At 37.8% G+C, this 235,941-nt stretch overlaps 1 protein-coding gene and 1 long non-coding RNA gene across 3 annotated transcripts; one reads left to right on the top strand and one right to left on the bottom strand.

The window, feature by feature from the left end:
* Positions 1 to 18,787: 18,787 nt before the first annotated feature.
* PALMD (palmdelphin) lies at positions 18,788 to 87,793 on the bottom strand. Of its 2 annotated transcripts, none has more exons than XM_072644095.1 (8): positions 87,376 to 87,793; positions 66,044 to 66,124; positions 51,057 to 51,181; positions 27,697 to 27,811; positions 27,526 to 27,559; positions 27,287 to 27,400; positions 24,698 to 25,774; positions 18,788 to 19,200 (listed from the first exon to the last, which is right to left on the bottom strand). In XM_072644095.1, the coding sequence occupies exons 1-8, from the start codon at positions 87,418 to 87,420 to the stop codon at positions 19,157 to 19,159; spliced, it is 1,635 nt and encodes a 544-aa protein (XP_072500196.1). In that variant the 5' UTR covers positions 87,421 to 87,793; the 3' UTR covers positions 18,788 to 19,156. The 2 variants fall into 2 exon arrangements, with proteins under 2 accessions (XP_072500196.1, XP_072500197.1); XM_072644096.1 differs by lacking the exon at positions 87,376 to 87,793 and adding an exon at positions 72,695 to 72,748.
* On the top strand, positions 87,393 to 148,564 carry LOC140527287 (uncharacterized). The gene is made up of 3 exons (XR_011974748.1): positions 87,393 to 87,476; positions 147,212 to 147,271; positions 148,485 to 148,564. It is a non-coding gene; the product is annotated as an uncharacterized lncRNA (long non-coding RNA).
* The last annotated feature ends 87,377 nt before the right edge of the window (positions 148,565 to 235,941 follow it).

Raw genomic sequence — 235,941 nt, 5'->3', positions numbered from 1 at the left:
ACAAGAGAAATAGGTAGTAAAACCGTAAAAGTGGAAAACCTCAATTAATCCCATCAGCTCCAGATAAATCAAGCCAAAAATAATGAGAAAAAAATGAAAGACTTAATAGAATTTTAGAAAAAAAAGGATATGGTAGACTTCTGGTGATTATTGCATAGATATAGAAATGAATATGCCTATTTCTCAGCTGTGAATGGCATACTTACAAAAATTGATCATGTTTCAAGACATGAAAACCTCAACCAAATGCAGAAAATCAGAAAATGATACACATCTTTTACTAATGAGAATGCAAGAAAAGCTTTATAATAAATTAAGTAAAGAGTTACTGAAAAAGGATATTAAAAATAATTTAATCCTAAAGGTCTGGTGGGTCATATAACAAATAATAGAAAAAAATAGAGCATGATATGAAAGATATTGACACCAATGAGAGAATGCACCAAATTTTTGGAGATGCAGGCAGAGAAATTCTTGGGCAAAAATTTATATCTTGAAATACGTTTATTAACAAGAAAAGGAGAGAGAACAGATCAATGACTGGAAATATAACTAAAAATATTAGAAAATCCAACAAATAAAAAAAAGAACCAAAATAGAAATCTTGAAAATAGACTAACAATTAAAACAAAAAAAAAAATTCATTTAACAAAACTATGAGCTGAGTTTTTTTTGGGGGAAGTTACTCAATTTGATTTAAAATGAGAGGTAAACCAAATTACCAGTATAAAAAGTGAAAAAGGAGAACTCATAACAAATGAAGAAATAAAATATATTAAAAACTATTTTCCCTATGTCAAAATCATTAAATGAGATAAATATCTGTAAAAATATTAAATATTCAAAATAACAATAAAAATAGAAAATTTAAACAACCCAATTTTTGAGGAAGAAATGCACAAGTTATATAGGAACTTCCAAAGAAAACTCCAGGACCAGATAGTTTAATAACTGAATTCTATCAAACATTCAAAGAACAACTGATTCAAATATTACTTAAACTATTTGCAAAGATAACAAAAGAAAGGACCCTGTCAAATCCCATTCTATGGCACAGATAGGGTCTTGATACATAAACTAGGGAGAGTAAAAACAGAAAAAGAAAACAATAGTTCAAATATCCCTAATGAACATGAATGTAAAAACCGTAAATAACACATTGGGAAAGAGGCTATGAACAAGGCTGTGAATCAGGTTGGATTTATGTCAGGAATGAGGGTTGGGTTAATAATAGAAAAACTATGAAGTTTATTAACAATATTAATGACAAAATAAGCAAAAATCATATGCCTATATCAATAGATGAAGAAAAAGCATTTGACAGAATAAAAGTCATTTGTTAAAATATTAAAAAAATACAAATAAATAAACCTTTATTTAAAATAATAAATTGCATCTAAAACCAAGAACTTCCAGTAAAATCAAGATAAACTAGAAATCTTTCTAGTAAAACCAAGAGTGAAATAAATATGTTCATTGCCAATAACACAAGAAAAATTAATTTAGGATATTACCATACGTGAAGAAGAAACAAAATTATCACTTCACAGATGATATGATTGTATACTTAAAGAAATCTAAAGCATCAACTAAAAGTAAGTGGAAATAACTAATAACTGTAGGAAATTTGTAGGATATAAAATATATCCACACAAATCATCAGCATTTCTGTATAATAGCAGTAAAAGACAGTAGAAAGAGATAGAAAGATTTCATTTTAAATCACTACAGAAGATATAAAATATATGGGAGTCTACTTTCCAAGATATACAAATACAACTATGCCTACAAACCACTGTTTACATAAAGACAAACCTAAATAATTAGAAAAATAGTAATTACTCATGGGTAGAATACGAGTCAATATAAGAAAATGACAATATTACCTAAATTAATATACTTCATTTAATACAATACCAATCAAACTATCAATAATTATTTTGTAGGACTAAAAAAATAATAATGGAATTCACCTGAAATCCAAAAAAATCAAGAATCTTAAGGGAATTAAGGAAAAGAAGCAGGAATGAAAGGAGTCTATCAGTTCCAGATCTCAGACTATATTACAAACCAGTAATTCTAAAAAAAATTTGATACTGGTTACAGATTAATCACATAATATACTGAAGCAAATATATCTAATAACCTAGTATTTGGCAAACACAAAGACCCTAGCTGTTTGGGAAAGGGACTCATTATTTGACAAAAACTATGCTATGGAAGAAATTATATTTAGACTAATACCTCATCCCTTATAGTGAGATAAGCTCCAAATGGGTATGTGACTTAGATACAAAAAAGTCACATCTTAAGTAAATTAGAAAAACATGGAAAAAAATTACCTATTAAATCTATAGATAGGAGAAAAGTTCATGACCAAGCTAGTGATAGATCATAGAAGATAAAATCAATAATTTTTATTACATAAACTTAAAAAGGCTTTGCACAGACAAATTCAATAAAACTAAGTTGAAAAGGGAAGCAGCAAACTGAGGAAAATCTTTGCAACAAGTTTCTCTGATAAAGGTCTCATTTTTGACATTTAAAAGGAATGAAATCAAATTTATAAAAAGAAGAGCTTTTCTCCAGTTGATAAATGGTTTCAAGATTTCAAAAGACAGTTCTCAAGAGAAGAATCTCAGAATATCAATAGCTAAATAAAAAAATGCTTCAAATTGCTACTAATTTGGGAAATGGAAATTAAAAGAATTCTGAGATTCCACTTCTCCTCAAATCTTTGTAATCTGGGTTCTATTCTCATCACACCACTGAAACTACTTTTGAAGGATAAAAATGATTTTATGGGTAAGTTCAGTGACCATTTTTTCAATCCTAACTCTCTTCTACCTCTGCAGAATTTGACATTTTTGGCTTTCATCTCTTTGCATCTGTGACATTTCACTCTATGGTACTTTAATACTTTTTATTTTACCTTCTCAGTCTCTTTGGATAACCCCTTTCTCCAATTCTTTAAATATTAATGTCTCCCAAGGATGTATCTTTGATCTCCTTTTCTTCTATCTTTACTATTTTTCTCTCTTAGTGAGTTCCTTTGCTTCCTTGGCTTTAAGGATCATTAGTATGCAAATGGTTTCCAAATCTGAATTTCCATTTTCCAACATCTCCCCAGTTTCAGACCCATTTTCCAATACCTGCTTAATTTCCAATTGGATAATGCAACAGCATCATAAAATTTATATCTCACAAATGGAATTCACCTTGCCCCAATTTCCTAGACCCCACCATTTCTTAACTTGAATTGAGAACAGCATTGTCTTTTTAATCAAACTTGGCTAAAAACTCAGTCATCTTTGACTTTGCCTTGCCCAAGATGTGTGATGATAGAACAAAGTGGTGAGTGATTCAAGAGTTCATGATGGTATGGAGTTGAATTGGTTAACTATATAGTTAAGATTATCAGGGGAGGAAAATGAAGTCAAAACAATGACAATAGACTGAGAAAGTATGGCAGGTGGAGATATTGAAGGTTGAGGTGAAGGTGGAGAATAGGTCCAGGAGGGTGAGGCATAGGGAGAAATGGAATGATGAGTTCACCATCAGATGAGAAATTGTCAGAAGGAAATAGAACAGCTGAAGGTGATCAAGGGTGTGATCACACCTATGTGGAGTTGAGTTGTAAAGAAGGAACAGGTCAAGGGATTTGAAATTGATAGTTTGAAGGAGAATCCATATGCATATTGAAGTCCCCTAGTCTAAAGGCAGGAGTTGGAGTTGAAAAATTTAGTGAGTCAGGGACTAAATTCCTAGAGAAAGGACAGAAAATAACCTAAGAGTAGTTGACAACAACCAACATGTTTTGAAGAGAGTGGGGGTGATACTGTGAACTATGAAGAAGATAAAGTTGCTGCTGAGCAATGACAACAAAAGGAGAATCTAGAAGTGATGATGGGAAGCTAAGAACATTCCAACTTCTCTCCCTAGGACTAGTGTGTTGGAAAAGGGAAGATCAGTAAAAGTATTGTTAGTGTTGGAGAGGACAACTAGAGATGTAGCATCATTTGGGAGAAGCAAAATTTCAGTGAGAGAAATCCTTGGAAGCAATGCAAGGGAAAAAACGTTCAGGATGAAGAAATTTTGTTCATTATGGAATGGGCATTGAAGAGGCACAGTGGAAGGGATGGGCATAATTAGAGTGGGTCATGAAAGAAAAAGAGTTGAGAAGAATTGGGATGTGAGTAGAAAGTGGGGATTGGGTATAGTTTGTTCTTAGGTGAGCAACGATTGAGTAATACAGGGACAGAGAAAGAAACAGATGATAGGATCTTGTTAACCATAGGGATAGTAGTGAATGACGGATGAATAATTATGTTTACAGTCTCCAAGAGGTTATTTTGTTATGAAAGGGCAAGGGGTATAGAACTTTATTCATTCTGCTTGCTTCTCCTAGCATCAGAGTGGGGTTGGTAGGTTATGCACAGTGGTGCAACCTGGTCCTGTCCCCTGCCCTCACTTCCAGCTTGCAGGTATGCCGCCTCTGGATAGATATATTTTATTCAAAACTAATGGCATAGGTGTGTTCATGCTTCATTGCTGAAGAAGACAATGCCATCAGAGAAATAATGACATGACTTATACTTGACTTTGTTTTGAATGAGGGAGGGCTGTGCAGGTCACCAGCTTTACTTCTCCTCCAGAGCCATCTGAATCGAGTGACTAGATATTTATCAAGATGACTGGAGATGACCCAGGATGAGGCAATTGGGGTTAAGTGACTTGCCCAAGGTCACACAGCTAGTGAGTGTCAAGTGTCTGGGGTGAGATTTGAACTCAGGTCCTTCTGACTTCTGCACTGGTGCTCTATCCACTGCACCACCCAGCTGCCCCAATGGTATAGATAAAAGGGTAGTGGGGTAGCATTATATATTAAGAAATTACAATCATTTAAATAAGTCTAAGAAACAAAGGCAGGTAAATATGGAAGAGAACATTTGGATGAAGATCAATAGATGGAGGTCGAAACAGAAGGGATTTTGTCATTAAGGTATACTACTGACCCCCCAGACAGAAAGAGGAAATAGATGGGGAGTTTAAGGAACAGGTCACATGTAAAAGATTGTTATCAGGGTTCCCAACCAAGCCTTGAGCTTTTACATGAAATTCTCCTAATTGTTGAAGAGAATGTTGATGCAAGGCTGGGAGGATCTTATTGGGGAAGAGAGTTTTGGAAAGGAGAGATACTTCTTTTTCAAGAGAATACAAGTAGTGACAGAATCTTTTGAGGAGCTGGCTTCACCTATATGTCTGAAGCTTCTAAGTTTGTCTCTTTCTCTCCAGGTATCCAGTGTTGGTCCCCAAAGAAGTCTGGCACCAAATGTGTCCTCTAGAAGAAATGTCTTTCCTCTCCATATTTCTCCAACCAATTCCATCCCTCACAAGGGCAGTCAGCCTTAGGTCAACATTCTCTGTCTCTGGAGTACAGTCATAATGGGAAGACATCAACTTTCCAGCATCTGTTGTGACTGCTCAAAGCAGAGCAGCTAATTACTTCTTAACTTACTTATGATAATTTCTATCTTCCAAATTTCTCTTTCCAAAGAAGGAGAACCAACAAATGGAAATTCTATTTTAGATTTATCTTCACCAAACAAGAAGGAATTGGTTGTTGGTATGGAACAGATAAGGACCCTGACAGGAAATATGCACTTTCTCTTAGGGTTTGTGATAGAGGAGAGAAGAAAGCTGGGTATGACAATACATCTCTAGATTTGTAAAGAACAAATTTCAAAGAGTTCAAAGGTAAGAGAAGTAGTCTTCTATGGACTAAATTGTATGAGCGAAGACAACCCAGGAGAGTTAGAATGGAATTCTCAAGACCATTCTGCTCTTGGGGGCCAACCATATTGGTGCTGGATCTAGTGTAGATAAATGATCAACTTAAAGTCCACTATATATAGCTCAGAGCTCCATCAGTCTCAGCCCCAGTGTCAATGATTGGAGGCCAAGTCACCATTCTTAGAAGTATTTATTTGTTTTTTAAAACCATATTAGGTGAAATAGTCTAATAAAAGAAAGGATGGGACTACTGGTTGGCTTGGCAAGGACAGTGATTACTGGTAACAGAAAAAAGGCAGGGCTGCATAATTATTTTGCTTCTGTTTTCTCTCCCAAGGAGAATGGTCAATGGACCAGAAAGAGCAGACAAAAAATAGTTAATAGTGAGCTGATGCTCAAACTAAAAAAGAGAAGAGTTAGTGGCACTTGAGGAATTCTAATTACCTGGTCCAGATGAATGTCAGCCTTAAGTATTGAAAGGACTGGTACATGTGATTATCTAAACACTGTCAATAATATTTAAAAGGTGGCAGAGAACAGGAGATGTGCCACAGGCTTGGAGAAAGGCAAACATTTATATATATTTTTTAAAAGGGCGGGGGAGGAGAAAATGGAATCTTTATACTATGGACTAGGGAATTTGACTTTTGTTTCTGGAAAAAATTGCTAGAATATATCATTAAGGAGATGATAATTGAACATCTAGAAAAGGCATCAGTGTTCACAAAGAGCTAGCATGTCTTTGTCAAGAACAAGTCATGTCAGGCTAGTGTTATCTCCCCTTTTTATATTGTTACCAAACTGAAGGGATAACTTGGTGTCATGAATAGGGAGGGTAGTCTTGAAAGTAGAAAGACTTGGATTCAAATCTTGTTGTTAATACACCTTGACCTATGACTCTGGCCAAATAACAGCTTCTCAGTGCTTTAGGCAACTTTCTAAGATAGTTAAGCTACACAGAACACCTTGCATTGGTAGAGGTTGCCTCCTCACAGAGGAAACATCGTCTATACCAGTAAAAAATCATATCCAGCATAAACTGGTAAATCAGGAGAATGTTCCAGGCAAACTTAACTAGATTTCAGCAAATCATTTGATAAAGTATTTTTATAGAAAAGATAGGGGGAGATGCAGGCTGTAGAGTAATAGTATAAATATATGGATTTGGAACTGGTTAGACTAAAGCAGTAGTCACTAATGGTTTGATTTCATTTTGGCTGGAGATCTCCAGTGGAGTGCCCCATGGATTTATGCTGGACCTTGCGATGTTGAATTTTTTTAATCAATGACTTAGAAAGCAAATTATCAAATTTTCAACTGACACAAAGCTAGTAGGTACCACTATTTGCATGAAAGAATCAGGATCAAAAAAGATCTTATATCACTAGAACATTGGAACAAAACTAATATGAAAAAATTTAATAGGAATAAAAATTGAAGTAACTTATTTGAGTTTTTAAAAAATTGACGTTTTTGAGTATAAGATAGAAGAGATAGAGTTTAGCAGCAGTTCTTCTGAAAAAGATCTGAAAGTTTTATTGGCTTACAAGCTCAATAAATCAACAGTATATTATGATGGCTAAAAAAGCTAGCTAGTTCAAGTCTGGGAGTCACATTTTAGGAAGGATGTTTATAAGTGGGAGACAATTCAAGAGAGAGTAGATAGAACAAAAAATCTTGGTTTAATGGCACTTGAGGATCAGATAAAGACAAATGTTTAGCTTAGCAGAGTGATTGGAACATGGTGCTTAATAAATGCTAGCTGACTGATGAAGGGAGGACATGATCAATCAATACCAAGTATTTATTAAACATCTATTGTGTGCCAGACACTGTGCTAGGAACTGGGGATAGATTAAAAAGATACGAAGTTTGAAATAATATCTGCTTGCAAGGAGCCTACATTCTAATGTTGCCTGTTTTCAAGTACTTGAGGAGCTATCATGGAAAAAGGATTGATTGTGTTCTATTTGGCCCAAGAGAGCCCAATTTGGAGATCTAGGTAGAAGATGTAAAAAGGTAGATTTAGGTTTGATATCAGAAAAAACTTCATAACAGCTGGATCCAGTCAGAAGTGTAATGGACTGTGTTGAAGATAGTGGGGTTCCCTCTCACTGGAGGTCTTTAATCAAAGATATGTATTTGGATGTGACATAAAGAAGATTCTTTTTGGACATAGATTGGACTACATGACTATTGAAGTCCCTTTCAATTCTGAAAATCCATAATAGTGTGATTCCATCCTGCCTCCAGCTGCCATGAGTCTGTGGCCCTTAATGTAAATGTGGTTCCTCATCTCTGTCTTGTATTCTCTCTGTTCAGTTCAATGAGATTGTGTGGGCTCTTCCTCCATTACCTTGGTTATCCTGTCTGACCTTGCCCATGAGCCATGGTGATTAGCCACTGCTTTCATAGCCTAAAGTGGTTCAGCAAGAGTCAGGCTGTCTGGTTCCCTGCTAATGCTTGGCTCTTGGCCTGCCCTGTTGATTCCAGTCTAATTAAAACTGCATGCCAATTTCTGCTATGACTTGGAGTTTTAGCTTTACTTAATCCTAGTAATCTTGCTGCTCCTAGATGGCAACTGCCAATAGTTAGGGGAACCTGACTGATTTCAGTGCTTCATGGTGATAGCATCACCTCTCTTTCCTTCTTTGGTAGGCTTTATTGATGCTTTTTCTTTCTTAAAAAATTACTGTCTCTTCACAAAGACTACTCCAGCCCTCTCCTATAATAAGTAAATATATCCAATCAAAGCAAATCAACATATTTGTCATGCCAGAAAATGCACCCTTCCTTCTGCTCCTGTGAAGATAGATGGGGAAGTGTACTTCACCATCAAGTCCTCTGAAGTCATGATTAGTCACTGCACTGATCAGAGTTTCAAATTCTTTCAATGTTTCTTTCCTTTACCTTGTTATGGATATCTTGTAAATTGTTCTCTTGCATTTGTTTACTTTGCTTTGCATCAGTTTTTGCAACACTTTTTGTGTTTTTAAAAGCTTTTCATATTCATCATTTCTTAATGGCATGCTAATATTCTACTGCATTCATATACCACAATTTGTTCAGCCTCCTTATTGAGTTTTCCTGCCAGTGCTTTGTTATTACAAAAAGTGGTTATAATTTCTTAACATATAGGAACCTTTCATCTGTCTTTGGTCTCCTTGTAAAGTGTAACTCCAAATCTGTTTTCCAGAAGTTGATTATCATAGCTCCACCAAGAGTTCATTCATCGACCTGTCTTCCCACAACCCTGCCAGCATTAATCATTTTTGTCTTTTATCATCTTTGCCAATTTGTTTGTTGGATAGCATCACTTTTCCAAAAGCATAGTATTACTCACTTCCTGAATGGCATTGATTTTTGAAGTTTCATTGTCCTCTTTTACATATTTAGAAATTGCCCTGTTATTTGTTATAGATCACTTTGTATGTTCACATCTGTGGTCGTAACTGTTTGATGTTCATGGGCCAAAAGTCAGAGGACAGGAAGATAGCTCAGACTGGGACCATCAAATTCATCAGGTCTGATCATTGTTGGTTCTTGGAAAATACCACGGGACTGTTGCCTCCAGGTCCTGACTTCATGGTTTTACTATTGAGAAGAACTCCTGTAAATCAAAGTGATAGAAAATGTTGGTCTTGCATCATGGAAACATAAATACAGCCCAATTTTTTGAATGTCAAATGTACTGAGAATTAGATTGTATACCTCAGATTGCAGACTTATTCTTAAAGGAAGAGGGAATGAATGGATGAAAAAAATATTTGTTAAGTACTTACTATGTACCCAGAACTGTGTTGAGAACTGGTGATACAAATACACAAAGCAAGATGATTCCTGCTCTCCAAGAGCTAACATTCCAATACGGGACAATATGTATTGGAAATTGGTGGGCACTGAGGGATGTTTCAGTTAAAGAAATATCAGGAAAGGTGAGGGGAATCATAGAGTGATTGTTTGACATATTCTATCTAGGAATGCTAGTGTTGATTTGATTACTGTCCCCAGAGTAAGAGGTGATAAATGGAGGTGAAGGATCAGGCTGGTCTGAATGTGGGGGGAGAGCCAAGTGGTGAGTTTGGGTTGGGATCTATATGATGAAATCTCATCAATCAGAAGGTGGGATTTGAGGGTGGGAGCTGGAGTGCCTGGTTGGAGATGGAGTCTGGAGAGCAAAACTTATTTGAATGGAGCATTACGATTGACCTATTTTAATTCACATTGATTTCAGTAACTATGGGATTTAGAGATCATTGTATTTTTAAAATGATTGCTGCTTACTTTGCCAAGTAACTGTATCTAAGAATATTTTTTAGGATTTTAGAGATGAAAGATACCTTACTTATTTAAGTTATCTACTTAAGCTATTAACAAGACCATTTACTTTTTCTTGAAGGCCCCTCAAACATATCATGTAGTTCTGCTTTCCTGAGGTCTATTGTTATGGCTAAAGCAGAGTTGGGGAGAGGGAAGTTATTACGGCCCTCCTTATTCTAATAGCTAGAAGGTAATTTGGTATTAGCTATAAGTAACAATCTTGCCAAACTCAGTTAAATAGTCAGACTCCTAATAATCTTTTACATAATACAAAAATCCCCTCCCTCTCTTACTTGTATACTTCCAGAGATGGGATCCTTGTCACCTTAGAGGAAGCTAGGTGTCATACTGGATAGAGTATTTGGTTTGGATTCAGGAAGATGAGTTCCAATTCTTCCTCAGGCACTAGCTATGTGATCCTGGGCAAGTTGCTTAACCTATCTCAGTTTCATCTATAAAATGTGAACGATACTATAGGTACTATTATTATTTTTATTTGAGAAGATAACCCCATTCAATTGCTGAATAGCTTTATTCATTAGAATTCTCTTCCTTACATTGGGCCCAAATCTTCCTCCCTGTAACTCCTAACTCTAGTTTTGCCCTTTGGAGTAACTTAAAATAAATTTGATTTCTTCAGCTGATCCCTAAAGGGCATAATTTTCTAAGCATTCACTGTCTTTGTTGTCTTCCTACGAATTCACTCTAAGGCATCATTGTCTCGCTTAAAATGCAGTGCCCAGGAATGAACATATTATTCAGTGAGGTCTGATCAGGGTAATTAATATATAATAGTACTATTTTTCTCCCTTGTTCTGGAGACTGTGATTTTATTAATATTTTTTTTTTTAAAAAAGCAGTTATACAACACTTTTGGCTTATGCTGAACTTGTATTTAACTAAAACCCTTAAGTATTTTTTCACACGAACTAGATTCACTCCATCCCATGCTTGATTGATTGTGCATATTAAAACTCAAGTGAAGGATTTCACATTTATGCCTGTCAAATCCTAATTTCATGTTTGCCATGGTAATGGAGAATGTCTCACGAAATTCAAATGAGAGAGTGTTCTTACAGATGGTGAAGTTCTCCATATGCAATTGTTTGTAAATCATATCGAACTCTTTGTATTAAGCCCTGGAACACTAAAGAGCCATAATCATTCCAAAAAGTTTGGCCCAACTATCTATACATAGAAAACCAAGTGGATGAAGAATGTCTATAGTTTAGATGATGATATACATATGGATGGATAAATCATAAAACTGGTTCATTAGTGCATAGATCATGGTACCAAGCACAAATAATGAACTGGTCCCAGACTTGAACCCAGAAGGCTGGATTGCCTTTAAAAAATTGTGTAGTGCTTTTGATGACCTCAAGTTTCTACTAGAAACAAAAACCCATGTTTTTAACAGTGATTTTTTTCTGGTGGTGCTGTCATGTATTCAAGGAATACCCCAGTCTCCAAAGAATTAAAATTATGAGTCACCCAAAGGGCATTGGAGAGGTGCATAGTGTAAGTGAGGAGGCTGCAATGACATTAATGAGGATTTGGAGAGATAAATGTTATTAGATATTTGAAAAGACTAGACAAGTGGCAAAAATAAGGAATAAGTAATTGTTTATTCTTCTACATCTCTGGTATCCTATCTAAGCAAAGTCAAGAAGTCTGGAGTAGTGTTCTCCAAATTTTTAGTTACATATTCCTATCTATAAAAAAATAAAAAAAATTCTATTACATCCTATTCCTTATTAGGAAGTTTTTGAATTATTAAGTTTGTTGAATAAGTGGGTGATATGGTCAGACCTGCCTATGCTTTAGGAAACTAATTTTGTCAATTATATGGGGGATAGATTGGGAATGAGAAGAGACTGGAGGCAGGGAGACCAGTTAGGGGGCTATTACTATAGTTCAGATAAGAGGTGATGAGGACCTGAAGTAAGGTGAGGGCATAAATGTAGATAAGGGATGAATGTAAGAGCTGTTGTGGATATAATAACAACAAAATTTGATGACAGATTGGCTATATGGCATGAGCGAGAGTAAAGAGTTAGAGATGACTAAAGGTTGGGAACTTGAGTGTCTAGGAAGATGAAGGTGCTCTGGATAGTAAAAGGAAATTTTGGAAGAGATAGATTTGCGGAGAAGATGAGATCTGTTGTACAGAATGCAACCCATTCATTATTGTTCATTCTGTGTGACTCATTCTGCCCCACTGAAAATGAAAGGGAATGTGTTTGGGGACATATGAGCTCAGGGTGGGGTGGGTGAGGGGGGTTGGTAGGTTACAGTCACTGCCTCAGAATACAGAACCCCAATTTGGAGTGCAGAACCATACAATTAGTCAGCCAGTTAGTTAATAGATATTTATTAAATGCCTACTATGTACCAGACACTGTGCTAAGTGCTAGGGGTACAAAAAGAGTCAAAAGACAGTCCTTACCCTAAAGGAGCTTACATTTGAATGGGGAAGATAATAAGCAGATAAGTACATACAAACAAGATAAATAGAAAATAGTTAAGAAAAGTTAAAAAATAGTTAAGAAAAGCACTAGAATTAAGAAGGGTTGGAAAAGACTTCCTGTAGAAGGTGGTATTTTATAGTGAAATAAAGGCAGCTAGGGAAGTCATTAGGTAGAGATGAGAAGGGTGAGCATTCCAGGCATGGGGGCACTCAAAGAAAGTGTCTAGACCTGAGAGATGGAGTGTCTTTTTCACAGAAAAACAAGGAGGTCATTGGATCAAAGAGTAGTGAAGAGGGAGTAAGGCATAAGAAAACTGGAAAGGTAAGAGGGAGTTAGGTTGTAAAGGTCTTTGAATGCCAAAGACAGGATTTTATATTGGATTTTAGTGGTGATAGGGAGCCACTAGAATTTATGAGAGTATTTGTGTCATTTTATTAACTGAATAACTGAGGGATGGGAGTTGAGGGAGAAAAGGCAGGCAGTTCACCAACAGGCTATGGCAATAGTCCTGGTGTGAGGTCATGAGCGACTGTACCAGGATGGAAGCAGTATCAGAGGAAAGAAACTTTTTCAGAAATTTTGCAAAGGTGAAATTGGAAGGCTTTGGCAATAAATTGGATACAGTGGGTGACAGACAGTGAGAAGTTGAGGATGACATCCAGGTTGTGAGCCTGAAAGACTGGGAGCATGGTAACCTCTACAGTAATAGGGTAGGTAGGTGGGGAATATTTAGGGGAGAAGTTAATGAGTTCAGTTTTGGACATGCTGAATTTAAGATGTTTACTCAATATCCAGTTCAAGGTATCTGAAAGATAATTGGAATCATGGACTCAAAATTAGATGCAAGAGATATGAGATTGGAGGTCAGCAGAGAGGTTAGGACAGGATAGGTAGATTTGGGAATAGTCACTTAAGAGATGGTAATTAAATCTGTGGAAGTGATGAGATTGCTTGGTGAAGTAGTATAGAGGGAGAAGAGTGCTCCAGGACAGAACTCCCAGTTCTGCAGAGTCAGCTGAGGGTTACCTGCTTCAGACAGGAGAGGATCTGGAGGATGGGGTAGGAGTATACTGAGAGTTGATTTTCCCAACAGCATTTGCATAGATGTTACTGTGGATACTTGGTTTGAGGTTAGGTTATAAAGACTCTGAGGGGTTTACCCTGGAATACAAGGGATGAGGTTGGCAGATTGCACAGCAGGAGAGAGGGGAAGGCAAAGTAGAGAATTATTAGGCTGATAGTCGGAGGTAACTTTTGTGATTGTCTCCCATGAGGGGAGTGGGGGATGCAATTCATTTTCCCACCTTCTGATTGGTGGATCATGAACTCATTGAGGCCATACCACAATCTTGCAGTGGACCTGGACCCCACATTTTGGAGAACACTGATCTAGAAGAAGTTCCCTCTAGCATAGTGGGAGAAGTTCTGAGGAGGATATAATTAGATTGTCCAGTAGATACAGAACTTAGATCTTAGACCTGGAATCATGAAAGATCTGAGTTCAAAATCTACCTCAGATACTTACTAGTTGTGTGACTTTGGGAAAGTCACTTAAAATCTGTCTGCCTTTTAGTTTCTTCATCACTAGGGATGGGGATAATAATTGCATCTACCTCTCATGGTTATTGAAAGTATAAAATGAGATAAAATTTATAAAATGCTTTACAAACCTTAAATTGCTTTATAAATGTAGGTATTATTATGATTATGATTATTTATGGGATAATAAGTTGCACAGGATGGGAATGTATGGATGGAGTAATGACCTAAACCAGTAGGAAAGAATACCTACATCAATGAAATCAAAGCTTTACTGAAGCAACTCAATAAATTCTTAGTTTGGGTGCATTATTTCAACATGTTGAAAGTTTTTGAAACCTAAATTTTTTAAGACGAGAAAAATCTCCAAAGTTTTCATTATTTGCAATTCAAATTTGCAGATGATCCCAAACTATATAGCTTAGCAATTGTATTGGATTACTGTCCTCCAGTTGCTCATTCCCAATCACAGATATGGTTCTAAGGACCCTGCACTATCCCCCACCCCATGTTAACTGCCAGATTTTGGCATTTCTACCTTCACAACATTTCTTACATCTGACTCCTTTTTGTTTATATTGCTTAGTTCATACTACCTCATACACCTTGGTTTAGACCCCATCATCTCTTGCCTAAATTATTGCAAGAGCCTCAAAATGAGCCCGTTTCAAATCGGTTCCCACTCTAGTCTATCCCACATGCTGAGGCTAAAGAAGTTTTCCTTGATTGCAATTCAGACACTATTCAACCAATTGGCTCCTCATTGCTTCTAGATTTCAGGGACCCTTAAATTATGCTCTGTGATTTTCATTTTAAAAATTCTATAATCATATTTTGATATAATTAATTTCCTTTGTAACCCTATATATTTTATGCATTTTAAACATTATTTTGTGCTTCCATAGATTTCACCAGACCACCAAAGGGATTCATGACGCAAAAGGGTTAAGAACCAGTTCTCTAGAATAAAACAAAACTTCTCTAGCTTTTACAGCCCTATATAATCAGCCCCCAACCTACCTTTTCAGCCTCGTTGGAGGCTGCGCTCTGTAATCTCACCAAACTGGCTTTCTCTTAGTAGCTCTCAACCTCATAGTCTCTCTCCTCTCCTTTTAAGATGTGACTTAGACACCATCTTGCACATGAAGCCTTTCCTGATTCCCCCCAGCTACTAGTTCACTCCCTCCCAAAGTATGTATACTTATATACGTGTTTATTACTTTTATACTTATGCTGTATAGAAGTTTATATGTACTGGTCTCCCCCATTAGAATGTAAGCACATCACTAGGTAGGGATTGCTTCATTCTTTGTACTTGTTTTCTCAGCAGCACTTGGTACAGTGTCTGACACAGGAATTCAGTAATCTAGCCAAAGTTCATTAAGTATAGGATGAGAAGCCTATAGTAAGGTGAAGAGGCAGCCCCAGAAGACTTGGGTTCAAGTCTTGCCTTTGACATGATAAAGTCATTTCATAGCTCAATACTCCAGGCATCTCTGAAACTGTAAGCTGTAGAGCTGGTGTCTGGCACACAATAGGCACTTAATGTTTACTGAGTTGAATTATCTACACTGACATTTAACATTTATTGAGTTGAATTGTCTACAGTTTCCTCATGGGGAGTTCCCTACACCAATGAAATCACTTGTTCAGTTCCCATTTATTTTCCCTCCTTAAGAAGGAGAAGGAAGAGGAAAAGGAGAAAGACATAAGAAAGGAAGGAGGAGGAGGAGAAAGGAAAGAGGAAGGAAGGAAGGAGGAAGAGAAGAAGGAGAAATAGGAGATGGAGGAGGAGGAGGAGAACAAGGAAGAGGAGGAGGAAAAAGGAAGGAGGAAGGAGGAGGAGGAGAAGAAGGAGAAGAATAAGAAGAGGAAGAAGGAAGAGGAGGAGGAGTAGGAGGTTTCAAGGCACTGTGGATGCAAACATGAAATGTAACAGTTCCTGCCTTTAAGGAGCTTACATTCCAATATTGGGGATATGGTGCATATGCACACAATATATAATTGCAAGATATAATGTGGTGGGGCAAAGAAGAGAGTGTACCCAGAAATTTGAAAAGGGAGTTTTGAGAACCATGGGATCATAGATCTAGAGCTGGAAAGGACCATTGGGATCAACTATTCTAGTCCAACCCTCTCATTTTACACATGAGGAAATAGAGGCCCAGGGAAGTTCAGTGACTTGCTAGGATCACACCGGTAGTAAGAGAGTCAGGTTTCAAACTCAGATCCTCTGATCTTAATTTAGTGCTCTTTCCTTGTGCTTCATGAACAGGTGGCAACTCAGCTGAGACTTGAAGGAAAAGAAGGATTTCTCATAGGCAGAAAGGAGGAGGGAGTACATTTTAGGAATGATAGAGGGAGTATGGGATGAGACTGGGGTACAGGTACCTTTACATCTCATCTACTCTTCAAAGTCACCACTTACTGTCATGACCCTCTTTGTGAAATGACTGTCCCTTTAAGTCAGGCACTGGTAATGACTAAAATGTCATGACTCCTTCGTGCTTTGGATGTGAATTTGAGTTTTAATCAGGAGAAAACACTTGGGCCTCAGGGAATAGACCAGAGGAGACCTCTTGGCTATATCATAGAAACAGCTGCTGTCCACCATCAGCTAGGATTTGCCTTAAAAGGGTAGGCCCCTGGCAGGTGGTGCTGTGAAATTTTAGAGTGACTAGGTTCCCCAAGGAGGATTATTAGTCTTCTTTACATCAATAGCACATTTTATTTGTTTTGCCCAAGTTATAACAGGATGCTTTAGATGAAGGGAGGGACAGAGACCTAAGGGGTTGGGGTGGGGGGAAAGTGAGGGAGGGCAAATCTGCTGTTATAAAGAAACCAGCTTAAGAGTAGATAAATACAAAGATCCCATATTCATTGCACAAATTCAAGCCCAGAATCTTGGACTTGTTCCAGCTCTATTTATATTACCCTTCACTTACACAACCCTACACACAATAGCAGCTTAGGAGAGATGCCATCTGTGTTTCACCCAGTTTTCATTTTTTTGGTTTGTTTGTTTTGGACTAGAGACCTTCTATTTCATGACATAGAAAACTCCCTGTGAGGAAACTCCTTCTAACACTATAGACTGACACTTGAAATTCACAGTCTTAGAGAGCTGCCTGGGGGCACTGATCACAGGATCAGAGCTAGATGGGACCTTAGAGTCTAATTCACTCATTTTATAGAAAGGGAATCTAAGATAAATGAAATGACTTGCCCAAGGTCACATAGCTAGTAAGTGTCAAAGGTAAAATCTGAACTTATGTCTTCATGATTCCAAGCCCAAAGTCCTATCTACTGCACATTTTCTCTTAGTCAAACAGTCAGTATGCGTTAGAGATAGGACTTAAATCCAGGTCTTTCTGACTGAGTCCTACTCTGTATTCTCTATGGCATTCTGCCTCTTCATTTACCTAAAGATAGAGGGGAAAAAAGAAAAATAAATAATATAGCTCTACACCCATATACAAATATTCTATGTCTACATTTATATCTATCAATAATCAGGCCCATCTCTATCTCTCACCAAGTCAGATTATTGATATGTATATAGACATGCATGTATTTATATACACAGGCATATATGTGCACTATACATACTTATACACATGTATATATATATTTATACACATATATCTATACATATATATATTCATGTTTATATTAATCAGAAGCATCCAAATACTTGCCAGTGGAAGTCTGGGTGAATGCACTGCTGTTCCAATTATCAGGCTTGATTTAGGACCCTCCAGGTGATCCAGGAAGTATCTTTTGCACGGACATATTGAAGAATTTGTAATGACTATACTTATGCACATGTGCAAAATGACCTCTGTGAAGCTGTCTCAGGTAAAGGCCTGCTTTATTTGTGCAATTCTGTTACAATGGAACCTAGTAGTCTTGACATTGGCATAGCATGTCATACCCATGCTTATTCTGGTTTTTCATAACTTTGGCTGTTTGAGGTTTATTCATTTGAATTGGTCCAACACTAATTAGAACAGCAATTAGCTGTTGTGTCCTTCATCGTTTGGGGATCTGGGAATTTAAGACTCATCCCTTAGGACAGAATCAAACATTCCATTTTCACGTTTTCTTGAGAGTGTGCATGAAAGGATGATGGCTCAAATTAGAAAGAATGTCAAATTACGATTGGTAAAGACATGTGCCCAAGCTCCATGTAGATCTAGATCCCATCTCTGGAACAGATTTTGTCTATACCTTAAGAATAGAGCTCTCTACCAAATTGGGCCAGTCAGTTCTCTGGAAGCAGACCTAGTTAGTTTCCTTATGATTTTGCTAATTCAAGGTAATTTCCTTATTTCCAAAGACTAAGCATGTACATTTCTTGCAAAATGAATTTCTACATTAGCAAAATGAGAGTTATGTGGTGGAGGATGCCTGATTGTGGAATTAGGGTTCAACTCCTACTTCGGGCATCTAATAGTCCCATGATCCTGGGCAAATCATTTAAACTCTCAATATTCTTAGGCAATCCTCTAAAACTCTAAGTTGTAGATGAGTGGCTCATCTGTGTAGGGGAAGGGAATTTCCACAGAAGGAGGTCTTGACATTGATGAAACCACAGGGGGATGTTATATTTCCTAACCAAAAAATGACACTACCAATTAGTAACATAGAGTTACTCAATTGAATTTCTATTTTAAATAACTTTATTTTTAACTTTAACAAGCTCTTATTAGAAATGCTTTGGTATCAATTCAATAAAAATATGCTGGAATTTTCCATTTAAAGCATGTCATTTAATTGCAATGGGTGAACATTTGCCTTTCCCACATATCTCCATATTTTTCACAAATAATGGTTACCATGAATACATGGCATCATATGCATGTATTATATCTATCTATGCACATAACATGTGTATATTTTTATACACACATTATGCCACTTTGGGGATGGAATTCAGGAGAGGAACAAAAGAAAACCCATCCAGAAAACAATGTGAAGACTTTCTTCAATTTCTTCTTTCAGAGATGTTTAATTACACAAGTGAGCATCTGTCAGATCACCTTTTTTCCCAGTTTTGCCATTCTCATCCTTAGTGCTGTGAATTAGAGAGAGAAAAAAATATATATGTTAACACACGACCAACTTACTAATTATAACTCCAAATATCTTTTGGGTAGGAAAAAGTGGAAAGCAAGCAACATACCTCCAATGGTTTGGTCCAACACCGTAAGCATTGATTTATGCACGAAAAGATAGTAGAAATAAGCGGTGGTTAACTTAGAACAGAAGTATGTTCAGAAATAGAAGGAGCCTATTATTATAATGATTAGAAAAATTAGTGCTAGATTTGCACAGCAAATATCCAATTAGTGCAGTAAAGAAATTATTAAATGTAGTTAGGTACATACAGGTTAGTAGCTGCCCATATTTTTTAGTTATATCCTACAGAAAGTATCTAAGCAGTTGCTATTTGAGAACTTTGAAAAGGTTTTTTCCCCACTTGAATCTATATAAACACTGGGCTTACCCTGTGATCCTGATGCTGAGAGATCAAAATTTATTTCAGAGAATCATAGAAACTCATAGCTGCAAGGAGATTGCTAAAGAGTTCATTTAATTTGGCAAATGTTTATTATGGGTTTACTTTATGCAAAACACTATGTTAGGTATTACGGACACAATTTATGCCCTCCACAAGTCTATAGACCTAGGAAGATAAGAATCTCTCTGTCACTTACTACCTCTGAGACTTTAGGTAAATCAGTCAAACTTTTCAGGCCTCAGTTTCTTCAACTGTAAAATGAAGTGTTTGGACTAGATGATTCCCAAGATCTGCATCTGACTATGGATCTATGAACATGTACAACTCCTACCTGAAGTATGAATTCCCTGTAAGATATTTCTGACAAGAGATCACCCAGCCTCTGCTTGAATACCTCCAGTGACAGCGAATATTCAACTTCTTGAATCAATCCCTTCTACTTTTGGGTAGCTAGTTGTTAGCTGTTCCTTGTCATACTGAACCAAATCTGCCTTCTTGTGCCTTCCAGGCAGTGCTCAGAGTTCTCGTTTCTGAGGCTCAGCAAAAGCTGAGTATTTCCTCCACATGATAGACATATTTAAATCAGACTAATGTGATCATTTAGTATCATTTAGGACTTGAACCAATAATTAAGAGCCTTTAAATTGGCCTAAACATATCCCATCTTTGGATTACAAATCATTGGTATACTTTTAGGAACATGTAGAATGTACATTTTGGAGGGCAGAGAATGGTTTTTGTTTTGTTTTGTTTTTGTGATCCTGGCACCAAGCATAGTGTCTTCCACAGAGTGGGCATTTGTTAGATTAATGATGTGCTGCAAAGAATGCAGAACATATTTTCACACCTACCGATTTAATCTTTGCATAATTCCAATGATGGTCTAGTACTATGCTGTTAATAGGTAGGACATTCTGTACAGCATCGGGTACAACCATACTTAAGTCAGGCAGATATATAATTACCTCTGTGCCTGACTGCCACACTCACTTGCTACTTGTTAGAGTTGTAGTTTTGGTTTAAAGAATCCTAGGATGGCAAGCTCTCTGATTGCTCAGCCAGACAGTAATTTAAATACCTTTAAATAAAAGGAGTTACAGTACCACAGAATATAAAATCTGCAACTACCATTATTTTCACTCAAGGCAAGTGGCATTAGAGATGCAGGGGAGGCTCCCCTAGAACATAGCCAGTGTGGGGAGAAAGTTCATGCTGGAAACATTCTAAGGTTTCCACTTTTATAAAAGTATATCCACCAAGAGGAAGAAGCACATCTAATTGATAAGACTGGAGTTGGTCAGGGGAGAAAGCTTTCTTAGGAAGATGCCATGGATGCCCTCCAAATTTCCTACCTTAGGACAAAGGTTTTGCTGCTTCACCCTGCACTGTAGAAAATAGTTTTTAAAATGTGAGAAAGGAACCTGATCCTTTGGTAATCCAAGACCTACACTGAAACTACAATCACACTTATCAAGACATCATATTTATAGAGAATGTTTTCTTTTTAAAGACTTTCAAAACTACTTTTTCCCCCTTGGATGTTAAAGAAAATTAAGACTTAAATAGTTTTTTTTTTTTCTAAGTATACGAACAGTAATAAATCTCTGGATTTGGTCTATGTGAAGCCTAGATGGAATACTATCCCTTTACCCTTGACCACGGAATAAACCACAAAATGAATAAACAATGCCAAAGCAGGCGGCAGAGTTTGGACTGGAAGGAAGATTTGTCTATTTCTCTAATTCTTTCTATTCCTATCTTCTCACACTATAATTTATGCTCTCTACCCTGGAGAGAAGGGAAAATGATTTTCTCCATGCTGTGGTCAGTGTAGAGAGATGTTTATTCAACAGGCTTGAGGGCTAAGGTCACAAGTATCCCATTTCATGGGTTATCATATTTTAAAGGGCTCTTGAGTACAACTATCTAGTTCTTTAAAAAAAAAATGTGATGTTTAAATGCCTATGATTTGTTTTCTTTCTATTTTGCAGGTTCATGATGCACAATCAAGGAAGGGTAGATCCTAGGAATTAGAGCTCACTGGAGGTCAGGAAGACCTCTACATTTGGCAACTATGTCTAGGTTCTCTTTTTCCCCTTCTTGGATTCAAAGACATTGTTCTGGATAACCCTGGCTTAGTTGTCTAGCTTTCCAGTGGCAATTTGCAACACTGCCCTCACCTTTTTTGACTGCTCAAAATACCATTAAGAGAGTCCACAGGTTTCACATGGTAGGTAAGGATTAGGTAGAGGAGACAAGGAGAAAAAAAGGAAGTGGCAGGGACTGGGATGGGGGAGAGGAGAGACAAAGGCAGAGAAACAGAGACAGTCAAAGGCAGAGAATTCAGGGAAGGGAAGAGAAGGTAAGAACTAGAGAGTTGCTGTGGGGGTGAGGGGGAGAGATTCCTGTTTATTTATGGACTTGACTAAAAGTTCCTTCCCATAATCAAATTTTGTGATTTTCTAAATAGAGCATTAGCAGCTCCATTTAATAGTCCAATAAGAATCTATATTTAGCACTAAGGTGTCTATAGGACCCTGTCAAAAGTGCTGTCTAGAATCTTGATTGGTCTACCTGATGCTGTTTCACAGATCTCTGAAGTTGGCATATTTTGGCTTTAGTGTATCCAATTGCCCTTGGCTAAGTAAGTCCTCTTCCAAACACATCCCTCTCCCCAATGTCATCTAAGGTCCTCATGTTCTCTTAGTCCTTCCTCCTCTGAAAAACAGATATCAGGAAATAATCTGTTACATTCATTCACTGTAATGTGCAAATTACCGAAAAGGTTTTAAATATTACCTCTCACAAGGTAATTTCCACTTTTGACTGTACTCTTAAGGAATACAGCCAAAGGGATGAAGCTGAATTCAATGGAGGAAATCACTGAAAAGATTGTAGTAGCAATTTGTTTTAAACTGGGGGGAGGGGGGAATGAGGGAGCTTCGCAATGCCTTTGAAATCAACTTTCATAGGTAGCTACTTGCCCTACCTGTGTGTAAGGCTGAATCTGCAGACTTAGATATGTATATTAGACTATTTTCTTTACTAAAGTTCCATCTCAGATCTGTAATTCATGGTCTAAATAAGAAAGCAGAGATCTGAAACAATTTAATGGGAGAGGTAGTGAATTTGGAGTATTTTATCTTACAAGCAACTTTTAGTGATAATACACAGTCCTTTGAATTGTTGCTTTGTCTGGAATAGGTTTTCCTGTTTTGATTATTTTAGCGCAGTGGCACGATTAGTGTTTTTTGAAAAAGTTAGTCACTTCCTGCCTTTCTCCACTTTGCAAATGTGTTGACACCGTTAGAGCAAAAGAAATGAGGGTGTTGAAGCGACTTGGTTAATTTCCAAGTTCAAGAAAGGGAAGGTTTTTAAGATAGGTAATGTAGTCATTGTTGATCATAAACAGTCTATTATTCTTTTCAAAGCCTCCCCAATTGTTTTCTTAGCTGAAATTAGGCTGAAAGGTTTAAAGTTTAAACAAAGCTCATTGTTGGAACAGAAGGGAAAGCTGGTGGTGGCTCAGGCTTGCTTTTGTGAAGTCCCATCTTTTCAGTTCTGATCTAAGATTGGATTTTAAGGGCACGCTCTCCAGAAAGCCAAAAGTTTCTACAAATAACTAAACTAGGTTTGGAATTGGCACATTTAATTTAATTAGTTAATGAGTGGAATGGAGCTCAGCTGTTTGTCAGGCTGAGTGCAGCCTTATGGACACTTAAACAGCATAGGAAGACACTGTTTGGAGAATGCAAGATGAATCATTCCTTTGAAATGTTTTGGATTTGTTGGAACTTTAAAATCATTGCTTTTCAATAAAATCCTCTTTAATATAAGCTTTGGAAATTCTTTCATTTTCTATAATCCTCAGTGCCTCTGATTCTTATCTTTCAACAATCAGTCAAAGTTGAGGAAGTTTATGGGAAACTCCCAGTATAGGAACTCCTTCTACCAACACAGATTACATATTGTTTATGATTCAGTTCATAATCCTCCTAAAGTTGCCCTAGGCGTAGATAGATCAACTGATTTGTCTAGGGCCATCCACCTAGTAAATGTCATAGGAGGTATCTGGACCTCGGTCTTCTTGACTCCATGCCCAGCATTGAACATCCTATGCCATGGCTTCCTCTGCAGTTAATACAATCATTCTTGTTAAGATGTGCCTATTTTTGTTCTTTACAAATGTGAAGTGGAAATCAATACTCTGTCTGTGTCCTGGTGACTGAGATGCAATAAATCTAAAAAAAAGATGAGATCATTTTTATAGAAAAATGTCAAAGGTGTTTTTTTTCCATTCATGTTCAGTTATAAAAATTGATAACATGAGAAATGTATGTATTTGTATAGCAAATCTGTTGAAAAATAAATCTGCTGGACTGAAAAAGAGAATGCAGAATTTAAAAGGTATATACAAGCATTAGGAAAGCTGGTGTTTCTCCTATTTAAAAATATAGAAAAAATAAGGAAACAGGTAATAAAGTTATTAAAATGCAAAAACACAATGAAGGCAAGGTAGGAAAAGTACCAGGAACATAAAGTCTGTTGCTTGGCTTTTCTTGAAAATTTAAGGCATATGTTACATGATGCACAAATAATCTTGAAGTGTTTGATATGTACAGAAAAAAATAATACTTGTCAGTTATCCAACATGAAAAGAATCTAACTCTATTCACGTAGCATGTCTGAAGGAGAACTTTAAATAACTAAGATAAAATAATGATATATACAGGTATGACTACAGTCTTTGTCCATCCCCTCTTCCTGACCACCAAAGCCATTTTTGGGGGCTGTCCTTGGAAGATTACCCACGTTTAGTTTAAATTTGCCAAATTTAACCTCATGTATAAGAAGAAACATGAGTTAATAACCTGGATATATAGTGACAACAATTCAGATGAACAATTATGATAAAAAGTCATTCTGTGTTAGTTTATCTGATGATCCAAGAGGTGCTAACCAAGAAGGCTTATTAATCAGAAAGAGCAGTTTAAGGAAGCTGTTCATCACATGAGTGAACAGCATTGACATGCCTTGTCATTTTTATTACCTGTGAGGGAAGGATCCTCTGTCCCATCTCCAGCTCTCTGGCTATCAACGTTAGGATGGTGGATGGGGTGGTTTAAGCTTTCCTTTTGTTCATTCAAGGCTATGGGCTTTTTGTGAGGTGATTGATGGCTTGAGTTTTCATGTGGATTGACTTCTGATCTCTTCCTGGGGAGTGGTATTGGCTTAGCAGGCTGGTAAACTTTACTGTAGTGGCCCACGGGATGATAGGATGGTTTCTCAGCTTCTCCTTCCTCCTCTTCATCATCATCAATCACCACCAGTTCTGCATGGATGATTCCATCATACCCTGTTAGGAGCTTTTTTTCTTCTTCATCCTCCTCTGCTTGCTGATATCCCATAAAAATCATGGTAACAGGTTTTGAGTCATCTACATTACAAGGCATGGATTGAACAATGTTGTACTTGATGTCTCCCTCTTCTTCCTGGACAGTTGGTGAAGAACACTGGTATACTGATTTCCTAATGGATGACTCTTGGGGGCTCTCTCTTCCTTTGGACAAGGGCACACGTTCCTCTTGCATCACATTTGTTTCTTCCCAAGATGGCATCATCTTTGGATGGGTATGAAGGCTATTCTCTGTCTGCTGAACCACTGATCTGGGGCGAGGTATTGGTCGCATGGTGCTGAGATGACTGTCCTTCTGTAAGCCATTTCCCAAGTTGTGTGAAGAACCATTTAAACTACTGCCTAGTCCATTAGCTTGAATGTGCATCCTTTCTTGAAGATTTGGTCCAGGGGTTACACCTTCTTTCTGTGGGGTTAAAGGTCTGCTAAACTGGTTGGCATACACAGGCTCATGATATTCAGTTGGAGACTTAGAGTTTCTCTCTGAGGCTTGTCTTAAAAGTTCCTCTACCTCAATGGGTGCTAGATCATCAGTGCCATTATGTGCAATATGGTGATTGGAACTGACTGCATAGATTGATTTTCGACCATCATCATAGACTTTTACACCTGTACCTTTAAAGTTGTCAGATGGGAGAGGTATTGAAGATAGTACTGTGCTCTCTCCAGTCTTCATGTCTTTTTCAACTTTTATTTCCATGGTGTATAAAGCTATTGAGAGAGAGAGAGAGAGTTCATTTTTAATTTAACATTCATTCAACAAATGTTTATTGGGGCTGTTATATGTAAAATCATATTCTAGGTCATAGGGACACAAAAAGCTTAAAATTCAGGATAGAGGATAAGAAAATATACTGTAATAAAAAGCAGAATATGGAAAGGTCTTATGACATCATGATCTCATAGCTTCACAACCCCCTCCCCCCTTTTTTTTCTACCGCAGAAGGACTGTGGTCTTGGTTTGCTGTTGCCTTTCAACAGATTTTTATTCATCATCTCTCCTCTCTGGACTGTTTCCCTCCAGGCAATGTTAGCCTGCAAGAGTGAACATAGACTTCTGCCTTTATTTTCTCCTTGCTCTGTATATATCTTGTTGGTTCATGATTGTTTTATATTGTCTACCCCATTAGACTGTGGGCTACTTGAGAGCGGAGATTGTCTTTTACATTTCTTTGTATCACTAGCTCTTAGTATAGTGCGTGTAACACAGAATAGGTACTGTCTAAAAGTTTATTGAATGACTGACTGACTTTGCTCACTGAAGATAGTGCATCTTTCTCTACATTAATAAAGGTTTACAGCTACACACTACTGAAAAATATACAAAGGAGAATTCTGACAGAGTGTAAGTTTTTTGAGGGTAGGAGCAAATCTATTTTTCTCACTGTATTCCTAGTGCTCAGTACACTTTCTGGCACATAGTAAATGCTTGATAAATGCTTCCTGATTGATTGACATGGGGAAATAATGCTTTTATTTCTGGCTGAAATTCTTTTCTTCTGGCCTCCCAAAATTATCTCCCTGGGCTTCAAGCCACTTTCCCTGACTTCAGAGTTTTACCCTTCCTTCTTCTAGAGATTTTGATGCTCTGGTCTTTGCATGATTGAGACAACTAGCTGAAACTGCCTTTTCTACTTGTTGCCCAATACTAGAATCTAGGCTCTGTTTCCTGTGATCATTAGACCACATGATCCTCTTCTCTGAGTTTGGTGCCCTTATTTGGCATGTTCTCCCTACAATTAAACACACACATATGTGTATGCTTATATGTATATATACACATATGTGTATGTGTGTACATTTACCTGTGTGTATATATGTATATATGTGTATATATGTATGTATGTATATAGACATTCCTTAGGGTCAAGAAACACTAGATACCTGCCCATGGCCTAGCCAAATACTGTAAACCCCTTTATATTCTAGGAAGTTCACCTTCCCAGAGGAATGGTTTATTAGGCTCTAGATGGTCCATGAGAAAAAAATTCTTTGATTACACAAACTAATAAAATATGCCTCCCTCACCCTTATTTACATTCATAAGGACTAGTATTTAACTAAAAACAATATCACAAGTCTGTGAGACATACAAAAAGACAAGTTCAGGGGACTTTAGCATTAGAACTCTAGTTGTAGCCAGAGTACAGACTGGTACAACAAATTTTGAAAATTTCAAAGCCTAAATTCTAAATCTGCCAATATGATGAACTGCTGGGATACCTTTTCTATTTTGCTCATCCTTTTCTGTTCCTTCATCTCTTTCCCTCCTTAACCTAGATGGTATGTAGGATTTTGGAAGATCAGGGATATTGGCATAGATGTCTTCAATGGTCTCTGTGAAATTGAGAGAGAGTCAATGTAAGTTTAGAATATTTTAAACCAATGATAAAATTGTAAGCAGGCTTATAAAAACAATACCTTCATTTTCTAATAACCAGATTGCCTCAAGCTATACATACCTTCTGGTTTTTCTGTCTTTTCCACCTTCACAGACTATAAAGAAAAAACATTTTTGTCACCATTACAGTTTTTGAAAATTAATTCAAAAATAGACTAAATTTTAGTAGTATTGGATACTATTGGAGGACTAAGTCTGTGAAGGAACAATTTTTAAAATCCTCACTACTTACCTTTATAATGTCTTCTGCCGTTCTCTCAACTGATTTTAGTTTCTTTAAAATTGCCTCTTCATGAACTGAGATTTTCAATTCTGCTTTTTCAAGCTCTTCAATCTCTTTCTCAAGTCTGAGAACAAAAGTTTACAGAATTGGTAAAGGTTGATACTATAGCATATTGGTTGTCAAATATTTGCTAAGAAGATTTTCACATAAAGGAAAGGACTGAGTAATTTACTTGGACTAGGGTTCCATTTTTTCACTAAATACTTCCTTTTCTGACTGTCTGTGGTGGGAACATGATCTACAATTCTTACTCTCCCAAGAAAAGACAAGCTCTAATAACTCCTAACATGTTGGAAGACTTTGAATATGAATATTTCCTTGGTCTGGTGCTTTTTAACATTTTCCCCAGTTTTCTTCTAAATTAACAAGTTGGTATAGATAGTCAACATACCAGATAATACAGTCAGGATGCAAGATGATCTTACTAGGTTAATACAGGGAACTGAAGCTAATATGATGAAATTTTGTAAAGATAAATGGGTTCAAAATAATCAATACCACAAGTATAAGATAATAGAGGGATGACTCAACATGCGTATGTATGTGTGTATGCATCTGGATCTATTTTCTTCTGTCAGGGGATATGTAAGCAACCATTCCTCTGTCTACACTAAAATTAAACAGCTCTGCCATCAATAGAATTTGCCCCTATAGAGAACAACCCATCTATGACTTAGTAGGTAAATCCTAGTGAGTTGTCTGAGGCACATCAATGACTATTTTTCAAGATTGATTCCATGTCCTCTCACCCCCCCAGTTCTATGATTTCCATATTATTTTTGAATAGGTTCTTTGTACTTTATTAAATTTCTATACTTTTTACCTTATGCAAGTTCCTGAAGGTTGTTATTATTTCCTTAGGATTCCCCCACCCCTCTTCGGTTATTTTCAGTTGTACCTGATTCTTTGTGACCCCATTTGGAATTGTCCTGGCAACTATATTGGAGTGGTTTGCCATTTCCTTCTTCAGCTCATTTTACAGATGAGGAAACTGAGGCAACCAGGATTAAGTGACTTGCCTAGGGTCACACAGCTAGTAAGTATCTGAAACCAGATTTGAACTCAGGTCCTCCTGACTCCATAGGCCAGTGCTCTATCCACTGAGTCACCTAGCTGCCCCTATCCTGCCCCTAGGTAGGGTAATGTCACACTCATTGTTCAGTGGTAATGGGAAAGTGCTATAGTCTAGTGTTATCTAGTGGAAAGAACATGGTACTAGGAATTAGATCTAATCTTGGCTCTCTTATTAATTATTTCATCTCAAGCATGACACTTGACCTCTCTGAAACCTCAGTTTCCTTAGAAATGAAATGGGGACCTTCAATCAATCAACAAACATTTATTAAGCACCTCCTGCATTCTGAGGACTGTTTGAGTCACTGAGGATGCAAAGGTAAAAAAAAAAGTGGTCCCTCCTGTCATTTGAACAGAGGCCATGACACTTCCATAAATGTCTGTATAAAAATCTAGTAGCAAAAGAAGCTGACAATGAATATGCTATAACCTCACAAAGAGCCCTAATAATGAATGTTTCTAAAGTTCTCTCAGATCCTCAGATGAAAATTATATATTAGGTCATAGACACATGACACTTACTGAAACTATTCACAGTCATTTTGTCATAGCTGACTCTCACTTTTAGAGCTGGCAGTATGGTGTAACTGAAAGAACCCTGGATATGAAAGTTGGGAAGACCTGGGGTCAAATTCCACTCTAGACAATTTTCTAACTTTAAGACCTTGGCAAGTCACTTAGCTTCCTCCTCTGTAAAATGGGGATAATAATATTTGTATTACTTACTATATATGATTATTGGGAGGATCAAATAAGGTAGTATTGCAAAGTGTTTTGCCAACCTTAAAATACTACACAAGTATCAGTTACTATTAATTTGGAAATTTTTTTGGCTTGGATTATTCAGAATCACAGGCTAATAGACCATTAATTCATAAGCACTTATTAAAATTTCTATTGAAATACTGAAATATTTAATTTCTACTTATATAGAAATGTATACTTGCAAACCCTGTTTATAAATGGATGTGACCCCACAGAAAATACCATCAATATGGACAGCAGGAATGTGGAAACTATGTAAATATTTGAAGGATCTGTGATTCCACAGTATGGGAAACTTTCAATGTGGGGACTGTGAATGCCCCTTATAGAGAGTGAGCCATCTACAGTAAATCCTAGGGAGTTGTCTGAGACACAAACTGTATTGGGTGACTTGATCAGTTTTACACAGTATAAGAGTGAAATTTAATTCAGGACTTTCTAATTTCAAATCTAGCACTCTCTCCACTATGCCATATTGCCTTTAGGACAGTAGAATCATATCTAATAAATAAATGGTAGGGGTTCTTTTATTTTAAGGAGTCAAAAAAATTTGCTAGATCAGAATGACATTTAAACTGAGGTGTGATTCAGGAATCTATATTTGAAAGTGCTGAATTGGGCAGCAGATAATTACTATTGGTAATAGCTAGCAAGAAAAACGATGTTAGTGGGTTAAGAAGAGGGAGTCTTCATAATCTGCTCCATAACTGTACCCCAGAGTTTTGAAGATTTAATAACAGCTTACATTTATATAGTACTCTGAACTTTGTAAAGCCCTTTCAAAACATTTCATTTGATCCTCAGTACAATTTTTTTGAGGTAGTTGGTATTATTAACCTCCATTTTAAAGATGAGAAAGCTGAGGTTTAGGAAGCTTAAATGACTTGTATTTCTAGTAAGTGTCTGAGGCAGGATTCAACCCAAGTTTTTCTGACTCCAAATCTAGGGCTCTCTTCATGGCCACAATGTAGTGACTATTACTGAATGCCAGTGCTGAATATTGAATACATTGTCAAGTTACAGAGAGAGCGATTCAACTTTATAAAAAGCCTGTTGGCCTTTTAAAAAGGAATTCATTTGAAACAGGGGTGGAGAATCTCTGGTCTTTGGAATGATCAGACTCTGGATTTAATTTCATTTAGCCTGTGGGACAAATGCAGATAGTTAATATCTCAATTTATGCCCATAGTGACAAAAAAGCAACAAAGCTTTAAAACACAAGATGGGGGTATTGCTTCAAGAAAGTCATGCGATTTCCCTGTGTCTGGGGGCACTTTGTTTTCTCTCTCCTGGTATTCCTCTTGATTTGTGTGAATCTGCAGCTCTGTCTTCCTCGATGTGTCTATCTTGGTATAAGAGTATTTTGGATTTTTTTCTCTGTGTCTTCCACTTTATTTTCTTCCACCTTTTTTCTATCTATCACTTTTTCTTAACTGGCCATAATTTAGAACCATAAATTATTAGAACCATATATTATTAGGTACATTTATTAAATTTAGTTTTGTTCCTGGATCTTAATTTCAAGAAATGCTTCAAATTAAGTTATTTTTCATTTATTTGATCTTATATGCACATCCTTCCTCTTGACCTACTTGACTCTCAGTATATAAAAATAGTTTGCCATCCTTAATTTAAAGCTACAAAGATCTAGAGCTTAAATTCGTACTTCCTTGGGACCTTTTGTTGGGAGAGGACTTTCAGTGGCAAAGAATGAACTATCAAGTGAAGGTGGGAGAAAAGAGGATACTTTCTTTTTTTTCCCCCTCTTATCCTGAAAGCTCGTTGGAGATTCTTTTGAAAATCCCTCTTACCTTCCTTCCTGCTATATCTCTCTTACCCTGATGGTTCAGCATTTCCCTAAGTACTGCCATATCCTTTTCTGGTAGGTATTGCCTTTCAGAAAAGGCACTGGACTCCTGGAAATGCTGACTCGGTATGAAAGAAACAGGCTTTGGAGGAAGACAAATACCCTTTTTGGAGCCTCCCTGGCTGTGACAGAGGGCCTGATGGATGCTAATACCTCTTAGAGTTACTGGTAGTTGGTGGGCAGGTACCTGAGTGCCAATTTAGATAAGCAGAGTACATGAAAGAGGAGTTGTAAATGCTCTCCATTACTGGAATTTTTCTTCTGCCTGCTCGTTTCACTAGGGAAGTGGTGGGGGAAGGGCTATTTCCTAGAACTTTCTAAGTAAAAGCAGATATCTTTCAGTTCTTCCAAAGTTTTGGTAATAACTCCCTTTCTCACCAAGGGATAATGCCCTCAATTTAATCCCATCAGCAATTTATTGTCTTTCAAAGAGGACTGAACATAAACTTCAGGTGTCTTAAGTACTGGCTATTTCAGAAAGCAATTTTTTTTTGGCTGCTGAGGATCCATTTATCTCTTTCAGACTTTGGTAATATTAAGAAGGAATCATGGCCAGGTGAGTTTACTATAATCAGACAAACAGATTAGCACCCAGGAGGGGTCTTAACCCCCAACTCTACAATTGCATATGCCAGCTCCTACCCCAACTGTTACCTAATTGTTAAGAAAAAAACTACATCTGCTTTTGAAAGTATAAGTTGTCAACTATTTTGACTGGGGTGGATTTTATTTTCAATGGGGACAATTACGTGGCTTTATATAAGGAAAAACTTCCTAATAATTACAACCATTAGAAAGTGGAATGAGCTGCTTCAGGCAGTAATGGGTTCTTTCACATGGGAGGTCTTCAAGCAAACTGGATAGAGACTTGTTAGAGATGTTACAGAAGGGATTATTTCATTAGTTATGTATTAGACTAGTCACTAGTCAGGGGAGGGGAACCTGCAGCCTCAGGACCACATGTAGCCTTCAAGGTCCTTGGTTGTAGCCTTTTGGCTAAATCCAAACTTCACAGAACAATTGACTGAATTCAATCGAACAAATCCATTTATTAAGGGGATCTGTTCTGTGAAGTTTGGAATCAGTAAAAGGGCTGCACTTGAGGACATAGAGGACCACATATAGCCTCAAGGCTGCAGGTTCCCCACCCCTGCACTAGATGGTTTCTGAAGTCCTTCTGTGGTTCAGTGTTGCAGTGGGAAGAACACTGGATTTGGAGTTAGAAGATGGATGTGAGTCCTGGCTTTCCTATTATATTCCTTGTGTGACTTTGGATGAGTTGCTTAAGCTTTTTCAGTCTTAGGATCCTCATCTCATCTTTAAAATGGAGGTGTTGGATTTGATGACCTCTAAAATCACTTCCAGCTCTAAACTTTATAATCTCATCCTTTATAAGCTCATCAGTTCTGTGATCCTGTGATCTCCTTTGCTAAGTAGGCGCTATGGGGAATTAAGTAAGAGTAGATCAGTATGGCTGTCTTTATTTATTTATTTTTTAATTTTATGTGTGTGTGGAGGCAATTGGGATTCATGATTTGCCCAGGGTCACACAACCAATAAGTGTCTAAAGCTAATTTGAACTCAGATCCTCCTGATCAGGGTCAATGTTCTGCCACCTAACTGCCCCAATACGGCTATCTTTGAATCACAGCATTCACTTTGCTCATCAAAATAACTATGGATTTTATTCCTTTCTCTTAAATAAGATTTTAGAATGGTAAAGGCATGTAGCAAATTTGTACATGTGCTAGCCTTTCTGTGTAAAGATGATTCTCCTGAAACACATTTTGGGGGCAAATACTATGAATTGCTCCCTCATTCTTGTGACCAGTGGTGCCAACAAAGAAAATGGGCAGTGCAATCAGCAATTTACTTAGACTATATAGAGATCCTTATAAGAATCCTGATCCTTAACTCTACTGGTGATTTTTAGAACATAGTAAGAATGCTGCTCTGAGGAAATTCATGCTTATTTTTGAATACTGTATTTATTGAGACAAGGACTTAGAAGGTAACAATAACATTGCACTATCATTGGAATGGCCATAAGTTATCACACACACACACACACACAGGTGCACATACACATTCTATTATATGTGTAGAGTATGAGAACATAGTACTTATTATGCTAAATGCATGACTATCCCCAAGCTAGTATAATCCTGTTATCTTTATTTTATTTTGGGACAAAGAAGCTTAGCATGACAAGTTTATTCAGATCTCTCTCTCTCTCTCTCTCTCTCTCTCTCTCTCTCTCTCGCTCTATCCATCCATTTATACATACATATACATATATATGTGTATATTTACATGTAAAACCAATTTTCAGGTTAATTTACTTACCTCTAGGTCTCAGGTTATCGCAAAGGTTTAAGGATCTACCATCTAAGTTGGTGTAAGTAATCGTGCCACTGATACAAATCATAACCCCTCATAGTGTAAGCAAGCTTTGAGAGAGGCTGTGGGTGAAAATTTTCACCTGGTTGCTCACTTTCTCATGACGATGTTCTTTAAACTTAGGTAGGCTGCTCCTTAGATAAAAGGCATACCACAAACATACTGTAAGTTCCTTGAGGGCAGAAACTAGTTTTTGGTTTGTTTTTGTATCCTTTGAATCTAGCCTGGTATCTTGCACATTTTAGGTGCTTAAGAAATGTTTGTTCAGTTGAATTACATTAACTCTAGCAAGTATTTTAGGTAATACCTGACAGAAAAATTCCATGATGAAACACAGGAGCAGTACTTAAGTAGAGCAAAATAAGGAGAATAAGTAAACTTAATTTGTCAAAGTTTGTAAAGTTAAGATTCTTAATTGAGATTTTGTAGTGAAAAAAGTTGTGTTTCTAAATAAGTTAAACTCACAACTAGTTAACATTGATATTATGTAGCTCATCTTGAATTACTCAAAATTAATAATAATAATAGCTAACATTTATTTAGCATTTTAAGGTTTGTAAAGTGCATCTCAATTCTCACAGTAACTCTGTGAGGTCGATATTCTATTTTTACCTCCATTTTACAGATGAGAAAACAGCCTGTCAGAAGTAGGTCACTTGCCCAGGGTCACAGAGCTATAAGTGTCTGAGGTAGATGGAAAGGAAATATATTCCTAACTTTAAGCTTAAACTTTACTGAAATGAATGATACAATGGATATTATTCATTGTGCATGCTTAGTGGAATGAACAAGTTAATTTAAACTATAGTTTGGACTTTAGGAGAAATAATAATAGGTATACAATCAATAGATTTGTCAAATATAGCCAAATGTAGCTTACCTCTAAATGGAACCTATGAAATGACTATGGTCCAAGAATAGTATTTAAAGGTCTTCTGTGGGGAGTTTGTAGTCATTCAGTTAGCATTGTGTTGACAAGAAGTGGTAAACAAATGGCTGGGAATACAGATTTGTTGTTAGAAATGGAGAGGTTTATGGTGGAAATTCAGAAGTGGAAATTGTGGTGGCCACCAGTAGTTACCATAAGAAGTGATCAAAGAAGATTATGCAAGAAACATATCACTGTATAAATTTAGCACCTCCAAGCAAGAAAATTACCTAGTGGCTATAATTACAATCCAGAATATTACTATTTTCATGAACAGACAACCCATTCTCATACTATGAATATAGATCTAAAATATCCCTGAGAGCTCAATGAATAAACTACATTTGAACTAGTCCATAAGCTTCTTGAAGGCAAGGACTGTCTTCTGTCTCTTTTTGTATATCCAGAACTTAGCACAGTGCTTGGCACATAGTAAGTATTTGTTGTTATTGTTCAGCCATTTTTTTTAGTCAAATCTGACTCTTTGTGACCTTATTTGTCATCCTTCTCCAGCTCACTTTACAGATGAGGAAACTGAGGCAACCAGGGTTAAGTGACTGTCCAAGGTCAAACAGCTAGTAAGTATCTGAGGCCAGAACTGAACTCAGGAAGATGAGTCTTTCTGACTCTAGATTCTGAGCTCTATCCACTGTGACACCTAGCTGCCTTGTAGGTGCTTAACAAATATCTATTGATTGATTGCTTGGCCCATTATCACAGCTTGAACTATTGCCCACAACTGCCTGGACATAAAAACTCAAAAGCAACGTTTTTCATTAATGCCACTCAATCTGGAACAAAAAACTTTTAGAGTATAGAAACTTGAACAAGGAGATAAAATTCATGTGAGAACAGGATGAGATACATAGCATCTCTGCCATGGAGTTGAACCAGGGATGCTTTCAATGAACTTAGAGAAGGTGAGCTTATATTCTAACACTTTTGCCCAACTGTAAAGTTTTTTAATCTGTCTATGAAACAGTTGGCAGAACTCTAAATACAAATGCATATTAGTAAGAATAGTGACTTATCTCAGGAATATTTCTTTCTCAGTCCTAGTAAGATAAAAATAATAACAAAAGTAACAGCTATAATATACAATATTATAGAATAATATAACAATATTATATTGTTACATACACAATAATATAGAACCTTGTTTTTTTCACTATAAGTAGGTCCTTCACTGATGCAGATCAGAACTCTCCCATGACTTAGTAAGCTATGTCATAAGGTGCTGTGACCAAAAATATACTTACTAGCTGGTGCTCAACCTTAGTTGTACCCTGTAATATTAATTTAATTAGACCAGTCCTCAGAAGACACGTGTACAATATATCATTAGATTTGTTCTCATGGTCTTTCCAGCTTGGTGGAACCTGCCAGTACTTGTGCTCTGATGATTTAGTTTTAAGAATCCACATAGGACTCCATTTCACGATAAGGCACTAGAGTGCGAATTTAGTGGAGGGCCCATATTATATTAATTACCTGTCACATATGCCCATATTGTATATAGGAAAGTTCTATAGTTAGGCTTCTCTGTGAATTTTAGCTAGTAGTAATTTTGGGTGGACTGAGGGTAAACATTGTATATTTGTTCTATAATATATAAGCCATGTGTTTGGTGGTGATGACGGTAGGGAGCAATACTATATATTGTCTTTAAAAAAGCTTAGATGTCATGGCCCTCTACGAGAATGAAGGACAAACACAACAACAACTTTGATTAAATCAATAAAAATGATACTTCAGTACTTAAAGAATATATAATTTCTTCAATGTGGCTACTGCTTCAACCGATGCTGACAGAAACATCTGCATGCCTTCCCAGAAAGTTTTTGTGAGCTGCTCTGCCCAAAATTATTCCTTAGCAGAAAGATGACCCTCTCGTGATGAGTGTTTGACAATATCCACAGCTATCACTGACCTAGAGTAGTCAAGTTCATAAAATGATTCACAAACATTATTTTATATGATCTTCATCACAATCTTGTGAGGTAAATAGTGCAGGGATCATAATCTCTACTTTCTACGTTCCGCTACAAAGTCCTCTTCAGATTTTGATTGTAACGAGATGATCCCTGGTTATCTCAAATTGAATAATATTTGTAAAATGCTTTGAAAACCTTAAAGTGCTAAGTAAGTGATAGCTATAACTATTATTGCTATTATTATTGTCAAAGGCCATGTTAATTGCATATAAGCTCTGGCATTTCCTGCTATGCTAGAAAGGCTTCAAGTATGGTCTTAGCTACAGACATGCCTTTTTCTTCTTTTTGGATGAACCTAGATAAGTATAGAGATGCTTATCATCAGCAGGTGGGTCACTTGATAAGGAATTTTTTGACCAAATGTGAGAAAGTGCAAAAATGGTTCCTATAAGGCCACTTTTGTTTCTCCATTGATGGTGGTAGAATGATAGAGAATGGGCAAGGCAATATTTGAGTAACGCCATTTCTAGACTGTTTGGAAATTAGCCCTAGACAGTGGCTGACAATCGAGCATGTCATGGCTGAATAAGGAGAGCAACAGGATGGAAGTTTAAGACAACTACAGGCACAATGCCAGCCAACAACAATATCAGAAGCAGGTGTCAGCTTGCTTTGCCAATTGGGAAATATGACAAATAATTAGGTAACTCAATATATACATATCTATTTTTAGTGTGAAAAAACCCCCTGTTTTTGCATGAGTTTATCACCTAATACATGGTAACCAAGGAGGTAATAATCTTCATCTTAAATGCAAAGCACCCTGTGATGATTATGAACTACAAAATCAACAGGTGAGATTGAGAGAGATACTCAAAGGATGACTTAGAGAGATTAACAATCTCTTCATTCTTTGATCATAGAAAACTCTATGATTTAAAGAAAAATAAAGCACTTCATTTTGAATTAAATACTTGAAGACAAATTGATCTTTATGGAACCAATTTCTGTCATTTATATACTTCAAATTTAATTTTGAAATAAATTTTTGGGAGGTTAACTCTGGAAGTTAGTAGAAGGTATAGCAAATTGATTAGTTGCGGATATCTTTGTGTTCTGACTGGGCAGAGAGTAGACATGTGATTGCAAATTATATTCTTGAGAATGCTAGTACATATTGAGCACTTAATACATGTTAAATAATTGTAATAATAATCCAATTTTACCTCCAACCAGGTGGAGGTAATTCTAAAGTGACCTTCAAGTACTATAGAAGAAAAAATATGGGAAATTAACTGGAGATGTGATTACTCAGAGGTTAGGAAAATATTTTGCTCATTCTTAATAAGTTTTAGAATAAGGGATTCTATAGTGAATTATATATAGTAAATTAGTATAGTAAATTATATATAATTATGTAATGAAGTGGCAAAGCATAGTCAATGGCAAGTAAAGGCAAAAGCATTGACTCTTGGTTGAGAAATGACTGGTTTGATGCCCTGTAACCCCTAACATTTACCCCTAACTTGTAAAATGTCATTGTCAAAGAATGGTGACTGATCTCTCTTCTATGTTCCACTTTGTTAATTGTTTAGTTCTGCTACCAAGAACAGAGCTCAGTTATCTAATGACAAATAAATACAAGCCCATTTCTAGATTAGGATGAGGTCATCAACCAGTTGATCTAGAGCAGGAGTCCAGATGAAAACTTTTATGATGTAACCAACTACTCACATTAGAATAGGGACTACTATTGTGTGGGTGAAGAAAATATCCAGGAAAACAATTTCTTTTGGGAGAGGGTAAAGTTAATTTCAGGGGCTTCCTCTGGGAAGCTATATGCATGACTACAACACAGAGACACGCGGTCAGAACACATGTAATATCAATAACTTTTGAGATGACAATTCTTGGAAAGCTTAGTTCCTTTGCTTGGCTGCTTTGCCATCCATCAGAATACAAAGGAGTTGGTTAACTCTCATTTGATTCAGTATTATCCGTAAAGCATATCTGGTGCCTTTCTTCAAATCATCTAGATTTGAATTTCAAAAGGCTGGATATAGACAAATACAATTACAGTTAAAAAAAAAACACCTATAGAATTAAGAATGATCTTACAAACATAAAACCAGATAAAAGTGCATTTATTTCAAAGATTCCCTCATTCCAGAATTCCCTGTCTCTCTCTATGTATCAGAGATGAGTAATCCATTTTCTCACCTGATACGAAGTTGTATTTGTACTGAAATTCCTCATCCTTTTAGGATTAGCATTTAAGGTTAAAATATGCTTGAAGTATTACTGACAGCCATGGACAAAGAGAAAGAAAAAAAGGAATGGAAAAGCAAAGGAAGAAGAAGAGGAAGAAAATGAAGAAGAAAAGAAGGAAAAGGGGAAAGAGAGGAAGAAAGTAAGAAGGGAGAGACAGAAATAGAAAGAAAGGGAGGAAGAGAGAGGGAGAAAGAGAGAGAGAGAGAGAGAGAGAGAGAGAGAGAGAGAGAGAGAGAGAGAGAGAGAGAGAGAGAGACAGAGAGAGAGAGAGAGAGATGTATTTTGGGGATCCATGGAAACTATTTCTCTATAAACCTGTTTTTAATCTTGAGAATCTTAGCTAGATGGATTGCCATCCCATTTTAAAGGATATCCAAAGTGTTCCTTTTTAATTGGTTGCCTTCAAATCTTTTGCAATAGCATTGTAAGTTAGTCTTTTTTTTCTGTTGGTTAAAAAGAATCTCTTAAAAAGGTATTTATAGATTGACTTTTGTTATCATTGTCCATACTTCCCATACTATAATGTTAGCCAGATGCTTTATGCATTGAGTTCATTTCGTTAATTATTAAAAAGTAATTCCCTATTGTAAAAACAAATAGCAAAAACAAGATAAATAGAATATATAGAATTTTTTTTTAAAAAGTAGGAAATAAGCCTTTGTGGAATATTGTTTCAAAGACCTTGCTAGGATTGGAAAGCTTTGGTTAGCTTTGCCTGGACAGGGTCCAAAAAAAATAACCAAAAATGCTAACCAAGGAGGAAATGATAAAAATCTGACAAATCAATTAGTGAAATATAGATGATAAACAGTGAGTATGTTGTACATAGAATCATGTATATAGAGCTGGAAGGAAACTCAGAGGCCATCTAGTCTAACTTCTCATTTTACAAATGGGGAAACTGAGTCCAAGGGAGGTTAAGTGAATTTCCCACTGTCACACACACAGTAAATTGTGTAGCTTCATGCCCCTAACAATATGTTTTAGATACAAGCAAAGCTTACTAAGAAGAAAAACCGAATGCTATTTATGCCTTTAAAAAAACTCACCATGCTCCCAACAACCCAACACCATTCCTATTCTGTTTTTGCTACATAGCTGCTTGTCTGCCTTCTCTTCATGGGATATTTGATAGAACAAGGAGGAACAGGAAGGCAGGAGCTGAAACCTGACTTTTTTTATGGAATATGCTTTGCATGGATTTGTTGCAACAAATTTCCTTTCCAGTATAATTCTGGCCTGCAATAGTGGCTAAGATTATGAGGTAGGGACTATATTTTGATAGAACACTGTAATTGGCTCAGCTTTTAAAACATCAATAAAACACTAGTTAACTTTGCTAGGTTTTCATCTTGCTGCTCTTGGACACCTTTTTGAAACGAAAGCTCTCCTGCTATCTTTGTAGTTTTGGGAGAAGAAAATTCTTCCCCACACTTTGTGCTGAATCCTTTTCCAGACTACTAAATATTCCCATCTCATTTTGAAGGAAGGCTATTCCTTGAATTCTGGGTAATATGACTGGCTCTCCATTACTCATTATCACAGCTTACTTTGAAGCTAGCATTCCTTTGTAGTATCAATTCACATTTAAATCTAGAGCTCTATATGAATCTTTGTTTGACGTGTAGGTGTCTGTGGAAAGCCCTTTTCAGTTTGAAGCAAATGGAAACCTGCTGAAAGGCAGACAAAGTAGCTGAAAGGTACTTTGGCATAGTTAAAAAAATTTTTACTTGAGAACACTTAATCATAAGTAGATTATCCTTCTAAAAAGGAATACAGTGTATTTACATCATTCTCCTTGGCAGCTAACCTTTTACATTTTATGCCCATGACATTTATGTCAGACACTCTCTGAGCTCCAATTAGAGCCAGAGGTCTTTGGACAGATTTCAAGAAGGGAAGTGTCTAGATTGGGGGGAGAGTATGATGCAGGGCAGTTTGTCAGGGGAAGGTCATAATGAACAAAAATGCAGCTGGGTCTCTCATAGACATCATGGGTAGAAGCAGCAAACAGCTGTAACCATACTTTGGAGTTTTCCAGGTCCTTGACTGCACCAATTCAGATGCTTTTCTGTTGTTTGATTGATAAATGAGTGCAAGGATCACTTTAAGCCCAATATCAAAGCAAATTATTTTTAATACTTTATTAATACTTAATTAATTAATACTGTGTTGAATGGACAACGGGATTATGAGGCAGGTTTTTATCTGTACACACGGTAAATTAATGTAGTACAAGTGGCTCAGTTGTTGTTCAGTCATTTCAGTCTTGTCTGATTCTCTGTGACCCCATTTGGGGTTTTCTTGGCAAAGACACTGGAGTGGTTTGCCATTTCCTTCTCCATCTCATTTTACAGATGAGGAAACTGAGGCAACCAGGATTAAGTGATTTGCCCAAGGTGAAACACATAGTGTCTGAGGCAGAATTTGAAGTCAGGAAGATGAATTTTTCTGACTCCAAGGCCCAGTGCTCTCTGCACTGGGTTACCTAACTGCCCGGTTAAAACTTTTGTCTCCCTCACCTATAAATTACTGTGTATTTTATGCATATTTTATGATTTTTAAAAAATTTACAAAAGTGTTGTTTTCTCTCATTAGGATGTAAATTCCTTGAGGGCATGGAATAGTTTATTTTATTTTTCCATATGAGGAGGCACAGAGCCTGGCACGATACATACACCTGGTGATTGTGGATTGATTTATTTACTTGCTAATTTAACTGGCATCTATACAAAACACTGGATTAGGTGCTGTGGGTATATGTTTTTGTCTTTGTATGTCTACTAAAATAGTGCACAGCACATAGTAGGTGCTTAATGAATACTTATTGAATGAATTACCAATACTTGCTGAATCTCAGGGTATATCTGGGAAGTTATAAACACTCTTAAAAGACACCAATCCAGAAGTTGTTTTAAGTAAAATTTTCCACATAGGGATATTTATATTTAATATGTTAATCAAGGCACCTAACAAAATACTTAATAATATTCCTAGGGACAAGAATTGAACTCTGGAAACCATGGAAACCCACTCTCTGAAATAGCTCCTGTCCTTGAAAGAGAGAAGAGCATGAATAAACAGAATGGCTTTTTAAAAAAAAAGGTTATGTGTGAGTCAGTAGTCCTTGTTAATACATTTACCATGCTGAAGTTTCATGTGAATGCATGCAAGAAGTGACGCAAATAAAAATGGAACTGTGTCGTGGTTTGGAACAGATACTCCAATAAAGGGCAATGCTTAAGGTAGCTACTACCATAAAAGCTCTCTGTATGAGTTGTCACATAGCCATATTCTTAGAACTTTTTTGTGTCACAGATAAGTGATAGCCCTGTTATTTAATTCAGATAAACTTTGATATACTTTGAGATTCTCTCATTTAAAAAATTTTGAATTACCTTGCAGGGTTAACTCATTAGTCTTCACATTCCTATGTCCTATAATCATGGGTCTGTAGGGTGGGAAGAGATGTCTATCTAACATACTCCCTAACTTTCCACAGCTTGCACAGTTCTGACACTTGAACATTCTAGACCAGTGGTTTCCAGCCTTTTAGTAAGAGAGTCATGCTTTAATTTCGGAGTATTTCACCGTCCTTTCCCCTCATCCCAGTAGGGTAATAGTCATATTTCTATAATCCATTGATTGAAAAAAATACATAATTGACCAAAGATTATTCTGAATTCAGTGACACTTTAAGGTACATTTACATTTTATTAATCACTGCAGCATCTGCATTCATTTGAAAAATAGTAAAATATATATGAGAGATTAATTCAGTCTACAAGAGATTGTTGGCATATTTATCATGCTGAATCACTTAATGAGACGAGTGATGTGATTTTGTAGTTTTCAGAGATGGAAAATACGGTTGCAGGTTAAAAAAAAATTTCAACTTGAAATCTATTTCCACATCTCTAAGCTTGTTTGTTTCATTGTAACAAGTGCATATAGAATTGTAGATCCCTTGAAATAATTTGCCACCTTGTGCTCTAAGCAGTCCAGGATTCCCCAGTCGGTCATCATTGCCCTAGACAGATACCCTCTTCCTAACCTTCCAGTTACCCTTTTTGAAACCTAGGTGTCAGTCTCTACTTCTTACTTTTTTAAACTCCTCATATTTAATCAGTTGTCAGGTTCTGTGAAGTCTACCTTTGTAGCATCTCTAGTGTATGCCCCCTTTTCTCTTCTGACACTGCCATCACCCTGGTGTAGACCCTCAGCACCCAACATCTGGACAATTGTAATGATTTGCTGATTGGTCTCCCTGCTTTAAGTCTCTCTAATCTAGTACATTCTTTACTCACCTTTCAAATTGATCTTTCTAAAGTTCAAGACTGGCCATGTCATGGTCTTGTCTAAAAACTCCAATGATTCCCTATTATCTCCAGAATCAAATATAAAATCCTTTGACTTTTGATTATAACTATACTTTACTCCCCTCTACATCCTCTAAAATACAGGAAAGTTGGCATCCTTCCTGTTCTTCAAATGGGAAACTCAGTCTTTTGACTGTATATTTTCACTGGCTCTACCCCATCCCTTGAATGCTCTTCCTTCTCATTTCTACCTCTTAACTCTACCCAAGTCAGCTACACTGTACCTTCTGCAAGAAGTCTTTCCTCTCTTCCTTAATGCCAGTGCTTTCCCTCTTATTTTAAAATTACTATTAACTCCCAATTTTCCAATATTTATACACACATACGTATATGTATACAATGGATTGATTTGTTCATGGTCATGCTTCTGATGTCAGAGGTGCAATTTGAACCTACGTCTTCCTGAATCTAGGCTAATATTTTACCCATTAAGATAAATGAACTCAAGCATTAAAAAGTCAGGTGGGTGAAAATCTGACACTGCCATAGATTCTGAGGTAATATCAAAGGTGCTATTTTGAGGCTTATCTCTTAGCTGAGGGACCTGGCAGAGTACAAATGTCACACTTAAGCAGGCACCTAAGTCAGGAGACAAGTTGTGGTTAGAGATTTCTGTTTAAGATGGGGAGGGGTCTCTCTCTTTCCCTCAGTCTGTTGCTATGCAAAGTCCTAAAGAAATTATATTTCATTAAAGTTGTAATAAAAATCTTTTAAGTAGGGTGGATTGATGCCTAGGAGAAAGATTGAATTCCCCAAACGACATTCTTTAGTAGTTTTAGAAATATTATCTGAGAAGAATAAGTCCAATTATCAGGAAAAGCTGCTTTGGCAATGTGACTCCTACCCTACTGAGTAACACAAGAGTTGCTTAGAGGTCCCACGCAAAGGCATTTTTGACGCATTATGCTACATGTTCTGTTCCTAGTAAAACTATGCTTAACTGAAAAAAACTCCTTATGAGGTCTTTGATGATTAGTCATTTTCCCAATCCAAGTCCCCTCCAATATTGGGATAGCCTCCTAATTGCTCTACCTGCCTCAAGTCTCTTCACTTTGCAATCCATCTTCTCTACACAGTGGCCTAAAGGATTTTTCTAAACCACATGTCTGACCATATTGCCCTGCTACTCAATAAATTCCAGTGCTTCCCCATTATTTCTACTATCAATACAAATTCCTCCATTTGGCTTTTTAAAGCTCTTTACTACCTAATGTCAAACTACCTTTCCAGCCACATTATAAATTACTTTCTTTAATGCACTTTTCGGTCCAGCCCTCTTGACACCCACTCTATCTCCCACCCCTTTGACTTTGCACAGGTTGTCCCCCATGCCTAGAATATAGGTCCTCATCTTCAATTCTTAGAATGTCTAGTTTCCTGCAAATTTCAGCTAGTGTTACCTTCAATATGGGATCTTTCTTATTCCTCCAGTGGCTAAGACCTTCCCTTCAAATCATTATGTATGTATGTATGTATGTATGCATGTGTATGTGTGTGTATATACAAACATATATATGTGTAGCAGCATACATATATACACAGTATGTATGTATACATGCACACTGCACATGCATATACTATATGTACACACATGCTATACACATACCATATATAGCATGTAGATATGCATGTATATATTAGCATACATATATGCATATGCATGGTACATACATAGTATATATGTGTATATATACACAGTATATACATGTACATATGTATATACATACATACTGTATATTACATATACTTTATACACACATATACTGTATAGATATGCATACATGTATATCAGCACACATATATATGCATATACACAATGTATATGTATATATGTACACACATACTGTAGTCTATATACACACATATAATATATGTATATGTTACATATACATATATACACATAAAATATGTTTTATATGGACACATATGCTGTGTGTATATATACATGTATGTATACCAGTACACACATATACATATTCTTATACACATATACATGCACATACATACATACATACATACATTCATATACACATAAATGTCTTTAGATATAATTTAAGCCCCTTCAGAAGAGGATACTTTTTTCTTTTTTTTCTTTCTAGCGCTAGTATCTTTCTAACATAGTGTCTAGTACATAGTAAGTACTTAATAAATACTTTAATTGAGTCAATTCAACTCTACTCAACCAGCATTTATTAAGTGCCGGCTGTAAGAAAGGCAGTGTGCTAGATACTAAGGCTACAAAGACAGAACAAAACAAGAAAAACTAGCCCTCTCCTTCAAGGAGTTTCATTTGACAACAATACCACTGTGACCAGGATCCATTTTAGGCCTAAGGGTGTTCTAGGGATGGATTTTAGATACTCTGTCCTTGTTAAAGTGCTGCAGAGGGACAATTTCAGCCTCCACTAAAAGGATAGGGAACCTTCTAAAATGAAGAGGAGGAGGAGCAGGGAGCAAAATCACTGCTGAAAACTTAGCACGCTAGATGGGGAGGGACAATTATGTATCACCTATGACAGTCTCTGAAGAGTAGGGAAGTAGACAGTACTTCAAAGATCTCCTACACAGGACAACCTTGTTTCACTCCAGAGAAGCTGCTGTTTACTCTGATGTGAACCCCACTCCTGGGGGTAAAGAGATGCCCTAAGCCATTAGCAATGAAATTTGAAACATGCAAGTGCTGGAGTATTTAAGCAAATGTTAAAAGCAGTCTAGGGTCTGAATAAAAAGCACCAGACTTATTCCCAGCCTTGTCCAAACCTGTTAATGTAGTTTAGTGCATTGTAGCAGCTTTGGAAAAAAAATAGCTGAATCCAGAGGAAGTCATCCTGAGAAGACAAGGAAGCCTCTGAGAGGAAGGCAGAGACTGTCTTTACTTCTGCAAATGTGTTGAAGCATTTAATTTAGGCTCAACTCAATGACCTGGACTCTGAGTTGGAGAATGATAGAAGAGAATTCCTAAGCCAGAATGACTATGGCAGTGAGTAGGTAACTGGGAAGGAGCAAGGTGGCCCAATGGCTAGAGTGTCTAAACACTCTAGGAATCAGGACATCTGAAAAGGAGTCCTGCCTCAGTAGCTGTGTGAACTAGGCAAACTTTTAACTTCTTTTAGTCACAATTTTCTCATCTGTAAAACTGGATTACTAACACCAACTTTATAAGGTCATTGTGAGACTCAACTGGGGTAACTGTAAAATGCTTTGCCAACCTTAATGCACTCTATAAATGGTAACTATTATCATTAATTTATTATTATTAATGAGTGGTTCAGCAGCCATGGAACTGCAGTTATTTGTGTTCCAATTTTTTAATTTTTATACTGGTATATTTTTGTTATTTGTTTATGTTTATGTTCATATTTATATTATTAATTGTTTTATTAGTATATTTTTATTCATCTAGTAGAATCTCTTAAGAACAATTGAACTGGAAAACATGAAAATAATAGTAAGTTTCCTAGCAATTACACTTACAAATGAATTTTTTAAATTTTGTAGAACTGAACCTCTAGTTTTAAACAAGAAAATAACTCAGTTCACTTTAATGCTTATGGAATATGATCATACGTCTCTGTCTTTTGCCTCTTTTCGTATCCCTAGTGCTTAGCTCTGGGGCTGGTACATAGGAGGCACTTAATATGTTTACAGACTAATTGATCCTAGCTTGACAGTGAGTTCTTAAAGGCTGTGTGGGAATGGATTATAAAATTTGGTAGGTTCTGTCCACCTGGAAAAGCTTTGCCTATTGGCCTGGTGATTGTCTCTGTCTGTTGTCTGAGGACCAGTCTAGCTAATACCAGAGAGGTCTCTCACCAGAAGGTTGGCGACCAGATGTCGGTTTCAGGGGTGTTCCAGTTCTTGAATCCATGCCTCCTGAGGCATGGGACTATCTATACCAGAAGAAGAACACCAATGTATTTTCTAGAATATCTGAAGAAGAGCATGTATATGGTAGATGTGTGGTAATTTAATAATAATAACTGCATTTATATAGCAGTTTAAGATTTGCACAGTGCTTTATACATATTTTCTCATTTATCAAATGCTCAGCAACAACTCTGTAAGGTAGGTACATTATCTCCATTTTACAGATGAGGAAACTGAGGCATCGAGAGGTTAAATGACTTGTCTAGGATCACACAGCTAATATGTGCCTGGGATAGGACTTGAACTCAGCCCTTACTAGTTCTATCCACTACATACTGCCCAGCTGCTTAGGTAACTTACCTCTTGTATGTCTCAGAATCACGACATTTTAAAGTTGGAAGGGGCCTCACTGAATACCTAGCTCTGCGCATTCCCCAAAAGAATCACCATTTCAACCTACCAGGCAAGTGATCGTTTAGTGTTTGCTCAAAGACCTCAATGAATGGGAATCCACTGCCTCCAAAGGTAGAACGCCTCCCTTTTGGACAGCTTTAATCATTAGGAAGCTTTTCCTACCATCAAGACTGAACTTGCTTCTCTGTACCTTTCCTCCACTGTTTCTGGTTCTGTCCTCTGCACCCAAATAGAGTGAAACTAATCTTTCTTCTAAAAAACTCTTAGTATAACTGAAGACAGCTATCATATCTCCCTGGAAACCTTTTCTTCTCCAAACTAATTATTTCTAGTTTTTTCAACTCAACCTCATATAGCAATGACTTAAGACTCTTCATGACCTGGTTGTCTTTGTGGAAACATTAAAAACCTCTGAAGATATTAAGAAATAATATGTTTCTTGATTATAAACCTTTCCAGACTTTTCCCTAAGGTTCCAGGAATAGAAATTTTAGAGGTGAAAACTAAACCTAGGGCAAAAGGTGACACCTAGTTAGGATCATTGCCTTCTCCATGAATGACTTTATGAGGCACCTAGGGCCTGTGATCTCTGCTCCATTTAGAGAGGTTGCAAGGGTGGGGAACCTGTAGCCTCGAGGCCCAGTGTGGCCCTCTAAGTTCTCAAGTTACTCCAAACTTCAAAGAACAAATCCTCTTAATAAAAGGATTCATTCTGTAAAATTTAGACTCAGTCAAAAGGCCGTATCCAAGGACCTAGACGGCCATGTGTGGACTCAAGGCTGCAGGTTCCCCATTGCTCCTGCTTGAGGGTATTGATCAGAGAGAGGAAGTCCCTTCGATCACTTCAGGTCACCTGTGACCAGCTTGAGGGCACAGGGAGAAAGCTCTTGAGGGGAGTGGTCAAAGAGAGATGGATAGTTTTGAAAGGATTGTACTTCAGGAGTTTTTAAGAAAGATTAAGTGACCATTGCTCTATTAGTGAAATAGAATGTTAACCCCAAGTTGTATTTTATCATTTTATCATCTTTTCCTTGTTTGAGATTCCTATAAATGTTAACGAAAATTATCTTGTGTAAGAGAGTTATCTGAGGTTATGGGTAGGCAGTTTGGACATTTCTCTCTTTGAGCTAGAAATGACTGGTTTTAGAATAATGTTAAATTCATTAAAAATTGTTTCTGCCAGGTGTGCTTAAAATGCAGAAGATAGTATTTTTCTGTGATATCTTCCTTTGTATATTCTTTCTTACATCTTTTCTATAGTTCTTACGAAAGATGGTATTACAAAGGTTTAACATGGCAATCTCCCTCTCTGCTTTCAAGTTGTGAGGTTATAAGTTATGAAGAAGTAGGATGGCAATAATACAGAGATAAAGTATGGACATAGGTTTGGGAGGATGCATCCATGAATGGATCCAGCCTCTGTGTTGGCTGCTTTGCCACAAAGATATTGAGCACTTTACTCTATTTCTTTTCCTTGAGTATGTGTGAGAATGTGTCTCCTTCCTCTTTCTCATCCTTTAGTTTTTTGGATGTAGTAATTGTTAGACACCATCCATTGTGATTTCACAGAGAGATTTCAGTCTGCATCAATAAAAGAAGAGCTCACATCCATGAGATCCATGATTTTTGAGTTATTTAAATGGGAGAAAAACTGGAATGAAAGACTAAGCAGTCATGGTTCTTACCTTCCGTTTTAATTTGGTGCTTATGAGAATGGCTCTTTTAATACTATTAACAAGACTGCTTTTCAAAATACTTTTACATCCTCTGCCTCATTTTAACTTCATTCTTGTAATAGCTTTCTCACTTTCTCTCCCCCTTCCTTTTCCCCTTCTATTCCTTTTCCTTCCTTCTTTCCCCTTCTCACTTCCTCCTTCCCTTTCCTTTTCCCTTTCTTTCCTTGTCCTCTCTCTCCTTCTCCAACTCCCTTCTCCTCTTTATTGTCACCTGGTTTGGAAGTATATGGTCACCCAGTCCCACTACTGACAAGGCTTGAGAGCTTTTACCTTTTCTATTTATAATCTAAGCTTCTCTTATCCTTCTCCTGCAGCAGCCTGCTGACCCTCAGTTCCCAAGGGCTCATCATATTAATGCCTAAGTATGGACACCAGAGTATTCATCTTTGGCTCAATGGAACTCAGAATTCTCAAGTGAGCCACCAGCTTGTCTTCTCAGCAGCAGGGATTACAGGCATATCCCACCACACCCAGCCTGCAAATAAGTTTCTAAAGACCTGTCTGTTTGTCATACCTGAGGGTGATTGGTAGGTTGTTCCATTAACACAGGGATAGACTACCCAGAAGGGAGTAAATATTGGTGACTAAATGATCCAGAAAGCCATGGAAAGCTAGGAGGATGTAGCTGGTGGAGGTCCTCTAGTCACTAATGTGGTGATTGGGAAAGGCTATGGGAGAGATGTATGGACAAAAAAGTCCTTATATGATAGATTCCTGTCTTTGTGGTAGAGAGTGGTAACTCATTTTTCATATCACTTGTGAGGCTCAGCTAAACTTTGGGGTCACATTTTCCATTGCTATGGCCTTGCTTTGTCTCCCTTCTCTTATGTAGAAACCAAAATGGAAGAGCTAATTGTGCCTCATGACTGGTTATTACACTTGGAATGATGGAAATGATTGGATCTTAAAAAAGAGTATAGGTCAACTGCATTTTACAGATAAGCAAACAGTCCTGATGAGGTCAAATGATTTGTTTCCATCGGGACAGTTAGTTAGCAGGCATATGAGAACAGAGAATTTTTCTCTGAACCTCAGCCCATTTTTTTTATTGCCTCTCAACTGAAGTCAAGATAGCTGAGTGGTGCAATGGGAAGAACAGTGGATTTGGAGTCCAAGGATCTTGGTTTGAATCCCATCTATGTTTCTTACCACCTGTGTGACTTTGGGAAAGGTATGTAGGTATCTAAAGTCTTGGTTTCTTCATGAGAAATTTGGACTAAATGGACTAAGTTTCTTTCTATCTCTAAATCTATGATCTTATGGTCATTGAGATAGCTAAGTGATACAATGGATAGAGCACTGGATTGGAGCAAGGAAGACCTGAATTCAGCTCCAGTCTCAGACAGTAGTTATGTGACTCCAGGCAAATAACTCAATTTCCTCAACTGTAAAATGGGAATAAAAATAGCACTTACCTCCGAGAGTTTCAGTGAGGTTCAAATGAAGTAATATTTTAAATTCAATTCAATAAACATTAATTAAGCACCCACTATGTGCCAGACATTGTGTTAAGTAAATGCTTGGGATGCAAAAAGAGGTAAAATATAGGAACTTGCAACCTTATTTAAAAGTACTTAGCACAGTTCCTTACACACAATAGGCACTTTAAAGACTTGGCTCTTTCCTTACTATGAGTATGTGGAGTCCACTAAAACAAAACTAAACAGGCCATACCTTAAGATGCTCTGCTCTAGAACTTTGGTTTGGTACTGGTCTTGTTGATTTTGCTTCTGCATTTCTTCATGTTCTTTTCCACTGTTTATTCCATCCAGGAGCCATTTTTCCCTCAGGGCTTTTTTCTGATACCAGAGAAGAAAGACAAACATGAGCTCTCAGATTAGTTTTCTTTACCAAATTAAAATTAAATAAGAGGATTCTGGAAGATGTCTTAGTAGGTCAGAAAAGTTTCAGCTCTTCAGATTTCCTCCTAAGAAAAAGACAGAACATTGCCTCAGAGGGAATGTAGAACTTTGAAAATAAACAAAAGTCAGGATAAAGCACTTGTTCTCCTGAAACAACCTAGGAGGAGCCCAGGAAAGACCTGATCTCTAGGGGCAGAGGTTTGGCCTGAGTGAAGATAAAACATCTACAGGTCAACGCTGTGGAATCAAGAAACAACAACCCCTGGGGCAGCTGGGGTTGGGTGGTGGCCTTAGAAGCTTTCATCTCCTGGACAGTGTGGAGGTCTGATGACTGAGTAGGAGAAGATTGAGGGACCTTCCACTGTCAAGGGAAGCTAAGCACAGCTGTGCTGTTCAGACCCATCCTGGGTTGTGACTGTGCGGAGAAGGAGTTAGCACACACCTGGTGAGTGCTACAGTAGCTGAGGGGGATGGACCCTGCTGACTGGGCACTTGCAGAAGAACAGAGTCCCTGGTGTCATTTCCTGGGCAGAAGACAGCTGTAGTTTGCAGTCACTGGAAGGACAGCTGGGAGTAAGATCATTTTCGGGACAGCATGACCCAGCTGGGGGTGGGGTGGGAAGTACTCTAGCTTTGGTTTAGGAGTGGAGAACCCAAGGCTAACCTCCCAAAATAGTGGTAAGAAGGACCTGAAGCTTGGGGCATCATTTCCCATACCTCAGAACCACAATTTGATTACACTAGTAGCTGCTAAAAACAAACTAAAATAAAAAAATGAGTAAGTAAAGATGAAAGAACCCAACTATAGAGAGCTAATATGGGGATAGGGAAGATCTGGGTTCATATTCAGAGGAAGATAATGGAGCTAAAAAAGCCATTCTTTTTCCAATGAGAAGGGTCAAATGGTCACAAGAACAAAAAGAATTTTCGGAAGAACTTAAAAAAGAACTTTATAAATCAAATAAGAGAGATTGAGGATAAATTAGAAAAAAATAAGAGCAATCCAAGAAAATTGTGAAAAGAAATCCAACCAACTTGAACTAGAGAATCAAAAACTTAAGGAAGAAAATAATTCCTTGAAAATTAGAATTGGACAAAGGGAAGCTAATGACACTCTAAGACACCAGGAAATAAAACAAAATCAAAAGAGGGAAAAAATAGAAGAGAATGTGAAACATCTCATTAGAAAAACAACTGATCTAGAGAATAGATCAAGGAGAATTAATATAAAAAATAGTTGGACTACTTGAAAATTATGATAAAAAAGAATCTTGATGCTATATTACAAAAATTATCAAGGAAAATTGTCCTGAAGTTCTAGAACAAGAAGGCAAAGCAGAAATAGAAAAAAAATTCACTTATCACCACCTGAAAGAGATCCTAAGAGGAAAATTTACAAGAATATTATAGCCAACTTTCAAAATTTCCAGATTAAGGAGAAAATATTAGGAACAAAAAGAAAAATAAACAATTTAGATATCATGGAGCTTCAACAAGGATTACACAAGACCTAGTAGCTACTATGTTAAAGTACCATAGGTCTTGAGATACTAGATTCCACAGAGAAAAATAGTTGGGACTATGACCAAGAGTAATTTACCCAACAAAGTGAAGTATAATCCTGAATGAAAAAAATGGATATTTAGCAAACTGAAAAACTTTCAGGTATTTGTGATAACAATAGCAGAATTTAAGGGAAAATTTGACATATAACATCCAGGGGAAATGTAAGGTAAACATTAGGGCTCAATTATAAGGGACTCAATAAGGCCAAATTGTTTACTTCTTAAATATGAAAATATAATCAGTTCTTTTATGACTGTCACTTTTATTTGGGTAGGTTGAAAGAAAAGCTTGGTCTGAGCTGAGTATGATGGGGTGATTCTAAAAAATAAAACTGTAGGAAGAGATAAAAAGGAGCAATTTTCTCATACAGATGAGGCATAAAAGGAAAAACTGATACAGAAGAAGCTAGTAGGGGAGAGGGCAGGTAGTACTGAAACCTTACTCTCATCGGGAATGGTTTAAAGAGGGAACAACATATATATCTAGAAGGGTATAAAAGTCTTTTAAATTCAGAAAGGCATAAGAAGGCAAATGGATAAGGTTGGAGGGAAGAGGAAAAGGGAGGTACTCTTGGAGGGGTATGTAGGTTGAGGAATAGGAGGGCAAGGTAGCAGGTAGAAGTAAAGGAGTACGGAGGGATAGGAATAGGGTGAGAAAGATAGTGAGGAAAAATAGGAAGGAGAAAAATATACAAATAAATATAGCTTGGAATGTGAATAGAATGAATTTACCCATAAAATGGCAATGGATAGCAGATTAAAAATTTGAATTCTTAATGCTATAGAATGAGAAATATACACAAACATAAAATAATGGTCAGGAATAGAATTTATTATGTAAAAAAAAGCGGGGGTAGTAACCATGATCTCAGACAGTTAAAGGTAAAATAGATTTAATCAAAAGAGAAAAATAGAGAAATTACGTTCTATGTTAGCCATATTATTCAATGTTGTCTTAGACCATTTAAAATAACTAGACAGTATAAAATACCTGAGAGTATACCTGCCAAAACAGACACAGGAACCATATGAGCATAAACATAAAACACTTTTTATTTTACACAAATAAAATCAGATTTAAATAATTGAAGTAATATTCATTGTTCATGGGTAGGTAAAGCCAATATAATGAAAAAATGACAAATTTGCCAACTAATCTATTTACTTGTGTAAATACCATCCAAATTAAATTACTAAAAAATTATCTTACTGAGTAAGAAAAAATAATAACAAAATTCTTTTGGAAGAACAAAAGGTCAGGAACTTCAAAGAAGCAGGGCAAAAAGATGTAAAAGAAGCAGATTCCATAGTATCAAGCCTTAAACTATATTATGAGAAGAAAACATTGTTAAAGCGTAAAATGGATAATTTTGATTATTTTAAATTAAAATTATCTCGTTCAAATAAAACCTATGCTGCCAAGAATAGAAAGAATGCAGAAAATTGGGAAAAAACTTTCATAGATAATCTCTTAGAATGTGATTAGGTTGGAATATTCTGTGGTATAGGAAATGGTGAAGTGATTGATTTATAAAAATACGGAAAGAATTGGACTTATGAAGGAAGATGTTAGACACCTTCAGAAAAACAGATGACAAGTGAAAATAAGCAGACTACATGTAAGCATATATGCATATGAATGTATAAATGTATATGTGTGTATATTTGTGTGTATACACATGTATGTATATATGTATGTCTCCACTACACACTTAATTATAGTCTTTTTTGGGGGGGCAGTTGGGAGAGGAAAAAAAAGTAAAACGTGCACAGCAGAGAACAAAAGAAACCCTACAAGGAAGCAAAGAAAAACTGGACAGCTTTGAAAGCAATGTATAGTATTTATTACATAGGTTTTCTTGGCATAGAGATTTATCGTTTTACGTTAAAGCTTCTTATGTTCTTCTGTGTACATGGTAATTTTTTCTTTTCTTATTTTATATTTAAGTTTAAAATAAATTAAAAAACTTACAAAAACAATTAAAATTTCATGATGGCCCAGTGGAAAGGGTCCTGGATTTGGAGTAAAAGAATGTAAGTAAGTTCAAATTCCAGCTGGCTTTGTTATATAACAACAAGTATTATTCAGGGTGCACAGCCAGAGTGGACTGAGTGAAGTCAGATGTAAAATAAGATGGCTCAAAGGATAGAGCACTGGGCATGGAATCAGGAAGACCTGACTTCAAATCTGGTCTCAAACATCTACCAGCTGTGTGACCCTGGGCAAGTCACTTAACCTTTGTCTTAATACACTGGAGAAGAAAATGGCAAATTACTCCAGTATCTTTGCCAAGAAAATACCATGGACAGTATGGTCCATAGGGTCACAAAGAGTCAGACACAACTGAATGACTGAGCAACGACAACTTCCTGACTCCTGGTCCAGTGGACATACATGCACCTAAGACCCCTCCTTCCCTTCATCTCTCCCCCTTCCTACACACACTCATACATACTTGTCTCCTCTGGCTAGACTGAATATTCCTTGAAAGCAGGGATGATTTCATTCTTTGTAACCCCAGTGGCTAGTACAATGCTTGGCACATAGAAAGACATTTGATAATTACTTAACAAGTCTGAACCTCAGACAACTGACATGGAATTTGTTACCTTGCTACGTTAGAACATTTTCTGGCTTATATTGCATTGCAAAGCCTTTGAGAACCCTCAATAACTTCCATACAGAGGTGAGGCTTTGGAATAGTAGTTTGGAGGAGGTCAGCATCATTGGTAGGGTTGATACGTGGAAGCAATCTTTGAGGTCATTCACATTGGCACTTAATCATATCCTTGTTGCTGTATCTTTGTTCCTATGCATCTTGTCTTCCTAGAAGGAAGACAAGTTCTTCAGGGTCAGGGACCTTATCTTAGACTTCCTTTGTATCCACCATAATGCCTACCACATTATGGAGTATATTATAGGTGATCACTAGATGTCTGTTAGATTAAATAGAGTAGAATGGTAGATATAACCTCCTATGAAAACTAGACCAAAGGGTAAGGTGGGGTTCAGGCTTCACTACTTGTCTTATGCCATTACATTTCTTGTCTTTTGACTAGTTAAATCCAATGCAACTGGAAATTTATTAAGCATCTATTTTGTATAAGACATAGTGAGGGGTACTGGTTTATAAAGCCAAAAGGAAAACAACACAACACAATTTCTGTCTTTTCATCATGTACTGGTAGTGGGGGAGGGAGAAGACAACATGTTATTAGCTATGTGTGTATACACACATATGTATATATCATAATATGAAGAGGAAGAGAGTACTAAAATTTGGGGTGATTTATAAATGAAAGAAATAAGCTCTTCTGTGAAGATAAGAAGCAGAGTGAAGGGTTAGGACAATTTGGAATACATATTAGTAGAATATATAGATTTACCTTAGGAAGTGATATGGTACAGTAGTAAGAGAGTATTCTTAAGACACAGAAGATCTAGATTCAAAGTCCATTTTTGATATTTCCTGTATGACCTTGGGCAAGTCATTTAATTTCTTGGGTGAAATGGGGTGTTGAGAGGGTTTAGATTTTTAATCTCAAGTACCCTTCAGTTCTAGGTCTATGATTCCATGAAAAAATAATTATTCTGATGCTGATATTTAGTTACATTTCAATTCAATAAAATCCAGTCCATTCTATGCTGGGAATACAGAAATGAAAAAAAAATACAGCATAATACATACATACATATATATGTACATATATATACACACACACACACAGATTAGTGAAATAAAAGGTCGAGAGTAATGGGGCAGAGGAAAGATCGAAGACACAGTTCTTTGGGAATATTTGGGAATAAAGATTATGTTTTCAGCTAGAGTGGGGATGAGAGTGTAGGTGAGTAGAGGGTAGGCTGATCAGGAAAGTCTTTACTAAGAATGTGACTTTTGAATTGAGGCTTAAATAAAGAGAAAGCACTTAAAAGTAGGGATTTGAGAAACTGACATAGGCTTATGAATGTATTTTTTTGTCTCCTGCCATTAGAATATGTTTGCTGAGAGTAGGGATTTTTACACCCATTGTATTTGCATTCCTTGTGCCTACTACAGTGTGTGGCACATAGTAGGCACTTAATAAATGATTGTCGATCGACTGATTGATGAGGAAGGTGGGCATTTCAGACTTGAATGGTAGGCAGGACAAATGATCAGAGAGGGAGATGCTTAGTTTGGAGAACCTAACCAAAACACAGTTCCTGAAGAATGAGATAAGTCTGGAAAGGTAAGTCAGAGCTAAATTGTGAATGGTAGTAAATGCCAAGCGTAACAATTTGTATTTTTGACAAAAATCTAGTTCAGGCTACTTCTATAGAAAAATGCTTTTGTTTAGCAGTTCTTTCTATCTAGATAATTAATGACTAAAACTAGGACAACATAGATATAGGAACTTTTTCTTTCCTCCTCTAGAATTTCTCTTTTACAGGAAATAGAGACAAGGCATGTGCTTTCACTGGTATAGGGAACTGCTTGCTGAGGAAACTCCCTTCCCCATTATAAGGTTAGCAGATTATGGTCATAGAGATTTGTCTTGAGAACCAAGAGATGAAATGATTTGAGGAAGGTCACACAGCCAGTATGTGATAGAGGTGGAATCTGAATCCGGGTCTTCCTGGTTCCAAGGTAAGTTCACAGTGCCTCATATGCTAAGATTAGGAGTAGAAGTAGGTAGTAGTATCTATTTTTTTCTTAATAAAAAAGATGTCAGGAATGACATTTATGAAAATTTGCATTTAGGTTTTTACAGCAAACCTAATTAGGGTGGTTAGTATTTCATGGTTACCAAAGAGATAGCTGTTTGGACCAGATGGTAACCAAGAAAAAAATAGCCTTTCATGTTTTGTAAAGCACTCTACACATATTATCTCATTGTATTTTGACAACAACCATATGAAGTAGGATGTAAGAATATTACGTCTCTTATTTAGATTGGGAAGCTAAGGTTCATAGAAGTTTAATGTTTTGCCTGTGGCGACTAAGAGATGGAGCCAGGCAGATTAATTACTCCTTCCTGGACACAACATTCTGGACCTTACCTAAACCTTTTTGTTTGTTTGCTTTTCCTCTTGGTCCAGACCCATGACTTCCTTTTTGTGTAGAATTCCCAGGATGTAAACTCCCTTCATGGATGCAGATCAACAACTCCAAGTAACATGCAGTCTTAGAGTTGCCCAGGGACTGAGAGGTTCAGTGACTTGCCCATAGTCACATAGCTAAACTACAGTTACCCCTTCCACACCACAGGAGTTAGGGATGAGGTACCCCTGTGGTCTGGAAAATCTGTGTAAAATTTCGACCCTTCCTTTGTAGCAGAGGTCTGATTTTTTTTTCTTTTATGGGATATTTACAGAACCTTATTGTAAAATTTGGGTAAAGTATTTGGTCATAGGCTTTGTGTCATTTTCTGGCCTTCAAATGTTGTCTGTGGCTTCCACAAAACTATCCCCAAAATTCCCATTTTATTATTTTATGGTGACCCATGATATATTGAGATCACAATGGGGAAAATTACAATGTGGAAGGAATAACTATATCAGAGTCAGGCCTTCCTAACTCCAAGGCCAGTCTTTTGTCTACTATGCCTATGCTCAACCATTTGGAAATGGGTGTACCTTGCTTGTGTCAATACAGAAAATCAACGTAGAGCCCCATACATCATGCCCTAACATTTTAGAGTTGATTTGTGGATAGATAGAAAATTATTGTCCCCAGGGTTATCTCAATCCTTAACTATAATCACTCTGTTATTTGAAAGAATGTTTTTCACAGGCCTGGTTAATATGTACTCATGAAGACCAACACTGAGCTCTCAGAGTCTGTGAGAGATTCAGTGAATAAATATACCAATAATTGTAGGACTCTTGTTGACCTATTCATTTTCACTTGATGGGACTTGTAGGTACGTAATAGTGTGAAAGAAGAATGGATGATGCTGTCAAAATACATTACAGGCCTCCCAAACAACTTCTAGGGACAATTTCAGCCATTTACATCCATATGACTATCACTAAGACTCAGGTAGTGAGCTGTTTCTGCTTAGGGATGCTTACTCATAAGATGGAAGTGAGCAAGCTTCTTGTAGCTTATCCAGCTTAACTTGGGGCCCCATTCATACAGTCTTAGTCTGGTGAAGAATAGGGGTAATTCTGACTTTGGATTGACATGAACTCCAGTTGGTATATAACTCCAGGATCACAGTTCACAAATTGGCATTTACTTAAGGAGGAAAAATCTCCTGCTTTATAAATGTAAAATAAATCTACTTGTATGGTGTATCAAAATAATATTTCACTATCTTGTCCGAGGACAGAGCTGCTATTGAAACTCAGCTCTCCCAAATCAGAAATTCAATCATCAACTACATGATGACAAGATTTGGAGATTCTCTCTCCCTCCAGCTGCTAGTGTCTTTCCATGAATTAATTTGTATTTCCTCTGTATATATTTGGATATATGTAACCCACTAGGAGAATGTAAGTTGTTTGAGTGTGGGGACTACTTCACTGTTGTCTTTGTATCTTCAATATCTAAAATGGTGTCTGGCACATAGTAGATAAATAAAGCTTTTCAGATGACATGGATTTGAATTGCAGCTCTACCGTGTATTATCTATGTGACCTTGGGCAAGTTATATAATCCCTCTGGGCCTCAATTTCCCCATCTGTAAGATAAGGAGGTTGCACTAGATGGTCTCTAAATCAATGATATTATGAATCTACAATCTAGGGACCTCATACCACAAGGGTTGGGCTTGCTTCATGTTTATCACATTAGACAATAATGACTCATTTTCATAGGATATTTAAAGTTTGCAAAGTGCTATACATACATTTTCTCCTTTGATCCTGAAGAGATCATGATGACAATTTAGGCTAGGCAGAAAGTGATAATAATAGCTTATTTTTACTGAGTGCATGACAGTTTGCAAAAAAAAAAATAATATACATTTCATGGAATCAAAACCAATTTCATTTTACTTTCATATTGCTTATAAATCAGCATATAAAATGGATTAATTTGGAATAACTTAAATGACACAATATTTTTTCCAACACATTCACAGTTTGGGTCACTGGAAAGTCTGAAATAATGTGCAGAATTAAAATAAATATAAGGCAGAAAAGAAAAAAATGTGTCTTTTTCAGAAAAAAGATCCTTTTAAAAAAACTTAACTGAAACACTTAAGTAATTTATTTAAGGCTGTAGTAGCAGTAGAGTCAGGTATTAAACATTCCTTAGCATCAAGAATTAGGGCAATGAGGTGTCTCAGAGGATAGAGTGCTAGTCCTGGAGTCAAGAAGGCTCAACTCTTTGAGTTCAAATCTCAACTCAGACACTTACTAGTTGTATAATGGGCAAGTCACTTAACTCTGTTTGCCTCGGTTTCCTCGTCTAAAAAAAATAACTGGGGAAGGAAATGGCAAACCATTCCAGTATCTCTGCCAAGAAAACATCGAATGGGGCCATGAAGATTCAGACATGACCAAAAAACATCATGAATTGAAAGGACTTTAAGAAAGAACTAATAGTCTTGATTTAGTATAGGTATCTGAATGTCTGAACGTGTAATGACCTTGCCATGTCACTTATTTTTTGGAGCAAACAAGATGGACATTGTGTGACAGGATAAGTCTCTATCATAGTTCAATGCTGCTAACCTGTCTGGAGGATTCTTTTCCACTATGCCATGTGCATGACTTGTCTTGTGTTGAGGGGTCCAAAGAATATCAGTCAATAAATCTATAGACAATTTCATTTGCTCTACTTACATGTTCTACAGCTCTTCTGAGAAGTAATTTTTGTTTTTGTTTTAGATGGTAGGGTAGCTTTTTAGGTAGGTGTTTGCATTGTTTCAGCCTATTGAGATGTGTAGCATTCAGAGAAGATGGTGAAAGCACGAGTTGTTAGACTAGGAAAAAGGAGGAGTGAGTAGAAGGCTGGAAGACAGTAAGATTGGGAAATGTGAATGGGACCAGTATAGACTTGTGAGCTGGCAAGTGTTTTTGTGGAACTGAATATTCTTAGACCAGTTGGCAATAACTTTATACCTAATTCAAGTGTTAGGCCAAAGAAAAGAGTTTTGCATAGTTAATGATTCTCTATATTGGTTAGAAAGGTAGGACGTATTCAGTTGTAAGAAATGGTGTAAGAACTCTGAGTGTTCTTCTGCCCTTTTCTTGTATCTTGATAATAATACAGATCACAGAATCTTAGAATGGAAGGAGAACTTAGAGATCAAGCAGTCCAACATGACACCCTACTGTACATCACCCCACCCCACTCATGCCATTTTACAGATAAAGAAACTGAGGCCCAGGGAGGTTAAGATGTTTGTCCAAAGTCACACTGGTAGAAGTAGATCTGAGACTAGAACAGGATTTCTGATGCCTCATCTGACTTTTTCCATTTCACCACAGGATGAGGCCTTAGTTCCCTGAGACATAAATCTTTCCCTTCCCTCCCACATACAAAGCTTCCACTGATGTTATTATGCTACCGATCTTATCTGTATATTAGGAAATACCTTATTCCAGGGAATTGGGCCTTCATAGCAAAAATGCCAAGTACCAGACATGCTAACCACTAGGAAAGGGGAAGGGGTCAGCTTGATATGGTCTAATGGGTTTCAAATAGCAATTATATTTGATTATTTGTGGAAAGAATTTCCATTTTAGCAAAGATTGGACTAGATGACTTCTTAGGTACCTGATTAAATTCAGTTCATAGGATCATAGATTTAGGTCTAGAAGTCTTAGAATCAGTCTTGAAGACTTAGAAGTCCTCAAATGAGTGAGGAAATGATGAGGAAAATGAAACCCAGAGAGGTAAGGTGACTTGCCAAGGCTGCACAAGAAGCAAGTCAATGGTGGATCTGGGATTCACAGATGAGTGAATTAATGGCACAGGATTTTGCTTATTGTAAGTGCTGAATTAATGTTTATTCTTTCATTCATTCATTCGAACCTAGGTTCTCTGCTCCAAATCTAGTACTTTATCCACTGTCCCATACTGTTTCTCTCTAAATTTGACAGATACATGTTAATTGCCCAGTGCTAGGTATTGACATACAAAGACAAGAAGGAAAAATTTCTGCCTTCTGGGAGCTTACGTTATATTGGGGAGATATGACATAGGCAAAGATAAATAAACACAAAATATACATTGAGAAAGTTCAAGAGGGGGAATACACTGACATCTTGGGATCAGTAAAGGTCTTGTGTATAGGAGGTGGCACCTGAACTATGCTTTATGAAGCTCAGGAGTCTCTCTAGCTTATATTCTCTGATTAGGCACTGTAAGTATAAACTGGCTAAATAATCTTTAGCGAAAAAAGACAGAGAAATGCTAAGATGCCTTTTTGCCTGTAAGAAGGATCTAGATATTCCATTGCAAGGATTATAGATTTGATTCAATCCCACAAGCACATAAAATGCTCCTAACTTTGAATGCTAGGTTTGAATTTTATTTTGTAGACAATATGGAACCCTTGAAGATTTTTGGGCAGTAGAGCGAGGGGACTAGATCTGGGCACAAGGAAAATGAATGAACCTCGAGGCACAATGGATAAATTGGAAGAGGGAAAGAGTACAAGCAGGAAGACTGTTTAGGAGGCAATTGTAACTTTTTTTTTTACTAGGTAGGTGGTTAATAAGGAGGTTGGTGGAACTGGGAGCAAAGCAGAGGGTTTAGTTAACAGATCCATACATATGACTCCCATATCTGTATATTCAGCCTTTCTCTTTAGCTCCAGTCCTACGTCACCAACTACCTTTAGGATCAGATATAAAATTTTCTGTTAGACTTTTAAAGCTCTTCAAAACTGGACCTTACTTCCTATTTGTTCTTCTTAAGTTCTTCTCCCCTCTCCATATTCTATATTGACTTCCTTGCTGGTGCTGGAATGGGACACTCCATCTCTTGTCCCTGTGACTTTGCACTGACTTGGGATGCTCTGTCCCCTTCAAAATCCAGCTCAGTCCCACCTTCTGCAGGTCTTTCCCACCCCTACCAGCTGCTGATGCCTTCCCTTCTCAGATTGTTTTTTTCCTACTGCGTATATTTTGTTTGTACTTAGTCATTTACCTGTTGTCCTCCCAATTAGAATGTAAACTCCTGGAAAGCAGGAACTGGGTTTTTTGACTTCCTTTATATCTCCATCCCTTAGAACAGTGCCCAGGATGCTTAATAAATTTGAACTGAATGACTGATAGATGTGAGAGATATTAAAGAGGCCTGCTTATCCATAGCCTCAGTCCAATACATATTCTTTCTTCCTTTCTTTTCACTGAGAGGACCCATTATTTTTTCAACACCCAGCCTTGTACCCCTGTAGTCCTCCTATGACAGAATGCCCAGGAGAGTTACGGGGTGACTTTCTTTTGCAATTAAGATGAATCTTACTTCACTTTTTTTGGTAGATAAAGACCCATAATTCAGTACATATGGCACTTTGGCCATTCATTCATAACAAGATCATCCACATTTCAAGAAAAGAACTTGTATTCTTAGACTTTGCAAAAGAAAAATCCTTTCTCAGACTGTTGCTTTTTGCTTTCAAAAATATAATGCATTCATGTGTAACTTTCTCTTTCCTTTCAGAGTATAAGTTGGAGAGAGTAATTGCAAATGAAGGAGGAAGAGGAAGAAAGAAAAGAAGAGAGGAAGAGAGGGAGGGAAAGATGGGGGAGGAGGAAATGGGGGCTGAGAAAGAGAGGATCAAGGCATCTTCTTTTTACTGCTTGGAGAGTTCTCCATTGTTTCCTAGCAGCAAAAATTCCTTTATAAAACCTTTAGAGAACTATGTAGGAGGGATGGAAAACCCTGGTCAGAATCAGTAGCAGGTAGAAAAGGAAACTCACAAGCTGTGGAAGAAAAGAAGGTACTGGTGAATGTCAAGTCTATTAGAGTTTGTTCTTGGGGTGGGGGGAGCTTTTTATTAGCAGCAACAAGATGGACCAGCTCTGTACCTCACCCTGCCTTGCTGGAGCCCCTGGCAGTGTCAGTGATGGCTCCTGCATCTGTGGTCTGAAGTGGGGTGGAGGAGGGTCCCTGCTCTCACTTCTTGAGAAGTAGGGTAAAGACCATTTCCCTTTCACTTTAGGGAAGGGGCAAGGCACATTTCTCTAATCCTAAATTGGAACTCTGAAGACATTTTCCCATAGAAATGTCATTACACATGGTAATTAAGTTCTCCTATTGGTGGTTAGTATGAGTGCAGAATTCTACTTCAGGGGTAGAGTGAAGCAGACTTCTGTAGGCTGGGAATAGAAGTACCATGAAAGACAGTGCTTTTATGAGAAAATTCTGAATTCCAAACAACTTTTGGAACACAGCTTATGAGTAAGTTGAGTGCAGTTAGATAGTGCATTAGGATACCCATTTATTTAATGGTGGTGCATGAGTACATTGAAAGCATTCCAAAGTGGCCAATTTTTTCCTGGACAGAGATCCAATCACTGGGAGAATTCAAGAGTGTTATTGAAATGTGATCTTTGGAACAGAAAGGGTCAAATGGGCCTGCCCCACTATGGGATGCAGCTTAATCTCTATTTATACCATGGAAGTACAGAATTTCAGTTGGGAAGGGCAAAGGGTTTTCTCTATCTCATCTCCTTCAAGTGGTCTTCCAGTCTCAGATTGAAGATTTACAGTGATGGGGAAACCACTTCCTTTGGAGAACTCTTTTTTTTTTAATTATTATTTTTTAATGTTTAACAATCACTGCCATACAATTGAGATTTTATCCCCCCCACACCTACCCCCCACTACCCCCCTCCCTCCCCACGACTGCATACAATTCTGTATAGGTTCTACATATACTTTCCTATTGAGTATATTTTCACTATAGTCATGCTATGTAGTCAGACTAAAATAAATGAAAGAAATCATATAACAAATCGAAACATGATACACAAACACATACACATACACAAACATGATCTGCTACATTTTGTGAATGACTTCCATATTTCTTTCTCTGAATGTGGAAGGCATTTTGCCTTGAGAACCACCTTTGGGATTTTTTTTTTCCTTTGGAGAACTCTTGTTAGGAAGTTTTCTTTCTTTTTTTTCTGACATCAATTCTAAATTTGTCCCTTTACAAATTGCTACTTATTACATCTAGTTATTCCTTTTAGGGTCAGGTAGCACAAATTTAATCCCTCTTTTATATAATGATAACCTATATAATTATCCCATGACCTGTTCATATATCATCTTTTTGCCTAGAGTATATGCTTCTTTTTCTTTATGTGCCCTGGCTCTCCTCCCCACTCGTACAGGTTTAATTTGACATCTGTGAACAAGACATTTTAACTATCCTTGGAAGTATTCTATTTGTACAATATAAAGTATCTACTTAAATGGGGTAAAAGGGGAGCTGTAGGAGGAAAGAAGACCATTATAATCTTGATTGACTTGCCTTTAGTGGGGGCCATTTCACTCATCAATGATGTGTATTCAACAAACCTTGCCAAATTTGACCAACATTTATAGACATCCTTCCTCTATGCCGCCAAACTGGCTTATAACTTTATTTCACGGATCCATTAAGCTAATTGATAGAAGTCTTGCCAGATAAATACAGTCTCCTGCTTGAGGCTGTTCACAAGGAACTATTGTTTGTCATTTGGTTGCATCCTGTTACCAAGCTACATAATGAAATGTTGAAACCTAGTGTGCTCCAATTATTAAGGGAACACACCCAATGGAAGATGTAAAGTCTGATTTTTGAACTAGTTTATTTCTGTCTATGATCTCATGTCTGATTAAAACAGAACAACCCTTAAAAACCCAAACCATGCTCAGACAAAAGCACATTAAGCTTTGAAATACACCCATCCTTGAGTGGGATAAATGCTTGCCTGTTCCATACCTCTGGGTTCTCATGGATTTCAAAAGGAACTTTTTGCCAGGATTAGATCCCTATGGGATTTGGCCAAGACTGTCAAGGGTGAAATCCTTGAGGCCAAATTCTCAAGCTTACCCAACAAATATTGGGAAATTCAGAAATAATAGAGGAGATCATATTTTTTAAGTTATCTCCTGATGTCTAGAAGACATTAGCCTCATATGTAAATATTACCAGTAGATGGATGTTCCTTATGTTTATGAGAGAGTTAATACAGCAACATGGGTTTTTCCTCCCCTTAATGGAGACTTTATGTTGAGTTGTTAGCACCATTGGAAGAGACAAATACAATCTCATTGAAATGCGAGTCCAAAGTTACCTTCAAATGCTGGTGTTTTAGCTTTTCTTCCTCTACTTTCAGGCGCTTTTGTGAGATTTCTTCTTGCAATTTCCTTTTGTCCTGCAATGGAAAAAAATATCCATAATTCATTTTTACAGTTAACTTAAATATCTCCCCCTGCTGTTGATGTCATTTGCATGCTGTTGGCTTGGGTCAAAGCCCCACAGGGTGCCCTGGGGATGCATATTTTAAGAGAAAAGAAAGTAAAATGAGATTAAGAAAAACTCTTGAGAGGAACACAAGATTCCATTTTAAAAATTCATTTAAATAAACCTATTATTTATCTTTCTAGGCATTCTTCCTTTCCTTTTTATTCTCTTTTAGCCTAATATTGAGACTCTTAACATGAGTAAATGGGATTGAATGACTTCTTGGATGAAAGACAGTTTTAAAACAGAGATGGTAGCATCAAATGAGAAGTCTTTTTTGGCATGAGAAATTACATGGAACAGTGACTAGATGGAAAAGAACAAGGAAGCTCTTAGGGATAAGGCCTGCTAGGACATAGAGAACAGGAAGGAAAGCCTGCGGAGGTTTAGATAGGGAAGAAGCTTAGAGACTTGGTAAATGTCCTTCTTAGCAGGATTGCATTGCTAACAGAAAAAAAAGGGCAGAGATGAGGTGCAATGATAATAAAATTTGTTTCTGTACAGAGGTAAAGGTGAATGTATCCAATAATGATACTTTACTGCTTGAGATTACATTTCTATTATAATATCAGTGACCAAAGTAAGGAGACAAAATTTCAGCAAAAATATCAGAATTTCTTCAAAATATTTATTATGATAAAATCTACACTTATTCTAGTAATGCTACAGTTGTTCCAGTTATTCTCAGCACCTTTTTGGCAACTGTTTTCAGAGCCCAAGTTAAATTAAATTTGACAAGTATTTATTCTACATGCAAGGGATTTGGGTGGACACTGGGGATATAAAGAGATGGAAAATGATACTTGCCCTGAAAGATTTAAATTTGGTTTTGGGTGGTTTTCTGGGGTGGGTTTACAGGAATTGTTACTGAAGTATATAGCACTTTAAGGTTTGCAAAATGCTCTTTAGAGATTACCTCAGTTGATTGCCCATAACCACCCTTTGAGATTGGTGCTATTATTAGCCCCATTTTATTTATCAGAGGCTGAGAGAACTGAGACTCAGATGGACTGAGGACACCTAAATATAATGAGTTACCTGAGTATACCTACTTTAGCATACTAAAGTTATACAGTTAATAAGTATTTGAGATGGGGTGCGATTCAGATTCAGATATTTCTGACCCTGGACCCTATACTCCTTTGCCTTCCGGATGTAACATTTTTAGTTTTTAAAGGGGAATTGGACTTCTCTAAACAGTCAGAAGTGAATTTGATTCAAGGATTGCAAATAAAGTAGAAGAACAAGATGGGGAATACTGTGTTTTGTTCCCAACTATAAAACTTTGCTGTAACTGTGAAGAAATAATATCAATGTGGTGTGGCTTATACTGAAGGTCATTCCAAAAGAGAATTCTAGAAACATCTTGAGAAGGGGAAGTATTTTGAAAAAAGGGTACAATGTTCCAAGATGACTGTGTAAATGGGCATGTTACGTGTCAGTTTTCAGCACTGTCCTCACTGTGTGTAAGAAGACAGTGAGATTTTATCAATGTTATCTATAGGAAGAGCTCTGCTTCTATTTTAAAGCACAAATATTAGGAGTCTCTTCTTTACAACTGTACTTTCAAGACCAGACCAAAGAAAACTGAGGCTGCTTTGAAAACCATGATAAATCAGTTCCCACCTTGATCTTTGAGACATCATTCAAGCAATGCAGAATCTCTCCTTACCCCTAGCAGTGAAGGCTGATAATTGTGAGTGAGGCAGCTTGATATAGTGGAAAGAATACTGGTTTTAAACTTTGAGGGCTTGGGTTCAAATCTCACTTTTAATACTTGGAACCTTGTTCCAAGTATTTGTTCCAAAGAATCATTTAACTTTTCTGGGCCTCAGTTTTCTTATCTATAAGATGAAGGGACTGGACTAACTGGCCTTTTGAGCACCTTCCACTTCCAGATTTATGATTCTATGATATTGTCTTCATTCCTCCTTTTATATTACTGGGACCTTGCATGCCATATATAGATGTCCACATGTGATAAACAGGTGAAATGGACCTTAGCCTGCAGTGTTTGTGTCATGAAGAATCCCTTAAGCCTAAGCAATGCCCTTACCCTCTACAGAAAATGGAATTGTTTGGAGAGTGGTAGCTTGGAGTCAGCATTGCCTTATGAAAGGCAATGGATGTGGCTAGAGGTGGGAGCAGGGATCAGAGACATTTTGGGACCAGTAGACTCATCCTGGTGATGTCAATGCACCCAGCAACTGAAGATTAAAGTAGTGAATATTACACATCAATCACAATGGGCAAGGTTCTTCACTCCAGCCCCCAAATATAAAGTAAATGTTTGGGGAAGGTAACATTTTGTTTTAAGATACATTTTTTTATCACAAGCTATTTCTTTCTGTAATCTGTACTAATGGATCAAATTTCACTGAAGTCAGAAAATGCAGCTCCCTCCTTTATTTATACACAGATGGATGACTGTGTATAGAATGCTTCGTATATTATCAGAAGAGGCTGATGTGTTGGTTAGTTTTGTTGAGTGGCTTTTTTTCCTTTCTTTTAAAATCTTTGTTGCAGTGGGTAAATGAATGCATAGGAGGTAAGGACAAAGGAAGGGACATATATTCAGAAATGAAAAAACAAAGCCATTCCTAAAATTAAAACAAAAGACATTGAAGTCTGTTAAAACTTTTAAAAAAAATGCTAATTTGAAAACCACTGACCTCAATTTTTTTTCAGATGGAAGAATTAGCACCAACGATACTTAAAATGTGTGTTAATTTTCATCAGTAATGTACCAAATTTCATAAAATCATTCAACTCCTTCAAAGGATATTGTAGAACAGTAAGCCAGATATAAAACAACAGAGGTTGATTTGAAACACAGACTTCAATATATTCAATTATCTCTATCCCCAAGATGTCTACAGGAGATGGAGTGCTTTTATTGAATCCACTGAGTGAGTAACCTAATTATATTATTAGCATTACAAATAACAACAATAATGGTAGTTGGCACTTATAGATTTGCCTTATGGCTTACAAAGTATTTTACGTATGGTATCTCATGTGCTTTTTACATCAATTCTGTGAGTTAGGTAGCATAAATATTATTGTTCCCAATTTTCAGATAAGGAAATAGAGGCTTAAAGAGGTTAAATGATTTGCTGAAGGTCACAAATAGCTCTTTCCATCATGCTATCACTTATAAATATGCCTAATGAATCATTTTATCAACATTATCCACTATGAACAAGTCAAACCATTATTATTCCTTCAAAAAAGTTTTGAACAATTACATAATTTCCTGTCTTTCTGGCTATGTCCAGCCCAGTAGTTAATCCCTTAAGGGTCCTCTTGTTTAAAAGGATGCCTTCTTTTTCTTGGAAAATTCTGTGCAACTAATATCAGTGTGATTCTAGCCATATAAGAGCCTATAACGTACGATCATATTAAATCAAATAATATGATGAGAACAATCTGTGCCATGCATACAAACACTCCATCCTATGGACCACCTCCTCTGTTTATTACATATTAGCATTTACAGTGATCGCGTTTAGGGTCCTTGTGTAAATATTTTTTAAAAGGCTGAATATTAACAGTGAGACAGTTTTGTAGCATACATAACGCTAATGTCTAAGTACATGGGATGACAAGATAAAACAATGTGCCAGTGCAATATGCTTCTCGGGGTCAACCAGCCTTTTCTCTAATAATAGATGTGATTGGAAGTGACTCATGACTGGAAGATGGCAATGGGACAAAAATGCTTTTTTCAAAAGAAACATCTAATGGAAAAGGCAGAGAAATAGAGAAATGGAGTTGAAAGAAACCACAAAAGTAATTTCTAACTCTTGGATCATACTTGCATCTCAGATTCTGCAACATTTCAACTTTCTATTATCCGTGAAGTAGGAAATAGGGATAGAGTGAATAATTAATTCACATTTATTTGAACCACATTTCAGAAAATAATTCCATTCTCCTTTCCTCTCAAACAAGCATTAGATCCCAATACCAGGAAAAACTATTTTGAATGTTAATTCTTTTTATTTCCTGATTTATTTTTTGATGGAAGTCCCAGGAAACAGACAACTGATCAAAATATCATGAAATGACAGAGAAAAGGTTTGGATAGATTGAACAATCAAGAAACAGCTGTAATGACATGGGTTTTTGTGTACCCAGAAGTTAGCACGATGCCTGGTAAATATTTAAGTGCTTAATAAATGCTTGTTAACTGACTGACTGAAAGAGTGGGGGAAAGGGGAAAGGAATAAGCATTTTATATAGCCTCTGACTGATTGGCATAAGTTTATAATGACTCAGACTTGAAGCCAGTGGAGGTAGAATAGGGTAAAACACTCAGTCTGAAAAATCTTGACTGATTTTCCCTTTGTAGAGTGTATAAGACTCTGCTAAATACTGTAGGAGATTAGACGCGTCCTCATCCCCTTTATTTGTCTCATGTGTAGGGATCAAGGTGAGCAAAAGGCAGGGAACTGATATTAGATGGATGAATGCATAGAATAAACAAGCATCTACACTCTAAGCACCTTACAAATATCATCCCATTTGATTCTCAGCCATGTGACATAGATGCTATTATTATTATCCCACTTGACAGTTGAAGAAACTAAGGCAGACAGAGCCAAAGTGGCTTGCCCTGAATCACACAACCAATAAGCATCTGAGGCTGGTTTCGAACTTAGGTTTTCCTAATTCTGGTGTTCTATCCATTGTACTACCTAGTGGTATTCTGCCTATCTAGCTGGCTACTTTAATTCTGTTCCTTTGATTCAAGGAAGGAGCAAATTATAGTGAATATTATTTCTGCCTTCTTTCGTCTTTCAATTTATCTTCTTTTCCTACTCCTCCCTAGAGTTTCAGCTTGGAGTGGGGAGTTTCTGTCTGGAAAATAAAAGAGGAGTATTGTGAAGGGAATTTTGGCTTTGAAAGAAAAGTTGCTTGAGAAGACCTCTGAGGTCTCTTCTAAATCTAAGTTTTTATGACTTTGTGGTCAGGTCTGGGGAGAATGTGTTAAGAGCTGGTCACAGAGCCATCATAGTTATAGATTTTCTTCTTATCTTTTCTGTTTATGGGAGTCATGAGAGTAAGCAACAGTAAGTAACTGGAGAAAGTTCATTACTTGTGTTGTGGATTATGGTTTTGGTGTTTATTAAAAATAACCAAAAAAACCAAACCAAAACACCAAATTAGAAGCCAATTAAAATTTCAGCGATAGAGAAGAGGCAACATAAATTGTAGTGAATAGATAAGCAAGAGGAATACTGAGAGATCTGGACAGTTCTTTGTGCAATTATACAAGTTGAAAAAAGAATAACCAGAAGAATGGAGCACACAGTATCCGTGATCATGAGCAAATGTGAATGAGCAGTGAATGGACAAAGAATCTTGCCTGGACTATTGCAACAGCCTCCTAATTTGTCTCTTTGCCTCAAGTCTGTCCCCATTCCAATCCACAGTCCACATACTGGCCAAAGTAATTTTTCCTAATTAGAACTAACTAGTATGTAGTTATGAATTGGTCCTGTCATTCTGGAAACCATTTTGAAATTTTGATCAGAAAGTTAGCAAACTATCTATAACTTTTGATCTAGCTTTTGATAGACTTTTATCCCATAGAAATCAAAGTAAGAAGAAAAGGACTATGCGTATAAAAATATTTGTAGCAGCTCTTTTTGTGGCAGCCAAAAATTGGGCAGATAGGTGGAACAGTGGATAGAGCACAGGAGTCAGGAAAAGTTGAGTTCAAATCCAGCTTCAGACACAGCTGTGTAATCCTGTGTAGTCATTTAACCCTGTTTGCCTCAGTTTCCTCATCTGTAAAATGAGCTGGAGAAGGAAAAGTCACACTATGTGTGTCTTTCCCAAGAAAACCTTAAATAGGATCTTGAAAAATTAGAAGCAACTGAAATGACAGAACAACAACAAGGGGTGTCCTTTTGGGGGGTTAATGACTGAATAAATTGGGGTATATGAATATAATGGAATATTATTGTACCATAAGACATTACGAAATGGACAATTTCAGAGGAAACTGGGGAGATCTCTGTGAACTGATGCAGAGTGAGCAGAACCTGGAGAACAATCTACATAATGGTAACAATTTTCTAGAAAAAAAAAATATGGCTAGTTGGTGCAGTGGATAGGATACACGTCCTCGAGTCAGGAAGATTTAGGGTCAAAGGCAGTCCCAGACACCAGCTGTGTGACCCTGGGGAAGTCATTTAACTTTTGCCTGTCTCAGTTTCCCCATTGTAAAACGGGGATAATACTAGCACTTACTTCCCAGGGTTGTTGTCAGGATAAAATGAGGGAATTACAACGTAACTTGCAAGCCTTAAAGCGCTATATAAATAGGAGTTATTATTGTTATCAAGCCACACCGTCTATATTAGGACTTTCATAACCTACCTAGCTGTTAGTTCCTCTTCCTCTTACCCCCAATTATCTTACATGTATTTTTAAAAATAAATTTTATTCACTTCTTTCATTTTCATATTACCTGAATTATACAACGTCTTTCTCCCTTGTCCAGAGTCATTCCTTATAACTAAGAGTAAACAAGAACAGAAAAAAAGTGTTCAGGGAAACTAATCAATACATTGAGAAAGTCTGATATTATCTGCAGTGTTAGTATACTCATAGACCCTTGGCATATAGCACAAGTTTAATAAATACTTATTGCATGTTGATTGCTTGATGGGACTTAGAGGGGAAAGAAATAAAAAATTGCTACATTAAATTCTGTACTGAAATGAGTTTAGATGTAAATAGTTAATAAACAAGGTGAGTTGCTTAGATAAATAGTGTTTTTAATAACACATTTAATTTTCTAAAAAACTCAATTTTCTTTTATCTTAGCAAAAATTATTTCAGAACTTGAGTTTAGTTTAGAATTATAGCATATTCTGGTCTTCCTGTGGCCATTTGATCATCATTCAAATAACCTGATGAGGTTTATTCACAATTTCATCTAATTTAATCTTAAATTCATGCTGCATGTGTCCTTTTCCTGCCCAGATATTATCCTTGAGCTTTTGGTCAGGACCTTTCCTTTGATTGCACTATTGCACTCCCTCTCTTGTACTATTACTTAATAATAAGTAATACCCCCTCCTCCTGTAGCAGATTTTAAGCCCCTTTAGGGCAGGGATTGTATAATGTTAAAAAATTTTTGTCTTTGTATCTCATGCATAGTGCCAAAAGTAGGCACTTAGTGAATTCTTGCTGAATTCAACTGAATCATAAAATGACAGGAGAAACTTTACATATCATCAAATTTTATGAGCAACTCGAGTCCAAGAGAAATGAAGTGAATTGTCCAAGGTCACAGTTAGTAAGTAGTGGAGCCAAGAATTGCTTGTAGGCTAATTGTGTATGGCTACAATAACTCATTTTAATGTGCTTTATGAAGCTATGCTAAGCCTCTATAGAATAATGATCACTGTCACAGCTGCCTTTTGAAATCTGGGAGCTTAGGACAGAAGATAGTCTTGAATTACACCCACTCTTTAAAAGGACAACTTAGTTTTCTGTCCTAAGTGGCTGACTTAGTCCCATTGATATGTGGCTCTTTTCTTGATAAGCATAGGTGTATCAATAACCTAAACAGTCCCATTTGGTGCTGGGGTGTCAGGGAAAGCAGATGTTGTCAGAGGGTACTTTCTGACTCCATCTGGATATTTCTGGGAAAAGTCAACCTGCGTCTTAATGAAATATTCATTTAAATTATTTCAAGAATTTAAACTTATACCACTGTCTGCAAAGAGTCTTCTTTCTTAATTTACTAAAATGTCTCTTAAGGAGACAAAAGTGGTTCCAAAGTAGGACCTGGAAGTCAACAATGATATATTGTACATGTTGAAGTAAAGTGTCTCCTACATATATTTAAAAAATTTACAGCTATTTTAATGTTCTGAAACTGCTTGCTATCATAAAAGTCCCTTCCCTTAAAGCCGCTGTTCTCTCAGGTTGTGAATATTGCAACAAAATGGTCTTAGATGGATCCAAATCAAAAAGAAGTCAAAAGGCAAGGTGCAGATACATGATGGGCACAAGTAAGTATATGGCCTCATCTATGGTGATATGAGTATGAGAAGTATCTAGGACAGGCATGTCCAGAAAAGGAGGCGATTGGTCCAGTATAGTAGAGACAAAGATGAACACCCTTACAGTTTTATTGGCTATATTTAAAGAACAAAGGAAGACCTCCAGCATTTTGGGTCAATCCTTCATGGATGATTTACAGAATGACATTTTTGGGAATCGAAGAGAAAGTAGGAAAGTTGTTCTTTGCCCTGCTGGAGAGAATGGAGTAGCACCAATGAAATCACAGATCTATTAGAGTATCAAGAGAGGAATAATAAGGAAATTAGGTATGTCATCTCTGCTCCACAGTCTAGCACTGAATTCCTTTACATATCAATATTTCCAGGCTATAATCACAGCTCCCAATTCAGACCCTCTTCTTTTTGACTATTAATTATTTTGAATCCTGGTTTATTATCTATATGACTTAATATTATCTACATGACTTAATATCTCTGGGCCTCAGTTTCCTCATCTACAAAATGCAGAAGTTAGACTAGATAACTCTTGATCCTATAAACTAAGAAAGTACACAGTGATCCTTGCCTGCTCTTGGCCTTACAAAACTACGTTATCATTGTGTATCATGCTGGAAAAATTTCCTTCATTATCCAAGAGCCCATTTCCTTAATTATCCATCAAAAATTAATAACTGTAATTCAGTAACAGTCTCATTTCTGGGTGGGCTATTGTGTTTGGCAAAGAAATGTAGCAGAGCATGCTTGTCTGAAGAAGCTGCTATTTTTCCAAAGGAAAAGTTTAATCTCAGTGTAACATGATGGAAAATCCAGAAGAGGATGATTGCTTGATTGTTAGAAAATGCTTTCCTTGTTTAGATGACTCTTATATCTTAATGTGCCATCTTTATGCGACTATCCCTGTGGACTCATGAAAGATTGCAACTTGATCTAGTAACTGAACTCAACACACCCTTCCATGCTTGCATGTCCATACAATGCAATGGTATTTACATAGTATCTAAAAAAGCAAGAAGGCCTTTAGTCTGCTGATTGGATTGCCTATGGAATACTTATAGAAAGATGTGGACTGGGATTGAGGATGTTCAGACTAAAGAGGAGAAGACTCAAGGGAAACATGAAAACAGTTTGAAGTAATAGAAAGGCTATCAGATGGAAGAGGGTTTAGATTTGTCCAGCTTGGCCCCAGAAGTAAGAACAAGTAAAAGTGAATGTAAGCTGCAAAGAAACCATTTAAACTTGATGTTCTGCCTTTGGAGCTGGTGGTTTTCCCTCACCTTCTTCAAAGGTCTTCAGTCAACCACTAGATGTCTATCTGTTGGGTGTGTTACAAAAGATAATTGTTTTTCTGGAAAGACTTGGGATTAGATGGCCCCTTAGGTCTCTCTGAAATTCTGGGAATTACAAAGGGTGAGAAAGCATAGAAGGATTAAAAGTTATAGTGGGTGGAGAAAGTACCCATATAGATGGGTGAGATCAAGGATCCATTGAAATAGGTGGATGTATGCCTAGGTAGGAAAAGGAAGGAAGGAATGTATGAATGAAAAAGCATTTTTTATTAAGCAATATCTATGTGCCAAGCATTGTGCTAAGCATTGGAGATAGAGGGAAATATATACATACTCAATTGGGATTATGGAAGAGGGATTCTGTATTTTTTGGAAGGAAGGGGATAATCATTATTATTTTATCATGAGGTCTTCCAGTCTGTTACAAAAATTCCAAGGGAAATGCATTAGCTGAAAGAAGAATGGGATGGGGAGGTGGGTGGAAGGATAGGTAATTATAGGCAATTGCCACTCTGGCTATAACTCTAATTGACAAAAACTACTGGAAGTAAGCAGAGGCTGGATGACTGTCTGTCAGACATGCTACAGAAGGGATTCTTGCACTAGGTGGGCAATTGGATGAGTTGATTTCTAAGGTTCTTTCCAAGTTTAAAATTCTTTGTCTGAATTTAATTTAACAAAGTGTTAATAAATGTGTAGCATGTTGAAGATACTGTGTTAGGCACTGGGGATACAATGACTAAATTGGAGGGATACAACATATGCATAGAGAAGTAATTAGAAGGCATTTTCAGAGCAGAGTATAAGAGGATCAGAAAAAACCTTCAAAGAGGAGCTGGTACCTATTTTGATCCTTGAAGTAAATAAAGGAGTAGAAGTGATGAGTGGGTGTATCTCAGGGTGGAAGACAGAGAGGCAGGAAGATAGGAGATGCAATTCCAGGTTCAGGGGATGGCAAGTAGGGCGATTTAGATAGAGTGGAGAATGCATGAAAAGGAGTAATAAATGTTTGTAAAGGTAGGCAGAAATCAGATTGTGCTGGGCTTTAAGTCTAGGCTGTAGTGTTTGTATTTTATCCTCAAGGTAACAGGGAGCCAGTGTAGAGTTTTGAGTAGTGGAGTGACTTGATTTATGTTATGTGTGGGATGGATTGGAGAGGAAAGAGATTAAGAAGCAGGGAGACCAATTACAAGGCTATTTTAATTGTCTCTTTTTTCTTTATAGCTTCTCATCATTTTTTTATTTTCAACTTTCAGCTTTATGATAACCCCAATCTAAATCTGCTCTCTCCTCTCACTTCTTATATTTCCATTCAAACTTATCATATTTCGAATGAAGCATATCATATTCTCCTTCTCCTCCCTCCCCGCCTTTGACACCCTATCCCTCTCCTTACTTTCCCATTGCTGAGTTGTACCACTATTCTTCCTGCAGTGCCCAGATAGGAGTCATTTTTATGGAATCAGACTCAATTAGAAGGAACCTCAAAGTCCACGAAGTTCAACTTGAATCTGAAAACAAACCTCCTTTACAGCATACACAACACATCGTCACAGATTGTGTGGCAAGACTTGCAGTAAAGGGGAGCCTACTATTTGCAAAGGCAGACCATTGCATCACTTAATTATTAGGCAGTTTATGCCCGTTACATCAAGCCTAAATTCACCTCTTTAAAACTTCCATCTTTTGCTTTTCTGGGGCTAAGCAGAGCATGTTTTATCCTTTTCCATCTAAGAACTCTTCAAATACCTGAAGGCAGCTATCATGTCCCACTGTCTATTCTCTCTTTAGGCTATAAACATCTTAAATTTCTTCAGCCTTTCTTCATATAGTATGAAAGTGAGGACTTTCACCATCCTTCTCTATTGTCTCTTAAACTCAGCTACCGAGGAAGGAACTAACCATTTTGGACTTAACTTTCTCCTTGATGTGCTTTCCTTACCAAGATGCCATGTCCTATTGATTTTTTCTTTGAAATATCTCTTATGGCTATATTTTCCATTTCCATTGCCACCATTTGTAGTCTAGGCCTTCATTGCCTCATGCCTGTATCACTCTAAGAGTTTTCTTTCTAGCTGGCCTCAGTGATCCATGTTCAGTTCCCTCTACTGTATCCTACAGACCCTTTGAGACTAGTCTTTCTAACAGAAGGATTTCATTGTGTCACACACAGAGAATTAAATCTAATCCTCTCTGCCTGTCTTTCTGATGGGTCTGACCATTTGCTCCACTGGTATAGTCAAATCAATCAACCAATCAATCAACAAGTATTCATTAAGTGTCTACTATGTGCTAGGCACTATGCTGGGAGTAAAAAAAGTGAAAATGGTACCTTCTCTCAAAGAACTTATGTTCTAATGGTGGAGACAATATGCATAAACCAGTACATATAAGATCAATGCAGAATGAATGGAAGGTTACATTAGAGGCGCCATTAGAGGGCAACCTACAGACCCCCAGGCATTGCCCTCTAGGCTGCTGATGTATCTCACGGATCTCTGTGTCTGACCATTCCCCTGCCATTACCCCTAATGGACCACTGGACCTTTCCATCTGTGTTGGCCCTATATGTTTTATCTCTACCAATTAGAATGTGACTTTGAAAGCAGGGACTAAATGACTTTTCTCTTTAGTTTCCCAATTAAAATGTAAGCTTCTTGAGAGTGAGGACCCCTTAAAAAATGATTCAAATCAACAAGCTTTTATTTAGTGCCTATTATGTACCAGGCACTGTGTTAGCATATAAAGGGATACTCTAGGACATACTAAGGTTTCAAAGACAAAAACTGAAGAGTTGCAGTTCTTAAGAGTCAATATGGCATGATAGACTTAGAGCCAATCTCAAAGTGAGGAAAACCAGAGTTTAAGTCCTGTCGAGGCCTAGGACACATATTGGTTGTGTGCACCTGCACAAAATCACTTAAACTCTGAGTGCTTTTTGGCAAACCTTTAAGACTATAAGTTGTACCTGAGGTTTTATCTCATACTTTATAAATTAACAAAGAAGACAAAAATGGCAATAGTTAATGTTGGAGGAATCGTAGAATGATAAGCACATTATAACCATTTTGAAAAGTAATTTGTTCTTATGCAAGTAAAATGACTAAAATATATATAGCCTTTGAACCAGAGACTCCATTATTGGGTCATATACATAAAAACATTTATAGTAGTGATAGTTAAAGTTTATTATTTTTTTTGTGATAGCAAAGAATTGGAAACAAAGTACATGCCCGTCAATTGGGGAATGGCTAAACAAATTATATATAAACAGATGTAATAGAATATTACTGTGCTATGAGAAATGATGGTGATGAATAAAGAGAAGCATGGAAAAACTCATAGTTACTGTTGCAGAGTAATAAGAAGAGCCAAGAAAACAACATACACAATGAGTACCACAGGACAAATGAAAAAAAAAATAACCACACTCACTAAAATCAAAAGTAAATGCAGTGAAATGATAAAGCATGACTCAGACTGAGAGACAGAAGACTCTCCCAGCTTACTCCTTTGTGGAGATGGAAGGACCACAGGTCCCACATATTTTTGGACTTTTTCAATATATCAATTGGTTGTGCTGATTTTTTTTTTTTCCTTTCCTTTGTTTCATACTATTTGTCATATGGGATGATTCTCTGTGAGACAGAGGAGTAGGTATACTTGGAAAAACTATGATGATGTAAAAATAAAAGACATCAGTAAAAACTTATTTTAAAAAGACCACAAGTTATAGAGGAAAGTCTGACTAGAGGGAATTTTCTGTTCTGGGAGCTCTTTATATTAGTAAAATGACAAGTCTGTTTCCTCTTCCCTAGTCCTGTACCTGGCCTCATGAAGATTAGACTCTAGTAGCAGTGGATTGAGGGAGAACAACATGTACATAGGTAAGAAATATATCATATATAGAAAGTAATATGGAGGAAGACCTAACAACTGGAACTATTGGAAAAATTCATGAAGTAGGTAGAGCTTATACTGAGTTATAAAGAAAACCAGGGATTATGGTTGTTGTCCAATGTTCTTGAAGAGGATGAAATTGAAATCACCATGATAAAGTGAAGTTTCAGTGTGTACGACTGTGGCTGATCAGACCAATACAAGCTCAGAATGCTCTACCACAGGTTGGGCACAGATAGTCCGTGTGAACATTTGAGGTGAATACTCCAAATCTGTGCATCCTATGTTTCCTTTGTGCTGTTTCAGTTCTGCTTTGCTCAAAGAGCACAGCACCTTTTCTGATGTGAGCATACCATCCTGAGTGGTTCTGTGCCAGTATCTCCCATACCACACAATCAAATCCAAAGTTCTTGAGAGAGACCTTGAGAGTGTCCTTGTATTGCTTCTTCTGACCAGCATGTGATCATCTGCCCCATGAGAGTTCTCCATAAAATAGTCTTTTTTGGCAAGTGTACATTTTGCATTTGAACAATGTGGCCAGCCCATTGAAGTTGCGCCCTCTGAAGCATAGTTTGAGTGCTTGGCAGTTTAGTTTGAGCAAGGACCTCAGTGTCTGGTACCTTATCCTGCCAGGTGACCTCTGGAATCTTCCTACGACAGTTCAGATGGAAGTGATTCAGTTTCCTGGCATGGCGCTGGTAGACTGTCCATGTTTCACAGGCATACAACAGTGAGGTCAGCATAACGGCTCTGTTTGGACAACAGTTTCAGTTTGGTAGTCAGTCTAATACCTCTTCTCTCCCAAACTTTTCTTTGGAGCATCCCAAACACTGAGCTAGCTCTGGCAATGCATGTGTCAACCTCATTGTCAATGTATACATCCCTGGAAAGTATACTATCAAGGTAAGTGAACTTCATACTTCTCTATCTGTTGTAACTGATGGTTCCATATATGGATGGTGTGGTGGTGGCTGATGGAGCTCCTGTGTTTTCTTGGTGTTAATTATTAGGTCAAAATTCGCACAGGCAGCAGAGAATTGATCCATACTTTGTTGCTTCTCAGCTTCAGAAGCTGCATTGAATGCACAATTGTGCAAACAGAAAATCATGCACCAACTCTCCCTCCACTTTGGGTTGTAGTTTTTTCAAATTGAAGAATTTACCATCAGTGTGGTAGTTGACCTTGGTGCTGTTTTTGTCCTCATTGAAAGTATTTGACAACATGGCTGAAAGCATCATGCTAAAAAGCATGGAAGCAACCACACAGTCCTGTTTCACTCCATTGGTGACCGGAAAGGCATGAGAGCATTGTCCACTATGCAGAATCCAGGCAAACATGCCATCATGAAATTGATGTACAATGCTGATGAACTTCTCTGGACAACCAAATTTTGACATAATTTTCCATAAGCCCTCATGACTAACAGTGTCAAAAGCCTTGGTCAGATCTACAAACATGTGTACAGACCTCTGTTCTGCTCCTGGCATTTCTCCTGGAACTGTCAGGCAGCAAACACCATATTGATTGTTCCTCGGCCCTTTCTGAAGCCATACTGGCTCTCAGGTATGTGACCACCTTCTAGGTGAAGGATCAGCCTATTAAGGAGGACTCTAGCAAGAATCTTGCCAGCAATGACTAAGAGAGAAAGAGACCCCCCTGTGATTGTTGCAGGACAATCTATTCCCTTTATCTTTATAGAGATGGACAATGAAGGTATCCTTGAACTCCTGGGGGTCTAACTTCCTCTTGCCATATAACCTGGAATATTTCAGTCAGCTTTTGTATGAGCAATGATCTCCCTACCTTGTAAATCTCAGCTGAAGTAGAATCAACACCAGGTGCTTTGCCACATGAAAGGAGCCTAATGGCCCTCAAAACCTCTTCTTCAGTTGGAAGTTTAGCTAAGGAAGGTTTGACTTCAACCTGAGGTGAACGGTCAGTGGTCTCAGCATTGATTGATAATAGTCTGTTGAGAACACTATGGAAGTGGTCAACCCATCTCTCTAGAATCATGTCCTTATCACTAATCAATGTGGCTCCATCAGCATTGAGTAGTTGTGATGCACCATAGGTTTTTGGTTCACAAATAGCTTTCAGGGAATCATAAAAACACTTTGGATTGTTATTATCAGCATAAAACTGAATTTCATCTGCCTTCTTAGTGAGCCAGGAATCCTGCATCTCTTTAAGTTTTGCTTGTTCTTTACTTTTAATGGATTAAATGCTGCCTTTTTAGAGGTGGATGAACTATTCTGCTATTAAATCCTTTGGAGTTCTTGTTTTTCATTTAGCAGCTTCTGGATTTCCCCATCATTTTCAGCAAACCAGTCTTGGTGTTTGCAAGTGTTCTGACCCAGATAGGCAAATCAGTGCTGTACACCAAATTTCTGAAAGCTACCCACTCCTTTTCTGCACCACCATTGCCAACTGTGTAGTAGCAACAAACTGTTCACGCTGAGAGAAGAGATCTAATTTGTTGACATTAATTCTTTTGGTAGTCATATTGCCTTGGGGGCAGTACTTTTGATGAATGCGAATATTTAGTCAAAAAGACCTAACAAGCAGAACTATTGGAAAAATTCTGTGAAGTAGGTAGAACTTATACTGAGCTGTGAAGAAAGCTAGGGATTACAAGAGTGTAGGGAAGACAGAAAATATTCCCAGCATGGGAACAGGAGTAGTATGTTCTAGGAAAAGCAAAGAGCCCAGTTTGGTTGAATGCCTTTAAAGCAAAGGGTTCTAACTTCTCTGTGTCATAGAAACCTTTGGAAACTTGGTGAAGCTTATGGATCTTTTTGCAGGATGTTAAATGCATGAAATAAAACACATAGGATTAGAAAGGAAACCAAGTATATTGAAACACAGTTGTCAAAATATTGAAAAAGTATTTATGGACCCCAGGTTAAGAAATTCTGCCTGCAGCATCAAGATGTTGAGTTTACCTGGTACAAGAGTTGTTGAATTAAATGAGGTAGGAATATGAAGGATATATTCAAAGGAAGAAGTCTGGGAATATAGTTTGATTCTAAATTTTGTTTTAATATATTAAAGCTAACAATATATTCCTTTTAAGAATATTTCTAGCTTTGAACTTAAGAAATGTGACCCAAAAGGTGAGGGGAAAGCAAAGTCTTGATATCCTCCCTTCCCATCCTTCCTTCTAACTCTTTCTACTCTTCTGTTATTTTCAGCTTTGACCACACATATCCTTGGGATTCAAAGGTACTGTGGAATGAGAACAGAAGCATCAGTTGTCTGTTTTCCTTGTTTTAGCCATCTGGGTCTGCTTGTCTCCCCAAGTTGACTCCAGCCTCCTGACTCCTTCCTGAGTTCACTCCAAAAAGGTGTTGAGCCTGTGATCTCTAGCCAGTTTAAAGCTTGGGCGTCTCCTGGCTTTGAACTTTCCATTTGTGTTAATAACTGTATTTCCTAATGTCACCATGGTGACTGACATAAAACAATGTGTTCATTGTGGAGAGATACGTCAAGAGTTGGCACTTATGAATTATCACTCATCCTAAGGGAAGATTAGTGCTTCTGAGAGATTTGAATCCACCTGGTTTTTTAAAACTGTTCTTCATCTTGGACCACAATGGCTTTTAGAGAGGAACATTATAGGAGAAAGTGTCATTGATGGACACAACCTTTCTACTTTACTCTTTCTAGGTTGACTAAGAGAAACTGGGACCCTTGAAACCTAGTAATAATGCAGCTACATACCACTTCAATGTTTGCAAAGCATTTCACATATACTATCCCATGTAAGTATCACAGGGATTATTATTAGGTAGTGAGGTGGTAGAGTGTGGGACTTGGCTTGAGTTTGAATACTGTCTGCTTATTAGCTGTGTAACTCTGGGTAGGTCACTTAACCTCTGTCTACCTCAGTTTTCTCATCTGTAAAATGAGGATAGTAATAATAGGGACTATCTCCTAGTGTTGGGAGGCTAGAATGACATAATATTTGTAAAATGCTTTGCAAACCTTAAATCACTATAATAAATGCCAGCTGTTACAATTATTATTAGCCATTATCCATATTTTACCGATAAGGAAACTGAATCTCAGAGACCAAGTGGCTTTCCCAGAATCACACAGTTACGAGGTGTCAGAGGTAGGATTTAAATCCCGGTCTTCCTGACTCCAGCTGAAGTATACTCTATCCACTAGTCTTTTTGCCTCTCAATGAACAATGGTGAAATCCAAAGGATACATTCTCCGTCTCTATCTCTCCCTGTTTGTAAAATATATGCAATCTCTCACTTGTAAAGATATGTATTAACACAAAACCTCCTTGAGAGCTTTGCTTCATGTTTGATTGTTACAAACGATAGTTTTAAAAATGCTCACTGAAATGGGAAATTGTATTCTAGTTAATTCAGAAAGAGTTTGGAGCTGATCCATGGATTTGAGAGCTGAAGCAAGGACCTATAAATTATTGATATTGTGAAATTCCTCCTTTTTAATGTAAATTTCAACAAAATAGATCTCTCACATCCCCTAGAAATTTCCCTTTTTTAGAGCAACTTTTCCATGGGTTTGCTTAATTAAAGAATGGATTATTAAGCATTTATAGATTTTAAGTTGGCAGGGACTTTAGAGATTTAGTTCAACCTTCACATTTTGATGGGGAAAATGTGGACTGATGTTCACTGATATGGAAAATGAGGCTCTAAAGGATTAATTAACTTGTGCAAGGTCCACAGGCAACAAGTGATAGAGCTGGAATTGGAATCTGGGTTTTGAATTCAAATCCATTGCTCTTAAGCTATACGACATTATTTAAAGCTGTGTCTTATCTTAAAAAAAAAAAAAAAAAAAGCTTAGCATTGCCTTAAAGCAATTTTGCCTACTCTGACTTCAGAACCCACATTCTGTCCATTGCTTTGTTCTCATTGGTTCTTGGAGTAACTTTAGTTTACCCCTAATTTCAATCTCATCATATGCAGAGAAGCCTATATTATACAAATTTAGTGTCATTGTTCAATGTCTATATTCAAGGATAGCTTCATTTGGGAAGCCAAGTGATTAGAACTAGACCTATTCATAGGCTAGTGTCCTTCCCAAAAACATTTTGCAATGAAAATAGTGATATTTTATATTTTCTTAACCAAATGAAACAATAGCCAAGTTTATGTCTTGCCAGTAACAGGAAGAACAGGTTTTAATAGAATGATCTAATATATACTGTATTGTATGCTATGACAGAGATTGCGTGTATGTGCCAAATTAAGATGTTTAAGTCATTTTATATCTATATTCCATATGGCCAAATTACCCTGTAACTCAGTAAGTATCATAGAGGATAGGAAGAAGGACTCTAGAGAAGGAAGTAGAAGGGTTAGACTCTTAAAAATTCATATTATTTTTCTATTTAGCTACAGTAAGGGTTGCAGTTTCAAAGGATTCTTGTAGCTTATGTCACTGGACCCTGCCTGCAAAGCAAGGCATCATGAAATTTAGAACTGGAAAGTACATTAGACATCATCTAATGTAGCTCTCTTATTTTCCTGATGAGGAAACTGAGGTCTATTTGTCAAATGGAGATACCTATCTCCTATTTATTCTCTTTAGAGAGGCAGTATGGTGTAATGGATACAGCACTGGACTTGAATTCTGAAAGACTTTTTGCTATTTGACCCTAGGTCAATTATTTAAGCTCTCTGGGCCTCAGTTTCCTCATCTGGAAAATGAGAGGAATTGGACTCTTGCAGTTCTAAATCCATGATTTTATTTTCCCCATGGGGAAGGGGAATAGCTGAGGTGGCTACTCGGAGAGAAAAAGGAGGGAAGTAGGGGTAAAGTTGATCTTTCTTTGGTGGGAATGAGGAGGGATATGGATACTGGATACATTATGGATAGATACATCCCTGCTGCTACATTCCTTGGGGGTAGGGAGGGAATTGAAGGAAATATATCTGAAGGTGGAGAGTGACCAGTATGACTGGGCCCCATCCTTAATGGTAGGGTGGGTGGCTGTTGGGAGAGCACTATGATTGTCTTACCCTTAAGAGAAACACAATCTTTCGAAGACATACCTGTAGATCTTACTTCAGGTAGGAGTTAAGTTCTTTCTGATGGGGTAAAGTCAAACTAATAGAATAATATCCTAAAAATATGTTTAGTACTTTTTCCCCAAATCATTTACTAATGTACCATCTGTATATTCAGTTACCTGCTTAACTTTTTTGTTTTTCAGGCAGGATGGTTCTTTTTTCTAGTTTCAAACTTATATTCTACTATAAGTCTCTAATCTCTTTTCCCCTCTTCTGAATTATTGTGTTCTAAGCTATAGTTTCAAGACTGGTCCTATACCATGAGAAAAGGCAATGGGAACCAATGGAGCAAATCCAGGTTTGAGAAAGTTAATGCTTCAGTTAAAAAAAAAGTTAAATAAAAGAGATGCCTGTCTATTTCATTGGATGAACTATTTCACTTAAATAAGAGAGGGGAACGTTGGGAAAAGAGGAGGTTTACCTTTTCTCCTTCCCTCTCTTCCCAAAGAAGGGTGAAGAAAATAACCTTTAGCTAGCAGCTGAAATCCATGAGGCTTGGGCCAAAAACAACAGGAGCAAAGCTGAGTCCCTTAAAGTGGGACAGCTGAAACTGTCACTGGTTTTGAACAAGACAAAACAATAACAAAACTCCACCAAAGCAAAACAAAACAACTCAAATTCCAGAGAGCATTTCTGAAGAAAGGCAAATGACCAATGTTTGCAACAATAGCCATTGCCCACTTAAAGAAGTATTGTCTAACTGCAATACATTAGCTTGGTCTGTGGACTCCTGTTGCTTTAACTGTGTTTAGACAATTGATTTCAATTCATGGAATACTTTCATGGGTGGTTTGGGTTACTTTAACCACTTAATGAAAATCCCAATTTGGAACCAGCTTAAGAATCTGAATATCTACATGGAAATTCAAAGAGCAAAAGAAAACATTTTTTTTCACCCCAGAAGGAGCTTAGCATTAATATTTTTTAAAATGCTCTTTTTTTGACAGCTAATTTCAGTGCACTGAAATGCTAAAGCATTTTGGGTATTAATTCTCAACCCCCACCCCCATACACCTCCTTATTAAATAGTAGACTGTAGCTAATGATAAATCATTCCCCCAAATTTTCCTAAGATTAGTACGAAATGTAATATTTAATAAAATTAAGTTAAATTGTCTCACTTAAGGCTGTGATGAACCTTCCTTAAGAACAAACTTTAAATGCAAACTAATTTCTTTCCTGGTAATAAGGAAAATAATTTCCAAAGTCCATTGCATGTACTGTATTCCCTTATTAGAATTCTTATTCAGCTTGCAGCCACTACTGGAAACTGATAGGTTTGAATACACTTGATACATTAAAAAAAAAACAAACAACTTTCCTTTTTCTTGTTTAATGCCAGGTTTAAGGGTGGTAAAATTGGTATGAAATCCATGAGGTTTTCTCCAAAGTCTATTGTATCATAGAAGAAAAAGTTACAGGTCTCCTGTGTATTTTTCTTTCATTTAAAATTAAAAACAATTATTTTAACTCCCTTCACCCCGCTCCCATTCCCCTATTAGTTATCTAAATAAGTTTCCTAATTGAGGGATCAGCTTTTTCTTTTTGACCTGATGTCCTTCAAACATAGTTTAGAAGAGAGAGTGTGTGTGTTTTTAACCTGGAAGGAGAAAAATGATAGCTAAGCAACGTGCCTTAAAAATATTTACTTAAACGCACAATGTCAGGATGAGAAAAAAAACCATTTTCCCTGCGCCTGTAGGTCCTGAAGCCAGAGTCGCTGAAGTTACCAGAGCGGGACAGAGCCCCTGTCAGTTACATCTGACAGTTCTGATCATTTACTTCCACCAGCTCCGCACTTAGAGCAAGCCGTGACTGTTCTCTTTTTCTCTAAGCAAGCACCGTAATGAGTTATAATTGTGAGCACTTACTGTGATGGCCTGGAGTCTCTCCTTCACCAGCTCAGTCTCTTCCATTCTAGAGATCGAGGTTGGGGAAACCGTAAAGGGAATGAATGTAAAGCTACCATAAAGTAAGAAGCCCCCTCTTTTTCTTTCTCCTCCTCCTCTGATGGGGTGTGGTGGCGGTGGCAGCCGGCGGGGGGGACCCGGGGGAGGGTGACAGCGAAAAAACTGTGGTGGTTCTCCTCTTAATTCCACAGCAAGAGAAAAAGAGGAAAAATCCTGAGTTGTCAGGAGCGTCTCTGAACAGATGAACAGAGCAGGCCAGACAGACACATGGAATGAGGGTGTGCTGGGGCGGCAGACGCACGGGGCCGCTGGCACGAGCTGACTGACAAGTTTGAACGGCAGAACACAAGCCCTTTTCCTTCAGGGAACTGCCAGCCCTTTGTTGTAATGTGCACAGTGAGAGAGGCACTTTTCTTATTAACTATTCCATACCCAAATGCTGATTTTTTTCCCCCTCTGAAATGGCACACACAAGCTTGTTTCAGCGTTTTCTCTAATACAGACCCCAGTGGGTGGTTTCCCCGTGTTCATGCAGTTAGTAGAAGCCTGTCCTTTCTCCCCAGTCTTGGCACTGAATGAAGTAGGTGGCCTAGTGGATAGAGTGCTGATGCCAGAGTCAAGAACTGGGTTCTAATCCTTTCAGACACTTGCTAGCTGTGTGATCCTCGGCAAGGCACCTAATCTCTCTCAGACTCTCAAACCTCATGAGAATGCTAATAATAGCATATGAGTGGCTCAGCGTAGCACAGCCAGGAAGCTGGTCTGAGGAGGGATCTGAACCCAATCACTGCTCCATACTGCCTCTGTGAACAGAGATTTAGAGCTGGGAGAGACCCCACCCCCCCACTCCCACCATTCACTTAATTTTCAGAGGAGGAAACTGGGGAGGAAGTTAAGTGACTTGCCCAGGGTCACATAGTCTGTTACCATCAGAGATGGGATTTGAATAAGCTCATCCTGTGTTGCTTATTCTATTGAAGTTGATATGAAAATTCTAGTAGTACAGTCACTTTGAAGTAGTTTTGTTGTTTGCTCTGTTTTGTTTTTAGATGCTCAGTATAAACTTTGGTCTAAGTTACAGAAAAGTCAGAGGCGTTAATGGGACACTATTCTGTAATTGGCGTCTCATCAATATTCAGTGTGAGTTGAACCTCCAGGACCAACACCTACTATTTCTTGGATTTTATAGAGTGTAGGTCTATCCTGAAAATACCTCAAAAAGGGCACTCTTAGTTCTAGGACTGCTTTCCATTTTGACCTCTCCAGTCATGCATGATGAAAGGCTAAGCCTCCAGAAGAGGGATGAGAAAGTTTGCAACTGACTCCATCAGAAGTTTTATATAGATGCTTACCCTTTCTCTCCAAGGAAAAAAAAAATAAAATAAGTGTGCTGAAACTCTTGGGTTAAAGTAGAGCCTGAGAACTTTCAAGTAGTCTTACATCTGTTTTCATTTCTTACCACCTCCTTAATTACTTCTAGGTGAAGTAAACTCTAATTATCTACCTCATCATTATATGTTTGGTTCAATGATACCTAAGTTCAATTTACAAGGTGAAAAGGACAATAATCCTTGTCATTCAAGTCAAATCAAAAAGCGTTTATTAAGGGCTTCCTATGTGCCACTCACTTTGCTAACATTATTTGTTTCTTTCAGATTATTTGCTTCCCTTTGCCTTGGATGGAGGTGAAATGTTTCTGAATAGACAAGCAGGAATTAGGCTATTTGGGCTCAGAAATCATAAGGAAGGAATTCTGGGGTAGGCTGATCAGTGTTAGCTTTAATTTGATTACTATCGAGATGCATCTTTCCTTTTTTTAAATTCTTGCAAAAATGTTGAACTTCATCTCTATATCTTGGCTCAAATAAAATATTAGAGGTTTGCTACTGACAACGTCTGACTCAGATTTAAATAATTACTGCCAGGAACGGATGGGCAGATGCCCAATGACTGGGCTGGACTTCTTCCTAGGGAAAAAAGTTCCTTTTCAAATCTGGTTTCTTCTCTTACGAACTACCTGGAGTCTTGTAACATAGGCAGAGGAGGGGGTTGATATATAAAGGGTGGAGAATGGATGGGTGCAGAAGAATTGGAACAATGGCTAATGTAGAGCCATGTGTGAGGGAACAAGAACATGGAAGAGACAAGCTAGCATGAATAGGGGGAATAATAATGTTAAGTAAGAAAGAAAGGAAATAAAGACTTATTAAGTGCCTACTATATGTCAGGCATTGTGCCAGGCATTTTACAAATATTCTCATTTGATCCTCACAACAACCCTGGGAGGCAGGTGCTATTGTTATCACAATGGTTATGTGACTTGCCCAGGGTCATGCAACTGTTAAGTGTCTGAAGATGTTTTTCAACTCAGGTCTTCCTGACTTTATTTATCTGGAGTTAGCTAGTAGGTTTCCTTTCCCTCCAGGTTTGAAGTTGGATGACCCTTTGTTGTAGAAGGGAATCTTGCTTAGGTATGAACTAGACTACATAGCTGCCGATGTTATATGGTCCAGAGATGGAAGGTCTCTTTCAGCTCTGAGATTCTGTGGTTATGTGGATTTGGGGGAACATTTTTCTTAATCCTTTAGTTTCTGTAATCTCCAAGTTGAAAGGAGCTTTAGTGGTAATCTAATGCAACCCATCCCTGAAAAAGGAATTTATCTACAACATGCTTGACAAAGGATTATACAACTTTTGCTTGATCTTGACCTCCAGTGAAGGGAACTATGGCAGCTCATTTCATATCTCGAGCCTTCTTCTCTCCTCTCTGTACTCTGTTTACTGATCATCTCATTAGGTTCCAGGGGCTCAATTGCTATTTATGCAGATGACTCCCAAATCTACATATCTAGCCCTATCCTCTTCTCTAAACTCTAATTTTGAATTATCAACTGTGTGCTAGACAGCTCCCTCTGGATATCCTATCGACATTTCCAACTTGATATGTCCAAGAAAGAACTCTTGTTCTTCCCTCTGAAACCCAGCATTCCTCTTTTGAGGGTACCTTTTTTCTTTCATTTACCCAGTTAAAACCTCCTTCATCCTCAACTCTTTCTCTCCATCAACCTGCATATCTAATTAATTATGTTGTCTTTTTGGTTTTACCTTCATTAGAACCCATCTCATGTCTCTTAGCTACTAACATATTCAAAAATTATCTTGGACTTATTTGCTTAAATGTTGTGTCCTCTACCAGGAGAATGTAAGATTCTTAAGGGCAAGATAATTTTCTCTTTTTGTCTTTGTCTTAGTAAGCGCTTAATAAATGCTTGTGGATTGATTTCTCTGTTCAGACCACATTTATTAATGCATTCAAAAGTATTAATGTATCTACTATTACACTGCATTAAACCCAGATTATCCAGGACTGTCCTTATCCTGGATATTATGACTTTCTTATTGAAATGTCCAAGGTTGAATTAGCTTTTAAAAATTGAGCTTACAGTGGACTGGAGCCAGAAATGTCTAGTGAGAGCCCATTGTTAAATTTTCAGTGTGAGCATTTATGCCTCAGATATCAGCAAAAGCTCCAAATTAGGGCTTGCTTTATTGCTGGGTTGATTGTCTAGATTTAAAAAAAGTGATGGAGAAAATGATAATTGTGTAGATTAAGCTTAAAACGGTGTTGTGTATGCATTCTTTTCCTCCAGAAAGCTATTTGTTAATCACTTAGGCACAACCCACTAGCCTCTCAGGCTGTTTTCATATAAACTATTTTTTAGACAGGTCTCCCCAATTTTGTATTTAGGAAGCTGATATCTTAAAATTGAAGGTAAGACTTTTCATTTATCCTTATTAAATTGATTTTTATTCTGTTTAGCTCAATGTACAAATCTATTGAGATCTTTTTGGATCCTGTGTCTCTGTGCTAGAAATTTTCTCCAACTTTGTATCATCTTCAGATTTAATCAGTAATATGCCTCTGTCTGTCAAATGAGCTAATATATTTAAAATCTTTGAAAACTTAAAGGGCTATATAAATGGTAGCTACTACTAATTTAATTTTTTTTTCCAAAATGGTGATAAAAAGGTGAAACAGAATAGGATTAGGTAGAGATCTCTGTGGCATTTCGCTAGAGACTTCCTTCCAAATTGGCGTTAAATCATTAATAACTACTCTTTGAGTCCAATCTCTTGATGAGTTTCACCTAATTATACTGTCATGTAGACTATACCTTTGTATCCTTTCCATAAGAATAACATAAAATTTGTGAATTGTTATTTTACTTTTTTGTTATTTTGCTTTATTAGCATACTTGTAATTAAACTTTATAGGACCCCCCTCTTTGAATATGTAAAATGTAAATCACCTTTAAATCTGTTCCATTCATGGTAGCATATCGTATAGAACATATTGATAATGGCTTATGACTATAAACAATAGTTTTTACCTTTATCCTAATATTATAATTTTCTACTACAAAAGTTTCACAGAATTTTAAAACTGGAAATTATTTTGAAGATAACTTATTCTAACCTTGTCATGAGTGAGGTGAGGAAACTGAGGCCCATAGATAAACAATTTCCTCAAATTAAAGAGCTACTTATTAGTCAATAATGGAGTAGAATTCAGTTCTTGTAATTTCCATTCCAGTGACTTTCACACACACTGTTTTTTCCACAAATCACTTTTGTTAACCTTTTTTTTAAAAAAAAAATCAGCTTCATTTTCAAATGATCCCTCATCTCCTACCCAGTGAGCCATTCTTTATAACAAAGATTAAAAAGAAAAAAAGCATTTCTACAAACAAACAAGTCAGCATATGTATTAATCCATACCTTTGACCTCCTACTTTTACAAAGAGAGAAGGGGGGTATATTTTTTCAACTCTTTTCTGGGGTCAGATTTGGCCACAATTACATAATGTTCCATTTCATTTATTTATTTATTTTTGTTCTCCACATTTACATCATTATAGTCATCACATTTCACAAATTTTCATGATTTAAAAGGTTTTTTGGTAGAAGGAAGTATATATATATATATATTTATATTGTCTTCACTTGCATTTATGGACTAGAATCTAATATGGAAAGCAATGAGACTTATCCTTGAGTTAATAGAATTCCATAGACTAGAAATTTGTCAGTGTTGCAGTGTCTGCAATTTTCCTAGTAGTACCTCAACATACTCATCAGAAGTACTCTGTTGATTTTTCCCTCAAATACTTCAAGGATGTGCAATCTTGTTGGTGTGGATATTTCCTCCACCAATGTCTAAAGGAAGCCCTTCCATGGATTCAGTAAACAGTCTTTGAGTGTGGCTGTGACCAAAAAAATCCATCATTTTGTGTCTCTAATGTTGAAGAACTGTTCAGACTTTAACTAAGACTTGCATTATCTACCTTGCACCTTATTGTAAAGAGAGTACTTTGTGTATCATCCTAAATTACAACACACATTTAAAACGATATACAAAGTACTCTCTTCTCAACAAGGTGCAAGGTAGATAATACAAGTTATTATAGGTATTTGGGCTCATATGGAAAACTGAGATTTAGGGAAGTAAAGATCACAAACAGGTGGTAGATGGTAAATATCTAAAAAATTGAGGCAGAGGGAATAAAAGAACACAACTTCGTGAGTTCTGGAGTTTAAGAGAGAAAATGCAGATTAAGAGGCTGCACCATGCTCAGTATTTGTTGGAAGTGTCTATTGGTAATGAAATTTAGCATGCATTATTTATTCATAAATAAAGCTTCCCACCCTACTGTCTGCTCCAATAAATAAATAAAATTCACTGTGCTCCAAATAAAACTCGACATGGGCATGGAGCTAGGGTAAAGGTGACTGGGTTCTCTGAGGCCAGGCCAGTTAAGTGCAAGCTCTGACACGCTCAACCAGGCTGAGAAGGCTACCAGTATAGGCCTATTGTCAGCCTATGGATTTGTCTTCTGAGGAGCAGCCCATCTAAGTCTGGACAGCTCATCATCAGGTTGAACCAAAGTAGAACAGGTTGTTGAGGGGATCACAGTTTATCCTGGTGGAAGAATCCCTGACGCTGACCATAAATTATGGACCCTTGACATGTTGAAATACTAATTTGTCATGTTCAGATTGTAGCCTGCAGCTTTTTCTGATCTGAAAAGCACTGGTTCTAGGGTCAGAGGATATGGGTTCAATTTCCACCTCTGATATTGGCTAAGTCATTAGTTTCCCTGGGACTCAGTTTCCTCATCTGTAAAATGAAGATAGATTCCAGATTCCAGGGTCCCTTCCAGCTCTGTATCTATGATTCTATATTCTAGTGATCCATTTGCCTAAATGTATTTAAAGGGCCCAGTCAAATCATTGTACATGGTTAGTAAGTAATATTTTATGATTATGATGGTTTAAGACAGGCAGCAAATGTGGTGTGTTGGGTATTGGGCTGGCCTTGGAGTCAGAACAATCTGAGGTCCAGTCCTGTCTCTGATACATCCTGACTGTGTGACTGTGGAGTAGTTAATTCTCAGTTTTGGTTGAAGGAGTTTTCTTAATGGGAAGCCTAGCACAGATGAAATCACATATTTGAACTGAAAAACAAAAACAAAAAACCAAAAGCTTAAAACAAACACAAATATAGTTTGAATATAAAGTTGTAAGTAGTCTATAATCACTTTCTTTGGGACCTTGTTCAAAATTGCATTTCCTCTAAGAATGTTCTAAGATCTCTGAACAACAATGAAAAGGCAGTCTACAGGTCTACCAATACCAAGAAGTATTGTAATGTGGTATAATAAAAGCACTGAGTTTGGAGTCAGGCATGTCTTAGGGTCGAGGGTCACCTCTGACGTTTACTATCTGTGTGAACCAGGGCAAGTTCCTTAACGTCTCTTGAATTTAACATGTATAGTACCTACTTCCTAAGACTCCTGTGAGGATCAAATGAGATAATGTAGTTAAAGGACTTTTATTTATTTTCTCTACCTTTTTCCAGTGTAGGCTGTCCACTCTATGGAGTTGCTTTTTTTTTTTTTTTGAAAGTCTAAACATTCTCAGGTTGTGTCTGTAAGTTGCCCAAGCAACTGGTCATTTCAAATACTTTGCGGTTTAGCAGGGGAAAATCTCAAATCAATCATGCAACTCTACCTACTGATTTCCCTGGCTTCTTGTAAGTCCCAGCTTATACTTATTTTTACAGGAAACCTTTCCCAACTCCTTTTAATTCTAGTCTTTTGATTAGTTTCTATTTATCCTACATATAGCTTATTTGTACATGCTTGCATGTTTTCTCCCCTACTAGAGAACTCCAGCACTTAGCACAATGCCTGGTACATATTAGGTATTAATAGATGTTTATTGATTGACTTATTGATTACACATCACATACACAAAGTCAGAATTATATGAATTTCTCATTTTTCAACTTGTAGTACCTGCTATAGTGCAAATATCACCTCAGTAATCCTAGGGTAGTTATGATTTTTTTTTCTAGAGTAGAGAACTCCTGATGTGAAATCTCCTTTTACTAATGCAGATTGTCAGTTGGTTTGTAACTTGGTCTTGAGAGAATTGTGTGGTGGTGCTGAGTGTTTAAACCACTTGCCCAGGGTCACACAGCCTAATAAATGACAGACATAGCCTAGTCAAGGCAATCTCACTGACTTCTTAACAGAACATAAAAGGTGCTACAGCATGGAGCTAGAATCAGAAATCCCTGGGTCCAAGTCTCTGACCCATCAACTGGCTCTGTGACTCATGGCAAATCACCTAACCTCTCAATGTCTCAGCCACCTCTCTAAGACCTTGTTGTAGAAGAGGTGCTCCTCTACATAGGGAGTTTCACTGGCAGTTCTCTAAACCAACGAAATCACAGGTCCAAATGCAAAGGAAAAGAAAACAAACCCAAAGCTTTTATCAGGTGGAATGCTTCCTGGGTGTGGGTCCCTTTCATTCATTTCCTTCTTAGATCTACATAGTTAAGATAATTTAGGGTCTGCTGTTGTAGGAAATGAATGAACATTTATATGAGTACCATCATTAAAGGATTACTCTTGTGCTAAAATGGGGGCAGAGATGAATGTTGTTGGAGAGTGGGCAGGCCAAGCTTTCTTCACAGTATTGAACCTTTCAGGAGCCCTTCAGCATAGCAGATTTCTTAAATCAATGAACTTATCACATTTTCCTGGCTTTCCATTTTGATAACTTCTCTATAGCCAGATCTAAGGCAATCAGAAGAGGATGGGCTGGGCTGGACTGGCTCAGGAAGGTGCTTGTTTTGAATCACACTAGTTTTGTCCTTATTTTCCCCTCATTGTTAGCAGTGGAATGAACCCACCCTTCCCCCAGTATTGTTCTGAGGCTTGTACAGTTTTCAAAATCCTTCCCCATTGTAAAATAGTCACTTTATACTTTCGCTTTTGCCCAGTAAGTCCAATGAAGTGTTAAAGCATTTTAATCACGAATTTTGCCTGGAATCAGAAGAATTTTGAAAGGTATCCACTTTATTCTGTGTAGCAAATACTGTGGACTGCTCTGGCTGTTTAAGTTATCAAAATAGTGTACTTTGTGTACTCAGCTGCTTTTTGAATTTGAAAAACTTGGACCATATCTTCAAAAGAGTTTTTTTTTCTTTCCTACAAATACTAGTTATTCTTAAGACCAACTGATTTTCACGGCATAAGGTTTGAGCATTTGGCAGTTTCCTCTCTGCTTCCCTCTCAACCCAACCCCCCTTTCCCACATCACCCAGACTTACACAAAGAAATATTGGGTGGGACCCAATCTGCTTGGAGGAACAGTCTGGAAATTTTTTCCATTTCCTTTCATTCTTCTTCCTCTGAAGTCTTCAATCCTAGTTTCTGTCTGTATATTTGGGGAAGGCTATGTTGTGGTCTTAAATGTTATTGGAGTGGTTATAAGTAGTCATTAAGAGTCCATTCTTCTTACTCTCTAGTTTTCCTGGATACTGAGATTTATACCTAGAATTTTCTTCTAAGACAGTAGAACTTATGGATCATGAAAGATGAATGCTCTCTGAACCCTTAAGAAAAGGGATCAGAAATAGATTGGTTAACACAAATGGACAGTTTGGAATGGAAAATGTTAACTGTAAGGTGATGTCAGAGAGTGACAATTATTGCTAATGGAAGCTCAGGGATTCTGAATTCAGGACTAAGCACCTCCTCTGATTGCTGGATCAGTTTGAACAAATCAAATGACCTTCTCCCTGACTGTGATGGGATGGCATCTCCTAATCAGTGTATGTAGGTATAATGTTAGAGTGGTCAAAATTGCCTACTAACTGGATCAGATGAACCCTTAAAATTATTTTTGGGGATATTGAATGTAATTTCTATTGATGCTATAATGTAGTGTGTAATTCTTCATGTTGTGGTTGGATTTCTAGCTGATATTTTTTAGTGGCATTTAAATAGCACATTAGTATTTCAATTATGATTTCAGTAAGATGTTTAGTTGGTCTAATGACACAGACTGCAACTTTTCATGACTAAGTAGGTAGGTGGTCTTTGTGAATTGTTGTAGCCAAAAAGTTCATCACTTGGTGACCATCTTTTTGATGATGAGCCTTTTCCTTCCCCCTTCAAACTTAGCTATGCTCACTTTCAGAATTGGCTATCTATATATTTTTATATCTATAGAAGGTGGATCTGCTAGATTAAGAGGCTGCACCTTGCTCAGTATTTGTTGGAAGTGTCTATTGGTAATGAAATTTAGCATGCATTATTTATTCATAAATAAAGCTTCCCACCCTACTAACATCTGCTCCAATAAATAAATAAAATTCACTGTATTCCAAATAAAACTCAATTGAGGTCTTACTCTGATGTATCTTTGTAGGGTAGAGGTGACTGGGTTCTCTGAGGAATATCCTTCTTCCTGTTCAGTAATAAGGACCAGGCACAGTCAGAATCACACTAGCTTCAGTGGTTATTTATCCTACCAATAATCAGAGTCACTCACTAGGGAAACGCCAAGTTCTCTTTAGCTCTTAGGGAGTTAGCAAACTCTATCTCCTAGTCATATCTCTTTTGTGGGTGACAGTGCAAGGAAAACAGATGGAGGAAAACTACTTTTGCAATATGTACTTGGATGGACATTCCATTGAACTGGTTCATCAATACATATGACTTAGTTAGATATTGTACATGGTCAAAGGTCTCTTCTACCTCACCCAGGAAAAGCAAATCTTTCTTGCTTCTAAAAAGAGACATTTCTAATCCACAATTATCATCTGGCTCTTCCTCAAATTTTGTCTTCTAAGATAGAGACAAATAAGAATTACCCGTGAACAAAATGGTGAAATTCCAGCCATGGGCTGGATAGCTGGCCATTGGGATGCAAGAGATAAAAGACAGAACCTCTTCAATGTGACCAAGTGCTGAGACCTAGCTGCCCACAAACAAAAAGGTCCTGTACAAAAGTTTCCAGTGAGCACAGCAGGGGAAACCTTCACTTATCAAAACTTAAAAAGAGATTCAATTAATTGAAGTTCTGACTTAGAGTTCCTGCCCTCAGGGAACCACTGAAATTTTTGAGTCCATTTTACAGATGAGGAAGTGAAGGTCCCAAAGAGGTCACACAGGGTCACAGAGCTAGTAGTCTCTTATGCAGGATTCAAACTCTGGTCTTCCTGACTTCAAGTCAGTGCCCTATCCATTATGTCAGCTAATTGCCTTAGTAATTTGTCAACGATCACACAGAAAGTATGTGTTAAAGGCAGGACCTGAATGCAGGTTTTCCTCACTCCAAGTCCTACTCTCTAACTCTATTCCACACTGCCCCATGAGTTTCTCTGTTGTGTCACAATTACGAAATCCATCTGAGAAAATATCAAATATTCAATCAATAAAGAAGTATTTTTTAGCTGTCAAGGCACAGCCTAATGTTCTAGGGATATAAAGAAAAAAGTGAGACTCCTTTGCCCACAAATTTACATTTTATGGAAGAGACAACTTATAAATCTATAGATGAATACAAAATGTCTCCAAAATAAATACAGTAATTTGGAGGGGATAGAGGAAGGCACTAGCCCAGCAGGCAGGGAGCCTCAGAACAGGTCGACTATAGAAGGGGATATTTGAGCTGAACCAGAAGAACAGATGTATTTACTTTCCTTGTTGTGTTCTTGCCATCTTGGAGTTGACTGGATTGCTGACTCTTCGACTCCTGATGCTGGTTTCTCAGGTGGTTGGTTCTGATTGACTTCCCCTCCCTCCAGTTTCTGGGAAGTCTGTTCAAGGAGGTAAGAATAGGAAAGACATCTTGAAGACTATATGCTCAGCAAAGCTAAGACTGTAATTTGTTCTCTGAAAAATTTTTGAAAGGGTTGTGGTTGTGTACCTGTGAGGCTGGTAGTAGAGGACCAGACCTGGAGGGCAAATACATAGATACCCATTTACGTTATTAACATGGCATTTACACATTGACATTTGCACAGGGATGAAGCAGGTGCTGTAGAACACTTAGAGCTTGGTCAGGCATTGAAGACACCAAGGTCATCTCTTGTATCTTGGGCCATCGCCAGTCGCCTTGAACTTTGTCCTGTCCCTGGACTGATATGACTCAGAAAGCTCAGAGAGTAAGGCTGATTGATGACTGTGTATAACTGTTTCACTTAAATCCAAGTCATGTGCAAGTTGAGATAACACCCATGATGTTAAGAAGGATGAACAACAACCAACAAGGGTTGTACAAACCTGGGACTTCCATTGCTGCCAGTTTCACCAGTACTAGGTTGGGGAAGGGGAGTTACTGCTCTGGTTTGTGTTTGGGAGAAAAGGAAGAGAAACGCTAGCCCCAGAGGTGCTTCTAGAAAGTTCGAAGTAGGGGCAGCTAGATGGAGCTGTGGACAGAGCACTAGCCCTGGAGTCAGGAAGACCTGAGTTCAAATGTGACCTCCGACACTTGTCTTTCCCACCCCCCCCCCCCCAAAAAAAGTTCATAGAAGTTTGCACAAAGAGTGGAAGCTGTCTGAAAGCATGTAGAAAGCTGTCATGGGAAAGAGTTAGGCTTGTTTTGCTGGGCCCTAGAAAGCCAAAGCAGAAACACGGGTAAAAGCCATAGAGGTAGATTTGGGCTTGAGGGAAGGGGAAAACCCCTACAATGAGAGCACTTCCAAAGCTGAATGTGGTCCTGGGTTGACTTCAGCCGGATCTTCAAGCAGAGATTGGATGACCACTTGTTGGGCCTGTGTAGAGGGAGTTCTTGTGAGGGTATAAACATGATTAGTGACACCAGAATCCTTTCTGGGAGGGTACAAGCCCTGTACATTCCCTGCCACTCAATAAATACCTGCCTTTGAAACCAGCCTGGGTCTGTGGTTTCTAACAGACCAAAGCTGACTTTTTTAGGGCAGTGTACAGGGGTCTCAAAGGCTAGTCCATCCCTCAGAAGTATAGAGGAAAGGGTTTCAGATCAGCCTGGGGTAGTTTCTAGGGCAGTTCCGGGGGACACCAGAGTCTTTTCCCTCCTTGAAGTCTTCTCCAGTCTAGTACCATCTTAGAACTAAAGGTTCTAAGAAACTGCCATCCCAGTCTCTCTCTACCTCCTTCCTATTTTGTTGTACCCTTCAGAGATGGCCTTTGAAATCAGTCAGCAAGAATTTACTGTTTGTTTTTCAAGTGCTTAGCACTGGAAGTACTGAGACAAAAGTGAATCAGTTCCTGTCTTCTAGGGGTTTATATTCCATCGAAGGCAATAATGTGTGCATAAATAGATATAAGATAAAGACACTATTTGTTGTTCAGTTGTATCAGACTCTTCATAACCTCATTTGGGGTCTTCTTGGTAAAAGTATTAGAGTGGTTTACCATTTGCTTCTCCAGTTCATTTTACAGATGAGGAAATTGAGGCAAACAGGGTTAACTGACTTGCTCAGGGTCACACGGATGGTAAGTGTTTGAGACCAGATTTGAACTCAGATCTTCCTAATCTCAGGTCTAATGTTCTATCTACTATGCCACCTAGATACTATGCAAGGTAATTTTAGAGCATGAAGCATTAGTAACTGGGGCTGGAGGTGGGGATGGTGGAGACAGGGAAGTTGCCATCTCCCCTTGAAGATGGCAGCTTGAGTTGAATCTTGAAAGCCAAGGATTCCAAGAGGCAGAAGTGAGGAAGGAGATTATGCCATGCAGGAAGGACAGCCAGTGCATGGGACATCATATATCATGTGTGGAGAAAAGTAAGTAGGTCTGGCTCTGAGTAATATTAAGAAAACTAAACGATAAGGAAGGGATATGTTGTAAAGAGTTTTATGTGCCAAACAGAGATATAACTTAATAATCCATCCTCAGGTAATATGGAGCCATGGAGGTTACTAGACTGCCTTTAGTGCTCTTTTTAAAAATATCTATTACGCTCACTTTATCTGTGTGACTGTAAACTCTGGGGACAGGTCCTAGGACCTTTACTTCTAAACTTCCCATGGCTTCAATATTTGTCAAAATTTATTTAATTGAATCAAATAGAACATTAGTGATTCTCTCATTCTGGCTTGTCTGTCTACTTCTGAAGGCTAACCCCTCTCCCCTTAGCCATCTTTAGTCCATGGGATTTAAAAATCAAAGAATATGAGACAAAGATTGTGTGGTATTTAAAATAACTTTCAGAATAGTACCAACTTAGTACTTAGTACCAGCTAAATTTGGAGTCAGAATCCCTGAGTTCAGATTCTGGCTTTGACAATTTCTATTTGTCTGACTTTGAACAAATCACTTCTTTCTGGGCCTAGTTTGTCGTCAGTAAAATTGGATAGATTGGATTAGATGCCCTCTCAAGTCCTTTCTGCTTCTAAGTCTTTGATCTCTATACAGTACTGGTAGTTCCTCTTTTTCCGTAACAACTGGTAGACTTAGCCTGTGAAGATTGGTAGTTGTGATATTGCATTATTCAATCAAAATAATTCCAGAGAAAGATTGAAATAGTGCTACCATTTTAACTATAGACATGTGCACCACTGGCTGCTTCTGTTTTAGCATCTTGACTCCTTTTAGACTTTTATCTAGGACAGATGACCTGGAAGGTCCCTTCCAGCTCAAAATCTGTGATTTAATGTGATCTGGAAAATAAGCAAACTTTTTGCTCCAATTATCCTTCAGGTGCCTCATCTCTCCATTAGATTTTTTTCTTTCTTTTTAAAAAATTTATTGGTGTCTTGTGTTGTTACATTATCTAAATGTTGTTCCTCTGTATTCCTCCCTCTCACCTCTCCCAGAGCGCCATCTATAAAATAAGAATTCTTAAGATCAAATGAGAAAAAAGGGGAAAAAATAAGCAAAACTGATGAGTACATCCAAAAAGATCTGAATACATACTCAATGTTCCATACTCATGTACCTGCCTCCTCTGAAAAGGAATAGAAAGTGAGAGAGCATTTTCATCCAAGTCCCTCAGAAGGAATCTGGGGTGGGGGAGGGACAGGAGAAGTGCCACAGTCTCCTCCCCTACCCACTTGACCAGAAGAGGACCTTGTGAACGTCTGAGGGTCAGAGATTTGGAATTTTTCATGGGTATCCTAACAGTTTCCTTGGGACAAAAGTGACTGGTGGTGGTGTCTGTCTACACTGGAAGCAATATGATGGTGAGGGCTTTTCTTTGTTCTCAAAGAGGACCAAAATGACATCACTACGTTAGAGTCAAGTTATAATACGTCTGACTGTGATCAGACCAATATGAGCGTGGGATGCACTACCACAGATCAGTATAAATAGTCCATGTAAACATTTGGAATGGATTCTCTAAATTGAACATCTCACATTTCTTTTGAGCTACTTCAATTCTTCTTTGCTCATAGAGCACAGCCCCTTCAATGATGAGGGTACCCCATGCTGGGTGGGAGCCAATATAAGGCATATCCCAAATCCGGAAGTTCCAAGTGCACAGTTTATGTGTCTAGACTCAGACCTGGTCACTCACACTTTGAGCCGGCAAGCATCTCTAATGCTTTTCTATTTAGGGACTCCCAAAGGGTTAATGTCAAATCAGTTGAGGGGACTTAGAACCTGTTTCACTGATTTTTCTTGGGCTTCTTTTCCTCACTTATTCCTCCATTATTGGGTACAATCGCTGATCTTGTCCTCTGTCTGCTTCCTACATTGGCTCATCACCTGTACTGCACAGGACCTGTGCTACTTATTCATCATTTCTAGAGTTGGTGTAATTGACTAAAGGGTGGTCAGCACTCTTGTATCTTTCATTCTACCCTCTCAAGTGTGTCTGCTGGCTGTACCCTCAGTTACTTTCAGCTCTGAGCCAATCACCTCTTGTACCCTTTATTCTCTTCTTAAATTTTGTGAGCACACCAACTTCTGTAAATTTTACAGACATGACCTGAAATATGGACCTCCTGGCTTGTTTCTTCACGTGAGCCATGCTCTTAGACTTTTTGGCTTGCTGAGACCTGTCAGAGTTTTTGTTCCAGTGACATAACCTTAGTGAACCAGGGTCAACTCCACACCAGGTATTAGGATAGATTTAGGGAAGCATAATAAATCTTTCAGGTATAATATTTTTGTTACAATATTTTCACATTGTGCAAAATTCACTTTAATACATATTTTACTTACTGATTTACATATAGGGGAGACGTACCTGTCAAAAAGGCATAGAATGGGATAGGCAGGTAGATATTATGTTCCAGATAGGAAAACAGAGACATAAGGAGATTGAACAGCTTACTCAGGGTCTCTAACACATAAAGTAATGGAGCTGGAAATATAGTCAAATTTGTCTTATTCCCTTTCCTGCACTTTTTCCACCATAATACTTCTGGAAATCTTGTAACGCTTCATATAATACTATGTTGTTATGGAAATATTCTATATGTTTATCCAATTAGGCCCACAGTTAGATAGAACCAGCACTCTGAAAGGCAGGGCCAGTGCCATTTATGCTAATACTATTTTAAACTGGATATTCATGGGGAAGTAAGAAATGAGCCAGCTGTCATTCTGTCTGCCCCTAACTCCATTTCCCTAATAAGACTGATGTAACTAAGATTTCATTTACTGACAGATTGAGCTCAGACAATTATAAAGCTTTCTGGAAATAGGTTTGGTTTTTTTTTTTTTTTGAGATACTAACCAAAATAGTTGCCCTCCAAAATATTTAATGGCTCTGTAAATTTAAAACTAAATGCTTTTGGAGAGCCTTATAAGAACTTGTCTCAATGGAAAAGCACAGATGGACATTTATGCTCCTCAAAATGGACATTTTTCAATTAGGAGGTTTGTTAGATGTTGACGTCCTGTGAAAAATGTTTCTGCTGTGCCGTCATTTGGCCAGTCACACAAGTGGCATTCTTGGGGCTTCACCTCTTTTGTTTCTTCCATGCAACTTTTTTTTGGCCACAGCTTTTCCCCTGGCTGTAGGAGTTTGATTGCCTAATGCATGCCCAGGACAAAGACTTAAAGAATTGTTTTATGCAGTCAAGTAGGGATGTGGGTGGGGTGAGAATTTAGAACACTGCGTTCCAAGAAATACAGTAGTCACAAACAGGTCTCAAAAAGCACAGTTAGATGTGGTGTTTAGTAAAGCCCCCATTTCCTGTGAGATCTGAGTGCCCGGAGAGTACAGTCCACATAGCAACAAAGAAAGATACCTGCCACATCACACCAGCACCAGCTGTCCCTCCACCCACTCTTCCCCCGCCCCCCTCAGCTCCAAAAATACTCCTCTACATAGATATTAATTATACTCTTGAAATATAAAGGTATATTCTTAAAGGAAATTTGTTAGTATATCAAATGTAAATTGCTCCCTAAGAGAAAACTGTCAGAAGTCGTGCTCCTTTTTCTCACAGAGATATCCTCCATGGGGAGAGGTATTGTTATTCTAACAGTTTTGAATTTTAGTGCTAAGAAGCCCTTTGCTGGAAGTCACTGAATCCAATAAGTCCATTTATTCAGTTATTGGGGAACAAAGGACAAGTTAGATTAAAATCAACTGCTAATTTTTTTTCTCTGCTATTAGCTCACCAATCTTTGCCCATCTGACATTTGGTTTTTATCAAGCTGCATTCTTATTCCTCCTTTAATGGCATACCTCTTAGAAGCAGCTTAATGGATATGAATGGAATAAAAGTGGGTCCCTTTGGGGGTGAGGGCCAGATGCTCTCTCTCTTCTCTGAATTTCTTGTTTGTGCTGGAAATGTGTCTTCATGAATCAGGTATGGAGTTTCATGGTGCTGCTTAAGGTAGCCAGTTCAATTTCCACCAATCAGTGTGAATACTTTTTTTGGGGGAGGGGAGGTGGGAGGTATTGGACTGTGTGTAGTTAGCTAGTAGGTCCTCCTTTGTTGTGCCCAAACACCCCCAAATTAATATGGGCGGTTTCTTCACAGGAAATGTCCTATACCAATGAAATCATTATCCCCCATTAAACTGTAAGTTCCTTGAGAGCAGAGATTGTCTTTTTAGCTTTATTTATATCCCTAGTGATTTATATCCCTAGTGTACAGTGCCTGGTACATAGTAGGTACTTAATAAATGTTTATTGACTCACTATTTGCTAGACATCTTCCATGAGATTGGCAAATACCTCTGACGACCAAATGCCTCGCTGTTTTGCTTGATATTCATAAAGGATTTTCAAACAAAACTATCTGCCTTCTTTGAAGAAGACTTGTATGATCTTATATGAAATGTGCATAGGAAATGTTTTGTCAGAATCATCTTTAAAGGAGGAAGGGCTCTTAAAGTATTATTTTGCTCTACCAAATCAAATACTTTTTATAATCAACAAATTATAAGCCCAGTGGAATCTTGAAGTCTTGAACCTCTCAGTCAATTGAGTGACTGTAAAAATGTGATCTTATATTGGAAATAATTTGAAAAAGTCTGCTTGTTCCTTTCTCAGACCCTCTACAAGGATTCCATTGATGCATGTGTGAATTATAACCATAAAGATTTTGTAGAGCCAGTTAAGTGGATCTTTGAGAATCAAAGTCTTTCTTCTTTCTCCTCTTTTTCTTTCAGAAATTATTTATTATGAGAAATGACTCTTGGAGAGAGGAAAGGATGGAATACAGGGAGAAATAATGGATGATATGGAGACAACCAGGCTGCATAGTGGACATAATCTTACCCCATATGACTTGAGTTCAAATCCAGTCTCAGACATTTACTAGCTGTGTGACCTTGGGTGGGTCACTTAATCTCAGTTCGCCTCAGTTTTTTCACCTATAAAATGAGGATAATAAGAGCAACTACCTCTCAGGGTTGTTGTGAGGATCAAATGAGAAATAATTATAAAACATTTAGCACAGTGCCTAGAACATATATGGTAAGTGCTATATAAATGTTCACTACTATTGTTATTATTTAAAAACAGAATCTATTCATAAAAACTTATTAAAAACAGTCATAGAATTTTAAAGCTATAAGATGCCTTATGGACTATTACATCTGAATTTTCCAATTTGTATCTGAAGCAACCTAGGCCTCCAAAAATTGAGATTTGCCTGAGCCAAGTGGTAGATCCAGAATTCACACCCAGATCTTCTGACTCCCAAACTGGTATTCTTTTCAGCACACTACATTGGCTGGCTCTGTTAACTTTATCTATGTCATATTATACTAAATGGAACAAAATGTTCCAACTTATTTAATAGATGTGATCTCTGGACAGACAACTGACTTTTCTACCAGGGTGAATATTTTGCTCCTACAGAGAGATCCTAAATGTTAGCGGATCCATGTTTAGTCTCTGCAATCTCTGAACTCCAGCAGGATGACCATCTTCTTTCTCCAGCTGGGTTTGTCCCCTCCTACCTCCTGGGAAACAGAGAAAACCTTCTTGTTACTCCTCAACTTTCTGCTCTGCCATCTACCTCCACTGCCCAAAGAGAATATGTAACTTCTATTTTCAAATTTTAGTGTTTTTAGAAGAAACTTTTAGCACCCCAGGTCCATTCTAATGTTGAGATAGAAATACTGGCCAGATGAGAACTCTATGACATGTTAAATGGCTTATCCCTTATTCTGGGTCTCCCTCTGCACCTGAATTCCCATCATTAACTCTGGCAGAGAATTAGAACAGTAAAATGAAAAAAAGTTATTGATCTACACAACAAGATCTCCATAGCTCCTAAGTTCTTCCTATCACTGTTGTTCTCTGGAAGTCCCTTTTAATCTGGGTAGTGACGACACATCAAGACCTGCCATTCAGGGCTATGATTGAAGCTGCATGCCTGGTTAATCCTATATTTCACCTTCCATTCAGTTCCATTTCCTTAGAGCTCTCATCCACTGAGATCCTGAGATGATCCAAAGATGAACTCTTTGTTCTTGAGGGCAGTGAAGCCCATCAAAATATACCTTACCTCACGTAATAATAACTGACATGGATTGTCAGTAGTGGGATGAACTGAGGTTTTTTTGCCTCCAGCTATTGTATCTTTTAAACCAGGTCCTACATTTACTAAACCATGCTGTGTTAAGTCATTTCTGCTCCTGATAGTTACATTTAGGTAAAATATAACCAAATAATTCTGGGTACATTTATACTCGACAACTAGGAGCCCCAGTGGATAGAGCACTGGGCTTGGAGTCAGGAAGATATGAATTCAAATCTCATCTTAAATACTTATTAGCTGTGTGACCCTGGGAAGTCACTTAACCCTGTTTGTCTCAGTTTCCTCATCTGTAAAATGTGCTAGAGAAAGAAATGGCAAACCACTTCAGTATCTTTGTCAACCCCAGTGGGGTCACAAAGAGTCACAACTGAACAACATTTACTAGACCACTTCCATCCAGTATACTTATAACATTTAGGATGGGACTTCAGTTAAGATATCTCTTCTATTTTGAAAGGAATACAAACATGATCAAAGAAACTTTACCAGATAGCCAACAAGTAGGCTTCATTCTTGTGAGAGAAGATGATCTTTCCTTAGGGATAAAGAAGGAATTTCTTCGTCGTTGGTGAGTTCATGGAGAGTTTGAATACTCATCCTTCTAATGTAGGTTTCAACCTTTTGTGTGTGTGTGTGTGTGTGTGTGTGTGTGTGTGTGTGTGTGTGTGTGTGTGTGTATGCGTGAGATGGACTCCTTTGGCTCTGGTGAAGTCTATGTATCACTTTTGAATGCATGATATAAAATACATATGATTTTCTATTTTTTTCAGTCCAAGTTTATGGACTCCTTGAAAAATCTATCCACTAACTACTTGAGAGTCCTTGGACCCCAGGTTAAGAACCCCTATTTTTTTGGGTTTTCTTTTCTTTTTTTTCATTTATTTATTTATTTATTTGACATTCATTTTAACAAAATTTTGGGTTACAAATTTTCTCCCCTTTTATCCTCTCCCCTCCCCAAACACCAAGCATTCTAATTGCCCCTATGACCAATCTGCTCTCTCTTCTATCATACCTCTCTGCCCTTGTCTCCATCTTCTCTTTTGTCCTGTAGGGCCAGATAACTTTCTATACCCCTTTATACCTGTATTTCTTATTTCCTAGTGTCAAGAACATTACTCGACAGTTGTTCCTAACACTTTGAGTTCCAACTTCTTTACCTCCCTCCCTCCCCACCCCTTCCCTTTGGAAGGCAAGCAATTCAATATAGGCCAAATCTGTGTAGTTTTGCAAATGACTTCCATAATAGTTGTGTTGTATAAGACTAACTATATTTCCCTCCATCCTATCCTGTCCCCCATTACTTCTATTCTCTCTTTTGATCCTGTCCCTCCCCATGAGTGTTGACCTCAAATTGCTCCCTCCTCCTCATGCCTTCCCTTCCATCATCCCCCCCCACCCTGCTTATCCCCTTATCCCCCACTTTCCTCTATTGTAAGATAGGTTTTCATACCAAAATGAGTGTGCATTTTATTCTTTCCTTTAGTGGAATGTGATGAGAGTAAACTTCATGTTTTTCTCTCACCTCCCCTCTTTATCCCTCCACTAAAAAGTCTTTTGCTTGCCTCTTTTATGAGAGATAATTTGCCCCATTCCATTTCTCCCTTTCTCCTCCCAATATATTTCTCTCTCACTGCTTGATTTCATTTTTTTAGGATATGATCCCATCCTCTTCAATTCACTCTGTGCACTCTGTCTCTATGTGTGTGCGCGTGTGTATGTGCATGTGTGTGTGTGTAATCCCACCCAGTACCCAGATACTGAAAAATTTCAAGAGTTACAAATATTGTCTTTCCATGTAGGAATGTAAACAGTTCAACTTTAGTAAGTCCTTTATGACTTCTCTTTGCTGTTCACCTTTTCATGCTTCTCTTCATTCTTGTGTTTGAAAGTCAAATTTTCTTTTCAGCTCTGGTCTTTTCATCAAGAATGCTTGAAAGTCCTCTATTTCATTGAAAGACCAATTTTTCCCCTAAAGTATTATACTCAGTTTTGCTGGGTAGGTGATTCTTGGTTTTAGTCCTAGTTCCTTTGTCTTCTGGAATATCCTATTCCATGCCCTTTGATCCCATAATGTAGAAGCTGATAGATCTTGTGTTATCCTGATTGTATTTCCACAATACTTGAATTGTTTCTTTCTAGCTGCTTGCAATATTTTCTCCTTGACCTGGGAACTCTGGAATTTGGCCACAATGTTCCTAGGAGTTTCTCTTTTTGGATCTCTTTCAGGCGGTGTTCTGTGGATTCCTTGAATATTTATTTTGCCCTCTGGTTCTAGAATCTCAGGGCAGTTTTCCTTGATAATTTCATGAAAGATGATGTCTAGGCTCTTTTTTTGATCCTGGCTTTCAGGTAGTCCCATAATTTTTAAATTGTCTCTCCTGGATCTATTTTCCAGGTCAGTTGTTTTTCCAATGAGATATTTCACATTCTCTTCCATTTTTTCATTCTTTTGGTTTTGTTTTGTGATTTCTTGGTTTCTCATAAAGTCATTAGCCTCCATCTGTTCCATTCTAATTTTGAAAGAACTATTTTCTTCAGTGAGCTTTTGAATCTCCTTTTCCATTTGGCTAATTCTGCTTTTGAAAGCATTCTTCTCCTCATTGGCTTTTTGAACCTCTTTTGCCAATTGAGTTAGCCTATTTTTCAAGGTGTTATTTTCTTCAACATTTTTTTGGGTCTCCTTTAGCAGGGTGCTGACCTGCTGTTCATGCTTTGACTGCATGTGTCTCATTTCTCTTCCCAGCTTTTCCTCCACCTCTCTAACTTGATTTTCAAAATTCTTTTTGAGCTCTTCCATGGCCTGAGCCCATTGAGTGGGCTGGGATACAGAAGCCTTGACTTCTGTGTCTTTGCCTGATGGTAAGCATTGTTCTTCCTCATCAGAAAGGAAGGGAGGAAATGCCTGTTCACCAAGAAAGTAACCTTCTATAGTCTTATTTCTTTTCCCTTTTCTGGGCATTTTCCCAGTCAGTGACTTGATCTCTGAATATTCTCCTCACACCCACCTTGCCTCCTGATCCTCCCAGCCAGGGCTTAGGGTCTGAGATTCTAATGCTCTTTCCCAGCCTCAGGGCTTTTGGTGGGGGCAGGGCTGCTATTCAGTGTGAGATTAAGTTTAGGTGCTCAGGTGGGGGCAGGGCCGCCTCTCAGGCTCAGTTCCCTCAGGGGGTTTATGCACAGACCTTCAACAATGGATCCAGGCTCCTGCCTGCTTGGGGAGCCCTGGTCTGCTGCTGCCTCAGCTTCTGCCTCTTGAGGGGGCCTGAGTTATGGGGGCACCCTGCTCCCCTCTCGACCCGCCAAAGAGACCCTCTCACTGACCCCTGTCACTTGTGGGTGGAGGGACCCACTCAGCCACTGGAGATTCTGTCCCTGGAGCCTGCTCGGATCTTCTCCTCTCAGTGCAGCAGCCGTGGCAGGGCTGGGCTCCGCGTCCGCAGTGCGATGAACTTTTTGTGAGAGGTTTGCAGGTCCCTCTGGAACAGAAATCTCCTTTGCTCCACTGTTCTGTGGCCTCTACTGCTCCAGAATTCGCCGTGAGTTACTTTATACAGATGTTCTATGGGTTGTGGGTTCGGAGCTATGTGTATATGCGTCTTTCTACTCCGCCATCTTGGCTCTGCCCCCAAGAACCCCTATTCTTGAGAAAAAGGTAGAGTTATTGGGTAGTAGAGCCCTGGAAAGAAGAGTAAAGGGGAAGTTCCAGGTAACCTAAAATCTCTTGAAGAAGATGATAATTACGAATACAGTTTCTGAAAGTGGAGGAGTATGTAATAGTAATTTAAATGGGAAGATCTTTCCCATTCGTTAATAAGTCCATGTGACCTGCTTAAATCACATAGAAGCCTAAGTCACATATGGTAGGAGGAGCTTGCTGAATGAGTGGAACAGGAAAGGTGGAGCAGAACTGGAAGGAAGTTGGTGAGAGCAGTTAGTATGGAGGAGAGAGGATACAGGCAGGCATAGCTAGTCTAATGAGTGATTGTTTGTGGGAAAGTCCCGGGGTTGGGGAGCCAGGGAAGGAAGACTTGGGCATCGCTTTGTCCCCTGCATTGCTAATGGGTATTGACTTCTTGGTTACTATGATAGATTTGGCTTTCTGGTGTTGGGATTTGGCTTTCTGTGGTCTGAATAAATAGTTTTCTTTTGCCTTCTATATGGAGAATCTCTTATACTTTGGGATTCAGGACTACACTGGCATATTCATAGTCACTGCAGGTGCTATGAATATTGATTTGGTGATACAGACTATTAAGGGACTCAGCCAAAATACAAAGCATCAAAAGGTCTAGACATTACCCTTTGTTTCTATTGTGATTCTTTCAGACAGTATAGATCCAATGGAAAGAGAATTTCTAGCAACCTCAAGTTTGCTTTCCTTCAATATGTAATCTAAGCATTTAGTACAATACTATGAGGTCAGAGGCTTATATCCATTACAGGACTGAAAATGGATCTCACAAGAATATTGTGAGGTTGCATCTTTAGAAATTGTAAGGTAATTTTCCTGGTGAAGGATACAAACAGAAGGCATTTTGAGTCTAGGAGCCTCGAGAGAAGGTGGGACTCCTTGGAGAGTCAAGAGAATTATGTTGACTGTTTATGGGCTACTGTGAGTCACTACGTGTTTCTGATATTTTGATGATCCTATATTTGATTTGTCTTGTTAAACTGAGTGTTTGAATGGGAACTCTTTTATCCATATCTTTACCGACATAAACATGAGTTAGATTTAAGCTATATTTCCTAGAAGAAAATCTGTGGGGGCAAGAAGAACCAAAAAAATATAATTTTAGGAGTATGCCTTCCATGACTTGGCCATGTAAACTCAAACCTTGGTATTCTGGGCCACAGGATATACTTATGTTCATCATTACTAATTTGTATTAGAGAGGAACTGTTATAGAAGCAAGATATGATTATAGGAAAATTCAGCAATTTAGGCATCTGTAGGAAATCTCATTCTGATCAAAGCAGAATAGATGATTAATTCTCAACTTGCTAGCAAGCAAGTTTCTAGAACACTGGAAAAACCCTGAGGAGCATTGCTATTCTGGATTTATTTCTGACTGTCAAGGATGAATTGATTTGTTATGTGGAAGTTACAGAAACCTTGGAAGAAAAGGATCATATTATCCTGGAATTCATAAAAGGAAAAAAAGGCGAGAGTTGTCAGAATAAGACCTAACCTTGGAAATGAAGAAAGGACTTTTGGAAAGCAGATTTCAATAAGTTCAGAGGAAAGAAATGCCTGACTTTGAAAAGGGATAGGAATCCCTTAAAGAAGGATATGAAACCCTTAATAAAGGATGTTCTGAATATGCAATTACAAATATCCCCAATGAACAAGAAATTGTGGTGATATCTAAAGACTCAATGTGGTCACACAAAGAGCCCTTTGATGAATTTGGATTTTGTTAGGACACACACAAAAGATGGAAGGGGGTGTGTGTAACTAAGAATAAATTGAAAATGGTGGCAAGAGCTTATAAAAATGGTGTCAACAAGGCTGAAGGCCAGAATGAGGATAGGCAAAAAGGAGAAAAGGTGCTTTTAAAGCTGTTTGGAATGAGAATATCAACAAGGCAGTAACGGAGCTACTGTTTGAAGCAGATGGGGTAATAATACTACTGTATTTCATATTTTTATAGTACTTCTTAGCTTTCAGAGTACTCAATATGATTTTCTTTTTAATGAACACAAATCTACACTCTCTCTCTTCCAACCCTATCCCCCTAAAACAAAGAGAAAAAACATAACCCTGGTAACAAATACAAATTCCCACATAGGCCGTGTGTGTGTGTATGTGCGTGTGTATACATATGTTATAATATATGCATATATGCATATATGTATATATTCATACACAATGATGTATTTAGATATTTCTTAAGGACTTAGCACAGGAAACTGTACAATGAAACAAATAGTACAAGCTTTTCTCTCTTTTCTCTTCCCTGCTTTCCTCCTTTAAAATACTAATAATGAGAATAATTCTTTCTATATTGTCCAATAAAATTGATTTTTTGATAATTATTCTAGGGGAAAATGGCACAATTTAAGTGTATTTCTTTTAAGGGAGATTGTATAGTATTATGTGAAATATGTAGCAAAATAAACCAAAAAGATTAGAATTTCAGAGCTCAAAGGGAACTTATTATAGTCTAATCTGATTTCCTTCTTTCATTCACACACATATGTATATGTACACACATATATGCATATACCTGTGTATACACATAAACACACATCTATCTATCTATCTATCTATCATCTATCTATCTATCTATCATCCATCCATCCATCTATCTATCTATCTGTCTATCTATCTATCTATCATTTATCTATCTGTCTATCTGTCATCTATTTATCTTTCTGTCAGTCTGTCTGTCTATCTATCTGGAATTCATTACCTCTCTGCTCTCAAGAGTTGGGTTGCATATTTCATCATTGATCCTCTAGAATCATGGTTGCTGTTGATTGTGTTGGTTAGAATACTTGTCTCCCAAAGTTGTTTTGTCTTTAAGATGTTGTGATTGGATAAATAGATCTCCAGTCTCTTCTCACTTCATTCTTCATTATCAGTTCATATAAATCTTTCTAGGTTTCTCTGAAACATTCCCATTTGTCATTTCTTATAGTACAATACATTCACATAATGCAAAATGATGGATACTTGGTTTTTCATGCTTTACCACTCCAAAAAGAGCTGCTGTAAATATATCTTTACCAATTTTTGTATTTTGGTCATTTCCTTTTGCTTTAATCCTTTGGGCACATAAGCCTAATGGTGTTAAAAATGTCAAAAGTCAAAAAATATACACAATCTAGTGATATTTTGCTTTCCAGAATAATAACAGAGTTTTTAATAGTATTTTAAGGTTTAAAAAGTACTTTACAAGTATTTTATCATTTTATACTCACAAAAACCCTAGGAGGTAGGTGTTATTTGCCTACTTTTCAGATAAATATACTGATGCTGACAGAGGTTAAGTGACTTACCCAGGACCATACAGTATGTAAGTGACAGAATAGACACTAACAATTGTAACCTCTAAAGTCTACCTTTATGATCCTTTGTGGTTTACCAACTACTTTCCTCAAAATCACCCTCTGAAGTAGGTGCTACAATTATTACTCTCTCCATTCTGGAAACAATGAAAATGAAACTCTGAGAGGTCGGGAGACTTGCTCCTGTTCTCACAGCTTTAGTGATCTATCTGTTTTCAGTGCTTCAATGCTTTCAATCTGTTGCAAATTCAATGTTCTCTCTGCTACCTCACTACTCTACCAAAGGAAAGAGAAAGATCTGTCAGACTGGGGTAGAGCCTCCATACTAGTCTGGTCTGAAACAATCACTTGGGTGATCTTGGACAAGTCTCTTAATTTTTTCAAGTTTCTGTTGCCTAATTAGCAAAATAAGAGGACTGGACAAGATGATTTCCAAGGTCTTTTCTCCATTTTATACTCCTTGGTCCACTTCTGAGAGAAAAAACATTGTCAAGTTTTTTCCCCCTTAATATTAGTGAGTGAATTTGTCAGGTTACACTTCCAATTTGTCCTCTGTTCCTAGGAGACACTCTGTCCTTACTTCTGCTTTTTAGAATACCTCATTTCCTTCAAAACAACTCATGCAGCACAGGCAGATTTCAGAAAAACCTGGAAAGACTAACATGAACTAATCCTGAGTGGAGTGAGCAGAACCAGGAGAACATTATACTTAGTAAGAGCAATACTGTACAACGATCAGCTGTGAATGACTTAGCTCTTCCAAGCAATACAGTGAGCCAAGATAATTCCAAGGAACTCATGATGGAAAATGCTAACCACATCCAGAAAGAACTAATGCAGTCTGAATGCAGACTGAAGCATAACATTTTCACTTCATTTTTTTTCATATTTTTTCCTTTTGTTCTGTTTCTTCTTTCACAACATTACATGGTTACACATATAAAATCTATATCAAATTGCTTGCCATCTTAGGGAGGAGGAGGGAAAAGAGAGAGGAAGAAAATTTGGAATCCAAAATCTTATAAAAATGAATGTTAAAAATTGTCTTTACATGTAATTGGAAAAAATAAAATTCCATTAAAAAATGGTATTCAAACCTGGTAGGATCCTGCGAAAACAAAACAAAAACTGCTCATGCACTGCCTTTTACATGAAGGCTATTCTGACACCCAGCAGATAATGCTTTTCCACTTCCTCTAACTTTTTTGGTCATGTAATTATATTGTATATATCCTGAATATATTTCTTTGGGAACATGTCTCTGCTGTAGCGAATTCTGTATGGTAAAGACTTTTATTTTTGACTTTGTATCTCTAGTGCCTAGTGTAGTGGTTGTTTAATAAACACTTATTGATTGATTGACAAATTAAAGCCTTGAAGGGATGGATGCTTTGTAGGCAAGTCTTCATAAAGAGTTAGGAGCCTTCATTACTGCCTAGTAAGGACAGCACTGAGTGAAACATGGTACTGGGTGGTGTGAAGACCCGTGATTGGTTGTATAAAACAGGGAAGGAAATTGCCTCGAAGAGGGATTTTGAAGAGAGGTGGTGGGGTGCATAGAACACTTGTTTATTTGGAGACTAAAGATCTGGGTATAATCCTAACTTTGCTGTTTGCCATTTGTGTGTCCTGAGACAAACCATTTTTCCTCTCCAAGCCTTAATTTTCTCATCAGTAAAATGATGGAATTGGATTAGGTGGGCTCCAAAGTTTCTCATAAACCCAGGTGCCATCAGACCCCAAATGTAAGCTTCTATTTCAGTCTTGCCTAGGACTGCCCCCTAGTCAGAATAATTTTTATCTCTTAAATATTCCTATGGTCAAGGCCCTTAGTGTTCCTTCTATTTTCATTATTTACTTCATAATTAAGATCTTACAAATATAGAGTCAAGTGCCTCATTTTTGTTTTTAACAGCTAAGGAAACTGAAGCCTGGGGAGGTTAATTGACTTGCCTAAAGTCATATATTAGAGATTTTGTACCTAGGTCTTCTGGCTCTAAAGTTAATGCCCTTTTTGATGTGCCACAATGCCACTGAAAGGTTTTGACATCTATATAAGCAGGGAATGGATCTTTAGGCACAGAGTACTGGGCCCAAAATTAGGTCCGCAAGGACTTGAAATGTAACACAGGCTTGAAGGCAGCTTAAAACATGAAACATCTGTGCGTTACTCACTTCCTGGTCTATGTCCCCTACTCCCCATCATTGGCAGCTATTCCTCTCCTGTCAAACAGCCTTGTCTAGTCTACTTAGAAATAAGCAGGTAAATTGAGAAGGGAGAGAGCGCTAGCAAAAAGGAGGGAACAGGAAAGCTTCACCAAGGACAAAGCTTCTGAGTTGAGCACTGAGGGAGGACAACAATTCTACAAGGCAGAGATGAACAATGTGGTTTACCCATGTCATGCAAATTTCAGGCTGAGTTCTGGTGAATGGCATGCATCTGGGATGGTTTCTTGCAAGCAAGTTCAAATCAGCTTGCAGAGTTAATCGTGAAATTTTCAGCGTGAGTATTTGTACTTCAGAAGTCAACAAACACTATAAATCAGGGTTGATTGTCTATTACTTAAGAAAATGATGGAGAAAGTGTTCACAATACAGATGCAACTTAAAACTGTGTCGTGAGTACATTTTTATCTTCAGAGAGCTAGTTGTTAAACTTTTATCAGCACACACCTGCATACATAGCATAGGAAACTTTAATGTAGTCTGTGAAAGAGTTGCATGTAGCCACCCTTACCTGTACTGTTTCATGGAACAAAATACCGCTGATGGACCAGATGAATAGTGGGCTATGTTATGAAGGCACAGAGCAGGTGAGGGCTTGGATTTACATAGATTTTTAGACAAATGGTTTGCTATGGCAGCTGTCATGTCATCACTGGGGTTATGGGGTCAAGGAGCATGGACTGGTAGCAAAGGGTGAAGTTTCTAAAAATTAACCAGGCAGGTCAACTCTGAGTGAGAAAGGTGGAATTATAACTTTTCCACATCAGCTTGCTGGAGAGTTGCAGCAGTTATTTCTAAGTTCACCAGATTACAGTTGAAACCTGAAGCATATCAGCATTATGTTAATAGGAGTCAGTCCAAGAAGAGTAGGGCCACAGCCTTCTATAGCTGTTCATGTTGAAATCTGGGACCCAGACTTTGCCACTCCCTTTTAGCGATCAGGGAAATCAATTCACCTTTATGTGCCTTATTGCCTCCCACCCTCCGGACTCATCTATTAAATGGCATTGGTAAACATTTCCTAGTTAACTATATCTTTATACTGAATGGAGCCTTTTGCAATTCAGTAAGTATTCAGTGCTTGCACCCAAATATTCTGTAGATATCTAAGGTCCATTCTAGTCCTAAATCTTGATACTGAGATCCTGCTCCTTTAATCTAATGCTTAGTCCAAAACAATTGATATATCTCATATGACTAGGTCCTTATTGTTCCTTAGTTAAAAAAAACCCTAAACAGGTAATCTAAACATGGTTCATTTAAAGCCCATGTTTTTTTCCCTTCCTTGTCTCTTGAATTAACAATTTTAAAGTATTGTACACATGGTGAGGAATGTGATATATCCAGAGTTGGATGTGGTGAGAAGTTGGGACATTTTGTTAATTCCCTTTCTTCCTCCTTTTGGGCAGACTCCTGCTACTCTGGAGTAGGAGAATAACTAGCTAGTATTAATATAGTGCTTTGAGGTTTGCAAACCTTACAGAAGGGAATAATTTTAATATTATTGTTTACTATTAAATTAATTATTACTAAAAATCACTTGCAGTCTTGTGATTTGTTTGAGGGCGCTGTTACACATAAATCAGTCCAGTGAAATCTGCCTGGAATGCCCTCCCTGATTATCTTTTTAACTATTGCTTTCCTACCCTTCTTTTAAAGCCCGATTCAAAGGTTAGTTTCTCCCCCATTCACTTTGTTAATCTGCTCTTGGACAGCATGAACAAATGTCATGGTTTCCTGCCTCTCTAACATACTGGTCATACACCGTTACATATAATTGTTATTTGTATGAGGATTGTATCCCTCACTAGATGGTAAGAGCCATGAGGGTAGGAATTGTATGTTGATTAAAATTTGTACCATCCACCAATGAACAGACATTTATTAAGTGCTTTCTGTGTCTCAGGCACAAAGGACATAGATATAAAAAAATGAAACAATCCCTAACAATAAGGAGTATATGATCTTATGGGGGAAAGTGCACATATAAATACATACAGAGTACATATAAAGAGAAATCAATGCCAGTGGTTAAATACAAGGTCATTTGGAAAGGTGAGTCCTAGGAGTATGGGAGATCAGGAAAGGTTTCATGTAGAAAGCAGTGTCTGAGTTGAACTTTGAGGGAAGAGAGGGATTCAGTCAGGTGGAGGGGAGGAGGAAGTGCATTCCAGGCATGAAGCTAGAATGGTACCCTACACACGGTAGGCATTAAGCTTTAAGGTTAGGGAGAGAATCTAAGGAAAAGCATGAGGGAAAGGAACATCAGAAGCTGGGAAACTTTTTGGAGTTCAGTTTCCAGGGTTCTTTTTTTTCTTCCTCCTTTTGGGCAGACTCCTGCTACTCTGGAGTAGGAGAATAACTAGCTAGTATTAATATAGTGCTTTGAGGTTTGCAAAGCACTTTACGATTATTGATCCCATTTTATTCTCACTATAACCTTGTGAGTTAGGTGCTATTATTATACCCATTTTACAGATAAGGGAACTGAGGAAGACAGATTTTAAGCGAATTGTCCAGGGTCATGCAGTTAGTGTCTGAGGCTTGAGGTCCAGTGCTTTTTCTCCTATACTACTGAGTTATCTAGCCTGGAACCCTTGACTCATGACTTTTTAAAAAATATTTTAGAAATTGTATTAAAACCTTTCTACTTTCACCACTGTTATTCCCTGATATACTCCAATATTTCATAGAGACCTTCATCTTAACAAAGAAATATATTTAAGCAAAACCAATCAATGCGGTTAACCATACCTGGCAGTATACGTAGTATTTTATAACGAGACCACCTCCTATCTACCAAAAGATGGGAGATGTGTTACCTTATCTATCTTCTGGAGCCAAAATAATCAACCCAAGTATTTTAAAATGTGCCCATGGTTCTAGGAATTCACTTATGCTTCTCTGGTTTTTTTGTAAGTTGCTTGATTTTATAGAATTGATGCTAGTAATCTCTAGAACAACCAAAGGTGGCTCCCAAATATAGTTGTTAGAAACAGAGCTCTAGGTAAAATGACAAGGCAGATAGATGAATTTTGTTTTTGGGCTTCTTCTGATGTTCTTTTTGCCTCCCACCTTTATATATATATAAAAGTCCCATTTTTATATGACTTCAGATTTTGAAATGAGGTCATCGTGTCTAATCCCTCTCATTTTACAGATGAGGAAACTGGGCCCCAGAAAAGTTAAGTGACTTGCCCAGGGTCACATAGTCAGTCTTAGGAAGAATTCATACTCCTGTTTTCCACTCCAGGTTTAATGCTGTAACCACTCTAACAAATTGTATCTTGTCAAACCTCTCATTTTACAGAGAAAAAAAATGACACCGAGAGATTAAATGAATTGCTCATTTAATCTAATGCTAGAAAGTGGTTGCCCCCACATTTAATGTGGTCTTATGGTCCCCATATGAGCATACATTCTACTACACTATGCCTGCTGTTATTCTATATTTTCCCAGGATCTCCTGTCTACCTTGTCTACCTTTCCATCACTTCCTAGATATCAGGAGGATGGGTGTTGGCTGTTGTGTTGGGGCCATCTTATCCCAATCTTGTTGTTTGTTTCTTATTAGCCCCCCTTTTCCCCCTCTTCACTTTTAGTTCTCCCTAGTCAGACATGAAGAATAACTCTCTGGAATTGTGTGGAACTTAAAAAAAACCAACAAAAATTCTTTCAGTAAAGTTATTGATAAAATTACTTCAGCATACGAAAAGTCAATTTTGTTTTAGAGCTTGGTTCTGAAATTTTTTTTGTTACTCTTAGTATTTATCTACCAAAGATTTCATTGACAAAGTTGGCATTTTAATAGCTTACTTAAGAAAGATTATAATTTGAACAAGGAATCCATTTTCTCTTGGAATGTTAGGACTTCCCATTTATTTCTTTAACCCGAAAAGAGGAAAACTAGAATGACTGACATAGTGGTTCAGTGCTTTGGCAGGTGGGGGTAGGGATTAGCAGGGATTCTCTAACTGCTCCAATCCTAGGCAAGAATCATGCAGAACAAAAAAAGATATAACCAATAAATCAATAAACATTTATTAAGTACCTACTATGTGCCAGGCACTATTAGTGAAAAGAATTTTGAGAAGTAGAATTCAAGACTTTGGCCTTATAGTGGGGATTTGGGATATAGGTCCTTTAATTTCTCCTTTTAAAGGATTTAAAATGGGCAAGGCTTTGCTGCATTAGACATGGCAAGAGTTCTAAGACAGATAAATGAACACCCGGAAAGGCCCATGGCCTACAAGATTGGTGCAATGCTTAAGGGCACAGTTTCTGGGAGTAAAGCCATCTAGGCTTTCTGAAAGTTCCATTTGATTGCTTGACTCTATTTTGGATGGCTGCAGGTACCAGCCCTAAGCAGATTGTATTTCATTCCATCCAATTCAGTTAATTTTGATAACATTTGCTAAATGTCACCATGTGACCATTTATGGAAAAACATGCATCAGAATTTTATAGTACTCCATTTAATTCCACAAAATAAATACTTGTCATGCACAACGCACTGTGTTGGATGCTGGTGATACAAAGAATAAAAAACACACAATACAGCTCCTTATGGAGCTCATGTTCTGTTTAAGGGAGAAGATAAAACCGTGGACACAAATAAAGATAATACAAACTAAATTGAGGAGGGACAGTGCATTAGCAACTAGGATGAGGAATCAAGGAAGGATTCATAGAAGAATTGGGACAAGCTGAACATTGAAAGAAGACAAGAATCCTGAGAGACAGAGATGTGGAGGGGCTGCTTTCAGCGGACTATTTATGTGAGAGAAGTATACAGAGGCAAAAGCTATAGGATCATGTTTAGGAAACATCTCATGGCCAGATTGGCTGGAACATAAGAATTCATTCAGGGCATCATATGAAACAAGACTAGAAAGGGTGATAGGAACCACATTGATGATAGCCAAGGGTTTTGCATTTTATCCTGAAGGGGTTGGAGAAGATATGAAATATTTTTAAGTAGGTGAATGGCCTGTTCTGACTTGGATGAAAATTTTAATTTTTTCCTTGATGAAAGGATCACTCACTATAAATATTCCTCTTCTGTCCATGTTCGGAATAGAGTGATCAAAGTAGGTCGAGGACCTTGGAGGCTTTGTTGTACAGAGAACCAGTTGAAGGAACTTGTTTAACATTGAGAAAAGAATATTTTAAGTAAATGTGGTAGTTGTATTGAAGTATTTAAATAATAACAAAGGCTAACATTTATACAGCACTTTTAGGTTTGTAAAGCTCTTTGTACAAATTATCTAATAAGTGTCTCACAACAACCCTGTAAAGTAGCGGCTCTTGTTATTCCCATTTTACAGAGGAGAAAACTGAGGCTGAGAAAAGGTTAAATGATTTGCTCAGCATTGTGTAACTAAAATGTAATTGAGGCAGGATTTGATATAAAGACTTCCTGACTTGAAGTCCAGAGAGCTAGCCACTCCTCATCTAACTGTTTGAAGGGTATGCCACATCAGTTTAATGAGATAAGCATTTATTTATTTGGAAGAAACTTTAGAAGTGCTCTGCTTGGTTCCTGATGGCAGAATTACAAGCAAGGGGGTGGAGTCCAGGAAGTAACTTTCAGCTTAGGATAAAGAAAAACTTTCTTAGAAGTTGTCAGGTTCCCTCTGGTTGGAATTTTTCCAAAAGAAGATGGACAGTTACTTCTTGGGTATCATGTAGAGAGTGTTCTTGACCAGTAATGGTCAAGCTCTTGGATACCATCCTCAGTGGATGGGATCAGACCTTTCTCTCTGTTTCTCTATGCCAATATGGGCTAGAAAATGACTCTGTGACTTTTTCCTTGGATTCTCCAAATTAGAATTTGTTCTGGTGTGTTGGTTGGTTAGTTGGTTGTTGTCCTTCATTCTCAAAGAGGACCAAAATGACATCACCGTGATAAAGTGAAATTTCAGTGTGTCTGACTGTGACTGATCAGACCAATACGAGCTCAGAATGCTCCACCACAGGTTGGGCACAGATAGTCCATGTGAATATTTGGGATAGATTCTGGTGTGTTATCTAGAGCTTTTTGGAAGAACTTTGTGGGGGAGGAGGAGGGATTGCTGTACTTCTTCCTGCTCCTCTGTCATCTTGTCTCTGTTTCAGGTATTTATTTTCTTCACTACTACTACTGTGATACTGTCGTGGGAAGATGGGATTTAACCATGAGAACATGAAACAATCTGAAGGGTAGTTCATCTCACTCTGCTGTACTTCTCAAGGTAGATGACTTATGGAAAGCCAGGCTAGGGTGTGGCCTGATCTCATTGTTGGTGGTTATTTTTTCTGATGTAGAAAAGTTTTCTTGTTACCAATCAGCTATGGGCCACAGATCATCAACTTCTCAAATGCATGTGGTTGTCTTTAAGATTAGACACATTCATCTCAGGATCATTATTTGGTTACCTATGATCAGGTAAAGAAACCCAAAGCAGAAGAGGCAGCCAGAGACTCAAGATCAAACTCTCTCATTTACAGGTGAGGAAATGGAGGTCTAAAAAGGTCACATAACTTACCCAAGGTTATAAACATAGTAAGTGACAAAAACAAAATTTGAGCACAGATCTTCTGCCTCTGAAACCAATACTTTTTCTATGCTACTATGCTATTTCTTGGATCTGGGCACCATATTTTAGGAAGGCCCTTGATAAGGTAGTAGATGTCCAGAAGGATGAACCAGAATAATAAATGGCCTTGAGTTCATGCCATAATGGAGGAAATTGAGAACATTAATTTGGAGAAGAGAAGGAAATACTGCCTGACAATTAGAACTATCCAAAAATGGAATGGGGTGCCTTATAGCATAGTAAGTTTCCCCTCATTGGAGTACTTTGAAAAAAGTCTAGATGACTGGTGTCCAGAATGATATATATAGGTATAGGTACAATTATATTATATAGGTACAATTGAACTTGATTACCTCTGACATCCTTCCAACTCTTAAGGCCCAGCTAAAATTCTACCTTCTCCATAAAGCCTTTTGTGAACCACCTTCCTTCTTTTTCCCTTATCCCCTCTGCTAGAAGTGATCATTTCCTTCTTAAATCTCTTGGCATAATTTTTTTTGTTTCACTAGTAGGTATTCAATAAACATTTGTTGAATAAATAAATGAAAAGTCAACAGTTTCTTTTCTTAATTCATTCTGGGCTCCAAAACCCATTTTAAAAAGCAGTCACCATGGAAGGTAATATGGAATTTAAATAATTAAAATATAACATTGATTTTAGAAACCAGATGCAATATACTCGTCTATAGGTTAAGATCAAAATTCCTGTTCTAAAGGACTTAAGTTCCTTAGGATAATCAAACTCTGGAAAGTTAATTTATTTTTAACAATGCTGACATGCAGCCATCTCTGCGGATAATAGTGGTAACACTTCCTGTTTATAACTTTTTCCACATTGGACCAGATTTTTGAGTTTGTACAGTGATCTAGTGAGACATATTGCCATGAAATCAATAAACAAGTATTTTTAATTAGAAAAACTGAATATCTTTTACTAATTTTTCCTTTATTGATTACTGTTTTGTAGAATCATTATTTTTAAATATATATTATTACTTTTAAAAAACATTTTTTATGATTTTTTTTTATTCCCTAGAACATGATAAATCTTTGTAAAGGCACTGATGATACTAAGAAATGGGCACTTATTTAATAATCCTATTCAATAATTTCCAGAGACATTTTGTATCTAATTTTCCTACAGTCTGTTTGGTTCCATATTTACCTTCTTGATTACCTTGTAAGATTTTTCTAGTTCTGAAAGATAAATATTATAGTCTTCTATAACAATTGCCTTGCTATCAGTTTCTATTTGCAATTTGTCACATATTTTAAATAATATTTTTCATTGTTTATGATACTCAAACATAGTTTCTATATTTGCCTCTGTTAACATTATTAATTTTTATTGTGAGCTTATCTGAAATCATGATTGTAACACTTACTTAACATATATATATTGTATACATTTTGTGCTGGCCTCTCAATTACAAACTATGTGTTCTTTGTGTTTTAAATGTATTTCCTGTATGCAGCAAATTATTGAGTTTTATTATCTATTCTGCTATTTGCTTTCATTTAATTAGAGTTTAAATACATATATGTATATATGTATATATATTTATATATATGTATATATACAGTTTTAAAGTTTGTATTTCCCTTGACTTCTCTCCCTTTTGTATTTTTGCTTCTTTTAAAAATCAGCATTTAATCTCTAAAATTTGATTTGCGTATACTGTTCTGATGCTAGTTTCCTCTCACAGATCCACACCCTATGCCTCAATTAACCTACTCAATTCCAAATTCCTCAAAATTATTTTTATTGTTATTTTCTTTCACTCTATCTATTTTTGTCCTTTCTCAGCCTAGGAAATCATCAATCAGGAAAACAAGGTCTCAGTGTTGGTTCTAAAGTTCATATTTTCTTGTTGTCTTTTTATTTTTTCTTTAAGAACTATGATTGCCATAACATTTTTTGCCTTTAATGTTTTTAATGCTCATCTGAAACATTCTATACATTCTTGTAGTTGTTCAGTTATCATTTTGAATGATTTTTAATAGGAGGTGATGCAATGCTTTCCCTTTGATCATGTGTTTTGGGGATTATTTCTTTTCCTTCAGACAGTATTCATAATATTTACTCCTTTTCTGATTTTTTTCACTTGTTTTTTTATCAGGGTCTCTGCTGGTTTTTCTTGTAATGCTCGTTCTACTCTTATGTGTTTTTTGCTTTTGATTCTAGTTTTAGATGACAGAAAGGATCTGATCTCGGCTGCCTTCTTTTCCTCAGTTATTTTATAAGAAGTTTCATCTTTTAGTCATTGTATTTTTTTTCTTTAATTTATATAGTGCCCTTCCAGCTTTTTTGGGATATGGAAGCAGGATTGCATTTATATCCCATCCTTCATTTGTCCTTTCCTCTAGAAGCCTTTTGCCTTTAGTGTTAAATGGTAAGCAGTTTGATATAGTGAGAAAAAAAACACTGGATCTAGAATGAGAGGATCTGGGCTTGAACCTTGGCTCTGCCACTTATTATTTTTGATAATTTAAGCTAGTTACTAAATCTGACTGGGTCACAGTTTTCTCATCTATCAAATGATGACATCTCCATCTATGATCCTATGGGCCTGAGTTACCATAGATACCAAATACACCTGTGCTTATGTCTAGACTGGTAATATTATTCAAATTCCAGGGCCTCTCTTTGAGGAGGAGTGGGAAGATCTGGAAGAATATTTCCCTTCTGTGAGGAGATCCCAAAACACAACTGCAGAGCAGTCATGTAGAACTTATGGTGTGGGGCCTTAGGGGGACTGGAGTGGGGTATGCATATGGTGGAACTTGTTGGAGTGAGTTAGTAATATGGCCTTATGTGTTTTATTTTCTGTGTGAAGATATTACCCCATAAAGGAATTATTTCCTTTTTTCTTGTCCTTTGTTCATGTGACTTTATTTAAAATAATCTTTGCTGCTTTGAGGGGATGAGATTGGAAATTGGATTTTGATATCACCTGTTATTCTGCCATCTTGCCAACTATCTTTTCCTGACTTCTTAATAAGAACAAATCCTTATCATTCAATTATTCAACTTATATTTATTGAGTTCTTACTGTGTAGTGAACAGTAATGTACCCTGTACAGTAATATGTGCAATTATAATGTACAGCAAGGGGAGATACAAAGCATATGCAAAATGTGGGTCCTGTTCTTATAGAGCTTACACCATGTAGGAGAACAAGTCATAAACTGGGATAAACACTAATATAAAATATTACATGATAAGTGCATCACAGACGTGCAGAACAAAGTTTCTTAGAAATAAAAATTCTATCCTCCCCAAATTTTTAGATTTAAAGTCAGAGGACCTGGGTTCAAATTCCACCTCTGTCACTTGCTGCCTATATGACCTTAAGTAATGTACTTAACCTCTCTGGGCTTTAGTTTCCTCACCCATAAAATGAGGGGGTGTTAGAGAATGTGACCTCTATGATCCTTTCCACCTTTGATTCTATAATCACTGTTCCTACTATGACAAAATGACAAATTTGTTTTACAAAAAAAACCTGAGAATATAGTGAATTTATTTGTTATTCTTATGTTATGATACTTCTCATCTCTGGGAATTTCTAAGTGTTGGACCCTAGAATTAGATTTCTCTTTTCTATATAGCAAATTCAATGTAAGATGACCTTGTCTTGGACCCCAGTCAAGGGCATAGAGTTACTAATGTTTCATGTCCCGTAACATGCAGCTTGTAGGTACCCAAGTTTTCTCTACATTATCAGCAAAGAAATTGCTTTAGAGTTAGCATTATTGGGTTGTTCTTCACCTTGTCCTACAGAGGCCATAACCTTTCAGCATAATTATCTGTACAATGGATATAATAATATTTGGGTAATTGATGTATAATGCAATATGTTAATGGGTAGTCTGATGCTTTGAGGATCTGTAATTTTGTTGGTGAGAGTATTGTCTCTCCCAATGCATACTGTAGTTCTTCTTTGTCTTACAGATAGACTTTATGAGGTGTCATGGCCAAAACTATTATTATCTTGGTGTTTAACCTTCTGGTGATGAACTTCTTAGAATTTGACCCAATCAGGTCTTAGTCATCACAACTGTACTCACAGCCTTTTAAGCTAGGCAGGACCTGCTAAAGCTTGTACTCCATAGACACAGCCTTCAAGAACCTAGGGTTACCTCCATACCATGATAAGCAACTACAGGACAACTTTAGTAAAGGATATTGTATGATAGGCTCAGGGAGATGTCTGAGAATATGCTATAATAAAAATGTGTAAAGGATAGGTACCTCCTTCAAACCTAGCTTTGTGGATCATAGATTTAAAGTTGGAAGTACCCTAATGGGATACTAAACCCATTTTACAGAGGGAGAAATTGAGTCTGAAAGAAGTCAAATGACTTGCCTAGGGACACACAGCTAGTAAATGTCTGAGGTGGGATTCAAACTTAAGGTTTCTTGACTTTAAGCCCCAAATTCTTTCCATTGTACAATTCAGCTACTTCTATGTGTGATCTAGCTACTTCAATCTGGCTCATTCTTCTTCTGGTGTCTTTCTCCCAGAAGTCTCTGTGAAACATTCCCAGAAATCTTAGTTCCACAAAGATGATGTTGGTAGATTTAGGGGAAGAATTTTTCCTCTCAGTGATGATGCTGATACAGGATTACAAAAATAACTAGTATTGGGGGTGGGGCTAAGATGATGGAGTAACAGCATGAACTTTCTAGAACACTCTAGCCAAGTCCAGCCAAATACCTGTAAAAATGTCTCTAAACAAATCTAGAGCTGCAGAACCCACAGAATGATGGAATTAAGGAAATCTCCTGCCCAAGACAGTTTGGAAGGTCGCTGGGAAGTATCTATTGCATCATGATGGAAGCAGAGTGTAGTCCAGTGTGGGCTGCATGTGCATAGAGGGGACCTGAACAGGTCTTAGGGGGGACTGAATCTCTCACACCTGTGGTGGTTTCCAGACTTCATGACTCCAAAATGCTGAGGATAAATTGGAAAGTCAGTGGGAAAAGCCTGTGGGACCAGTGCAGGAGAGCAGAACAGTTCAGTCCAGTGTCCCAGTTCCAGGGCAGCAGAGGGGGAAGGGGCAGAGGAACCCACTGCAGCCACAGCAGCAGCAAGGGCAGTTGTAGCCACTGTTTCTGAAACTCTAGACCCACAGATTGTGGGGTGATCAAGTGACTGACAATACACTGCCCACACCCACTGGAAGCAGAGAACTACCTTGGCAAAGAGCTCAACAGTCAAGTAAATGGCTGGGGAAATGAGTAAAAATCAGAAAAAGAATGAGACTATAGAATCTTACTTTGGTGACAAGGAAGACCAAAGCATGCAAACAGAATAGCTCCTCCTTCCAAAGCCTTCAACAAAAATATGAATTGGTCTCAGGCCATGAAAGAGCTCAAAAAAGATTCTGAAAATCAAGTAAGAGAAAGAGAGCAAAAATTAGGATGAGAAATGAGAGTGATGCAAGAAAATCATGAAAAACAAGTCAACTGCTTGTTAAAGGAGACTCAAAAAAATGCTGAAGAAAATAACACTTTAAAAAAATAGACTAACCCAAATGGCAAAAGAGATCCAAAAAGCCAATGAGAAGAAGAATGCCCTAAAAAGCAGAATTGGAGAATCCAGAAAAGGAGATCCAAAAGCTCACTGAAGAAAATAATCCCTAAAAGATTAGAATGGAACAGATAGAAGCTAATGACTTTATGAAAAATCATAAAATATATTATATATATATATAAAATAAATTACAAAACAAAACCAAAGGAATGAAAAAATGGAAGATAATGTGAAATACTTCACTGGAAAAACAATTGACCTGGAAAATAGACCCAAGAGAGACAATTTAAAAATTATGGAACTACCTGAAAGCCATGATTAAAAAAAGAACCTAGACATCATCTTTTATGAAATTATCAAGAAAAACTGCCTTCATATTCTAGAACCAGAGGGTAAAATAAATATTGAAAGAATCCACCAATCATATCCTGAAAGAGATATGAAAACAAAGCCTCCTGGGAATATTGTAGCCAAATTCCAGAGTTTCCAGGTCAAGGAGAAAATAGTGCAAGCATCCAGAAAGAAACAATTTGAGTACTGTAGAAATATAACGAGGATAACACAAGATCTAGCAGCTTCTACATTAAGGGATCAAAGGGCTTGGAATATGATATTTGAGAAGTCAAAGGAGCTAGGACTAAAATCAACAATCACCTACCCAGCAAAACTGAGTATAATACTTCAGGGGAAAAATGGTCGTTCAGTGAAATAGAGGACTTTCAAGCATTCTTGATGAAAAGACCAGAGCTGAATAGAAAATTTGACTTTCAAACACAAGAATCAAGAGAAGAATGAAAAGGTAAATAGGAAAGAGAAATCATAAGGGACTTACTAAAGTTGAACTGTTTACATTCGTACATGGAAAGATAATATTTGTAACTCTTGAGGCTTTTCTCAATATTTGAAGAGTTGGAGGGATTATATACATATAGACAGAGGGCACAGGGTGAGTTGAATAGAAAGGGATGATACTTAAAAAGTAAAATTAATGGGTGAGAGATGAATATATTGAGAAGAGAAAGGGAGAAATGGAATGGGGCAAATTATCTCTCATAAAAGAGGCAAGAAAAAGCTTTTTCAATGAAGGGGAAAAGGGGGGAGATGAGAAGGAAAAAGTGAAGCTTACTCTCATCCCATTTGGCTTAAGGAGGGAATAACATGCACTCTCAATTTGGTATGAAAATCTATCATACACTACAGGAAAGTAGGGGAGAAAGGGATAAGTGGGGTATGTAGGAGGGATGATAGAAGGCAGGGCAAATGGGAGGAGGAGTAATTAGAAGGAAACACTTTTGGGGAGGGACAAGGTCAAAAGAGAGAATAGAATAAATAGGAGGCAGGTTAGGATGGAGGGAAATATAGTTAGTCTTTCACAACATGACTTTTATGGAAGTCTTTTGCATAGCCACACATGTACAACCTATATTGAATTGCTTGCCTTCTCAGTGGGGATGGGTGGGGAGGGAGGAAGGGAGAAAAGTTAGAACTCAGAGTTTTAAAAATGAATGTTAAAAATTGTTTTTACATGCAACTGGGAAATAAGAAATACAGGTAATGGGGTATAGAAATCTGTCTTAGCCTACAAGAAAATAGAGGAGATGGGGATAAAGGAAAGGAGAGCAATTTGGGGGAAGGGGTAATCAGAATGCATGGTGACTTGGGGTGGGGGAGGGGAGAAAGGGAGAAAATTTTGAACTCAAAATCTTGTGGAAATGAATGTTGAAAACTAAAAATAAATTTAAAAAAGCACAAAAAAAATAACTGGTATTTCTATAACACCTTAAAATTTTCCTTGCATGATCTCATTGGAACCTTACAGCAACTCAATAAAATTGGAATTAGAGGTTCTATCATCGTCATTCTACAGGTGAGGAAACTGATCCTCAGAGAAGTGAATGACTTGCCCATAGTCACACAATTAGTGCTAGATGGGAGATTTGAATTCTCCTTTTCCTTTTTCATAGTGTAGCACTTGATGTATGTATATAGCCTCACACATGTTATGGATTGGGATGATGGTGCAAACCTCAGAGCTGTATATAAAGGTTAGCTATTACCAGCATACATTATTAGGAATACCTAATTTCAGAGGCCTGCTATGAGATTAATTGCTTTCAAGCTGCAGGATCTTTGAATGTAAAGCTCTATAGGGAACTGAGAAGATTATAGTCTTTATGCTGATGAAAAGCTGCACTAATTCTGCTTGGACCTGACCCTCTGGTTCCAGAGAGTCTAGCTATTTCAGTACTGTTCCTTAGATGACACATCATAATGACGCTCTTGAAAGCCTGATCAGCTGCACATCAGGTGTTTGGCCAGCCTGTGTTTCCTTAACAGTTCACAACTATTTCCCTGAAATTTAAAACGACTTTGGAAACTTGGGGACTTGACTTCTCTGTCAATCACCTCTGGCCTTGGGGTGGTGAGACCACCTGCCTTAGCTTGAGTGTAGGAGGGCAGATGACTTCAAACACAAGGATCATTCACTGAGCCTCTGCTTGGAGTGAAACCACAGGGTGACAGGTGCTCCAGCCCCAGGCAGCAGTGTAAGACCAGTGAGGCACACAGGAAGTAACTTGGCAAATGGAGGCCAGCTACCCACTGGGAGAGCTCATTAGGTTCCTACTGTTCTCCAGAGCTGCCTTCATTGCACCTATGTGACTTTTAGAGGCCCACCATCAGACAGTCCTGCAGCATCATTTGCCTGGCTGCCAAGGTGGCTCCATCAAAAGGGCTGAAAAGGTAGAAAGAAAAACATTACTGCGTCTGAGCTCAGGAACCCACCATGACCAGAAATTGATTCTAAGATAAAAATAGAGGTTGTTTAGATCAGTTTTTCTTAAAAATCGCTTCTGGATTGGTGATGCGGAGCTTATTTGGAAATCAAAGAAAAATATGAAATACTTGAATTAGACTGCAGTGCCATTCCTGTGGGGGATGTATGTGTCTGGCAATGTTTAAGAAATGGTTCTCTCTACCAAAAACGGATATATATGCATGACATACTTTTAAATTTAATCTGCATTATTAACATTTTGTCAATTAATTTTTAATAATAATAACATAGTATCTACCATTTGCCAGGTCTATGCCAAATGCTTTACAAATATCCTCACAGCAATCCTAGGAGGCAGGTGCTATTTTTATCTCCATTTTATAGCTGAAGAAACTGAAGCAAACAGAGGTTAAGTGACTTACCCAGAGTCTCACAGATAATAAATGTTTGGGGCCAGGTTTGAACTCAAGTTTTCCTGACTCCAGCCCTGACTTTTAGTGTTTGACAATTGTTGAGATGCTCACACTGAAAATTTAACAATCTCTGGGCTCTCTAGAGCTCATAATTCACACACCTCTGTGTGTGAATTAAATATGTGTTGACATTAATTCCAAATAAAGTGAATGTATTACAGTATAGATAAAAATAGATGGTAACCATCAAAGAACTTGGCATTTCCTATGGGTGAGTGAGTGTGTATTTAAAAAGTTCTTAACCTGGGAGTCTTAACTGAGAATTTAAAAAAATTTTTGAGAACTATTTTGATATAATTGGTTTCACTTATAATCCATTGTATATTATTTTGTGCATTTAAAAACATTATTCTGAGGAGGCCATGTGTTTATCAGACTGCCAAAGGTACCCACAACATAAATGTTTAAGAACCCTCAGTCTGGAGTGGGGGCTGATGGCGCAGGCACCCCATCCCTGGTAGTCATTAATCCTTAGGAGTCAATCCTTAGGAGAAATCCAAGGAATGTTACAATTTATCCAATTTAGTGTTGGAGGTTGTGGTTGCAGCTGTGAGCTATACAATTTTAAAAAAATAGGCCTACAGAAAGAGTGAGGATTTGAATTAGACTGTGATATAGAAAGTGTTACTATCAAAGGGATAGTCCTGGCTAACCATCAATCAGATTGTGAAAAGCTCTTCTTCCAATATTCCCCTGGTTCCCATTTCTTATTGGGAAATGTTTTGGTTATGATGTATGCTCTTTGGAAGTTTTATTAAAATGCAGTAATATACAGGACTTCAGATTGAGGAGGGGTGGAGGGAGAAAAGTTTTGTCTAATAAATTGTCAACTAATAACATATAGAATAGTTTTAGTATTTTCTGTTTAATTTTTCTGTAACTACAGAGACTTGCACAATACTTTGCACCTAGTAAATGCTTAATAAGTTTATTGAGTTGAATTGGCTAGTTTAGAAATGGTTTATCATACATTCAGACTGCCCAATGTCATCACTTGTTTTACATCACTTGTACTTTCTCTTATTTCCTCCCCTTCCCCCTTCTCTCTTTTGTGCTTAGCATTGACTTGCTCTTACTTGTTCAATCCATTGTAAATGGTCTATTTATGACATACATGTGTCTGTGGAGACTGGAAATTCTGACTCACCCCATTCTCCCTCTTTTATTCCACTAGCCAGAATGTCTCTGCCTTTTAAGTGTATGTTTAGGAGTCTATGTCATATAAAAGAGATTGGGGTCAGTTTAGGTTATGAAGGGTAAAGATATGAGTGCTTTAAAAAGGATATTGTCCCATCGTATTTATTTAGTATCTTCCTTTGAGCTACAGTATGGTGAAGTGACATGCTAAGGGTCTTACACTCCTAGTAAGTCAGAGGCAGGATCTGAAACCACATCTTCCTAACTCCATCTCTGACACCTTATCCATTATGCCATGCTGCATTTATAAGCACAATGTTTGGTCCCTTTCATATTGAAGAGTTTGGTTGTTGAAAGGGATAGAAAGAAATTCTGGGTGACTAGGAGAATGTTGATAGCCTTGATAGTAATACTGGAATAGAAGAGGGTTTGGGGTTGAGGAAGCTAATGAGTTCAGTTTTGAAAATGAGTTAAAGATGTCTATAGGGTATTTAGTTTGAGATTTCTAGTGAGCAGTTGGAAATGAAACAGAAGGTCAGCATAAGTATATAAGTATTAGGGCTGTATAATTAGACTTGAGCATCATCTGCATAGAAGTAATAGTTGAATCTATAGGAGCTGATGAGCTCACCAAGTAAAGTAACATAGAGGGAAAAGAGAATCCAGGACTTAGGTGAGGAGGTCACTTATGGTTATCAAGCAAGATCAGGTGAAAGATCCTGCAAAGAAGACCAAGAAGAAATGGTCAGACAGGTAGAGAGAAAAACAGGAAAGAACAATGTTATGAAAACTTATAGAGAAGACAGATCAAGGAGAAGAGGGTAATTGGAAGTGTCAAAGGCTGCAGAGAGATCAAGAAGGATAAGTAATGATTAAAGGCCATTAGATTTGTTAATTGAGATCATTGCTAACTTTGGAAAGAACAATTCTGATTGAATAATAAGGCCAAAAGCCAGATCACAAGTATGTTATAAGTTGAGGAACTGGGAGGTTAGGGTATTTTAGGAAGTATCAATATGTATGAAGTTCTCCAGTATGACAACAAGAATTGGGGAGGAAGTTCCAGTACTTAAGTCATTGAGTAATAGGGGAATATTCTGGTGGTTGGTAGGCAGTAGCTATTAGAATTTTGATTAGGTAGTAGATAAGGTATGAGTGTACTTCAGAAAAGTAGAGGTTATTGAGTGATGGTGGTAGAGGTGAACTTGGAAATGGAAATGGAGACCAAGGAATGTTATAATTTCTCCAATTTAGTGAATTGGGACTAATGAATGAAAGTACAATCTGTATTGTAAAGGATGGCCAGGGAGGCTATATCATCAGGTCAAAGTCAAGTCTCAGTAAGAACCAGAAGATAAAAAGAGTGGGAAAGGAAAAGTTTTAAGATGAAAGCAGGTTTTGATCATTCCTTCCTTTGCTTTATATTGAATAATCATCCTACTATTATTCGTTTTTGTCTTATTGTTAAGCAAACATTTTGTATTTGAGTCAATAGTGTCTGTAAATTAGCAAAGATGACAAAAGATGGGAATATTCAATGTTGGAAGGGTCATAGAAAGACAAGCACATTAACACATTATTAATGAAGCTGTGAAATAGTACAACCATCCTAGAAGGCAGTTTGGAATTAGACAAATAAAGTGACCAAAATGTTTACATCCTTTCACATGGATTCTACTGCTAGGCATATATCCTAAAGAAGTCACAGACAAAAGAAAAGGTTCTGTATAGATAAAAATAGAGCAGTACTTTTTATGGTAACAAAGAAGTAGAAATAAAGTAAGTAGTCATCAGATGGAGAGTGGCTAAGCAAATTGTGGTAGGTGAACATGAAGGAATAATACTGTAGTGTGATGAATGAAATGAATGAGGAGAAGCATATGAGGATCTACATGAAATGAAGCAAAGTAAGGTAAGGAGAGCCAGGAAAACAATATTAAACAATATAACTACAATGGAAACAGCAATGTGAATGAAAAGGGCAACTGCAAAATAATGAAAAGAGTATATTACAAAATTACAAAGATCAACATTGGTCCCCAAAACATCTCTCCCTAATCCAGTGTAGATATGTGGGTTCCCCAGGTGGGGAACATTCTGTGAGTTTGTCCTTCATTGCTAAAGAACACTATGCCATCAGAGAAATGATGACATGACTTGCACTTGACTTTGTTTTGAGTGAGGGAGGGCTGGACAGGTCACCAGCCTCACTTCTTCTCCAGAGCCATCTGAATCCAGTGACCAGATATTCATCAGGATGACTGGAGATGACCCAGGATGAGACAATTGGGGTTAAGTGTCTTGCCCAAGGTCACACAGCTAGTGAGTGTCAAGTGTCTGAGGTGAGATTTGAACTCAGGTCTTCCTGACTCCTGCACTGGTGCTCTATTCACTGCATCACCTGTATTGAGACAATATCTGGGGAATTACAAATAATATCCAATTCCTCCCCCAAAATATTGGATTGTTTTGCTGATTTTTTTTCTTTTTCCTCTTCCTCTTTTTTTCCTTCTTTAAAAACTCTTTATTATCAGAAATGACTCTCTGGGAAGAAGGATGAGATATATGGGGAAATCGAGGCAATCTAAGAACAAAAGATACAAAAATCTATTTTTAAAAAGAGTTGATGCATGGTAATTGATTTTGTATAAATGGTAAGTAAATTTGCAGGGGATCAGGACTTACCATGGAAAGTTCTTTATTGTATCTCATGTCATTCACTGTAACCCCTAGGAACCTGAGAGAGATATTTTAGTCATAGCAGTATGGTGGTGGTTCCTTTTTGGGAACCCTGTATACGGCAGAATGAGGATAAGTTGGGTTGAATAAACCAGCACAAAGAGTAAATACAGGGAATTGGGCCATGTCTGGGCTATATAAATAGGGATAGAAGCTAGACCTGTGCTTTCACTAGTATAGGGAGCCTCAAGATAAGGAAACTCTTTCTACCAATGCAAGTTGGTACCTTCCCTGCAATTTATAGTCCTAGAATTGCCTACAGCACAAAGAGGTGATATGATTAGCCCATGCTCACACAACCAGTTTGTCAAAGGCAAGACTTGTACATGTGTCTTCTTGACTTTGAGTTCAACTCTCTAGCCATTATATCATGCTGCTCCTTCCTCCCTTTCTCCCTCTTCCTCCCCCAGTTCTCCTCCCTCTCTCTATCTCCCCCTCTTTCTCCCAAAGAAAGCTGATGTTACTATCTTAATAATTCAGGCCCCAAAGTGCCTTTTATTGAACACCTGAGCAATTGCGTTATCAATTTTGTTTTCCTGTGGATACTTGGGTTAAGTTTATGCCTAATGACCCATATAGTAGGAACTTGGGCATTCAGTTTTAACTTTGTTTTCTACCCAAACCAAAACAAAGTACATTTAATCTCATTTTCTATTTGGTATATTTGGATGGCTTATAATATGGTAGGACAATATGGCATCAGAATTATAGTTGATAAGCCAATTTCTACTTTCCTCTTTCAGAAATCCATTGTAAAGGGACAATCAAAAGACTTGACATTGCCAGTTGGGTGCACTACAGAATCCACACAATGCTCCTGTTTTGCCTTGAGTCCTGGTAAAAAATTGAGAAACTTTGGAGTTATAGCTAAAGATTTTAGAAACTTCTTAGCAGCTGAACAGGTTATATTGTTATAGCTAGATAGTTAGCACAGGGGCATTGGACTTGGAGCCAGGGAGATCTGAATGGAAACCTGACCTGTTCTCTAATCCCTACTCCTAGTAGATTGTAAGTTCTTTGAAAAGAGTGCTGAATCTTCAGTGCATTTAATAGTAGGAATTTAATATGTTTGTTCAATTGAAAAGAATTGAATTCAGCTTGCTTTGAAATTCTTGTTCTCTATTAAATTGAAAAGAAACTTGTCCAAGAAATTGCAAGGTACTTTTAAGTGAGGCTGGAAATAGGTAAAATAATCCTTGGAGAATTGGTATATTGTAGAGGCAAGAGCCCATGATACCATACTGGGATAGAACAAGTCTCTTTAGCTGGCTGCATTAACATGGCCTAATAGCCTGTCTATGACTGTCTTTGTCTGAAAATGATTAGGCTGGATTGGATGAAATCTTATCTCATAATACAGTCCTTATTACTTTTTTCTTCTTTCTCAAATTACTTTATATTTACTTCATCTTTGTATATGATGCATTCCTCTCAGTAAGATATAAACTTTATGAAGAGAGGGACTTTTAATTTTGTTTTTTTTTCATGGGGGGGTCTAGTACAGTGCCTTACACATTGTATGTGTTCAAATTAATCATTAATAAAAAGCATTAAGTGCTTACTATATATTAAGTACTGTGCTAGGTGCTGGGGATAAAAGCACATAGAATGAAAAAATCCTGACCCACAACAAGCTTACACTCAAATGGGGTAGATCACACACGCACACATACACACTATAGCGTAAATATTTCTGTACAAAATATATTTATATATAAATATAAAGTTAATAAATGCAAATATATGCAAAGTTGTTAAATACAAGGTAGTTTAGGAGGGAGAATACCAGCCATCGGGGAGATCAAAAAAGATTTCATGGGCAAGATGGTGCCTGAGGGGCATCTTAAAAGAGGAGAAGACCTTGGTGAGGAGGGAGTGCATTCTGGGCTTGGGGGTTGGCCGGTGAAAAGGCATGGAGATGGGAGAGGGAGTGTTGTACGTGTGAACAGAAAGAAAGCCAATTTGGATGAAGTTCAGGGCAGGGAGTGAGGCTGGAAAGATAGGTTGGAGCCAGGTTATTAACTTTAGAAGCTAAACAGAAGAGTTTGCATTTTATCCTAGATATACATTACCATATACTTTATATATTGTATATATATGTAAATATATGTGTATATATTTGTCATATATATTACCATATAAATAGCAAGCCACTAGAATTGGTTGAGTAGAGGAGTCAAATTGTCAGGTCTGTGTTCAAGGAAAATTAGTTTGGCAGCAGCGTGAAAGAGACTGGTTAGGTGAGGAATGAGGCAAGAAAATTTATTAAATTGCTGTTAAAATAATCTGGGGCAACTGGGTTATGCAGTGAATAGAGTTCTGGGCTTGGATTCAGGAAGACTCATGTTTGTAAGTTCAAGTCTGGCCTTGGACACTTACTAGCTATGTGACCTTGGGCAAGTCACTTAACCCTGTTTGCTTCAGTTTCCTCATCTGTAAAAGGAGCTGGAGAAGGAAACAGCAAACCATTCCAGTATCTTCTCCAAGAAAACCCCAAATGGGATCATGAATAGTCAGACACAACAGAACAACAACAAACAATGCAATAAATTTGGAAATTTTGAAATAAGTTGGTATCTGTGGAAGTAGAAAGAAGGAGTTGGTGTGAGAGATATTGTGGAGGAAGAAATTTGGCAATTGATTGGATATATGGCTAGGAATGAGCAGTAAAGGATAACTGAGGTTACTAACATAGAAGACTAGAAGATGGTAATGTCTTTGAGAAAAATAAGGAAGTTTGGAAGGAGAGAGGGTCTGGGCAGGGGGGATAAAGGGAAGAGGGCATGAGCATATGTAAGTAAATACAAAATACATACAAACTTACAATCTAACTCAATATTTCAGGGTGTGTGTGTGTGTATGTGTGTGTGTGTGTGTGTGTGTGTGTGTGTGTGTGTGTGTGTGTGTGTGTGTGTGTGTGTGTGTGTGGTGGGGGTGAGGCAAGCCTGTTAGAGGAAAGGAAAACCTTCCCAAGTGGTCTGAGGTTCAGCTGTAGTGCTCTTCTAATTCTCAACCCAGGTTTTCTCTCACATACCCAGATGTGGTAATGATGTGCTGGTTCTGAGGGTTCAGCAATTATAAAAAGAACAGGTGCCAGGGTGTCACACCCAGGGTTATTTCAGAACCCAGTTTAAAGGTCTTGGGTAACAGAAGAACATCACCAGAGGTTTGAGTAAAATGAATTCTTTCTGGAATGTATGTGACTTGGCTCAAGACTGCTCACCTTCGGACACACAGACTCTTGTTGAATGTAATTTCCTCCCTAGGGATTATGTCAACAATTGGGCCAATACAAAGAGGACATTTGAAGTGAATGTTTAAATACATTAGTGATAGTGACAGAGCCAGTTTTGATGGTGAAATCTGATTATGTAGCTAGATTATTTACTCTTTACCTTCATCAACTGAAACTGAATTATAAATAGCTCCAGACAAATCTGACATTTAATGTCCTGGTGAAAACATTGCTTTGGAATTTAGCTGTCATGATAGCACCGGGAAATTTGCAATCTATTTTTTCCCTTCCAAAGGCATTGCAAAGTTTGCCTGTTTCTTTTTGAGTAAAATGTTTTTTAGGGCAGTATCTTCTAAATCTTTTCTTGCGAAATCCTGTTGTTCCATATGGTAGGGAGAATAGGGAAAGCTCCATGAGAAAATGTTGAGGCTATCAATATTTTCCCTCAAAAATATTAAAAATGAAAATGGAGACACAACATGATGTGGTAGAAAGAGTTTTGGTCTTAGTGTTAGAGAACGTTGGGAAGACCACTTACTAGGCATATAACTTTGGGCATGTTACTTTCTATTTCTGAGTTTATTCTCTCACATGTGAAAATGGGAATACAAACATATACCTACAGCTGGAAGGGAGCTCAGAATCCATCTCTAGGGGTTCTTAATGTTTTCTATGTCATGGACCCATTTGGCCATCTGGCAAAGCCTATAGCCTCCTTTTTAGAATTACTATCATTGCATCATTTTTCAGTAGTGTCTGACTCGTTATGATCCCATTTGGGATTTTCTTGGCAAAGATGCTGGAGTGGTTTACTGTTTCTTTTCCTAGATCATTTTACAGATGAGGAAACTGAGGCAAATAGGGTTAAGTGACTTGACCAGGGTCACATAGCTACTAAGTATCTGAAGCTAGATTTGAACTCAAGAAGATGAGTTTTCCTGACTCCAGGCTCAGCACTCTATCCACTGTACCCTCCTTTTCAGAATAAAGTTTTTCAAATGTGTAAAATATAAGACATGGGATTACAAAGGAAACAAATTATCTATAGTCTTATAGAGCTTCCTAGCACACTGATTGGCTAAGCAACTTGCTCAGGGTCACATAGCTCACAAATATTAGACATGAGACCTGTGTCTAGATCTTCCTGGCAATGAGACTGGATGTCTATTCACTATGCCATACCATCCATCGATAAAATCAAACCATATAGAGTACAACCATGATAGAAGTAGGATTTGAACTCATGTCCCCTGTTTCCAGGGCCAGTGTTCTTTCCACCATACTACACTATCTCCTTCTCCTTTATATGGGTGGTGTGAGGAAAGTGTTTTCTAAAGATGAAAATGCTGAATGTGTGCATTATTATATATGTAGCATGAGAGGCAATGTGACTTAGTGGATAGAAGGATGACCTTGACACCATGAAAGCCTGGGTTCAAATCTAGCCTTGGACATATACTGGCTATGTGAAACTCGGTAAGTGACTTAACTTCTCATCGCTCTAGACAACTCTTTATGACTTTTAAGTTGCCAAAAAGTTTCCTTTTTTACTTCCTTTGGTGGATGGCCTGTCTTCATTCAGGAATTCCTTATATCAGTGCAATAACGGTCCCAGTTCCGATCTCTATCCTTATGTAGCCCAACCATTAATAATAAGATCTCCCAAGTGTATCAGGCAGAGTCCCCAAGTGTAATAATACCGTAAAGGTGTAAAAAGTTGGGGCGAGGTTTTTATTATACTGGACTGTCGTTTGCCTCAATGCCTTCTATGATTAGTTCAGGGAATGATTGTTTATATAGTGTAGATCTTGTATGGGGATCCCTACTCTTGACTTTCTCTGAAAAGAAACTGTCTTCTACCTCTTTAAAGACAGAAGTTTCCTTTATCAAACTCACTCTGTTTGCCATCATTAATCACTGAGGTTAGTATGGTGGCCCCCAACTTGTGTATGTATGTATGTATGTATGTATGTATGTATATTATGTGTATATATACACTACACAGAGTCTATATGTTGTATATACATGTGCACACATAGATACTTATATAGATATATGTCATATATATCTATAGACACACAGACGTAAAACTATATAAAATGTACATATATAACAAATATATATTATATATAAATATATACAATATATATAAATATACATTGCATTATATACAAAACACACATTGTATTGTTATAATGCAAAAATAAAAATACACATTTGTATATATCAAACATATACTTGTTTGTTTGTAGCAAACAATTGCTATTGCATCAAAATTAAAAGAATTACAATCAGGGTAACCAAAGTATCAGTGGCCACTCTTTGTTGAGGTAGACACAACATCTGTTTCTCCATCTTTCTCTTTCTCCCCACACTGGGCAGGAAGGGGACAAAGAAGATATCTCTCAAGAGTTTATCAAGGATATATGCTTTCAGCTAAGTCCTCTTTTGCCGGATAAGGCATGGAGGAGAAAGGCAAGTAAAGCTCCAATCCAGTGTATGGCAGACACATCCAGCATGCCCCATGGGGTATAGGGGGGTGGTGTTGTAATGTTAACAAGAGTTAAAGATCTTTCCCCCTTATTAATAGGTTTCAGGTGGAGCCCATTAAGGGAAGCTCATTTAGGGGAAGTTTGTTTTGTAAGAAGGACCATACCTTTTGTTAATTTCTAATAAGGCACTGATGCCCTTCAACTCTGAAAAGTGTATATTATTCTCTGAGGTGAGGATTTGCTTTGGGGGCTTACTCTTTGGAAGAAGGTTTATGTGCCAGACAAGATTCTGGGTAACCGTTAAGGAGCACCCCTGGCTTTGAAAACCCAGATGTTGGTGCTTCTCTCTCTGGTAAGTATGTACGTACGCAGTGGGTCAGACAGTTCAATCTGTCTGTTGATCTCTGATACATGTATTGCTCATGGTCAGACAGTTAGAAGCCCTGTCTGTTGGTCTTTATTTCTCTGCTTGCATTTTCTCTGTTGATATATATGATTAAAGAAGATTATTGACCCTTCAAAAGTTACTTTCCTTTTAGAAAAGCAGATCCAAAAACCTGTGCTATCAAGCCATCCTGGATGTGTCAAGATGCTTGCTGCTACAGGGGTAAGGGGGATTGTTCCTCACTTTTCTATCCCTGTCATCTGTAACCACAAGTTAGCAAGGAGCAGGGATGTAGATGTCCAGAGATAGGGTCAGGCACATCATTCTGTACCAGATGGATGCCCCTCCTCTGCCTGGTGCCTCAAGATGGATACTCTTCCTCTTCTTCATTCTTTGAAGTCTTACCATCTAAAATGGTGAAGTCTCAGAGTCTGCTCTGCTTATTACAGACATTTCTAGAATCTTTTGTCTCTATGGCAACATTCACAACACAAGTGGTATGTACAAAAATATTTATTATAAGTAGCAATTTTCTTCAGTATGGAAATAAGTTGAACACTTTATTGCTTTAAAATTTTGATCTCTTTTTATACAAGGGATTTTTCATGCTTCCACATCCCCTGTATCAACATGTATGGGTTTTGTCAATGTATTTTAAGCACCAAAGTGTTGCATGACTTGATTAGTTTGAGAAATACTGATTTAGAACGCTCTTGGGAATGGTGAAGAATCCATATCAAAACCTATGAATCTACCAAAAATCTAAACTTGTAAGAAAAATTTTAAGGAGAAAAAAAAAACTTTATTATCTCCATCATTGAAAATCTTAAAAAGAAACACATGTAATTAATAAAACTACTAATTCCAGAGGGAAAGGAAATATGTTACATTTCAATTATCAGGGTCCAGAATAAGTCTTTTGCAAAATATTAAAGAAACAATGATTGTTTTGTGGTTCTTCTACCTCTGCTTCTTTGTGTTTCTAGCATCTTGTTGCTTCCAGGTTTACATTTTTTTTCTATTCTCATCTGGCCTTTGGATCTAATCCATTCATCCTTTCAAAAACCTTAGCTGATGGGGACGTACAGTATTATCTCTCCTGGAAGTGTTGGTATTTGAATACTGGAGGGAGGTTAAGGTTTCTTATCTGTAAAATGTTTGGGGAGGGTCAGATGTTAGCTAAGGCCCCTTCCAGCTCTAACATTCTGTGAGGTTGATGCATACTTCATTTATATGCATATTTTATTTGTCTTGGGCTTCAACCTTCTCCTATGTAAAATGAGACAAATGTACTAAGTCATAGAATCACAGAATTTAAGAGTTGGAAGAAACTTCAATGGTCATTTAGTTCAGCCTGTACACAAAAGTAATTCCCATTTAACATACTCCACAAAGGCTTATCTGATCTTGGCTTGAAGGCCTTCAAGAAGGGGGAGACAGATCTAATTTTTAGGAATTTTTTTCTGATTGAATTGTTCTCTGTTGCTTCCTCTGGGTACACATGGGACAAATCTAATCCCTCTTTCACATGATATCTCTTCAAATATTTGGAGATATCTATTGTGTTCTACTTGATTCTATTTTTCCAGTTAAACATTCCTAGTTCCTTCAACTATTCCTTATATGGCATGGGTTTTGAGGCCTTTGCCATTCTGACTGCCCTCCTCTGAACCATCTCTAGCTTATCAGTGTTCTTTTAAAACTGTGGTGCCCAGAACTGAACATAATACTCCGGATGAGGTCTGATGAGGACAGACTGTAGTAGGACTATCAGCTCCTGGTCTCTGAATGCAGCCCAAGATTGCATTAGCTTTTTTTAAAATTTTGGTTACTACATCACATTGCTGGCTCATATTGATCGCTAAAGTTTTTTATGGCTTAAATATTATATCAACCTGAGGGAACATGGCATAATGGAAAGAACTCTGGACTCAGTTTTAGGAGAGCAAGGTCTGAGCCCTCCTACTGCATTTTCTAACAATATTATACTGGACAAGACCCTTCTTTTAGCATTAATTTCTCATATTAATTTAGTCTTAAATTTCTCATCTTAAATTGACATATTTATTTTTAGTACTCTAATTGTACTAAGATATCATTGATGGGGTAATGTCTTCTCATGGTGCAGATCACATTCCATCCACATCTTTTCATTCTGTGTGATTTTTGTTTCAGGATCTCCCATGGATCTTCCAAAGAGGTCTACCCAAAATGGGGGTACCTTTTCTCTTCATCTTATTTTGTTTGTGGATATTGGTTGTGGATGCCAGTGTAGCAATTAGGCTATCTACTTATTATCTTCACTCTTGCCCCACAACTTGCCAACCATACTTTCTGATCATACACTTTCTGACTTTCCCTTATGTCACTCCTTTACTATAGATCATATATGGAAATATGCTTTCACCTACTTGTATCTTTCATGTGTCTCTCTTTTGGTCACTGACAATTTTGATTCTTTGGAGACTGTGACTTTTCAAGATTCATACCAAGGAAGCTTTACTCACAGAACATTTATTTTTAAAATGGAGAGAATAATATTTAAACTATTAATCTCATGGCGTTGTTCATATAGTAATTCAATGAACAAATGTGTAATGAGTGGTTATGGTGGATACAAAGACAGCTCTTAGCCTCATGGAATTTATGTTCTATTGGGAAGATAAATAAAGGATCTTTGCTTTTGTTAGTATCAACAGGGGAATTCAGTATAAGAACTCCTGTCACTCTTCACCATCACCAATTACAGTCACCTATGACTTAATAGATACAACTTATAGAGTTTTGTAAGAATCAGAGATGATTTTTTTGGTGTCACAGAGATTGTAAGTACCAGAGGCAGGTTTTGGTCTTGAGTCTTCCTTATTCTAAGCCCCATACTTTATATTTTGTAAATATTAGAGGAATGGGAGGTGGATGATGATCCAGAAAAGTAGACCAAGAAGAAGCTATCTGATAGGTAGGAGACAAGACAAAACAGTGTCATAGAAGCTAAAGGAGAAGGGAATATTCAGGAAGATAAGGTGATTGACAGCATCAGAAGCATCAAAGTTAAAGTAGGATGAGGACTAAGAAAATACTTTTGAATTCATCCATTAAGAGAGCCATGGTAACTTTGGGGAGAGCAATTATAGTAGAGAGGTGGATTCAGAAGCCAGATTGCAAGGGAATAAAAAGTGAATGAGAGGAACTAAAAGGAGAGAATACAGACAAGTTTTTTTTTTTCCCTAGAAATTTGACTGTATAAGAGAGGAAACATTAAATGCTAGTCTGAGGGACTGGTTAAGTCAAAGTGTTTTTTTTTTAAATTAAAGATTTTTTTTTTTAGGATATTGGAGACTTTGACATGTTTGTAGGTCAGTGGCTAAGAAGAAATTTCGGAAAAGTAATTTCTAACTATAGGTTGGAAAATGTTCCAGTTTATTAGATTTCCTACCTTTCCTACTACCAAAGGAACATGTGGTAATGGATGGTGATGTCCGGGAATTTTCTTTCAAGAATTTGGGAAGAAGGAGCTTGACAAACTAGGAAAATTAGATTGATATCTGAGTTAATGAATTTTTGTTGACCAGGACCCCATGGAGCTGACTGAAGTCATTGTCAAGTTTACTTTCTTCATTCCAAGATGATGAGAGATGACACACACCCAGAAAATAACCTCATTGTGGAATGTGTATTTAACTGATGTCTGGACTTAGTGCTTCAGGCCTCCATAGTGGATAGGGGTCCAGTGGCAAGAGGCCTGGCAACGGGCACTTAATCGCTATGGAAGGTTGAGACGTTGTTGATTTTCTCCAATGGACTGGTGAAACATTGTAGATGGAATTTGTGGGGCCCCTCTCCCAATTTGACAGTAGGTACAAGGGGAGATTTTCAGACTGAGAGAGTTTGGGACTGGGACTGGAAAACATATCCTCATCACCTTCAAGTGATGGCAGCTCAGCAATTGAAAAGAAAACCATTTGTCTGGGAAAGTACTTTGTCAACTTTAGATGCCATGTAAATGCAATTTGTTTTAATTTTCATATATGGAGAAAACTTTAAGACACTAAAAATGCCTCAGAGGAGCATAAATTTAGGGCCATGTGGAACACTAGAGGCCATCAGGTGTAATCCTTTCATTTTATATTTGAGCAAATAGGTTCACAGAAATTAAGTGACTTGCCCAAGGTCACACATGAAGCAAGTGGTAGAGGGAAGAATTCAGTATAGGTCTTCTGATGCCAAAGCCAATACTTTCTCCACTGTAGCACTGAAGTTATGCTTCTTGAAGTCCCTTTAATCACGATACATAGGTAGCTTCATGCTCTGCCTACTTATTGGTTCATAGTTTATTAGAGAAGGAAAACAATTTAGAGACTATATAATCCAGTTTCCTCAGATGAGGGGATATAGGTCCAAAAAAGGCGTAGTGATCTGCTGAAAGTCACACAGCAAATTAATAGGAGAGCTGAGACTCAAACCCAAGTCTCCTGACTTCTCCTTCAATGATTTGCTACTCATCAAGTGAGTTTAACCACACAACTCCTCCTAAATTTTTTTGTGCGTGTGTTTGTCCTTCATTGCCGAAGAAAACCACGCCATCAGAGAAATGATGACATGACTTGCACTTGACTTTGTTTTGAGTGAGGGAGGGCTGTGCAGGTCACCAGCCTCACTTCTCCTCCAGAGCCATCTGAATCCAGTGACCAGATATTCATCAGGATGACTGGAAATGACCCAGGATGAGGCAACTGGGGTTAAGTGACTTGCCCAAGGTCACACAGCTAGTGAATGTCAAGTGACTGAGGTGAGATTTGAACTCAGGTCCTCCTGACTTCTGCACTGGTGCTCTATCCACTGTACCACCTAGCTGCCCTCCTCCTAAATAACAAAGTCACAAAAGAAGCTCATGAAAAACAAAACAAACAGAAAATAAAGAGAAGAATGTAGAGATTTCTAGTCTTTGCACAACAAAGTTAGCTGACTCAGGACACTGTACTACTGAAAATAGAGGTTGGCAGAAGGAAAGAATGTAGAAAATGCCAGAGTCTCCTTGAATCATCCTGATTAGTGATGAAAACAGACCTGAATCCAGAGTCATTCTTCATAAACTCTAATTAAAATATTGCTCCAGTAAGTTTCTTTTTTTAGCATGTTCCTCTTTCCCCCTTATAAAATTGGAGAATGGATGGGCTCATATCAGAGCTGTGATCTGTGTAGTAAAAGGAATTAACCTCCTGAGCAGCTCCAAGCCTGAGTGCCCAACTCAAGGAAGTCCCTTACTTCAAAAAGGACACCTAGGATGAGCTCTGAAAATTCTTTTGTCTCTTGTCAGTTGGCCTGCTAACTATTGACTAGGTCTCCTTTTATCACCATCTAGGCCCCAGTCTCATCTTCTTATTTTGTATAGTTCATGGTCTGGGATGACCAGGGTAGGGCATGGCCATAGTTATGGCCATGAACCAGTGGAAGAGAAAGCAAGGCAAACCTTGAATTTTCTCTTTTTTAACCTTCCAAATGGACACTGGGACTCTCAGCCTCTGCTGTTCTCATAAATAATATTCTTGCCATTTCTTTCTACTCTCTGTGCAGCTACCAGAATAAAATATCTGAACTGTAGATGAAAAGCATTTCAAATCCAAAGTCAGAAACCAACTGCATTACTCTGGGGAAGTTATGGATCTTCTGGTTGTCTTAGTGTCCTCAAATGGAAAAGGGATATAATAATAGCACCTACCTGCTAGGGTTGTTATGAGGATCAAATGAGATAACATCTGTAATTTTTAGACTGTGCTTAGCACAGTACCTGGCACATAGAAGACATTTAACAAATGTTTATCTTCCTTCCTTCCTTCCTTCTTTTGTTCCTTCCTGTATCTGTTGTTCAAAAATCTATGTGTAACTTGGTCTTTCCCTACAGGGGAATATAGAGAATGTTCAAGTGGAGGCATCAAGGTAGGCAGCGGGGGAGAATCCTAAGGTAAAACCTTTTTTTCTCTGTCTTCTTTTTGTTTATTAATTGAAAAACCTTTAGAAAACCATAAATTATTCTATACATTAGAGACTTCATTCTGTTCTACATATAGTGAGCCAGGTGAGAAGAGAAACCCTAGTCAGAAGCATCAATTGGTTGAAATGTAAAGGTAGTGACCCTACTTCCCTGAGAGACAAGATAGAAAAGGAATGAGTGTGCTAGAGAGTCAGTTGGTAGTCATAAGTTTCCTGGGTTTAGGTTCCCAGGCTATCTCCATTGGACTCCTTGGGGAGGTGGTAGCAGTTTGACTTGACTGGCAAATAACATCTCCTGCCTCTCCTCCAGAGTGCCTTGCTACTTCAAGAATGACCTGGATTGTGGTAGATATCAGCAACAAAGCTGGGGAGAGGGGGTTATAAGTAGGTTTCATGGTCTTCAAGAAGGAAAGATTATTGAAGAATGCTAGTAGGGAAAAGAATTGTATCCATGGTAGAAAGAGCAGATCAAATCTGGTTTAGCAACTTTGGTAGTCATGATACATATGCTGTATCTCAGGTGATGAGCCTGGATGTTAGAGATTGGAGAAACAGAATGAAAGTAGGTAGATTGGAGTGGCAGTGGGGGTAGGAATGGGAAAATGATCTAGCTAGAAGACTTTAGATAATAAAAGTTTACAGAATTAACTGGTGCCAAAGTTCTGAAAGGAATGTGGAATGCTGGTATTTCAGTTTGTCAATCCAGGACATAACCTCTAGGTATTTTGTGGTTTAAGAGGATGATGGTGCATGAAAAACTTGTGCAAAATTTCTAGAGTAGATAGGGTTTATCTCTTACTTTAGCACTCTACTTCATATACGCTATAAATTAAATTGGTATCTTGGGGGATGGTTTAAGAACTTACCCATTATGTAGAATGTTAGTTCTATAAAAAAATGCTTTCCAAGTACCAGACAAGTGATTTAAAAATCAGCTTTTGGATATAATCTGTTTATTGGGAGCACTGCCTATGGCACATTTTCTCTTTTCTCAGGTCCAAAATAGAATAGGAACTTCCAGTAAATAATCTATTATGTCTTTTGCCCGAGGGAGGTAAATTTAGAGGCCAGAAGGAGCCCAGCTTCACAGAAGCAAATAGTAAAAAGAATATCTGAAACATGATCATTTAAGTATATTGGAAACAGTTCAAATTTTTAAAAGGTTCTTCCACATTCTCCTCCAGCGCCCTGGAATGAGGAAATGATCAATGAGAGCAGCCCTTATGAAGATGTGGAGAGTGCTTGGTTGATGCAGTCACCATATGGATTTAGGAAGAGGCACAGACATTCAGTAACTGGTTCTGGTCGCTAACCATATGATGAGGAGTCAGAGCTGATTGGCTGCATAACCAGAACTGGACCATATTCAAAAAGACAGTAATTTACCAGACCCAATCTTCCAAACAGGCTGGCACTGGAGAGGACTTGGCAGAGCTGGCAAAGTTAGGAGCACATGGCCTGCTGTTGCTGCTGTCTTTTGTCTACTCCTTTCTTCTTCTAGATAAGGGGGATTGGAACCTGCCATGACTTTGGGAGCTGCAAAAGGGGAGAAAAATGAGCCATCAGAAGGTCCAGGACTGGAGTTAATGCTGAGGCTTGCTGCCAGCTGGTCCAGCATCAAGCTATCAAGGAATCACCTTTGGGACCCATCCCAATGGTAGCTGAGACCCTCACTCATCCATTGGTTATGCTGTATTTGGAAATGAACTTGATTGGTCTAATGCTATGTAGAAAATACATGAAGTCTGAACCTAGTCTCCTCAGGGAATGCGATTATAGGGGAGAGTGTGCCCCCATGTGCTATGGGGGCAATGCTTGTAATTTCTGTTCCTGCTTCTCTCTGTAAAAATATTGTTTGTAAAAGTTTATTGAGATTAATTGGTTAAATGGAATTGAGGCTCTAATAATTGGTAGATTACTGTGAGGGAACACATCAGAATGAGGACTTGAGGTAAAACATCAGAGAAGGACATTCTTAACCCCTCAAGTTTATTCTTAGAGCCCTAAGGGAAAGATGTAGTTGGTCTTGCTCAGGGAGAGTGAATCCTGAGTATTGGCACATCTCATTGTGGTGTAGAGTTGAACCTGTCAATTCAAGTTCAGTTCTCAAAGTCTATTCAACCAATCAATCAATAAACTTTTGTTAAATGCTTATCATGTGCCAGGCATTATGCTAAACTCTGGGGATACAAAAAGAGACAAAAGACAGCTCCTGCCCTCAAGGAGTTCAAAATTTAATAGGGGAGACAGCATGCAAATAAATAAGACAAAGCAAACTATATACAAGACAAATAGGAAATAATTAAAAGAGGGAAGGTATTGGAATTAAGGGAGGTTTGGGGAGGTTGGGGAGGTTTCCTGTACAAAGTGGTATTTTAGTTGAGACTTAAAGAAAGCCAGGGAGGTCAGTAGTTGGAGCAAAAGCATGGGGGATACAAAGGAAGGAGAAAGAAATAAAAAAATCCCAAAACAAAAAATCAAAACCAGTTCCTGTTCACAAGGAGCTCATAGTCTAATGAAAGAGCCACCATGCAAACAGCCATATATACAAGCAAAATATATACAGGAAAAATTGGAGATAGTCTCAGAGGGAAGGTTTAGAGAGGAATGAGAAATGCTTCTTGCAGAAACTGGTACTTGAAAGAAGCCAGGAGACAAAGATGTGAAGGGAAAATATTCTAGACATGGGGGACAGACAATGAAAATGCTTGGATTTGGGAAATGGAATGTGGTATGTGAGAAACAGAAAGGAGACCAGTGTCTTTGGATTATGGAATACATGCAGGGTGTAAGGCATAAGAGGACTGAAAAGGTAGGAAGGGGACAGGTTATTAAGGGCGTTAAAGACCAAATAGGATTTTATATTTGATCTAGTAAATGTGGCTACTGGGCATTTAGAAGAATTTGCATATTTGTTTGATCTGATTAAATATATTTATTAAAACCGTCAATAGACAAAGCTAATAATAATAAAAATTATGCAGAACATTTGTTGAACCTGGTAATGTCTGATATCTAAAAGACTGTTTACTCATATTTTTATTAAAGGACAATGTATGGAAGGCATCAATTTTGTTCTGTGAAGTTTGGATTCAGTCAATGGGTTGCACTTGAGGTCCTAGAGGATCACATGTGACCTTGAGGCCCCAAGTTCCCCACCCTTGGTCTAGGATGACACCTGGGTTGCAAGCCTGGGTGACTAGAAGGATGATCGTATTCTTGACAGAAATAGGGAAGTTATTAGGAAGAGGGGCAAGTTTGGGGGAAAAGATGAGTTCAGTTTTGAACATGTTGAAGATGATGATGAGACATCCAGTTTGAGATGTCCAATAAACAGTTGGAGATTTGAGACTGGAGATCAGAAGAGATGTTAGGGTTGGATAAATAGATTTGAAAAACATCTGCTTAAAGAAAATAATTAAATTCATGATGACTGATAGGATTACCAAGAGAAATAATATAGAGCAGGATTACATTCATTATCTTTCATCTGGACTATTGCAATAGCCTCCTAATTGGACACTCTGATTCCCAATTGGTCTTTTTCATCTCAAATTCACCCTCGATGTAGTTGCCAAAATAATCTTCCTAAGGTACACATTTGACCATGTCACTTACCTACCAATTCAAGGGTCTTCAATGGTTTATTGTCTCACAGATAAAATATACACTCAGCTTGGACATTTTAATTCCTTTACAGTTTGGTTCCAGCCTTCTTTTCCTTATACATATCTTGGATCCACTTTGATATTTGTTACTTCAAATACTACATTGGTATTTCATGCTCTCTATAGACTTAAAAGATATGGTTTTCAAAATTAAGGCAATATTTCCCTTTCTCCTGGGTGGCAGTGGCAAAATATGAGTATTTTTTGAGAGATTCCATGACGAAAAGAATTCCATTTTCTAAGAGACCCAATTGTCCTAATTCTATGATGTCATTGTTATTTGACCCCGTTGCTATGGGTGAATTTCAAAATTGGAAAATAGTCCACATAAGCATTTTCTGTCTATATATAGCCAAACTCTTGCTCTGGGTGGGCCTCCTTTAGTTTCAGAAACTCTGGACCTTTGCTTATGTTGACTTCATAACTAGAAAGGATCCATGGTGCCTTTTGTACTCCCTTACCAACCTCACCTATTGAAATGCTTTTCTTTCTTCAAACTTAGCTTAGGTCCCATCCATGTATCTTTTTCTAACCCCTCTTTGTCCTTGAGGCTAGAACTGAGAGCTCCCTTTTCAAATCCCTCTTCACTTTGGATCTCTTCATACTCATTTGTATTATATTTTACTTCTTCTAGAATGTAAACTTTTTGTTATTTTATTTTTCTCTCCCTTTCTTTCTGCTCTACCTTTACTCCTACCCTGGGAGTGGCATAGTGGGTTATGTATAGGGAATTGCCAGGTGAGAAAATGCCTTAATAAATTCAGTTTAGCATGTTCTCTGTGACATATATTCTTATGGTTTGCCCAGGGTCACATAGTCAGTATGTGTCCAAGTGAGACTTGAACCTGAGCCCTCCCAAAAGCCAGCTATCTATCCACTATGCCATGTTTTAAAATAGAATTGAATTAGATTTCTGTTGAATACATTACACCACAAAAACTAAGGCTGTCAGAAGAAAAAATTTTAGGATGCCGAGATTTATGCTCCTTTTTATGTGCATGTCATTAAAAAGCAACCTTTCTAGCACTGGTCTCATAAATGGCCAAGAAAATGCCTCATCCATGCCAAATTCTCAGAGAATCCCACCAGGAAAGAACATGATTTTCTTTAATTGCAGAGCTGATGCTTGGGTTTTTAAAGCAATGCCAAAGACGATGGGCTCTGACAGGTCCTATAGTGCTGGAAAGATTATAAGTATACACCTGGCATCAAAGTTTGTGTCTGGTGTCCAAGGACCAACTTAGCAAAATATGATGAGGATCATTGCCAAAAAGTTGATTTCAAGGTAATGACAGATTTTTTTTTCAGTCATGGAAACTCATCAAGAATATCTACTGAGGTATAGATAGACTGCAATCAGCACTTGTGAAAAGTGTACCTACACTGAAGAAATCACATAGCCATGTAGTATTGAAGAAAGTGGATGCAGTTAAGAGAGCCCTTAAATGAAAAGATGCCTTCCCTTCATTATTCTCTAATAGAAATCTGAGCAAACAGTCTTTGAATTTCATACTTTACCAGTTTCAACAAATACTCTACATTGTTATGTTACATTATTATTGTCAGCCTTGTCTGTATGTAGTATTTAAGAAATATAATTTATTGAATTGAATCATATCAAATTAATATGCATCCTGTCCTGCTAAATGCCACATTTACTAACATTTAGTAGAATTTGTTATTCTGGTAATTTGCTCTCAGTGCACAGACTTGACAACGGATTTTCTTCTTCTTCTTAATATTACACTACAGATTTTGAATTATTCTTAAATTAGTCCAGATTGTTGAAGGAAGCTGAGGGAGTTGGGACTTTTCAAAATAAGAAATTTTCTCAGTAAGAAGCCACTGTAAAAATGCCCAAAATGAGTAGTGTTGACTGGAGGTTTCAAATAACAGTCACAGCTAGATAATGCCATCTGTGACAAAATTTTGTGATACAACTTTTTGAAACATTCCAAGTTTTAAAGCTAATAGCCATCCGTAAATAGGTAATTGACAAGAATGAATTTTTTTTTCTTTAAAAGGGTTTATTGATACTTTTAAAAAAAATATCAATCTTGAATATAGCCATTCAACTCTTCCCTACCTTTCTTTGTGTCAAGAAGAAAAACCAAAACAAGAATCATAGTTCTAGATTTGGAGTTTGAAGATACGGGTTTGAATTCCAGCTGTGTCACTTACTACCTGTGCTACCCTAGGCTAGTCTCTTAACTTTCCTTATTTGTAAGATGAAGGTGGATGTTGTACTCCATGAATGCTAAAGTTCCTTCTAGTTCAAAATCTATAATCCCATGAAGAGAAATATGAACCACACCTGACAGTATGTGCAATGTTCCACACTCATACTAACCACCACTCTAAAGAAAGGAGGGAAATAAATTTCCTTTTCTCTTCTTGAGGGTCAACCCTGTTCATCATAATTATACATTTCAAGCATATTTCAGAGATATTGTGGGTTTGGTTCCATACCACCTCAATAAAACAAATATCACAATAAAGTAAATCATGCAAATTTTTTTCCTAGTGCATATAGAAGCTATGTCTACGCTATGCTGTAGTTCATGGTGTAATAGTATTAGACCAAAAAAATGTACATACCTTAGTTAAAAAATACCTTGATTGTTATGCCTTTCCCTGATGGTAAGCATTGTTCTTCCTCATCCAAAAGGATGGGAGAAGATATTTGTTCACCAAGAAAGTAACCTCCTATAATCTTATTTTTTTCCCCTTTTTTGGGCACTTTCCCAACCAGTTACTTGACTTTTGGGTCCTTTGTCAGGAGTAGGGTATACTCTGGGGATCTGTAAGATCTCAGTTCCTCCAAAGTGGTATAGTCAAGTGCGTACATTGGTCTGGGAGCAACAAGAAACTTTTGTGCCCAGAATCTGTGAGTAGTGGCTTCCTTTCCACAACCACCTGGCCTCCAGTTCCATCAAGCCAGAACTGGGGGCTAAGATTCAGATAAGCTGCTCAATTCCCCCAGGGGCTTTAGGCAGGGGCAGGGCAGTCATTCAGTGTGAGATAAAGATCAGCTGCTCAATTCCTCCAGGAGCATTAGATGGGAGCAGGGCTTCCACACAGGGCTGAGGTAAGGATCAGCTGCTCAATTCCCTCAGGGGTTTTATGATCCAACAATGGATGCAGGCTCCTGTGGGAGCTGCTGCCTGCCTGATGGGGCCTCTGCCATGGCAGCCTGAGACCAGAGCTATGGGAAGACACTGCTCCCTTCTCAGCCAGCTGAAAAAACCCTCTCACTGACCTCTGGTGCCTGTGGGTTGAGGGATCTGCAAACTGCCACTACTGCTGCCTGGGGATTCTGCCCCCAAGGCCTGCTTGGTCCTCCTCTGGGTGCAGTGCCGAGTGACCAAGACTGGGCTGAGCTCCACTCCATGTCCAGTGTGACAGACCTTTCCTGTTGGCCTTCCAGGTCACCCTGGGCTGGAAATCTCCTCCACTCTGTCGTTCTGTGGCTTCTGCTGCTCTGGAATTTGTTGAGTCTTTCTTTACAGGTATTTTATGGGCTGTGGAGGAAGAGCAAGTGTATGTGAGTCTTTCTACTCTGTCATCTTTGCTCTGCCCCAAAACTCTTTTTTTTTGAGGAAATTGGGATTAAGTGACTTGCCCAGGGTCACACAGCTAGTAAGTGTCTGACACTGGATTTGAACTCAGGTCCTTTTATCTACAGGGCCAGTGTTCTATCCACTATACCTCCAAGCTGCCCCAACACAAATTAATTTCAAGGAGGGGGAACACTAAAAATCAAGGAAATTTGGAAAGGTTTCTTGTACATATAGCATAGCCTTTATAGGACATGGAGGTTTCAAGAGGTGGAGATGAGGAGAGAGAGCATTATAGAGATGGAAGACTGTATTGGGCAGTGATATATATATATCCTGTATAGAAAATACTTGAATATAACCTTTTTTTGAAGAATCTATGTCTCAGGGCTGTTATTTTAAAAAAAAAAAGGTCTTTTAAAACTATAAAGGACTACATGTGTGTAAGACTGTTACTATTTTGTTACTATTAGTAGTGTTATTTTGCCTGAGGGGTTCTTGGCCCTTTTTGAGGAAGCATCCTCCAGGTTTTTCTATTATTAGTCAATTCACTACAGTTAGATTGCCCAGTCCCACCGGACCTCATTTTCCTCACATGCAAAACAAAGGGTTTGAACTCAATAGCCAGAGATGTATTCTTAGTCTAGATCTATGACCTCATCATCCTTCTCTCACTTGTGCCTCTTCTTGGTCATCTGACAGTCTTGGCATCTTGTGACCTCATCTTGTTCTCTGGCTGTCCAAAGCCCTACTTAGACCTGTTCTCACTCTTCCCCATCCTTCCTGTCATCACCCCTCCAACGGCATCATCAAACTCCCATTCTGTCAGTGTATATCAGTTCGGGGGAAAAAAATCCCTCATAAAGTAATTTATACTCAGGAAAAAAAGACACCTTCTGCACTTTTAAAACTTCGTAGGGTTATTTGCTAAGTTTCTTTGGTGGAATTTCAGGCAGTGTGTGGGATACATTTTGAGAAAAGAACTTCCCTTAAATTACTCTACTCGGCTTATACTCTACCTAACAATGCTAAGAGGGAACAGGGGAGGGGAAATGAGAATTTATAGCTCCTAGTCTCCTCCTTCCAGCTGAGTCTAACTGAAAGGTTCTCTGAGGCTTTTTGGAAAATGATTTGGAGAGGGAACACCCATTCTAACATACCTTCATCATTCCCTTTCAGGGGCTTCTCAGGTCCTAGAGGTTCCTTAGATACTGAATGATTGTTATAGCCATCCTCTGGTGTTAGGAATATGACTTGGGAGTTTTTTCATCTATGAATATCCAGGGACAGCTCAGGTTCTAAACAAGAAGTTAGTTTGAAAGGGGAGGAGGAATTCACATGGGATCATCTTGATCTTATTCAGGGGCTGTTGAAGGATTCCTTTTTCCAAGAAGGGATGAATAAGTTGTAAGAGGTTGGAGGGGGAGAAGAGTGGGGAGGGGCTTGGGTTGGTAAATCTGCTTGTGAGATCTGAGAATTCTAATATCTTATAACCCTCTCCTGGAGAAAGAAGCAGACCCAACTTTTTCCTTCCCTTTGAATGACAAATTCAGGGGTCTTCAGCAGAACCTAAGAACAGTTCTCTGTCTTTCACCACAAGTTCCAACTTCCTCACCCACAGAATTGCTTATTTGGTTATATAAAAATAACAATTACTGTGTCATGACCCTAGAATGATTGAGGTGGTAGGTGTATGTCAGGAGTTAGTGGATAATTAACTGGGGATAGTTAACAAACCTCTCAGAAATTTGGGAAAGTATGGTTCAGACTTAGTGCCCCATTCTGAGGATCAAATATCAAAAGATCAAAGCTGGAAGTGGATCAGGTCCAGACTCATGAAGTCATATAAGAAAATGCAGTCTAAGTACAGGAACAATAGGTCCAAAGCCAAAGGGATAAATGAAAAGCAGAGCAACATGATTCAGCTGGTGGCAACATTATTTTGTGGTGGTAGTATGTTGGTCACAACGTCTCCCTCCACTCTGTAGATAGCGTAGCATATGACAAGTAATTACAGTAATGTACACAAAATACTTAGCATTTATGTCTCATTCTATGCAACGTAATAATGCTTATACATATCAACTGTCATATTAACTCCGTTTTAAGCTATTTCTTATTACAAGACCTAATTGTGTACACACATTCTGTTTTCATAGTTTACTCTTCATATATATGATCACCTGTTTATACCGTAAAAATAAATGACCCTTTCCACAATTTATCACTTTATGAGAAACAGAGACAGAATTTGGAGGCAGATAAATATTGTATGGGACCCAACATGGTAATGTTTATGTTCTTATCTATTATGATGGTTAAAATGAGAGGTAGCAGCTACTTTGCAGACTTGTTTGTTATACTGGCCCAACTGGTCTGGCCTCTGATAAGGACTATGGCAGGGTAGGGTTCATGTTGATATTTGTTGTACTTGGATTTTATAAATACATACAAATGTTGTAGTGTGCTAACTGGCCCTGATTTCCAGATTTATCCCAAATCCTGTTAATTGCAAGACTCCCTATGCCATTCCCATCTTTATTAAACTCCTCCCATGGGTGGTTTCTCCTGGGGTTTTCATTTTATGGAGGGGCTTATGCTGCTTTTCATCCCCCTCCTGGTCTTGTTCTTGACTTCTAGATTTCAAAACCATGGTCCTGACACCACTCTCTTATCTTGCAATTTCTCACGGTGCGGTGCCAGGACCTAGAACACTGAACCACTACTGTAAGCCTTCTTAGCCTAGATAAATATCCTTCTGTAAAGTTCATCCCATCGTTGAATTCTTTCTGCGGTTTCCACTTTGTAAGCAGCCCAAGCTGGCCCCCATTTCTTTCCAAACCTTGTTCCTGGCTTCCAGGCTTCAAAAACATGCCTCCCATAGGGCACCTTCATTCCCCTACTCCATACTGGTTTTCATTTGTGTGGTCTTCCTCCATTAGAATATAAACTCATTGAGAACAAAGCCTTTCTTTTTACTTATATTTATATCTCCAGCACTTAGATTATAGTGCTTGGCAGAGAGTAAGTGCATAATAAATATTTCTTTTCTTCCTTAAATATTTCCTCCCTCCCTCCTTCCTTCTTCCCTCCCTCCCTCCTCTCCCTTCCTTCCTTCCTTCCTTCCTTCCTTCCTTCCTTCCTTCCTTCCTTCCTTCCTTCCTTCCTTCCTTCCTTCCTTCCTTCCTTCCTTCCTTCCTTCCTTCCTCCCTCCCTCCCCCTTTCTCCCTCCCTCCCTATAGGGAGGCAGCCTGAGATGGTAGACAGGGCCCTGGATTGGGAGTTAGGAAGAGCTGGTTTCAAATCCCAGCTCAGACACTGTATGACTCCTGGCAATGTGTGTAATCTCCCTCTGCCTCAGTTTCCTAATCTGTAAAATAAAAAGGTCGGACTTGAAGGTCTTTCAGATCTTTTCCAGCTCCACATCTCTGAGCTCCTGAAACATTCACTATGATCCTCTTTCTACCTTCACCTTCATGTCCTGGATCCTTGAGCTCCTTTCAGACTCAGACAGCAGAGTACTACAGGAGACCTTTCTTGATTTCTCAGTTGTTAGTGCTTTTTATCCTCAGGTATTAAAATGTAATTACTTTGCATAATACTTAAGTATATAGTGTCAACTCCCCCCCCCCCCCCCCCCCCCCATGTAAGCCTCTTGAGGGCAGGGACTGTCATTTTTTTCTGTATTCTCACTGGATAGTACAGTGATTGGTATGTGATAGAGATACAGACAGGGAGATACAGATAGAGACAGAAAGATCGGGGGGAGGGGGGGAAGTGGAGAGGAGAAGAGGAGGAAAGAGTTTTTTGTTACTATTTTTTTTTTTGCCAGGGAGCTAGGTAAATAATCTTCTGGAGTTTAGCCCCATCATCACAGAAAGTTTGCAGAGCAAATCTCCCAGAGCATCTGCTTCCAGGCAGATTAATTACAAAACAATTAGCTTCTAATGAGACATTTACTTCCTTATTCTGTTTACCAGCATCAATTCAACATCCGTCTATTGATAGCAGACTTGTGGAAACACCTTTAGAGCAGGAGAGAAATCTTATTTCTTGAAACACTAACAAAATAATTAGACAGATTCTTTAACTGAACCGGAAGCTTTTTTTCTGTCTCTCTCTTTCGATTTTACTGGTACATAGATTAACAGGCTTCCTCTCCTGAGCCAGGAATTCCCCCCAAAGGAACCTGTTGGAAGTGGGAACATTCCTAGTCTTCCTGGTTCTCAAGCTCTATTTGAAAACTTGTCTTTTCATATGAGATGAAATTTACTAGGAGAAGAGTCAGGATAATGTTTACTAAGAGAAGAGTGTTTCATAAGAGAAGACCATTGGGTAACGCTGAAAATCTTAAACTGGGGCACCAAATGTAGTTAAATAATGAAATGAGCAGCATCTCCTTCAGAGAACATTTCAATGAGGAAAACAGAAATGTTGTAATTCTAAGTTAAGGCTTTAAGAACCTGGAGCACTAGTTCTGGTTTGCAGTTGATTCACTGTGTGTTTTTAAACATTTTTTGGGGGGGGGGGGGTTGGTTTCCTGGTGTATGAAATGGGTCTAGTAATCTTGATCTATTTTCCAGGAATTTGACTAAGAAATGACTACTTTTAAAGCAGCCTCCATTCTAAAAAAATTTCTTCTGTTTTCCACCCCTCCTTTTCTCTCCCTTCTACAATCCTCCCCTCTCATCCCACTGGATTCATCAACTCCTAGATTTAGAACTAGAATCTGCCTCTGAGGTCATCTACTCCAAAACTCTATACGAGTGAGGTAACTGACCTTCATAATGGCAAGGATCCTATTTTGTTTATTAGTGTATCAATCAACCAAGGAACAAACTTTTATGAAGCATCAACTAAGTTTCAAGCTGTATCTGAGGTACTGGAAATACAAATAAAAAAGCATCCTGTGCGCAGTAGATCTCTCAATAAATATTTATTTATTTCATTGAATAGAATTCTATATTTAAAACATTATAGGATCATAGAACAAGAGCTTGATGAGACCATAGAAATCATGTAGCCCAATCCTTTCATTTAACAAATGGGGAAACTGATTCTCAGACTGTTATTTGCTGGTAGGTGGAAAAGTGGATAGAGTATGGATTTGGAGTCAGGAAGACCTGAGTTTGCATCTATCATCAGAGACTATTGGTGTGACCTTGGCCATCCCTTTTTCAGTTTTAGTTCCTTCGTATGTAAAATTGGGAGTATAATAGTGTTTAACTCATAGCGTTTTTCTATGGATGAAATGCAATAACATTTTGTAAATCTCAAGACACTACATTATTATTGTTACTATTTACCCAACATTATATAGGTAGCAAAATTGGGATTTATACCCAAGTCCTTTGGCTCATAGTGTCCTACAACTTCAAGGATTTTTCTTATTATACAAATCCAGGAAAATATGCCTGGTTGAGCTATCTTTCTTTTTACACAACTATGTTTGCATTGCAGATTTCAACCATTTATGACTAAGTAGATTGCTGTGACTTGCTCAGGGTCACTTGGAAAGTAAGTTTCAGGAGTGATATTTGAACTCAAGAATTCTGCCACCAAAGCCCACTATCTCTTTCTTTTAAGAGAAATTTGTTGAAAACAAATAGACCTTATAAGCAGCCACTGGGACAGTCATTTCAGATCTCCCCGATACTAAAGTTTCAAAAGTTCCAATTCATCTGGCACATGGGCCAGCTGGTCTTTGCTTCTGTTTTAGGAATATGCAAGACACAAATGGATCCAAAATGGAAATGTTCTGCAAGGCTCTGCTTAGGATTACATAGCCCTGCTTTAGAAGAATTTTCCTGAAGGCAGCTTTGGGAATGGTGTGAGGCACAGAACTGCCATCCGATGGAAAAAGCTTATGTTTTCAAAAGAATTCAGTTTTAAGATGAAAAGGAGGTGTTTTTTCCTCATAGCCCATGGCAACCAGAGTGAAAAATGCCACATCCAGCAATGGCACAAAAGTCCTGCTAAAGGAACCCAGTGCGTGAATGGGAGGTGGTACTTGGGCCCACTTCTCTCTGCTCCTCCAGCACAGAAGGCTGCTTTGTGCTTTTCTAGCTGACTCCATCACCCTCCCGCCAGGCTGCTATGAGAAGAAAAATTAAACAATAATTATAACCTTTTCCTCTGGAGACTTCAAGCCTTTCTAAGCTTATGCTTTGTTGTTAGTCACAGAACTCAACCGCTTGTTTGGATTATTTTACCTTTCCCTACCTTTGACCTGCCCAGATGGTCCAATGTACAAGATTTTTGAGATTTTCAAGTCTCATATTCAGTATTGGCTATATATCCTCTAGATCTCAGCTTGTCTATCCCTGGAGTCTCAGTTTTTAGTTCTTTGTTAGTTTGTTTTTCTTACTAGTTTTGGGAATTCTGTGCTATTTTCTTTCTTTCTGCACTTTCTCTCTCTCTCTCTCTCTCTCTGTCTCTCTGTCTCTCTCTCTGTCTCTCTCTCTCTCTCTCTCTCTCTCTCTCTCTCTCTCTCTCTGTCTCTGTCTCTGTCTCTCTCTCTCTCTCTTTCCCTCCTCCCCCAACTCCCCATCTTTCTCATATCAGGTTTTTCTTTTGCTCTCTCCTCTGGCTCCTTCTCATCTGACTATAAACATATCCAAGTCTTCCCAATCCTAAAATGACTTCCCTTTGCACTTCTGTTTAGGTGCTGACAGAATCATATATTTGTAGGCATCAGAACTATCTGACTGCTTAATTATAGAGGAAAGGAAGCTAAGGCTCAGACAGGTTAAGTCCAAAGTCTTGTCCAGACTTGCTCAAGGTCACAAAAGTACTAAATGGTAGAGCCAGATTTTGAATTCAGATGATCTGACCCCAAATTCTGTATTCTTTCTACTTGACCACATAGCCTGCCTTTCCTTAAAGTTTGGAAGCAAAGGACCTTAGATACCATCTAGTCCAACACCTTTATCTTGCATTTGAGGAAGATGAGTCCTATAGAATTTCAGTGACTTCTCTCCATCAGCAGCCAGTTCTTCCTCCTCCTTTTCTTCCTCTTCTGCTTCCTACTCATCCTCTTCTTGTCCTTCTTCTTCTTCTTTTTCTTCTTCTCCTCCTCCTCCTCCTTCTTCTTCTCTTTCTCCGTTTCCTCCACCTTCTCCTCTCTTTCCTCCCCCCAACCTCCTTCTCTTCCATATTGTAAATTGTCATCTCTGTATAGACAATTCTCTAATCTAGGACTCCAGACCTGGTCTCACTTTCAAGCTTCAGACTGACAACCTCAAGGGCTTGCAGAACATCTAATCCTCCCTCCAGATTTGACATTGACACCTCAAACTCATCATGTCCAAAACTAAGATCATACTCTTCATCACTAAATCTACTTATTCCTTCTCTCATCATGATTTCTGTTGTCATCATTCATCATTCCCCGAGTCTTCCACATCTGAGAACCTGTATTACCTCTGAATTTTTCATCTCACTCATCTATCATATCCTATTAGTTGCCAAGAAATTTTCTGAGTTTTCACAGTATTTTCTAAGATCAAGAACAACTCAAGTGAAGGTTGAATTTTTCTGGTTTAATGCCAACTAGTTTAGGCCCCTTAGCTCAACACAGGCTAGATTATTATTTGAACATGTAATCACTTGAAAGGTTCAACAAGTGAAATTCTAGTTGCTCTTGATCAGGAAGCAATGGATGGAAATGAGTTCAGTTTGAGGGAACCTCAGAACCACAAGTGACTGGTCAGAGCTAGAAGTAATCATGTTTGTTATAAAGGCTTAGTGACAGTTATCTATGATGTCTCTAAACTTTTATGCCGAGACCTGCTCCTATCCATGTTTCCTGATCCCTGAGTTCTGACTTTCATGCATGACTTGTGATTTCTGTTTTCATTCTGTTTTCTGACTTATTCTAGATATTAAGAAATGTACCCATCTTTTAGACTGACAGGATGCTGCCACAATTCTGATAGCATAGTTCCAAAGCATAAAAAAAGTCACATTTCATTAGCAGCAAACTTGCCAGTGTACTTAGTTTAATGAGTCAGTTTGACATTTAAAAAGAATCCACAAAGCTTATTTATTTTCAGTTTCCCCTCTAGTGACATTCTCCAGAGGAAGTACAATACTGTTTGTTGAATTTCCAGTTTTGAATGTCATTTTAATTGAGTGGTTAAGATAGTGAAATAGTGACTATTTCTTTAACCAATTCTCTTTCTTCTCATGGCAACTGAACATAAAATTATAAAATTTCTTCTCATTAGGGCTCACACATAAAATGCTGATTTCTTATGTTAATCTTGTAAGGAACCTATAACCTTTTCAGCAAGTCATTGCTTTTGTACTTTGAAATCCTAGATTTCATAAACTCTAGATGTGTGTTCTTGAATTCCAGGGAAGGTTTTTTTGTACCATATCCTCGGGGGTGATCTGAATTATCACTAGGATTGTTGTTGTTTGTTTCATTTAGTCATTTCAGTCCTATCTGACTCTTTGTAACCCCATTTGGGGTTTTCTTGACAAAGACACTGGAATGATTTGCCATTTTTTTCTCCAGCTCATTTTACAGATGAGGAAACTGAGGCAAACAGGGTTAAGTGACTTGTTCAGGGTTCCATAGCTACTAAGTATCTGAAGCCAGATTAGAAATCAGGTCTTCTTGACTCCAGGCTTGGTGTTCTATCCATTGTGCAACCACTAGGATTACTAAAGATCCAAAGAAACAACCAATAAAATCCTTCAAAAATTAAAAGAAACAAATGATAAAGCCCTGGTATCACATTAAACATTTTTGTTATCTTTGTGTTTAAGGTTTCCTCTTGACACAGATGCTTCCTTTACTCATCATCTCTTTTCCAAATAATTTGAAACTTAGCCATCTTACATTCTACCATGACACTCAGAACAAGAACACAGGTATACAAAGTATAATGAGTGTATAGATTTATGGATAGATTATTAAAAAATTGAACTCATAAAATATTCCCTAAAAAATAATAATTCTTATTGGTGAGCAGATTTCTCCCTAGAAGCTTGAATAACATCAGTTGCTTATAGTTATGGCCTGAATGGTAGATTGTGTTTCTATACCTCTAAGTTGGTCGTTCTCTGAGTGTATCTTCCCATATGTGGCTCTTCAAATCACTGGTTTTCTTCTCCATTGTTTCTATAGATCTTTGTACCATACTTCTTTGCTCATATCACTCCAGTATTCTTCTGATTTTTGCCTTCATTCCTTTGTTCCCTTAGCTCCCAGCTGTTATAGTCCCATCCCAGGACTCAGAACTCTATTTCTTCTCTGCCGCATTGACCAATAAAGGACCTTATATTGTATGTCTTTCTCTCCTAGCTCTGCACACCTTTTACCTCTCTGAGCATCCTCTTCTCTGGCAACTATTGTATTTGGGGATCATTAGGAAAAATCAGCCAATCCTGGATATATCCCTATAATATCTGAGTCAGAGGAGATAAGGACAAGTCAGTCAATCCCAGGGGCCTTGCAGACCATACCCTTCACTGGCTCAAAGCAGTTCACTGGAATGAGAACATTTTTCTCTCCTTGAATTCAAGCTCTTTGAGGACAGGAACTATTTGGTTTTTGGTTTTGTATTTTCAGTGTCTAGCCAAGTGCTACGTGTGTCGTAGGCACATAATAAATATTGTTGACATGAATAAAATAGAATAGAAACAAGTGACTTTAATGATAAAATTCTAGCCAAACCAGTTACATGTTGAGTATTTGGTTGGCATTGCTACTGTGCACAAAGCAATTATTCTTCAACTATCCCTGAATGTGCTAGCAGCTACCATGTTAACTTGCACAGAACTCCTAAGAGATGTGAGATTCTAGACTACTTTGAGGTGTGAGCTTTTGAAACCCTTCATTTCTTTCCTCTCTCCTTCAGCTTTGGAAAGTCCTGGAAGAGAGACCTAGCTTGGGCTCTCCTGTGGCTATTTCTTCCTAATTGGCCTCCAGAAATCATACAAGGGAGACCTAATCAGTTACCTTGAAGAAGACTTGTTGATGAACCCACAATCATCATGTTTAGACAACCCTCCAAATTCTAGTGAATTTTGCTTCGTGTCATATCTACTTACAAGGAAGTTTCCAAATCTATGTGTTGTCAGGATTGTAGGGTGCCTGGCCAATTTTGCCAGGAATTAGGTGATTGTTTCTATCAAAGTTCTAATGGTGTCCGTGAGATTTTTGATGAAGCAGTAACTGTCCTATGATTATGGCTTTCTTCTCTGACCTTTATTGTCATCCTTTGAGCAGCAAGGAAAATATATACTTTTAGCTGCTGTACTGAATAGGAAGCTATTTTAGAGGATATTTTGCTCAAAGTCATTTAAAATGCAAGTGACAGAGACTTATGGCACTGATCTTAGGAATCAGAAGAGTTCAAACCTAAGATGTTATTAGCTGAGTGACTGCAAGTCACTGCTCCTATCTATACCTTAATTTCCTCATCTGTAAAGTGGAGAGAATAATACTTGTACAACCTACCTGAAAATATTACTATGAGGATAACCTTTTGTAAACTTTCAAGTACTATGGATATGGGAATTATTCTTTTCATTATTGTCATCATAGCACCTCCATCTCAGTCTTTGGCAGCACCCTAGACACCCTGTAGACTTCTAGATGTGGTAACCCCTCGGTGGTTGTTGCTATGACACCAGATGAGAAGGAGGTGTAAGGATATATGTCTTTAGATGACTTGAGGAGGAAGAGGAATATGTTATGGAATCCATTTTTTAAAAAACAGATAAATATCCATAACTTTTGAACAAGATATTCCATTGGTAGGCATATATTCCAAGAAAGTAAACTCTACAATATTCATGTTAGTACTTTGTAAGGGTAATAAAGAACTGGAAGAGAGGCAGCATTGGCATTGGAGATAGAGACCTAGCCTCAGAAAGACAGACCTAAGTACCAGTCCTACCTCTGCCACATCTGGTTGTATGACTCTGGGCAAGTCACTTATCTTCTCAGTAACTCAGATAACTAAGACCATAAGATTCAGAGCACTTGCTGGCCTGCATGAGTGTAGAGAGTTTAATCACTGGGAGTTACGTATAGCAGTAAGGTCATAGACCTGGTTAAAAAGAAAGAGTAAGGATCTTAAAATAAAGTAGATGCCCACTGATTGGAAAATGGCTAACCAAATTGTAGCACAGAATGTAATGTAATATTGCTGCACCGTAAGAAACAAAACATTTAGAGAAGCACAGAAGACATGAATTGATGCAGAATGAAGTAAATATTACAAAGAAAATGACATACCCAAGGATTACATCAATGGAAATGAAAATAACAAGAAGACCAAACTGAACATTGTTGAAGTATAATGTTTGAGACTGATCCCAGAAAAGGACTCAGGAAATGAACCTTCCTCCCTTCTTTGCAAGGAGTGGGGATGTGGGGAGCCTATGTGGTTATAAACATCATATACTATCAGATTATGGTTGATGTGTAGGTTGGTTTTGCTGAACTGTCTTTTTTGTCTTTCTCTTTTACTCCTTCTTACCATAGATGACTTGCTGGGTAGAGGAGGGAAACATTTTGAAATGAAGGAGTAAAATAGAAATATGTCAATAAAATTTTTAAAATAAATTAGCAAGCACTAAAGAAAAAAAAACAGCTACGCAAACATCACCCCTCCTAAACTGTCAACACTTGCTATTCCCTAAATCTCAAAATGGGAAGGTGTCATGTATTTACATCAACTATCTATTGCCTAGCTGAATACTGTGGTCTACCATCATCATGAGCTTTGACTAGAGGCTACCTCCAGTTCTCCTGCAGGAAAGCTGTGACAGTTACTTTGCATCTTCAAAGGCCATGCATGTGTTGGCAGAATGAGCATCCACACAAATGAAAATATGGACCATTTAAGTATTATTGTCTGAGTGTATTATGCTGAGGATCATGAGTTCAAGTATATAGACTTAATAATATGTCATTGTATTGAATATAAAGTCTGGTCTTAAAAAAACCAAAATACTTTAAAAAGCTTTAATAATATATTACATTTACCATCTTTTCATCTTGGAATGTTTCAGATCCTAATTACATTTTGTGAATGAAGGGTATCATCCCACCCTGCACCAAAAGGGCAGCACAGGACCTCCCATTGCAGGGTCTATTTATTCAATGAACTTTTTTGTCACCACTTTGTCAATGATAGAAACATGAAGCAAGAATATTGTGTGAAACTTCCAACAGTTTTTTCTGTTTTTCCTGACTAAATGCCATGGCTCAATAAGAGGCTCTAAAATTAGTCCCTCTGGGTTTCTAGAATATTCATTGGTTGAGGCTGCAAACCCAAGTGACTGGCAGAATGATTGTTTTCTCAACAGAAATAGAGAAGTTTGAAGGAAGAGTGGGTTTAGTCAGTTAGTAATGAAACACAGATTAGATAATTGCCATGTTCCAGGCACTGTACTAAATGCTGGGGATACAAATACAGGCAAAAAACTGATTCCTGCCTTCAAGGTGTTCACATTCTAATGGAAGAGACAATATGCAAAAATTTGGATATACAAGCTATATCTAGTGGAAGTAGAATTAATCTCAGAGGAAAGGGACTATGGAAGTTGGGGGTGGCATGGAAGGGACAGGGAAAGTTCTCCTGAAGAAGGTGGTTTTTAAAAAAAATTTAAGTTTTCAACATTCATTTCCACAAAATTTTGAGTTCCAAATTTTCTTCCCATTTCTCCCCTCTCCTATAACAAAATGCTGAGCATTCTAATTACCCCTATCAACAATCTGCCCTCCCTTCTAACATCCTTCCCTTCCCTTATCCCCATCTTCTCTTTTCTCCTGTAGGGCAAGATAAATTTCTATACCCCATTACCTGTATTTCTTATTTCCTAGTTGTATGCAAGAACAATACTCAACAGTTGTTCCTAAAACTTTGAGTTTCAACTTCTCTTACTCCCTCCCTCCCCACCCAACCCCACTGGGAAGGCAAGCAATTCAATATAGGCCATATCTGTGTAGTTTTGCAAATGACTTCCAATAGTTGTGTAAAACTAACTATATTTCCCTCCATCCTATCCTGCACCCCATTTTTTCTATTCTCTTTTGACCTTATCCTTTCCCAAGAGTGTTGACTTCTAATTACTCCCTCCTCCCATTGCCCTCCCTTCCATCATCCCCCTCACCCTGCTTATCCCCTTCACCCTCACTTTCCTGTATTGTAAGATAGGTTTTTATCCCAAAATGAGTGTGTATTTTATTTCTTCCTTTAGTCGAATGTGATGAGAGTAAACTTCATGTTTTCTCTCTCACCTTCCCCCTTTTCCCCTCCACTGAAAAGTCTTTTACTTTCCTCTTCTATGAGAAATAATTTGCCCTATTCCATTTCTCCCTTTCTCCTCCCAATATACTCCTCTCTCACCCCTTAATTTCATTTATTTAGATATGATCCCATCCTATTCAACTCACCCTGTGCTCGTTCTCTCTCTCTCTCTCTCTCTCTGTGTAAGTGAGTGTATGTGTATATAATCCCACCAACTACTCAGATACTGAAAAAAGTTTCAAGAGTTACAAATATTGTCTTTCCATGTAGAAATGTAAACAGTTCAATTTTAGTAAGCCCCTTATGATTTCTCTTTCCTTTTTACTTTTTCATGCTTCTCTTGATTCTTATGTTTGAAATCACATTTTCTATTCAGCTCTGGTCTTTTCATCAAGAATGCTTGAAAGTCCTCTATTTCATTGAAAGACCAATTTTTCCCCTGAAGTATTATACTCAGTTTTGCTGGGTAGGTGATTCTTGGTTTTAGTTCTACTTCCTTTGGAATATTATATTTTATGCCCTTGAAACTCTTAATGTAGAAGCTTCTAGATCTTGTGTTATCCTGATTGTATTTCCACAATACTCAAATTGTTTCTTTCTAGCTGCTTGCAATATTTTCTCCTTGACCTGGGAACTCTAGAATTTGGCTACCATATTCCTAGGAGTTTCTCTTTTTGGATCTCTTTTAGGAGGCGATTGGTGGATTATTTCAATATTTATTTTGCCCCTGGTTCTAGAATATCAGGGCAGTTTTCCTTGATAATTTCTTGAAAGATGATGTCTAGGCTCTTTTTTTGATCATGGCTTTCAGGTAGTCTCATAATTTTTAAATTGTCTCTCCTGGATCCATTTTTCAAGTCAGTTATTTTTCCAGTTAGATATTTCACATTATCTTCCATTTTTTCATCCTTTTGGTTTTGTTTTGTGATTTCTTGGTTTCTCATAAAGTCGTTAGCCTCCATGTGTTCCATTCTAATTTTGAAAGAACTATTTTCTTCAGTGAACTTTTGATCCTCCTTTTCTATTTGGCTAATTCTGCTTTTTAAAGCATTCTTCTCCTCATTGGCTTTTTGAACCTCTTTTGCCAATTGAGTTAGCCTATTTTTCAAGGTGTTATTTTCTTCAGCATTTTTTTTGGGTATCCTTTAGCAAGATGTTGACTCGTTTTTCATGATTTTCTTGCATCTCTCTCATTTCTCTTCCCAATTTTTCCTCCACCTCTCTTAATTGATTTTCAAAATTCTTTTTGAGCTCTTCCATGGCCTGAGATCATTGAATATTTATTTTGGATATTTAGGACACAGAAGCCTTGACTTTTATGTCTTTCCCTAATGGCAAGCATTGTTCTTCCTCATCTGAAAGGATGGGAGAAAATATCTGTTCACCAAGAAAGTAACCTTCTAAAGTCTTATTTTTTTCCCCCTTTTTTGGGCATTTTCCCAACCAGTTACTTGACTTTTGGGTCCTTTGTCAGGAGTAGGGTATACTCTGGGTATCTGAAAGATCTCAGTTCCTCCAAGGTGGCACAATCAAGCATGTGCATTGGTTTGGGAGCAAACAGAAAATTTGTGCCCAGCATCTTAGTAGAGTTTTGTCTTCATAACCACCTCATCTCCAGTTCCGCCAAGCCAGCACTGGGGGCTGAGATTCAGATAAGTTGCTGGGGCAGGGCTGCCAGTGTGAGATAAAGATCAGCTGCTCAAATCCCCCAGGAGTATTAGGTGGAGGCAGGTCCTCTACACAGGACTAAGGTAAGAATCAGCTACTCAGTGTCCCCAGGTGTTTTATGATCCAACAATAGATGCAGCTGCTGTAGGGGATGCTGTAGAAGCGCTGCCACCCACCTGATGTGGTCTCTGTGGCCACTGCCTGAGGCTGGGGCTATGGGAAGGCCTTTCTCCCTTCTTGCCCAGCTGAAAAAAACCCTGTCACTGACCTTTTTCACCTGTGGGTTGAGGGATCTGCTACCACGACTGGGGATTCTGCCCCCGAGGCCTGCTCTTGTCCTCCTTGCAGAGCCCCACAGCGTGGCCAAGGCTGAGCTGGGCTCCGCTCCCCATCTGGTGGGACAGACATTTCCTGTCAACCTTTCAGGTCACTCTGGGCTGTAAAACACATCCACTTTCCTGTTCTGTGGCTTCTGCTGCTCTACAATTTGTTGAGTCTTTCTTACAGGTATTTTATGGGCTCTGGGAGAAGAGCTAGTATATGTGTATCTTTCTACTTTGCCATCTTGGCTCCACCCCCAAGAAGGTGGGTTTTAAGCAGAGTCTTGAAGGTAGCCAGAGAATTCACCATGGCAGGGTTAAGTTGAAGAGTTAGCATTCTAGATGCAAGATGCAAGATGAAAAGGCAAAATTTATAGCTTGAATAAGGTTGGGTGAAGGTTATGAAGGCAACCTGTTATAAATACCATTTAATCATGGAGTTAAAAGGGAGTCACTGGATTTTATGGAGCAGAGGAATAACCAGTCATACCTGAGCCTTAGAAAAATCACTTTTGACAGCCATGTGGAAGATTATTTTGAAAGGGGAGAAACTTAAGGAGGGAGATCAAATAAGAGGTAATTCCAATAGGGCAGGTGATGAAACCCTCAACCTGGGGTTGTCTGTGTGAAATGAGAGACGGTGACACCTCTGAGAGATGTTATGGAAGGAGAATTGACAAGATGCTCAGGAGACAGTTGGTCAGGTAGCTCTGTAACTCAGAAGAGATAATAAGGCCAGACAGAGAAGAGGAAAGAATATATAGAGAGGTGATAATTGAACTCATGGGAATTGATAGGATCACTAAGAAATGGTATAGAAAGATAAGAGTTGGAGGCTGAGGATTGAGCCTTGGGGGATATGGATGGTGATCCAGGAAAAAAGAGTATTTGCCTAAGAAGGAGGGTTCTGATAGTCAGGGGGAGGTCCAGGAGATAGCCAGGTCACAAAAGCCAAGAAAGTGTCCAAAATGAGGACCTGAGGAGCAGACAACTGTATCAAAAGCTAAAGATATTAATAATAATAGCTAACATTTATAAAGCACTTACTGCGTGCTGGGCACTGTGCTAGACATTTTACAGTTTTATCTCTTTTGATCCTCACAACAACCCTGGGAGGTAGGTGCTATTATTATCTTCATTTTACAATTGAGGAAATTGAGGCAAACAGATTGAATGACTTGTCCAGGGTTACATAGCTATAGCCAGTAAGTGTCCGAGACTGAAGTTGAACTCAGATCTTCCTGACAGTGCTCTGTGCACCATGTGGTCACCTAGTAACCACTTGTATCATGCTCCCATCCACCCCAAGCATGGGTGACTTAGAAGATGGTGATTCTCTTAATAGTAATGGGGAAATTAGGAAAAGAGGAGGGTTTGGAGGGGAAAGATAATGAGTTACTCAGGCCTCAATATCCAGCTTGGTCACAGTCCTTCAGGAGCTAAAGGATGCTTGGGGCTGCAACCTGGAAGCACCAGCTCTGCCAAGTGCTGGGCTAGAGAACTGAAGAACAGAGAGAGTGGGACAGGTCACCGGGCAAAGACACTGCTCACATGGGGGGCTGGGTACTTCTCCCTCAAGGGAAAGAGCATAGCATCCAGTTGGGACCAAAACTGACCATCCAAAAGTCAGTGGGGGTAGAGACCTAAGCTGGTGAATCATGAATTGCCCAGTATGAAAGCAAGCTAAGTTGCTTTGAGACCCAGTCTCCAAGGTAAACACAATCAGAAGGGAGGGAGTCAGGAAGTTAGTGATAAAGAAAATAAGGGGGGAAAAGAAGGTTATTGAATAGAATTATTTCCTTAAAGAAACTTATTCTGTTCAGAAGAGCTATTGTGGCACTATTTCCTTTTCAGGGCACCTGTGGTGAGGAACTGGTGCCCATAGTGTTCCTTTATGTTGTTTCTTGCCCAAGGGGGATATATGGATTGGGAGACTCTTCCAGCTTTCATCACAGGGACATAAACAATACTGGGCTTGAAGGCTTGTGCTTTGTCCTTGAACTTCCTCCAGTTCTAATCCCCAAACAATTGCTTTTAAGATGCAATGATATGGATTTTATGAATGGCTTCCCTTAATCAGTGCCACTTGCACTTGCACTGGTGCCAGGGGAAAGTGTCAGTCACACAAACCCTTTAGCTCCACTTGATGTACAGACATAGGTACCTCCTTGTAAATGAGGCTTCCCCATCTTTGTTATCTGCTTGAGATGAATGGACTGATTGTCTGCAGTTGGTGGCTACAGCCTCAGGTACACCTGAACACTTACTTAAGTCAGGCTGGAGATACACTGTATGTTAATACAGTACTTTAAGTTGTCCAAAACCACTTACTGTGTGATATTGGTAGTATAATAATGACCTTGTACATATCTTGCTCATAGTTATTTGCTTGGAGCGTTTGTTGTTGTTGACTTGTTTTCAGTTGTGTCTGACTCTTCATGACCCATTCTGGAGTTTTCTTGGCAAAGATCCTGGAGTGGTTTGCCATTTTCTTCTCCAGCTCATTTTACAGATGAGGAAACTAAGGTAAACAGGGTTAAGTGACTTGTCTGGGGTCACACAGTATCTGAGGCCACATTTGAACTCAGGTCTGAGTTGGAGAAGGAAATGGCAAACCACTTGGGAAAAACTCCAAATGAGGTCTGAAAAGTCAAGTATGACTGAAATGACTGAACAACTACATACTTATTATCATTTGATCTTGACAACAAGCCTGTAGGGGAGGTGTTTACTATCATCTGCATTTTATTATGAAGAAACAGACCAAGAGAGGTTAAGTGAATTGCCTAGGCTTGCACATCTAGTAAGGGTCTGAAGCAGGATTTGTACCCAGGTTTTTCTGATTCCAAGTCCAGCATTCTCTCTATTGTGATATCTGCCTGCCTACTGGACATTCTCAACTTGGTATCAGCTTACTGATACTCTAAGGTAGCTTCATCTACTCTTTTGGTGTCCTAGGCTTATTCTGACACTGATAAATAGGGCCGGTGCCAAATGCAACAAATCCATATGGTAGATTTTGAAGGTACAATTCAGGGACTGTCAGACATAATGGTGACCAGCTGTGCCTGTTCCCCCTGCTGCTGTTGGTGTGTGATTCTGGACAGTCATAGAGCACCATGGGAGTGTTAGCTTCTGGGGGCAGGCAGGGAGTGAACAGATCCAGTCAGGAAATCTATTATCAAGCCTTTATTAAACACTTCCTTTGTGCTAGGTGTGGTGCTGGTGATACAAGCCAAAAATGAATCCTTTAAGAAGCTTTTGGTCTATCTGGGGAGAGAGCATACACATAAGTACATAAAAAACAATTGTGAGATCATTTTTTTTTTTTTTACATTTTCACCATAGTCATGTTGTATAGAAGAATTATAATGAATGAGAGAACTCATATAACAAACCAAAACATAATATAAAAGAAAATAATCTGCTACAATCTGTGATTGAATTCCATAGTTCTTTCTCTAGATGTGGAAGGCATTTTGCCTTAAAAGACCATTGGGAATTTTTTAAGTCCTTGCATTGCAATGAGCTTCTAAGTCTACTAGAAAAGAATCCTTGCACATTGTGGTTGTTGCTGTGTATACAGAGTTCTCCTGGTTCTGCTCCTTTCACTTGACATCAGATCATACAAGTCTTTCCAGGCCTCTCTGAAGTCCTCCTGTTCATCATTTCTTATGGCACAATAGTATTCCATTACATTCATATACCATAATTTATTCAGCCATTCCCCAGTTGATGGGTATCCCCTTGATTTCCAGTTCTTGGCCACCACAAAGAGAGCTGCTATAAATATTTTTGTACATGTGGGGCCCTTTCCCATTTTTATGGTCTCTTGGGGATATAGTCCTAGAAGCGGTATTGCTGGGTCAAAGGGTATGCACATTTTAGTAGACCTTTGGGCATAGTTCTAAATTGGTCTCCAGAGGGATTGAATCAGCTCACAGTTCCACCAATAATGAATTAGTGTTCCAACTCTCCCACATCTTCTCCAGCATTTATCATCTTCCTGTTTTGTCGTGTTAGCCAATTTGGTAGGTGTGATGTGGTAGTGAGATCAGTTTTTGCAGAAGTTACTGATAGTTAAGGGAAGAACAGAGAACACTGCATTTGAACAGAGTTTTGAAAGAAAGAAGAGTTCCTAAGAGAAACTGAGGAGGTGGGCATGCATTCCAAGCATGGGAAGCAGTCAGAGGAAATATTTGGAGATGGGAGATGAAGTGTGTGAAAAAGAAGAATTCAGACCCAAAAGTTCCTCATGTAGTCTGAGCCCTTGTGATTCGGTGACTGTAAGAGAGAATGAACCTGGTAAAGAGGGCTCAGGTAAAATCTGCCTGGTGACAGCTCTAGCCAGTTTTTTGGTAGGGACTAAAACAGTTCAGCTTGATGAAATAGGGTTGGATTGTAAAAGCAGGAAAGTGATAGTGATCCCTCCTCCCACAAGTGGTATGTTAATATGGCACACTGCCAATTTCATTGATACCTTATAGAAAAATAGCTTTCTAACTAACAGACACTTACTGTTCATGCTCCAAAGGTGTATGGATTTCTTCTCAATTTGAGAGTGTGCTGTTCAGCCTGGATATCAGATGGGATGAATCTAGACAAGGTCTTGACTTCGGTTACATTCCTTAACACCTGTTGACTGATTAGCCACAGTTTCACTAGCCTGAGTTATCTTGCCAAGAAATACTTTCTCCCCTGTCCTTTATTACCCACTCTTGAATAGCCGTCAGTTTCAGACAGCTAAAAGCAGCCATAAGATTGGAGAGAGCTCCAGATTTCTCTTGATTTCCTTTGGCCAGAGGGAATAAACTTTGTAACTCTTTTCATAAGTGATAGTTAGGCTAAATGTATTACAACACCTTTGGCTCATTTTAACCCTTCTGTGGACTCATGCTATCAGTATAATTTGAAGAGATCATTACTATGGGGCTAGATGCAATCTTTTAATATCCTATGAACACAATATAATATCTGTTTTGATAGAGGTAGCCTTATGACATTGCTAGGACATATAATCTAGATGATTAATAATTTTTCATTCAATGGTTTGTCTTCAAATTAGACCAAAAGGTAGAAACAGAAATAATCTAACAGGACTACATTATCTGACCAGAACTGTACACAGATAAGAGAGACACATTTCCTGATTTCTACATTTCCCTATTGATTTAACAATTTGGCATGGGGTAGCCAGAGGAATATTGGAGCTGAAGTCTGAGAACTTAGGTTCAAATTCTTCCACTGATAACATCTGTGTGACCTTGATGCAAGCCACTTAACTTCTTTGGTCCTCAGTTTACTCTTCTATAAAATGAGACGATTGGACTGATGACCTCTGAGATACCTTCTAGCTCTAAGTTTATAATACTATGAATTTTTCTTACTTGATATAATTTTTGATTAAAATCATATAACATCTGATTTGTGATTAGGTACAAATGAGAGTCTGAGTGAGTCAGTCTGAGTGACTTATTCATCTAGACCTTAATATCCTTTATTCAGAAAAGAAAAAATATTGGACTAGTCAGCCTATAGAGTTCCTTCCATTTCTAAAGTTCCATGATCCTAAAATACTTGAAGGTATCTTCATGGATCTACACTAGAAACCCTTCCTTCTAGTGACTTGTTCAGGCAGAACTAATTGGATATAGCTTGCATTTTCCCTGTGATCATTGAAGTACTAAGAAGGTACTTCAGCCTGGGGCTTAGCAAAAATATGGAGGTGAAAGATGGAATGTCATCCCCATAGCTAGAATACAAATTGTGTGAGGGAATGTATTGTAAAAATAGCCTAGAAATATAGATGGAATTAGATGGTAAAGGGTTTTAAATGCTAAAGAAAACAATGGATATTTTTTCTCTACTTTAGAAATGATAGGGATCATTTTTTTTTGAGCATGGAAATGACATGATTAGACCTGCTCCTTAGTAGGAATATCAATTTGGCAGTAGTGTGAAAATGGAGAGAGTAAACACTTGAGGTAGAGAGAACTTTTTGGTGGCTAGGATAGTAGAGTAAGCAGGACATGGGGAAGGCTAGAATTAAGGTGGTAGGCATATGAGTGAAGAAAAGATGGAGAGGAGGATTGCTGTGAAGGCAGAATCAATAAGAACTGGCAACCAGTTGGATATGGTGCATGAGGGACAGTGAAGGTTTGGGGATTACTCCAAAGATGTGAATTTGGGTAAATGGAAGGATGGTGATAATCTGGAGAGAGATAGGAAATTAGGGAGAGGGTCCTTTAAAGCTTGTTTCCAATCAAATATACAACATAAAGGAAGAATTTCAAACAAAGATGAACGGTGATGGTTAAAGGTGACTTTGCCATAGGGAAGTCACACTCTTTTATGTGTATTTATTACTTTGCCTTTCTCCCATTTATTTGCAGGAGAAACTAAAAAGAAATAATCCTGGTGCAGAGAAAAGTGGGAGGCTTCAGATTCAAAAACCTGTTGGCAGTTTGTTGAGGGAGAAGTCCCTAAGATATTCGTTTCTGAAGGAATGAGTTCTGCTAGTTGGATATAAAGTAGGAGTTCTGAAGACTTTCTCAAACAGAATTTTTGACTGAAATTTAAGGGTTCTGACTTATACCTCCCAATGCAAGATCTCAGACCCTTTGGCTCAAAATTCACCATCTTTAGGAGAGAACAAATAAATTTCTGTAGCTCTTGGGACACTTCCCACTTGCATACAGGGCATCCAGAAAAGCTATCCCAACTTCAGAGTTTGCTGTAGGTATTCATTCACTCAAAATGGATGGAGGATTGGCCTAGAAACTCTGCTTTGGTAATTATGAAGTTCAGATAAAATATAAACAACGCCTGCAGGCACTACTTAACTAATTGGTTGCTCTGTGTTCCAAAAGAATTGAAATATTGGAGATAAAGCTCTCTTTTTATAGAGGAAAAGTCTATCATAGCCAAAACTCTGAGAACAGAAAGATTCTCTTCTGGGGAAGAAAAAGCCAAAGGTTTCATACTAAGCATGTGAGAACTCTGTCTCTGTAGAAGAGCCAAAGTTTATCCCTATGAACTCTAAGCTAAAAGAATTATGGCCTCTCTGCTTCCTCTTATGAAGAAGATGGAGCACCTCTGTTGAGAATTCTGGTCAAAGCCAGAAAGTGGAAGGCACAAAGACCTTTCACAACCTTGGGACACTTTGTTGCAGCAGTTTGAGTTTGAGTTGTTTGTCCTTCATTCTCTAAGAGGACCAATGACATCAGGAGGGTGAACTGGATTTAAGTGAGGCAGAGCTATGCAAAGTCATTGGCCTTACTCTTTCCTCCAGAGTCATAGGAGTCCAATGGCAAGGTATAAGTCAAGATGACTGGTGATGATTACCTAGCTGAAACAAGAAACAAGGATAAGACCAAGGGAAACTTGACAAGCAGTACCCATGGGAGACCAGTGGGAAGCAGTGATTAGCAGAGGCTCTATATCTAGCAGAGATTGAAGGTCATATCAGATCAAAGGGAAGCAGGACCAGTGCGAGACCTGAAGTCAGACCAATAAAAGAGATTGGCTCTGTGCCATTGGAGGTATGATTTGTGCTTCTATGTTTTTACCCTGGTCACATATGCATTCTTCCATGTATGTGCCCTAGCCATATTTGTTCCATATGTGTTCCCCTTTCATATATGTGCTCTGTGACTGTTCCTTAGATGCATGTGTTTTCTGTGTCTGCTCTCCTTCATCCCTACTTTGCCTAGGTGTGTCCACTCTTTCTACTGATGTTTTATGTAGTGGGAGACTGTGCTTCAGATATTTTTTGGGGATTTTGTTTTGAACTAGTTGTGTTTATTTTCTGACTAGTGTAACTAAATACATCGGTAGGGATTGTGAACTGTGATTTTGAATGAATGAAAAATCAGTAGCAAACTTTGACCTGGTAGTATCCATTGTGGAAGCCCAAAATGCAAAAGGAAAGTGCCTGAAGTACTCTATTTACTTATGTGTGCTTCCCCAGACCCAAAGGGCCAAAGCTTTTGTATTGGGAAGTCTAAATCTTATACTTTAAATTTAGGGGAAAACTATAAAGAACCAGACAATTTTTCAAAAAGTTTTCAGCTTGTTAACTAAGGTTGAGACATAGGGCATGGAATCTTGTATTCAGAAGGCAATCTAGCCCTAATGCCCCACTCTGCAGATGAGGAAACTGAGACTTGGAGAGGGACACAGAGCTAACTAACAGTCAAGTTGAGACCTTCAAAACCAGTGATCTTTCTCCTAAAAGGTGGTGATTTCACACAGCTAAGAATTTCTATTTTGTCCCTGTAACATACACATATACATTCTGTCTGTCTGTCTGTCTGTCTGTCTCTCTCTCCATATATATAATGAATGTATGTATGTGTGTGTGTGTATATATATATATATATATATATATGTATATGTATATGTATGTATCTTTAATCAGGTTTCTCCTTCAGTAGCTCAGTAGAGGTGAATACTGAGCTGCAGAGGGAGAGGTCCAATTAAAGAGGCAATAATTAATTAGATTAATATTTTTATTGAGGTTTAAATTCTTCACTCTGATGTCAATGAGTGCTAAGCACGCACTTCTGAAAGTAATTAAGCTCAGACTTGATAGAAGATATTTAGTTCTTTATTTAGAACTGATGTAATCAGGAAGAGGTCAAGACTCCCATCCATACCTCTTTAGTGTCAGTTCTGCTGTGCCTCATGAACTATACAACTTATTACTCTCTTCGGCTTTGGATTTTCTCACCCAGCACAAGGTAGAGAGAAATCAGAACAGTAGCAACTGTTAATGAAACTGATATCTTTAAAAAATAATTATTATTTATTCAATACATGATTTAACATATCTTAGGTACTTTAAAATTTCTTCTATTTATTTATATTTAATTTATAGGATAAAACAAGCATGAAGTTGATATCTTTTCCTGAAATGTATGGGCCTCTGAAGAGGAGGCTTCTGGGAAATTTGGAGAACTGAATTATTGACTCAATGCTCCATACATATGATGTGCTACGCAAAAGAAGCTTTTCTTTAGGTACATTTCTAGGTTCTACTAAAAAATAAATTCTGTTGAGAAAATATTTTGGTTATTGTAGATAGTAATTATTTTAATTTTAACAAGTTTTACTTTTTTATATCTGAAAAATGAATGTATACCCTTTTCCCTCTGAGAGTGCAAATTCCACCCATTCTTTAAAAATCAATCTAAATTCTCCATCATGAATTCCTCTTTGATTCTTCTAGCCTATATTAATTTTCCTTTCTCTTAATTCTTATAGCCCTTAGAGTCTGTACTACACAATATAATACTCAATTATTTTCTCTTGAATAGTTCTGCAGTGGTCTCTTATGTAGATGCTTCATCTCCCCAATGAGATAGTGAATTTCTTGAGGAGAAGGGTCACATTTGGATGTGTTCCCTATAGCTGAGTGCTGCTGAGTAAATACTTGGTATTAGTACCTGGAATTGCTTGAAATTAGAGCCATTACTAGGGCAGAGTGACTGGGGTTTTGCTAACTGCACTCAACTACTTTGTCAGATTAAAAAATAGCTAAGCTTAGCACCTAATTTATTAAAATAGTAAGTTATCAGATATAGCATGCTTCCTCATCCTAGTATGGAATCTGAGATGAGCTCCTCCCTGTCCCAGTCTCTTGCCTACTCCTTTCCTTGGCAGTGGCCTTTGTAACAAACAGTCTCTCTGTTTCTGCCCATTGGGCCAGCGTCCTGGGTCTTTTCCCTATGGAAACTTGTGTCCTTAGTTCTGATCCAATATCCATCCCCATGCCTCCCACTACCCATGCTCAACTCAATGCTTTGTTTTGTTTTTTTTTTTTTAACATGATCTGAGGGTCCCTTGCCTCATGTTTGCTTTCAAGAACCATCTTGTCGTGCTTATATTGAAATTTCTAGTTACAGCTCTGCTTTGGAGCGGACCCCCTCCACTTACCAAATTGTCTTTTTTTTTGAGAAAGAGAGCTTATGGAATGGCCCTGAGAACCTTGGACATTAGGAATTATAGGTATGATTTTAGGCCTGAAAAACTACTCCTTCTACACATCTCACATTCATAGTACTTTGGGAACCCTTGCCCCAGGATTAAGGGAATCTGGTTTTAACAAATCAAATATTCCCATTCTCTGTGCTCAGGCCAAACCTGTTTCTGAAGGCATCAGCATTGGTAGTGGGGTGTCAGGGAAGCATGTGGTCCTCCTCCTCAGGGGTTTGAGGATTGGGCACTTTGCTTCCTTGCTCCCTTCTTTCCCTATAGCCCCCATATTTCCCAGTAGGCAACGAGCGCAGGGACTTCTCTGCCAGTGGGTGTGCTAGGAATAGAAGGCTGGCAGATGACAGGCACTGTGCTAGAGCAGCAGAACTGAGAGAATGGAAAAACTGATCCCACAGGAGGTTGGTTGGTCCACCCTGCCAATTCAGCTGGAGCTGGAGGAAGCGTTTTCGAAACAAAATGTGTTCAGGCTGGCAGAACAGAGCAGGAAGTCTTGCCAAGGCTTGCAAACTCTCTATCTGAGACTGGGTGGATTCCACATGGTTAACTCACAACTTTTCAAACATTACTGCCCTCCTTGACTACCTTCTGTCCCCTTGTCAACCCTCAGCATGATCTGGACTAAGGCTGTTTGGCAAAGGTCAGAGAGAACAGTTCTGTGACCCAGTCACACTAAGATCTTAAGCTACACAAGACATGCCACCAAAGTGAATACCCTAAGTGTGTTTTCATCTTAGCAGGGGGTTTTGTAGGTACAGTAGGATTTCTACTGATGATTTCATTAGGGGGCAGCTAGGTGGTACAGTGGATAGAGAACTGGGCCTGGAATCAAGAAGATTTGAGTCCAATCCAGCCTCAGTCATTTACTAGTCATGTGACCCTGGGCAAGTCACTTAACCTGCATTTGCCTTAGTTCCTCATCTGTAAAATGGGGACATATTGGAGAAGAAAATGTAAATCACTCCATTATCTTTCCAAGAAAAACTCATATACAAGTCCATGGAGTCATAAAAAGTCGGACATGACTGAATGACTGAACAACAAGTGATTTAATTGATATATGGAGCTCCTTCTTGGTCAATAAAATTCTTCCACCAGTGCAGATCAATACCTGCTGTGCAATTTAAAGCCTCAGAGAATTGCCTGGGAACACGAAGAGGATAAGTGACTTGCCTATGGTCACATAGTCACTGTCAGTCAATCAAGAAACATTTATTAAACATTTTCTATGTGCTAGGCACTGTGCCAAGCCCTAGGGGTACAAATTGGAGAAAAAAACCCCCTGATACTAGCTGAGTTATGTAAATTTTGGTTAGATCTCATTCTGCTTTTCATCCTTGGAAAACTAGGGAAAGAAAGGTAGAAAGAAATTAGGGAGGACTGAGGAACTTTAAATTTTATGCAGGAAAGAGAGAAAGGGAACACAAAACAAAAAATGAATTCAAACTTAAACCTTTAAAAACAAGGAAAAACAAATGACTCTAAGTGGCAATAGAAGGGTCATTTTAGAAGGTGTGCTTCCTCTCTCTCATCCTCCCTCCCTCTTTTCCTTCCTTCCTTCCTTCCTTCCTTCCTTCCTTCCTTCCTTCCTTCCTTCCTTCCTTCCTTCCTTCCTCCCTTCCTCCCTCCCTCCCTTCCTTCCTCCTTTCCTTCCTTCCTTCCTTCCTTCCTTCCTTCCTTCCTTCCTTCCTTCCTTCCTTCCTTCCTTCCTTCCTTCCTTCCTTCCTTCCTTCCTTCCTTCCTTCCTTCCTTCCTTCCTCTCTCCCTTTGTTCCTCCTGCCCTTAAGGAACTAATAACCTACTGAGAGAAGATAGCACACAAAATGGGGGTGGGGTGGGGTGGGGGTGGGTGGAGAGAAGGTATTCATAATGGAGGAGTCCAGCAGGTGGGAATTGAAGGTTGGCTGTCCTGGGTATTCTCTTTAAGTGGAAGTTCTGGAAGGAGCTCTGTAACCTCCAATCAGAGGTTACCTCTGAGATGAGATCCAGGGCTGAAATGCCCTTCTAGGATGAAAAGGTTCCTGGGGTTTAATGGAGAAATCCAGAGGAATGCAGCCAGGTAGGAAATTAACATAGTTCTTTTAAACCAGTTATCCGTCTCCGAGGCCATGTTTCCATCTATTATACCACGTTGCTTTCAGGAAATTAAAGGTTTTTAATTTTATAGGTGAGGAATATTCTTAGGACTGAAACAGCTTTAATGAGTTAGCTTCCTCTCTTACATACTATGTCCCCTAAATTGATCAATAAGCATTTATTAAGTGTTTCCTATGTGTCAAGCACAGTGCTGGTTTCTGGAGATACAAATACAAAAGCAAGGTAATCTCTTCCCTCAAGCAACTTGCTTTCTATCCAGGAAATTGCAGGAAAGGAGCAAGATTTAATTTCCTCACTTTTAAAATGGACAGGCTGACAAAGGTCTTTTCTAGCAAACATCCTATGAGTTAGCTTGGAGAAAGGGGCAAGGGGGGGTGGGGCTGTATATTCATCTGAAGGTATATATTTACATCTTTGATCTGGAAGAAGGATTAAGTTTGTTCTACTTAGTCATAGATGGTACTACTGGAAATAATGGGTAGAAATTGTACCAAGATGGTCTCCAAGGGAAAACAAACAAAAATCTTCCTAGCAATTAGAGCTATCCCAAAGTGGAATGGACAGCCTAAGGGCAGGTAATGGGTACCACCTTATTTCAGATCTTCAAGTAAAAATTGGATGAGTACTACTTCTTTGGGAATGTTCCTGTCCAGGTACATATAAGACTGGATGCCTTCTGAGCTCCCTTCTCTCTCCAAGATTTTATGCTTCTCTTGTGATTCTAAGAAGCCTGTTGAGTTGAATTTTTTTTCAGTTTCACAGTGACTCACTCATACAGAACTCTCAAAACAACTACTCACAGCCATGAAGGCCCAGCACAAGTTATATCAGCTGGGGAGAAGTAAACCTGTTTCACCAGTTGATTTCATCTCTCTTTTCCAGCAACCTGGAAAAACAAACCAACCCCTGGTAATGTAGGGCCTATTCCCCTGGAGGTGTTGGTAGGGTGGAGTGAGAAGAGTGGTATTGTTGGAGGAATCAGTTGTGACCTGCTTGCAGGAGATGAAATAAATTGAGACCTAAACCTCACAGAAGGATCTTTGAAATAGCAAGTTCAAAAGAAGGGGAATTCATTGATGTAGATCAGGGCTGATTATAGTTCATTTGAAGGAGGAAAGGGAGTTCTAGAAATTTGTAAGCACTGACCTGATGGCTGGCTGAATTATGTAAATTTTGGTTCCATCTCAGACTGCTTTTTATCCTAGGAAAACTGAAAAAAAGGTGGAGAGAGATTAGGGATTACTGAGGAACTTTAAATTTCATGCAGGAGAGAGAGAAAGGGAACACATAACACAATGAATTCTAACTTAAACCTTTAAAAACAAGGAAAAACAGATAATTCTAACTGGCAATAGGAAGGGTCATTTTAGAAGGTACACTTCCTTCTCTTCCTTCTTTCTTCCCTTCCTTCCTTCCTTCCTTCCTTCCTTCCTTCCTTCCTTCCTTCCTTCCTTCCTTCCTTCCTTCCTTCCTTCCTTCCTTTCTTCCTTCCTTCCTTCCTTCCAAAGGAAGTGCCAGCTTTTACTTAAGGGAAAAAAAAACACCCCCCCAACCCAAAAACAACCAAAAATATCTATTTAAGAAAGTTTGCTCCTTAAATTTTAAGAGCCCTTTGTCATTCAGTGAGATTGGTAAAGGGAATGGGCATAGAATCATAGATCTACAACTGGAAGGAAACTTAGAGGACATTGAATCTAACCCCTTTATTTGACAGGTGAAGAAACTGAGGCACTAAGTGATCACACAGAATCTTAACCCAGTTTTTCCCCAAGTTTAGGAATCTATCCATTATGCATTAGTGCCTCTCCAGTCTTAAGAGTAAGCAAGGGTTACATTTTAAAGTTGTTTCTTGAATTTCAAGAACTATTCATGAGCTTTGTAAAAGTTTCATGACAGTTGGAGCAATCAAATGCACAAGACCATAACTATTCAAATAGATGTATTTCTCTTATTTAGATGTTAAAATAATAGCAATTCAGAAGTGAAAGAACTATTAGAGATCATCTGGTATAGCATCTTCATTTTGCAGATGAAGGAAATGAGGTTCCAAGAGGTTACATGACTTGCTCAGGTTTCCTGACTTTCATTCTTCACAATTTTTCCATTACACTTTGCTAGACTCAGGAAAATGAAAGTTGAGTCAGAGTATACAGAAATGGTAACGATGAAAGTGTAGGACACATTCTTTGGGGGAAAGCCTAGGAAATATGGAAGAAATGATTTGTTTAATCAGAAGTCCCTTGACTTCTTTCCTAATTTATCACCCCTCTTCTAGTCTCCACTGGTTTTCGTAGTGGGAGGGGACTAGACAGGTGATTCTCTTGCTTCTCCCCTTCTCCCCCCCCCCCCCCCCAACACCTCCTACCAACTCTTGAACAAGAAGAATCTTCTCTACAAAAACTGTCACAAGTAATCAGGGTTATTGCAGTTAAATGTCTTAAAGATTATATCTGATATAGAAGTCTAACACTCAATTTTTATGTGGTTTCATGATAACATTTTAAAGCAATAGAACTTGTTCATTTTTGTGTTTTCAGGTTTTTTCTCCATAGATATGTCCCTCCCCCCTTAAGTATATATTCAGGTTTTGTTGCTTTGGAGATACACATCTGTGCATTACTTTAATGTTACACTTAACAAAATTGTAACTATAGATGGAAAACATAAGAGGGACCCTTGATTTGGATGAAGAACACTATCTGGCATGGAAAATTTTGTGAATGAAACACCACCTGTTGACCAGATTTAAAGCCAAATTTCACCTATGATGCTATGTGACTCTGGAAAAATCACTTATTCTTTCTGAGCCTTACTTAATCATTTGTATGATGAGGATGATAGGATATATGGAGTGTTCAGGGAGGACTAGAACCTTTGGTGTGAGGACTTGCTCAGCCTTTTTTTAGCGCTACTTATCCACCTTTGATGTCTACTTGATTCACCCAATGTTCACTTGTGGTTCCAAGAAGCTGTAGCATGTGCAGGACCATACTCTACTTAAGCTGTCTTGGTGGATGAGCAAAACCATGTTGAGGGTAACTGACAGGTGTCAAACCGTCTATGAGTTAGGGGAATGTCGACCCCAAGCATGTGAATACGTCCCCCAGTAGAATAAGGCGGATAAGAATAATATGTTCTGATCGCCATGAAAGAGGCTGAAGCAGGTGTGGCAGAGCACTTAGAGTTTGGTCAGACGTGAAAAACACCAAGGTCATCTACTGCATCCTGGCCCATTGGCAATCATCTTGACTTTTGTCTTATCACTGAACTTTGATGACTCTGGAAAAGAGAGTGAGGTTGATGACTTTGTGTAACTACCTTACTTAAATCCAATTCATGTACAGGTCAAGCCATCACCCTGGGATGTCATTGATCCTCTTTGAAAACAAAGGCAAACAGCAACACTAGTAACACCTGTAGGATTTATTTAACCAGGCTGTCGTTAGGATAGAATGAAATGATTTATGTAAAACATTTGGCCAACCTTAAAGCCCTAGAGATTTTAGGCAAGATCTGTGATTTCATTGATGTAAAGAACTCCCTATGTGGAAAGCTCAGAATTTACTCTGCAGCTATAGTGTGAGAGTTTAAATGGCCTGCCTGGGTTCGCCTAGCTAGCATGTGTCAGGCAGGACTTGAATTCAGGTCTTTCTGACAAGGTGGCTAGTTCTCAATCCCCTATGTCATCTGGCTTTCCATAGTACCGTGTCTAGAAGTATAAGCAATTTGTAAGTGTTTTATCTGTCTACATACATAGGTTCCTTCTAAAAACTTCTTTCTTTCTCACCGATGGAACCATTTTCCCAGATACTTGAAACCTTGGAACCATTTCTAATTCTCGCCTTACAATGTCTAGGACCCCATATCAAATCAACTAGCAAGGCCTGTTCATTCTACTTTCACAAGATCTGTCACATGTATGCCCTCCATTTCACTCCCATTACAATCCCTTTAGCTCAAGCTGTTATCTTCTCCAGCCTAGACAAATATTTTCCTAAATGTTCTCCCTAGGTCCATTGTCTCTCATCCATTCTTCATAGAGCTACCAACCTAACTTTTGTAATGTACAGATCTTATCATGACACTTCCCTGCTCAAAAGCTTTCAATAGCTTCCTATTGACTATAGGATAAAATATAAGCTCCTTAGTTGTCATTTAGATCCCTACAGGGTGTGGCTTCAACTTATTTTCCAAATGTATTTCACACTACTCTCCTTCATACACTCTCAAACCAAATTGGATGCTCAGCTTGTTGTCTAAACTTGTCATCCATCTTTGCATTTGTCTAGACCATCCTTCATGCCTGGAATGCATTCCTTCCTTATCTTTCTATGGCTGTTGAATACTTTTCTTTCTTCAAGGTCCAGTTCAAATATCTGTAAAAGCAAGCACCCCAACATGCACAAGAAGGCCTGCTATTTCAGGTTCTTTGATCTGCTTTTCTAAAAGGAAAGCAACTTGAGGGGTTTTAATCAAGCACGTATATATGAGAAAAAGTCAGCACTCTGAACTTCAGAGAAAATATAGAGAAATACAGATCAACAGACAGTGTTTTCAGCTGTCTAACAGATCAACAGACAAATAATAGTTACTAGAGAGAGAAGCACTAACATATGGGTTTTCAAAGGTGAGAGGGTACTGCCTAGTGGCTTCCCAGAGTCTCCTCTGGCCAAACAAAAACTTCCAATCAGTAAGTCCCAAAGTAAAACCTCACCTCGGAGTCTTTACACACTTTTCAGAGCCAGAGGGTATCATAACCCTTGAGAACCAGTGCCTCATCAACAAAAGGTGTGGGCCTTCCTACAAATCTTCCCAGGCCCATTAATGGGTGGGGAAGATCCTCTTTAATCACATTATTTAATCAGAAGCACTTGATTATACCAAAACAAAAACAGCCAAAGATTCTACTTTGTTTGCTAACATAGTAGCACTTAAAGTCTTGTTGCAAATAGACATCCTAGATCTTCCTAACTAGTCTATTCTTTTCTCAAAATTTGCTTTGAATGCTTTTTTTAATCTGTCACATTCTATCTTGCATTGTACTTTTTTCTTCTTAATTTCTCTCAGTCTCAGTTTCCCCATCTATAAAATAATAATAATAATTGCTTCACAAAAGTATTGTGAAGATCAGATGAGATAATATATGTAAAGCACTTTGCCAACCTTAAAGTGCTATAAAAATATTATCTATTCTTATGTAAGCCCTCCTCCTTTTCAGCTTTCTTTTATGTGAATGTAAGCTCCTCAAGGCCAGGGGATCTCTCTTTTGCTTGTATTTCTATTTCCAGAGCTTAATCAGTCAGTCAACAAACATTTATACCATTTATTAAAGGTCTAGTAAGTGTCAGACAGGGTACTAAATGCTGGAGATACAAAGAAAGGTAAAATACAGTCCTTGCTCTCAAGGAGCTCACAGTTTAATGAATAAGGCAATGTTGGGGGAGACAAACTATTTGTAGACAAGTTACGTACAGAATAAATTGCAAATAATTCATAGAGAGAAGGTGCTAGAATTAAGAAAGATCAGGAAGGACTTCCTATAGAAGGTGAGATTTTAGAATCCTGAAGAAATTCAGGGAAGCCAGGAGGTGGAGATGAAGAGGGAGAACATTCCATGCAGGGGGATTGACAGTGAAAATGCCTTGAGTCCAGAGATAAAGTATCTTGTTCCTGGAACAGAAGCCAGAGTCACTGGATCAAAGAGTACTTGGGAATGAGAGTGGAAGCATAAATGCAAGTGTAAGAAGACTGGAAAGGTGTGTATGTGTGTGTGTGTGTGTGTGTGTGTGTGTGTGTGTGTGTGTGTGTGCAGATTATGCAAGGCTTTGAATGTCAAATCGAAGACTTTATTTTTGATCTGGGAGGTAAGAGGGAACCACTGGAGTTTATTGAGCAGGGGTATTATTTAATAAAAGGTCTCTCTTTCTCTCTGTCTCTCTGTCACTCTTTCCATCCATCCATCCATCCATCATCTATCTATCTATCTATCTATCTATCTATCTATCTATCTATCTATCTATCTATCTATCTATCTATCATCTATGTCTGTCTCTCTTGTCTGTCTTTACTATTACTGCTATTAATATGATAATAATAATAAATTAATTAAGATCAAGGATGATGCTATTTTTTATCTTTGCATCCCTAGCATGTATACCAGTGTAGTCATGCACATAATAGATCCTTAATAAAGAACTGTTGGATTGAATTGAATCTGGAAATAGATATTTAATAGTAATTGGTTTGGTTAGCATTACTGATAAGGTTATAGAGATAACTTGGTTCACTGAAAAACTGGTAATTAGTTCGATAATTAAATTAGGGATATAGATAATGACTATTCACCAAAAGATTAAGCAATCTTTATCCATTGTGGTTTTGAGTTTCAAGTTAATATGTGATGCTGGATAAAATGAAACACTAGCATAAGCAGTTTAGGCAGAGTTTACAGAGACTCATAAAAGATCAGAATAGAAAGGAAAAGAATCTTAGAGGTCATGAAGCCTAATCCCTTTCTCTGTGCACCGGGTCCTTCACAAAATCCTAACTAACAAGTGATTGTTTCAGTTTATTCCTTTTTAAAAAATTAAATTATTTTATTTGTTTTCAGTGTTCTACAATCACTTTCATATATCTTAGATTTTTTTTACCTCCCTTCCTACTCCCTCCCTGAGATAGCATACAATTTTATATAGGTTCTACATGTACATTCCTATTAAATACATTTTCATCTTAGTCATGTTGCATAGAAGAATTAAAATGAATGGGAGAAATCATAAAACAAAACAAAACATAACACAAGAGAAAATGATCTGCTTCATTCTGTGATCGAATTCCATAATTCTTTCTCTGGATGTGGAAGGCATTTTGCCTCAACAGGCCATTGGGAATGTTTCAATTTATTCTTGGACAACAGCATTGATAGGGAATCCATGACTTCCTAAGACAGCCATTCTACTTTTGGATCACTTTAATTATATTTATATTGGGTTAAAGACCTGCTTCTTTGTAACTTCTACCCATTGGTAATGGTTCTCTCTGGTATCATTATTCTTCTCCCCTGAGAAATGAAGCAATATACCTAATTCTTCTACATGATAGCTCTACCAATATTTTAAGACATTTTTCATCTGTCTCCTAAATTTTCTTTTATCTAGGCTAACTACCTCTAGGTCCTTTGACAGATGATGGAGATGATGATGATAAGGACAACTACAACATATGGTTTGAAATCCACTCACCAGGTTGCCTACCTTCATGTGTGCCCCAAGTTTTTATGGCTTTTTTTGTAGTGTGCCACTCAGCACTGAGCACGCTGCTCCAGGTGTGATTTGATCAACTAAGAGAAACCGTTCCTTCCCTTGTTCTGGACACTGTTAGAGGCAGGTAGCTGATGGTACAGCAGATAGAGTTTTGGACCTGAAATTGGATAGAACTGAATTTAAATCCTGCCCCAGACACTTAGACACTTTCACCACAGGCAAGTCATTTAATCTCTGTTTGCCACAGTTCCCTCAATTCTAAAATGAGGATAATAATAGCACCTACCTTACAGGATTGCTTTGAGGATCAAATGGGATATTATTTGTAAAAAAAAAGTGCTTAGGATAGTGCCTGGCACATAGTAAACACTATATAAATGAGCATTCCTTTTCCTTCCCTATTACTTGTGGGCAATTTACCTAACCCCTCTCAGTCTTAGTTTCCTCATGTGTAAAATGGGACTACTACTACTACTACTACTACTACTACTACTACTACTACTACTACTACTAGTATTACTACTACTACTACTGTCACTTACTTCATAGGATTGTTGTGAGAATCAAATAAGAGAGCATACATAAAGCACTTTTGTAAAGCTTAGGGAGCTAAATAAATGTGAACAATTATTGTTTATAATAATATGGATACAGATTAATATTGCAAGTATGGCATAGCATAGTAGATAGAGAACTGGCTTCAGAATTAGGAAGTCAACTAGTCAAGTCAAGCATGTCTAATATGTGCCAGAAGCCTTGGATTCATCTCCTGCCTTTGACACATACTGCTCATATGACCTTGGGAGCTCAAGTAACTTAAGCTCCCAGTGCCCCAGGCAACTCGTAAAAGTTCAGAATTGTAAAGCATGTGTTGATCTGCATTAGTAGAGGGAGTTTTCTTACCAGGATCTCCTTATACTAGTGAACCCACAGGTCTTGTCCAGAAAAAAATATTGCTTTTGCCTTTTTGGCAGCAATTTCCCAATATTTACAGTTTTGAATGAGTTTGTGGTCAACTAAAAAAATCCTGGATTTTCACAGGAACTGTTTTCCAACCAAAGCTACCTCATTCTGTACTTGCATGGTTAATTTTTTTGGGCCTAAGTGCAGGATATTATATTTATTCCTATCAAAGGTCATCTTTTTAGATTTCGACTTTCTAAGTTTTATTGTACTGAGATCTTTTATGATTCTTTTTTTAAATGTATTAGTTAAGACTTGTAGCTTCCACAAATTTGATATGACACAGCTTTCTTCATTCAAGTCACTGAGACGGTTTTTTACCAGGATGTGATTGCAGCATGTGCTACAGCTTCTTAGAACCACAGGTGAGAGTTAGGCAAATCAGGCAAACACCAAAGAGAGCCCTGAAAAGGGCTCAGCAAGCCCTCATCCTTTAGATGCTAGTCCTCCCTTAAAATCCTGGGATGCCAAGAATAAAAGCATTGTAAATAGTTTGTCTACTTCTTTCTGTGGGAAGTTTATGCCATTATACTAAAGTCAGGTGACTAGGGCTCAGGAAAAATAGTAAATTCAGTGAGAATGCAGGGTTTCCCAAAGGCAGAGGCTATAGAGTTGATTTTTAATTAAGTAAATCTACCGCATTCCAAAGTTGGCACTGATCCCGGGAGAGTCAGAATATAAGGCTGTCTACACCCTGGGAACTACATAGAGCTTCGAACTTTTTTTTAGTATTTCTGTCTTTCAGGGATGGATGAGCAAAAGGGCTTTGGTGGTAATGGGAACACCCAGGTTGGATTAGAATTTGTTGAATAGGATCAGGATGCTGGCTAGCATTGCCACCTAGTGGTTCAATTTGAAATCCAGAAAAAATTTAAGTTGATGGCATTTCTCTTAGAGTTTTGTAGTATTTAAAGGGAAAAATAAGGTTGCCTTTGAGTGACATTTAAAATTTTTAAAAATTATATTAAATCTTTAAATAAAATATATTTTCTTTTCTACCTTCCCCTCATTGAAAGACAAAACAAAACAAAAAACTTGAAACATGTATACAAAGCCAAGGAGACAAATTCTCTAAATGCAAAAAAATACATGTGTAATTCTGCATCTTGCATCCATGACTTCTCTGCTAGGAGATGGGTAGCATGATTCATGATCAGTTCTCTATGATATTGATTGATCATTGCATTGATCAGAGTTAGGTCTTTCAAAGTTGTTTGTCAATAATTTATTCTTAGTGAACTCATGCTATTTTGTCGTGACTGGAACTTTTATTTTAAGTCCTCACATACCATCTGCTTAATAATCTGTTCTAAAATTTTTCCAAGAAGATAGACAGCTATTGTTTGTAATCTTAAATTCTTTTCCTTTCTGAAAATTGAGACACATGACTGTTTTGTTTCCAGTCCTGTGTGATCTTCTCTATATTTCAAGCTTAACCCTCCCCTCCCCTGAAAAAAAACCCAACAAATCACCAAACAAATAAAAAACACAACCATCTCCCACTTCTTTTCCACATCTCTTTCTTTAATATGTTTCCCTTTCTATTAATCTTTACATGCAAAATTATCAACTTAGTTCCTTATCTATGGAAAAAAAATTGCTAGATTCACCATAGGTGTCTATCCAGGAATCTCTTAGCTGAGGCCAGAGGTCTTAGGATCATTGCCATTTCCTAACCTTTATCTTCCCTTTTGGTTTACCCTGGTTTATTCCTCTGGGGTGCTTACCTCTTCAGTAGGGGAAACAAGGTTCCACAGTCTTTCAGATCTACCTTTACCTCAGATTTCTGAGGCACAATTTTTTTGGGGTTTAATCTAAGGAGTCCTACCTAGTAAGGGGTAGAATGAGGAGTATAAATGTACCCAGAGTAAAAATATGAGTCAGAAATGAAATAAGTGGCTTTATTCTTACACAGAAATGAAATGATAAACGATAAAGGATCATTGAATGATTAAAACTGATTAAATAAAAATAGCTAACATTTATATAGCACTTGCTATATGTGCTAGGCTCTTTTCAATTATTATCACATTTGGTCTTCATAGCAACCTTGGAAAATAGATGCTATTATTATTTTCATTTTACAAATGGGGAAACTGGGGCAAACAGGTTAAATGACTTGCCCAGGATCACACAGCTAGTAATTGGCAAAGGTAGATTTGAACTTAGGACTTCCTGACTCTAGGCTAGTCACTCTATACACCGAAACACCTAGCTCCTATTCAAACCTTGTTGGGAAATTTGCACTAGGGTTTTCATGAGCTATTTTTCATTTCACTTTCACTGAAGACAGCCAGATCAAGGTCATTTGGACTCCTTCTTTGGGTAATTTTTCCTTTTGTAGGTGGCTCTTTGCTTCTAATCAGCTCTATCATTGAAACTTTTCTTTTTGCAACTGCTTTGGTAGCTCATACCTCTGGGCTTGCACCCTTAAGGAGGAGGGAAGGCACCAGCTGCCTTGTATCAAAGGAAAGAAATCACAAACAGGAGATGGCTCCATCCATAACACAAGATTGCAAAGGAGGGCATGAGCTCATGGTTTGGGACCAGCGAGAGAAGAGTATTTCTCTCCCCCCCTTCCAGTGACTCTCAAAAACTCAGAGAATCATCTTTAGCTCACAGGATAAGAATAACCAATGATTTTCTCTTTTTTAGATCCATAAGTTCCAGGTCGGCAGCCAAATTAAAGTCATCATGGCAAATAGCAGAGGATATCTCTACATGCGTTAAGGTTGGAAGGAGAGGTGAGGGCCTCCTCCATCACGTATACCTAAGGGGTGCTATAGGTGTCAGTTCCCAGTAGAGGTTTGATAACTCAGTTGTACCTTGTCCATGAAATCCCAAAGATAGAAACCAGGGCCAAAATTATGAACCAGGAGTCTGGATACAGTTTTCTATGTACCATCTCCCTGACACACTCTCTAAGGGTCTTGTGGAATCTTCGTGTCTGAGCCTCACATTTCCCAACTCCTTTTAGGGTTTATGTTTGGGGTCAAGGTTAATTGAAAGGGAAGGCTTAAGGCTCTTCTTTGTCCTTTGCTAGTTTGCTAAGTGAGGTTTCAGACTTAGACTTGGAATAGATTATGAGTTGATATAAGGGTTCAAGTTCATTGAGCTAAATCTGTGGTTACACTGGACAAATTGAGAAGGTTTATAGATTTGAGGCAAAGTTCATAATCTTTAGCTGGGTTTAGTTGACAGAGCTAATAGAATAATGGGCTCAGTGAAGTAACTGGAAATTTTTCTTTTCTTTTTTGCATGTTTAGAAGATTAAGGGGAACCAACGTTCCCTTCTCCACTCCATAGATGGTCAAAGTTCCTTATTAGGGTAACAGATAACATTTCATTTCTACCAAATTGTGAAATATGTGCAAGATTAGAATTAGACATTCACACCATTTATGCTGGATTTTATTTGAGCTCCCATATGAAAATGAGAAATATAAGATGTGTTAATGATTTTAAAAGCCATTGTCCATGATCTTGAAAAGCCAAACTACTGATTCATTTTTATAAACAGAGGATAGCTATTTGATTCCCAAATAACAGAAGATAAAGACATTCTATGGAAGACTTAATGTGAAATATTCATTACAAAATTTTCTGGTAACTGTTTGCAAAAGAATTGAGAATTAGGGGATTATAAGAGATAGGTATTAGACTTGTGATTTCATTTGTAAATTGAGTTTCCAGAAGAAGAAACTCCCTGTACCAATGTGGACCAGAGTCTTCTCCATAACTTAAGAGTCTTAGAGAGTTTCTAGAGCATAGAGAGATTAAATGCTTTGCCCAGTTAGTATGTGTCAGAGGCAAGACTTGAACCCAAATATTCCTGACCTAAGATCTGTTTTCTATCCACTATACCATGCTGCCTCTGCCATATAATGATACTGTCATTTCATTTTGCTTTTTGAGGTTTTATCTCTGCCTTCTATTTTTATATGGTCATTTCTACCTTAAGCCTTCCCACCCACAGCTCACCTCTTCTTTTTTAGAAAGGAAAATCATTTAAAAAAAGCCAGCAAATATAGTGGCTACATCTGAGAGCTTGTTATAGGGCAGGACAGTAACAGAACGGTAGTTGCTTGAATTAACTCCCACGTTCCTACAAGATCAACGGGAGTTATTGTGAGCCAACACTGTGGAACAGATCTGGGATAGTTTGAGTTGAATTTGTCCCCACATAACTTGACCAATGAACCTATAGGGACAATGAGCATATAAAGACAGCTCTTAGATTCTTGAGCAGAGCTCTTGAGACCCCAGGGAACTTCCTTATCAATTACTCTTATCTCTTTTTGGAGTAAGATGTTGATCTGCTTTTATTTACTTATTTTTGTGGACTGCTCTGTATTACCTTGTGGAATTCTTGTCCTTGTGATTTATGGAATATGTTTTTATCAAAGAAGTTGAATATCTGAACTCTCAGACTCTGTGGCCCATTTCACTCGATGTATAACCACAACCAGCATGTGCCACATCCAAAATTCTTAGAGATTTAATCTTAAGTGAATTCCTTTGGTCATTCAGAAGGGAGAGTCAACCATCCTTTACTGAGAGGTGAGAGGTGTGTTGCACTACTAGTTTCCTCCGTGTAACATTCTCAATAAATGAAATGCTGCCACTGACTCGGTAAAATCTTTGGCAAGTTGTATATCCTGTCTGGGCCTCAGTTTTCTCACTTGTATCAAAGGGGCTAGATAATATTTATTGAGAACCTTACAGATGCAGAGTGGAACCTTACTAACTTATGGGTTGCAAAGTGCCATTTATCCAATCTCATTTGATCCTTATAGCAACCCTACAAGGCAGGTATTGAAGAAATTATTGTCCACATTTTCCAAATAAGGAAACAGAATCTTAGCTAGGTTAAATGACTTGACCATGGGCATACAAATAGTAATTGCTAGAGGTGTGATTTGAATATAGATCTTTCCTGATCCAAGTTCAGTGCTCTTTCCATTTAACACCCTCCCTCCCTTGGAGGATCCCTAGAATCATAATTAGAAATTTTGGTGTTTGAGTCAAGTGTGGGAGACAAGGAAAACATGGCCTTGGAAACTGCCATGATAAAACAATGTAAAGTTGAGTTGGTGAGAAACTCACTTGGAGTATAGCACTTGAGATCCCATCTTTAGGTTGTACCTATCTTCATCTTGTTTTATGGGTGAATTTCGATGAGAGCCTCTCAGTTACATGTACTATGGGTGAATTTCATAGGAACCTCTCAGGTACATGTAGTCACCATAGGGGAAGCATGGTGTGCTTCTCCACCATGGAGTCAACAATGCAGGGAGCAAGAGGAGATGGGGGTGAAGGGAAGGGAAACAATTTGAATGGCATAGTGTCAGTTGTCTCTCTTGATCTCAGGAAGTGCTGAGAACATGTGGCAGTCTTCTGGCACCATAGTGGTGCAGTATCTAGGGGGGAGGCAATTGGGACATGCTAAGAAGTGGGACTAGTTGTACTGTAGGAGTTCCCATGTGGGTCTGATAGATGGTTGGGAAGATAAATCTCTCAGTTTGTTCCCCAAATACTTTGTCCCTGTTGGGGAATTTCTCAGCTTTAATTCCTGGGGAACTGAGAGAAAATCTCACTTGTCAGTGGGCCTACCAGACTGGAGTTCAAATAACCTGAGAATCTGGTTTAAAAGACAATAGTAAGTTTATTCTAAGCTAGTTTAGTGAGTCATGTATTGGAAAATGATTCTGCAACAAAGGATTAATCTTGCTTTAAGTACATCTTGTCCCCTCTCCAAACGTTGAAGCCAATCAGCAATATTTTGCAGCAATGTAGGAGAGTAGTACCTTTTACAGGGGAGGAAGTGGTAGAGGAAAGGGAAACCAACAGGGAAATAAATGGCAGGTTTCTCGGAAATATTTAGAATCTAACCAGCAGGACTTATTATCAGGATGAGAAAATATTTGGTGTTCAAGAGCACGAAAGAAGAGGTTGGGACTAAATATTTTACAATTGTTGAAGAAATCTATTTGATCTAAGCAACATTGAGGGAATCATTAAGAGAAAGCTACAGCCATCTCCTATTCAAGAACAACAAATAGTTTTTACAACAGGTCTTCAGACCATCTGCTTTACTGTGTCCTGGAATAGTTTTTTATATTTTATTTCTCCTTCAGCCTCTCAACTCCCATCATAATAAGGAGGTCTAGTCTTCTCCCCTGGAGTCCAGGTCCATTTGACACCCATTCTTGATTTTTAGGTGGCTGAGGTAACCCCTCTCTGTTGCTGATGTGCTGTTATGTTATTAGGGTGGAGAAAGGCAGTTTTCTGGTACCTCTGGTGTCCAGGGAGGACATTCCCAAAACTACAAGGAGAAGGAAGGAAAAGAAACAAAGTCTGTTCATTTAAGTCTCTGAAACTCTTCTGTAAATCTTCCCCTTAGTTTTCTTATGAAAGGAGGAAGAGGTTCTACCTGTTGAGGGTTTGGTGGTTGGAGGGAATTAATTTTCTTTACTGGCAGGACAGAACAAAATCAAAGCACAGAAAACCCATGCTTTGCCTCAGGCATTCTAAGCTATTGAAGCAAGGTGTGCATTTTATTTATGGAGGTTTTCTCACTTTTAGGCGACTCCCTTCAGTTCCCTTGAATATAGCCTTTCATTAAATGGTGGCTGAGGCTGTGACCTTTGGGGAATGATCTGCAGCTCCACCTATAATGTAGATCAGAGTCACTTTTGTAACCTAGGTTTGTTGAAATGTTGCCTTAACAAAGCTCTTGTACTTTGCTGTGAGATTTGTGTATAAGTAGGGAATATTTTCGATAGAGCAAAGTGAGAGAGAAGTGGAGGAAATCATTTTAAGGGCATTAAAAGAAAGAAAAGGAGTCCAACTTGGGGAGGAGGAAATCTTACCCTTGTTAGATGGGCAATTTGGGGGACAGAAGGACAATACTCTTGGTGTTCTGGATTGATTTATATCTGATGACAATACCTAAGATATCTGAGATGAGTTCTATAAGCCTTGAATAGATTTGGTTTCAGTTTCAGTTATCACTGTGACAAGGAGCATGGAGGGGGAGATGGAGAGGGAGTACATCTCTCTAAATTCCAGTGGTCCCTGGGAAAAACTCCATTGCCCCAGCCTAGTTTTAGTTCTGATGATTGCTAAGTGATCTTCTAGTTCAAATGAACCGAGATAAAATGGAACTTGCTAATCTTTTTCTTAAAAGACAAAATGAAATCACTAACACAAAGCTAGGCAATATTTTATTGCTTTGAAATGCACTGTGTTAGGCACTTGTTAACTAGACAAGCCAATACAAATTACCATAGGTTTATAGAGACTCATTTGTCCTTAACTGTCATTTTTTCTCCAGTCTTTCTGGATCCCTGAATAGTAAATGATTTATGTGATGGTCTACCTGCTTCAATTTTTCTCAGTTACATGATCAAACTGACCTAACCGGTTAAGCACATCCTTGTAAAAAATTTCATTGAAACCATCTGCCCAAAGCTCAATTCAGGAGAGTTAACAGTGGCAGGTTAAATAGCTGGCATTCCACCCGAGGAGTATACAAATATTTGACTCCGGATACATACCTTGCTACCACGCAACCCTCACCCCTCTATCTAACTGGTGTGTAGTCTCTTGTTACAAATGTACAGTAACTTATTAGTTTTTCCATTTCACCACACCTTAAAGTAACTGCTATACATTTTCTTGACTTACTGTTTCTCTAACAAATGGTGTGACACTTATCTATTCTGACTTCACAGGGCTTTTTTGATCAACTAGAGAAACTAATATTTAACCTGAACTTCAGGCAAAGACAGAATTTAATTTAGAGATAAGAGACAAAGAATTGCCACACTTCACTGTTTTGGTTTTATCTAAAACATTCAACAACTCATTGAAACAGCTGAAATTTGGTATGTATCCCTGGAATAGTAATAGAGAGAACTATAATATTTCCTCCAACATCTTGCTAATGATTATAGTTAATAATTATAGTTCTGTAGAACAAATAGCTTTAGCCAGGAAGTACCAGATGAAGGATTCCATCCTTCAAAGAATTATTTCCACTCTGGATCCAGAGAGCCCAGGGATTGTTAAGCTTTTGTTTCTGTCATGGACTCCCTTTGGCTATCAGGTGCAGCCTATGGATCCCTTCTTAAAAATAATGTTTTTTAAAATAAAACATTATTTATTTATTTTAAGTTTTCAACATTCATTTCTACAAAATTTTGAGTTTCAAATTTTCTCCCCATCTCTCCCCTCCCCCACCCCAAAACGTCTTGCATTTTGATTGCCCCTTCCACCAATATGCCCTCCTTTCTAACACCCCTCCCTTCCCTTATGCCCATCTTCTCTCTTGTCCTATAGGGCAAAATAAATTTCTATACCCCATTACCTGTATTTCTTATTTCCCAGTTGTATGCAAGGGCAATTCTCAACGTTTGTTCCTAAAACTTTGAGTTCCAACTTCTCTTCCTCCCTTCCTCCCCACCCATCCCCTTTGGGAAGGCAAACAATTCAATATAGGCCATATCTGTGTAGTTTTTCAAATGACTTCCATAGTAGTCATGTTATATAAGACTAACTATATTTCCCTCCATCCTATCCTGCCCCGCATTTCTTCTATTCTCTCTTTTGACCTTGTCCCTCCCCAAGAGTGTTTACTTCTAATTGCTTACCCCTCCCATTTGCCCTCCCTTCCATCATCCCCCCCACCCTGCTTATCCGCTTCTCCCCTACTTTCCTGTAGTGTAAGACAGATTTTCATACCAAATTGAGTGTGCATGTTATGAGAGTAAGCTTCACTTTTTCCCTCTTACCTCCTCTCTTTTACCTTCCATTGGAAAAGCTTTTTCTTGCCTCATCTATGAGATATAATTTGCCCCATTCTATTTCTCCCTTTTTCCCCCCAATATATTCCTATCTCATCCCTTAATTAATTTTTTTAGATATGATCCCTTCCTATTCAACTCACCCTGTGCTCTCTCTCTCTCTCTCTCTCTGTGTATAATCCTTCCAACTACCCAGATACTGAGAAAAGTTTCAAGAGTTGCAAATATTATCTTTCCATATAGGAATGTAAACAGTTCAACTTTAGTAAGTCCCTTGTGATTTTGCTTTCCTGTTTATCTTTTTATGCTTCTCTTGATTCTTGTGTTTGAAAGTCAAATTTTCTTTTCAGCTTTGTCCTTTTCATTAAGAATGCTTGAAAGTCCTCTATTTCATTGAATGACCATTTTTTCCCCCTGAAGTATTATGATCAGTTTTGCTGGGTAGGTGATTCTTGGTTTTAATCCTAATTGCTCTGACTTCTAGAATATCATATTCGACACCCTTCTATCCTTTAATGTAGAAGCTGCTAGATCTTGTGTTATCCTGATTGTATTTCCATAATACTCAAATAATTTTTTTTTAGCTGCTTGCACTATTTTCTCCTTGACCTGGGAGCTCTGGAATTTGGCTACAATATTCCTAGGAGTTTCTTTTTGGATCTCTTTCAGGAGGTGATTGGTGGATTCTTTCAATATTTATTTTACCCTCTGGTTCTAGAATATCAGGGCAGTTTTCCTTGATAATTTCATGAAAGATGATGTCTTGGCTCTTTTTTTGATAATAGCTTTTAGGTACTCCCATAATTTTTAAATAGTCTCTCCTGAATCTATTTTCTATGTCAGTTGTTTTTCCAATGAGATATTTCACATTGTCTTCTATTTTTTCATTCTTTTGGTTTTGTTTTATGATTTCTTGGTTTCTCTTAAAGTCATTAGCCTCCATCTGTTCCATTCTAATTTTGAAAGAACTATTTTCTTCAATGAGCTTTTGAATCTCCTTTTCCATTTGGCTAATTCTGCTTTTGAAAGCATTCTTCTCCTCATTGGCTTTTTGAACCTCTTTTGCCAGTTGAGTTAGCCTATTTTTCAAGATGTTATTTTCTTCAGCATTTTTTTGGGTCTCCTTTAGCAAGTTGTTGACTTGCTTTTCATGATTTTCTTGCATCTCTCTCATTTCTCTTTCCAATTTTTCTTCCACCTCTCTTACTTGATTTTCAAAATCCTTTTTGAGCTTGTCCATGGACTGGGACCATTGCATATTTATTTTGGAGGTTTTAGTTGCAGAAGCCTTAACTTTTATGTCTTCTTCTGAGGGTAAACATTGTTCTTCCTCATCTGAAAGGATAGGGTAGAATACCTGTTCACCAAGAAAGTAAGTTTCTATAGTCTCATTTTTTCCCCCTTTTTGGGCATTTTCCCAACCAGTTACTTGACTTTCGGGTCCTTTGTCAAGAGTAGGGTATACTCTGGGGACCTCTAAGTTCTCAGTTCCTCCAACGTGGCACAATCAAGGGAGAGGAGTTTACTTTCTGGCTGGGCTGGTAGCTGTGATTCTGATCAGCTGCTCAATTACCCCTGGGCTTTAAGCTGAGGCTCCAACAATGCCTGCTGTGACCACCCCCACCCAAGCCTCCACCTGCCCACTGCTGCTGCTGCCACAGCTGCCACCACCTGGGGCCAGGGCTAGGGGAAGACCCTGCTCCCTTGTCACAGAGGTGACAAAGCTCTCTTACTGACCTTTGAAGTGTCTTTGGCACCTGTGGGTTGAGGGATCTGTGAACCTCCATTGCTGCTGCTGGGAATTACACCCCAGACCTGCTCTGGTCCTGCTCTTCCTGGTGCCTTGTGGCCAAGGCTGGGCTATGCTCTGCTCCATCTCCATACAGGTATTTTATGGGCTGTGAGGGAAGAACTATAATATGTGTGTCTTTCTACTCCACCATCTTCAAAAATAATGTTTCTTAAATGCATAAAATACAGAGGGTTACAAAGAAAACCATTTATATTGTAACATAGTTACCAAAATATATGAAAAATTCCCTTTCATAGCATTTCCAACAGGTGGTTGTCTGGCAATCACCTTAAGAACTCTCATAATGGGGAAACTACCACTCCCTAGAGATCCTATATTCTACTTGTGGATATCTCTAATTTTTAGGACATCTCCTCTTTCCTTAATCCTGAATATGAGAAAAGGAAATGTCTGTACAAAAAATATTTATTGTAGCTCTTTTTGTGATGTCAAAGAGTTGGCAGTTGAGGGAATGCCCATCAATTGAGGAGTGGCTGAACAAATTTAATGAAATACTATTGTACTACAAGAAATGACAAGCAGGTTGACTTCACAAAACCTGAAAATACTTACATAAACTGATACAAAGAGAAGTGAGCAGAACCAGAGGAACATTATTCACAATAACAGTCCTCTTGAATGATGATCAATTGTGAATGATAGTCTTTCTCAGAAATAACAATAATCCAAGACACAGGACCCAGGATGAAAAATGCTATCTACATCCAGAGAAAGAATTGATGGAGTCTGAGTACAGACCAAAGTATACTATTTGCCACTTTCTTTATTTTTTAGGGGGATCTGTTTCTTTTTTTCACATGACTAATATAGAAATATTTTATATGATTGCACATATATAACATATCAAGTTTCCTCTGTCTTAGAAAGTGGGGAGATGAGAGAGGGAGAACATTTGAAACTCAAAAAAATCTTATTTGAATTTGAAACTTAAAAAATCACTATTAAAATTGTCTTTACTTGAAATTTGGAAAAATAAACTATTACTAAAAAGGAACTTTAAATCAATCCTGAATATTCTTCTCTAGAACTTCCACCTGGTGCTTCTCATTTTGTTCTCTGACGACAAGCAGAACAAGTCCAGGTCTTCCTCTACATAACAATCCATTGCTTGGAGGTTTTCATGTCCCTCCCCTCTCCTCTAGCTAAGTCTTCCCTTTTACACATTAAGCTTCCTCAATTCCTTTAAATGCTCCTCTATTGCACGGTCTTCAGCTCTTGCACTGTCCTGGTTGCTTTCTTGTGAACATATTCCAGTTTAGTAATGTTTTTCCTAAAATGTACCATACAGAACTGGATGCAATGATCCAAGAGTGCTCTGACCAGGGTAGAGTACAATGGTACCTTTCTCATTCTGGACACCATCTCTCTCTTAGTGAATTCTAAGAGCGAATTGGCTTCTATGTCATATTATTGACTCATATGAAACTAGGTAGTGTAGTTCAGTGGAAGGAACCCTAGACCTTGAGTCAGAGAAACTGGGCTCCAGTACTGTCTCTTATGCTTATTATCTGTATTACCTTAGGCTAAGTCACCTAAACTTCATGGTGTTTAGATTTTTCATCAATAAAATGTGTTTGTTAGATAAGATGGCTACTAAGTTCCCTTTGAGTAATAGATATATGGTCCTAAAATTCTCAGCTATCTTCCATATGAATTGACTAGCATGCTTCCTAATCCTATACTTGTGTAGTTAATTTTTTAAACTCAGGTATAGGACCTGTATTCCTATTTAATTTCATTTTATTAATTTGTCTTGTAATATTAACCTATCAGTATAAAAAAAGGATCTTGACTGTCATCAAATGGGTTAAAGTTTTAGCTTATGGGATACTACCTATCTTTTCTCTGAACTCTTTAAAATTTGGTTTCCCAAAAATCTAGAGTATACAATAGACTGTTTATCTTTCCCATTTTTATTAGCTGGGGACTCAACACTTCTACTCATTTCCTATAATTTCTTTCTTTTAGAAAATAATTTTAAAAATTATGAACTTAACAGATATTAAGTGAAATAAATATTTCTATATACAGTGGTTCAGCAGGGGATTTTACATGAAACTGTAGATTTCTATTAAATACATCTTGCTTAGTCTTATCATTTTTACTTCACTAAACTTATTGATAAGAATGAGGTGCAGAATGGCAATTTTCCTTTGCTGTTTTTTCCTCAACATTTTGAAGAATAAAATGGTTATTAAATCAAGTCAAGAATTTATCAAATTATCTGGTTTTAGCAGAATGGAGTTCTAATAGGAAATTGTGTAAGCAAATGAATCAGGCTTCAGCCTAAAGTCCATGGTCTAACATTGAAAATCTATCCTTATCAGGGTCTGGTTGCCTGATGGGGTCCTTTGACAAATGAAAGCAAAAATAACCTACTGACCCACATTGGCCTTAACTCAAGTTATTGGTTGACTTTTCTGAAAGAAAGATCATAGTGTCCAAGAACATTATTTATTTAACATCAGCCTGACTCTGAAGTAGAAAGACTCTAGGCTATCTTGCTTACATTTCTTGAATTGACCTTTGTTAGGGATTTTGAGTTCAGTTTAGGATTCTAATGTCAGTGTGGTCAATCTGTCAGTCATTGCTCCCAAATCTGACTGAGTTCTGAGATTGGACTTTATTTTCCTTTGATTGGTCTACAATGATTCTAGTGGCTGATTTTGACTCCTCTTTCGTACCTTAATAGATTGTGTCTCCTACTTAGATGGTCTCTAATCAAGATCCTGCTTTCTATTGATAATGAGCAGCTCTGATGACAGTAATCAGAAATAATGTTCTTTTCTATGAAGACTCAATTTCTAGTTATCACTAACTTGAAGTCACCTCTATAAAAATATTAGTGTTAAGATTTTCACTTACTGTTAATAGTAGTATTACTAGGTAGTATAAAACGATCTGTGGCAATTGCAGTAGAGACAACACCGTAGTGTTTGGGATTTTGTGACCTTTCCCCATGAATTGGAATGGCCAAGAATTCAGTTTCTGTTTTATTTTGTTAAACACAATTAATTAAGCTTGGAATAGAAAAGCAGAATTAATCTAGAAACATTCTGTACTGAATCCACTTTTTTTTTTTTTTTTTGCTGTTTGTCACCTCATAATATTATAAAGATTTGCCTCTTACTAGCCTTGTCCTACTGGTGGGTGGATAGCCAATGGAAATCTACTCACTCTTTCAGGTCATTCTTTGGGTTTCATTTAGTGGTCTGAATTAATTTTTCCCTTACGTAAGTGAGAGAACTAATTATAGGTCTGGTCAGGATCCTTGTGTTTGCGATTAGATCTTATGAAAAAACCGCAATTACTTCAGTTGATTGCCATAAGAGATCTAAGGGCAAAATGTCCACTAGCTGGCTTTGAGAAAGACTGCTTTAAGATTTGAACCGATTTCACTCTTGCACACAAGCTTTGGTACCTGAAAATCTGTGTATGGAAGCTGATTTTTCTCCTACTCAATTGCTCAATGTCCCAGGAGGTCAAAGACCCCTTGGTCACAAAGTTTGTACAAGATCATTAACTGAGAGCATGATTAAATATTCACTCTGTCAATTCCACTCCCCGAAACTAAAATTGTATTTGACAGGCAATTAAATTAACCCTGAAATGCCACTAATTCTAGAATGTATTATTAAAGGCATCTTGGTGTAGTGAATAGAAGGGCTGGTCTCAGAGTCAGATAAGTCTGGGTTCAGGTTCTCTTTTAGATATATGTTGACTGTGAGATCTTTGTGAAGTCATTTAACTTTTAGGGAGATAGGTGCTATTATCCTCATTTTACAGATGAGGAAATTGAGACAAATAGAGGTAAATGACTTGTCCAGGGTCACATAGCTATTAAGTATTCAGATTTGAACTTATCTTTCTGACTTTAGGTAAAGCACTCTTCGCCCTGTGCCAGCTAAGCTGCTTTGTGCAATATATACACAACATACACACATATGTATGTATAATTACACATATATGCATATATACATATACGAATATATATGTATATATACACACATTCATATACATATAATTATTAGTGACCATCTAGAAAGTGATAATCACTAAGATTTAGGATGACTTTGTAAAGAACCAGCTGTGATAGAATAATCTTAATTCCTTTTTTAACATGGATTTAGATTGGTGCCTAGCCCTATTCTATTTAAATTTCTCTTTTGAAGGGAAGCATGACATAGTGTGGATAGAGAGCAGGGCTTAGAGACAGAAAGGCCTTGCCTTTCACACATATTGGTTGTGTGACCTTAGGTAAGTTGCCTTGTTTCCTAGTAGCCCCCAGACAACTCTTTGAATTCATTAATTGTAGAAGAGTTGTTGATCTTGATAGAGGGAAGGTACTTACTAAGAGTGCCACACAGCAATAAAAAGTTTGATCCTCTCAAAAAATTACATCTATTTAGCAGTGTTACCAGTTGCTTTGATGAAGGTATAAATGGAATATTTAACAAATCTGCAAATGGCACAGATGTAGAAGGGACAACAGAATCAAGATCCAAATTTGAATGACAGATTCAAAAACCAAAAAGATTTGGACAGTTTTACTATTAGGGCAAATCTATCAAGATAAAATGTAATAGAGATAAATACAACGTTTTGCTCTTGGATAAAAAAAAACCAACCTCACAAATACAAGATGGGGTGGGTGGACTTGGCTTGATATCAACAAATCTGAAAAAGTTAGGGGAATTGTAGTGTGTCTGACTTTACAGGCCAAAAGTGCCACATAGCAACCAAAAAGGATAATGCCATGTTAAACTTCACCAGAGAATTGATGATCCTGATGTACTCTGCCCTGGTCAAATGCTATCTGGAGTTTTTATTCAGTTCTGGGCATTAAATTTTACGGAGAATATTGTTAAACTGAAGATATCCCACAGGAGGATCTCTAGGATAGTGAGGACTTCAAGGTCCTGCCATATATTGTCTGGTTAAAGAACTAAGGATAATTAGTGTGAGGAAGAGGGGACCTAGGGTGAGATACTTTATGGTTTCTTTGAGAAAGAAGAATTACATTTGGAGTAAGAGGGCAGAGTAATTTGTGTGTGTGTATGCACACACACACACACATACACACACACACACACACACATATATATACATATATAGACTTGATGTAAGGAAATAAATGGAGTAGGCTACCTTGGAAGGTTCAAGGTTTTCTATCACTTAGTGGCCATCCAACTAATATTGTTAGACACATTGAATAAGGAATTTCTGTTCAGTTACTGGTTGGACTAGTTGGCCTTTGAGATCCCTTGAAAATTCAGGATTTTGACACTTTTTTTAGGTTATTATTATTGATGTTATTGATCTTACTATTTACTTCTGATTCTTCTTTTAAAAAAGCCCTACTTGTATTCTTCATTATGGCACCATGGTCCTTCGAAGTCATGCTAACAGATTTCAAGTTCTGGAATGTCTTCCCAAATTGGAATGGCTTTGGGTAAGAGCCCTGTGTCCATGGATCAGCCAGGCTCATTATCAGTTTGACTGAAAGGTAATGATTTTTGGCCATAGAAACTCCATTTATAAATATTAATTGATTTTTTTTTTTTTACTTTCACATCATCAACATGGGACAAGGTATTCTTCCCTACTTACTCTCTCTAATAATAAAAATAAAAGAAGAAAAAATGTCCATCAAAAAGAAACAAGATGTTGAAAAAATCTAACTCTATACATAATGTTCCAAAACCATATTCCTCACTTCTATGAGTAAGGGGGGAAGGTGAGCTTCATTCATGGCAATACTTGAAGGCTATTTACCATGTCATAGAGGGGCTGCAATGTTTATCTGTGGAGAATCAATGCCAGTGAATCCATAGATAGATCCTTATTTGTGTAATCAATTTATTTCCAATTTTTTAGAGATAATGTATGGATTTATCAGCAAAACTATAAGCTAAGAAGTGTGCATTCATCCTTCATTGCTGAAGAAGACCATGCCATCAGAGAAATAATGACATGGCTTGCACTTGACTTTGTTTTGAGTGAGGGAGGGCTGTGCAGGTCACCAGCCTCACTTCTCCTCCACAGCCATCTGAATCCAGTGACCAGATGTTCATCAGGATGACTGGAGATGACCCAGGATGAGGCAATTGGGGTTAAATGACTTGCCCAAGGTCACACAACTAGTGAGTGTCAAGTGTCTGAGGTGAGATTTGAACTCAGGTCCTTCTGACTCATGCTCTATTCACTGCACCACCTAGCTGCCCCATAAGATGAGAAGTAAAAAAAAAATGAGAAAGGAATGTTAACCAGATATTCAGAGGAAAAAATTTACATTAAATAAAGATAGTCAATCTATAGTATATCCTTTCTAAGGAAGGCATGTGATAAATACTAACTAAGGAGAATAACTTTAAAATACTTTGTTTGAAAATTCATCTTTCTTATACATTACAATGAAAATTAATTTAAGAATTGAATGAAGAAGAATTTGTCTTATTTAGAAAAGAAACATATTTGTCTATGTCACATTTTCCTTGTTTTCTCATTCTTTTCCTTGAGCTTGAAGGCTAGTTGTTTCATAATTGACAAAGAACTTTCACTATTTAAGTTCTGAAATAAAATTATTTCTGAGGTCCTTTTTTATTCCAGGAAACAAATCTCAGTTCAATATTCACCTACCATCTCTACCTCATCTTATAATTATTATTTTTTATTTCTGTAATGGGAGAAGTGAGGATAGGTGATGGAAAAAAAAAACCCTTTATATTGCTTCTGAGTGATGGCTTAGGCTAGATCCCTGCATCCCATCAGGGATCTACCTGTTGGGACATAGTCTCTGTCTATCACAACCTCTTAATTATAGATCATGGTTTCTCTTTTGACAGAGAGAACTTTTAAATCTAAGGGACTAAACTTCCCTTGTTATTATTTTTCTAGCCAATATAGGCTAGTCTGCCAGTGACGGATATGATCCTGGTCTCTCATTGGCACACAAATTCTAGCAGGACCTTCCAAGTTGAACAGATAGCTGTACAGCTTGAGTCCAGTCAAATCAACAAGTCAATAAGAAATTATTAAGAACCTACCACGTGCCAAGTATTGTGCTAAATGCTAGGGATACAAAGAATGGCAAAAAATAACCCCTGCCCTCAAGGAACTTACAGGCTAATTGGGGAGAAAACACACAAAGAAGTACATACAAATATGATATATGCAAAAATACACACCTACATATTTGGAAAGGTTTGTGGTCAGATTGTCCATAGGGTAATGAATGCTCAAGTTACACAAACTGTTAAATACCAGCTAACACATTTGAGAAAAGGTCTATACTAGGGAAATTGTGAATCTTTGTAGTATGGATGGGTGGGCCAGTATGCATACAAAATAATGATAATAATTAATTACACTGGCAAAATCACAATCTGCCATTGCACAATATATTTTAGCTATGAAGCTAAAGCCCAGTGTGAGTCAAAGAACACACACTGTGACAAGTTAGAGATGATGACGTCTGGTATTCATGTAGACGGGTGGGGCGGAGTGAGTCAGTCAGTCATCTCACCAAAATAATCCAACCCTGACATCATTATCTGGTGAGAATATTTTGATAGAACTAGGGGATGAATAGGTCAAAGTATCTCCACTGAATCAATCAGTCAATCAAAGACATTTAAATTATGATCAAAAGCATTTTGGAATTTTCAGGAGAGATTCAGTCTTTGTGGATCTTCTACGAAATGACAAATGAGGTAGGTTTGGTGGCTTTTTTCTTGAAGAGGATCATGACATCAGGAAGATAATGCCAGAACTTGCAAGTGAATTGGATTTGAATGTGGGAGGGCAGTGCAAAGTCACCAGACTCACTTTCTCCTCCAGAGCCATCTAGGTCCAGTGGCTAGATATAGATCAAGAAGATAGGTGAATATTTGCATTCGAATTTCTGAACTGCAGTGGGCTCAGCCAGTCAGGGGGCTGTGCTCTCTGTGGCGAACCCCCTGGATGAGGAATTGTGGGGAAAGGGTGTACTGAGTTGCCTAAAGAGGGATGAGCTGGCCCAGGTTGGAAAGAAGGAAAATATTAGTCTCTATGTTTGTCATTAGTGCGATTAGGTTTTGAGTGGCCAATGAATTTTCAATCTGGACAATAATAATAATAGCTAACATTTATATAGCTTTTACTACTCACCACAACCTTGAGAAGTAGTTGCCACTATTATGCCCACTTTACAGATTGGGAAACTGAGGCAAACAGGAGTTCAGTGACTTGCCCAAAGTCACACAGCAAGTAAGTGTCTAAGGTTCAATTTGAACTTAAGTCTGCCTGATTCCTGGCCCAGCCTTCTATTCACTGTGCCCCCTAGCTACTACCGCAAGTCAGGGAGACTGATTCTCAGTAAAAAAAAAAAATATGAATCCAGTGCAGAACCCAGGCGTTTTAGCGGCTTTCAGCAGAGAGGACAGAACCTGTAAGAGAGAGCTGGGATGGAAGAGAAGTTGCTTCAGAGCATGTGTTGTATATGTCATCTCTTTAGGTTTGCCAAGTAGCACATCTGCATCATCTTTTTAGATACTCACAATAATTCCTCAAGGAAGGGGCTTTCATTATTTTCACCTTCTAAAGATGGGGAAATCTGAGGCTCAGGCAAGTGACTCATCTGGAGTCATAAAACAAGTCTCTGAAGTTAAATTTGAACTCAGACTTTCCTGACTACAAGTGTCATGCTTTATCCATTGTGTCTTTTTGCCTAAGTTCAGATGTGGCATCTTTCTTTTCCTGACATTGTTAGAAAATGTCTCTCTACCTTTCATTTTTTTCAGCAGGTAAGCAGGTACAGATCAGTAGTCAATTTGGCTTCAGTGATTCCATAGTATCCTGTGCAGATATACTCAGTACATGCCGGGTGTGGAATCAGGAAGACCTGAGGTCAAATCCAGCCTCAGATACTTACTAGGTGTGTGACTCTTAAGCTACTTAACCTTTGTCTCTCCCAGTTTCCTCAACCCTAAAAGGGGGAAATAATAGCATTTACCTTTCAGGGTAATATTTCAAAAATGCATAGTGCCTGTCACATAGTAGGTTCTTTTTTTTCTTTTGTATGATCCTCTAAACATATAATCTTAGAACTCTTTGAAGCATCAACCTCACAGGCTTATATTTTTTAGTCATCTTTCAGTCATGTCTGACTCTTTGTGACCCCTTTTAGGGACTTTCTTGGCAAAGATACTGAAGTGATTTGCCATTTCCTACTCTAGCTCATTTGACAGATGAAGAAACTGAGGCAAACAGGGTTAAGTGACTTGCCCAGGGTCACCCAGTTAGTGTCTGAGGCCGTATTTGAATTCAGCATTCTGACTCCAGACCTGACATTCAGTCCAGTAGGTTCTTAATAAATATGTTTTCTTACTTCTTTGTATGGTCTGTATCTGAAATTTAGTACAAATGTCCTGCCATTTACCTCAATACTGTTATTAAGCATTTTCCTCCTTTTTTGGGTTTTCTGACTTGTGATTTGTTTTCTATGGAAAACTCCCAGTGTGGAAACTTTGTTCATTCACACAGTTTGGCCAATTTATAATTTTAGTCTGGGGAATTGAGAGATTAAATGGTTGACCCATGATCATAAAGACAATATGTGTCAGAGATAAGACTTGAATTCAGATTTTCCTGACTCCACAGTTGAGCATTTATTCTGCAAAGACCATCTGTTAACTATTATGAGCTATAAGGCATGTTAAGACCATAGGAGCATAGGTACTAAGCTGGAAGGAATCTGGGAAATTATCTAGTCCAACCTCCCCATTTTACAGATGAAGAAACTGAGGTTCTGAGGTGTTAAGTGATTTATTCCAGGTCACAGAGGTAGTAAGAGGAAGAGGTGAGATTTGAACCAATGTCCTCTGAATCCAAACCTGGAGTTTTTTTCAACATACCCTCTGCCTCCCAAGATAATTTATAATAAATTATCTCAGTCTTCACAACTTCTTATCCCCTCTCCCTTTTTAACCTTCATTTATTTCCTGTTAAGTGTTTCTTAGAGGAAAAGAAAATCAATACAACCCACTCATACCTAACTTTTTCATGGTGCCATGTGTATGCATGTGAAAGCAAAAACTAGTGCATAAGCAGGGAATCACAATGATGTTAACTATTCAGCCTTTTATCAAAGATAGGAAAATGCTTAAACTTTCATTTTTTCCATTGTTTTATCTCCAAAGTATTGACTGATATTTGGTTATCTTTTAGATGTTTAAAAGAGGGTGATGTGATATAATAACACACCCCCTCTGTTAAGCTCCAGACAGAACAATAGCTCTTGGAAAAGGAGGAGCGATGGATCATTGACTGGTTTAAGGTGGTGGTTTTTGAATGCTAAGACAATATATCCTGAGTTCCAAAACAAATATCTCTTTAAAAAAGAAGTGGGGCAACACCTTCAATGACTTCAGATTTGTCACTTAGCTTAGAATCTAGAAGGTACTGTTTACCTTCAACCTGTAGGGGCTTGAAGAGTAAGTTTTGGAGATGTCAGCAAGCAGGAAGTAAATTTTTGTTTGACTGCACTAACCTAATTAGAAAAGAAGGTAGGAAGGTTATAGGTAATAGATACACAGAACATTTCTCTCTTACTTTTTTCTGGTAGCCAGAGAGATAACCTGATCATAACTCTCTGTCTCTGTCTCTCTCACCTATCTCTCACTCTCTCTCCTCCTTCTCCTTTCCCTCTCATCTCTCTCTCTCACCCGTCATCTCTCTCTGACTCTTTCTGACTCACTCCCTATGTTTCTCTCTTTCTCTGTCTCTCTCTGTTTCCCTCTCTGTCTCTTCCTCCCATATATTCATCTTTTTCTTTTTCTCCTTCATTGTGCTCTCTCTTTCTCTTTCTCTGTCTCTTTCTCTCTATCTCTGCCTCTCCCTCCCTTCCTTCTCCCTCTCCTCCCTTCCTCATCTCTTTGTCTTTCTGTTCTCTGTCTCTTTTTCTCTCTCTGTCTCTGTCTCCATCTCTTTTGGTCTCTATCTCTCTCTGTCTCTATCTCTCTCTGTTTTTCTGCCTCTATCTCTCTGTCTCTGTCTTTCTCTCTGTCTCTTAGTTTCTCTGTCTCTCTCAGTCTCCGTCTCTTTCTGTCTCTGTCTCTCGGTCTATCTCTGTCTCTGTCTCTGTCTCTCTCTGTCTCTGTCTCTCTCTGTTTCTCTCTCTGTCTCTCCCTCTCTGTCTTGGTCTCTTTCTTTTTGTCCTTGTGAGGCTAGGCTGCATCTTGCTGTTTCTGCTGTTCATATAATCTCATGACAAGTAAGAAGAATGGGAGCTTGGAGAGGTACTGATTAATATTCTAATTCTACCTTCTTGGCATGAATATTTGTATGTCAAGTCATTAGGGTTATTAAAATTAATTAGGTTCCTAATTTCTAGAAGTCAGTTTTTAATAGATTTACAGGTTTATATTGAGCAAGATATTTCCTTTTAATTGTGTGTACTTGCTAGTTCTCATTATAGACGTAAAATAATCCTTCCCTATAGAAACAAAAATCTATTTCATGAAAACTTCAAGAGAAAAATACAGGTATCAAAAACTTGGTTATCGTTCATTTTAGTGTAGAAAAACAATGATCATTCTAGAATTTCCCCAAAGTCACTCCATTTCACTGAAATATGACTAAATAAACAAATAACAGCTTAATTAATAGCATTTGCTGAAAGGAGAAATGGGATGATGTCTGACAAGAGGCAAGGGACTGGGCAAGTCAATCTGCTGCCCAGTTTGAGAAGGACCATCAAGGTGAGGGTATCATGGAGATAATAACAGAGGGAAAAACCCATTTAATAGATGATTTCATAAGATAATTAATACTTTCAGAATCTGTGGCAATTTAGAGTCAAACTGAAATTCCTCAGGTGGCAACTGGGGCCTCAGTGGAGACTGAGACTGTTTCACCTATGACCTTCAGGTTGCTTCTTAATCTTTCAAACCAGTATTTCCTGGCCCAGGATTCTGACTCCCTCCCACTGTTTTCTCCCTTCTCCATGACATTCCGTATTCTTATGTCCTTCCTGCTCTGTGGAAGCAATGGTTCATAATGGCAAAAAGTAGACAGTAGAGCAAAAGATATGTATACATTACTACTATGGACTGCTATGGTGAAAATCTGTCAAGTGAGTATCCATATAGTGAGGGCATGGGTGCATATATAAGTACATAGAAGTAAGTGAGAGGCAATGTGGCATCATGGATGGAACATAGGACTCAAAATCAGAATTCAATTCCATTCAATTTAACAAATAATATTAAGTATCTAATGTGTGCCAGGTATTGTGCTGGTGGACTAGGGATGTAAAGACACAAACCAGTCACTCTCATCAGGTATCTTACATTCTATAGTGAGTCTGCTACATGGTCACAGATAAACACAATATAAAGTAACTTAAGGTGGTCACTCAATTGTTCCAGCCTTGTCTGTTTCTTTGTGACCCCATTTGGGATTTTCTTGTCAAAGATACTGGAATGGTTGGGCATTTCTTCTTTTGGCATATGAGGAAACTGAGGCAAGTAGGGTTAAATGACTTGCTCAGGGTCACACAACTGATGTCTGAGGCTGGATTTGAACTTACGCCTTCCTAACTCCAGAGTCAGTGCTCTATCCACTACAGCATCTAACATTAACAACTGGAGAGATTAGGAAAAGTTTGTGGGGGAGATCATACCTATGCTGAGTTTTGAAGGAAACAGAGCAGGAGAGATAAGGAGTAAGTAAGATTTTGTGGACATCCTAGATATGGACAAGAATCACACAGGATAGACTGGCATGGATGGGTTAGGTTCTGTATCACTGAAGAAACATCCACATTGATGAGATCACACATCCATTATGACATTTGACATTTGGCTAAGTTTCATTCCCAGATATTCTTCTGAACCATTGAAATGAAGCTAGATAGAATCCATTACTTTGTTTTGTTTAGACCATCATCATCAACTTACAGAAAGAGGAGTGTCTAGATGTAAACTTGGGCCACTTGGCCTCACCTCAGCCTCCGTAGCTCAGGTCATCTAGTATATCCATGGATAGATAAAGATACAAAGGCTCAGAAATGCCAAAGGATTTGGCCAAGGTCATTAGAGGCAGTAAGCAGAAGAGGTGGGATATGAAACCTGCAGATGACTCAAAGTTAGAGATGGAATGTCAAGCTAGAGTAGCAGGATTTGGACAAGAAAGCTGATCTCCTGACTCCTAGAACAATTCTTTATCCATTATGTGATAGTGGGAGCAGCAAAGTGATGTAGTAAACAGAGCACTGGGCCTGGAGTCACGAGGATCTGAGTTCAAATCTGACCTTAGATACTTACTGGCTGTGTGACCATGGGAAAATAATTTCATTTTTATTTGCCTCAGTTCATCATCTATATAATGGGGACACACAGGAGAAGGAAATGGCAACCTACTTCATTATCTTTGCCAAGAAAACCCCATATACTTGCCCTTTAGGTCAGGAAGAATCAAACATGATTGAATGACTGAACAACAATAATATGGTTATTATTTCAAAAGGGCATATACCTCCCCAGAATATTCTGAGCCTGTATGGCTTTGCTCGTTTTATGTTGATAAAAAGCTCAGTTAAAGACAAAAGCTGGAATTTGTGTTGAAGTCTATTTTATACTTTGAAAGAATGCTAATGGCCTCAATAAATGCAATCTTATTTGCTTTATATATCATTAATATAATTTTTTCCTCAGGGAAAACCTATTTTCTTTCTTTATTTAAAAATTATTTTTTTCGGTTTTCTACCATCACTTTTATATATCTTAGAATTCCTCCCCTTCCTTTCCTTCCTCTCTCCTTCCCCACTCCCTCCCTGAGATGGTGTGCGATCTTATATAACTTCTACATATTTTAACATTCTTTTTTTAATTTTATTTTTTATTATTATTTTATTTGTTTTCAGTGTTCTACAATCACTTTCATGTATCTTAGATTTTTCCCCTCCCTCCCCCCTTCCTCCCTACCTCTCCAGTCCCTTGCTGAGATGGCATACAGTTTTATATACACACATACACATATATTCCTATTACACATTCTATGTACACATTGATAAATATACATGTAAAAATTACACATTTCATATATACACATACACATACATTCCTACACATACATTCCTATTAAATACATTTTCACCTTAGTCATGTTTCATAGAAGAATTAAAATGAATAGGAGAAACCATAAAACAAAACACATAACACAAGAGAAAATGATCTGCTTCATCCTGTGATCCAATTCCACAATTCTTTCTCTGGATGTGGAAGATGTTTTGCCTCTAGAGTCCACTGGGAATTTTTTAGGTCCTTGCATTGCAATGAAGTACTAAATCTACTAGAAAAATTTCTTGCACACTGTGATTGTTGCTGTGCACAAAGTTCTCCTGGTTCTGCTCCTTTCACTCAGCATCAGTTCATATAAGTCCTTCCAGGCCTCTCTAAAGTCTTCTTGTTCATCATTTCTTATAGCACAATAGTATTCCATTACATTTATATACCACAACTTGTTCAGCCATTCCTCAGTTGATGAGCATCCCCTCAATTTCCAGTTCTTGGCCACCACAAAGAGAGCTGTTATAAATATTTTTGTACATGTGGGTCCCTTTCCCATTTTTATGATCTCTTGGGGATACAGTCCTAGAAGTGGTATGACTGAGTCAAAGGGTATGCACATTTTTGTAGCCCTTTGGGCGTAGTTCCAAATTGTTCTCCAGAATGGTTGGATCAGCTCACAGCTCCATCAACAATGAATTAGTGTTCAAACCCTCCCACATGTTCTCCAACATTTATCATCTTCTTGTTTTGTCATGTTAGCCAATCTGATAGGTGTGATGTGGTACCTCAGAGTTGTTTTGATTTGCATCTCTCTAATCAATAGTGATTTAGAGCATTTTTTCATATGACTATAGATAGCTTTAGTTTCTTCCTTTGAAAACTGCCTGTTCATATCCTTTGACCATTTATCAATTGGGGAATGATTTGTATTCTTGTAAATTTGACTCAGTTCTCTATATATTTTAAAAAATGAGGCCTTTATCACTGACACTAATTACAAAAATTCTCCAAATGGGTACATGATTTTCCAAATGGGTACATGATTTAGGTATAAAGATTGATACCATGAATAAACTGGAGAAGCAAGGAATAGTGTATTTATCAGATCTATGGAGAAGGGAAGAATTCTTTACTAAAGGAGAGATAGAATGCATTATGAAATGCAAAATGGATAACTTTGATTACATTAAACTGAGAAGTTTTTGCACAACCAAACCCAATGCAACCAAAATCCGGAGGGATGTAGTAAATTGGGAAAAAATTTTTACAGCTAAGCTCGGGGATAAAGGCCTCATTTCTAGAATATATAGAGAACTGACCCAAATGTATAATCATACAAGTCATTCCCCAATTGATAAATGGTCAAAGGATATGAACAGGCAATTTTCAGAGGAAGAAATTAAAGCTATCTATAATCATATGAAAAAATGCTCTAAATCACTATTGGTTAGAGAGATGCAAATCAAAACAACTCGGAGGTACCACATCACACCTATAAGATTGGCAAACATGACAGAACAAGAAAATGATAAATGCTGGAGAGGATGTGGGAGAGTTGGAACACTAATTCATTGTTGGTGGAGCTGTGAGCGCATCCAACCATTCTGGAGAGCAATTTGGAACTATGCCCAAAGGGCTACAAAAATGTGCATACCCTTTGACCCAGCAATATCGCTACTAGGACTATATCCCCAAGAGATCATAAAAATGGGAAAGGGTCCCACATGTACAAAAATATTTATAGCAGCACTCTATGTAGTTGCCAAAAACTGGAAGTCAAGGGGATGTCCATCAATTGGGGAATGGCTGAATAAATTATGGTATATGAATGTAATGGAGTACTATTGTGCCATAAGAAATGATGAACAAGAAGACTTCAGAGAGGCCTGGAAGGACTTATATGACCTGATGCTGAGTGAAAGGAGCAGAACCAGGAGAACTTTATGCACAGCAACAACCACAGTGTGTGAGAGTTTTTTCTGGTAGACTTAGATTTTTGTAATAACACAAGAACTTCTGGAAAAAAAAAAAATCCCAATGGTGGACCTCAAGGCAAAATGCCTTCCACACTCAGAGAGAGAAATATGGAAGTCACTCACATAATGTAGCAGATCATGTTTGTGTATGTGTATCTGTTTGTGTATCATGTTCTGATTTGTTATACGGATTCTTTCATTTATCTTAGTCTGACTACATAGCATGACTATAGTGAAAATATACTCAATAGGAAAGTATATGTAGAATCTATACAGAATTGTATGCAGTCGTGGGGAGGGAGGGAGGTAGTGGGGGGTGGGTGGGGAGGGATAAAATCGCAATTGTATGGCAGTGATTGTTAAACATTAAAAAAATAAAAAAAAAAATTAAAAAAAAAATTCTTTCCCACTTTTCTGCTTCCCTCCTAATCTTGGTTGCATTGGGTTTGTTTGTCCAAAACCTTTTTAATTTAATGTAAATGAAAGTCTATTTTCTTGAAAGCTATTGATCAGATTTGCTAAATCCTATCCCTGAGTCAGTCTTTGACTATCTGATGGGTAGATATCTGAGTTATTTAATGACAGAAAACAGAGTCTACAATTCTTTACACAAGATCTTTCTCAATGTCTATTGCCATAAACCAATTCTTCCCTTAGCCACCTGGGAATCTAGGTGGGTTTCAGGAGTTTAGGGTTTCATCTGGGGATGAAACTTAGCCAAATATCATCTGCCACAGTGGATCTGTGATCTCATTAAGGTGGATATTTTTCCAGTCATATAGATCTTCACCCATCCATGTCAACCTATCCTGTGTGAATCTTGTACCTATAAAGGGTGCCCCCCCCCCAAATCTTAGTTTAGTTTTAAGCTTTAATTATTTCAGAAGTATAGGTGCTACACACTTTCAAGAACATTTCCATTCCTCCTTCTCCAAGTCATTTTACAGATGAGGAACTGAGGCAAAAAGGGTTAAGTGACTTGTCCAGGGCCACCTAATTTGTAAGTGTCTGAGACTGGATTTGAACCCAAGAAGATGAGTTCTTAACTTCAGGCCTGGCACTCCATCTACTTTACCACCTTTTGCTTTGCTGTTCTGAGGATATCAAGTTCTATACCAAAGTCATCACTTAATGAGAAATATTAATATAAGCAGCACTTAGAAAGGCAATATTAAGGAAGGGAGGAAAGAACACTAGTTCTGGAGTAGAAAGATTTGGGTTCAAATCCCATCTTGATGTTTACTAGTTGTGTAATCTTGGGGAAATTATCCTCCCTGGCTTTAGCTTCCTTGTCTCCAAGTGAGGTGGTTGTACTAGATCATAGATTTAGAAGTATTTCCCCAGAAATTGTCAAGGCACAGATTTAGCCAATACTTCATGGCCAATACTACAATTCATCCCCTACTGTACACATTAGCAAACAAATCTCTGACATCTTTTACTCCTGGGTGAAGCAATCTTAACCACTCACTTGTCCAGTCTCTTAGTGTAATTGGTCTTTCTGTAGTATTTCAAGATTTCAGAGGAAAAAGGGGTGTGTGTGTGTGTGTGTGTGTGTGTGTGTGTGTGTGTGTGTGTGTGTGTGTATGAACAACTAGTTCATCCAAGGGGAGGAATGAATGTAAATGGGAAGTCACTCTTGATGGTACCTGAGAGTGAAGGGAAGAAAAGGTCTTCACACTTTAGCTGTTGCTGGATTCTTTTCTGAAATTCTCTAGGTTTCCTGATATGAATCAAATCAGGATTCAGACAAGTGGTAGTCATGGCTCCATAAGGTGGGTGAATAAATAGGGAGGATGAAAGAAAGGAGGAATTGGGATAAGAAGCAACAAATGACACCGACAAGAATACCATAAATTGCTATGGTATTTTTTAAAGATTAAGTAATTTGTATGGTGTCACACAGACGAGTTTCAGAGACAGTACTTGAGCCTACATTTTACTGACTTTCATGCTGCCTTTTTATGTACTATGCTACACCTAATTCTAGGCTAGGAATTAAAACTTAAAAACCATCCTTCCAAGCTAAGGGGAACATGTGGTCAGTCAATTTTATGGTACCAGAAATCTCTCTGTCTCCCCTCTCTTATTTTTGTGTGTGTAAAATGCGTTCCTGTAAACCTGTTATGCAGGAGGTTGCTGCCAAGCTTTCTTGACTGCTTAAAGGTTTTCTTCTAATCATATCAAATGCCTCAACCTTTCTTTCCCTTGGATCCCATCTGTGCCTGTTCCAGGATACTGCATGTTCAGATAGCTGAATGTCTGAGGGAACAATGTTCTTGAAGGTAGGATTCTATTTCTGCCACTTAGTAGCAGACTTCTGCAAGTGACTTAGCATTTTTAGACCTCCACGAGAGGGTAGTACTAGGTGATCCTTCCTCCTCTAGCATTCTAGAAGTCTATGAAGTGTCCTAACCTGTGATTACATAGGTTTGTCACTAGATGGCAATTCTGAGTAGATAAGGTGAAACAGATCCTTGCTTTTGGAGATAGGAGTTTAATTGGGGGTCCTGGGTGATGAGGAGATGTAGGTGGTTGTAATACACTGGGTCACAAGGGTCATGATGTTCTCTGGCTCTGAAAAGTGTATATATGTATACTCTGATGTGAGGTTTTGCTTTGGGGCTTTACCCTTTGGAAGAAGATTCCTGTGCCAAATGAGACTCTAGGTAGCCATTAAGGAGCCCCCCAACTTTGAAAACCCATATGTTGGTGCTTCTCTCTCTGGTAACTGTGTATATATGTAATGGGTCAGAATGGGTTGGATCTGTCTGTTGATCTCTGATACATGTATTGCTCATGGTCAGACAGTTAGAAGCCCTGTCTGTTGGTTTTTATTTCTCTGCTTGTATTTTCTCTCTTGATATATGTGATTAAAGAAGGTGGCTGACCCCTCAAAAGTTGCTTTCCTTTTAGAAAAGCAGATCTAAGAACCTGTGCTAGCCACCCCTCCTGGATGTGTCAAGGTGCTTGCTGCTACAGTGGTACAGTGGATAAAGCACTGGGTTTAGAATCAAGAAGACTCATCTTCCTGAATTCAAGTCCAGCCTCAGACATTTACCAGCTGGGTGACCCTGGGCAAGTAATTTAACCCTGTTTGCCTCAGTTTTCTCAACTGTAAAATGAGCTGGAGAAGGAAATGACAAATCACTCTACTATCTCTGCCAAGAAAACCGCAAGTGGAGTCACACAGGACTGAACAACAACAAGGAGGAGGTCTGAAAGAGCAGATCAAAGTAGGACTGAGAAGAAGAATGGGTGTGGCACCTGGTGGACTAGAGTGAAGGTGAAGCATTAGATAATGTGGAGTTGGTGGCTTGCTGAAATTTGAAGCAGAAAAAAGCAGGATGGCCTTTATGGGTTTTGGCATTTAAGAATAATTGAAATATAACACCAATACCAACACCTAATATTTATATAACGCTTTAAGGTTTAAAAGTGTTTTTCTTACATTTTCTCACTGTGGAACTTTCTGAATGTCAGTGGAGACAGATAATAAATGTCTTCTGTTCTTGGAGTGCCCACTTAAGAAATACATCGTTTGGTGAGAAGTGTTAATGAATATAGCACTTCATGAGCTATTATGGAGAGAGGCAATACAGTACAGTGGAAAGAGCAATGACTCTGGAGTCAGAGCACCCAGGTTCAAATCCTGTCTTTGATACTTGCTAGTAGAGTGACTATGGGTAAGTCACTTTAACTCCCTCACCCTCAGTTTTCCCCTCTGTAAAATGAGGGAGATGGGCTAGATCATAGATAAAGAGCAGGAAGGGACCTTAGAGGTTATCTAGTCCAACCCCTTCATTTTACAGAGGAGAAGACTGAGAACCGGAAAGGTCAAGTGTCAAAGGTCACATGGGGAGTGTCAGAAGTGGTATTGAAAACCAGGTTTTTTGCTCCCAAAGCCTTGCCCTTTCTATTGTGACTATACGTTGCTATGTGTTGTAGATCATGCCTGGTTCTTATGAATGGGAAAACAGAAAAGAAAAAGATCATAGTCAATAGACAGATGTTTCAGCATAGAAATGAGAGCTAGAAGGGACCTTATAGATCCAACTCATTCATTTTATGGATGATAAAAGTGAGGATCAGTGGTCAAGTGACTTAGCCAAGGTCTCACAGATGGTGCATCCTCGCACTTCAAATGTCTTTCCAGCACACCACACTGCCTCTAAATGAGAAGGACTTGGAAATGGGGGTCAAGATTAGCCAGGATTTTTAAAAATTTGACACTTATGCACAGTGTGAGACCCTTTTTAAAAACAAACTTCATTCTGATGCTCGAGTTTAGCTGTTGAGTTTAGTTGTCTTTTTCCATGCTGAGGAAAGAGACTGTGTAGGATGTGAGTGCAGTGGGGGCATCCTTAGTATATGAACAACCAGACACCTTTGTGATATACATTCTTTAGTGCTGGTTCCTACATCAGAATTATGTCTTTGTAAATGTGCCAATTATAGGGGCCGGGAGAAGGCAATATACTTCTTTATAGCTGTCTCAGGAAAAGGGAGTTGTTCACTGACACTAATGATACGAATACTTGTCTCCATAGCAGACAGAGGGCTGGACTCTGGTGACCTCAGTATATCCAGGCGCCAATTAATTTGTCTGGAAGCACCTTGGTCATTACTTTTAAAACCACTGTGGGAAAGGAAAAGACCAGTGTTGGCCCTGCATCTGTCGTGGTGTGTTGTAAGGAGGATCTTAGTTATTTTTAGCTTAATGATGACTTAGTTTCTGTGAAACAACTGTGGTCTGTTTCCTCTCTGGGAAAAAAAAAAAACCAAAACCTTTAGAACTTCAATTTCTTCATTGTGAACTTTTGGAATAACCTCCAGTTTTGACCCCTCAAAGATTGTGATGGGGTTTAAGGAAGGAAAATGTTTTTGAGGGAATCTTAGGCATTTAAAATTGGTATGTAAGGAGTGTGCCCGAAGCTTGGTCCTAGTTTACCCCCTGAAATGTCCTTTGTAGTTTGGAAATGCCCACATTTAAGACCTTTACCAAATTTTTTTCATAAGCATCTATTTATAAGTAATCAACCAAACCATCAACCAACAAGCATTTATTAAATACCTACTATGTGCTGGGAATTGTGTTAAGTGCTGGAATGAAAACGTCACAGAATGAAATAATGTTTATTTTGAATGAATTAATAATCTAATCATAGAGCATTCCTCCCCTCATATATACACACTCTCATACTCACACACAGAATAAATGCAAATAGAATAAATGTAAGTGAAATAAAATGCAAAGTAGTAAAAATACAGCCCAGTTAATGAGTGAGGGCATTAGCAGTTCATGTAGAAGGCTGAGCTTGGGTGGCATTTTTAAAAGGATTCTGTGAGGTGAGGAGGGAGAGCCATTCACAGGAGGAGGGAGAGCTTTCCAGACAGGGGCAAAGTCCAGTACAAAGATGGGGGATAGAGTGACATGCATGAGGAGCAGAGGCCAGTTTTGACTGGATCAAAGAGTGTGTTTGGGATGCAATAAACTCTTCAGAAAATTAGAATTTTAGGTCTAAAAGGAACCTTAGAAATAATCTAACAATAATGCGATTATCATATAGCATTTTAGCTACGTTATCTCTTTTGAGCCTCACAAGGATTCTTTGAGAAAGGTACTAGCTTCTGGATTTCATGGAGTCTGAGAGGTAATGGACTTTCCCAGGGTCACACAGATTTTAAATACTAGTTGCAGGGTTCAAATCTAGGTCTTCATGACTCAAAGTCCAGTAATTTATGTGCTATGTCATACTGCCTTCTAATATAAATCTTTTGTTTATTAGGTTTACTAGGCTAGGTGGTGCAGAGGAGAGGGCAGTAGATGTAGAGTTAGGAAAACCCAAGGACAAATCCTTCCTTGAAAATTCAGCCTGAAACACTTTCTTAACTAAGTCATTTGACCTTTGTCTGCCTCAGTGTCCTTATCTATAAAAAAGGGATGATGATAGTGCTTACCTCCCAAGGTTTATGAGGATAAAATGAGATATTTGTAAAGTGCTTTCTAAACTTTTTTAAAAAATTATTTTATTTGTTTTCAGTGTTCTACAACGACTTTCATACATCTTAGTTTTTTTCCCCCTCCCTCTGCCTCCTTCACCCCTACCTTCCCACTGTCTCCCTGAGATGGTATACAATTTTATATAGGTTCTAAACATACATTCCTATTAAATACATTTTCACCTTAGTCATGTTGCATAGAAGAATTAAAATGGGAGAAATCATAAAACAAAACAAAACATAATACAAGAGGCAATAGTCTGCTTCATTCTGCAATCCAATTCCATAGTTCTTTCTCTGGATGTGGAAGGCATTTTGCCTCAAGAGACCATTGGGAATTTTTTAAGTCCTTGCATTGCAATGGAATACTAAGTCTACCATTTAACCTCTCTCAGCTTCAGTTTCCTCATCTGCAAAATGGGTATAATAATGGTACCTACTTCACAAGATTTTTGTGAAGACCAAATGAGATGATATATTTAAAGCACATTTCAAACCTTATGATGTTAAATAAATGTTAGCTATTATTTTTATAGACCATGAGCATCATTAGCATGTGCCAAAATACAAAACTCCAAAAAAGAATCCTTACCTTCAAATGATCTTTTCTAGGAAAATTAAAAAAAAAACAATTTGGTTTTCACTGTATTAATTAACTGACTAGCAAAAATTAGGGGCAAATTGGAAGGGAAGACAGGAAACAAACACTTATTAAGCGCCTACTACATTCCAGGCATTCTGATAAGTGCTTCACAAATATTCTCTCATTATTGGAACAACAGAAAAATACCCATGTTAGCAGAGAAGCTCAGCTTTCGTAGCAGTTTAGTTCAATTTAGCCACCATTTATCAAGTATCTTCTTTGTGCAAATTTCCTTCCTCATTTTTTTGCTCTTCTAATGATTCCAGAGGGTGATGCCTGGGAACCCCATAATAGATGTGTCCATAAAAAGGCATGTTATCTATAAATTAAATCATTCTTTAGATGTACTATAGGAATTCATTTACAAGGAATCCAAAGATAGGTCTTATTTAAACTGAAGAATTCTTTTGTATAAATCATCAACTTCCATTTTTTTTCTGTTTTGCAAGTTTGGATTTTCATATCTTGAACTTATACCTGTACTCCAATGTAGGAGAGCCTCGTAGTATAATGATTTGAAAAAAGAGTGAAAAGGAAAGGCATTGCTTTGAGAGCAAGGGCAGCATAGTGAGTACAGCATTGGACTTAATTTCCAAAGACCTGGGTTTGAATTCTGCTTCCTTCATGTGATCATAGGCAAGTCATTATCAGAGCCTTAGTTTTCTGATCTACAAAAAGGGGATGACAATAATATTTTCAATTTAATAGAATTGTTATGAGGGAAGTGCTTAATGTGCCATAGAAATATGACTTATTTTTATTTGGAGACAGACTGCTACACTGCAAGCCATGGAGAAAGAGAAGAATTGAGTAGCTCAGGTAGTAGGCACTGAAGTTGAGTGATTGAGAAGGTGTTAAGGAAAAAGAATGTATAAAATGCTATAGTCATAATAGAAGAATACTATTTTAATGATATGCCTATCACCTGATAATTTTTTTTACCCCATGGACTGGTGAAAGTGAGATCATGAACTCTGTGGCAAATGAAGTCTCATTGTTTGTAAGAATACAGGTCTTGTGGTTTGGGTAAATATGCTTAGGCTTACCTACCATACACAGGTATTTTTCCTTTCTTGTTCAATAAACAGTGACTAATGATATTATCTCATATGTGCAGTATTTTTCTTGGAAAAGCTCAAAGCCCAATATGGACTTGTTGCTTGAGTCTCTTCTTCTCTTATCTTATCCCCTAGATCTGCCCAACACCTGTGATGGAGTTCATAACACAATGGAAGCTCAAGAGATATTGTTGACTTACTGAATGTGGGAAATTTTATATTATGTTAGGGTAACATCCAACAGAACATCTTTAGCTGTTCTGTTAGTGTCTTAGTAATTATCACAATGGAAAGAGCACTGTTGTTGGAAGCAAGGACCTGGGTGCAAATATAACCTTTGAAATTTATTCCCTGTGTGATCTTGGGGAAGTCACTGAATCTCCTTGAACCTCAGTTTTCTCATCTGAAAGAAAAAAAGGAGTTGGGATAGATGACCTCTGTGGTCCCTTTAAGGTCCAAATCTATGATCTTATGATTTAGAAGGGACCAAAGAGGCTTTCTGGTCCACCCACCCTGCTCATTTTACAGAGGAAGGGGCCTAAGGAAAGACTTGCTCAAGATCGTACAAGTGGTAAGAATCAGAGGTCAGATATGAACCTACCTCCTCTGACTCTAGAAGTGTACTCTTTTCACTATGATATGTAATCTCAGACAAGAGTTAGACATCTTCCATAAGACCAGTAGAAGACCAAAAGGAGCTGATGATTTTGAGAGATGAACATGTTAATTTTAAAGTTTTACCTACAGCTTTGAGAAGATTTAGATATGTTAATGAACTAACCCCAAAGTGGCACAAGTAAGAGTTAAGTTTCTTGTCCCTCACCAAAACAATAAAAATAAGACCTCAAATTTCTTCTGCCTCCAAGACTCGTCTATTTCCATCAGCTGCCTAGTGCTCCATGGATATGTAAACGATACTCTCTGCCTTTCCCTGCCTTCCCATGCTGCCTGCCTCTTTACCCCTTTAGTTTCTTGTCTCCATCCTGTATTCTGTTGCCAGATGTAATCTTTCGCAGTGAGTACTCAAAGAACTGGGCATGCCTGCACTCATTTCATAATTTCAAAAATTAATGATCAATTCATCTCGGAACTAGGGGAATACCCAGGAGTATTTTGTCTATTTCACAGGAGGAAAACCTGGGGACACAAGAAAGAGGTAAATGAAAATTAAAAGTCTCTCTGCTCTCCCTTTTCCTTTCAAGAAAAAGGCCTCAACTTTTTCTCTTTCACTGTTGTTATTGTTGTTCAATTGTTTCCTACACTTCATGACTCCATTTTGGGTTTTCTTGTCAAAGATATTGGAGTGGTTTGCTATTTTCATTTCCAGCTCATTTTATAGATGAGGAAACTGAAGCAAATAGGGTAAAGTGACTTGCCTAGTGTCACACAGCTAGTGACTGAGGCCAGATTTGAATTCAGGAGGAAGCCTTCCTGACTACAAACCTAACACTTTATCCACTGTTCCGCTTACCTTCACCTAGTTCTTCTCCACTAGAGGAAGTCAGAAGAAAAGTCCTCTCCTGCCTCTCTGGTCAAAAGAGAGTTTCAATCAAGACAAAGCAAAGGAGAGGAAACACTTGGTGTCTGAAGGGAAAAAAAAGGCATGGGTCAAAAAAACCTTAACTTAGTCTGACCACTGAGAAAAGGGAAAATCTGATGTAAAGAAAAGCAACCAAGGCAAAGGAAAGGTTCTCAATTTGATCTGGTCCCTGGAACTGGGAAGACCTAGAACTCAATATAGTAGTGTTCAAAAACAACAAAGCACTTTTATAACTCCAGGGATGACCAGAACACAAACTTGGAAGAGGAAAATAGCTCAAAATACAATCAAAATATTAAGGAAAAAGTAAACAGTTTGACTATAAGAATCATTATAATTCCTTGAAGAACTGATTCAAAAATTTAAAAAAGATATTAAAATAAATAAGAGTTATAGAGAAGAGATTTGGGGGAAAAATCAACAGTTTAACCAAAGATTTATGAAACCTCAATCTGGTAAAAACTCCCTAAAAATCAGAATGGACTAAATAGGAATTAATGTCTCCAAGAAACAATATGAATTATGGAAAAAAAGTCAATAGAGTAAGAAAAGACGAACATGTAATCTATCACTTATCAAAGACAATTGAACTGGAAAGCAGATCTAGGAGACATAACTTGAGTTATTGGAGTATTTGAAATCTATGACAGAAAAGAACTTGTATATAGTTTTTAAAGAAATCATTAAAGTTGTCCAGACATATTAGAAAAAGTGGTCATTGTGAAACTAGAAGAAAAAACAATCCACTAATCCCCTCCTGAAAGAAACTTCCAAATGAAAAAGCCCTCAGAATGTAAAAGCTTCCAGATAAGAGAAAAAATACTGAAAACAGCCAGGAAGAAAAAAAAAATGGTAAGTTAAGGAATCCCAATCAGAATCACACAAGATTTATTAGCTTTCATCTAAAGGAGCAGAAAATATGGAATGAGGTGCGCTAATAAAGCAAAAGATTAAAGTCTGCAATCAAAAATAATTCAGCCAGTGAAACTAAGTGTAATTTCAGAAGAAAAAAACAGATTTTTAATTGAATAGATGACTTTCAAATATTCCTATAAAAAAACCTGGAACTGAAAAGCAACTTTGAAATACAAATATGGAAGTAAAGAGAAAAATTGGAAAAAAAATAAATGTAGGCAAACAATCATAAGAAATTTTATAAGCATGAACTGTTTGTCTTCTAATTTGAAGGGATATTAGGAGAATTCTTTTGGAATTCTATTGTCTTAAGAGGTCATTGAGGTATTCAAATGAGATAGACATCATAAATAATTTTATGTTCTAATGATATAAGAAAAAATGTAACAAAATAGGGTGAGAAGGGGAAAATAATTACCTATTATAACTGAGTTTGAATGGTATGAACTCAACCATAAAATGGAAGAAGTTAGCAGAATGCATTTAAAATGCAAAATCCAACAATATATTGTTTACAAAGAGTATACTTAAAACAAAGTAAAATAAGGAATTGGAGCAAAATATCCCTGAGCTAAACTCACAAAACGAGTAACAATTATGATTTCAAATAAGGCAATAGCAAAAATAACATTAATTAAGGGAAAAAGAGGTAAACTATATTTTGCTAAAAGGTTAATAGAGACAATTAATTTATTTTTAGTACTTAACGTTCATGCACTAAAAGACTTAGCTTCTAAATACTTAAAAGAATAACTAAATAAAAGAGAAATAGAAAGTAAATCTATAATAGACAGAGGAACTCAATTTACTCCTATCAGTCCTAGATAAAACTAAACACAAAGAGCAAAAGTAATAAGTTAAGAACCTGAATAAAATTTTAGAAAAATTAGATGTGATAGACCCCTGGCAATTACTGCATGAAAATAGAAAAGAATACAATTATTTCTTAGCTATGTATGGGATCTGTAGGAAGGAAGAAAGGATGTAAGCATTTATTAAGTGCCTGTTATGTCCCAGGCATAGAAACTGATCATGTGCTAGGACACAAAAACATCACAAACAAATGGAGAAAAAGCAGAAATACTATATACATTCTTAACTATCCATAATACAATAAAATTACATTAAAGGATTGCTGAAAAAAAGTATTAAAAATTAACTGTAGAATAAATAACCTAATCTTAAAGAACGCTTAGGTCAAAGAACAAATCATAGAAATGATAAAGATACTGACAACGAGATAACATATTAAAAATTTAAAGATAAAACCAAAACAGTTCCCATGGAATAATTTGTATCTCTAAACACTGTTATTAACAAAAAAGAAAAAGAATAGATCAATAAACTGGAAATGCAGCTAAAATACTGGAAACTGACAAATTTAAAAAAAGCTCATGTTAAACATGAGTTTAAAATAAAATAAAATCTTTAAAATAAAATAAAATAAAATAAAAATCTTGAAAAGCAAAGCAGAAATTAATAAAATTTAAACCAAATAATTAAATTAGCAAATAAAGCTAGAAAAAAACTCAAATAAAATGGGTAAACATTAGCTAGTTTGATTAAAACAAATTAAAACCAAATGGTCAGTACAAAAATGGAAAAAGGAGAATTTATAATAAATAAAAAATAAAATAAAGGACAATATTAGAAATTATTATTAGAAAAGACAAAATTAGAAATTGGTAATATGCCAATAAAACTGTCAACTTAAATGAAAGAAATTAATATTTACAAAAATATAAAACATCCAAACTTAAAGAATAAAAAATAGACAATTTTAAAACTCAGTTTGAGAAGAGACTGAATAAGCCTTAAATGATCTTCCAAATGGAGTGGGAGGGGAAGCCCAGGGTCAGATGAATTCATCGGAGAATGCTACTAACCATTCAAAGGAAAATTTATTACAATAATACATAAACTATTTGTGAAAATAGCAAAAGAAAGGATTCTACCTAATTCTATCCCTCTAAGACACACATATAGTCTTGATGTGAAAACCAGGAAGAGTCAAAACAGAAAAACAAAATCATTAACCAATATCCCTAATGAACCTAGTTGTAAGAATTTTAAGTAAAAGATTAGCAAAGAAGTTAAAACTTCATATCACAAAGATTATATTCCATAACCATGCTTGAGTTATACCAGGAATGCAGGGTTGCTTTGATATTAAGATTACTGTAAATTTAATTAATCCACTGCTAGTTGGTGTAGTAGAGTGCTGGTTCTGGAGTCAGGAAGACTCGTCTTCATGAGTTCAAATCTGGCCTCAGACATTTTCTGACTGAGTGACCCTGGGTAAGTCACTTAACCCTGTTTATCTCAGTTTTCTCATCTATAAAATGATCTGGAGAAGAAAATGACAAATTTTGCATCTCTGCCAAGAAAATCCCAAATGGGTCATAAATGGGATTATAAAATGTAAGACAATCACAAAAACAAAATTTTTGTTACAATATAATATTAAAATCACATGATTATACCAATATAGGTATATATTTTATAAGAAACTTCTGTTTCTTTTCTCTTTTTTAATGGGGAGAAAAATTAATTTCTGTTAGCTAAAATCAAGAAACTGGAGGTTGCTACAAATGTGGAATGCTGCATGCATCTTCAGATGAGGTCTTTGTATTTTTAGTTTTGCTTAATTGCTTTACTTTTTTTTAAACAAGAGAGTTGTTGAGGAATGGAAATAATCTGGAAATTTGAAAATCTAGATATTAAAAAAAGAAAAAAGTTTGATAAAACTTTAAAAGAGAAAAGTCATTTAACTGCTTTGGGCCTTTGTTTTTTCCTCTGTAAAATGAGTAGATAGAGCTAGATGATCTCTAGTCCCTTCAGATACATGGTTTCTTTCTAAAAAATCCTAAGTAATCACATTCATAGCATTATAAACCCCAAAAGTATTTATTATTTACAAAGCTCTGCCCTGGACAATGGATATCCTTTGAGGAGACGTACCATGTATCAGAGAGTTCTTCAGAATACCATTCTTTCAGCTGTGAAATTCTTTAAGCCTCAGTAAAGGAAAAAAACGTCATTTTGATGACTAGTTATATTTAGAAATGATATCTAGTTTTGTGTATTTTTATCAAAAATGCCTAAATAAAAATTTACTAATGATATAAAATTGTAACGATGAGACTGCTATGAAAATGAACTCTTCTTATCTTCTGATCTTGCTTAATATAATGAAAAGTAAGAATAAAATTTTACAGCATCAGTTTCCTTATCTATAAAATAGGAATAATGAAAGAAAACACCTACCTCATAGCATTGTGAGATTGCAAAGTGCTTTGCAGACCCAAATCCTACAAACTGTTAGCTGCTACAAAATGAAAACTCATTCTGCTTTACTTTGCTTATAAATTCCGTATGATTCAATGGTCTTGCCTAAGTGGCTTGAGTGTGCATTGAAGTGAAATGTTGGTTAAATAGAATAGAAATAAATTGAACCTGGAGGGCAACCCATACCTAGATCAATCTCAGTTTGGTCTTACTTCATTTTATCCTCATGAAGACAAAAGAAGAAGTTAGAAATTATGATAAGATTAAAGGTCAGATGAATTATTACTAAAAGTTAAGACTAGAAAAAAGGGTCTTTTAACAAAGGCAGATTTTTCCAGATGTATATTATGAGTGGTTCTGGTAGGTCTTGGATTAACAAAAGTAGGCGCTCTATGTTGTGGAGAATGTTGTAAATATTTACCTGACTTTGGGATTTGTAACTCGTGGATGTGATTTAATATTTCTGATTCTTGGAAAGAGGCTGTGTATCCACAAAGGTGAAATAGTGAGCATTGAATGAGAGACTCTATTGAAGGAGAAGACAAAATAAAGTTCTTGTAATCTGTGTCAATTGCTTTGGATGGGATGGGTTTTAAAGTGTAGAATGAAAAGAAAAGAATAATTAGGAGGGAGCTGATTTATCCCTTACCAGGCCCAAAGGAGCTCGTATTCAAAGCAAAATCTGAGATAGAAGTAGTATTACCAGGACTGAGAATCAGCACATGACTAGGTGGGTGGTTGGATGGGCAGGGATTTTGTGTTTGTCCTTCGTTGTTGAAGAAGACCATGCCATCAGAGAAATGATGACATGACTTGCACTTGACTTTGTTTTGAGTAAGGGAAGGCTGTGCAGGTCACCAGCCTCACTTCTCCTCCAGAGCCATCTGAATCCAGTGACCAGATATTCATTAGGATGACTGGAGATGACCCAGGATGCACTGGGAGACCTTGGGCCCTTTAGGCCAAGGTCTTTGCTGACCTTGCTTACCTCACTTAGGGTGAGGTAACGTCCATTCATTGAATAGGCCTGTTTAAGAAGTTATCCAGGGCATGGTCCCTTTAATGAGGCCAAGAAAAAGAAAGACATCAGGCTCGGAGGGAAACAGCAATAGTTACTATTGATAATCACTCTAAAGCTAGGAGGGTCCAGAAATGCCCTTAGGCAGGGGCCCATTGGCATTCCAGCTTCAGAGTGCAATAGATTTAAGGTTTTGAGAAAGGACAGGGCAGGACAGGAAAGGAAAGGAAACTAGCCAGTAAAACCCAAGTCTACTGGGCATCTTTTGGCCACCCAAATTTATCTTCCTTTGGAGAGGAGAAGTAAGGGGATGGGGAGGCAGACAGGAGAGGAGGAGCTGAGTTACCCAGCTAGCTGGGTCTGGAAGGGAAGGGAGTGAGGAGATAAAGGTGGAAGAATAGGGAGTGGTACCCTGATTAGTTTGGTGACTTTTAATTCTACTAATTTTACTTTTAGTCTAGCAAAATTTTGTTTGTACCTTTTTTATGAATTTTTACTATGAATTTATTTATGCACATGTCTTATCTCCTTTAGTAGATTGTCAGTTTGTTAAGGACCTGAAATGTCTCTTACTTGGCTTTGCATCTCTTTCTCAGTGTATTGCACCTAGTAGGCAATTAATCAAGTTTTCTTGAATGAAATCTTAATTAATCTTTTGGAAACACTGGATACACGGATTCCGTTATGTTTGTTCATATGTATGGGTTTCTAATTTACATATATTTATGTAAATAAATACATATTTATATGTATGAGTTTCTAATTTACATATATTTATCTCATTCCTCTCCTGGCTGCTGACTGGACTTTTTTCTATCATGCTCCCAGACTCTTTCAGTTTCTTTTGGTGTTGTTTTCCTCCATTAGAATGTCACCTTGAGAGGCAGAACCGAGATGGTGGAGAAAAAGCAGGGACTTGTCTGAGCTCTTACAAATAATTTAAAATAACACCTGAAAATGAATTCTGGAATGGCAGAACCCACAAAAGGGTGGAAAGAAACAATTTTCCAGCCTAAGATAACTTAAAAAGTTTGGTTGGAAAGGCCTGTCACATGAGGTGAGAGTGGAGCACAGTTCAGTCCAGGCTGCGCCAGAGCATGCCATGCCTTAGCAAGCTGACACAGTTCTTGGGGGCAGCTGAATGAGTGGTGGCAGTGGTTATCAACCCACAGATGGTAAGGGGATCAGACAACTTGTCAGATTATTGGGTTCTCTTTGTTGGCACTGAATGTAGGATTTTGTTGCATTTCTCATGCTTGTATCTGGGTCATAGTCTTGGGTTGCAGTCCTAGAGTAAGAAAGAACACTAGCACATCAGAGCATGAGGATTCAGGGAAGTGGAAACGCTGGTCATAGTTCCAGAGCAGAGAAGAATGCTTGTGGTCACTCACAAATCAGAGCATCCACCAGGATAATAAGTAAATATATCTCTCCTTAGAGTATACCACATTGGAAGAACAGAAAACTTACCGACCTCTCCCCCTCCCCCTTAACTAGCTCTGGAAATAACTGCACAAAAACCCCAAAGCCTGGGACAGTGCTCTCTCCGCCCTGGGAGCAGAGACCAACTTTAAAGTTAAAAGTCAAGAAATAGGCTGAAAAAATGAGCAAACAGCAACAGAAAGAACTTAACCATAGAATTTTACTATGGTGAAAGGGAAGAATAGAAGTGGACAACATTCTCAAAACTACTACATCCAAAGCCTCAAAGAGAAATGTGAATTTGTCTCAGGCCCTAAAAAGAATTCCTGGAAGAGCTCAAAAAAGAATAAAAAAAAATCAGATAAGAATAAGCTGAGGGAAAATTGGGAAAAATGATAGTGATGCAAGAGAACATTTTATACATTAGTGGCAACTATGAATGACTTAGCTATTCTCAGCAGTGCAATGATTCAAGGCAATTCCAAAGGACTTATCATGAAAAAATGCTATCCATCTTCAGAGAAAGAATGGAGAGGGTATGAATGCAGATTAAAGCCTAATTGTTTTTTAAACTTACTGTATTTTTTTTCTTTTTCTTTGGCTTTTGTTTTCTTTTACAACATGACTAATATGGAAATATGTTTTGAATGACTGCACATGTATAATCTATATCAAATTGCTTGTCTTGTCAGTGAGGGGAGAGGAGAGGGAGGAAGAGAATTTGGAATTCAAAATAAAAAAAGAATGTTAAAAATTGTTTTTACAAGTAATTGATAAATAATTAAATATTAAATATATTTAATAAAAGAATGTCAGCTCCTTGAGGGGAGGGATTGTGCTTCTTTTTACTTGTATTTACATTCCCAGGGCATATGGGGTGTTCAGAGATGACTAGCACCTTTGATATGAGGGCTTGCCAACTTCTCTTCAGGGCTGTTCAATTACCTTTGGTTTCCACCTGTCACCCAACTCTCACCTATGGCTCCAAGAAGCTATACCATGCACACTGACTACACCCTAGTAAAACTGTCTCTACAAATGGACTAAACCAGGTTGAGGGTAACCAACAAGTCTTCTGAGACTTTGAATCATCATTGAATCAGGGGATTGTCTACTCCAAGCATGCGAAGACCTCCCTTGGTGGAATGTGTGGATGAGATCAATTTGTTCCAATGGCCATGAAGGTGACTGAAGCAGGTGCTGTGGAGTGCTTAGAGATTGGTCAGATGTAGAAGACACCCAGGTCATCCACTACATCCCAGGCTATTGCCAGTCACCCTGACTTTTTTTCTGCCATTGGACTTTGATGACTCTGGAAGAGACAGTGAGGTTGATGACTTTGTGCAACTTTGCCTCACTTAAATCCAATTCACATGCAAATTAAAACACCACTCTGTGATATCATTGGTCCTTTTTGGAAATGAAGAACAAATGCCTAACAAATGACAGTTGACTGCCTGACTAAATGTAAAGGACTGTTCAATGAGCCCAGTCCTTTATGATAAGACATCAACATGCTGAGATGATGCATTTCCTCCTGTGGAAGTGAATGGGTGTCAGTTTCTGGTAGATTTGTGATTATATGTAGTAGAAGTAACCTGGAGGAGCAAATACAGACTTTAAAAAATTGACTTCAGTGTGCTAATCATTGGGAGGAAGAACCTCTTTGACTGGCTGTGTAGCCAGAACTGGGAGAGAATTTATAAGGCACTAATAGACCAGACCAGAACCATGGTCTTCTTTTTGACTGACTTCTTGCTTTTGGTGATCTGGTGATAGAAGAAAGACAGTACATAAAGTGAGAGGCCTTAGACCTTTCTGTGGTGGCCAACATGTGACCCATGTGTATGAGTCTCAGGTTTTTGCTTCAGTGTTATTGTTTTTTTCACTCTAGGTGAAGGAAATTGGAGTTTATAATCTTGTGAATTTTGGAAGAATTAGGAGTCAAGCCCAAGATGAGTTCCAAAGCCTGATGTTCCAGCTTTGAGGACCCTAGGAGCAAAGAATGACTTTCAGGATGCAGCTCAGAAACACCAGAGACAAAGGCTCTTGCACAGTACTTCCACTGGGACCTGAATTTGGTGGGACCAATGCTATGTAGAAATCATCCCTTCTGAGGAACTTAGAGCATTTTATAGCTATATAAAGAACTTAGAAAACCTACTAGAAAGATTGATGGAACATTTATTAAGTATCTACTATTTATTAGTACTAATTTCTAAATAGCACTAATTCTGTTTATGGATGAAAAAGACCCTAAGGTATCAAATAGACATTAAAAGGTTTTCTAAAGACCCTTCAACTTGGTGACTGGAAGTCAGATCTCTTGTATTTTAATTCATTGTCCATCTACTACAGTTCTTTATGTTTATGGAGAAATATTTCTCAGTTTTTGTGCTTTTCCTATAAGGGTTTTATTTTTCCAAATTGTATCAGACCAGAAATCCTTCAATGAATTTCTTGTCTACATGGAGTGAGAATGTACCAAAGTGACATTACAATAGATAAGACTGGTACATAGTGAGGCTTCCCCCTTGTGGGGGACATGAGACATTATACAGGATTCCACATAGACAGAGATGTATAAAACATTCATGGTATGTATGTATGAAAAGAGAACCACACCAGAAGGTAGACCATAAATTATCTTGAATGAAGATGGCTCTCTCTCAGTTATGAGTGTTATGTTGTTTTAGAAACTGAGAGGGCTATTTGGAATTGTGATTGGTTATCTGTATTCTTCTTGCAGTGTAAGCTTCTAATCCTTGGATAGGTTGAAAAGTTGAGGATTAGGTTGTCAAAGTGAAAATATTGCTGGACTAGGCCCTAGGTCAGTAGCTCTCCATTGCTTGCCAAGAAAAGCAAAGTCCTTACACTAGTATTCAAAGCCCCCTACAATCTCACTCCAACCTTATCTCATACAATTGACATTCTTTGAATAATAACCAATTGATATTCTTTAAATATTAACCAATCTTGACAACTAGCAAGCCACCAATCTTATCTTGCCCTTTCATATGTGCATTTGTGCCAATTTTCTCCCATCCTGGTATAGTCTTTTTCACTTTTCTATATGTTGAAATAATTTTCTTTAGGGTCGAGTGCAAATATTACCACCTTTTTGAATTCATGAACCACAGCAATAAATCACTTTCTTCTTCTTCTATTTGGTACCCTCCAGTATATTTATCGTGTTACAACTCATATAATAGTTATTTGTGCATTGTTTAATATCATCTATTAGACTGTAAGCTGTTAATAGGTAGGGAATGTGTCTTGTTTAATTTTTGTACCCCCAGATGCTA

This window comes from Notamacropus eugenii, chromosome 2 (genome assembly GCF_028372415.1).
Source record: "Notamacropus eugenii isolate mMacEug1 chromosome 2, mMacEug1.pri_v2, whole genome shotgun sequence".
NCBI lineage: Eukaryota > Metazoa > Chordata > Mammalia > Diprotodontia > Macropodidae > Notamacropus > Notamacropus eugenii.
This window is presented reverse-complemented; position numbering and strand designations above follow the sequence as displayed.

Bases quoted from the DNA above. Each gene is read 5' to 3' on its own strand.
- PALMD (XM_072644095.1), bottom strand. From the start codon at position 87,420: ATGGAAGAGACTGAGCTGGTGAAGGAGAGACTCCAGGCCATCACA. The intron at 66,125-87,375 runs GTAAGTGCTCAC...TTTCCATTGCAG, and splicing joins AGAGACTCCAGGCCATCACA to GACAAAAGGAAATTGCAAGA. The intron at 25,775-27,286 runs GTATCCCAGCAG...CTCTCTCAATAG, and splicing joins GGATGAGCAAAATAGAAAAG to CTTTATACACCATGGAAATA.